At 39.8% G+C, this 263,101-nt stretch overlaps 3 protein-coding genes across 5 annotated transcripts; 2 read left to right on the forward strand and 1 right to left on the reverse strand.

Moving 5' to 3' along the window:
• Positions 1-23,434: 23,434 nt before the first annotated feature.
• On the forward strand, positions 23,435-162,123 carry ltbp1 (latent transforming growth factor beta binding protein 1). Its single transcript, XM_076743220.1, is given in 32 exon segments — positions 23,435-24,146; positions 31,417-31,487; positions 51,552-51,888; positions 73,452-73,594; positions 84,342-84,509; positions 96,136-96,342; positions 97,890-98,191; positions 102,638-102,740; positions 106,710-106,769; positions 114,313-114,435; positions 123,521-123,688; positions 129,874-130,047; positions 133,104-133,126; positions 133,607-133,709; positions 135,799-135,885; positions 137,145-137,270; positions 137,534-137,659; positions 139,799-139,918; positions 143,546-143,668; positions 145,760-145,885; positions 146,001-146,129; positions 147,228-147,356; positions 151,194-151,331; positions 155,154-155,315; positions 156,838-156,927; positions 157,245-157,373; positions 157,692-157,832; positions 158,069-158,245; positions 159,421-159,582; positions 161,214-161,363; positions 161,443-161,599; positions 161,601-162,123. Coding segments are annotated over 32 exon segments (4,653 nt in total). The 5' UTR covers positions 23,435-23,781; the 3' UTR covers positions 161,635-162,123.
• Positions 162,124-173,737: 11,614 nt separating this feature from the next.
• Positions 173,738-224,230, forward strand: rasgrp3 (RAS guanyl releasing protein 3 (calcium and DAG-regulated)). Of its 3 annotated transcripts, none has more exons than XM_076743810.1 (17): positions 173,738-174,008; positions 192,988-193,114; positions 193,733-193,835; positions 203,090-203,152; positions 203,707-203,838; positions 204,059-204,206; positions 205,830-206,003; positions 208,820-208,936; positions 209,065-209,343; positions 215,407-215,487; positions 215,740-215,853; positions 216,024-216,139; positions 217,505-217,652; positions 218,109-218,145; positions 220,826-220,975; positions 221,102-221,478; positions 223,048-224,230. In XM_076743810.1, exons 2-17 carry the CDS (start codon positions 193,045-193,047, stop codon positions 223,054-223,056), a joined length of 2,118 nt encoding a protein of 705 aa, XP_076599925.1. In that variant the 5' UTR covers positions 173,738-174,008; positions 192,988-193,044; the 3' UTR covers positions 223,057-224,230. The 3 variants fall into 3 exon arrangements, with proteins under 3 accessions (XP_076599925.1, XP_076599927.1, XP_076599926.1); XM_076743812.1 differs by having other exon boundaries at positions 173,744-174,008; positions 203,761-203,838; XM_076743811.1 differs by lacking the exon at positions 173,738-174,008 and adding an exon at positions 181,804-181,923.
• Positions 224,231-229,181: 4,951 nt separating this feature from the next.
• LOC143328656 (cadherin-1-like) lies at positions 229,182-246,344 on the reverse strand. The gene is made up of 18 exons (XM_076743930.1): positions 245,921-246,344; positions 244,628-244,742; positions 240,151-240,239; positions 239,382-239,597; positions 239,146-239,268; positions 238,419-238,574; positions 237,629-237,773; positions 236,052-236,224; positions 235,482-235,610; positions 234,298-234,483; positions 233,863-234,107; positions 233,243-233,385; positions 232,337-232,428; positions 231,969-232,101; positions 231,530-231,745; positions 230,705-230,835; positions 230,149-230,292; positions 229,182-229,834 (listed from the first exon to the last, which is right to left on the reverse strand). The coding sequence occupies exons 1-18, from the start codon at positions 245,975-245,977 to the stop codon at positions 229,622-229,624; spliced, it is 2,706 nt and encodes a 901-aa protein (XP_076600045.1). The 5' UTR covers positions 245,978-246,344; the 3' UTR covers positions 229,182-229,621.
• Positions 246,345-263,101: the final 16,757 nt, after the last annotated feature.

Here is a 263,101-nt window from a genome sequence, read left to right on the forward strand (position 1 = left end):
GTAACCATCACGTGAATGCTGCATTCACGCCATGTCTGCAGAACGGGAGGAGTGAGAAAACCTTCTGTTGTGACAACTCGGGAGCATTAACTCGTTATTCCACTGCCAGCCTTGTAGTCACACCAGCTATGAATCTGAAATGAGCTGTTTTTATTGTGGTGCATTTGTACAATTCTGTTAACAAGTGAAACCGGATACAAATGTTTCCTTTTTAATTCACTGAGCTGAATTAAATTAGAATTAATACTCAGTTTTACTTTGATGTAACCGCCCGCGATGTTGCCTTAGTGACCAGTTTGCCAATAGCTTGTTGACACTTCAGGAGCCCTTTTTGCTAAGTGGAAAATATTGTAGCTGTCAGAGATTCACAATATGTCTGATCTGGAGTTACCACTATGAGGCTGATGTGAATTATTTTTCCCCACTTGGCTGCATGCACTTACATTCTGAACCATATGACACATCATGAGCCACAATCCCACCACTTCCTCTGAAAATGAGGTGGCCATTTTGGACAGCGTTTTAGTACTCTGGAGTTCTTGAACACCACCTCCACTTTGTGTGTGGTGAGTTTAAAACCGCAATCAAACACTCGAGTGCACACTTTGATGCTCTGAGGGATCATTTCTGGACTCATCCAGAGATGATGAGCACACACACACTCACAAACAGTCAGAGGCCAGCTCATCCTTGCAGGGAGGATCCCACAAGCTTCCCTCTAATTTGTTTCCTCGCCCAGCAGGAACATGACCTTGACATGGCTCAGGGCTTTTTTTTTTTTTTTTTTATTTAACATAATGGGGCTCATGTTTTATTTTGCCTGGGCTGTTTTATCACAGCACACAGAGCCTCAGCCTACGCCTCTGCTTTGAAGAGAAAGCTACAATAGGCTGTCCCTTCAAAGCACAGGCGTGGGCTGATAAGGGTCGAAAAGACGTGTTTAAGATAGGGAAACATGGATGCTATTTATGAAAGCCGCTGTTCATGGATGACATGACCGTTATCGTGTGAGGGATTGGAATGCTTCAGCAGCGTGCCCAACAGCACAGCGTGATCTACACACTGTGATTGGTTGATGGCACTGTTGGTCCAGGAATGAAATGTGTGATATTGATCCAGGAGCATCTTAAATCATGCATGCATGTGCAACATACAGATACTGCATGATGTGATAGTACTTTAAAACACAGATTGGCGTTGTACTCTCTTCTTGGTGCTACAGATGTCTGCATAGCAAGCTGTATGAGCTAACACTCAGATTAGGGGGCATTAAATCCACATTTCCAGCTTCACACACCAGTCAAGGAATGAAAATGGCAAGAAACTATGACGCATTTCAGGCTCTGTATCAGTCATTCATCACCACATTATATCACATTCACGGACACAGGATCAGTCAGCAGTGGTGACTCATCTTCTTGATGGGACTGTAAATTTCCCAAATGCTATTTCTAGATAAACCATATAAGTGATTTGCTGTTGTGTCATTGCCCAGAGGACAGCTTTAATAGAAGCAAACACAAGTTTGCTTGTTCTGTCTGAGACTCACTCTACCAGAATTCCTGGTATTCTTCCGTGGGCTGATGTTACCACTCACAAAACTCCCATTACATCACGTTTTAGTTAACTTGGGAGAGAGACTATTTTAGTTTTGACAGGTTCTCATGTAAGGGTTGATTCATGACCAGGGTTTTTATTGGAGCTGGATGGGTATTAGTTTTCATAGAGAATAATTCCAGGCCTGGGAGGTTTGAATTTCCTCAGGCTTTGGTAGTTATGATCAATTTGTTCAACATTTGTTGAGATTTATTGATGAAGCTGCATCACATTAACTGAGATCTTGTAAAAGAATTGCAACTTTTTCTACATGGAATTTTTTTTCATGTCCTGTTTTTACACTTTCACTCACTAGAGTAAACAATAGTGTACAATTAAACAGGAACATATAAAGAAGATTCAGTTTTCTCTTATGGTCACATAATTTAGGCATTTGTGCCTGCATCCAAACCGCCGTCCAGTTTACGATGTATGTGCCCAGATTATGTTGTCTTTGGTCACTTTTGGTCACTCAAACAGGAAGGGTTTGTTTTATCCAACCAAATCTGGCCAGACTTTCAGATTGGGGGCACCCTTCTCAAAACAAGCAAAATGTTGTGTCCTTTGCGGAAATTCAGGTTTATTTCATTTATATACTTTATATACTCTGTATACAGGTTTTGCACCAAAGTGCATCACAAAGACAGGCATGTATGTACATACTCATGCAAGCATGAAGTCATATAGAGTATGAGCAAGTTTAAACATTACTTAAAACACAAGGCATCAGATGTAGAGCGTGACGAGTGGTTTGTTTTGGTATATGATGCTGGGACCGGCTTATCCACCGAGTTTCTCCTCTTGATGATGTGATGAGTTACTTGTGGCTCACAAGTAAAAAAAGTCTGCTCATACAATACTAATTTTCTGGACCAAAAACCATGATCTCTGCCATATGAGTGATGTGGAATACTCGGGGTACTTGTTCAATCCAGGGCCAAACAACTTCTACACAAGAGAGGCTGTTGAGATTTTTCATCCAGCCACGACGTCACACATCCATTTTTTTTTTTGTCAAAGACTGGACTATTTTCAAAGACATAATCTGTCAAGAGCTAAGTGACTGTAGGTCTGTACACAGCACTATGGGATGGATTGGTGCCTGGTGAGGCCTATAGAGTGGAGACCGATATACACATCCACATGAATCCTGCACGTTTTCCAGACCGTGTCTGGACAGAACTGATTCATGACACGTCAAAGAGTTCTCCTGATGAAGAATGGAATTCATGGTTAACCAATGGCTTTTTCGTGTGGTGGGACGACTGGGAGAGAACACAAGATGTTTTCTCCGACATCAATACCATGTTCTGATGGTATAAGAACTCCAAGCAGGGCCAAAGTGTCAAAAGAGACTTGATGCCTCATCAAAAGATCAGACTTTTCATCACGATAAAGAGAATCGCTCTCCTGTGACAAACTTTTGTTCTGTTGTCACGCACTTTTGAAGCATTAAAGCCAAATGAAAAGAAGTTGTACATATCGCAAGTTCTAATATCCATTACACCCGTCCATACCTGTCAATAGTGGATTTGAAAAATATGTCAACGTCCATGTACCCCTTACATTTAGACAAAGGGACACAGTGAATGCTAAAATCATTGGTTCAGCATGTTTTTGACCCCCTTGGACTCACGTATACTTGGCAGATGTCTCTTTTCTCTCTGTGTGATCCACAAAAATCTGTGTTATATTTTTCAAAAAGCATGACTTCATGACTGAAGTGGCTCGTCAGTAAGTACAGTAAGCCTCCTTCCATTTGGTGAGACCCCCACACATACCTTTGGTCTTTTTGACAGGTATTCCATCCTGCTCCCATTCATCCTTCTTCTTCTTCCTCTTGTTTTATCAGCAGGTACCATTTTAGTGAATGTCTTCTCATCACTAGATGTTACAGCTAATGTTCTACATACTGCCACCTGCTGTACCAAAGGCGAATTTAGCAAGCACATCAAGTAGGCGCATGATCTGATATCGCCGTACTGGTGTTGCTAGTACAATATTATAATTGTGTTGCTCCAGGACCATCATTGCAACTGACCAATCACACTGTTTTGATGTCATAACTTTGCGACTTGAGGAAAAAGACTGGAAAATGGGAGATGTTAGCCTTTCCAACATTGTGAAAGGGTCTTTTTTTAACCCAAAACAAACTGCAACAGAAAACTGAAAATACAAAATACAAAAAGAAGCTAAAAAATAATAAGTGAACTAAGTCAACAGTAAGTTCCACATCGAACATGAATCCCAGTCTCTGGAATAAAAGTCCCAAGCTTGACCTATTCATCCACCATATGCTGATCTCTAAGCAGACTTGGTTGCTTTTTACTCAGTTGCAATTATGGTCCTGAAGCAACATTAATTATGATATTGCAGGAATAACACCAACACAGCAAAATTAGATAAACCTCAAATAGGCACTTATGCTGTCCATCAACCTTTTTTTTTTTTTTTTTTAAGTAAGGTTAAAAATACAGGAGATTTATGAGAAAATATTTAGACAGGATGACAGCAGGACAGGAGGGTAAAATTTGTGAGAATCCTGGGAACAGGAGGGTTGACAGGTCTGGCACCGTCTTATGAAGGATGTGATGTATTACTGACTGACAAGATTCCCTACTAAGTGTCTATTTTCCAAACTGTTAGAAAAATGGTGCTAACAACAACTCTTGGTGGATCAGTTAATGAGAAGCTGGGAAAAAGAAATCTGACTGTTCTACCTTATGAAGAGAATCCATCAGGCATGAGGGAGGAAGGCGCTCCTTTGTCTTCAGATTGTTTGAACACTCTGGACAATCCACCACAAATGCTCCAGTGCATCAGCTTCTGCTCTCCTTATTGTTGAGGTAACAACCAGACATTATCTGCACAGAATTCCTCAGCAAAGAGCGAAAAAAACAAAACATGTATATTGTGTTTATGTGAACTATATAAAAGACATTCTCAGTCATGTGCTGACATATTATCTTGAAGAAAATCTGGAGGAGGTGAAGCAAGAGCTTTTTGATGAAAACTAAATATGTACTCTAAACATGCATCTGCATACATATTCAGTTGTCTTGGATTGCTACACCTTCTTCAAATGACATTCTTCATGTTGCAGCAGATGCTTTGCAGAAGTGGACAACTGCACCATTTCTCACCACAAAATTAGACCAAATAACTGAACAATGAGGAGATGAAATATTGAACACAACAGCTCAGGAACTGTTGTGTATTTGGAGTAGAAAAAAACTATTTCAGAACAATGAGACATGCATTTAGTCAGATAAATTATGTCAGAAAACAGTATGTTTCGTATAATTGACGGTAGTCTTAACGATGCTGGCAGATCTCAGTGCTGTCCTGGATTCAAGTCTCTGACAGTTGTTAGACATATGGCAGACGACTGGTCTTAGAGGAAACAAAATGATTGCAGGTAAATATACAGATGTAAAAGTAATTCGGGACAAAGGATTTTCCTTTGAGTGACAATGAATTCAACCTAGCTTGTACGTTGTACTTTTAGTGTTCAACAAAGATGAATAGAAAGGAACATGTGAATGATGATTTAAAGTTAAATCTTTTGGGGGGTGAAAACTTCAATTTGTTCTTGTACTTATTTTATTGATGCATAGCACAGTGGCTCATATTAATCATTGAACATGTGTTTTTCTTTTGATTGTGTAAGCATGTGTCAGACACAAAATCCTTAAACACTGAAAGTATTTGTGTATTTTTAATACATCCGCCATTGAGGAGGTCATAAAAAAGAATTACTATGCACCAGAAAATCTTGGAGGATATGGATGTATACAACAACTAAAACAGGCTGTCCTTGAAAATACCTGTATTTGTTTAGCAGATTCTGACATAGAAAAATGTTGTTTTATGATGTTTACACCCTTCACCAAAATGGCTCCTGTACATTTTAAGAGAAATAGGTTTTTTTGTGAATAAAAATTCTTGAACGAGGAATTTGAAGAACCTTTGAAGCTATTAACATTATTCATTTTACTACATCAAACCAAACAAAGACAAAAGTTTTTTTATGAGCTATTAGTCCTTTTTTTTCCCTCTGATACTGTGTTTTGTTTAAAGGTACCTTCAGTTTTCGAACATTCAATTTCACATAATGTCAAAATATTGTTTAGATGCAAATTGAACCACATCCGTTACCTGAGCACAACAAAGTTTTTTCGCGTGGGTTCAGACATGAGTTTATTTGTTCTTAGACACATACACAACAGGCAGGTCAGAAGTATAATTTTATATTTATAATCAACCAGTCAATATCCATAAGGAGTACTTGTTGTAAACACAGCATTTTGGACCTCCTGACACAAATACCACAGTATGATCATGACCTCCAGTATTTCCAGTAATTTCCTTTGTAAGATCCCTGAAAGGGACCTGTGTCTGGGACCCAGTGTCCATCCTTTGACACAAAAACAACACAGCGTGTGTCAGGGCAGAGACAGCTCTAGCTTGCCCATCAGATCACACAATATAAGCCGTGCATGTGTTGTGGTCATGGTGCCAATAAGGATGTTTATGTGCAAATGTAAACTCTCAGACCTCATAATGTTCACTAAACATCTCATGGGCAAATTGTTGAGGGTATGTCACTAACCCAACATGTAGGCTGATTTTCATGCACTGAGAAACAACCCCAGAAAGAATTAAGTAACAGTTTGTTGATAGTTCACACAGTTCTGTATTTCAGCTGTTTTTTTCAGGATTTAACTGAATCTCCTCTTTGTCATCCTAAACTGACCCAAACTCCCAAGAGAGCCCTCTCAGGATCAGAGTTGTTACAGTCACTGGTCTGGTTTTGAATCTCGCACAGACAAAATTCATACATGTTGTAATGTGTTTGCATTTCAGTCATAAAAGACATATTTAGTCTGTGGCTTTGATGGGTTTTAGGTTGCCTCCAACAGTGATGTTGTATGTCTCATCTTAACAGATCTCCGCAATGACCACATTTACTTTTTTGGCATTTATGACCAACAGTGTTTGTTCTAGGACTGAAGGAGTACAGGTTTCTGCAGTCATCACAATATTTAGTGTGATCACAAGGCTTAAATCTTTTGTGATGTTGGCATTTTGCCACGTTTTTGTGTCTGTTAAAGCAAATCACTGATTAGCAAATTCGGCAACAGTGTGGACACTGCATGGGTTTTAAATCTTATTGTTTCTGACACTCTTCAGGCAGGCCTACATTGTAAAAATATCTACAGTTATGGTATGTCTCACTTGTGTAACCCTTGTAATAGTATTCACCTGGTGTGTAGCTGCCAGCTGGCACCCAATCAGAAGGTGAATAGCAGTCAGTGAATACTGTTTCAATGATCTGACTATGCAACCAAGAAAGATTAAGCAGTTCTTGTTTCTTGCTTGTTTTGATGATGATAGGTCATATTTTTTGAGTGGCAGTGCATTTTGCAAATGCCAGATTGCAAACAGCCCCTCCTCTTTTACTCAGTGTCATAGGCGTAATTTTTTGGGTCGATGGGGGGTTATAACACCCCCAGTGATCAAAACCAGCCAAAACAACCCCCCCAATAATCTCTTGATGGAAAGTGTTTATTTTAATAGAATATTAATAAATTGTCGATTGTTTATTTCATGGTAATTCCCTACATTGTAAAAAATGATAACGTGTGTGTATTAATGTCTTAATGTATAATGTAATGACAAGCAGCAGTGCTTTGTCTTGCAGCTGACAGTAATGCCAATGCAACTGATTCATCTGTAAAGCTTTGAGACTTATTTTTAAACATAGATAGATACAGAATACTTCAAATGTGGCAGCTCAGGGCCTTGATAGCTATCAGTGCTGAAAAAGCAACACAAAAGTATAATTAAGCACTACTTAGAATACATATTATGTTGTTCAGGCGTGTCTCTTCACCTCATGTAAAATAGAAATTTAAATGCCTTTTTTTTTTTTTTTTTTTTTTTTTTTTAAACTCCACCCCTGGACTTTCTTAAATTGGATGAAATCTCAACCCCTCCAATGGTTAACCCACAGTTACGCCCTTGCTCAGGGTACACTGCTTTTAATGTAAGTTAAGATGGAATTCACAGTGAAACAAAACATTTTGCGTCAGTTTCTCGCACAAAGACGTTGTGAAAGGCAGGAGGAAATTAAACACCTTCGGTAACAATGCATTGCTATAGCCCAGCACACATTTTTCCATCACTGTGAAAGATGCAGAACATGAAGAGTTTGTACAACAGCTGTAGAGAGCAGTCACACAGCAGACGGGGCCTTTCCATCTTTTGTTGACGTGCTTGATGCATGCCCCAGTGCCACATTTCCCAAACTGAATCATCTCCTCTAGGTCTTCGTCATCACACCATATTGTACTGTTGAAAGACTTCTCAACTGTCAGTTGGATAAAAGCGGCATCAAGGCAGCAGTGATGACATACAGACTGAATCCTTTTCCCAGCTCAGCTTTGAAAGAGATCTGACTGACTGGTTGGACTATGATGAAATAACTGTCTTGTCTTAGATGTTGACTGTTGTTTGCAGTAGTAGTAGCAGTGAACACAACCGGACCAGGATGCTAATATGACTGATCACAGCCTCTGAGACTGATGGAAGCCATTTTGTCAACTGGAAATGCAATAATGTTACAGAGGTGACTTACTGGGTTTGGCTCCAGGCACCCAAGGGCTGAGTCAACTAACACTAATGGGAGCAGTATCTGCACAGCTAACTGAGATAACTAGCTCTCGGGGCTAAGGTTAGCAGCATTTGGTCGTTAGCTTGCTTTAGCAACAAGTAACGCTAACTATAAGATAAATATAACTATAACTATAAGAAACTCTGTAAATCACCTCTGTGCTGTTATTCCCTTTAGTCGAACTGTTCTCCATTGGTCTCGGAGGTTGTGTTGGGTCCTGGGCCATCTGCACTAGCAGGTTGGAATCAAACTCAGTACTCAGCCTCAGTACATGGAGAGCACACTCTATCAGGTGAGCATCCAGGGTGCCCCAGGGCATTCTCTGTTGTTGAATATCCTATATACCTCTGTATGAAAATGTAGAAACACTCACACACATACATGCACACACACACACACACACACACACACACACACACACACACACACAAGTTAAAATTATAAACTCAGCATTATTTAAACAGTAATTTTGATGCACATGTGGATGCAGAATACCAATTCACAGGCTTTCTGACTGAATAAAAATAAACAATAACAATTTCCCCCAGGGATCAATAAAGTAGATCTGATTCTGATTCTGAATATTTCTTCTTTGCAGCTAACAACCAGCATTCACCACCGCTTTGTTTCATCAAAGAAATTGTGTTCCTCTAGAGAAATCAATATTTATTGGGTTAATTTAAAATCAATAGGAATAGCCAATATTCTTCTCATAGACAAATGCATGATTATATGCAAGTGAAACAACTATGTATAGCATTACCTGAGACATATGTTCCCTTTCTTGATCCACTACTGGAATTTTCCTGCACAGGAGTCTCTACGATGCAATTCAGACCTATTTTAAAAACACTTTCAGAATAAAAATAAATACATAAAATCAACTGAACGATTTTAAATAGCACTTAAGATTAAAGTTTTGTTAATACTCATTGGATACAAAAGCCATTTCTACAGAATGTAGAACCATCAGATGAGGTTTGCACAGCTGAATGAAGGAGCACACACTCCCCAGGGAAAATGGCTCTTTGTTGTTTAGTTTGGACACCATCTGTTGGACCATTTGACAGTATTTTGCTACGTCAGGTTTAGGAAGTCTCTTGTCTGATCATTTGTAATTTGCTTTTATTTCCTCTTGAATAACTCAAGAATGAATGTGATCTACACTCTGAGGGTGTAGAGGGTAACTAACATCCGCATGATTCCATGAGAGCTCCACAATGAGAAGCAACATGTCATTGACTGACTTGACACTTTGAAGAAGCCTTTTAGACTTCCTTTCTTTCCTGCACTGTAGTTAGTCTCTTCTGATAAACCAAACTAAACTTTTATTCTCACGGATATTGTAAGTATATTCAACAAATTAATTTATTACATTTGTTTAAAAATGATGATCTAGAGATGAATACATGTTGGGTCATGTTTTAAACTCATGAAAGAATGAGTAGTGGAGAGATTTCTTTTCCCCTCTGCACCTTTCTATTCGGCCAATGCTAATCACACCTCTGAAAAACCTGTGACATTTCCTACTATAAAAACATGACACCTCTATTCATTTCAGCAGCTGACTTCTTAAGGTGCATGTTAAAAGCATCAGCAGACTCAGCCTGTCTAATTGCCTCTGGTAGGCCTCAGTAGAGGGAGGTACAGTAGTCCAGCCTGGTGATATCAATGCACTGATGACTCTTGTTCAACCATTGGGTGATAGGAAATACCTAATTTTGGAGATGGCTATGAATTAGAAGAAGCTGGACCTAACAACAGAATTTACGTGTTTGTTGAAACTTTTTGTTGAAGCCATAAACCAACCAGTCTTTAATATCTTGGAGGCAGTTTTGTCATTTTTCTCAATGGGACCATGTAAAGACAGAGAAGAAGTGAATCTAAAACTGAACCTTGCAGAACTTCACATGAAATATTTGCAGGTCTGGAGGATGAGCTGCCAATGCAAACAGTGAAAGCTATGTTTGAAATGCAAGAATGGAACCAATCAAAGGCAGACCCGGAAAGGCAACACAGTATGACACATGATCTAGGAGAATCATGTGGTCAACAGTGTCAAAGCTGCACTAAGATCTAGAAGATTTAAGATTTGTCATTTGTCATGCTTTGGAGAGCTGTCCTTGTGCCGTGGTGTTCACACAACCCCTGGAATTTCTCAGAAATATTGTTTTGGTTTAAAAGGAACCAAATCTGATTTCAAACATTTTTTTCTAAAGACTAAAGCCCAGTTCAGACCAAAGATTGCAGACAAGATGAGTTGAAATTTCTGAGTACTTGCAAAGTGCCAGACTGCAACATTCTGAAAATCTCCCAGTTTACACCAATGCAAGTAGATGAGACAATGTATTGTTTGCATTGTAATGACTCTCTGTACTTCTGTTCCAACTGCCGGCTTTTCAGGCCTTTTTGTAGCTGTATATAATTTGTAGTGTTTTGAAATATGAATGGAGATAGTGATAATGATTTACTTGCATTTCTGCTATTGATGAAACTGAGAGTGGTGTGTGGGTGAGCAAGTGGCAGATGAGTTGATCCTCTCTTTCCTCATCTATAACTGGACAACTTTAAACAGCAGCAACTTTTCCCTGTTGCATGTTCTTCCCGTGCATGCGTGGGTTCTCTCCGGGCACTCCGGCTTCCTCCCACAGACCAAAAACATGCTCGTTAGGTTAATTGGTCTCTAAATTGTCCGTAGGTGTGAGTGTGAGTGTGCGAGTTGTCTGTCTGTGTGTCTGTGTATGTTGCCCTGCAATTGACTGGCGACCGGTTCAGGGTGTACCCCGCCTCTCGCCCATTGCTAGCTGGGATAGGCTCAAGCCCCCCGCAACCCCGAAATGGGATGCGCGGGTAAAGAAGATGAATGAATGAATGAACTTTTCCCTGCAACGTTCTCAAACAGTTTCATCTTCATAAATCTTTGGTCTGAACTGGGTATTAGATAACAAAGACAGCTTAGAAATTGATTTAAAAATAACTTTGAATAGCTAGATCAAGACCAGGGCCCATATTCACAAAGCCTCCTAAGGCTAAAAATAGCTCTTAGTGATGTCATTCTTTGAAAAATCTTAGAATTTGTTGAATTCTAAGATTTTTCTTAGAATTTTCCCTTGGTAAGATAAAAGTTATTCATAGAGCGTCTTAGGCCTTAAGAGAGCTCCTGAGGTGAATTATTGTTAGGAGGAGGGAGGAGGACTTTTAAGAAGCCTAAGAGTGTCTTAAACAGACAGGGATTGCAGCACGTACCAGCGCTTCTCACACTCGTTGCTCGTGCGTAAAAGGAGAGGGAACGACGCATTGGTCTGCTGGGCAATGCGCTCCCAGGTCTGCCTCTTCCCTTGGGTTGTGATCCCGGGACCCAATTTCCTTCTTAATACCGTTTTATTTTCATCCACGAGCTGTGCCAACAACAGGCACTGCTCTTGTGTCTAGTTTGGCTTTCTTGTTCTCTTTTTATTCATTTCGTTTGTTATTTTGGTCATTCTGCCAAACCAAACTGTTTTTTATAAGGATGCCAGCAATCACAGGAATTGCTGACAGCTGAGTCTACGTCCACCGTTAATATCAAATACATTAATTAGCAAAATTACCAGCATGAACAGTAAACATAACAATAAGCAAATCAATATAATCGGCATGTGAATGAGGTACGTTCAAACATTATGAAGCTGTGTCACAATTAATTCAATTTTGCTGAGTTTCATCATCATGACATAAAATTAATGTCACGATTACACATTTCTTAATACAGTCCAAGTTATATGATCAGTTGATTTTACTGTCCATTCATTACTAGGAGAGCGGAGCACTTTTTTTTGTGTGTGTGTGTGTCTTTTTCCCTTTTTGTAACAACCAATCACAGCTTTTAGAAGACTGCATCATACCTAGCAACGGGGTCAATCACACCTCCTCACTAAGATAAAAGTTTCTGTACCCTCCTTGCTCAGAGTTGCTCTCAGACACTTCCTGAATCACTCTTAAGCTAAGATTCCTGCTAGGAATTTTAAGGCTAAGTTAGGAGCTCTCTTAGAGGACTTTAAGAAGCTTCGTGAATACAGGCCCAGGCTTCTTAAGTAGAGGCTGAACTATGCTAGGCTTAAGCATGCTTAAAACAAGACAGGACTGTATCTATGGCTTGGCAGCTGTTAAAAATTTTCCGTATCCTGAGACCAACTGCTTCAAATGTTTTAGGAACTTCATTGGAATTATATCAAACTGACAGCTAGTAGACTTCATGCCTGCAGTTATACATCCAAGCAGGGGTGAAGAGATTAGGTCGAAATTATGAACAACAGATCCCTAAACTGCAGGACATTACTAATGACATGAGATCATCCCCCCACACAACTAAGAACCATTAACTGGTTAACTACTTTAATACATTGTCCTGCAGGTTTAAAAGACCCACATCAACACCCATCACCAAACCCAGCTCAGCCTTCAAACAACCATTCACACCCCTCGCCACTGACCCTCCACCAGAACGCAGGATGTGTGAACAGGATGTGTGACACCTCTTCAAGAGAAAGGATATCAGGAAGCTTCACACAGATCCTCAACAAATCACTGGAGCTGTGTGATGTTCTCTCATGCTTCAAATGCTCCATAATAGCAATAATGCCAAAAGCACTGCTCCTACCATTGATGTATCCTCCTCTGCCACCATGGAAAACTGAAAAGCCACCTTGGAGGACATGAGGGCAGTAAGGGGAGCAGCTATGATGCTGTAATTGCAGATGAAGTGTCAGTAAAAGTTTGTGAACCCCAGGAACCCCTGTAGCTGCTTGTAGGTGTTGGGAACAGTCCAGGAAGTGACGGCAGAAACCTTGGCAGGGTCCATTTGGATGTTGTCCGGTGCCATGATGTACCCCAGGAAGGAGACAGAAGGGGCATGGAACTCACACTTCTCTACCTTGATGAAGAGTGAGTTCTCTAGAAGACGTTGTAAAAACAGTCTGAATGTGATGGACATGTTCCTCATGGGACCAGGAGAAGATCAGGGTTGTTGTCCAAATACACAAACACAAAGTGTTCAGCATGTCTCGAAGTACATCATTTACCAGAGCCTGGACCACCGCTAGGGCATTGGTAAGGCCAAATGGCATCACTAGGTACTCATAATGTCAGGTGGGAGTGTTGAGGGCTGTCTTCCACTCATCTCCCTCGTGAATACGAACCAGGTGATAGGCATTATGGAGATCTAGCTTCGTGACGATGGTGGACCCTTGCTTGAAGGCGGAGGAGATAAGAGGAAGTGGGTAACAATTCTTGACAGTTATATCATTCAGCCCCCTGTAGTCGATGCAGGGCCTCAAAGTCCCATCTTTTTACCCACGGAGAAGAAATCTTAGAGTCACTGAAGGAGGTCCCCATGGCCACTCTGTCAGGAGCTGACATCAAGTAAAGGCGGTGGCTGGACAAATGAACCCGGAAACACCGGTTGGGCATAGGTGCTGGTTATCTGCTGGATCTGAGCAGTCAATGTAGCTGGGCCCCTGATCTTGGGCCACTGCAGTCTGCCTGGCTGCAGCTGCTGCGGATGGCATCATAGCCTCATGTCTCTGGAGGATGCCCTCAATCCTCTCAAAACAATTCTGTGGTGGGGTGGGATCCGCTGGGTCCATGACTGGCCGGATTGTACTGCAATGAGGGAATTTAGGACCCAATTGCAGTACCACCAGAACATGGAAATAACTCTGAGTCTTAGACACGATAAAGTCAATGTTCTTTCAGGAACGATAGAGAGGCTCAGGAAATATTTGCCGAACCAAACTTTGATCCAGGAAGTGCAGGGCAACAAACTTAATCAGGCACTGAAGGCTGAGGTATTTACCAGGGAGCAGAAGATCAGGTCAAGTCAAAGGCAGGCAGGACCAGTAACGAGAGATCGGTCCGATAATAAACGTTGGAGAGTCTGGCATGCTGTGAAAACAATCTGGCACTGATTGTGTGTGGGAGAGCAGCTTAAGTACTGGATTGATTGCAGTGAGCCTGTGTGTGCGATTAGGTGAATGGACAGGTAGGGGTGGCTGAATGTGGAAAAGTACTGGCTGAGCAGGTGAACAGGTGAGATGACAATGGCAGCGGGAAAGGGCTGAATGAACTGTTACACAAGAAGGTGCAACATGTGATATATTTCCTACGTCAGCTCAAGAGGTTCAACCTGCCTCAACAGCTGCAGATTCACTTCTACACAGGAATAATCCAGTCTACTCTATGCACACTCATCATTGTTTCTTTTGGGTCTGCCACAAGAACAGACTGCAACAGACTACAAGACATGCTGAGAAAATCGTTGGTAACAACCTGCCATCCATTCAGGACTTCCACACCTCCAGACTGAGGAAATGGACAGGAAACATCACTACAGACCCTTTACATCCTGGACATAGCCTCTTCCAACTTCTCCCCTCTGGTAGGTGCTACAGATCACTGACTGCCAAAAACTGTTTCTTCCCTCAAGCCATCACCCTGATGAACATGTAGCCAGTCATACAGTGTCACTAAACCCTAAACGTAACTAAAAACTCCTAAACATCCACTGACTGGCCATTTATCATCCAATAATGCACAGTTTTGACATGTACATTTTTTTTGTCTTTTTGTCCCCATTGAGCTTTATATGTCCCCTTTTCCTATTAAAGTACATCAATTACAGTGTTTAAAGTCAAATGCCTTATATGTGCACACATATTTGCCCAATAAAGCAAATTTAATTCTGATTCTGATAGTACGGCAATTTATGACAAAACTTCTGGTGGACAAACACAGTGTCAATGCATGTGCATGTCTGTTAACCATCCGAGCTAAAATTGCTTGGAGCAACCACAATACTCAATTGTATTAGACATAATATATGAAAAAAGTTTTTGAACTAGCATAAAAATCAGGACACCTCAAAACACCAAAACTCTAGTGATAGCGAGATGAAGCTTCTTGAAGCCTTGAAGCCTTCCAGCCAAAAGGTTCACAAAAAGGTTCATTTCTCGAGGCTTCATGTGCACTCAAACCCCCCTGCTGGTCAGAGACTGTTAAACAGCCAGATATATTATAGGTAGTGATGGGTGGTACCATGCCAACGCTTCGGAGCGGAACCTATAAACTATAGGTAGTTGTAATTGTAATTTTATCAATTTGTAATACACTTAAGACTGTCCTGCAACAGTTCAGCCATGGGAATGACTGCCAAGAAAAATAAATCAATTCATCTTAATAAATGCATTACAGGTAGCGTTCATGTATTCATTCATATAAATAAAATTTTGATTTATGTTTAGTTTATTGTGGGTGTGTAACATGACAATACAATGGAATCTAATATTACTTGTCAAATGATTAGGAATAAATAATTTTGTCATTGTTTAAATAACTCATAATGTAAGGGGAACAATTGTTTTCAAACTGTTGCAGTGTTTTAACAAGGTAGGGGGCAGTAGATGTGCTTGTGAACAAGAAGAGGGCAGTGAATTTGATTGTGCAACTTAAGGACTTTATTCATTTATATTCAGAAACACAATATGGACTGGGTCCAGCCGTATTCTCCTCATTATTTTCATGTAAAGCACGAAAATCCCTCAGCATGGATGAGGTGTTGTTGTTGTACCCCAGTTCTTTAGCACACAACAAACACTTGACCTTGGATTAAAAGAAAAGACAGTGAAAAATATAGTACATTGCATAACAAACATAAAACACATGTAATAATATTGCTGAAAGTGTACTTATTTTATTGGGGGGAGATCAGATCAAGACGTTTCCACACGGGGAAAACCTTCTGTTTCTCACAGGCTCCAGCAAAATGCACCTCTATGTCACACACAAACCAACAAATCGGCAACACTAATCCACGAAATGTGAGTGGATCCATTGCGGTATATATATGTTCAGAAATCACGCCGATAGTCGAACCAATTCCTGAACCAGCGAGGCTTCGAACGTCACCAGTGACATCACTCGCCCTAAACAACACAAGCGTCTATACATGCTTCACTAAACACTCCCAGGACTTCTCGACACACACTCCGAAGCATTGGCTCGGTACGACCCATCACTACAAAACTCTATCTGATCAAGTGTATTTGTATAATAATTTAGCCTTTTGAACAATGTAAAATCAGTAATTCTAAAAACCCCTAAATTTATTATAATTGCTGTATGTCGTGTATGTAGTTTATTCTTGTTAGATATTAGAGAAATAGTATAGAGCTGATGTGGAACCTGATTATTTATCTCATGTTAATACTACAGTAACTATGTGTCATATGGGTGAGTGCAAGACAATAAAGGGAAGGATCCATATACAGACCAGTCCAAGCAAACAGCAAGAGTTCAGCAATTTATTGACAAAATGAGGTACATAAGTTCATGGAATCACAAGTCAGGGAAAGGAAAAAACAGGAAGCCAGTACAAACAGGCAAACCTGTCCAAAGGCGATAGGCAGAGAATCCTTCCGTGGATCGGAGACAGGCACTGTACCAGGTCCAGGTTCAGGGTCAAATATAGGTTCAGCTGACTTTTAAACAAAGTTACACTGTTAATCTGGCAAAATATAGGTGGAAACACCTTGTAATACAATTAACATAAAAACACAAATTGATGCTGGTTTAAAAGTTCAAATTTAAGATAACGTTTGTTAAAGTCCCAAAGACCATGCAGACCGAGCTGGACCCCCTACAGTTTTGCATATCGACCAGGAATTGGTTTAGAGGATGCAGTCATCTACCTGCTCCATTGATGTCTTTCTCATCTGGAGCATACTGGAAGCATGATGAGGGTCTAGTGCTTTCAACACAATCCAACCATCACTGCTCAGGAGACGCTAGAAGGAGCTGGAGTAGACTGCCACCCTGCTATGTGGACTATCAGCTACCTCACCAACAGACCACAGTATGTGAGGCTTCGTGACTGGGTGTCCGATGCGATAGTTTGCAGCATGGTGGCTCTGCAGCGGACAGTGCTCTCTCCTTTCCTCTTCACCCTCTACACATCAGACTTCAGGCACAAGACCAATAACTAGTGGATGTTGGACGTGTATCACAGGGGAATGAACTGGAATACAGTGAGGTCATAACCATCTTTGTAGACTGGTGTGGACTGAACCACCTGCACATAAATGCCAGCAAGATGAAGGAGATGGTAATTGATTTCCGAAGGAAGGTACCACAGAGTACACTGGTGAACATCCAGGGTTTGGACATTGAGATCATGGGGGATTACAAATACTTGGGTGTTCACCTTTACCACAAACTGGACTGGACAAACAACACAGATGTTCTGTACAGGAGGAGCCAGTCGTCTGCACCTGCTGGGAAGACTGAGGTCCTTTGGAATATGTAGGACACTGTTAAAACATTTTATGACTCTGTGGTGGCATCTGCAGCTTTCTATGCAGTGGTCTGCTGGAGATATGGAAGGTCAGCGAGGGACATAAAAATACTGGGTCAGGAGAGCTGGCTCTGTCCTGGACTGCCCTCTGGACACCATTGAGGAGGTGGGTGAGAGGAGTATGTTAGCCAGGCTGACATCGATCATGGACAACCCATCGCATTTTCTGCATGAGACAGTGAGGGGCTTAAGCATCTCCTTCAGTAATGGACTGCTGCATCCAGTGTTTTAAGAGCACTACTGCAGGTCCTTCATTCCAACAGCTGCCAGACTGTTTAATGCCAGCATCATGTCGTAAAGCACTGTGTTGATGCTGTCTCTCCCTATTCTAACTCACATTATCTATTTCATCTGCTGCAATACCATTACAAGTTTTTACGTGTATATTTTTTTCTCAGCTGTGCAATCAATATCAAATCAAATCAATAAAGTCTTGTCTCATCTTAAAACTAGGTTGTCTTTTACTTCATGATTTAGGAATTCAAATATTGAAACCGTGCTTAAGGAGAAAGACATAAGAACTTCTTTACACCTAATGGTGAGGAGCTTCACTTGGAGGTTGTAAAACATGCAAAGGTCTGAGACAGAAGAATTCCCAAAATATTAGTCATTTCAACAAATACTAATAACAATAAAACTAAATCTTCATTTTTCTCTTGCCGTTACCAAGTTAGAATGGTGCCCAAAACTAACCAAACTTTAAGCATAGCTGGGTAAGATGTGATGTTGCTGACTAGTATCAGGGCTCATTCCCACAAACCAACCCCACATGGGGTCTGCATCAACAGAAAAAGAGATGACTTTATCATATGAATGCATATTTTATGTCTCCAGATTGAAGTAGTACCCTGAACCCCTTTCTACACCATGTTTCAAACATGTTTGTCCTTGATGAAAGCAGTCTCTGTGCGAGTGACCCAGACCCAGGCTGACTGAATGAATGGACTCTCTGGCCGGATTTTAAAACATTGCATCATCTGTGATTACACATCATGGCAGCAGCCCTCCTCAGAGCCTTGCCATGTCTTTCCCCACAAGTTTGGCAAAGGGCTCCCAGCCTCCACCCTCTTTCCCAAGGACGCTGTTTCACAGTCTGTCTGTGGGTTCTGCTTACCATCACCCTTCATTGGTCCAAATTTGACAGCAGGGTCCACCGCCCAGATCTGTCTGATACATATGCAACCATCAAACAAACACATACTTTCCATTCAGATCCTGTGAGGCAAAGTCTTTTTGTTGAATGTGTGAAACTCTCTCACGCAACCAAAATGAGCACCCATTACATCATTGATGAGATGTAGTTGATGTAAGAAATCAGCATGGTCAGTGAAATAGGCTCATGTGGAATTAATTAATTGTTTAGCTGTGATGCACCTACAGTTGTGCCAACAGCTGTTATCTGTTCAAAACACATTCCAGGAACCAGATGTAATAATGATGTGTATGCACAAAATCCATGCATGCACCATTTCCCATGCATTAAATATTTTATAAAAGGATAAAAAGCATGCTCTTTACTTGACTCGTGTGTGAATGGTGTTCCCGGCTCCTGTTCCTGGATCTGTCTTCAAAAATGTGCATTACAAAGATGAACTGGTACGTGTGTACTGATAAGAACCAGATACCATATCATTTCCACTAGATTTCAAGTTTTGCTTTCGCCCTCTTAAGGACCATGCCATGAAGTAGGTGCTGAGAGATTTCCGCACTGAAACAACTCACTACAAGTTTACTGTAGGCGTAAGAACATACACAGTAAGCTCAATGTTGAAAAACTACTGGTAAACAATGACAATTGAGACTTGTCAATCAACTGTGTTACTGAAATAATGGAGATAACAACAACCAAACGAGAGAGTGCTCATGAAAGCAAGGCTATCAGAAGTCAGGTTAGTCAGGCAGACATTTGTGTATAACTGTCACACTTGTTCCTTTCCTCTTTAGGTTTCAGGCGGCTATTGAATCTGTAGCTCATTGTGTTTCTGACAGCAAACAACGTCCAAACAATTTGAAGAGTTTAATATTTTAAGAGTTTCAAGTGGACATGCTACAATTTCATTGAACCCTACACCTGTGTTTCAGTAGTGGTGGACTGTACTGAAAGCGGTAGTATTCAAAGTTGAGATATTGCAAGTGCACAGTAGGACTTCATAGCAAAACTGTGCATTTCAGACACAACATGTGCATCTGGATTTATACCAGTGCACCTGTTAGATGGCTATGCGCATGGAGTTCCTCCAAAACACATTTGTGTCTGCTGATATTCACTATTCTTCCTTGTGTGTGTCCATTTGCTTAGTGCAATTGAAGACACAGGAGACACAGGATCAGGTGCAGCATCTGAAAGTTTCAATAGCCATATTTTCCTCAGAAAACTTTTGTCTGTGGGCAACGTAACACACACACTTTTGATGTTTTATTTTGTAATAAAGGCATTCAGCAACTTGTAGAGCTCATATGTAAATGTTAATAATGCAGAAAAAAATGACACACTCCCACTTTGACACTGCGTTGGCAAGGCCACCCTCAGGATCTCAATTAAGCGAGTGGATATTGTTCATGTTGAAAAGCCTTCAACCTGTTTGATAAAGCCAGCTATTCATGCTCTATTACGTTAATAGTCAAAGCGAATTTCACATTCAATTATCATTTCACATGCAGAAGAAAATTAGATTTGTTAAACAAGTTTTGGCAGAAAATAATGTAAATGAGCCAATTTCCCACTGAAGGAGGGATATGATTAGTATCTGATACACACACATATATAGTCTACACTAGCCTCTGAAGTTTTTTTCTGTTCACGGGGAATTCATTGGCAAACACATTCACATTGCTAAAGCAAGTGGGAAACAAAAACAACAGGAAAACAAACAAACAAACAAAAGAACAAATTGTATTTGGTGCTCCCTCCATACGTAGCATGGTCTTAATAAAGACAGTTTCCCACGCTGTCCTCCTTTGTGTCTCCCTTACTGTCCTCCTCTTCAGCTTCCTGCATGGTAGATGATGAAGATGCTCCTCTCAGTCCCTGGCAGATTAGTTGTTTCCATCCACAGGTCAACGGCTGGCTGTGGGTCAAATGTTGTTATGCATTTTGGCCTTTATTGGACAGTTTTGACAACTAAGTGGCAGACAGGAAATGTGGGGAGAAAGAGGAGCTATGACATGCAACAGCTGGGACTAAACTGGTGGTGACGTTATGTGCAGTTACCACAGCACTCCAACACTGAGACATTATGATGGTGTTAATTTGTCAAATTATTTCTGAATTCACAACAGACTGGCAATGTTGTGCTCATGTGTTACCCACTGTCTTGTTTTCTTTTAGATTGGATGGTTGTTCCTTGTGCTCACATGTTGTTATGTCATGTATATTGTACATGTTCTTTGTCCCTGACTTGAGATTTATATGTGCAAAGTTGTTGTTAATTTAAAAAAGAGGCAGTTGGGAATGTCGTGAGTAGGTATTTAGTCATAAACCATAATACTGGACAAAGTGGGTGGATGCACCAAATGTCATTATGGATCTCAAAAGTTACTACAATTAAAATGCTTCCATGTCCAAACATGGAGACATATCACAAACAAACAAACAAACAAACAAACAAACAAAAAAAAACGTGAACTTCATGGTCTTCTACAGGAAAAAGTCAGGGGACCAAGTCATTAGGAATCATCCTCTGGGGACCATGAATATAAATAGAATATCTAAAATCTAATGGCAGCCCATCCAATAGTTGATCAGACTGGACACTGAGTAGCCAATCATCAAAATAGTCTGCAAGGAGGATAAATATACTAATTAGATCATGGTGATGTTGTCTTCATTAAATCTTCTGGACCACCTCAATTTGTGTTGTGATATAACCATGTGTTATTAACGTGCCCATGTCAAATTGTGATAATGCTCTCTATACACACAATGGACCGGACAGACTCACAGTCCTACAGACTTGTCTCTTGTGGAGACAGTTTAACGAACAAACTGCTGAATTTTATTATGGAAGTGTCCTACTTCAGTCACTTGGTGTGGATGATGCATGAAATTAGTAATAAATACACTGTCATCAAAACACTGTTCTTATATGTTAGCGCAAAAATACACAAACACGCCGCAGATACTCACACACAACCAAACACAGAAACACTAAGCAAGTAGCACAGACACAACAGATTTGTTTCCAGCGGACACAAAAATGTGAGGAAACCAATTGGTGCACGCTTGTTGTTGCCATGGTTTGTAACTTTTAAAGTTACTGAAGTCAGCCACTTGTCAGAGGTGTTGGAAAATGAGCTAAAATGTCAACTTTTTTGGTTTATTCGACCCAATTAACTGTGAAATGTCCTAACATTATGTTCAGTAACTTCAAAAGGCACAAACCATGGCAACAACAAGTGCGTCCCAGCCAGGTTCATCACCTTTTCGTCTCCCTTAGAAACAGATCCGTTGTCTGTGCTACTTGCAGTGTGTTTCTGTATTTGGCCTTGTTGTGAGCATTTGCAGCATGTTTGTGTATTTGGTTGTATATCACAGCATGTTCATGTATTTGTGTATTTGGTTGTGTTGTGTGTATTTGTTGTCAACATGTTTTCTTAGTTTGCCTGTGTTTTTGCCTTCTTGCATGTGTTTTCTTCAGTTGTAGTGTGTTGAGCTCTCTTAGCCACTGTAAAATATCAATGTTTTTTTCTGCCATGTGTTCTCCTTCACAGTTTTGGTACCATGGCCCTCTTAATGTCCAGATGGGTGAAGGTCCAGAATGTTGAATTGTCTGGTGCCATGTGGGAAAACTGCAACATTATCCTCATTGTTTATACAGACAGTGGATTTTTTTTTAATCTCTTACACAAACTGTTTTACATTAGTGTATCTCCTTGAAAGCAAGTAATCACAAACAGCCCCTGAAGTAGCGACTGCAGCAAAATAATGCCAAGCCAGTAGCTGCCTACACAGGGAAAACACAGAAATGATGAATGTCACCCCCCGATTCTTACATGTAGCATAGGGAATAGGTGTTACATTACAATTCTAAGAACAGGATAATGAATGAGTTTTTTGGGGGACATTTCAGAAGTTTTGTAGACCTGACAATGTAGATAAAAACAAAGGTGTTTACTGAACGTGAACTGCCTCAAAAGCATTTTTTTAATGCTGACACAAGGAAAGAACATAAAATGACTTTAATCGTTATGCACATGGACTCAAAATAAATATAAGCATTAATTATCTTGAGATAATGGGGTTGTGAACATGATCTGTATTATGTTTCAAGGTAAGACCTCTGTGACCTCAAATATAATACTAAAACATCAGTAAATATTTGCTGCTCCGGGCTTCCATATGTAACCTGTGCGCAAGTTAGTTAGTAGTGATTACTACCACCAGCTGAGGGATGATTTAACCAACATACTTGTGTGAGAGTTGTGGAACTAAATCCACTCTGCTTATACTTAGAGTAGGTGTCGAGTTTATTCATTTAAACTGGAAGTTTAGTGTCAACTTCCAGAAACCTGAATGGAGAATGAGTGTGTGTTGGTTTTGGGGTGGGTCAGTCAGTCTGTGTATGTGTATGTGTGGGTGGGTGGGTGGGGGCTTTGTTTTAGGCCCCCTGACACCCTTGGGCCCCAAGAAACGCTCAGCTAACGTTCTTTGGGTTAGTGTGCACCCCCCACCCCCCCTGACGTCACGTCTGGAGGCTGGCTGCTCGCGCTGCTGACACTGTTCACCTACAACAGAGAAACTTTCCTGGAGTTCTCAGGCTCTTCTGACTGCGGACCAGGTCAAATCTTCCCCAGAGGAAGCCGCAGCAGCCCGGAGGCCCTCCATGCTGCAGGAAGACTGAAAGCGGGACTGGACTCACTTCTACAACCATTTTAACGTTACATGCCCCATTTTATTTCAAACTTTTCACAGTGAAGCCAACGTGTTTCCTTGGGTAACGTTAGCTTAGTGAAGTTAGTGCGTTCCCGCACCGGGTTGGAGGTCGGTGCCTACAGGAATATGCTCAGAAATACGAAGGTTTTTCCTCCTCGTAAGAAGTGAAAAGGAGTTTTTCACGGAGCCGAAAGTAACGTGGACCTAATTTCCCCCCAAAAACTTTTTCTTTACTTCGTATTCGGTGTGGATATGGCTTGGATAAGATGGGGCCTTTTATTATTTTCGGTCGGTTTGTGTGTCTCCCCTGGTCGTGTGTCAGCGCAGCAGCAGCAGCTCCAGAGCGGCTTTAGGAGGCTGTACGTACTGCAGCCCGCGCCGGGGCCAGCCGGAGCGGACGGCGGGGTGCGAGTCAGCTCCGTGTCGACGCGCCGCGGCGCGCCGGGGCAGCCGCACACGTACAACCTGGAGCTCACCGCCAACTTCGGCGGCCAGGTCCGGACCCGCAGGATGGGGAACCAAGCCGCGTCTGCCCCGCAGTTCACACAGCAGCAGTCGGACGTCCGGCTGAGCGGCCAGGAGCAGAGCCAGCAGAAAAATGTCATGAAGCTGTCGGGGTAAGAAACTCCGGATGAGTGTCAGGAGGGGCGAATGTAGGCTATGGGAGAACGCGAATGACTTTAATGACTTCCTGTCAGCTTTGATCACAAACCAAATAAGCCTCAGACAGTTCAATTTTGAGAAAAGTGCCCGAAAATTACGCTTCAACAGTTGTGCGCAGGTTTCATATCATACTCTAATGGCACAGACCTGATTTCATTCTGCCAGTGAAGTGGGTAAACCGTGTCTTTGGTTTCTCCTTCAGTGTACTCCAGCACAAAACGGCCCATTGTTATCAGGTGCTGACTTTTCACTGACACTAATTGGAGCTGACAGTGTTGACTTGACAGTTTGTTTTCATACTCACTGTACTGGTCAAACTGTCTGACCTGTTTAATGAACTATGTCTGGAGTTGATTCAATTAATGCTGATGATATAGTGTAATTGCATTAAGTGGATACGATGCAATTAGTATTATTATAAGTATATTGTATATTAATTATTCCAAACTCAAAAACAGATGTGTGTCAGCCTTAAAGAGTAGTGATTGTATTCTTATGAGTCTCTCATCTCCACTGTATCCCTGGTTTTGTGTTAGATTGAGCTGGCTTCTTTCACAGGTATTTTGCTGGCTGGCTGAAGCATTACTAGAGCTCTGTGCCTGGTTCTGTAGATCACAGCCATACTGTGTATTTGTTCTAAGTCTAGTGTATAACGGTAGGAATGTGTATACAGCAAAGTGCCTTATTTAGCCTAATAAGACCTCTCCTCAGGACTGTGTTGGCATGTACAGGCTCTGTTCTCTTGACATTTCCCAGACCTTCCTGTTGCGTTGCTGCACCTGTTAGGGTGGAGAAATCACACCTTATCCATCTTTTGGGTTCAACGGGTTTGGCGGCCTCAGACAGTTCCATCACAGCTCCACACAACTTGAACCTGAGCAGGGGGTTAATAGACCTCTCATCCCAGCAGACATTTTGACATGCACAGGTGTTACTAATAACAGTAAAGTTGACTCCCTTCTATTCCAGTGTCCCAGTACGCCATGACAGGGTAATGGTGAGCCAGCATGCACAATACATGGGGCCTCAATTATATTGAATACATACCCTAAGTTTATATGCGCCCAAAAAAAAGATTTATAAAACTGTGCACAGACTGATATCTGCATGCATTCTTCCTTTATGAATCACAGTCAATTTAAAAATGTATATACATGGACGAGCCTCGTATTCTGCCCACTATTAATCATAAATGGCCAAAGCAATTCCTCATGAATGTAGTTCTACATATTGCTCTGTGAGGAGGATGGCAGCAGGACCGAGTGTGGGCATCATACGGCACCTCTCCTCTGTGCCTTTTAGGACTGGGAATGTGGTGCTGTGCTAGCAGTCAGTTGCAGGCAGACTATAGCTAATAGTAAAATAATAAATTCCAGATGCAGAGTAAATGGTTATGATTTGGATTGGGCTGTATCCTACTACTGTAATTGAAGAGTGGTTTGCGTGTATGTTTGTGTGTCTCACCATTCCTCCAATCCACATCTCCACTTCCCACCAAACTTGCTCCAAGAAATGTTCAGGGGCCAGCCTTTGCATGTGGTGATTACTGGTGGGTTTTATCATTTCATTTCATTTTTAATGTTTACAGCGTTTCCTCTAGGATTTTTTTCGGCAGCTGGGGCAGGCTCTCTGAGGAGCCGTGGCGGCGTAAACAAATGACACTTGACTGCGGATTTTACTTTTACAACCTATTTATTGAATGGCCAGTTGAAAATTGCTTTTTAAAGGCTGAATGTAGAAATAAAAGATAAAAAAAATAAAAAATAAACAAAACAATAAAATTAAATAAATAAAAATAAAAACAACAAATAATAATTTCTTGATGGGGCTGTAGAATCAGTGACTAAGTTTGCACCCAGGCAAATGTATATGTAGCCAAAATATATGTGTATATATCCTAACAATGCATGGAGGGGGAGTTTAAATAAAGTCAAAACAACGACGGAAATGAGAGGAAAAATTAAAAGTACACACAGGTTTCTGCCATCTTGTCTACTAACACAGGGCTGTAACGTCAGTGGGTTTATATACAAACACGTACATCACAATATAGCAACGTGGTGCATGGCAGAGTAAAATAAATAAATTAATAAATAAAATTGCGAAGGGTCCAAGTAAACAATACCACTGGTGAGATTCGAACCTGCAAGTTAAAAGGTCTCCATTCAGAAGGGGGAGCTCTACCCACTGTACCACTACTTCATTTCATACCCCAAGGGCTAAACCAGTCAAAATCAACAATGAGATGGAAGTATTAACAAAAAATAAGAAATAAGAATGAAATGATGCATGGAAGAGGAATTTAAAATAACAGCAAAGTTAATTTATGCGATATTTTCCTGCCTATCACCCAAAATAACCTACGAGAAACTACAAGGTAAGTTAGGACAAACTTTGCCACAAAGGAGATCTGTGCTGAACTGATTTGGTCTGCTTGTCTTGATCAGCGATTGGGCGCAGACAGTTCAAGTTCAGTGGCTGAGAGAAAAGCAGGGTGGAGATCATTATCGTACTAGAAAAAACGCTGTTTTGTATGCGCGTGGTTATGTGCACAGACACTCGTATTTCACGCGCGTTTTGATGCACAAAACAGCGTTTTTTACATGTGTTCTTGGAGAACTTCATTACGGCGTAAAAAGCGGTGTTTTTTTTGCGCGTTTTTTCGCCATAATGAAGTTGAAACGTGACTGAATGTGGTGTATTTCTGGCGGACTTGGCTTGTATTTGCGACAAGCGGCGGCTAGGATTTAGGAATGGCGGCCTGCCACTCCTAAATGAATGTAGAGGAAACACTGGTTTAATGAATACTCTGCAGTTTTACTGCAGTTATTGACACTTGAATCCTTAACTTATCCCTTATCTATCTACAATGCAAAGGTTTTTTTTTTTTTCCAAATTATTATTTACTTAATTATTGTGTACTACTTCTAACTTCTGAGAATGTTTGAGATGAGAAATCAACTGTGTAGTTTTCAAATGTTGGCAGTTTGTGTGTGTGTGTGTGTGTGTATATATATATATATATATACATACATATATATAAATAAACTGCCAACAGACACACACACACAAACATATATATATATATATATATATATATATATATATATATAGGCACATGAGTCATGAATAAATACATGAACAGAGCCTGGATAACTATGAGAAAGCCTACAATTCAAGGACCCACACATGGTTATAGGAGTGCTTGGCATGCAAAAGCCAACAGGACACTAATAGCTTTCATCAAGAACTTAACCCAGCAGTGGAATACAACACGAAGCCAACTCAGAAAAGACAGTCACACAGGAAACCATCAAATGTGGCATATACCAAGATGTTGCACAGTCGCTGCTACTGTTCTGCATATGCCTCTGCACATAGGCCTCTGAACCTCATCAGTGAGAGCGTCTCAAAGAGTGGCTATAGACACGGTTTCAAGATTGGAGATACCTTAAGCCACCTCCTAGCCTCCTCCTGACATCAAGCTTTATGCCAGGAATGAGTTAGACATTGATTTGCTGGTCCACCTCACCACGTTCTACAGCGACGATGTTGTGATTTCATTCAGACTGGATAAGTATGCTGGAAAAGTGACCAAAAGTGAAAAGGAGTTGAGGACTGAAGGCGTTGAAATGCCAGATGGCAGGATAACCACATATAGGACAAGTTACAAATACCTGTGTACTCCACAGACAAATTGAATCCATGAAGAGGCAGCAAGGGAGTCAGCTACAGCCAAATACCTTCAGAGAATGAGTCAGGTCTGAGGAGCCAGTAGAACCAAAAGAATAAGATCCAAACCATCACATGCCCTACCGGTCATCAGATACCCAGCTGGAATAATAAGATGGCCAAAAAGGAGGAGGAGATAAAAGCCGCAGATATCAGGACATGGAAGGTCATTACAATGTATGGAAGGTTAGTGTTATTGTACATTAAGCCAAAAGATAAGGCCCAAGGTTTAGTGAACATCAGAGCTAGTATCGAGGATGGAACATCCATGAAAAAATTACAGTGAAGATATGGGAACCTCATAAATGAATTACTGTTTGACAGCTGACTCTGAAGTGTTGGAGCTTCTCACCAGCATGTGAACAACCCTCCCCCATCCTTTGGGGTTAACCACAGCAAATAAATTCTTAAACTGAAGCACTGTAGTGTCATCACCCCATTCAAACACTGTGATGAAGGTCAAAGCCACATTAGCCTGTTTGAATGGGTCAGTGATATCAGCTTGTCTTCCTTCACAACCCTCTTCCTGACTTTAGTAATGAGGCCTCTATCGCAGATGGATGATATTGACATTCAAATTTAATGTACCTATCTTCTAGAAACATAAAAAGGGGTTGTGTTTAATTGTCAGAAATAGAGAAGTCAAACTTAATTAGGTAAATATAATTAAGAAAAGAGCTGGTTTTATATGATTGTACATTGAGGCATGCTAACAAGGCCTACCCATGTAGTGCCTCCAAAAAAATTAACTATGTCATGGCTTCAAGAACTGTGATTGTTCAGCCTGGGTTGCATGTCTTATTTTCTACAAGTTCCTGGTAATGGTTGAAGACAACATGAAGGAAATTTGAGAAAGGCTCACTGAAACAGATGCAGAATGACTTCCCTATCTGCATTGTTCACTGGTCCAACTGTCATATACTGTGGTATGCAAAAGTTTGGGCATCCCTGGTCAAAATTTCTGCTATTCTGAACAGTTAATTAAGTAGAGGATGGATCGATCTCCAAAAGTCATAAAGTTTAAGATAAAACATCCTCTTGAACATTTCAAGCAAGAGTTGTGCATTGTTTTTGTTTTGTACAATTTTAGAGGGAAAAAAAGGGAAAGGAGTACCATGCAAGTGTTTGGGTAAACCAAGACATTAGGCTTTATAAACACTGTGGCACCTCAAACCTTGTCCCAACAATCAGCAGCCATGGACTCCTCAATGTAACTGCCAAGCATTCTGAAAATTAAATTAATTGATGCCCACAAAGCAGGAGTAGGCTATAAGAAGGTAGCAAAGCTTCTTCAGTTAGCTGTTTCCATGGTTGGTGATATGATTAAGAAATCAATGGCAATGACTAAAAACAACCATGATCAAGTTCAGGTCTGGAGGACCACGAATACTTTCCAAGAGGACAGTTTATTGGATTGCTAGAAAGATTCCCACTTTAACTGCAAAAGGCCTTTAGGAAGATTAAGCAGATTCTGGAGTGGTGGTCCCCTGCTCTGCTGTGTAACGACACCTGCATGGAAGAATCATCAGAAGAAAATCTTTCCTACGTCCTCACCACAAAAATCAACATTAGAAGTTTGCAAACATCTAAACAAGTCAGATGCATTTTGAAAACAAGCTCTGTGGCCTGATGATGTTAAATATAACTTTTTGATCGCAATGAGCAAAGGTATGTCTGAAGAAAAAAGGAATTTCATGAAAAAAAGAACACCTCTCCAACTGTCAGGCATGTGTGTGGATCAATCATGCTTTGAGCTTGTGGATGGCTTCTTCAACAGGATAATGATTCGAAACACACCTCAAAATCCACAATGGACTGCCTCAAGAGACACAAGCTGATGGGTTTTCCATGGCCCTCAGAGTTCCCCAACCGAAACATCATCAAAATCTGTGGATAGACCTCAAAAGAGCTGTGCAACCATGCAAGACTGCCCAGGAATCTCACAGAACTAGAAGCCTCTTGCATGGAAGAAAGGGCGAAATCCCCCAAAAAGAATTGAAAGACCCACAAAAAGTGTTTATAAGATGTGGTATTTGCTAAAGGAGGTGTTACTAAATCCGGACCAAATGTTTGCTTCTGGCCCTTTTGTTTTTTTGTTATTTTGAAACTGTAAAAGATGGAAATAAAAGAGACTAATTTTGTTTAATATATAAAAAGAATGTGTCATCCTTAATGCTCTTTGGAAATGGGTTCACTTTTACTTGCTAAGCTATTCACTTTCACTTCAAACTTTTGCATTCCACTGTAATTATGTGAATCTCTTGATCGCTGTTTTCATATATTTTGAGGCTGCGCAGGTCACTTACTTATGAGACTTTGCAGATAGACAGAGCATAATGGAAGTATGTTTTTTTCCTGTATTTTCAGAAGCAAACATTTGTATTTAAAGCCAATACATTTCAATCAATGGTCAATGGTCAGAGGTAGCTGCCTTGGCTAGCTTGACTTTTAACTCATCCTTCTTTTCTGATCATTGATTAAGAGTTAACTATTGATATCCCTAGTGTCAAGTGTAAATCTGTCTTAATTCAGTGATTTACCAGTGTATGGCACTACACTCTTCTAACAGTGACTAACAAAAAATAAGCTGTGGCAGCTGGTTGAATTGATCTAGCACAGGTTGAACATGTGATCAATAGACCCCAGTCATAGGTGCATCTGTTGTATGGCTGGGGTATCATCCTCCACCTATACTGTAGTTCAAGAGGCAGTGACTCATCGTCATTTAAGCCACTCTCTTTCATGATAGTGTAGGTTCCTCTATGGGCCCAGCTTCCAACAGCCTGCCTCAATCAAATCTCTGTGGACCAAAGTTTTGTAGTTGTAGTTGTAGCTTGTGAAACTCGGGTTGATTTTGCAAGGCTAACAAACCTACCATAGTAAGCACTACACCTCAGCAACTTCAGTATCACAGATAATTCCTGCCTTCCCACTCATATTTAGTATCACAAGGCCAAACTGCATCTCCTGAGCTGTGTGTTTGGGACGGCATTCAAGTCTGGAATATATCCGGTGAGGATTGGTGGAGCCTGGCCAAAAATCTGATAACTGTGGTGGAACATTTAGATGATGATGTCAGGTATCTCAAACCCCCTGAACGTTGTGGACAACATTTTAACTAGGTGTTACAGACATGGCCTATTTCTTAACTCAAATGTATATGTGCAATGTCCATGTTAAATGACAGCCCTGAGGATGGTGCATTTGACCAGTCAGTTTGATGGAGACAACTGTCATCTAATGTGCAGTCTACTTGAAATGACATCCCTTCAAAGATAAAGGTTTAATCTTGCCAAAGCAACATGAAAGTTTGGGCTGGCATTGTAGTTTGGTTGGGATCTTCAAACAGGGCCCAACTCTTACTTTTGATACACTTGAAGCCAGAAGTAGAGGAAAAAGGAAAGGAGAGAAAGTCTTTCTGTTGACTTTGATGTCCATCTGAGTGGGTGTGTGCCGTTGTGTCATCTACCTCTACTTGTTTTCTATTTGCAGGGTGAATGTGTGTGGAGGTCAGTGCTGTCATGGATGGAGTAAAGCTCAGGGATCCCAGCGGTGCACAAAGCGTAAGTGTACAGTAAATGAGTGTCTCCACGTTAATGTTGCTACTCCAGTCTACACATAAACACTGGGTGCTGACCAAAGTGTTCCAGGCACCCAAACCAGCTTTGAGACTACTCTCTGTTTCTTGGAAGATGATTTCCTTGGTCTCTTTCTTAAATATTTTTTTTTGTATGTCATGGCAAAAAAAGAAATGATGAATTAAGAAATCTTTCAAATATTGTCAGTATACAGTCATCAATTCACTGCTTTTGTCAATCATTGCACCCATTACCTGGTTGAAATATTTATATATATATATATATATATATTGGATATGTTAATGTACCTGCCCATCGTTTTCAAACCTGCAAATACCTTATGGTTGTGACTGCAATTTGCCTACAATTGCAACCATTTTAACAAAACACTTATTCAATAGGTTATCCAAAACATTATTAGGCCTACTCAAATATATTGACTTCATGCAAAGACTAAGTGTGAACAAAAACCCTAACCTGAGCAAAACAACACAGAATACGCCTACCCCTCCTATCCTGTCTGAGCTAACTAACTTAACTCTTAACTCTTGACTTAACTAGTTTGTGAGGCACATTGACGGTAAACACACAAACTCATCATAAAAATAACCTTACTTCCATAGAATTGCATACACTCCCTCATTTTTGGTATCATGTCCCAAGGTCCTCTGTTTAACATCTTGCACAAACTTCTCTACCTCTGTGCTCTCTCAGAATCTTTTCTTTTTTCTTTCTGTGTCAAGATAGCATTGTAGGCTTATACAGACTTGTGACTCACATTAAAGTCATGCAGACCTCTCTTTACCAACATGAATGTCTTCCTTTTCTCCACTAGGTCTTTTGTCAGATCCTCAAAGAAAGGCAGCTAACAGCCCTCCCATTCAATTGCACTTTTCTCCTTAGCCATCTGTAGCACCTTGTCTTGAGACAAATGTAGAAGCCCATCGTTAGGGTCCTTGATGACTCATTTTGGTTGGGCATGGGGTGAGAGAACAATGGATGTGTTTGATTCCAAATTCATTTCCTCTAAGACCAGCCTCTTGAGAGAGAATCCACATACTGAATCACTTTGCCTGTGTCCTCCTTGCCTTCTTTCAGTTCCACCGTTCCATTTTTCGCATCCACAATGTTCCCCATTACTTTCTTTTTTCCCCATTTCTCTATGCCTTTCTCCATCAGAGTATTTGTGCCCTCCATGTCTGACATATGTTGTCCTGCCTCTTCAAGCCATTCTCGTAAGCCTTTGAGATCTTTCGTTGTCTCCTTAGTTGAGACATCTGCCACCACCACCTGCAGAGTTTCACACATTGTGTTTTGTCAAACCTTCCAGTGTAAAATTTAGGATCATCTGTTTTGGGTTTTTATGGCAGGGGCTTACTAGGGTCACTGTTGGCATGACTCTCTGAGGCTGTAGCCTGCTTCTCAAACCTAGCTTACTTCTTGTTCATGCCCCCTTGAAAACATTTGCTTGCTGTGTTTGACATTACACCAGAAGCTGCAAATTGTCACTTGATTGCTGACAGTAATACTATGGTAATATATAGTAATAATATATGATATATGTAATATATGAAGTGTATTTTTTTTTGTCTTTGTTTAATATGTTGTACTTTATAGTTTCACTTCTGCTTTGTTATGTCATGGCACAAAAAATTGATTTTTTGCTCATCAGTTTTGAAGTTTTCCAATTACAATCACATTTTCTCCTTATAGACAGATGTTTCATAATTAAAAGACTAGAAAAAAAAAAAATGCCATTTGGACATTGCAACCATTCTCCTTGACAATCCCCTGATCCCTGAGACTTGCCCTTGTACCCCAGCCCTCTTGAATCCTTTCACCCCCAGCCTCTCTTGATTTCCTCTGGCCCTTTGGGTCCTTTCCCTTTCCCTTTCCCTTTCAAAATAATCTATGCTAAAGGTAGACCCCCAACCAGTATAGAGGGTATATGCTAACATCACTGTCCAATTATTATACACCCCTTCAGTTGGACTGAGTTGCAAAACATCCAGCAACAAGGCTGCCCTTAGTGGGGTAACTGTTAAATCAGGAGTAAAGCACATCATTATCTGCTTAAACTAAAGGCAAATGGACTCAACAGTGATCCTGACATCTTACCAAAGAACCAGTGGTCCATGGACATTGACAAACGGCCAGAAACTGAGTTTCCTGACATTTATATGTACCTGATAAAATGCTGGGGCAATACACAAAGCATAGCCTGAAGTCAATAAAAGCCTTGATGCTTGGTTAGATTTGTTGGCGACATTAGAGTGTTAAGGACACCAGAATTTTCTGGTTGTGTGTGGACAGGTTTGTATTTGTTTTTTATTGCAAGTATTATTTGGAAAACTCTAAGCTAGCTTGGCCTACTTTGTTTGCAGCTAACACTACCACTCACTAATGTTATAACATTGTATTTGTGCAGGTAAAACACAGTCAGAGAATGAATGAGCCCCAGTGAAAATTGGATAGCTGCAGAAATGATAGGGTCAGTTTTGACAGCCCATTGTACATGGATGGCAGGATTTGGAGAGACATATTTGCATGCAGCAGTAGAACAACTTTATAAAGGTGAGAATGTTACAAATGTGGTAAAGCCTTTGAGGATTTGTTGATCTCAGATGCTCAGTGTGAGCTTATTGAGCAGAAGACAAAGGGACAGGCTTCATCAAAGCAGATGTGGCAAAATAACTGCTTCCAAGTTTGGTGTGGTTATTAAGAGCAATGATTATCAATCAATGATAATCATATATACATACGTATGTATGTATGTATGTATGTATGTATGTACGTATGTATGTATGTATGTATGTATATTGCCTTCCGTGTCTTTCATATCGCAGTCAAGATATCATGGCATATGTGAGTAATATTTTACATCGATTTGGGATCTCAGTATCAGTAAATTTTGCAATATCGATAGCTTGACAGCCATTAACTAGTAACTAACCAGTTAATTTTGTGCTTAGGTGCATGTTGGAGTACATGTCAGTCAGTCGTGCTCTGGAAGATTTCCCTGTCCTTGACAAAATGAGAGAAATTCCAGTCAAATGCCTCTTTTGATGGACCCTATTTCCTCATGTTTTTGCGTCTACATGACTGATAGGGACAACAATTTTTGAAATTGGACCAGTATTGAGTGAGACTGCTGCTGCAGTCAGCTGCAAAACGCGCTGCAATATAATCCCTCGGAGTGTTTGCGCACCATCAGTGTACTTCCACTGACTGTTTATTTTTGCCACTGACAAGTTTAGATTGTATTCTAAGTGTCTGAAACATTATGGAAAGTGATCACTACAGAGATACAATTTTGTTAAATAGTGAGATCCTTTTTGTTTAACCAGAAACAGACGCTGTGTAGGTATTTCATTCGCATGGTTATGATAAGGTTATGTATACGTACATATGGTTATGTGCAACACAGTTTATAATAGCATATAATACCACAGGATATAATAGCTTCCTTTCTTTGGACTCTCTGGCTCTCGTCAGTTTCACGCTTTCTAATGCCGGAGTGGCTGGGCCTTAAGATGGACAAGGACTGCCACTGAGCCTGGAAAACCACTGAAGAAAAAGTTCAAATACTAAGTCAGACTGCATTAGTTTCCACAAATAGGGGGGCATTTGAGTAACTTAGAACATATCTCTTAGTCCGCTCTTAGTCTAAGAGCGGTTCAAAAAGCCCTTATGGATAATAAAAAAACGAGGATGTTCACGTCGCCCGGATTGGCGTCACCGGGGCCCCACCCTGGAGCCAGGCCTGGGGTTGGGGCTCGCAGGCGAGCGCCTGGTGGCCGGGTCTTTGCCCACGGGACCCGGCCGGGCTCAGCCCGAAGGAGCGACGTGGGCCCGCCTTCCCGTAGGCCCACCACCCGCAGGAAGGACCAGAAGGGGCCGGTGCTTTGTGTTTTGGGTGGCAGTCGTGGGCGGGGGCCCCGACGACCCAAACCCTGGACAACGACTTAGGGTGAGGTGCTCTGTCACCCGGGAGGAGCTCAGAGTAGAGTCGCTGCTCCTCCACATCGAGAGGAGTCAGCTGAGGTGGCTTGGGCATCTGTACCGGATGCCCCCTGGACGCCTCCCTAGGGAGGTGTTCCAGGCATGCCCCACTGGGAGGAGGCCCCGGGGAAGACCCAGGACACGCTGGAGTGACTATGTCGCTCGGCTGGCCTGGGAACGCCTTGGGGTCCCCCCGGAGGAGCTGGAGGAAGTGTCCGGGGAGAGGGAAGTTTGGGCGTCCCTGCTCAGACTGCTGCCCCCGCGACCCGGCCCCGGATAAGCGGGTGGGAATGGATGGATGGATGGAGAACATATCTGTTGACACTCTCATAAGCTTTGACTGAGTCTGTAGGTGGCATCCAGCCCTCTTTTACCTCATCAAGGTCCAGATGAGGTGTCTTTATTGTTGTGGATGTTAGACAGGGCAGAGGAGCTGCATAAGAAACAGTGGATGTGCCAACAACCAAGTTGTTGTGGGACACAGTAGCTTGCACAGCTGTAACAGATTTCTTTATTTTTTATGAAACCCAACAAATGTGACATAACACAAATACAAAGTACATATTAATGCACAGTACATTAGGACAGAACGCGATAATTTGCAAATCCTTTTGACATGTATTCAATTGCAAATAGTAAAAGACAATATTTCTACAATTTTTCTACACAGCTAACTTTTTTAAAATTGGGAGTATACAACTACGAAATGCTACAATAGCTCATTGCTGATATCAAAAGTAGTCCCCATATACAAGGCTACAAACCTGTACTTCTGATGAAGAGTCCTCAAAGAAAATTGTGTGCCAACAGTATGCCTCTGTGATGGGTTGGTCTGGCAGGCAATAGCCCCTTGTTGCAGGTAACTTTAGTGATGTGCTGGCCTGTATGCAGCAAATAGTTATAGTTAGTCCAACATCATCCCAAATGTGGAGTTATGTCAACAGCTACAAACATTTCAAAAAAGGATAAATCATTTTTTGAAATAAGTGGGAAGAAATTGATTATACAGAACATTTGACTTAGAGTGCAAGCAAAGCAAATAAACTACTGTTTCTAACATTCCTTGCAGTTTGACCATGTGTTTTTCACATGTATAGCTTCGGTGCATGTCTATTAAGTAGCGTTAAATTCACATTCAGCAGCAAAGCATACCAGTGAGGATCAAAGAGCAGAAGGGGCTTTTGCGCAACATGAAAGCCAGCCTATCTTACGTTACATTATAATGTAACGTAAGCAACACCAGAAAAAACAGTTTCCCACATCCAACCTGCTATGCTTTCATTGTTTAATTGGCTTCAAATTAGTCTTAATGTTCACACCATTTCTCTTGGACTTTCTGACTGTCCCTCAGGATTACATATGCCAATATTGCTCCAGCATGTGGGCTTACAATTGAACCTAGCAACATTAGCCGGCTTGGGTTAATTCAACAGGCTAACCTGCAAAATAAACAGTAAGAAATGGCAAAGCTGACAGCTTCCAAGTTGGAACTTGGATCATTCTTGAGCTTGAGTTTTGAAGCAACATCTGCTTTGTACTATCACACATAATACTCTTAGATGTTTTAATCATGGTTTAAGAGGACTTCAAAAGACACAGGTAATCACAGATAGCAATGACCTGTTTGTCATTATATGGCATAATTCAGGAATGCTCCTTGTGTGCTGCCCTGCTATAAATAACATGGACACAGGTATATGTTGAACATCTACTTCTTGCTATAGAGCACAGATTGTTTTGGTTTGCTTCGTTTCTTGGCAGCAAGAGTTGAAAACATGTGATTCAGCTATACAGAACTCAGGATTCAGAAGAAATGATCAGGAGACATTCCTATTACTCCTCCAGACTGGATGAAGTCAAATGTTGGTGGATTATTGAATTGCAGGGCAGAATAGCGCTTTGTTGAATCGGCCTGAAGTGAAGGCATGATAGTTATCTTGCAGACAAAATGTCTTTGTAACTTTGTGGAATTCCTCAGTTTACTTTGCTGAGAGAAAGCAACCAAAATGCAGGGGAAAAATATGGGTGTTTTGACGACAGCTTCCTCTAACTGGGTATATGCAGGCTTAAAAAATTGAAGGCCCCTCTACAAGACAGGATCATAGTATTAGTTCTGTAATAATGCAGGACTAACACCTTAGATGACAGTAGAGATGTCTCAAGCTAACACCAAGGATCAATGTCAAGGTTGATCTGACCATATTTGTACGGATCGCTATGACTTAAGACAAAGCTAATAGACTTTACTCTGCTGTGTTTTGTCCTCCTCAGCCTGTTATGTGTTACAATGCTGCTCTGCTTAATGCTGGGATTAGTGCTTCACCCTGCTCATTTTAGTCTCTGGATGATGGGGTACGTAGTCTTCACAAAATACTTACGAGTAATACGAGTTTATTAACTCGTGATTTTTTCACCCACCCCTGTCCATTTTTATGTCCACATAGAAAAACATGGCCATAGACAACAAACTTTTATATATGGTAACGTTTTGCCATAAAAAAAACTGAAGTTCCTGCCCACTAAACACCCCGATCTTTTCTCTATGGGTGTTGCTAGAAGAGCACCTGGCAACTTGCTGACTTAAGTTGTTTGCTGCTCATTGCCCAGTGGCCAAGCCCAAAACAGCTCATTATTTTGTCAGTCAGCAACGCTGACACTGGAGGGTGGTGTGCTGAATGCAGGTGTTATGAAGTGAAAGGGGGGGCACAGTAAATGCTCAGCAATGTGCCAGACACCTCATTTCACAGGGAAATGGGGCAGTCAAGTCCATTAAGACGCCACTGTCGCTGGGTATTGTGTCTGGATGATGTCCACATTCTTACTTAATGACCACTACAGATAAAATCTCTCTGAATTAGTTGTCCAACAATGGAATAATTTCCTGTAGTGAGAGCTAATGGCCCACTGCAGGTAGTAATGTCTCTCAGTATTTTCCGGTGTTAGCCAACCTCATTGTCAACGGGAGAGACTGATTTTCCTTGACAAGATCTATGTTGTTGTTTCATCAGTCTCATTTTAATGGCTTTCCATTTTTGTAATGGATACACTGGTTTTGAAATTAGGAAGATGCCACTTTTGAAGACAGCTGAGCAACACATAAATGGAAGCTATGAGATACCACAGAAATACAAAAAAATTATTTGAAGAAGTCACATATTTTGACTTCCAGGAGATGGCTGGTATTATTAGCGAAGTTTTCCTGACAAGAAACAAATCTTTGTGAAAAATTACAAACCTACTACTAATGTGTCATTTCACTTCATTCAACCCGACATCGTATTTATGTTAGCCAGTTCCTGTGAGCCGATACCACTGAATTTTACATTTTTTATTATTTTCTGTGGGTCTAACTTATTGATTTCTCCCTTAGTCACCCTCTCTGGTCTGCTGTATGTTGTGCTGATATGGCACAAAATTGAGTTTTTCGCTCAGTGTGATAGTGTAGTATTTGCAGTATTCAGTCCCGCTGTGTGTTCAGATTTGTTCGCTGTCAGCTCATTTGGCTCGATCAGCTCAATTGTCTCTTTGATCTGTTGGCCAAACACATCCAGCCAACTCGTTCTCTTCCTGCTGATTTCAACAGGGATTTGTGGTTCAAAATGGTATTATCAGATAAAAAATAGGGTGTGCCTCAATGATAGTGAGTTTACTGCGTGTTTTCAGTTTTTAGCATGACATGTTTTTTGTAGGTCTCAAGCTGAGTAGCCAACCAGTAATTGTAATGATAGTAACAGCATGAGAAGACGCGCTCTGCTGTTATCAGCACTTGGTTCAGTTAACATTTACTAAGTGATACAAAAATCCCTTTAGTCCCAGAGGTGACCCAGGGAAGATCTTTGTTCAAGTCTAATGGTGTCCCATTAGTCTCAGGACGCTGTTGGTCCTGAACCCTGGTCTTTGAGTCTCTTGCCATATAATGAAGCTGCCATTTTGTGCCTTTTCTGAATTAAAAGCAAAAAGGGCTTATTATAACCAGGGTTTGTTTAATTTTCTTTAGTCTGCCCATCGATTGTATCAATTTTATCAGTTTTTATATAAGTAATTGCTGGGATTATGGAATGCAATTGCAACAGACATGAGCAGGCAGATAATTAGACAGATTGTTAGCAAACTCTTAGGTTAGTCGAACATATTTAGAAGAGAAGAAAGGTGACAGCAAGGTGGCACAGTGGATAGCAGCCTTGGTACTGTGCTCCATGGTACTTTTTCTGTTTTTGTCAATTTGTTCAGTTTTCCACCGTCCCTGTCTGATGACATCAAATTGTGTTACTGTCCATCCATCTGGCGAATGCCTGTCCTGTGGCAGATTAACTGATCCCGGCGATGGAACAGTCAGGACTAAAGGCGGGAGACGAGATGGCAGGACTTGAGGCTGGCAGCAGGATAACAGGACAGGAGTCAGGACTAGAGGCTGGCGACGGGACAGCAGGACTGGAGGCTGGTGAAAGACATGGTGCTGCCAGGAGAACAGGCCACTGAACCCCCGAGGAATACTGCGGGTTAGTGTCATCTGGACATGGTTGCAGGTCAGGGTCAGAGGATCGCTGCAGCTCTGGCTCAAGAGATGACTGCTGCTCTGGCTCAGAAAATGGCTGGAGTCTGGCACAGGAATGGCTGCCGCTAAGGGTCAGAGGATCACTTCAGCTCTGACTCGGGGGATCGTTACAGCTCTGGCTTGGGAGATGGCTGCAGCACAGGAACTAGAGATGGCTGCAGCTCTGGCTTACTGGATGGCTGCAGCTCAGGATCAGAGGATCGCTGTAGCACAGGAACTGAAGACAGCTGCTTGGGTCTTGGAGAATTCTGCAGCTGTGGCAAAAGAGATGACTGCAGCTTTGGCTCAGGGACTAGCTGGAGCACAGGAACTGGAGGCAACTGCAGCACAGGGACTGAAGGCATTTGCTGCTCTGATCCCAGAGAACACTGCAGCTCTGGCACACGAGATTGTGGCAGCTTTGGCTCAGGGAATAGCTGCAACATAGGAACTGGAGGCCAATGCAGCACTGGCTGTGGAGATGGCTGCCGCTCTGGGTCTGGAGATGGCTGCAGCACTGGCTCAGAAGATGATTGCAGCACAGGAAATGGAGGGGTGCTGACCTGGATGGCAGCGGGACCTCTGGGATGCTGGGTAGCGGGACCTCTGCGATGCTGGGCCATGGGACCTGAGCTGGGCAGTGGTGAGGACAAAGAGCAGAACAGTGGTAAGGACAAAGAGCTGGACAGTGGTGAGGACAAATAGCTGGGCAGCGATGAGGACAAAGAGTGTCGTCGTTGGGAACCCTGCTTCTTTCTTGCGCAGATCAAATCAGGCAAGGGACTGTTGGCTAACTGACTCAAGGGCTGGAGCTAAAAAGGTGCTAGCAGGCCGGTGGCTAGCCAACTTGGAAGCTGGAGCTGGCTGGAGGCTAGCAGAGCTGCAGCTAGCCAGCTCAGGGACCAGAGCTGACCGGAGGCTAGCAGGACTGGGGCTAGCTGACTCAGGAACTGGAGCTGACAGGAGAGGAGCAGGCCTGAAAGAGGACTAATGGAACTTATGCCAGGGCCGGAGTTGAAGACACTGGAAGAAATCTGATCTCTCAGCCTAGTTTTGTAATCCTCCTACTCCATTAGAATATCAGGTAATGTCAAATACCAGGGCTTAGAGTAAAGAACAAGGAGTAGTGCCTCTAAGAGTCTCAGTCTGTTTTTAGCATCAGTAGATTGACCCAAGCAAAGACTCACAATTGAGAGGCGTGGAGGAAAAGTCTTGGATTTCTTCCACTAGGGTCTGCTGGGTTCATCTTGATCAGTTTGTACTGTTGTAATGGGTGTTCGGGAAAAAACAGAATTCAAACCCAAATGCAGACCAAATAAAAGGTGGAACTGGTGCAGTTCAATATGTTTAACAACAAAAGGTTCACCGTGGCCTGTGTTAGTGAGGTGTTACAACACCTGGCCGACCAGAAAACATGGAGCATAAACATCCAGACTCCCTGCTCATTGCTCTTGGGGACTTTAAAAGACCAAACTTTAGCTATGAACTACCAGATACAGACAGTGTCCCACCACAGATAAAAACACTCTGGACCCTTGCTGTACCATAATAAAAACACCTATTACTTTTTCCCCGTTGCAGCTTTAGAACTCTGATCACTGTCTTGTGCACCTTCTCCAGACTTACAGGTAGAACTGAAAATCTGCTAAGCCGGTGATCGATTGAGAGGTACCAGTGAGGCCAAGCTGGAATCACAGGCCTGCTTTGACTGCACTGTAACTGGGTGTTTTTGAGGCTGCACCTACTGACCTGGCGGAATTCACACTGTGACATCCCACATTAGTTTCTGTGAGGAAATATGTGTGCCAACTAAAACGTTCTGCATAAACAACAACAGTAAACTCTGGTTTAAAGAAAAACACAGTTTTGTCAGACCAGGGAGGAGGCCTACAGAGGTGGGGACAGGAGTCTGTAACCCAGGCCAGAAATGCTAACAAAAGATACTATAGTAGCAAAGAGGTGCTACACTGAAAAGTTCTCAACAAACAACTTATTGTCAGGACATCACCACCTACAGGAAACTATGCCCCCACACTGTATTGACACATCAACTAGTCGATGACTGGAATTTGTGTTACTACAGGTTTGATAAGTCAACTGTCACACCTCTCACCTGCTCTACTCAAACATCAAACAACCATCAGAACCCCCTGCCAACCCCTCACCCTACCTGACTGCACTCAAGAGAAAGTGTGTCAGCAAACTGTCCTGACTGACTGGAGGCAGCAGGTGAGGCTGGGGAAAATGACATGACAATCAGCACTGGCGTGCCCCAGGGATGTGCACTCTCCTCTCTGGTCTTCTCCTTCTACACAAATGGCTGTACCTCAGGAGTCCCATCTGTTACATCTTTGAAATTTGTAGAGGACACAACAATTATCGGCCTCATGGAGTCTGGACACAGGCAGGAGGTTGAACAGTTGGCCCTCTGGTGCTGTCAGAACAAACTGAAGCTGAGCACAGGAGAATCCCCCCCCCCCCACATGGCACCCCATTACCATACTCACAGCACTGTTTCTACTGTGGAAACCTCCAGGTTTCTGGGATCCGTATCTCGCAGGACCTAAAATGGGCATCCAACATAGACTTTGTCATTACACGGGCCAACCTCCACCAGCTAAAGAAGTTCAGTGTACCTCAGGACCTGCTGATCCAGTTCTACGCTGCAATAATCAAATCTGTTCTCTGGTTTGGATCAGCCCCCAGACAGGATAGGAACAGACTGCAACAGACAGTTAGGACTGCAGACAAACTCATTGATGCAAATATGCAGACCAATCACACCCTGGACATAACCTTTTTTTAACTTGTATTGGTTATGGTTATGATTTATAACTTGTTATGGTTTAGCAATAAATGAAAATGGATCATTCTGAATCACTCATCAATAATGGGTACTCCTTGATCTGACATTTTCATTTTAAATGCTGGCATGGCATTCCTAATCTCTGAATATGAGATTAGGAGGAATAAAGAGGAATAATAAGAGGAAACAACCTCGTGGTTTCTCATGGTTTCTCATGAAATCGCGTTATCTCGTTATTTCAAGATAAAAGAGCGCATTTTCTTGAGAAAACAAAATAATTAACCCATGATCTTGAGATAATTGTAGTGAAAAAAGTAATGACAAGCACAGCTATTTGTGGCTTCCATAGTTTGCAATTTACAGAACCTCACAGACTTGTATATAGACTTTGTATTTATGTTGTCCATTGGTTCTAATATATATTTATAAAGGCTATATAACACCTATGTTTTCACATACTTGTTATCTTTATTTGTGGAGCTTTTCTCACTGTCCCTGTTTTTTAGCTGTTATGTCTGTACATTGAGAGCAATGAAAAAACAAATTCCTGCTATCTGTCTAAATACGTGGCCAGTAACGCTGATTCTAAAGAGTAAAATTATAACCCAAACTGTCCACTGTAAACATCCATAAAACCAAGTCGCGATCAACTGTGGCATTGTCCTTGATAGGTGAGAATTGTTTTTTGTATGTGTAAGTGTTTTCCTTGTGATGAATAGATCACTGGAATCAAGTCAAAGTAGATTCAGTGTGTTATTATGGATAACTAGGATGTTTAATATGATAGGGTCTCTATAGCGTCATTGTTGGCTAGTGGAAAGATAAGTGTATCACTTGCCCAGAGGATTAGTGAGGCCCATAGATTCTCAACAGACAGTCTTATCAGAGCTAATCTGACCTCTGAGGGCCAGCAGTGACTCAGATGATGTGGAATTCAATACCTCATATATCGATGTCATATCTTTCCACTGCTACCTACTTCTGAATTCAGTCAACATCTGTCCCAGCCACATGCAAGGTTAAACAGGCTGTTGAAGTTACCCATAAAGTCTGAGCAATTTTCTTTCCTTCACTTTGGAATTTTAAGGTCTTGCATTAAGGCAGTGACACAAAGAAAATCATTATGCCTCCCAGTCTCTGCATCCTTCTTTCAGTCCCTACCACATGAACACAGCCACACAGACACAAAATATTTTTGAGTGTTGCACACCCCTAGAAAACCTCAGTGAGGGTGTGGAGGGGCTCCCTGAGCACCAGACCCAGCTTTTCATCAAAGATGCAAGGACATCAGCATGACTGATTTATTTCCTGTCCCCCCAGCTAACTAGTAAATTACCATCACTTAGTCCGTCACCCTCATCGCAGAACAGAGTTCTTATGAAGCTGACCTCAGTCAGAGAGAAAGAGAAAGAGAGAAACTATTTGCAGAACAGATGGCAGCCTCAGCTCCAGGCCAGAGAAGGGTGGGGGAAATGAAAACTATTTATGCTGGTCGGAAAAGAAAGCAAAAAAGCATTGCCAAAAGTGGAAAATTAACTGTACGGTTATTTCAAAATGCTAACATAACTTGGGGGAGGGGGTGCGATGATATCATCTTTGAGGTAATCACTCTATGGAAGAGGGGTGTAACTCAACCGATATTAGATGTTGAATTTCACATCACTTTTGGACAAAGGTTGCTGAGAATATACACTGTGCTGTTAATGCCCTGAAATTTGCGCATTTCCATGTGTCCATCCATCTGTCACACTCATGTATCAGATTTGTTCAAAAAGCTATCCTATTGCAAGTTTAATTGGTTTAGTACATTGGTGAACATTGACACAAAAACTTGTGCCAACCAGTGTCCAAGTGTCCAAATGGAGGAAGCTGATCCATAAAAGACATGACATGAGTGGATGGTACAAATGTACAGTATTTCCTTAAATTACGTGTGTTAACGTGTCTCATTAGCATCGCAGAGAACTGTGTTACTAAGATTCCAGCTTAAGATAATTTCCCAATGCAACTTTCTGGTTTCATGGCGTGATAATAGATTTTATTGGTATTATAAAATATTCAATGTGGATGAACCTATATCCATGCATATCTAAAACCAATTATAAGTAAAAGCCTGGGCAACTGAGAATGTGGATTTTCAGAATGGATCTCAGTATGGCGTTGCTCCTGTGAGCGTACACACCTGATAGCTTCTGTAACTTGGCCTGATCAGATGTACTAAGTAGCATTGGATATGGCAAGTGAAACCGTTATCTCTGTTTGAACAGTGAACCAAGTTTCAGGCAAACCTCAGAAAACTTTCTGGAACTAGCAACACAGTACAGATAATGACCTGCAAGCACTTGCTGCAATGGGGCAAATCTCGATATCAAAACTGTGTATGCCATATCACAATTAACTACTCAATGCATCCCACAATGGCGTAGCCGTCGGAGAACTTACAGGTGGAAAGTTTCCACATTGAAACTGATGACAGATGTAGACTGCGAGGAGGAATTGTGCTAGTGTTGTTCTTTAGGGTGTGCGAGTGTTAATCATGTACACAGACACAATGTAGTTGCATTGCTAAGTTGCATTAGAGCAGGGGTGTCCAAACTTTTTTCACTGAGGGCCACATATGGAAGAATATACATGGCTGGCAGGTCAGGAGTCAGTTTGATGGTTGAGATGCGAAGGACGTCACAGAAATGGTTGTCAGTCATTTTGGTTGTCAATCTGCTTTTGTTCAGCGTCATCAGAGAAAATGTTTGCTCACATATGCATGTCTTCTCTTTCAAAAACTGGTCGATCTCTGATCTCAGAGAATAAAAACGCCAAAGCACAGAGCCGCGACTTCGCCAGCACACTTCTGAATGGTAGAGCAAGTCCCCATATTCAGCATCAACGTCAGTTAAGAAAGTTTAAAATTTTCTGTGGTAGAGTCCTTGTGCTCGAATTATTTTTGACCGTTTTCACAACCGTGTTCATCACATCGCTAAGCTGGACTGTCTTGGAACAGAGTGCTTCTTGGTGGAGCATACAGTGCAAGTCTCACATCCTGCATCTTTGCGCACACCGCAGATGCCATAGAAGTTTCATGTGTGGGCCATATTCCAGCATATTTTTAGAATTAAAAAATTTTAATTAAAAATGGATCATGGGCCGCACTTGGCCCACGGGCCATTGTTTGGACACCCCTGCATTAGAGCTTTTCAAGCCAGCTTGTGGGGCTGGATGCTCCACTCTAGAACATGACTCTCCGTGTTGGTATGTGCTTCAAACAAACAAGGTCACACTTAAGCAAAAGGAAAGTTTAAACCTGTTGAGAACTCAAAGGCAAGGCCTCCGTATACACCCGTCATACTGAGGAGTGATGTGCAGTGAGGATAGCACAGTACACTTTTGGACAGTCTCTTCTCAAAGGCTCACATGGTGTTCTCAGTTGTAACGGAAATAGCGTCTGATATGACAACAGCATGTATTGGTTACTGGTTTACTGTATTTGTGAAATTTAACTTTTATCATCAATGATATGTTGTCCTCTTTCATACATTTTGGCTAACAGTGACAGTGTATCAGTTGAAACTCAATTCAAACAGCTCCTAAATGTTGGCAGGTAAAAAACACACTTTAGACAAGAAGTAGTTGACATGAAGACTTTTGTTGCTGCAGCCCAAAAACAAAAACTAGCTGTTGCCCCTTTGTCTGCTCTGGAGGGAAAGATCTCCAGTTGTTGCCATGGTAGAGAGCCAACCTCTTTTTTTTTGCTTCTGGCTCTGCTGTTGGCACACATATAATTCCTGCCAAACTACATAAATTTAAGTTACAATCCAGACACTTGTTTTATGTGTGGTCAGGTGTAATGGATGTTGTTTCATTGTTTTTGGGAGTGTGGGGAGATAACAGAGTTCTGGAGTGAGATATCACATTCATTAGGTAGGATGATAGGCATAAACCTACCTCAGAGTTGTTTACACTCTGAATTTATCCAAATAATCCTATTACCCCAAAACCCCCCTCAGGCTTTAATTAACATGTGCTTCTCAAAGCTTTATCATGAAAAAATATGAGGAGCCCACAATTTGGCCAGTGGCTCAGTGGCTTATTGACCATTATTTGTTTGAAACTTGAAAATGAAAAATTAAAAGCATCATAAGTGTACCATTATTTATTTTTTTTATATGTTTTTAAGGGAGTCAGAGGATATTGCTGTTACTAATTCATTGGTGAAAAACAGACTGTGTTTATCAGATAAGAGAGCCTGACATAATTTTTTTTTTTTATACAGTGAAGCAAATGGAAATCAGACAGCGTGTTTTGTGTGTAGCCTACTTCCGTAGAGGACATCAGTTGAGTTGGTGGACCTTTAATATAGCCCAGGACACATTAGTGCACACACTACAAAAAGAATGTGGCCATATGCATTCCAGATAACCTCTTATTGTGATCTGAGTGACAAAATCTTAATGCATCTTGGGTGCATTCACACTTGTACTTTGAGATCTCCATTTGTGATTCAATCAATCAGGATGTATGTTAATTTCAGGTGTAAACAGACTGGCACACACATACACGTTTGAAGGAGGGCCATTTGCAAGTGTTTGTATGTTCAAGTACCTCTGTTTTTGTGGGAACCTTTGGGGAGTGAAAAAAACTCACTTCTTAAACATATTAGGTTCGGGGGATTAGGGTTTAGTATTTCTAGTATTAGTAAGGTTACTATTAAGCGAATGTTATACTTAGTTGAGGAATGAATAAGTCAGAGGAAGGTCCAGATGTGTGTCTGTTATCTGCTATGAACTTGCTTTGCATCATTCAACCAAACATATCTAAGCTTGCATGTGCACGTGTGTGTTGCTGTAGAGTCTGTAAAGTTCTGTTGTTTGTGAGACAGGCTTTGGAGTTGATAAATGGATGCCCAGATAATCTGTCTTGGGAGAACAGTGTCCTGTATAATTCCAGGCTTTTTGTCCATTTCCTTGTAGACATGCACAAACACACACAATCACACACAGGATACACATATGCTCAAAATTTCAGTTAATTGCAAAATGACTCCTTAAATGTCCATGGAAAGTACAGCTTTACTCGTTAAAGTTCTTTGTGTCTAGTTAACCCTAACAGCTAGTGGGAAAATACTTTTAATGTTTTGGGGCTATTTTTTGTTGTATTTTTTTCTCAATACTGTATGGCTGATAGTGAAAAAAAGTTGTATTTTGAATTCAGTTAAACCTCAGACATGTGCTTGTGGTCTAGTTTAAACAATATTACTTGTACCCAGCATAATCACAAATATATCTTGTTTCTACATGAAAAGAATCTGATAAAATATGGATGGTGCTTGTTGCTGAGGTTTAAACCTGTCAGAGAAAAGTCTCCTTCCAAGTATAATGCCCCTTATTTGGCCAGTTATGGTAAATATGACTGCTGGTTTGGATGAGTGTGTCATGTGGACATTGTTTTATGATAATGAAATCAAATAAACCTAATAAGCATCTCACATTGTTTGATATCTGACTGAAGGCCTAATGATACTGTGGACAGCTCTGCACTTTCTCAACTAGTGTTAACAAATTTTCACACAGCCAAGACATACTGCTTCCCAACCCTGAATCCTGAAGGTCCCGATTAAAGGCTTTAAAGTTGATAATCTTAAAGCAGCAACAGTCTATACGTGCATATTAACAACATATCAGATGGCAATGGGAAAACAATGGGACGATGTGAAAGGGGTTTCTGGTGGTGATGAACCTATGTTCACAGTGATGAAATTATTATCTGAGGTTATGTCCACACTAATTGATTGTCATTTAAAAACAGCGTGTTAAAGCGCTGTATTTTCATCAGAACACACACTCAGGGGCAAACATTGTACTTTTGACTTCAGCATATTTTGTCTGGCAGCTTTAGTTACTAGTTACTTTTCAGATTAAGAGCAGTTGGTTATTAAAAATGTGAAATGTGTGGGGCTCTGAAGAGATACTGTATGACAGCAAGAAAACTGGGAATTCACCCTTGCAGTAAAATGTGGACGACACATGGACTGGCACCAGTTTTTTTAAATGGAAACCCTGAGTGGGAGATGCAGTCCAGTATGCTCCTCAGCTCAAAATTAACTGGTTAGTTACTGGTTTATGGGTGTCAGGTTATTGAGAATTAACCAAAGCTGACAGTCCTAGTTGTGAACATAAGGCAGGGCTGAACAAAAGCAGTGTAAACTGTGCGCAGCAATTTAAACGTCTCCAGCACCACTGCTTTATGTCAAAATGTCAGCCTTATGAAAAAGCTCTAACTGTAACTGGGATCCAGACCTCATCAGTTCTTCTCCTGGTGCAGTTTCCAGTCTGCTGAAGCACATAGTTTGATGCATGAATGTTCTCTCATCCTCATTTCTACCACCTCTGCCATTTACAGCACTGCAGAAGTGAATGTTAAGATTCACAGCCCTCAACCCTGGAGGTCCTAATTCAGATCACTTGAAGTGATAAGCTTTAGCAATAATATGATGGATTTAAAGTTAAATGGGAGATTACCAACTCTGTTCACCAGCTGTCTGTTATTTACACAAGACAATTCTCCACCTGTTTGTTAGTGAACCGCCTGAAACTGACGTGAGGCAATTGGCTTGACCATTTACCATTTCTCTCACCACTCTTGTTTTTTTTTCACTAAATACTTTTGAGCGGGGGTTAAACTGGGCTGGAGCCCACATCTAGAATGTGTTCCTTTTTTTTTTAGCTTTAATTAAGTAGCTGTGGCACTGTGATTTTATGGTGGCCTTATTAACCAACAGGTAAGTTGTTGCACACAGATTCTAAAACAGTGATATCATTGGGAACAAAGCGGTCATGCTCAGCACCATCAAAGCTGCAGGTACATTTTTATTTTCAGGTTAAGTCCAAATATCTCCTCTGGAGAATCACAATATTTTTTATGGCAAGTGGATTTTGACAGGGAGTTTACAGTTTGCTGCTAAAAATTTGCAGTAGTGACATTATTGTAAGCTTATCTAATCACTAATGTACATTAAGAAAGAAGGCAGGTGTAAGCATACTAATAAAAACACAATTTATTGTGCTATTGCCTATAAGTTACTGTGAAGATGTGTCTGTTTTTATGAACAAGAATTTCTGCCTGAACCATGGACTCAATGCAAATAAAAAACATATCCGCCATTGGCAGTGCATTTGGGTTTCATGGAGGTGAACTTTTTTTAAATTAATTTTACCACTTACAATAGTACCTATTTAGAAACAATGTGAGGGTATTACACAGTAGACAGATTTGTGATAAGTGTGATAATGTTTTACACCTTTTATTTAATGGGGAGTGCCAAATGTTCTATGACTACAACGTTTTGCATCATTACTCTAACAATATGCTCTGGTGACAGGTCAGTTTTCCGCCAACCACCTTTTCTTTCAACAAGCATCAACAAAACACAATTTTGACCCACAAGATGATTACCTTACAGAAAATTCTTTTAGGCTTATTGATCTTGACCTTCTAGGATACAATATCAGTTCAGTATGTTTAATTTGTATGCAACTAGATGAACTCAGCTACAAGCAGTGGTGACTTTATAGCTTTGCTAGCAGTTAAAGTTTATTTATACTGTGGGGCCAATATGTTGAGCACACCGCCATGGGGCACCTGTGTACAAGATATGATTACTTCAGCAGGTATTGTATGTGAGATATTATGATTATGAGATAACCCATAGACACCCATTCAAAAAACTATCACTGTAAAAACTGTGTATCTCAATAACTGTAACAGATATTGAAAAAGAAAAGTAATAGCCACCATGACACACATTTGCTGTACATTGGAAAATTGGAATGATGTGTCTGTAAAAATGTGTGAGTAGAAGTGATCCAAAAAAGTATGGTTGAAGAAAAAAAAAAATTAATACAAAAATTAATAATAAATACAAAAATAAATAGCCGTGGTAACCAACAGTGACACAATAAGAATTAAAATGTTAATGCTTCTCCCTAGTGGCATCTTGGCATTTAGATTTAATTTGAGATACCTGTCTCTAAAGCTGCACCAGTACAATGAAGTGAATGGAATTTAGTTCAAAGAGATCAACTGCATTAAAAGAAACTGACATTTAAAAAAATTGAACAGCCACATCTCTTTCCAGAAACAGTGCCATTGTTACTCTGGACAACTAACATCCAACACAATATTTACATTTTTTATTGTAACTTATTTCTGCCGTGGAAACCACCCCACCCATACCCAACTCCCCAGTCTCCTTTTACAAGGACTCCCCATCTGCACACATCTCAATTTAACCCCTAAACATTATTAGTCAAGACTGCAAGTGGACCCTCTATGTCATAAATAATGTTGTGTAAGTATCAACCCACGATGTCAGGCAGTCATAGTGTTGGTGCTTGGTCTTAAATCTTAAATGGCAGATACACCAGAGTTTGTTTGAATCATGCCAATTAAGTGTGAAAGCACACCTAAAGCTCTAAATTTAATGTGTGATGATATATCTATTTTTTGAGAAGCATACTCCTTCTAACCTTCTAACCTTGTTGTAGATATCATGCAATACATAAATAAATGAGGCAGAATGTGCATTTAAAATTATGAACAGTCAAGTCCAGTATGACCTCTTACCATCATCACTCATTTTCATTCTCTGTCTGTCTCTCCTTCCTCTGTCTTTTCTTCTTCTTTCTCTCTGCTCTGCCTTGGTTTTGTGTTGTAGCCAATTGTATCCCTCAATGCCAGAATGGAGGAATGTGCCTCAGGCCCCAGCTCTGTGTCTGCAAGCCTGGCTCAAATGGGAAGGCATGCGAACAGAAGACGCCGCACACACCCCCCTTTCCAGCACCGCCTGGGAATGGACCCACCAACGGGCACACCACTGGACACACTAATGGACACAATGTGGTTCCCCAGCGGCCCATACCTCAGCAAGGGTCTCCCAATGGTTATGCCTCTGCCCCCCCTCCGCCAAGTAACATGGCCCAGATGAAACTAACTGTCAAGCCGGCCCCACAGCATGTGCGACCACATTACATCCAGCAGCACATCCAGCAGCAGTAAGTACTGTGCTTTGATTCAACCTTTATTTGAAATTGAAATATTTGATTTAAATCAGCTGAGCTCCATGCGTCTTCACATTCACATAGTTTCACGAGTTGACTCCTGGAGAAGGTCACTGGAACCCATAGACATATCTTGAAGAAGAGTTACTAGTCCTGCTTGGGGAAATTACATTTGTACACACACAGGACCTGTAGACATGCATCAGTTGTGGAGGGATGTCAAACTGATGGGGCTGTCACATAGTCTGCACTTTCTTCTTCAAAGACAAAATTATATGTGTACTTCAGAAAGGCTTTCTCATGCATAGAAAATAACTTACCTCACAACAGCAACAGACCAACAGATGAGCTGATAAGCCATAGCTTTTAGTGGCAATGCACACATCGCACTCAGCGTGTATCACTTTGGCATCTCAAAATAAGAAATTATCTAGGCCTTAGCTTATACCCTTCCCTGACATTGTATTTGGTCAATAATGAATACTCTTTGTAACCCACATTTGAAAGATGAAAACATGTAATCCTTTAGTAACACTTCATGTATGCATCAGGATGCTGAATAAGCATTATTTAATTATTTCATGACAGCTGATATCAAAACCAACCACATATGACAGTTTAATGTTACGTTAACACATACAGTTAAATGTTTTCTGTAAGTTGGATAGTTAGGCCTGCTATTGCATGTTTATGGTTATTTCATCTTGGCTTGCCATAACAAAGACATTTCAAACAATATCAACTTTGCATTCAAAATGACATAATTGACCAAGGACACTTAATGACCACAGTCATAAACATTCATAAAGACTCCTTCATGTTCATGACAGATGTCATGTCATGGTTAAGGCAGCATCATGTCAGTCTTATGCACACCCCTTCAAATAAAGTGTTTACCCTAGCCTAGTGTTTAATACCATGCTGACTCTTTTACAGAATCGGAAGAATGGTAAAGCCTGCAAGCCAGCTACACAATTGTTGATATAGGCATAGGCAATATATGTGAATATGTATATGTATGAATATATATTTATTTTAACTCAGATCCATCACTGTGAAGACTATGGCCAGTACACTCTCATTATCACCAACCATCAGTGTAATATAGGTCAGATATCTCTTGGCACTTTCATAAGGAGAGTGAAAATGCCACTAACTCCTGCTGTGGTTAACTTAGTTTGTTATGTCGGTCACTGCAGCAGATTGCTGAACAATGTGCAGTGGCATTAGTCACAGTAAAAATGAACCCAACGCCTTGACAGGTCCAATCGGTGAATATAGCCTCAGATCAGATCTCTGCTTTTCTTCTCAGTGTTACAGCCACATGTAGGAGGACACTTCCAATATCATTCAACACGGTGTCCAGTAATTTTGGCACAGATCAACCGAGTCTTTGATATTGATTAATGATATTCAAAATGTTAAAGAATGCATTTCACATGCTGTGTTTTACATGCACTGTGTAAAATGTGTGTCCAGAGGGTTTTTTATGCCCTGCACAGGCACAAGTAATTGCTACCAGATCTGTGTCCTCGAAAGCTGCTCTCAATTTGCAGACGGGATTTATCTCTCACAGGGAGCTAGTCTCCCATTGGTTCAAGCTACAGAGAAGTTTTGTCATCTGATAGGATAAAAAAATAGGGCAATAATCCCCATGTCAGGAACTTCTCATTAGTTCAGTCAGATGTGCACAAGCAGTGGAGTGAACGAGTTTCATTTTTATCACAAATCTGCCTAAAATCTGCGGAAATTCAACAGGTTTTAGATGTTAAATCCATTATTTGGCTGTTATAGCTACATAGATGATCCAGTGTTTTGGTGGCTAATTTTATATGTTATATGTGCTATGTCAAAAACCTCTGTCTGTTTTAGGTACGCAGTACTTCTTTTGCCTTCTGGGAAACTTTCCATGCAGTGTCACACTAAATTAGTTTTAGTTGTCATTTGAACAATGTCACAGTATAATTTTGGAGGGGGGTTAATACAATTTGTGTGGTCATAGTGTGTAGGTAAAATGCAGCTTACATCTCTTTTCTGGCCAGGAAAGTCTTTAGGAAATGCTTGAGAAAATGTTGTCAATATTCCAGAACAACAGATCCTAACATACACCAATTACGGTGATTTTGAAAACATTGAGACTTATTCAAGCACATTTTCGTATTATCCTAAATCCCTCTGACTTTGTCCTGTGGGCCCTGTTCATACAAGTGTTCCAAGTCGGATTCAGCAAGCCCTCTTAACTGCGCAAAGTTATTCTAAATTGCTTGTTCCAGCCTGATGAATGCCACCGGTTCATGAGGAAATGTGCCTTCATGAGATTCTATCATTCGCATAATCAGCGTCCCTGAATGGCTGTATAAGACCACCTACCGACTGCTGCGTTTGTGGCCACAACTCTACGCTATGAAGTATGGAGTGTAATGATTGTTGTGAGAGCTGTCATTAACTTAATTTCCAGACTTTGCTAATTTGCACAATCCATATGCACATGTGCTAAAGCTGTGCTGGGTGAGTTGACTGGAGAAGTCAGAGTGTATGCGGCAGCCATTGCAGTGTCTCCAGTGTGCTCTGTGAGCCTGACGGCACAGTTATGCTCACTGCAGCCATTTTACACACAAAAACTATACCTGAAATTGTACATGGTGATACATGCCCAGTGTTGTCAGTTATTATTAAAAACTATTGACACTTTGATTTGCAGTTCTTTAATGCTATTTGATGTCATCTTGGATTTCTACAGCCAATGATGATCATTTCGTCAGTTACAGTCTGGCCCTCTCCTCTGTGCTCCAGGTGTGAGGAATGTGATGATGAGAAAGCACTGATGAAATATTGAATGAACTTTGATTTAACATTTCAGTTGGCTTATATCTTGTGAAATTGAAAGGTGCTGTGGAATATTATGGCTCACTACAAGTGCAAGTACAAATAACACAGGTGGTTTGAATGTTTCTGATAAAGTGGGTCCAGCTTCAAGTTCTGCCATCTGACATCAGCTAAGGAAATCATAAGTTTAGCAAAGTTAGTAGTGTTGTCAGAGCAGCACTCTGACAGAAATAAAGAGAGAATGGTCCCCTGTCTTTCTAAATCAAAGAGCTCCATGACTAATAGGAGGGGCAGTTGAGGGAGTGTGACAGTCATGGAGATGTTAGATGAAACAATATTATAGCCTGCAGAAGGTGATGTCATACTGTTGGTGCAATAGAAGATGATACTAGAGAGAGACCTGCATTAAGACCCTGACACAGCTGTTGGAGTGAGAGAATTTTCCAATTTTCACTGTAGAGTTTTTGCTGTGTTTAGCAGTTTACAGGACCCACACTTAAATGCCACACTTAAACAGAGATGACAAGTTTAAAGTCTTAAATTGTGACTGAGAACAGAAGCAAATTGTTGATTCAATGAATTTCCAAGCTTGAGGAGAACTTGAGGGTGGAAGTAGGCCAGACGAGTGCAGATCCAGTCCTTTCAAAGACGCAGACAGAAGGGGTATGGATGGAGACAGGTGAGGGCAAGGCACCTGAGCCAAAACAAAAAACAAGAGCCAGGAAGGCAGGCAAGCAAGCAAGCAAGGAGCAAGAGCAAAAATATACTTGGATATTTTCATCATGGATTTGATGAATACTGAGTGGAGATCTGGTGCTTCTGTACTGTGGCAGCAGGTGAGTCTTGATTGAATGATTGAGTGGAGGGGAGGAGGAGGCTAAGCCCAACCTGTCAGCCACGCCCTGCAGGGAAACATACACACCACACAGACACAGCGAAGACAGACAGGAGACAGAAGGAGAGGGGGAACACAAGACACGACAGGGAAGAAGGATCCCCACAGGTTTCTGTGGAGAAATACGACACTACAATAATGAAAAAAAAAAATTAAAAACTCAGTAAATTGGCAGCCACAGTGATTATGATATGGTGAACAAAATATTCCTTTTTCATTATGGATTTTATTTAATTTAGGTGTTATATTTAAAGAGTAACTCAACTGCTTTTTTCTGACCTCCAGTGCTCTAACTTTTCAACTTGCTGCACTGGGATGACATAATTTTTCAGTGCCTTCCAAAGTCACACTTACAAATAGCTGTCACAGAGTACTGTACAGGATTTTTCTCATCTACCACGTCGTGGTTAAGGTTTGAGTGGGTCTAGACACAAAACTACTTGGTTATGGCTAGGGGAGGACTGCGGTCATGTTTGCCCTGTACTTAGCACTGCACTGTAGTTGGAGGATATATTCCAGTGCAGCATTCAAGATATTGGTGAGGTTTTAAGACAGTTACCTGGGTAGAGGCCCAGGCTGAAAAGAATGGAAAGGCGAGGTAAGAGGAAATAAAGGATGATGATACTGGTCTTACAGAACTAGAAGATTTTGGGAACCCATGAGGAAGTGTGATTTCAGAGCATCTATACAAGGACATTGGATTTTTTGAGACCCTGATTAGTATTTTTTAATTGTAAAAAATATCTCCTTTAGCCTTAACAGACTTCAAAAGAGTAAATCCAAACCATAACGTTCCTGACAGACAAGAATCATGATTTACGCAGCCATTGTGCATACACCTCAAAAGAGCAGTGCTTGTAAGACAGCCCAAGAATCTCACAGAACCAGAAACCTTTTGCCAGGAAGAATAGGCAAAAGTCCCCCAAACAAAAACTGAAAAACTCCAATCTGGCTACAAAAAGCCTTTACAAGCTGTGATACCTGCCAAAGGGAGAGTTAATAAGTAGTGACGATGCAGGATGCCCAAACTTTTGCTTCTGTTCCTTTTCTGTTATCTTTAACCTGTAAAAGAGGGGGGAAAAAGTAACCTTGCTTAAAATATTGAAGAAATTTATAATCTTAAACTTTATCCTGTTTGGAAATCTGATTATTTTACTCCAAGCAGAACCAAGTCTTAGCAAGAGCCAGTGTTGAAAAGAGCTGCTCTCAGTATCAGGTCGTTGCTTTGCAACTCAATGATGTCATGATGTTGGTTGTTTGACACATTGGCTGGTTCCACATATGACACATTGGGAAAAAGGAGAAGACCACTCAGAGTAACCAAATGGTATTTCCAATGGAAAAAAGTAAAAACTTGTTGTTTGATATGGAATTGCAGCTAGAGAAGGCCAATTATTTCTACAGGAGTCTCTGACCCTGGAGAACCACTCAAATGATCTGTTCTTTGTAATGCATTCCCAAGTTTCTTAAACAGGTAGAAATAAAAACCTTTTCAATTTTTCAGAATTGTAGCATGAGCTTTCCTTCAAAAGTTTAAAAAGGGAGATTTTTATTCAGGACTATACCAGTAAAGGAATCCCTACAGAGCAGTTCACTGCCCTTCTATCAAAGCTAATCACGGAAGACCTCAACAAAGTGATCAAAATGGGTTGTCAGACAGATTGACAATTGAATTGGTGAAGCATTGGCAGTAATGCAGGTGTTCTTGTGTTCCAGATTGTAGTGTTGAAAAGGAAGCCAAGCCAGTCATTCTGCGTTCCAGCTCTACTCTCACAGCTATGGGAAACGGATAGAGAAACTGAGATCATGGATTGAAGTGACTGAAATGAGTTTCCTTCACAGGGTGTCTGGGCTCACTCTCAGAGACAGGGTGAGGAGGTCAGACATCCAGAAGTAAATCTGATCAGGACACCTCCAGGAGACCTCCTTCTGGAGATTTTCTGGACATGTCCAACTGGGAGGAGACCAAGGTGCAGACACAGAACATGTTGGATAGATTACATATTCCATATTCTGCCTCAGAATCACGGGAAAGAGCTAGGCAGAATTGTTGTCTTATTTAAGTTTTAAAACCTAACATACTAATTCTGAACATATAATACAAATTCCGTCTGATCGAATTGAATTTTGAAACTTGATTTAAAATTTCAAAACATTAAAAAGTTTAGGTTTTGAAAACTGAATTCCTGTCCATTCTGGCATAGGTCTTCGCCCACTGCAGTGCATCAGTTCTGCAGATAATTCAAGAGATAATCTTTCATAGATATCACACACTGTATAGGCAGGGGGACACTTCAGAATAGTGCTTCTGAAACATTTTTTGTCTGGAAGGGAGCCATTGACGGAGTTCTAGGGTGGTTGTAGTGTTGAATTTTTTTCTCGTGATATATATAAGCCCTTTAATGTTCAAATATTATATTCATACAATATGGTCAAATGGTTTAATTTAACACAATATGCATGTGCTTAATTTTTCATTCTGAAACATTTTGTATTAAAGACATAGATAAAAGTTCAATAAGGACAGTTAATTTGAATGTTATTGCACTTTTCTTGTCAACATTATGGTAAAAAAACACATTTGAGGCAACTACATTAGAGGCATTTTTTTTTTTACATAAAAAGATGGTCTGCTTTGGAATGTTAGGCCAATGGCAAGACTTTGAAAATATGACAATTCAGAACATTGTTATGCTAATTAGGCTGAAACTACAAATGGATATAACATGACAACACTCAATACTGATTTCACTAACTGTACCTGAATACACTATAATCATACCAGTAATGGAAACATCCCATGTAATCAATAAGTAATAGAATCTCTGCAGTCTACAGTATGGTCAAAATTGCAAACAAAAAATTGCAATAGCTCAGATGGTAGGGTGTGTGCCCCATGCATTGAGGACTGTCAGTCCTCGGTAGCAGCTGCAGGTTCGACTCCCACCTGCGGCTCCTTTGCTGCATGTCGTCCTCTCTCTCTCTGCCCCCTTTCCTATCGTAGCTTCAGCTATCTCCATCATAAAGGCTAGAAAAGCCCCCCCCCCAAAAAAAAAACAAAACAAAACAAAGATTTGTGAAATGGATATGTCAGACAACATTGTGCACATACAGAATTGTGTATGTAGTATACAGTGATAAAATTACACAAAAACAATTTTCTGAGATGACATGACTAACACACATGTAAAGGGGTTTAATGTTAATTCTGGATTAGAATATTTGCTTTTACCCAGAGGCATTATCTCAATTTGCAATACCAGTTTTGACTGGTAGGAGTCTCTCTCTGATCCCTTCAGACCCCCATACAGTCAGTTACCCAGAGCAAAGCACTGACATGCAGTGCAAAAATATTCTTCCTTTCTGTCCCTGCAGTCTGCCTGCGTCAGTTGCAACATTGCTAATACATGAGAGGGCTCTGTTGAGGTTCAGTGGGTTCATTACAGTAGACCAGAGTATGTCAGCTCTCGTGGGGAAGAGGAATTGGACGACTAGAGTGTAGAGGTCGGTGGTGGATTATGATTGCGGCCAGAGCAGTCAAGGCCGAGACTGAACAGATTCACCCCCTATACACACACCTCGCTCCCTCAACCCTGACTCACCGATGTGTTTAGTAGAAATTAGTAAAATCTCCTCTCTGATATTTAAGACTAGCAAGCTCTTGTAACCATTCCTTAGACACTATCCAAACTCTTCTCTTACTTTTTTCATTTAATGGCTCAGTCGTTGCCAATGTACTTGGTCATGCCAGATATTTTGTTGAGACTGGAATGAGATCTTATTTTTATAACTTCTCTCTTGCTGCCACTATTCTCTCTGTCTCACAGCTCAGGTTTAAAGATCTTTGTTTTTGCCATGTTTAGGACCAAGCTTCGATAGAAGTATTCATTAATCAGTACTGAAATTCCTTACTGCTTCACCTTTTTGCTGTAAATATGACAAGAAACTCCAGACTGGCATAGAATTCTGCATCATTGACAAAACAACCTGCAATATCCACATATCGGGGTCAGATGGAGGGACGTGACAGCTTCGACAGATAGGTAGTGATAAATGGCACCTATTCATTTATAACACCCTGTAGTCCAAAGATGCAGAATAACAAGAGATCAATTAAAACTTTTTTGATTTTGATGAGGAAATTGTGTCACTGCAGCAAGAAACCGTAATAGGAAGCAGCATAAACAACATGTGTCATCAATATAGTTGTAGAGGTTGGGTAGGTGTTGAGCTGCACCTGTCTTCAGAGAAGAACATCATAGTTGGGTCCCAACTGCATACTACATACTATTTCTTGGACTGTTTTTAGTATGTAATTCTTTCGCACTGTAAATTAAGTGTACTCAAATGCAGTTTGCAATCAGTATGCTCAGGCTCTGACAATTAATGTAAAATCAGACAAAGAATAAAACCCACTTGATAATAATGATAAAAATAAAATGAAAATAAGGATTGAAATGAAGCATCAAAGGTGTCCACATGCCTATTCCTTAACTACAGCGGCAGTCATCAGTTTGAGACTTAATAGGTGAGAACTCAGAAAGTATTTCACCTCACGGTGATGAAGTTCAGCACTTTTCAAAACACATGTATTTCCTGTATCTCTGAGATTGTTATGAGAAGATTGATGTCAGTTGGAGGGGAACTCCACCGACTTCAGACATCAAAGTACGTTTACAGCTGTTGGGAAGTACTACTACATATGTGAAAAAAGTTATATAAAGCCTTTTGTGGCTCCAGAGAGAGCTGTGTGAAATCTAAGAAATTGCCTCAAATGATGTCATTTGAGACAGTGTCAATAGGGGCAGAAGATTAGGCCTACAGGTTGCAAAATGAAAAGAATCTGGGGGTGTGGAGAAAGAAGTGTACTTACCAGACCTCTGCTGCCTGCTTCTCACTTCTGCTTTAGGCTTGAGACTCCAGGCTGTATGATCCACTACTAGTATAGTATGACTGAATCTCCTAGTTGCCTTATGCATAGGCAAAACAGCTAGCCTGGCTTTGATCAAGGGGAAAAGATGCGATGACCAACACCTCTAAGTCAACCAAATGTATCTTGTTTATTTGATCTGCACATGCACAGATATGTTAAAAAAAAGCTGTTTGTGCTGACCAAAAAATCTGCTGACATTTATGGTTTCTCATCAAAATACATTGGGTTTATCCCTGAAGGCAAACAAATGCATTTCTTTTTTGCAAAGCCAAAATTTTTTAAGTTTCAAATCCTGCATTGCTTATATCTATGTTTACTTGGAAACAAAACAAGGGCTCACTCATGGAAACATTACTCCACAGGGCTACTTGTAACCAAACTTTCACAATTTAATGTGCCTTTAAGATTTACCAGAAAATGTTATAAAGAAGGGTGAACATAACCGGTATGCAAGTACACATGCTTGACAAAAATCAGAAATGCACAATGTCCAGTTGTTTCAAAACACACCTTTGCCTACCAGGCAACAATTGAATTGGGTCTGGGTTATGGAATGACAATGTCGTGAATGGGATCACTTTGGGTGGACACTGTAAATAGTCACTTAGAAGCTGTTACAATCCAGCAGATGGCAGTAGTGCAACACTTCTAGATGCCGACCACTATAAAACTCAACAGAAGAAGAAGAAGAAGGCAATTGTCATTGGTTATCAATACACATTTCTCCTCTGCACATTTCTTGACAACACCCAGTAAAGAGAGAGATACTGTGAGAGGTATCAAACAAACAACAGGCATTAAGCAGCTACTTTGGCGTTTTGTCACTAACAAAGAAACGTCAAACTGAACTGAGTAAAAGAAAAGACTTGTCTCTGAAAAGGGGCTCCAAGATGTGTCATAGCTTGAAGCTTGAAGCTAATGATGAGCGCACCGAAATTATAGACTGTATAAAACATGGTAGTCTCCATGAGTAATGTCTCTGTGTTCAAGTTTGTGAAGGGTCACTCTGAAGTTCAGTGACAGTGGCTCTGGTTGTCACCATCTTGGCAGCGCTGTACTCTGCCAAACTCCCAGCTAATCCGAAAATGGGCCAAGAGGTGGAGTGTGGCAAAGGAAGCCTGTTTGCTGAAAGGTAGCACCTAGCTGTCACTCAAAATGGCTATACCCATAATTAAGAATAACTTTAGGCCTTAATATTATTTTAACCAGCGAGCCATATAAAAAGACAACCCCATATTGTGGGGTGTTGTCTGTCAACAAGGATAATAGCTATGGAGACTAAAACCGTTTTTTGTACCAGACTGTAAACATGTTTCTTTCTTTGTAAGGTTGGCCATTTTAAACGGGAGATAATGGAGACTGACTTGCTTTTGGAGCACGCCTCAAGTGACCATCTGAGGGACTGCAGTTTTTGGAGCTTCTGCATTGGCTTCATTTTTCCAGCCCCAGAGATTGTCACTTGACTAAAAGGTGTTGCAAGATATGTCATTTGCGTTCTCATCTAGCAGACAAAACATGTGTTATAAAAGCTCAAATAATTTCCATCATCCGTTTTAGGGGTTTCTCTTTGATGGATCAGAGGACATCACAAAAACCACCTTGCAACTTGACAGAGACTCCACTGCAAAAGAATGGCTGTGCTTATAGCAGGCAGGAAAACACTTGGCATTATTCTCTGTGTATGACTTCCAAATAGGAAATACAAGCAATCCAGATTGTTCCTCCAACATCAACAAGGTGGTTAAATTGTCTCTTACGCTGCTTTTGAGCAGTGTAGCATGTGAGAAGGGATTTTCACATCTCAGCATAATAAAAACCATGTCCAGATCTCATCTGTCACATACTCGTCTCTCATCCCTGATGCACATTCACCTGTCAAAGATGACCACATTTGACCCACAGTCAGCTGTTTGAGCTGTGGATGGAGGCAACTAATCAGAGGCTCAACCAGGGACTGAGAGGTGAATCTTCATCATCTACCATGCAGGAAGCTGAGGACAGTGAGGGAGACAGAGAGGAGGAGAGTGAAGAACATTGTGTTGTTATGCATGGGGTGAGTCCCAAACACCATCTCTCGGCGCTCACCTGAGTACCTGACTAAAAAAGTTATATACACCGCTGATTATAAAATCCTTAATAAATTAGCCATAGTCAGAATGTCATGTGAAATGCTGAATAACATTTGTGGTGGTCATGTGACACAAATTAATTTAAATGGATTATGTTTTCTAGGCTGCAGATCAACAGGGATAATTAGAAAAATATCTCTTTGCCTGTCTGAATATAGATTCTTCCACCCCTCATGACCCCAATAATACTAGATGCCAGTGTGTACACACTGTACTGTACACACTACCACTTGTATAAATATGCAAAAACAGCAGCATACAGTCATGCCGCCATGTGAACACATGAACACAAATTAGATAATCATAACAGACTGTCCAGGATGTAAATCGTTTTATGACTATATCATATGAATTAACATCTTGTACATACGATAATTCATGTGAACACATTGCTGTATATCATAAATGCACAGTTGCATGACCAAAACAGAAGAGCTACTGTATGTAGGCTATTACAGGGTCATAGCCAAGCTATTTACAAAGCTATCACTTTCTGTTTATTTATACCATGGCAGGGGGCCTATCAAATGAATGGGGTGAAAATATGCCCAGTTGACAAATGGCTCTTCCCCCACGTTTATCATCTCCTATCTGTGGATATACATGCTCCTTGTACCCTTCATTTGGCCACCTTGGGGAAGACCATATAATTTTTCCATTGGTGTTAAATCTTTGTTATGAATATGTTTTGCTCAGTGCTTTGGATACCTGTTGACCTTATATTTTAGAGCCACCACCAAGAGGAAATTTGCACCTCTACGGTTAAAATTAAGATTGTAATCCAAAGATTGTCAACAATTCATTGCTGGTTTTACTCCCCATATGTAGTTTTTGCAGATAATAGTATCAGCAGTGCTTTAAGCTTAATTCAACATCAGTATGCTGACATGCTCATGATGACAGCATTAAAATAGAGGTTCACAATTATTCAAGTCTGTCCTGAAACAACTGGCAGGTGCCCATATAAAACAGGGTTTTTGCTTTGCTATTCCTTCTGTTCATTCTGGTCATTAAAAAGCCTGTGAAGAAGGACAAAATCCACCATTCTGTTTAAAAATGCACGAGACCTCAGTGGTCTAAGTTTGACAGATCACGTGAGTATTGTCCAAAGTGAAAGCATTTTTAGTATGAAATTCTCTCTTTGTGTCTCCCTGGACAGTGTTTCTTGTTGAGAAGAAGTGGAAGGACAGTTATACAAGAGGGAATATCTTACTAAAGGTGCTATAACTTTGGAAGGTATCCACTTTATTTGACTAGCCCAGACTGCTGAAGCCTGATATTAACTTCAGTTAAACTTTGTAATACATTTTAGCATCAGTTGAGAAATGCAGATGTTGTCCCCCATGGCATGCATTGAAATTGTAGTAAGAGGGGGTCGCTTAATGGCCAGTATGAACAGGATGAATGATTACAGGAAGCAAAACCTGATTCAATGTTCATATGGGCACCTGACTATTTTTTGAAAAGCTGCACATAATTTCATGGCAGTTCATTCAGTGGTAGACAAGACATTTCACTGGACCAAGGACCATCAATACCTCTGCTCTGAAGATGATTTTCTTTCACAGGGACATTTCCACTTATTTGCTTGATGGATGGATGCATGTCAACAAGATGCAGTAATCATTGTTCCCATTTTTATACATGGTTAGCTCCAAAGAATCTCTTCGTGTCAGCAGCCTTTCCCTCTATGTGTTGGTGAGGAATTGATCTTTCGGTCTAAACTAAGATAAGCTGCTTGTCTCCTCTAATGTCAGCATGAATGATCACAATTCATAACACATGCCCTGTTGAGTGAAGCTTTCAGTCTGTAGTAAACAAGGATGGCTGTATAAAGTTTATTTGACCTAAGTGAGAAGATAAAGCATGTAAACACAAGATATCTCCAAGCAGGCTGCGGGCATTCAGATATATCTGTCACAGATATTCATCCTGACTTCTGTTTTTAACATAAGCCCATGCCAGGAGCTGAGGGCTGAAATAGACAAACTATTTTTGCAATGCACACAAACGTAATACACAGACAGTCGCATCTGGTAACTTGGCAGGACAATGCCTGCTGTCCTATAGAGGGTTGAGACATCATGAATTGCGCAAATGGGGTTAAGCATGCACACTTTTGGACATTCTCTCTCTCCGAAAGCATTGTTTTGCAAATGTTTGTATACACAAAAAGTGACAAAGGAAGCTGTATTGTATATGTTGGTAGGTCAGAAGAAATTGCAGTACAGAAATGTCAAAGATATATTTGAAGTTTAGAAAACACTGTTGCAATCATGTAGTGTGTCCACCAGAGAGCACTCTGGTTCAAACTCACACACAAGTTTATTTTTAAGTAAAACAAATTTGAGCTAAAAGACATGTTCATATCTCAACTGTATGTAGATTTTCCATATAAACTAAACATATGCCCAAGGCACATAAGTATGAAAAGATATGAAGAGATACAGACAAACTAAATAAGAGATAAAAATGAATAATACTAATAGTAAAATCAATAATATCAACAACTGAAATGACAGCGCAGAAAAAAATGGGGGAAGAAAAATAAATAACCAAGTTAAAAAACTGACAAAGAGAGGGGTGGGGAACAGGAGGAAATGGGCTGGGTGTCAATTCAGTCAAATTGGCACAGGGGAAGTTTCTAAGATAATCCAGGAAAGACTGCCACACCTTGTGGTATTTTTAATTGAGCCTTACGATATTTCAGCTCTTCTAGTTTTAAGTGTGCTGTTACAACCCTGACTGACCAGGTGTGTGATGGTGGAGTCCTGTCCTTCCTACGTAAGAAGAATTCGATGGCGAGCCATGATAGACGCAAATGCTACAGAGTTTGGTTCGCTATTTGAAAGGGACACCTCCCATGGGGCTAATCCAAATAGCAGTTATGGGGTTTGGGGGATATGATTTTGCCATACATCAGAGAAAAAGTTTCAGATATGGAGGACCAAAATGGGCAATGAACTGTAAGAAAAAAACATATGACATAGAGCATTGGGGGCACCATGACACCTCTGGCAGGTGGGATCCACATCAGGATATAACCTTGGAAGCTTGTTCCTGCAAAGATAGAAGCAATTGGGGACTTTTCGTTGAAGTTCTGCAAGGTCTCATCAGTTCTTATTACTTCTTATACTTATTCCCAGACACATTTCAGGGGCTAGAATTGTTTTCTGTGATGTTGTATAACCTTGATATGTATCAAGCCTCAAATTTGTAGATATCTACAGTGTAGTACTCTATCCAAATGTGGAAAATGTCCGCAATACATTCAGTTCCTTCGAGAACCACAGGTAGAATGCTTAGTCTAGCATGGCAGGCATTGCAGACTGTGGGAATGGGTGAAATTGTTTGTTTATATTCAAAATGCATGATAAACTGTGACCATGTCCAAAAGGAGCTATTGACCACAAGATTATTCAAGTGGTATTTTCTAGTAAGTGGTGAGGAGTGCATAGAAGGAGGTGCGGCCTAGTGACTTACATGAGTGTTTTTCCATACTGGACCAAACAAGTTGATCCTCATCCCAAAGACGCGAAAATGAGACACATTAGCAGCCCAGCAGCATTGCAAGAAGTTGCGTAGTGCAAGACCCCCCTCTGACTCACACCTGGCAGGAAATGCCTTACCAATCTGAGGAATGCTTGTTCCAGCCGAATGTAGAAATATTTTTGTCCAGCTCTTTAAATAGAAATTTTGGGAGGAAAACAGAAATTGTCTAAAAGTAATTTTACATTCTTGCAATGACTACTATTTTAATGGAGTTAATCCTGCCTGCCAGTGAAATGGGGAGGGATACCCAACACTTGAGATCCTTTTAAACCTTCTAGAGGGCCGAAAGATTGGCCTGGTTCATAAGAGCTGCTAAGGTTCAATAGTTATATCAAACAAGTGGGGGCACAAGGGGCATTTTTATCTGTTGAAGGAGGAGGTAGTTTGAAATGCCGATATTAGTGTGGATGCTAGTTTCATCAAGCAGAAGCCAGAACTAAAGCCACATTTTTCAAGAGCTGTAAATAGATAGTGAAATTCAATGTGTCAAACGCTTTGTGTGCCTCTGAAGAGACAAGGATGTCTGGGGTAGGGCCTGGGTAAGAGTAAACTATATTGTGTAGAACTGTCTACCTTTTATGAACCCTGTTTGGTCCAGATTGATGATTTTGAGTAAAAGAGTCTCTTGGCGCAGAGTGAAAGCTTTGGAGAGTGTTTTGTAATTAAAGCAGGCAAGACTTACTCACCTACATGAGTCACACTATGCTGGGTCTATATGTATGGCTATACTTCCAAGAAGGTTGTTTACCTTGTAATTTCCTACTACTCATGAAGAACAGAGGCTGTAGTCAGTTTGGACTTATGACAGTTAACAATACAGTCCAACTGACAGGCATGATGTCATGTCCGGACTAGCCTCTGTACCACAATTTTTTTCAACTGTCTTTCTAAGAAAAGAAAACATGTTCCTGGGATTTTCTATACATATTCCGAAATAAATCAACTCCACTATGCTCTTCATATCAGAAGCATCAAAGGCTTAAGCCTGGTTTACGCTTCTGCGTCGCGTCGACGCCGTACCTACGCCGTCGACGCAGACCCCTACACGGACCCTACGCCGTAGCCTGATGCGCACCTCCAAAAAATCCTGACTATGCGTTGTGTCGATGCGTCGTGACGTGAACATTGAGGACTGTGATTGGTCCGCTCAGAACTTATTTTCGGTTCAGCCGCAGCCCTATGGTCGCAGCACAACAAGGAGGTACGCAAGTATGACAACCTCTACAACTCCTCTTCGCGGCAGCATAAAGACTGCCAAATGGCCAACAATTTGTGGAGGGAATTCTCGCGAAACTGAAATTTCCCCTCGCGGGACAAATATAGGAATATTGATCTTGATTGAAACACGGGGATCCGACAAGAGCCCCCCGAAACCATACAAAGACACAGCCACACCCCCCTAGCGGCTTGGAGGTGAATTGCGGAGCAACGCGTTCCCTCGACGCAGAACTGTGAATGCTCAGTGATGGCGTCGGGTGTACGCCGTAGGTACGGCGTTGTCGCGACGCAGAAGCGTAAACCAGGCTTTATAGGAAATGCAGTTTCTCTGAAATGCTTCTAAAAACAGAAATGATTGTATTTATCTAAACATATGGAGTGGAACACACAACATAAAATGAGAAAGGCTGTGTTCAAAGACTGGGTTTTATGTCATTAACACATAATTACAAACGTCAGTAGGATTTTGAATGAGATTCATACACACACACACACACACACACACACACACACATCTTTTGTACTTCTGAAACAGAAACCGGAAATTAAGGTTTCACTTCGACTGTCCATAGTGACAGGTTTACATGGTTGAGAAACCACTTGTCCTCTCGGCCAGCATAATAGTTTGTTTCACTTCTATTCAAAATATTGCAAATACGTTTTCTGTCTGGGCCTGCAGGATGACAAAAGTGCAGTTGACAATTAATGTAGGTATTGTGTGACATACAGTTTGTCTACTCTTTGGGGCTTCCTAAAAGATTCAGATGCGCTATACTGACGACTGTCCTAACCCATATTCTCTAAACTCAATGCTCAGCCTTTGACAGCTGCCCGTCACACCAGCATCTTGTACTGGTGATATGTTAATAGTGACTTTTAAAGTTATTTTACAACTTGACATGGTTGCTCTGTACTATTGATTGCTTTACGATTAGGTGTTGTTTGAATCTTTTAATTTGACCTGTGTCCCCTTTCTCTTACTGTGCTATAACATGGAGGAATCCTTTTAGGCCACATTTGGTGCTGCAGTTTAGAACACAGTAATACTAGATGACTCACTGCCACAGAGAGCAGCAGCTGCAGACCAGGGAGTAAGAGCATAGAAATACACTCTGCTATCATAGTACAACCTTCACCCACTACTGGCCCTGTTTTAACATGAGCGGTATCAGGGCATCCTACTGTCTCACAAAGTTGCAAACCATCCCCTCAGCTCTCTAAATCCTGGGTTTAAAACCAGCCAGGACAGCTTTATGAAATGTAACTCCCTCACTTTCTGTTTTATGCCATGTGTTTAATGGAGCTGAAATTAAAGATTTATGATACACAGCCTGGAACGTTAGGAAACCACATTTCAAAAGATTTTAACTCACTGCATTTCTGTTCGTTTTTTTATTGCATTGCAACATGTTTGATATTTTGCCAATGTGATGACACCACAAACTACAGCTTCAACAATTACTGCAGAATTGAGTTAGTGTCTCTCTGTATCAGTCTGATAGGAACATTAAGTTTCACAAAGGTTGAATTTGTTGCGTGATTACTGAATTGGATTGCACCAGGTTTTACTCACGTTAATGTTTTGGTGTCTAACCCTGGTATTTAGCCCAAGTGTGAGTACCATGAGATAGATGAGAGATATGCAAAGTAACTTGTGACTTTATTTGGGTGAATTTAAGGCCAATTTTTAAACTGTTGAGTTGATAATAAAGTGGAAATGTATTGTTGTCATAAAGTGAATCACATCATGCTCCATGAGAACGGGAAGATGTTCATAATGTCTGACGTCAACTCCAGAAAGGCATGGTCATCAAATGCCTTGTTGGCTTGCAATTTGTCAGGTCGGCACAAGCTCTTAACAAGCATACATGTAGTAGCCTTTCATTTTTCAGTCTCAAGTAGATATTTTATTTGTGGTAAAAGTCTGATTGAGAGTCTGATTGTGAAAATATTCCTTTTTTGAGAACATTCTGTGGGCTTTCAGTTACTTTACTTTTGATGCTGTGGTACAACAGGAAAGAGTTATCACGTTGTTAAACAAAAATGATACAACTCAAGCTTTACAACATGCAGAGAACATTGGTGGTTGGCTCAGTTCAGTCCTGGGCCTAGATATCTGATATACATCTAGTAGGGCTGTCAAAATTGGCCAAAAATGACACTTGATTATTCCTTCTAAAAAAAAACAAACAAACCCAAGAACTAAAAAAACACATAGGTTTGCAACATGTGTTTTTGTGTATGATGTCCATAAGAGGGCAAACCAGTACCAGTACCACTAGTCACTCAACATCAGCACACCTTTTAAAAGATCTGCATACCTACACATTACAAGATAAACAGATACATGATGCCCTATACTGTGTTGTTGAGTAATGAACTTTTTTTGCTTGATCATTTACATTTAATTTTCAATCAATGAAAGTGACGTCCAGAGTTTCCAGCTCCCGCCGATCCACGTCCTGGAAGACTTCAATGTCCTGGAAAAATGGGAGAATTTCTCATCACATATTATCTGATTATGGACCCACTTGTCACATCTTTTTGTCTAAGTTAAGAATGAAGACAACAATTTTTGAAATTATTATTCAGAGGGAGTGATGCAGCCACAAAACAGGCTGCAATGTAATTCCTCCGGCCGTTCATGCACTGTCAATGTACATCCACTCACAAGTGTTTGTTTATGCCACTGACAGGCCCAGATTGTAATAATAAGTCTCTGGCAACATCATGGAAAGGATCCCTACAGAGATACTTTTTCGTTAAAGAGTGAGATCTTTTTTGTTTAACCAGAAACAGCTGCTATATCACTCGCACCAAAGCCACCACACTCCATTCACAGAAACAGTATTTTTATCATCATAAATCAGACTTCATTCAGACTTGACAAAAAAAAAGTAAAACTCACCAAAACCTTCTCAGTTCGTCTTCCCACCATTTCAACAATCACCACAAACTTTGGTTGAAAGAAACCATTATTTCACAGAATCAGCAGAGGAGTGTGGACGTAAGCCAGTTAATTAACTTATGACCTGTGCTCACAAATTGGTCCTGGCACAGACCTGAACCTTTCAAGGGCCAGTATTTCATGATCTGCCATGACTTTACAATGCAGAGCTAAATAAAGAGATCAAATGCATTACAGTTGATAAACCTCATAAAAGTAAAGTAAAAAGTTGTGAATTGACATGCCCACTTTTGACACAGGGACAACAAACCCCTGAACTAACAGTAGCTGTTTCCTTATGTCAAGAAATAAAGTGTATGATTTTTTTTTTTAAGCTTGGATCACCATTTTGATGTATTTACACAAATCTAATTTGACATTAGACATTTTTTGGTAAAAATTTGGGACACAGTTTTATTAATGAAGGTCTTTGCTCTCAACCATAGTGACATATTTCAAGGAATATTTCAAATTGCTCCAGTCTGCCCAATGCCTCCATTTGTAACTTGATCCAAAGTAAGAAAAGTTAGAACTGCCACCACATCCCCCCATAGCCAAGTGTGTGCATAGTGAAGATGCTATCACTCTGTCACCTGTTGAGAGAGACAGCTGACCAAATTTGAATATGTTTCCTGTGATATTGATGCTAGAAATTAATAGGAATACTGAAGAAGCGTTAGATCAAAAAGTAGGATTTACCATCAAGACAGTCATGATAATAACTTCTAATACCTTCAGACCATTTGTTTCTTTTGGCTTAGCCTCCCTCTCAGCTGCTAAATGGTGTCTTAAGCCTTATTTCACTGTTTAATATGAAAGATTTTATTCACTTGTTCTGCTGTGTTTCCAATAATTTAATGTGTCTAAATAAGACATTAAGATATGATATCATGCTTGATCTGGTCTGATGGTCCTCCACAAATTTTTTGTCGCTGCACTTGCAACTTCAGTCGTTAGATCACTTTGTCATTGATTGTTCAGCACTGTATCTTCAATCTTTAGACTGAGACTAAATTAATAATTAACTAAATTACTTTTTTGTCTAGCAATTTTTCCCTGTTGAGGGGTTGTGCTCTGAGGTGAATTTAATGCAAATAAAATTCTGTTATTCAATTTAAGTTTTTTTTTTTTTCTGTTTAATCATTCACTACATGGTCAGTCAAGTTATTCCACACCACACTAGGAAAACCATTTCTTTATGTAGCTGGCTTTGTGCATGGGGACACTGTCATGTTGAGACAGGGATGGGACATAAGCTGTTGTTGACACCAAGTTGGATTAATACATTGTCTAAAGTATCATTGTATGTTGTAGCATAAAGACTGGAAGTAAGGGGCCTGTCCCAACCTAACCCGATGTGGTACGTCAGCCGTATGTTACTCTGTGATTCAGGCACATAATAGTCCCTATGCAAACCTTAGTGTAAATGTCAAAACCACCAGCAAGCTACATCTTGAAAGGGTTTTTTCCTGATCCAACAAATGTGTAGCATGCTTGAAATTAAAAAATGTTGATACTAACATTGAGTCCGCGTGCCTGTGAAGATGCACCTTGACTAGACAAGAGGAAAATGAGTCATGTTGTGAGGCTGTAGTTAAGCTTAATAACAACAATATCTTATTCTGCTCACAATGCCAATGACAATATGCTGATGTTCAGGAGGTGTAATATTTACCATGTTCACCATCTTAGTTTAGCATGTTAGCATGCTAACATTTGCTAGTCACGACTAATACTTGCTGGCTGTAACGACTAACTATCCCTGGGGTGGGATCAATAAAGTCCTAAAGTCCTACCTTAAACATTAAGTACAGCTGAGGCTGATGGGGATGTAATTGATTTTGTATGTATTCCTCAAGAGAAAATGTCAGGGGAGCACCAAAGTCAGTAGGATTCATCGTCTTGGGGACTATGAATATTTGTACCAAATTTCATGGCAACCCATGCAATAGTTGAGATATTTTGGTCTGGACCAAAGTGGTGAAATGACAGGCCGACAGACATTGCTATCCCCAGAGATATGCCACTAGCATAGCTAAAAGTAATGTTTTCACTTTTCCCTGAAGATTTGCATATGGAAAGCTATGTGACTGAATCACAGATTAACATTCAATACATAGTGGTGACATCACGCTAGCCTAAACCATAAAATTGTATGTAGACAGAGGTGTCCACATACTTCACACTGCTCTAGAAGTTTTGCAACACCTTAAGGTAAAGTTCAGGACTTGTGACCAAGTAGACCTGATCGCTGGTACCATACAAAGGTATGATATTAAAAACTACTGATGTTTACTTTGTTGTTCATATGGATCTTGTCTGAGACTCGTAAAAAACAGTCAGTTTGCATTATACTTGGAGGACACATTCTCTGAAATGTCTGTGTCATGCAGCACTCAAGTACATCATTCAAGATATTAGTGAGGTTTTAAGCTCAGTAGTCTGGTAAAGGTCCAGGCTGCTAAAAAGGGAAGGAGGGCTGAAGAGGAAGTAGATGATGATGATGACTCTGGTCTTGATGAATGAGAAGAACTTGGGAACACTTGAGGAAGTGTTATTTCAGAGCATTGCTCTCAGGACAGTTCAGTGACTTCAAACCCTGAGCGGTATATTTCTTTCATTAAAAAAGTGTAATTAAAAACACATGCATTAACAGACTGGTACTGGCAAATGATCTTGTACTTTGAAGAGTAAATGCACAGTGAATCACAGAGGGCAGGTAAATGCTGCTCTCTTTTGAATGAAACTTTCAAGTTGCACTTCCTTCGTACCTCAGTCATCTGCTGTGACATTTAGACCACAGATTTTAAGGGATGCAAGTTTTATGGAGATTGTCCCTTTGGTAAACTGAGCTATAAAGTGCTGACAGCATACATACTGAATAGCTATGAAGGCTTGTTTCTAGTTACTGTTAGTGTCTACCTGGAAGACATGAATGATTTGATGTGTCATTGTGATTTTGTCATGTTTAAGTAGTTTATGTTCCCTTTTTTAATTATCAAAAAATATTTTATGCATATACTATTTGACAGCTGATTATGTTCTTCTTCCCTCCAGGATCCGACCAGTGCCCATGCACCCAGGTCAGAGCCAACAGTATGTTATAAAGCCCAAATACTACCACACGCACACACAGACGCATGTCCAATCTCAACCTGAGAGGCCGATCCCCCTAACAGTTGGACACAACCCCATTCATGGTGAGTAAGTCTCCCTACAGACCACATTTTTACTTTGACTTAGGTATGGTAATGACACTCTTTAAGAGTAAAAGTTTCAAGTGGAAAATTATGCTTTGGAAAAGGGTTACGGTTAGGGTTTGATTGCATTTTCGTCACTGTGAGATAGTCGTTTGTTTCCACTAATGTTGTTATGGTTAGAAAATCAAGTTTCAGAATAACTTGAGGTCCATCACAGTGAACACCATCAAATAAGCTAAATGAAGACAACACTGTACCATTTTAAACCAGTTCCATTAGCTGTGGGAAAGTCAATGGCATCTTCACATTTCACATATGTTGTATATAGAGTATATAGATGTCAGGGTGATTTCAAGGATATGCAATGGTGAAGGAAGACGTGGAGGAATATCATTATCTGAAATTAATCTGAAATGCATTTCAGTTACTGTAAATTTACAAATTTCAAACTTGTGGTGGTACTAGAGGAAAAGTCAGGGGATCACCAAAGTCATTAGAATTTATTCTTTTGGCAGAATGGATATCTGTACCAAATTTTATGACAATCTATCCATTAGTTGTCAAATATAACAAGGAACAGCCTGCTGGTGATGCTATAGAAAGGGAATGCCAAGGGTTGAATAGCCAGGAATGAGATCACAGTTTGAAGACGTCAGTTTATAGTTCAGCTGCATGTTTTGAAGTGACTGAGGTGCAGAACAACACCTGCAAATAAACTATGCAAGCAGTTCAACAAGTGGTTCAGTCAGTTAAGCAGACCTCCATCAGTGGAATCAGTGCACTAGGGCAGATTGCAGAGTGGCTTTCTGTTGGTGGAGCGTCAAGCTCAGAACTTTGCTCAGATGTTACTACTAAATATCCAAGAATAATGCTTCTGTTTTTTAACCCTCTGAAACAACATGCCAGAATGCGTGCATGTAACAGATTTACCTTAACTGCCAGTCCATGCCGTAATATCAGTACTACTGTATGAGTATGGTCAAATGCTCCAATATAATCACTGAGATGTGTAACCTGTATACATATCAGTATGGAAAAAAAGTTATATAATACCTTTTGTAGCTCCAGAGGGAGCTGTGTGAAGTGTGATAAATAACCAGCCTCAATTAAAAATGTAGGACCCATTTTCAAAGACTACAAGTTCAAAAAAATCGGGATGTTGAGTTGGTCTCTGACCAACTGTTGGCAGTGAAATTGCACTCTGGGTAATGTAGGCCTCTGGTTTTCACAAGAAGGAAGAATACATGGAATTTAAAAAGTTGATATTCCTGGTTCTAATGCATTGATTTGGTCCTTTTTTAACTGTCCATTGTGACAGTTATATATGTGCAATGTAGTGGAGCACTCTTTTGAGAAGCTATAATTCTGTAGGCATTGCATACACCTCAAAAAATTCATTTTATAGTTTCATTCCATAGTTTTGTTTTCAGTCAAACTTTGTTTATAGTGAATAATGACTGACAATCCTGGGAAAAGTGTGATATATTCCCGGGAAGCAATCATTTTAAAATCACAGGAAGACCAACTCTAATTTATACATATACCACACACATTCAGAAAAAACACACCACATCTACTTTAATGGTGTGAGGACATGGGGAGAATGTGGAGATTGCAGTGGGCAGTAACAAGATTTGTTCAAATTGCAGCTCGAGCTGTAATGACATAAAGACTTAAGCATTGCCTGCTGCTTGGGGCTGTCGAAAATGAATTATTAGTCTCATTTTCTGAGGGCAATTTCAGAGAATGGCAGGGAGTGTGAGAGTTAGGATGGAGGAGAAGGAATAAACTAACTGTGTCATCTTGAGGAGAACCCCTCAATTTGCTGAAACAACAAGTGCCTGGATGGATATGAATGAGGAAGGCTGTCTATAAAGGAGCCTCTGAATACCTGTTATCTACACCCCATTCAAGTCTCTCTGCCACTCAGCAGCCTTACCACAGAGGACACATTATCTCCCAGTTACAGTTTAAAGTAGGACCCGGTGCTAAATGGCTGCTGACACAGACCACTGCCACAGTCCCAGAGGCTGACTTTCAATTTATTACTTTCCTGTGTGTGATATGTATTTAGGGACAGATGCCTAATACACCATATTTCCCCACACCTTCAGCTATGTAAGGCTTAGTTTGCTATGACAAGTTCTATTGGCTTGTGGCATTGACATTTTTATAAGACACTTTTCATTTATGAGCTGCACAAACCATTTAGAGAAAGTTTTAGTTTTTTGGACCAAATTTGGCTTGCAGTCAAACTCTTATAGATCTGACAGATCAACAACAGCTATAATTCACCAGTTCTTGGTTGGTTATTGTGGCTTGTCATAAATTCAAGACTGAACTCCAATGTCAGACTTGCCAATATGCATCTACGAATAAGTAAATGTTTTTCAGAGAATCTCTAGACTGCAAGAGTGGTTATGCCTCTGACCGCAGACAGACACACCGGAATGGGAATATTAATGGGGAGGTCAGCGAACAGAACAGTGTTGATGCTTGCGATTGCAGCATTGCAGACTGAAGCGGACCCAGACCCAGTTTCAAAATAACCTCTTCTGCTCAGTATAATTTCACCTTGCAATTTGTAAAGCCAGAGAAATGGCCAGACATCAAAAGTAGAGGGAAATGTGACACAGATGCATATAGAGAGGGGAAAAGGTAGCCACCAAAATTTCACAAAATGTCATTCATATTCGGTACATTTGTGGGGGAATTAGAGTGAAATAACCCATTTTAGATATAGCTTCCAAATAGACATGTAGCAAAAATGTCTCATTTCAAGGCTTGCCATATTTGAAGTACTGTTCATGGCCTACCAGATGGTGGCCTTAAATGGTCTGAAGGTTTACATAGTGAACCAGTGCTCCTGTCCACAGGATTCACCAAAGTGTCAACATACTATACCCCTGCCCCTGGCCTCACAAACACCTTAACCAAGTTAAACAAGCAATGTTGACATTCTGTGGACTAATGCTGACAAATACTGTGCTATTTATCTAATTGTAATTTTCCCGACCAATAGTTTGATTTTGATTTAAATTGCAATTGTTGCCTATAAATGACATGTGAATGGTTTTCTACATAGTATAAAATATCTGCCAAGTGTGACTGCAAAATTCAGTTTCCACATGAAAAGGATTAGATGAAACAATACAGTTGCCTTATTAAGTTGACTCTGTTTCTTCCTGGTACTAGTTTTTCAGTCAATAAAAGAAGTGTCATCTTCAAAGTAAACTTAGGTTATCTGTAGTAAAGTAGACAATGTATTGCGAGGGGGTTCAAAAACATGTTGTAAAAGCTGAACGTGAGTGCCAGATCCTCTTATCAAATCCAAAACCTTTTGAATCTCTTATTGAATCCATATAGCTTCAGTTTCAACATTTGTAAGTAACAAAAGTGTAGCCTACTAACTTGTTTTTCAAGCTAGTGGCATGCAGTCAGTGCAACACTTTGTGAAAGTAGCAGACGTGTTTGCTCTTCTAAAACAGGAAGCCTGCAGCCTTTCTGTCAGCCCTGTCCCACACGAGAGACAGCCTGTCAGCAACTAGCTTTGGTGCCACATCTGGGAAAGTTATTCCCTGTCTCCCCTCAATTCTCACTCACTGCCAAAACACCCTCAGACAAATGTTAGTAGTCTTGGCGCTGACTGAGGGTTTGGGCAGAGAGGATCACCTCGCCATCCCCACAATGACCAAATATGAATGCCATGATAGTGTACAATCAGAAAATGGCACAACTTCACCAAGTTCCAACTGGTAGTATGAAGTACAGCTTCATTCTAAGACCAACTCATTTTGGCTTGTGGTATTCATTAGGATCATCCAGAAGTCAGAAAACACCACGACAAACACCATCAGTATAAAGTCACCTGTAAGACAATGAACTTGATCTAGGCCACAAGCTGAAATATGATGGTGTCCAAACAAAACAGACTCCAAAAAAGTTTGGACACTGCATGTAGCCTAAAAAAATCATTGCAGACATTCTGTGTTTACTGACAACTGTTTTACGAAGTGTTCATTGTCCATGTAGTAATATCCTTTATACAACCATGTGTTCACAAAGTGGCAAACCTCACTCCATCCTTGCTTGTGATCAACTGAGCCTTTTGAGGATGCCCCTTTCATACCCTATCATGATACTATCACCTGTTACCAATGAACCTGTTTACCTGTGGAATGTTCCAAACAGGTGTTTTTGGAGAATTCCACAACTTTCCTAGTCTTTACTTGCTCCTGTCCAAACTTAGTTTAAACATGCTGCTGCATCAAATTCAGAATAAGCATATATTTACAATAATCAATAAGGTTGAGGAGGTCAAACATATGTTGTCTTTGTTGTCAATTGAGTACATGTCAAAAACTTTTTTCACATATGTAGTAGTACTCTCCAACACCTAGAAACACACTCAGCTCTCCTTTAAGTGTGGGACAGAAAAAGTCTACATCACAATGCATTTTTGATACTCATTTTTACCAGCTGCAATATATACACTGGTAACAGTAATTCGAATGGATTGAAAATGAATCAGTAACCTTCCTACAGTATACACACCCTTCCTGTAAAAAAGCTGAACTATATAAGTTGAATTACTCGACTGCATATAAAATCTATTCAAAAGCTTTTTGCCACAAAATGTAGCCAGCAAGGGGAAGGAACTTCGACTTGAGACCAGACAACACTAAGACCATCTATTCTCCGCACGTATTGAATAGCCATGAAGTGTGGAAACAGCCAAATTACCCTTAACATGCATTCATCAATCCTGACTTAGGTGTTTGTACTGCACGCCTCTACGCTTTTATTCCTCTACATAGCTCACATAAACCCCTTGCCATATAATGGAAAACAACGGGAAGTAAGAAATTACCCCACTGACTTGTGTATTTATGCTATCATTCCTCCTTGCTACACTCCCTCCAACCTCTCCAGCCTCCCTGCAGCCTGGATAAATCTCACCCTCAACATTTTTATCCTTCAAGTTGACTGATGTCTGTGTTGTGTCTGAGATGCTCTCCTGACTCCCTTTCCATATGCTTGACACAGACAAAGAAATCTGCCAGCAAGGTGTGCATACTTACAGAGAAATAGAAGTAAAGAGGAGGGAGGGAGGTTTCAGATGATTTAGAAATGTTTTCTCATTGTTGTGGCCAAGGACCTATTGCTCAGAGCTTTGTCAAAGTAGTTTTGACATGCTAGGATTGGTGTGATTGTTATGATTGTGTCAAATACGGAGCTGCTTTAAAATCTATGAGAAAACAATACCTTGCTTGACAATTTCTGTGAAGAAAATTTGAAATGGTTTTCAAGGCACATTCCCCCCTTGAGGCACATATCTTTGCCACCTACTAGCATCCATGTATAAACCATATGAAGAGGCCTTGAAAACTTTATCTGTGCTTAAGCGATTGGATTCTATGGGAAATTCACAATGTAATGCCAAAGGGTCCTGACATAACAAGCTGGCATTTAAGGCAACAGGGAATTTGTTCCTTGTACTCTTTGTGTTGTGTCCAGCACCTTTGGTTCTTATCAGCCCTTATCAGCAACTGCTGTTTTGGCCCATTCAGCAGTTGATTAGAGAGAACTGTCTGACGTTCTGTTCAGCATAGTGAAGCAGTGATTCTAGCCATTTAGAGCAGTTTCTCCGTATTTTTAGCATCTACCTTTTCTTATTTCTTCCACATGCAACAGATTATGGACTTACTACACCAGTGCCAAACAAAACATAACCACGTGGTTACACTTTTTTATTACATGTACTCAGCTGAAAGAGTCCTCACCAGAAAAGCAACAACACTGGTCCATGGGTCAAACACATAGAAAGATCTATGGTTTCTTTTATCTGACAAGTGACCTCTTGTGGCTGGGTGATTTATGACTGTTGAAGACTGCTGGATTCCATATACAACCAATACTCAAAGTTGGTTTATTTCAACCACGATCACAATCGTTCACGGACCTTAAAGGAGTGTTCCAGCGATTTGGTGTAACCCACATTCCAAAAAAGTCGGGATGCTGTGAAAAACATATTTAAAATGAATGTGAAAATTTGCTAATCCTTTTAGACCTATATTCAGTTGTTCTGCTGACTTCTCATGGCCCGAGCTCATCTGAGATGGACTGATGTAACATGGAAAAGTGTGCTGTGGTCTGACGAGTCCACATTCCATATTGTTTTTGGAAATCATGGTTGTGTCCTCAAGGCTAAAGTTCAAAAGCCAGCTTCTGTGATGGTATGTAAATGTGTTAGTGCTCATGGAATAGTTAACTTCCACATCTGTGTATTATGAAGAGCAAAGTACAACAGAGACCCCGGACTGTTGTTGAAAGTTTCACTTTCAAAACTTCAATAATTAATGTCCTAAGTTCCCAAAGTGTTGTTCAAAGAAAAGGTGATAATGCATATAAACATGCCCTCGTTCCAACTTTTTGGAACGTGTTACAGCCATCAAATTCAGAATAAGATAAGATAGACTTTATTTATCCCACAATGGGGGGAAATTCACGTTACAGCAGCAACAAGACAGAATGAGTTTATATTTACAAGGAACAATAAAGTTTATTGGTGTGAATGTTGTTAAGGTTTGGAAAAACCTGTAAAGACGTTTTTCTTTTAGGACTCAAAGATGCAGACCAGAGATGAATTAAAATAAATAAACCAAATTTATTTTAACAATAATGAAGAAACAAAAGGCACACTAAAAAAGGAGTGAAAAATAAACAAGAAACAAAAAGCGCACTCAAACTGAATGGAGACGAACGAACAAACAAAAGCAGCTCAGTAATACGGGTTGAGGCAAGGCACAAACGCTGACAGGGCAGGTAAGCACTGAAACAAAAAGCACACTGTAAGTGGCAGTCCAAACAAAAGAAAACCAACGCTGACATACACCATACTAGAGAGAAATGCAACTGAGTACTCACGCTCTGGGTTTTGAACTAGGAAGCCGCAAATGAATCAGGACAATCTGGCACAGGTGACAAATGGAGCCTCCCTTTTATCCTGTGCCCCTAATCAGGCTGATGCGTGGCAGGTGTGTTGCTGACAGGGCGGAGGCAGGTAGTGCAAGACACACGCAGTAGACAGACAGGGGAACAGACAGGCAGCTGAATGACATTAGGGAAAAGGGGAAATGAAACACTAGGGAACAGACAGGTTGCGAATCGTAACAGTATGATGGCCACCAGAAGTGGTGCCGTAGTAGAGAAATGGTATGGTTGGCTCCGGGATGACAGACAAGGTGGATGGAGTGGGTCCAGTCCAAGACCTGGGAATGGACAGTCTGAGGTACAAACACTTTATTATTGAGTCTGTTACCTGGATCAGGATGTTGTCTCCAGGCATCATGAAGCAACCCCTCGATCTCCCAAGTGAGAGCGGCTATGCCCTTATTGTCAGGTAGAATAGTATCAGGCACAGCCTCAGGCTCAGCGGAACAGTCGGGAGTGGGTGTCAGGTTTGGTATTTCTGGATCTGGGTTTGTACGTGAGAGAGAAGTTGAAGTGGCTGAAAAACAGCGCCCATCTAGCCTGCCATGAGTTCAGCCTCTTGGCCACCTTAATGTAGGCGAGATTTTTATGATTGGTCCAAACCACGAACGGGTGTTCAGTTCCTTCTAGCCAGTGTCTCCATTCCTCCAGAGTCAATTTGACCACCAGCAATTCTCGATCTCCTACGTCATAATTACCTTCTGCAGGGGAGAGACGACAGGAGAAGAAGGCACAGGGATGCAGGCGATTCTCGAGGCCCATATGCTGGGAAACAACAGCCCCCACCCCAATATCAGAAGAGGAGAGAAAATGAGGATATCATCCAGGTATATGAAGACGAAACGATTTAGGAAGTCTCTTAGCACGTCATTGATTAGGGCCTGAAACACTACAGGGGCATTGGTTAACCCAAAGGGCATGACCAGGTACTCGAAGTGTCCCAATGGGGTATTGAATGCTGTTTTCCACTCGTCTCCCTCCTTGATGCGGACCAAGTGGTAGGCTTGCAGAGATCCAATTTGGAGAAAACTGTGGCTTCCTGGAGGGATTCGAAAGCTGAATAACTAAGGGTAGCAGGTACTTATTCTTTAAAGTGATGTCATTCAGACCCCATAAGTCAAAACAAGGCCTAAGGGACTTATCTTTTTTAGAGACAAAAACGAAGCCTGCCCCTAGTGGCGAGGAGGAGGGTCTAATAATACCTGCAGCCAGAGAGTCTTTGATGTACTGTTCCATTGCCCCTCTCTCTGGACGGGAAAGGCTATACAGCCGACTGGTGGGTAGAGATGCACCAGGGAGAAGGTTGATGGAACAGTCGTAGGGGTGGTGTCACAACCCTATTTTCAGTGGTGAGCAATATTCTTGTAATCACTTTCAGAGCACTTTTTTTAATTGACAGTCAATAAAACTCCATTTGAATTTACTGGTCACCACATTCAATATGGCAGATGATATTATGAGGAGACTCATCACTGAGGTTCAAAAAATCGTGCCCCTGTTTGAACGAATGAGCAGCTGAATAGTCTTTATAAAGATGTTATCAAGAAGGACATTTGGGAAGCAATTGGGCTCACCCTTAGAATCAGTGGTTTTGTTATTATAAGTGGACATGAGATTGGCTTGTGGTATAATTAACTAAACATGTATATGATGTAATGTGATACTGATGTTGCAAATTACACATAAAAAATCTGCACAATTTTAACTGAGGCACTGCTAAACTATCTTTAGCACTAATGAGTTCTCTGAAGTTTTGTCCTTACTGATGTCCTCTTTGATATTCACCAGGATACCATCAAATAGATGTTGACTCAAATGAAAGTATGAATGAAATCCGTCTTCAAAACACGACAACGCTTGTAATAGAGTGTTGGATTCTCCTACCTCATCTTTTCAGATTATCATAAAATCATAACCCTCTGGTTTTCGTTTTGTTTCTCTGCACAGCATACGGCAGTAACAGGTCCTCAGTATCCATTTTCCCAAGCTGCTGACGCAGCTGGAGCATGCAGCACGGTACTCAATGCTGCTGTTCATGTAACACTGTCGGTCATCAGTGTGGATGCTCACATTGTTATCATTATTTTTATAGTTATCATTGCTGGTGTGGATGACCAAATGTTTTGTATCTGTTCTTTGAATAGAGACAAAAATGACCAGAGACCTGACACCATGTCTTTAAACTTGAGCTTGTTAAAGTCACAATCCGTTTTTCCTCTTATAATAGAAACTGTTAGCCAGCTGTATAACATTATGCCAAAACTGTATACAATGAACTGTAAATAAGACTTAAACAGTATCATTCAACATTAGTAACTTCAATTTACGTATTGTGTTATGTAGGCCGAACAATCTGTTATTCAGTTCGTGAGTAAGCAGTTTCCATGTCTGTATTTTGGAACTTTTATTTACATTTGACTGATGGATAATCCCGTTAAAGAAACGAGAAACTCAGCACTCGCTCTCCCTATCCAGAGTAACCTTGCCTCTCTCTTTTCCTTCCTATTTCTTTTTGGAAATAATCTTCCCACTAAAGGGAATTGGGCAAACCATGTTTAGACTTCAGACCTTGGGCGTCCATATATACGGTCCTGGCAGCATTTCTAAAACCATCTTTCCATTGGCATTCAGTTGTAACCACTACATCATAATAGGTCCCTCTTTAATGGTTAATTTTTGCACTTATTAGCGAATGTTTAGGTAGCCCAGGACGTCTTATCCAGTAGTTTTTCCTGCCTCTCAGGTTTGTAAAACATTCCTCCGGCTGCTTGGCTTTACTCCATCCGTCTGCACTCTCTGGTGTGAACAGCTGACAGCCACAGACAAAGCACTGAGCACTGGAGACAGGGGTTTGGACCTAACACAGGGATGCCAAAAACTACTGCACAGGGAAGAGGTATTAAAAGATCGAGAAAAGTCAATCAAGTTGAAAGAACTGGAGTAAAGTCATACATTAACCTGAAAAGATGTATGTAAGATATTGTTGTAAAGTTGGTGGAAAGATGAAATGTTCACTCATCTCTTCTTCCTGTCAGCTTGTGCTGAGGGCTGGCTTTTATGAGGGTGGGGAAGAACTCAGCCGACAGGAAGACTGATAAGCTTTTGTCTCACAATACCTTTAAAGGCTACTGCGACTTCTTCCTGATCTCGGTGTGAACTCATAGCAAAGGATTTTTCGGAGCTCTTTTCCTTTATTCGACATGTTAAACGTTCTGAGCATAGTTTGCTAAACCTCAATAGTAAAAACCAAAAAGAAAGAAATTATGAGAACAAAACCAAAGAGCAAGGAAAGCAGGTACAGAGGCTGAAGGTGGCGTGCCCTCTGTTTCTGTTTTGGAATAAGGCTTCGTATACTCTTATGCCAATATCCACCTCTCGGAGACTTATAATGAAGAATTGGAAGACATCCCAGAGTTTTGTTTGCTGACTTCTCTCTCCCAGTTTTTTTTTTTTCTTTATTCCTGCTCACGTTTCAGAGGCGCCACTGGATTTAGGAGCAGTGGAAGAGGAGGAGAAACAGATAGAGAGTGGTAGTTGGAAGTATATAACTGCAGGGAGGAGACACATCACAAGTATTTCAAAATTGCAAATTACATAGTAGATTTTTTGTCATTTTGACTGGAGCCTCACCAGTAGATTGTGACGAGCTTGAACTTGAAAGTGATTTAACTTTTTCCAATGGATCAAAGACTTACCAAAGTTCGTCTGCTCTCCCTCCCCCTTCTCTTGGTTTGTGCCATGTTTTCGGCATCAGTGGGCAACCATACAGGAAGGATCAAGGTGGTCTTCACACCAACAATCTGCAAAGTAACCTGCATAGGAGGCAGATGTCACAACAACTGTGAGCTGGGAAACACCACAACCATCATCAGTGAGAACGGTCATGCTACAGACACTCTGACAGCACCCAACTTCAGAGTAGGTAAGTGATCCAAAGATTTTTTTGCTTGTTTGGATTCAGGACAAAACAGCAGCACTGACACACACACACACACACACACTCTGACACACACACACGTACATACACACACACACACACACACACACACACACACACACACACACACGTGCGCACACACACACTGCATTCTATGGGTGGTACTTCTAGCCAGTTGTGATATTAAGGCCGTTGATGGAAAATGTGTTTGTTGACATCAAAAACTTTTACTTAACTGTAGCAAAGCATTTAGATAAAATGAGCAGCCTTCAGAATTGGCTGTTCTGATCTCTGGTGTACAGGATAGTGCACTGCTGTGAAATTATAGGTCTACAAAGAAAGTGATCTGTTGAAAAAAATGTTTCCATTCTGCATTTCTTTATCTACCATGACCTGTAACATCAGGCAACCCATGTTTGTTTATTGTCTTTTCTTCATTTGAAGTGCAATAGACTGCACAATTTGACCACCTGTCCAGGGGGCTGCTATTATGCCAAGTTATCACATAAAACTTTAAAGCTCCATCAGTCAATATTTTTATATTAACAATGCATCTAATGACTATCTGAAAAAGCAAAGGAGTCTGGAGGAGTCTCATAGTGACAGGCCCAGAGAGAATTGTCACCCAATTCTGCAGTTCTTTTAGCCATTTTTTCTGGTTTGATGCCCGCATACAGACAAATGAATGCTACTGTGTGCTGAAACATTCCCCATAACAACTTTACCAATGTCAAAATGTAGTTAAAAAATCAATAATACATTGTACAGCTTTAAAAGTCACTGTAAATTGCAGGTAGTATGAGGTAGGCTTGTCACAACTATTGCATAATTGCCTGATCATGATTATTTCAGCATAATTGTAAGAATGGTTTCTGTTTATCTGTATAAAGACAGCTGGACAGAAATGTCATATTTCCATCACTATTTCATCACTGTTGTTTTCCACAGTTCATATTCGGGGGGAGCTCATTAAGTATATCTAATATGTTCAAATGTAGCACACTGAGGAGTACACATAATCCAAGGGCACTGAATTGGGGGTGCAGGTAACTTCCAATTTTACCACTATAAGGTGCATACAAGAATAAGAAATGCCAGAAAATTGGACAGAAGATTTGGGGTCGGTTCTAAGAGGGGCATGATTCCAAACTGTACTGCAACTGCATTAGGTGTGCATTGCATAGTCAAGACTTCTGATCTCATTGAAAAAAAAAATCAATGAAAAATTCTATTTGATGGTATCCTGGTGAAAAATTATATAGGAACGGAGAGGACCGGAGCATGTGAATTAGGGAGTCTGGGACTGAGTGATGGCGATCCCAGATGGGGTCTGTGACGGCTGGGTCTATCTCCTGTTCATTTTTTTTTTTTAATCTGTCTTTGGTACATTAGAATCGTTGGAGGATTTTACATGGAATAATTCCATTTTTATCACAAATGGAAGATGAGTGGAGTGTTTTGAGAGTCTCATACCACTCGTCAGTGAAAGTAATGTAGACATTTTTTTCCCTTTAAGATTTAATCCCTCCCAAGAAGTTGATTTGAATGGACTGGGTTCATTCATAAAGTTAAGATATTATCCTTTTAGGGAGGCAGAGTGGTTGCAGAAATGTATTGAAAGATACAGAGGTCGCTAGAGTTGAGAAGTCAGGGTCCATTTTGTTGGTGTGGAGGGAGCAAAAGAAGTGGTTTTGTTGGACTGAAATTGAGATAATTCTCAAGTTGAAAAACATGACTTATCAAGCCTTTTAACATGGGACTTGAGATTGAGGTTGTGATCTTAAATGACACCCATTTTCTTAACAGTACATACAAAATGATGAGCTCAAGTGCCAAGATGAGGCAGAAGCCTCAGAAGAAGAAGAAGTTTGCTCAATAACAATTATATGCATTTTCGAAAAAATTAAGTTGCAGAAAATTTTTTGTGATTCAAACCATAATTGCAACTCAGCAATTTTGCAAGATCGATAACTTGGCAGATTCAGAAGGCTTTCATGACAAGTATTAAGTGTCATCTGCATAGAAATTAAAAGAAATATCATACTGTTTGGTAACATGGCCCAAAGGGAATAAATAAAACAGAAAAAAATGGTCCTAGAATAGAGCCCTGCAGCTCCCCATACTTAGGTAAAGCCTGAGAAGAGGTAAAGCCATCAACAGTCAGCAAATTTTTTGTTCAGAAGATATGAAGAGAAACACTGGAGGGCAGTCTCTGACACACCAGCCCATGTTGTCAACCTTTCTATGATAGTGCTGTATTCCACCCTGACAGATGAGGCACTAAGATCAAGCAGAACCAGCACCAAGCACTCACCTGTATCAGCCTTTATCAAAATATCGTTTACTCTTACAAGTGTAGTCTCAGTGCTGCGCTACTGTTGGGAGCCTGATTCCAGTTTCTCAAAAATATTATACTGATAAAGACTTCCAACAATTAATTTGAAGAGCTGTTGATGTTTGAAAGCAGGTAAGGGGCTACAATATCCAGAACCTCTAATGTGAATTTGGTAGGTATTATATCCAGTGTACTTGAAAGTGATGTCATGAGTGAGATGGTTTCAATTAATTCTTGACCAGTAATTTCCTTAAAACACAGAAAGTATCCACCTCAGGACAAGATAAATCAGATAAACAAGTGGGGGGTTTAAACTTAAATGTCCCCAATCTTGTCTATAAAATAGCTAAAAACCTTTCACTATCTATGTCTGAGGAAATAGGGAGATCAGAAGAATGAGGCATTACTAGATTATCAGTTGTCTTAATTACAAACCTAGGCTTGTGCTGGTTGGTGCAATAAACTCTGAAAAATATTTTACTCTTGCATCTTCGATGTCACTGTTATAAGTTTGTAAGAACATTTTCATTTGCCTTTTGCCTTTTCATCTCACTGATTCTTTCAGTAATTCAAGGTGATGCAACAGATGGTTTGGATTTAGATCTGCGTTTTAGTGGAGCAACATAATCCAAAGCAATCATGCAGATGTCAGTGAAGCAGGTCATTAAATTATTAGTGTTTGACAACAAAACGAAAGATTCAACATACTTCACAAATACACAGGAAAATCTAGAAGCCATTAAAGATTTCCCACTTATTAGGATTCCTTTTCACATGAAACTGTGAAAAACAAGGTGTAGATGGTCAGAAATAAAACTGTCTCTTGTAACCAAAGATGATTAATCCAGACCCAGATTAAAAGGTCAGTGTATGGCCACAATTAGGAGAAGGGCCTGACACACATTGACTGAGATTAAAACACTCCTCAGAGATTAAAACTGGCCGAAAATGTCATCTACATTAAAATGACATTAAAGTCACCAGCAATCAAAACTTTATCATAATAAAGAACAACTGAGGATAAAAACTTTGACAGTTCAGTCAAAAACAGGTATTGGATTTTGGAGGACAATTTGGAGGACAATAGAAAAAACACAAAAGAGAGAATGTATTAGTTTTTAGAAAAAGCCTCAAAGAGATCATTGGAAAGTAAGAGGCCACACTTAAGATATTTTTTACATACAACCACTAGCCCACCAACCCAACCACATTCCCTTGGGGAGCTGATAAAATTGTAATCTGGGGGGCCTAATTCTAAAAACAAGCTGTGTTCACCTGTGTAAGTTGGTGATCAGTTTGCTTGAATATGAATGAATATGATGTGCAATATACCCCCAAAGTTACATTTTTCTATACTGTTTGACAAACCAGTGTACCCATCTTAATACTTGTCAATTAATTTGGATCACAGCTTTTACAGTTTCCTGAAGAAATCTAAATGCATTGTCTGTATGTTAGGAGGAAATTGCAGCCTGATTAAATGGGTTTGCTGTGCCAATAGTAATCCAAAGTGTAGTTTAAATGTCCTAAAACTGAGTGCATGCAATAATATTGCAGCCTTAGGATATCATGAAACAGGTTCTGTATAGTGGAGTGCATGATGTGGGTGTTCTTGAATGTGTTGCACAGACCTGACAAGCTGTGTCTCAACCTGCCTCAGTCCTTACAAGGAGCAGGTCCGTGTCTCCAACTATGACACATGCAGAAACATGAGAAGAGCAGAACAAGATGAATTCTTGCCTGACTCAGCTGATCAAATTAGTATAACTTGAGCAACAGCAGCTCAAACAGAAAAAAAATACCAGACTGTTAACTCTGGATGACCTGGAGGGATGGTTTTCTTCTGTTTACTGGAGTGGATTTGTTGTGATGTCTGGGTTCACTCATGGCAGTTAAATTCATTTTGCTTCAAGATCAACATTTACAAACACTGACATGAGAGTTTGAGCTGAGGACCAAATGCCAAGTGTCTTTACATGATGTCCAAATGGACAAAACTGTTCTCTTGATAATTCAACTTTATTTACTTCTACTCTGGTGGAATAAAAATTGCAGTGGATGACCCTTTTGTGTGGTTTGCCATTGGTCTCGATACAGGATTGGAATCTGTGTAAGCTATTCTTAGAGCAAGACAGTGAAGAAGTCTTTGTTAGGAAAATCTGGGGTTTTGGTGAGCTACAACATGGATATATTATGGGGGGGGGAGACAGCCAGACATCACCATCTCTAGAATCATGCCACTGGCATGGCTAAAAAACCTTTCATTTCTGACTTTGCTGTTGTGTTGTGCTGCTTCACATTATAGCAAGAATGCCTTAAAGGATACCAAAATATGCACGGATATCTGATATGCTGTTAACACATTAACTTCAGGCTATCAGAAATAACGATTATACTGAATAACCTCAAATTTACCTTGGGGAACCACCCTTAAAAAAGAGAAAACGTTTGCCAGTTAATTAATTCAGTCCCAATTCTGGAGGTTGCTACTAAATTCTTAACTCATCTACAGTGTCTGCAATACTTCATACACACAAGCCACATAATCAAGTTATTTATGAATGAAAGGTTTATTAAATTTTTTACACGTGTAAGTAATAACTACTAAACATACAAATGAGTGAATACATGCAACCATGAATAAATGCAATGAATACAGCAATGAAAAACTTTTAAGTTTGATAGCTGTAGTTTAGTATTTAGGGCAAACTGAGGTTGGCGAATGTGAAAAGATGTGTTTTGAGCTTACTTTTGAATGAATCGACTGTGCTAGCCTCTCAAATTTGGTTAGGAAGACGAATTCAAAGAAGAGGGGTTTGGTAAGAGAAGGCCCTACCACCTAATGTTTTATTTCTTTTTGGAATAGTCTGGAAACTGACATTCTAAGATTGTAGAGCCCTAGCAGGTATATGAGGAGTGACTAGAAGCAATAAGTAGGATGATGCAAGTCAAGTACAAGATACAAGTTGTAGTTTGGTAATAGTTGATTTAGGCAAGCCACTGGAAAGCATAGGTGGTCAATCCTGGTTAAGACAAATGCATGAATGAATGTTTCAGCAGCATGAATCTTCGTAATATTGTGGATATATTCTTCAAAGGAGTGACTAGGATCAAACTGAATGCCAAGATTTCTGATATAAGTCCTTTGTGAAAGTGTGGAACCAGCCATGTTTGACTGCGCCAACTGTATACAGCATCTGCATGCACAATTTTGAAGTTCATATCATATAGGTAGAGAGAGAGAGGGAGTGTTGAAGCCCCAGAGACCTTTGTTTACCTGTAATATTTTTATCATAGTATTTTTATAAAGCATTTGTCAATAACACTAAATATTCATGGCTAAATAATAGCACTCATATATTCATATATGATATGTATAGTAAATATCATATATCTCAGGGCCTGTAACTATATCCGTCTCATACAGTACATCCATGGGCTCAGTGTTCTCGCAGCAGATTTCAAATCAATTTTCTTCATTGGGTTTTTGATAGATGTGGATAAATGTGAATCAAAGACCTTATGTTAAATGAGCTATAGGTCATCTGAAGAAATTTTGCACTGCCAGTCACTGACCAGACTATGAGTGAGTCAGAATATTTTTAAATGCACTGAAAATAAACCTTTTTCACAAGAGTTCCCCCCCCCCACAGTGCAATGGTGGATCTATATTGCACTTTCCAGAGATTACCTCAATTACTTTAATCAGTACTGAGACATCTTCTTGTATTCTGTTAATGAAGTGTTACTTTCTTTTGGTTGCTCTCTCTTCTTTGTGGCTCTGCATTGGCAGAAATTTGGCAAAATGGAAAGTAAATCACTTACTGTCAACAAATGTAAACAGTTGTCATGACCTGGCTATAGAGGAATCTGGCAGTTGATTTTGTCATTCTCAAGTACCTCTGCCATTTCTGTGGTGGCAGAGTGGAACTAAACACATTTACACTAGCAGTGGAAGAAAACCTGTTTGGAATTCAGCAGTCACAGACAGGTTAAGTCTGTTTGAATGTAGAGGTAATATAGTCCCTGAGGACCAGACTAAAATTGGTTATGACACAGGCAAAATAACATTGATATGCTGCTTCTGTTGTCCGCTGGATGGACGTGAAGATGCTGTGTGAAGGGGCTAATTAAACCCAGCAGTAATCACGTCTATCTTATGGTAGTCACAACAACTGCAAAAGTGGAGTGTTGGCCAAGAGACCTAAGAGAGTTGGTCTGGTCTGTTCTTTTTATTGGCAAGCCACTCAGGATGCACCTGAAACACGGGGATTTAATGGAGCTTCATAAAAGAAAAAATCATTCATGGAAGCTTGTGGCTTTTGTTCTAGAGTTGTCTAGCTGTTTGTTACAAATTTTTATAACAATATTTTGTAACGTTTAAAGTTTTGTAGATTATAATTTTGATGACTCCTGACGACTATGTCTGTAAAAGGTTCTACTGAACTGATTTTGGGAATACAAAACAGTAAAACAGATACTTATTGATTGATTGGTCTAACCCACTATTGATATTTTGATCTTCAGAGAATGTTGCAGATTCACCTCCTTGCACCTACATCTGACTGATGGTGGAGAAATAGAGCTTCAGTCACATGTGCCTGTCCAGGCTCGCTCCATACCTCCCCTGCCCTCAGTCTTTCTTCCCTTCCTTCCTCTGTGTGTCTTGTCTGTGTGATAGGGTGTGGATCTGAGCCAAGGAACTGGAAAGCTTAAAGCTTATTTGCAGTCCAGACCGAGCTCAAAGAGCCGAGACAGAATAAATCGCACTTGTCTTGTTTATCATGCTTACCTGATGAGAGAGGCGGTGAGGGAGGAGTGTTGAGTATCATAAAATGGAAGGATTGGTTGGATCTTTTTAAACTCAGCCCACAACCATGATGAAATTTTAGCCGGTTAAAAGAGGTGTCAAGTCCAGAAGATGAGGCTTGGAGAGGGATTTATCGGGGTCTCAGCAGGTTTTCAGAGACAGGAAAAATAGAAAGTTATAAACTGTAAAAACTGGAGATAGTATGAAAATGTTTTGAAAAATATCTCGCATTTGGAGTATTTATTACTTACTTGAAATAATTATCATATCACAGCTTTCTTTTGTGGTTCTTTTGTAACCAAATGTGGTCTGGTCATATTAGATGCCTCAGTGCTTTTCACCAGCTAATCAGCAGAAAAATGCTCCGTGGGACACCAGCCCAGTTCTTCATCCATCTGTCTGATTGTCTCCAAGCCTGACTGTCTGTATCTCTGTTTTTCATGACTTTTTCTGTCACATTGTTTCTTGTTATGTAATAGTAGATTTAAAATAAAATATGTAAACCACTGACGTTTAAAGTCATCAAGTTCTTTTAGAACTGAGGATATCAATTTATGAGACCAACTCCACTTTTTAAGCCACTGATCCCTCATGGTTCTAGTTACTAGCTCCATTGCTGAAAACCAGCCTGTGTTTTCCCAGCATTCACTCCACTCTTGCAACAAGCTTTAGGTTTTCCTCGTGTTTTTTTTTTTTAGCCGCATGTAAAAATCAAGGTTTGCCAGACTTTTTGTGTAAGTTGAAAGTAAGGAGTTGCATCACTAAGCTCATTTGATGAGTCAGTCCTTCACAGAACTTCACCGGCATTGGCTGCACAATGCATGCAGGTTAGATTTCTGTCCGGCTTGATCCCGACTCTCTCTGATGTTGTGCAAAGATAAACAATGGTAATCTCACAAGACTAAGATGGCTGCAGTTTTTGGAGCCAGGCGCCACAGTTGCTCTTCACCAACTGCAAAACTTAGGGCATGAAGGGAAATGCCTGGTATTTCTATGATTTAAGAGCTGATTGGCTGATTTTGCACAATGAATGTTTATTCAGTTCACAGAACAAATGTCTGTTGGTGACTTTTATCAGTCAGAGAGGCTGAATACATTCAGCTTATATTACAGATGGCAATCATACACTGCAATCTGTGATTGTTCTAATCTACACTATGAATTACTCATTACATATTTAAATCTTCACTTATTGAATTCTTGGAATATTTTGAAGAGACACAAAAGTTTTGCTGTAGGACGTGAGGATTTTTAAAATGACATGTGGTGTGAAGCCCTGACAGTCTAAATTTTGAATTACAGGCCCTGCAGTCAAAGCTGGGCAGCCAATTTATATACAGCAAAGTATGATGGCATGTCTTACATGGGAATCGCAGCCCATCAAAGTTTTCCTGTAAATAACTGAGTAATATGGATGTTTACCATAAATACTGCCATGATTATCACAGATAGCACACAGAAGAACATCATTAAACAACAATTATTAGAGACATTAAGCATTTTATTCAAGTGAGATCTGATCTAATGGGGTGTGAGTGTTTCTGTGACTCTTTACAGACTGTGAAGACTGTTCATCCAGAAAAAGCTTATTGTCACACTAAGTCCAGGCAGCCCCAAGTTCTGAGCTATTTTTCTTTAACAGTGAGTGCATTTTTAGGAATGCCAGTGATGTGGCAACTGCTGTAACTACTAGAACTGCAGCTGATACAAACTTAAACATTAATTGTGGATATTCCAAGTGCATATTGAAGCAAGTGCATATGTTATCCCAGAATTTGACCCTGTTCCCCTTCCTGTTTTTGTCTTTTCCTGAAAAGAACATAGCCATTATATTTGATGATTTCTTGTCACATGTGTGTGAAGAGTTTGTTTCCTTATCGTTTTCCCTGACCATATGAAATATAGTTCAGCGGATGCTTGAGAAATTCTAGTTCATGGCAACGGTTGAGTGAAAACTACTTGGCCAATCAGGGATAGTTTGGTGATAGCAGAAAATATTCAGGGAATGGCTTGACACCACTTATGAGGATTATTTTTTTTAGATCTGAAAGATTTCATCCTGTTGTATTTGTATCCTATTTGGCCTGCTGCAGTCCCTGGAGAGTGGATTTAAGTGGTGTTTTTCCAGCTCCTCTGGCACATTTTCTCCTAGGTGAGTGCAGCGACTTGCCAAGTGCTGAGAGCTTTCTGGCTTTCAGCTCATGTTTCCTTTATTAAAGATGCCTGTAGCTGCCAGCTCATTTTTGTCAGTTGTAGTAGCAGTCCAGACAGTATTGAACCGTTTACGGTTAAGATTAAAACAAATTTTGGTATGGGAGGTGAGTTGAGTGTGGGAGGAAAGGCAGGAGGACTTCTAAAGGACTGAGATAGGTGAAGCACTTTATTTATGGGAAAGCAGATAGGCATTCTCTTGCCATGCCTTATATTTCACATACTGTGCATATACTGTATGTGTCATTTTTAGCAGCGAGCACTGTTGAAAATGTGTCACGGATGGGCTCCAATTGCAGACCAAGAGGCTGAGCTGGTGCAGTTCAATAAATTCATTAAGATGATAAACAACAAACCAAGACTTACAGGCAGGTGAGGGTCAAAACCACAGTAAAAGTCCAGTGAAGCCACAAAATCCACAAAGTCCAGAGAAAACAAAGCAAAAATTCAAACCAAGAGAGCATAAGTCCAGTACAAGCAAAGTCCAGGGAAACAAAGCAAGAGTCCAAAATCTCAAAAACACTGGGGAAACACTCACAATGGCATGAACGCTTGACACAACTGGTATAAAGATGAACTGGCAAAGACTGAGGGAAACACACAGATTTAAATACACTGGGAGAGGAGACAAACAAGCCACAGGTGATAATAATTGAGGGACAGGTGACACAAATCAATCACAAGGGCAGGAAAAAACAGGAAGTAAAGCAAAAGATGACACGAGAAACTTTTTTACCTCCTCCAAGCGGGAGCTAATGTCTGCTGTGTGTCATTGACGAACAAGGGATTGAAACCAAATGCAGACCATAATGTTGAGCTGGTGCAGTTCAATAATTTTACAAAGATGATACAGGTGAGGTGAGGGTCAAATCTGCAGTAAAATAAGCAAGTCCAGGGAAAACAAAGCAAAAATCCAAACCAAGAGAGCACAAGTCCAATACAAGCAAAGTCCAGGGAAACAAATCGAGAGTCCAAAATCTCAGAAACACTGGGGAAACGCTCACAAGGTAGGAACTCACATTGCAGGAATGCTTGACACAGTTGGTACAAAGACGAACTGGCAAAGACTGAGGGAAACACACAAACTTAAACACACTGGGAGGGAAGACTAACAAGCCACATGTGACAACAAATGAGGGATAGGTGACGCAAATCAAACAATCACAAGGGTGGGAAAACATAGGAGGTCAATCAAAAGATGTCACACAAGGTAACGTTCAACATTAAACAGGAAATAACAAAACTAACACTCACAACTATGACACTCATAAAGAAACAAGCTGATTTTTACTGTAGAGATTTCTGTAGAGATTTATAGTTGCATTTTTTTGGTTTCATGATTTGCCCCCTAGTTTTACATGAATTTGACAGAATATCATTTCTGTATCTGTTTACATAGATGGAAACTTTATTTCAGTGCAGCTAAATTACTGCATAAAGGAGTAACATCAGCATTCATAGACAGAGCAGACTGTCACACCTAGCCAGACAGAAACCTGCTAAATAACATAAAAGCCACAGACTCGAAACAACAGCCCACATTAACTCACCTGCTAAAGTCTCCACCTTATCTAACTTCCAAGCATGAACACAAATCTTGTCCTGCACTTTAGCTTGTTGAACCACCGACCAAACAAACATCCACCCGGGAAAAGAGCGTTGCACAGCTAATTAGCTGCTCAGCTGCAGAACATCAGCATGGAGATGTACCTGCAAATGTCACTTTGGTCTGTTAGATGCTGGTTGGTTCTTCCTCTTCAGTATCAGGAGAGACGAGTAGCAGTAGCAGCAGAGTGTTGAAGTGCTGAATGATCTGCCAGTCACTGACAGACATTTGTAAGCTTTTCCTGCATGTCTTCTCCATTCTCTTCCCCCCTTCCTGTCTCCAGCTGCACTCACATCACATAAAAGCAAAAGACTAAAGAAAAGAATAAGTCTTTTAATGACATGGATGTTTGCTTGGTGACAAAGTTTGTGAATGCAATATTATTGGATGGCTGACATGCACATTTTGGATTCCCTGAGCTTTACATCTACACTATGTTTACGAGTCCTGGGCCTTAGCCTTCAGATGAAACCCAGTCTGACTATGATGGTCTTAAGCCTAATTATTGGCAGACGTGTTGAAAAGGCACACAAATGTGAATCCAAATACACTCACAGGTATGTTGCTAATGCCAAGTTAGTATTTGTGTATGTGGGATCATTAGTGCATCAACATAATCTGATTCTTATCATTTTGTTTATCTTCTCAGTGGTGTGTCACCTGCCATGTATAAATGGTGGCAAGTGCAGTGCCAGGGACAAGTGTCAGTGCCCTCCCAGCTTTACTGGAAAGTTCTGCCAGATGCCTGTTCAGAATGGACACCAGCAGCACCAGCAGACATCAGGCAGCTACAGCCAAACCCATGTCCACTCCACACATACACTGCCGCTGACCTACAGCAACGGCCAGAGTCCTGGTGAGTAAAAAGCACAACTGTGATGTCAGCAGTACAATTAAAGGCTAACCAAATGGTTTTGTAACCTAGATGAAAAACATGGCTGGAAAAACAAGGAGTTACACTTTCCTGTTCCTTATCAGGGAACATCCTGTAAAGAATGCATGTTTTAGCCCACAATTCACTCATGTGAAATGCTGCAGCTCTGGAGGGTGGCCAGCAGTAATGTAAACTGGAGGCCATTTGTAGTAAATGAGCTAAAACATGTATAAACGCTGGCATAGTCTTCTCAGCAAATAACATGGAAGGTCTTACTGGCTAGTAACAAAAGAGATTGGAGGAAAAGTATACATTCACAATAAATCCAGAGTGGATAATATAAAAGTTACAAAACACATAACCCTTCTCATTAAAAAGTGGTGGCAGCATTATATTCAGTCAGTGTTAGTCATTGTAATCATCTCCCTACCTTTTATGAGTGTTTGATTTCAATTTTTTGAAGATTTTCTCTTTCGCTTGCTCTGGTACAGTGTAAGAACAAGCATTTCAAATATTACAAGAACAAATAATTAAATGTATTACTTCTTCAGTAGCTATACAGTGGTTGTCCTGTGTCAGTTGCTGATATCTGATTTGAGTGGGTGGTGAAGGGACTACTGCAGCTCAGCTGGTCTGCTCCACTTAAGGTTAAAAAGAGGGTGACTAACAGAATCTCCCCATGGTTAAACAACAGCAGTGTTAATGAGATAGAGAGAACCCATTGAGCAGCTGAAAGAAAATGGAGGAAAACTGCCCTCACAGTTCACTGTAGCATACACAAAGAAACCATGACTGTCTCTAACAAAGTAATACATCTGGCAAAAAAGGATTACTTTTCCTGAGATTATTGCAGAGAATGCTAGGAACTTAAATATTATTCCCCACTATTAACCAGCTGCTCAGCACCACCAACACCCATGTGCAGCAGCATTTCTTGAATGAAAGGGGCCATACAAATAAAGTTCATTATTGTTACTATTATCATTATTATTATTATTATTATTATTATTATTATTATTATTATTATTATTATCATTATAAACACACAAAAGGACAAGGTGGAGCAAGAGCAATTGAGGCTGATCACAATGCAGCCTGTAGATTACAGATTGATAATTGTTTCATTCATTCAGCATGTACAACCCTAATGTCCTTTTCACTTTTTGAGAGAGAGAGATATATATATTTATTTATTTGTTTAGTGAGCCCTGTCTGTTTCTTCATTATCTGCTTTTTAAAGGATAAATGCCAAACCTGGAGCCCAACCTCTCCAGTGTGACTGCTGCTTTGCTCTGTTTTATTTGATAAACTGATTTTTTTTTGTTTGTTTGTTTTTTTTTGTTTTTTTTTTTGTTTTACTATTTTATGCAATTTTATTGTGACAAGGGGTTAATGAAAATAATGATTTCATTTTTTTAATGATAATCCAATCATGAAAAAAAATCATTATGGCCTTTTGAAAATGGCCTTTTTATGAGGATAATGCACTGTAATAATTGTATTGCTCATGTTGTCACATGTGCCTCCAGTGTTCAACCCCAGCTTCGTCAATATCCACATCAAACATCCTCCAGAGGCCTCTGTCCAGGTCCACCAGGTGTCTCAGCTAGACAGTTTCCACAACAACGGGCACAAGCTGAAAGGCTCTCAGTCAGGCACCTCTTCATCCACCAGCTACAGCTACCACCACACAGAGAACAGCCAGAAGATCCAGCACCACGGCTACAACATTGTTTATCCCGGCCAGCATGGCTACCAGACCCCCCAGTACCAGCCTGTCACCTCTAAGAACATGCTGGGTCGCTGCTTCCAGGAGACTGCAGGGAGTCAGGTACACTGTCAGTAATATGTATTGTATGTTAGTGAAATACAACTGAAGACCATCTGATGGAGCAAGATTTGTGTAATTTGTAACAAATGAAAAGCAGTCTTGAATTTTGTTTAGTTTAACAAAGTTGAAGGTAGTTTGAGGTGGGTTACATAATTACCAGCACTTAGCAAATAATTTAAACTAATGATTTTTGGGGATGGCTCACCCGGTAGAGTGTACGCCCAATGTATCAAGGCTGCGTCCTCACCACAGTGGCCCAGGTTCCATTCCAACCTAGAGGCCTTTACTGCATATCCCCACTCTCTTTACCCTTACCTGTCTATCTCCAGCTGCACTTTCAAAAGTAAAAAGACCGAAAAAATGAAGATTATGAGAAATATTAGAAATAAATAAACAAAAACAATATTTTTTAATTTGATCATGAGAAAGTCAAGAGTGGTATGGTGGCACCAAAGTTCAATAGATGTTTAAATGCTTTGATCACAGTTGGCATTATTTAAAGGGACTTCTGGAACTATTTGATCACTTTTTTAATTGACCATTTCCCTTGTCAGATGGAGATGATTCCTTCATTTGCATTCTCAGGAACCAGTTGAGCTTGTGTTGCAGTATGTGTGTGTGATCAGTAAGTGTGGCGATAATGTTAACTCTGGCTCTGTGAGACTACACAAAAAGAAATGTGAAAAAGCAGTTTCCCACATCCAAGCTACTATTCTGGCTATTTACTTGACTTCTAATGAGGCTTAACATTCACACAGTTTAACTTGAGTGTCCCTCAACATTAAATACTCCAACCTTGCTCCAGCGTCTGGGTCTACAATAGATGCTAATAGCTACATTAAAGCCGAATTCAACAGGCTAACCAATAAAACTTACAGGTTCTACATTTGAAGCCTCAGAGTTTTCAAGTAGTTATTGTGGGCACATTTTCATTAAGTTAATCCACTGGATCTTCACTTCAATGGATAGTGGGAGAAGATGAAGACTTGTGCTGGTTCTTGCAGCATGTCCAAACCCACACCAAGGCAAACAATACCCTGGGCCATGTTTACACAAACATTTCCAGCAGCTGCAAACTCCTCCCTTGATTTTGGACAATCAGACCACATTTCTTCTCCTGCCAAGTTACTACCAGCTGATTAAAAGGGTCAAACCATCACAATGTGTGGACTATTGATGCTACAAGAGTTCTACAGGACTGTTTTGAGTGCACACACTGGTATTTACTCAGAGATGCCACCAACCAGGAGAACCACATTAGTATTGAGGAATACACATCATCAGTGACATCATACAACCATACATATGTTGATGATGTGGTGATCACATGATCAAGTGATTCCTCAGTCCAAAAAATCTTGTCAAGTGACAAGGATGCATACAACACCACCACAGCAAGACAGAATGCTGGCATCACGGAGAGACGTGGCAGGAAACCCAGAGTATCGCAGGCTGCACAAGCAGGAGTGCCCCATCATAATAATACTATATGATAATAATGACTTTATATGTATAGCACTTTTCATAGAGGAATTTTAGCTAAAAGTGCTTTACAAGAAAGAAATCACATGCACCAAGTGAGTGCTTCACATAGCAAGACAGAATGGACATAAAAACAGTTAAAATTTGGATGTAAAATAGGATGGAGAATAAAACTCACTTAATAATGATAATAAGGATGGAAATATAAATAAAGACAATGTATAAAACCATAGAATAAAATAATAAAATATAGGTAAAAATGGAGTAGAATGAGGATGGAAAAGAACAAAGAATAAAGCATCAAATCACAGAATAAAATAATGAAGTATAGGTTAAAATAGATTTCAAAGAATGCGTAAAATCGAGTAAAGTACAAGTACATTTTAAAAGAAGTGCAGCAGTATGTAAGTGTGAGGTAAAGCACAAAACTTTCACGCCTCTATCAGGAAGTCATAGCTAGTTAAAGACTAGAGTGAAGAGATAAGTCTAGTTTTCTTAAAAAATATTCAGTGAGATGGCCTCAGTGATATCTGTAGGTAGTGTGTTCCAAAGCTTTGGGGCGTAATGGACAAAGGCTGCATCAACAATGTTGTTTCGCCTGGAACCATCCAGTAGACCAACAGCAGATAATCACAGTGTTCATGAGGACAAACAATAAACGAAGGAGTTAACCATGTAGCTTGGTCTTAGCCAAGAGCTTTGTGTACAAGGAGGAGGACCTTAAAATTGATTCTGAATGTTACAGGAAACAAGTGCAGAGCAGCTAAAACTGGACTAATGTGCTCTCTCCTCTTGGTTCTGGTTAACAGCTGAACTACAGAGATTTGAATGAGCTGAAGTCTCTCAGTGTTCTTTTCAGGATGCCAGTACATAATGCGTTACATTAATCAAGTCGGCTTGGAATAAAGACATGAATCAATTTTCAGCATGTTTTTGATTAAGAAATGGTTGTACTTTAGATATATTTCAAAGGTGGAAAACAAAGTCTTTGTCACCTTGTTGATTTGGGACTTGAATCTTAGATCTGAATCAAGGATAACACCAAGACTTGTAACCTCAGATTTAATCCACAATTTCCACAGATTATTAAACAGCGTTTCTCTTTTTGTTTCAGGGCCAACAAGTAGGATTTCAGTTTTCAGGCATTATTGCTCATTTATTTATTTATTGTTAAAAGACAGTTAGTAATGGAGTCTATAGCTGAAGCATCATTTGGTTCACCAGAGATAGTCAGTTGCGTGTCATCTGCATAACTGTGGAAACATACATTGCGCTCTCTAATGATGTCACCCAGTGGTAGCATGTATAATGAGAACAGTAATGGATCAAGGCAGATGCCCTGTGCAACCTCAAGACAGATGTCATGTTCCACAGACACAGGATCTCAGTGACTGATGGAAAACCTTCTCCCTTTGATGCACGTTTTAACTCATTTTAACACACAGTCAGAAAGACCAACCAACTGTTCAACTGAGTGATTAAGATCGCAAGTCATGTGTGAGGCCACGTTGCTAGGTGAGCTTAACTCATTTTATGCTCACTTGATCACCTCAACAAAGAGTCAGCTGTCAAGTTGACCCTGACTCCAGAAGACCTGACACTGTCAGTATCCACGGTGGACGTGAGAGAAACGCTGCTGAGAGTGAAGATGAGGGAAGCTGCTGGCCCTGATAACATCCCTGGCTGTGAGCTAAGAACATGTGCCAGTCATCTAGTTGATGTCATAAGTGAGATTTTTGACATATCACTGTCAGCAGAGTTTTCCCTCCTGCTTCAAGACAGCCACCATCGCCCCTGTACCTAAAAAGTCTGCAGTTTCTCGGTTAAATACTATCGTCCTGTGGCACTCACCCCGATTCTGATGGAGTACTTTGAGAAACCTGGACCCTGGAGCCTGTTTTCTGAACCAACAGATCCACAGAGAATGCCATCTCCATCACCCTCCACTCTTTGCACACCTTAGAAAGAACAGCTCCTATATCAGAATCTTTTCTGTTGGTTTCAGCACATCATATAACACAATCTCCCCCATGAAACTGATTGGAAAACTTAGCACTCTGGCTGGAGTGGCTGGCTAGAGACTTGAGAACCACACTCCAGTTCAGACTGGTGGTCACACCTCCCCCACACTAGTGCTCAACACCGGAGTCCTCCTGGCCCATGTGTTCTCCTGGACTCCTGGACTACAATCTGCATTTCACTGTGCAATCCTATGTTTTAAAATGACATATAAGTGAACTTAGATCCTTGACCCTGATGTGTGAAAGTGGAACTTTGCTTTAATAAGATCTCACAAGAAACTAGCCACCTCCACAGTCAGTATCAATGCATTTACTTGCTCACTGCAAAACAGCATGTTTTCTGCTCAACAGTATGGAAACTGTGACATCAGGTTAGATGAAAATATTTCTATCATTATCATCTCTGTGCACGCAATACACAAGAAAAAATCCAAGACCTGTTAAACCGAGATTAATACAACATTTCAGAGCACAAAGACTACAGTGGGCTTGTAAAACTGCCAATTTCATGGAGTTACAGCCGAAACAAAGCAACCACCACACAGCACAACCTGCCTTTGCCTTTGTGATAATTTCAAGCTCTGGAGATGGGGGACGTAAAATGAAGATTTATTGTCTCACTGTAAAAATTCACAATGTTGAAGTGGTCATAAGTCATGAGTCACTCCATCACCAGGTCACATTTTACAGAGACATTGTTGTCATAAAGATAAGGGATTGTCAGCAAGGGAGGTGAAGAGGAAAAGAAATATGTGCTCTTATCTGCATGTTTGGCCATCTGATTGGAGGTGGATGAGGTGTTTGTGTTTGACACCAGGGGATCAGACATGCAGAGGAAGCAGACAGAACACAAAAAATAGAATTTGTATTAAAATAAAAATAGTAATCAATCTTCTTCCATCTCTTTCTTTCTCTCCCACTTTGTCCATCTGTTATGTTTCAGTGTGGGAAAGTTCTGCCTGGCCTCATCAAGCAGGAGCAGTGCTGTGGGACCATTGGGACGTCTTGGGGTTTCAACAATTGCCAGAAATGTCCAAAGAAACCATGTAAGTGCAGCTGTTTTTCTCAGATGTTTTTTTCTCAGATGATATGCCAACATTTTGGCTTGTGGACACCTGATTGAGACATTTGTCTTTGAAACCTCTGCTTTGTGTGTGTGCTGTTTTGTCAGGTAAGCATTTTCTATGTGTCAGTGATGTTCAACATCAACCTCAATATCCACAACATGCCACATCCCATTTTTACCACAACCTTTGATTACAAAAAAGTTGTGACACTGTGCAAAACATAAATTAAACAGAATGTGATCATTTGCAAATCCTTTTTGACATATACCAATTAAAAGCAGTACAAAGTCAATACATTTAATGTTTTACTCTCTGTTGAAACTTTACCTGATGACATTACTATGAACCATCAGGTTTATCTCAGCTTTGAGACCACAAATAGAAAACCTGTGTTAGAAACTGGAAATGTGAGATTTGTGGCTGCTTACAAAGAAGGGCGGGACATAGACGTGAGAAATGTATGATCCAGAGTTTTTGATTTGAGTCACATGGGTTAAAAGTCAGGATACCTTCGTCCCTGCTGCTCATTTTTTTGTTATTATTATTTTTTTTGTTCTTTACTTTTCTAAACTTTGATTTATCTTTAAAGAACCAGACATAAACAGTCAGTTGCATTGTGTTGACCACTTCTGTGCTTTTATCCAACTTCACTGCAACTCTGACCTGTTCCAAAAATTGAAACATGTCCAGGAGCATCTCACTGCAGCAGGCCAGTGTACTGTTACCTATTATTACTAGCAGCCTCATTGCCTATTATTTCCCACACAATGTCTTTACCAGCAGTCAGAATTAGATTTTCACTGACTGCTGCTTCCTTGTACAGGCATATGAGGTCAAAAAGCACAGTCTCAGGGCTCAGCTTGGAATGTTCGGGGCTGCTTTCAATCACGTCACTGTTAACTGGGCACACTTATTTTGGAGGAGTTTTACAGCTTTCTTTTATTTTGTTTTGTATTTTTGTTGGAAGTGTCTTTACAGTCCTCATGGCCTAAACACAACTGAGCTGCTAAGACTACTTAAAGGAATTAATGCTTAAAGATAAAACTTTAAGGATGATTTATTCCACTAATAAAATTTAGGATGAGCTATGCTTAGAATGAAACGGAGTCAGAGTAAAATGTCCAGCTGCCAGGAAACCTGCACCCTAAAATATGTTTATACATGGCTTAGTGAGTGTCTCTCGTAGTCTTTTGACTTGTAGTGCGTGCTCAGGATCCTCCTTGTGTGTTTTTTCTTGCTAAAATTTACATGTGTGTGACGTGAAATGTCACTTCTGAGGTCTTGGTTAAGGTCAATGGTAAAGTGTGAGCTGAGGTTAGGTTAAGGTAAGGGTTAGGCATTTAGATAAGTGGGAGTTGGAGCATTTTATGGATTGGATGGGCATGAAACTGTGGGAGACTGTTGAATTATCAGAGCTAAACATGAACAGCAATGTCAGAACAAATCTGTTCCAATGATTAAAAGAGAGAAATTTGGATAAAAGTTTGCTAGCAGCCCTAAGGTGCATTTGAGTAAGAAACATCTAATCACTGATCCTATGATAAACTAAGATGAAGAATACATTCAGCATTTAATTAAGTTCACTTTCAGATTCTGGGTCTATTTTGGACAATTCCTTCAAGTGTGGTACAGGATTTGTTGCAAGACTTTAAAATTTGCTACAGCTGTGATTGGCACCTCTCACTGGCTTTTGCTCCATACAAACGGCAGTTGAGGCTTATTGGGATTACAACATTTAGAGTGATCCACTATGTCATACTGAGAGATAAAACATCATTTGAACTTGATGTGCCAAATTGGTGGTGTGTCCCATTAATTGTAGCTTACACTCATAACGGACAGCTATATGCCAGCTATGCTGACATAGAGAGAAGGACAGATAGGAGACTTTGGTAGGTCAGTAAAGGTGTGACAAGGTCAATCCCTGATGTATCCTATACATCAATGGTGGGGAACATCTGGCCTGCGAGGCAAATTCTTTCCTAAGATCTGTATATATATAAAAAAAATTACTATTATGTTGAAGGAAAAGGCCAGTGTGCCAGTTGTTTGTGGGGACGTGCTCACAGTGATGGAAAAAGGCCACCTTAGGCATCATTACAGCACGAAACATTCTAAAATGGATGAGTTGCAAGGACAAATGTGTTTTGCTAACCTTAATGCTTGTTGCCAGAATTTGGTTGCCCAAAATGTAACTTTCACAACACTGCATTCTGACCAACAGCATAACACAAGCACATTCTATGGTGAGTGTGCTAATTGCTATGAAACTGAAACAGAAGGAGACTGTAAATGGGTGCCTTGTTGCTGCTGTGGAGCAGTCAAATTGTGCAGAACTCCCTCAGACGTTTGCCGAGAGGTTTCAGAAAGTGAAGTTCCACCATCACATTAGAGGTTACTGTAATATATTGTTAGGATTGTTGTTAGTATGTTAGAAAAATTGTAAGGCCCTTTGTTAGGAAACACTCCTGCTATAGATTAAAGCATATTTTTGGTCATAGTGGCATTCACAATATGACAAACCCTGTTCAACAGTAGTCACTCATCCCAGCTGTCACCAAGATGGCTCAAGTGAAGGAAATTTCAGCCTTTCTATACACACAATTCAGTGGGAGTCATTACAAAGCCAGAGGTTGGTCTTTTCCGCTGTTCTCCTCAGTAATGGCAGGGGCATTAGTTTTCTACTTTACAATGAAGTGTGAAACAGCCCATTGTGCCATGGTGACACTGGTAGCTGGTAAATAAATTAGCTTTAGTGGTCAAACAAACATTGCCTTGTTTTTTCCCATTGAGCAAAATATCAATCTGCTTTCAGGTATTTGAGTACCACCTCCCCACTGGTACCTTTATCCACCATTTCAGCAGGGCCCAGTCTCTAACTTGCAGCAGAGGTTTACTAGAGTTTGACTTCTCAGTGTGTGGATTATTAGAGCTCCTGGCGTCTGAGCAGCTTTCACCTCAGTAGCCTCTAGCTCTTTCCCTGAGTCTTTTCACTGTCTCAAGTTGACTCTTCTTTAGTCATTACTATTTGTTCTAACATGTGTGAAGTCTTGAAATGTGGTGTTGACATACTTTGGGTAAGTATCTAACAGTACAAGTGTTTAAATGTTTAAATTACATGAAAAATCACACTTTTATCAATGGTCAACGTCAGTATTTTTGAAACAAATGGTAAAATTGTGATACTAATTATCATTATGTATATGCATGAATGTGTACAGTGTTCTTATACTGCATATGTGTGCATATCTCTAATATTAACTTCATAGACACCAAATATTTGATAGTGCTATTTCTAGTTTCTGAGATGCAGCCATTTTCTTGTCATATTATATTTACTCGTTGGGCATAGAATTACTGTTTTTTTCCCTAAAATGGTAGAAAATGCCCTGCAATAGTAATACAAATTAAGGAATGTTTCTTATTTTCAGTACACACATGCAAGGGGCTTGTATCTGTAGCCTCATGTCGTAAGGCTGTGTCCTTAATGCAGTGGCCTGGGTTACATTCCAACCCACAGCCCTTTGCTTCATGTCGTCCCCTTTCTCTCCCTCTTTTCCTTTCTCTGTTTATCTGTCTATTTCAGAACCTGAACATCTCAGAAAAATTCAAATGACATTCTGACTTGCTATGGGATGATAGTGTGTGGATTACATGGTTATATAGGAACCTGAAATGGAACCTGAATTAAACTAAAAAATGTGTTTGTAATGCTGTGGTGTACTGGCCATAAGGCATACAAATCCAACTGGGACAAATCCAACTGGTCTGGTGGACTGTCAAAAAATCCCTGGGCCACTTCAGCAGATAAGCCCAGGGCTGAATTTCTTTCCCAGTGTGCCCCTGTATTTGTTCATGGTTATTTACCTCTTCGTTGAATGTCTGAATGCAGTGACTAACATGTCTTCCATCTTCTCTTTTTTGTTCTCTACATTCTCCTCTTATTAGCTATCCCTCTGATAGATTGTCCTCAGGGTTACAAGAGAGTAAACAGTTCTCACTGTCAAGGTAAGAGTCTTTTCTTTTGCTTTTAGCCGTGCTAGTAGCAATATCTGAACAACTAATAGGTAGATTGCCACAAAGTTTGGTATAGTTTTGCATGGTCCAGATGATGAATCCTACTGACTTTGGTGCTCCCCTGACTCTTCCTCTACTGCCAACAGCTGGTCAAAGTTTACATTTATTCTGTTAAACCTTTCAACATTTACTGTATGGATTGGCCCAAAATTCGGCACCATGTTCAATGTTCCCATAGGAGGAATCGTAGTGACTTTGGTGATCCCCTGATTTTTGCTCTAGTGTCATCGTCCTATCAAAATTTGAATTTGTCAAATACCTTTGTTCTTGCTGCATAGGTTTGCCAGGGCATTTATTTGCATCTCTGCAGATGTAAGACCAGTGCTGACATTCTTTAATAGTAGAAAAAAATAGCATTGTTATTCTTTATGTACATATTCATTTTTGAAAAATTGCAATTTTATCATTGAAGTCTACAACAAGAATGATTCAAGTGTTTTTTTCTAAATCAGAAAAAAATCTGAACTGCTTTCAGTCCCACAGTTTACTTCGGTCCCACAGTTTACTTCAGGCACATACAACACCTTAAAATATAGTCAGAAGCCCCATCTTTCTCAAAATGTAAATATGTAACCCCTAGGAGTTCACACTTACTGATTTCTAAACATTAACTGATAGAATGAGCACTGTCAGATGTCATATGCTGCCATGTATCCCAGACTCCTATCTAATAATATAAAAATATTAGACCTAGAAGCTGTAGTTTTCGACCACTTAGTTTTCTCTCAAGGAAATGTCACTTTGTGCTGAGATTTCATGGGATGTTCAGTGCTTAGCACAGTTCCCTGTGCTGGGGTTCCTGTTAAGAAAGTTTTGGGGCAATTAAATTTCTCCTCAAGAAAATGTAGACCTCTAATCATTTCCTGGGAGTCCTATTGGCTCAGTCTCACAGCTGTTTCGTAATCAGAGGCCAGGTTTGATCTGGGGTTGTTTTGCTCATAGTTTACACAAATGCTTCTGGAAACACTGTTCTAATTGCTGAAGTTGGTTGATCAGACACAACTTCTTGCTTTAACAAGACTATGCATCGCAAACTGGTGTGTGATGTGTGGGTTTTCACATTCACAGTCGTAGCTGAAGGTTTCCACCCATCCACATTGTTTTCAACTTTGTATTATAGTTAATTTAAACCTTGTTTATATTTCACTCACATGAGCATCACTTAGTTCTTTATGTTGTTTTACAGACATGTACAGCTGAAATGATCAACATTACTTAATCTGTAACAATTTTGCTAATTTATTATTTCACTAATTTTTTAGAAAAATGCACAAACAGTCACTATTTTCAGTTTTTCCAAATTAGTTGCTCTTTCTCAATTTTAATCTTATAATCTTTGGGAATTGAATTAGGAGCTCCTAAAAATAAGGGTCATGTTAGTGGTAACTTCAGAACTCCTAAGTTTTTGGTCCAGTAATTCAGAGACCATTAGTACTGCAAGTAGCTTTTCAGTCCGAGAGAAGTTCGAGGCAGTCCAGAGGACCCCTAAGTCACTTGTCATAGTCAGTAATGTACTGCAGGTAATGTGTCTCATCATGTCAGCATTAAGTGAAAATAGAAAGACAATGAGTTTTTAAGCCAACTAGTATGGGTTCAGTCCAGTAACACTGGAGGTGACTGTTTGCGCAACTCAAAGCTACTTGGACACCAATAAAATACAGTTTTCAGCAGTGATAATGTCAGCCTCAGCCATCTGACAGAATTATGATAGTATTCAATGCACTGGCACGTCTAAACATAAGGCAGTTACCAAGTGTTTTTTTTTTTTTTTTGTCTGAACCAGCAGAGGCTTTTGAAACTCTGGTCGACAGGCAACTCTGTTCCTATCGAGACTATAACTATACTCTCCATCCGCAGCAGTCAGGCTTTCAACCATAGCACATTACTGCCACTACAGTTTTACCATGATTTCATTGGTTCTCTGGCCCAGAAACAGCACTGTCCTGCACTGTGTTGCATCCTTCAAGGCTTTCCAGGGCTGAACATGCATTCTTTGTACATAACGCTGGTGCCACAGAGTTTGAAAGTTTTGTGTCAAAGTATTGAGAAGGAAATGTCTGTTACCATCTCTGAAAACATCGATAAGTAGTGCAGTTCATCACTTTACAGGCAAAGGGCATTGATGTTGGATACAGGGCACTATTCAAACCTTAACAACAAATGTTTTCAGATCAGCATTTTCTTTATTCACCCATGGTGGTAAGTTGAAGAAAGATAAAATCACTTGCAATACGAAACATCCACCTAACCCAGCTACAGGTCCAAAGTTAGTTTACAGTACTGTATTAATACAGACGTGCTGAATGTCTTCTGTACCAGAAGATTTTAAACTAACATGGCTGTCTTAATACTGAGCTAAGCTAACTTAGCCTATGTCAGGTAAAGACAGAAAAGATGAGTATTTTTATTGACGCTATATGTCAGGAAGATGTTGAAAATATTTCTCAATCAATATCAATCTTTTTATTCACTTATATGAGATGAGAGCTAAATTTGTATTGTTTTTCTCTCTTTAAACTTGCAGATCGTTTATTTTCAGTCCAAAACTGTAAGATTAGTTTAGCAGAATATGTAACTGTTACACTAGAGCTCTACATAACCTTGCTGATAGACTGGATATACTGTAAATTAGCAAAATATGAATATTTCACTTAAAATCTAAAGCAGAAATGTAAAGCCTGCCAGAAATGTATCTTCTAGCTTTTGTGTTTTGTAGAATTGTGTCTTTTTAAGATTGCAAGAAGTGCATGACAGACTAGAACTACCAAATATGATAGCAATACACCAATAATTCATATCAAACACAAACAAGCAGTGCTGACTACGTCTGCAATTTCATTCTAAAATGACATTTGACTGTCTCATGCACGTGTTGTGAAGCTGTATGTGTTGCTGTGGTAATTCTATTCACTGCACAGACCACTTCCTTTTTGTAATGTATATGTAATGTATGTCTTGGTTTGGACAAACTGGTTCATGGATATCTGTCAGATCGAACTCAGGTGATCTGTACTGATGGCCTCAAAACAACTTCCCCTGGGATAAATAATGGGATACCACATGGGTTTGTGCTGGGTCTTTCACTATTTGCACACTACATAAATCATACATATATGTGTGCATGTGTGTGTGTGTGTGTGTGTGTGTGTGTGTGTGTGTGTGTGTGTGTGTTTATATGTGTAGAAAATATTCATTTTTATGTTAAAGACACAGTCTTGTATGCATTCTGTGTGCATTAAGACAGGTGAGTTGTAGTTTATCATTGTGCTTTGCCTTTCATTATAGGAGGCAAATAACATAGACATCACTATGTGCTGTAAGTAAAAATAGGCTGATCTTCATTGCAACAAGAAGAGAACTACATTTTATCATGTTTATTTATTAGTGTGTCTAGCAAAAGCTGTCTCAGTATATCTCTTCTCTTCTCAAATTGAAACCACTGGACACCAGACCAGATCTCAGGCCTCAGGTAAATGCTGAACTTGGGAAGAGTTTCTACTATTTCGTCGTTTTAAATGGAATGATTTACTGCAATGTCTGATCCCACTGCCTGATTTTAAACTTTTGACTTAGAAATCTATTTAGAGATGTTTTTGTCTCTGGTGCTGTATGTGCTTTTGTTATGTCTGACTGTGTTCTTATAAAATACTTATGTAATCTACTATATGTAAATCCAGTTTAACACAATGGAAGACAGCAATGGTTTATGCCAAAATCTGAAACAAATGTGTGACTTGACTGCAGCTGCAACAGCCTCCCCTTTCTGCAGCCACCCTCTCACATCCACTATACAGGGGAGGTGAACTCCAGTTGGTAATTTTTTTTTTGCTTTAGCTTTAGCTTCAGTAGTCATGTCAAACAAGAAGGAGTAATTTAACAGTAAATGAAACATATGCCCAGTGTGTGTAATGTGGGTTGTTTTAAAGAAAAGGGTCATGTAGAATGAGTGATAACTGGCTGTCAACAGAGCAGATGATGCAACATACTCTCTGACGCACATCCCACTCTTTCATCATGTGTAAGTTTTTCCTGTCCTCTGCTGTAATCTTACAAAAGCTTGTGCAGCAATAAAGACGTCTTGGATTTTCAGTAACGGGATAACATGAAAGACCTCACCAATAAAAGACCAACCAAGTAGGCTGTCAACAGCCTATTAAAGCATACTGGCTGAAAAGCTTGTGCTCCCTTTCACCTATAAACTGAATGTCATGGTGGGATACAGACATGAGTCACAGTCTGTGATATGGGCCAAGTGTGTTCTCACACAAGGAATTTGACTTGCTAAAACTCACAGTGGACTTTCAAATCAGCAACAGACCCCAGGCCCCAAAGGATGAATCCTGTTTACCTGGGCTTTTCTCTTTCACCATCATGAGGAAGCCATGTGGTGAGTGAAATGTCTCAATAACTATTGGATAGATTGCAGTGACTTTTGGTACAATCAGAGCTGCTAGCATGACTATAAATTCTTAGTCTTGTTCACTAAGCCAGCTGCTTGCTGCTGCAGGAAAAAAAGGTTCAAGTGCACAGAATGAACCAAAATGTTAAAATTGCAAACCGCAAAATCAAAACAATGAGCTTAAAGAGCCAAAAATGCTGTCCGGAGCTGACAGGACACACAGCATTGGGTGACATTTCTTAATGGGTTCATCACGATAAGCAACGCCTCTGAAATTACACATAGACATTTGTTGCATTGTTAATAGGACTATTTTCAGTGGTCGATTAATACACAACTGAGGTATGTGGGGCAGCAGGACATTGTACTGTATGTGGAAATGAGTCAAAATAAAACTACGGTGAGTGTTAAAGGTAATGGAAGATCATGTCACCCAGTGAAGCGGTGATGCTTTAACAGTCTTTAGACAACAGTGGAGCCCTATTTCACAGAGATATTGTCCTTTCAGGCTTTGAATACACATACAATGCTTGCTAGAAGGATCATTTCATTGAAAGTTTGGATTTGTTGACTTGAAAAATGGCTACCTAACCTTTAAAGTTATGGCTATGTAATATACTTTTATAAATATGAATGGCCTAACTGAAAGAACCTTTATCTAACAAATTCATAGAAAAAAAACAAATGATCTATTTACACCACCTGATGTGGGTTATAGTTATCACAATCACAGATGACAAGCAGATGACAGAGCACTATTAAACAGTTGAATGGCTGCATATGATCTTTTTTAAAGCGTGTCACGGCACAAGTAGTATCAGCTACTAACAGGTCATCACGTGCAGTGCGCCAAATGCCTTGGTTGTCAACACAGGAAAGGCTGCAGACTGGTCTTAGCTGAAAATCAGGTGAGCTCGACTAGCATTCTGCCATCGCTCCACTCAGCCCTTGCAACGTCACTCACCAGCCTGTTTGGGTCCACTCTGGTCCTGTCCTCATGCTAACAATCCCGTGCTGAGCCTGGAGTTGGCTTCAGTGCATTTAGGTTAAGAAATATATGTAGACAACAACTAATACAATATTTCAGGGACAGATGTTATCATTCATTGGCCATCGCAGTCTCAATGAAAAGAGCTGCACTTTCCCTAGCATGCAACTCTCCTGTCTCCTTCCGGAACTCTTGATTCTCTCTGTGGTGTCTGGCCTTTGGCATGCTCATATTACAGTGTATAAGACCCACTTTCTTGAGACTGACAACTAATACAAATGAAAAAATGACAACCTGTGATTGTGATATATCTCTTGGATCTCTCTTTTGGAAATGCTGTTTGTGCCATTGACAAAACAATCTCAGCTCAAGGTCCACTTACTTGCTTGATCTGTGACAGTGTCATGTAATGTACAGCTTGTAAAGCCCTTTAAGGCAAATTCGTCATTCAAGCTTGTCATGGAAGTGTGGATGTTCAACCTCTGCAATCCTAAAAGTAGACAAGGGGTCCTTAAAAGTTCATAATTCTTCAGACTTCATGTCCATTTCCACTTAAAAGTCAACATTTTGTTTTCCAAATGAAAAAAATGCATTTGGATGGGGTTTGAAATAGACACCCTTGTTGAGTCATGCTAATGTGTTCAATCTTGAAAGCTCCATTTTGAAGGAGATGGCAAAGAAACAAGTAGTTTGCGTAGTGTTGCATATTGTATTGCAACCCCCTGATGTCTTCAGATCCTAATGTAGTTGAGTGATGTAGAGAGAATAAGTGGAATAAGAGTTCCCCAAATCTTTCTCCAAGTTTTCCTGCTAATGTCTTGGGATTTTTTCCGGAACACAGGAGATCCACTTCTCAGGCTTCAGTTAAATTCAAACGTCTGAAAATATGAGCAGAAGCACACAGATCCAAAGTTTGTTGCACCCCCCCCTAATTGTGAGACAGGCCAGATGCTTTCTGTAGCTTTCATATCAGGGGTAATGCTAATATACAAAGGGTTGGTAATGGAATGAAGTAATTAAGAAAAAGCACGACTGTAAATACGACTTAAGCCCCAAACCAGTCTTCCTCAAATCTGTTGCTGGCACAGTGGCTTAGCCTCAATACCTGCACTAGTACAAACATACCACTACCACTCATGGCCTGTACTTGACAGAGCACTCTGTATCCTGAGACCCAAACAGCGCCAAGACTCGTGACCAAAATTGTGTTGCCACCACTACATTGAGAGGGATTGACTGTGATTAATGCTTAAATGGCCAAAACAACATTTTATATCTTTTAATAAGCTCCTAATGCCCAAATCCCCATTTTTCACTTGTAGACTCAGTTATGGTGTCAAATTTAACTTCCAATAAATAAGTGCTTGGAAGGGATATCCCGCTAAAGTTTTTTTGCCCCGTTCCCTATCCGAATCCTTTAATACTGGGTATCTGCCAGTACCCAGTCTGAGATGATAGTAATACTAGATTTATCTAAATGTTGGTTAAACATGTATCTGACACAAAGAAATATCATCTGTTGCTTTCTAAATTTGGCGCACCTTGTTTTTCCCAAGCTACTTGAGAGAATCTGTTAGCTGAATGTTGTATACACTACTCTTTGCCAATAAGAGAGGAGAGATACCAGCTTTGTTACTGTTATAGCTCAGCTAATCCATGTATTTTGTGTGCCCAGGTGCCAGAACACTCAATTACTGGTGTGACCAAATAATTTTTCACATTCACACACTCTGATTTTCACTTGCATATGGAGCAGAATGCTTGACCAATCTATAGGATTCAGCTTGGGACATTTGTAGTCTTTGGAGTCCGTTTTGAAACATTTAATATATGCCAAGGCTAAAGAAACTCAACGTTTGTTGTTTTGACAATAGAAAATGATAAGAAATGTTTAACCTGCATATGTATCAGGAAAATATGTATTGAAAGACTGTCTTGGGATACATGTGCCAGATTTCTTTTGTTTAACAGTAACAGTTGTACAATAATTGATAAAGTAGTGAAAATGTCTGTCTCAGTTTGCAGTTTAAAGAAATCCTATGAAATCTCTGACTCGATTGTGTTTTAAATTTTTTGTTGATTCACAGATTTAGATGAGTGCCAACTGCATGGCGTGTGTCCGAATGGAAACTGTATGAACACCATTGGCAGCTACAGGTGCATGTGTAAACCCGGCTTTGTCCCTGACCCCACGCTCACCACATGCATACGTAAGTCTACAATCTACCGTCTTTCACAGTTTCTTTCTCTCATCACTTTCTCATTATCACCCAAACTGAAAACATCCAACAGTGCAGAGTCAGACTGAGCAGCAGTCTTATATTGACAGAAATGAGTGTATTACATTTGCATGCTGGTCTCTGATGCACAGATTTGTTCATACAAAAGCTTTCTAATATACGTTTGATATTTTCCATCACTTAATGACACAAGACATGGGATATATACTTTCAATTATTTCCCCATGCCACCTGCTCCAAAGTACAAGCATAGGAAGGGCTGTGGGGAATGCTGCCAAAGCTTCAGTGTGTGTTTGATGATATGCATATGAATGTAGTGCATGAATAAAAGCATGGTGTTTATTGTATAATCAGATCCTCCTCAAGCATGTAGTGCGAGGCACAACATATAGCCAAATGCAATATATCTCATGTCTCTCATGCAAAAGGAACACAATCAGAGGATGAACAGAGAGAGTAAGAGGTAAAGGAGAGAGGGCTTAGAACAGAGAGAAGAGCTAGATAGAAAAGCAACTGCTCATACACAAGTGCAAAAGTGAAAAAGTGATCAATCTTGAACATTGATAAGTTAAGATAAGATAAATCAATTATCAATTTCCAGTGTGAGCATGTGTTCCTGTGTTCCCCTGGTTTTGCAGTGCTGCAATTTCCAATTTCCCATGTATGTACATGTGTATGTATAACCTCACGGATGAGGTTGTATGAAGATGAATAGACTGCTCCACAAAGAGGCATGCTTTGTAGACTGTTAAGAGGCAGGAGTACATGGTCCAGATATTTCTTGCTAACTGTGTGTTGACTGTGGCTGACAGCATGCTCCTGGAAGACTAGTGTGTTCACTGTTAATTTACCAGACACAGTAGTTTACCACCCAGCCAGTAGTTCGTACGTGACCAACTTTCCAGCACTGACCTTTTTTGAAAGACCATGTGGATGAACTTTGCTGTGCCACTTTCTGGTATAAGGCAATTAAAGCAGTATAGCCTGCTTTAATCTTGCCATACTCATACCTCATACAAGGGGTTAACCCCGGTGCCCCACACTCCTGTGGTCCTGTAACTCTTAGACTCCAGTTAGTACTTTCAGGTATTAGACCAAGGTGCGATGCATTTATCACAGTTAATTGAACACTGTTTGCGTCACTACCTTTAAGTTAAAATGCACTATTTGGTCAGCAGATCAGTCTTAAACATGCAGAGAAATAGCACAAATACCTTTCTCGCTGTGACAGCATAGCTTGAATGGTCACAGTAGCTCATGGCTTAGCTTGTTGTGAATATCTCCCACTATGCTTAAATGAATAAGCTAGGTAGTCCCTTTCCCCGACTGTTTGTGCTTGAGATTGACTTGTCCTATGACATGTCTTTTGCCTACATCTAAAGGGGAAAGGGTTTCAGATGTTATATGGTCTGACAAGCACTCTGGAGCATATGGAGGACCCAAGTCTGAGGTAGTTTTCTTTGGGTACTTGTCTTCATTTTTTTTCCACCATTTACCTAAATCCTGATGAGACACTCAATGACTACCTCAAAATGAAAAGCATACCCATAGCATGATGCTGCAACCACCATGCTATTTCTTGACAAACGTAGTGCACAGCATTAAGACCAAAGAGCTTAATTTTTGTCTCATCAAACCACAGAAACATTTTCCTCATGCTCTCACAGTCCTTTAAGTGCAGTTTGGCAAACTCCAGGCTGGCTGTCATCTGCCTTTTACTCAGGAGTGGCTCCGTCTACTCATTCTACTATAAAGGCCAGACTGGCAGAGTGCTGCAGGGATAGTTTTGCTTCTGGCAGGCTGTCACATTTCTCCAGACAAACCCTGCAGAGACAGGCCATTGATTTCTTGGTTAGCAGCCTGGCCGAGGCCCTCCTTGCCTATTTACTCATTTTGGCCAGATGGCCTACTATGAGGAAGAGTATTGGTGGTTTTAGACTTCTTTTATTTCACATTTATAGAGCTTACTTTTCTACTGAGAACTTTAAATGTTGGGGCTTTTAAAAAAAAGTCTTTCCCTATAACTTTGTCCTGACACAATTCCATGCTGGAGGTCTATGTCAAGTGTCTTTGACTTTGATCTGACATATACTGTGAACTGTGGGATATTATATAGATATTATATGAATGATTTTGACATGTGCCTTTCAAAATCACATTGAATGCACGATGGGACTGTAATGATAATCAAAGGAACCCAGACACATGAAAGGAATAGTTCAGCGTTTTAGGAAATATACTTATTTGCTTTCTTTCCTGATTGCCTTAGGGACCCTGTGACACCTCCAGTACCTGCCCATTCATGTTAGGGAAAATAGGTTCATTTTTGGTGATTCCTACCAGTGGCGTAAATTTCGACTTTTCAAATACGCATATTTTGTCATGCACATCTCACAGTGAACACAGCCAGACAGCAACGGAATACAGCCTCCAAGACTGATGGAGGCCAGTTTGATGACAGGGTATAAGACAGAGGTGCTTTTCTTGCTGAGTTTGGCTCCAGGTACCCCTGGGACATGTCAGACTGCACAACTATCCAAGCTAACTATCTAAGGGTGGCTATAGTTTGTAGCAGTTAGCAGTTAGCTTACAACCCCAATTTCAAAAAAGCTAGGATGCTGTGTAAAATTTGAATAAAAACAGAATGCAACCATTTGCAAATTAACTTTATTTACCGATAACAGTGACAAGTTAGCAACAAGTAAAGCTACCTCTCCATCAGGAAGCTCCGTAAATCACCAAGGTAGTGCATTTCCTGTCATCAAACTGCATCCATCTCAGAGGCTGACATTGACAAGGTATGTTGTCTTGGTTCATGTCAAGTTCTCATAACCAAGACATCTCAAACAATGTCAACTTTACATCAAAACTGACATAATTGTCCAAATGACACTTAATGATAACAGTCATACACATTCATAAAGACTCTTCATTGTTAATGACAGGTGTCATGTCCTGTTGTTACTGTGTCATGTCAGTCTTCAAGACATTGTTACCCATTTGAAAAATATCAATATCAATAATAATAATAATAATGTTCTTGAACACAACAGTTGAAAAATACTAAAGAAATCACAAAACTATGACGTACTTAACAATATTAATATATGGAACATATAAATAGTAAATTAAAAGGTATTTCTAAAATGTGCGAGGAGGAAAATGTGTGTATGGTGCATTTGTGTGTCCATTTCTTTCCATGCCAAGTGTTAGAAGGTGGAAGAACATGTTTTTTGTGAGGAGGATAATATTTGTGTTTGTTTGTCCCTTTTCTTGATGATGAGGTGGAGGAAGCGAATGTCCATGTCAATATCCTCTGCTTCCTCCTCTTTTCAGCCCTAAATGCAGCCCCCTTGGCTTTCTGAATCCTTCTTGGTAGCCTTCAGATTCATGTCAAGAAGGCTGAGGCTGTGGAGCACCTTCCAGTAGTTATGGAAGCTCTGCTGCATTCTTGTCTTTTCTGGTGCCTGTTGAGGAAACACAAACACAAAACACATATCGAGTATCTTGATTGAGGTTTAGTGCCCCACAATACAGACTGAGGCTTTAAAGTACGTCTTTGCTTACTTTTTCAACCCTGTGTGCAGACGAGTCCTTTGCCTCTGCCTGCTAATCATTGCCATTCAATTGCATAGAGCATAAAGCAGAGGTTTAATGGACTACATCAACAGGATGAGTGACTCAGAGAACTCACGTCCAGACACAACCGTACAGATGTCTGTAGAGTTGGGCTTCCTGGGCTACTCCATCTTTACTTAGGCTGGCTGCATGTCCCGGACCAGGTTTTTGGCTGGGTTCCTTCCAGCCATAAAAGCCACCCAGCTTGTTTGAACATCGGCACTGTGCCTCAAGGTCAAGTAAAGTCTCCAGTCTTCTTGTACTCCTCTGCCTCTAAATATATTTGGGCTGCCACAACGTCCTTATTCATATTGTGCTCACCAACATACAATACACAGAAAACAGACTGGCAGACACCCCAACTCTGTCAGATGAAACAGTTCCAATAAAGCTGCCTCATACTTACACAAATGACAAAGCTGGTGGAGCACTGACTACACAGCCAGGACCAAAATCATATTCTTCAGTACTCTGAGTGAGTGTCTATAAATGCAGGCAATGAATGCTGAGAAGTAGCCAGACAATTGGCAGCAGAGCTGGAGAGTCTGGTCAGCCTTCATTTTCTCTAATAGGAGGACATGACAAAAGACATAAAAACTGCTTCAGCACCTCGGAGAGAGAAACACACACACACACACACACACGCGCGCGCGCGCGCGCGCACACACACACACGCACACACACACACACACACACACACACACTATTTTGTATGGAGAGGACAGGGGTCCTGTGTGAACTTGTACATTTGGGAAACTCCCAGTCCATCCTTAATGGACTTCCCATGTTGACACATCCACAAGACTGACTCGTCCATAGGTAAGAATTGGAAATGGATTGTTTTGGCTACTGAGCGGACAGAGATTCAAGATTTTTCTTGTGGTCAGCTCCCTTTGCCTCTGCAGGGTCTGTCTGGACACAACCCAGGACATCTTGTTAACAGCTCTGACCACTGTTGTCAGCTGGGCCTGGGAGATGGCAGATGGGTGGCAGAGTCTCTTTCATGATATGAAGTATATATTATACTTTAGTTATTGGTAATCCTTCTTACTGATCACAGGTGGTTTGACCATCTGCAAAGGCACAAGCTTAGATTTTGTTGCTGTTTACATTAGCCTTATGTCATAGCCACTTAATTGATTAGGAAAGGTACTCTTACTTTTGGCTCTTCTCTGCATCATTGAGAAAAAGTCAGGAGCACAAATCCTTCTCTTCTTATACCATAAAGGAAATGAAGGATTTAAACCTGTTAACCCTGGACAGGGTATTACCAGCTGGTAGTCCCTGAGGTGTTTTGTGTGTAAGTAACATTGAACATTAAAGTAGAATCTTACCACACACACACAAGACACACACACACACACACACACACACACACACACACACACATATTAGGTTTTCATCATTTTTGGGGACATTACATAGACTTTCATTCATTTCCTGGAGACTTACCCTAACCCTAACCATAACCACTACATGCCTAACCCTAACCTTAACCTTAACCAAGTCTTCACCTTAAATCAACCATGCATGTAGGTCTTTAGTCTGCACAACAAAAGGGAAAATACAAGGTATGAAGAGTCATCTGTGGCTCCTCATGTCTCTCACAGTTGAAACTTGAATGGAAATGATCACATGAGCTGCACAAATCATGTTTCAAACATGTCCTGGTTGCATGTTAGTAGAGCTTACATAGAGCTGTAAAAGTCACAGGTTTCCTGAGTTTAGAGTGTCTTATTTGTCTTTTTTCAAATTTTGCACATTCTCTCAGAGCATGGTCCAGGGAGCCCAGATTTTGTGGGGTGGGTGGGGGCTGGAACAAGCCCAAATTACCAACTTCGTTCTATTCCATGTAGTAGAAAACTTTACCCACTGGTTTTACACCTTTGTATGAAAGTAGTTAGATAGATATTTTTGTGAATCTCTCTGAGTCCTGATTTTTTTAGTATGTTCTTACCACGACCAAATGGGTCACTTCCATCTTTGCACCCTGTAACATTCAAAATTCCTGTTTGCCACCCAAATTACATTTGAATAGGAAATATCCCAACTATACATACCTAAATCAACATGCCCATATGAAATACTACTGGGGTGGTCAAGTATCTTAAATGGACACTTGGAGATTTTCATATTAATTGAACATTAGTACAGGTGCCCCTCAGCAAGTGCCCCCTCACCCATGATCTCATTATACACCAATGACTGAATTTCCTGTCTAGCCGACTGGTGTAACAATATCAATATGCAGCTGAACATCAACAAAACTAAAGAACTTGTGGTAGACTTGCGTGAAAAACAGGGAGAACTACTACCACTGGTTATCAACAACCATGTGATCAAGAGAGTGGATCATTTCAGATTCCTCGGGATCTTCTCCTCCCTGAAATGGGAAGATAACATCGCAACCACACAGAAGAAAGCACACCAAAGGCTATTCTTGCAAGACAGCTGAGGAAATTTGGTGTCAAAGGTTACAATGTTACAGATGTGCTGTGCTCTGTCGCTCAGGAGGTAGAATGGAGGTCAGTAGTTTGATCCCTGGCCTCAGCATGTCAAAGTATTGTATTATACTGAACCCCAAATTGCTCCCAATCCTGTGTGCGTGTGAATGGATAATGCTTGTAATGAGCAGGTGGTTTAGCTGCTGTACAAATGTGCGTGTCAGTGGGTGAATGCAGACCTGTCCTGTAAAAGTGCTTTGAGTGCTAGAAAAGTGCTTTATAAATACAGACAATTTACTATTTAATAGAAAGTGTGCACACTGTCTCAATAACTGTATGTTTATTGTTGTTGAGGTTACCATATCAGCTGTAAAGTTGATAGGGCAATAAATTATTGATTATTGTATCTGAGTAGTAAAACATTTCTTAAATGGACTCTTGGAGTGGCAAATGTTTCCCAAATTTACATTTCAAAATGGTCATTTGGGACACCTTTGTTATCTGATAACTGAGTTTCCTGGTTGGACAGAGAGGAACTGGAGCTATATTTAATGGCACCACACAGCTCATTTGGACTGTAATGGATTTGGACAAACTTTGGCTAATTTAGGCAATGTAATTGTCCTGGTCTAAATTTGGCCTACCTGGGCCTAGTTGGGTCATTACAATACATTTGAAATAAAAATTGGCCTTTCTGGACTGAACTGGAGTCATGTACTGCAATTTGCCAAAAAAAAAAAAAAAAAAAAAAAAATGACCTCACTGGACATTAATGGGGTTATGCACTGCAGTGTGTCAAGTGCAGTGTCCGGATTCATATCACCCATCTGGACGATAATTGTTCCATTTGGCATAACTATGTCCCAAGTGTCACAAAGTTTCCCATCTGTACAGGAAGGGAAAGGGTGGCACACAGGAAAAGTCCCATTACCCAGAGTAAGATGAGAGGGCGGATATCAATCCCATGTCTATGCATTAACTGTGGAGCTTATTTTTGATCTTTTGGACAGGGTGAAACTAGCTGTTTGTTCCTGTTTCCAGGCTTTATGCAAATCTAGGCTTACCATGTCCTGACTCCAACTCTGTACTTAAGACACAGATATGAGAGTGGTGTCAATCTTCTCATCTCACTCTCAATAAGAAAGTGAATAAGCATATTTTTCAAATAAATGTTGAACTCTTCAATTATGACTGAAGCTACAGCTAATTGTCTCAATGCTATATGTGAAAGCGTGATACTTATAGGTAACAAGTACAGTAAATGTGAATATATTTGCATCAAAATGCACAAAATATCAAAGTGCATGAATACTTCACATATCCACCGTATGTGGGTTTGAGTGTGTGTCCATTTGCTTAACTTTGTTTATAATGAAGGGATTTGAGAGTCTGTTCTCTGTTCACCGATGCATCACGTAAACCATACAGTTAATTTTTAGCTGAATTAAAGCCTCAGAACAAGCTTCAGCCAACCTCATACAGCAGTCACTCCTGATATTTTAGCATTTGATTATTGTTAAAATAGGTCAAGTATTTAACCAGTAATTGATTTACTGGCAACACGGTAAACTTGAACTGAACGTAACTGCTCTCTTGGAGGTCATTATTTTACATGTAGTCCACCCAAAACACTTCCCAGTTGGCATTTTGTGACCATGTTGGATTATACCAAGGACTTCTTGCATGCCTTCATCTGAGCTAGTGCCTGACCTTGATAGTGCATGAAGGATTGGCATGAAAACAGATGTTTTTCCTTTAACATGTTGTCTGTGCTTTGTTGTGTTTGAATGTTTCTGTGTTTGGCTTTAATTGTTTAAATGATATTTGTGCCACAACAAAATGTGGTTGTCCATCGTCTCTTTGTGAAATATGTCTTTTTCTTTATGCACTTGTGTTGTTTTAGATTCACACTCACGGGCCACTTCATTGGGTAGAATCTAATGTGATCCAATACAGCAGCCCTCTCATTGATTCTGCCTTTAATAAGATAATAATCTTTGGTTTTGATTGATGCTGTCAAAAAAGTAATGATTTAACTACATGTTTTATTGAGGTTGTAATTTACAGTGGTGTTGGACTGGCCTACATTATATTTAGAGGGGTTCCAAATATTTTGTCCACCCCCTTTACATTATTATTAATCCTGAGTCCAGAAAAATGGGATGCTGTGTAAAACATAAATAAAAACACAATGCAATCATTTACAAATGAGCAGAGTTTACTAACAGCCCATGTGGTAATGTCCTCTATACAGTCATGTGTTTCACACAGTGCTCAACCTCGCTCCATCCTTTCTTGTGAACAACTGACCCTTTAGAGGATGCCCCTTTCGTACCTAATCATGATACTATCACGTGTTAACAATGAACCTGTTTACCTGTGGAATGTTCCAAACAGGTGTTTTTGTAGCATTCCGCAACTTTCCTAATCTTTTGCTAAACCTGTCCCAACATGTTTGAAATGTGTTGCTGTCTCAAATTCAAGATAACCAGATTTTTACAAAAATCAATGGACTCGATGAGTTAAACATGAAATATGCGTGCATGTGTGTGTGTCTCTGTGTGTTTGGGATTGGGGTTGTACATGTACATGAGGGGGCCAGAAAATGAGAAACACCTTACAATATAATGAGCCCCAGTACACCAGCACCACTTCCTACGACCTCAGGAACAAATGTAGAATTATAGTATCAACAAAAACTGAAAAATTATAAACTTTGGAAAAGTGGAATTCATGGCAGAGCTGTTGTATTGGATCACATTTGATTGTACAAGTGTACCTAATGAAGTTGCCAGTGAGTGTGTACTTAGGCTGTGTTCATGGCAGGAGTCTGTTCAAGCGAGAAGGGAAGGTTGCTTTGGTGAAGGGGACCTCTTTATTTCTCCACTCTCTGTCCTCTCTTTCCCCCATGTATGCGTCTCCTACACTCTGGTGCACCACTTCCTACGCCTCGCCCCTCCTCCTCTTTGTCCTCCTCCTATGCTCCTCTTCAGCCAGCACACCTGCCATCCAAGAGGAGAAGGGAGCTTGCTTCCGTTTGGTCAGCTCAGGGAGGCAGTGTTTGCACCCAGTGTCTGCCCAGCTGAGCAAACAGCTCTGCTGCTGCAGTGTGGGCAAAGCCTGGGGCCCTCGTTGCGACAAATGCCCCCTTCCAGGAACAGGTAAGGCCCCCAGCCATGTCAGACATTTATCCTGTCTCAATGAGAACTAAAAGCTTTCTGCCCAAAACTTTCTTTTCTCACTTGTATGAAGAGAACATTATGCCAAACACCATTCAGCGATCTTGCATTTCAGTTTGGCTTGCAAATCAGCAAAAGCTTGTGTATCAATGCAACTCATAGAGTCAAGGCACTCAGTTCTGCCCAGTGGGTCAGTGTACTGCAAGACTGCCCATTCTTGAAATTAACAAGCCACAAGAGTGAAGGAACTTTGCTCCAAATTTCTAGAGTGAATTACTTTTTTGGCATGCTGGAGGCTGCAGAGATGACAGTGTTGGTCTGTCATTCTGTCCATTGGTCCACCACTTTGATACTCTGATGGTTCCCTAACAAAAATCAGAAATTCAGAAATATTGTACAGACATTCATAGATCCAAAATGATGTTTCCTAAAGACTTTGGTGATCCTTAACGTTTCATATAAATTCACCACAGGGTTGAAATATTTTGATGATTGGATGGTTAGTTGTGAGAATTTGGTTCAGAAATTCATGTCCCCTTTTGGATGAATACAACCCTGATTCCAGAGAAGATGGGGCACTGTGTAAAACAAATAACACAGAATGTGATCATTTCTAAGTCCTTTTTGACATACACTCAGCTGAAAACAGTGTGACAGTATATTTAATGGTTTACTCTGATTTCTTTTTTTGACTCATCAAATACATTTTTGTATATATACAAAACACATCTCAAACAAGTTGGGACAAAGACTGGGAAAGTTGTGGAATGCTCGAAAATGGGGCGAACTTCACCACTGTGAAACACATGATTGTATAAAGGATATAACAAGCTTGTGAGCACTTCTTAAAACCATTGTCCACCTGTTATCAGCATGCTAACATTTAATTCCAAGTGCGGCTGATCCTCTTGAATTGCCACTATGGCTGTACACTTGAACTAGAAGCTAAACTGGTTGACATGTTCATCTATTGCTCTTTATGTTTGGTGACCTTGCCAATCCAAAGTCTCAGTGACAGGGTGACAACTGCACAACAATTTGAGACTTCCTAAACTGGACAAACCAGCTGTAAACATTGAGCTCTTAGTTAACTAAGTGATTTTTTTTATGTAGAAGTAGCTCCTGTAGAAAGGCATATAATGATTACAAAAGGCATTACAGTCTGTTATGTAGTTACATTTGCTGATAGGCAAAGCCACTTGAAATTGCTGTCTGTGTGAATGATTTTTGGTATGACAATTCCTTCATATGGGAAATGTTCTGTTAGAATACCAGAATACTGACAGAATCTATCAGTAAATATTCTGTGAATTTTAAAGTGAAAGTGAATTTGATTAAAATTACAAGAGGCACAATATAGAAAGAGTTACCTTCAGAATTAAGAGAAGGGTCTCACTACAGGATCTCTCTCATAATCATAATTCAAAATTTTTAAATTCAGGTTAATGTAGTGTTGAATAAAAATTCAGCTAAGACAGCATTATGTAATAATAACATTTCTGACATAGAAGTAGAAATCCATCAGGATTGTAAATGTATGCCAATTGGCTCTGGAATGCATTTCAGTTCTGAACAGCATTACAAAATATGAGTTAATACAATAAATTGTCCTTCAATGAAACCTTGAAACCTTTCTAGCAAATACAAACCGTTCTATTTCCACCACTGTGTATTACAACAGCAATTTCAGTTTATGCTTCAGAATTCTGAACTTCAATAAAAGAAATTACAAAAAAAAAGAAAGAAAGAAAGAAAGAAAGAAAGAAAGAAAGAAAGAAAGAAAGAAAGAAAGAAAGAAAAAATGAAAAAATGAAAAAGAAAACAGAAGATCCTACTGTATGTGTGTTCCGTTCTTTTACACCAGGTACTTTCTGTCTGCATGGGTCTCACAGCTTGGCTAAGTAGTGGCTTGTAGAGTTGCTTTAAGATAACATTAGCAAAACCTTTTGCAGTAGCTGTTATCACACTCATGTTTTCTACTTTCCTGTTTATTATTTTATTTCCATACAACTCTTCATGTTCTTACAATTTAGTCTGACAATTATTGGTACTTTAAAGCAGTTGTAGTTAGTAGCATCCATAAGATGGCTGCACATTTTAATGCATTTTAAATGGTTTAGTGGTGGCAGGCACATGTCACTTTTAAACCTGGGGCTGTACTACCAAGTAAGTTAGCCAGGCTCTCTTTGTGTGAGCTGGTTAGACAAAACCAGTCAAAGATAATGTACTGTATATCACAACTGTGATTATCAACCTTCTTTGTTAACCAGGTGTTTTCTTCATCAGGGACTGTGCGCATTCCTACAAAAAGGGGGCGTTTGATGCGTCATTCAACACTTATTCTTCCACACTCACCAATTATGTGCCACCTACTTCAAGAGGAACAGGTGGTGATAATGGAAGAATGTAAAACAATATAAATTACAGCAAAACCAACCCTGTTGCTTGCAGTAAGGCAACAGATTAATGCTGGCAGTTTAAACTTGATACAACATATTAAAACATTCTGCAGAAATTGCATTTAGGTCTGACAGTGTCCTCTATTGGAGGATACCTGGAAATTGCTTTAGTTTTTGGCCAAATCAAAATAAAATTAATTTTATTGATTGAATAATCAAATAATCTGTGACAATCACCAGTAGTTACCAATGACCAATTTTGTAATGGGGTTTCTATTAGCTGCAGTACCAGCAGTGTAAAATGGAAATTGTCAGAACCAAGCATAAAAGCATGTCTGTGTCTTCATCATTCTTTTACTGTGTGTATGATATGCTGTGTAAAATTTAAAGTGTTAATATTACTTGAAGCAAACAGTAAAAATATGACTTTTCTGCATCACCAGCTGAACGCATGTAGGTTCCAGCTGCTGTAATTACATGCCATTGTTCAGTGACATTACTAACATATGGCTCAGCAGGTTTGCATACATGTATAACATATTCCCTCATTGCTCATAGAGAATATTGTCCAGAAAAGAATTAGTCAAATGTGGCACTTTTTATAGCCGATCCAAATCCCCTCACCTATTACAACTCAGACATCAAAGAACTATTTCCACTTCTTGCCACTCCCCCAACCCTCCTAATTGAGCCCCCACCTGCACTCAGGATCTGTGAAGAGGATGTGTGTCAGCTCTTTCAGAAACAGATGATCAGGAAAGCACCAGGCCTAGACTGCGTGTCATCCTCCTGTCTGAATATCTGTGCTGACCAGTGGTGTTGGCTCACCTGAAAGACATGACAAGCCCTCTGCTGGACCCCCTACGATTTGCTTTCCAGGCAAATAGGAGGACACAGTCAAAATGGTACTGAACAACATCCTGCAACACCTCTACCATCCAGGGACACATACAAGGATCCTGTTTGTGGACTTCTGCTCTGCATTCAACACCATCATCCAAGAAATTGTTCACTCAAAACTGACCCAGCTCACTGTGACAGCCTCCACCTGTCAGTAGATCAAAAATGCCAAAATCACATCTAGCACACAACCATCAGCACTGGAGATCCCCAGGGATGTGTGATTTCCCCCCTGCTCTTCTCCCTCTCCACTAATGACTGCAACTCAGGAGACCCATCTGGTAAACTCCTGGGGCCATATCCACAAACTCACAAGCTCTCAGAGAGCTACAAACTTAGCTTTCAAATTTTTAAGCAAGGAGTCCTAGCTTGGGAGGTATTTAAGAAGATCCCCAGCACATCTCTGAGCAAGGAAGGGAGTGAAACTTTTATCTTAGTGAGAAGGGTCGGTTGACCCTGTTGCCATGTGTGACACATAGTTTTAAATATCCTCATTTAGAATTTGATGCCAGCTACACGTTTAAAGAAGGTTGGGACAGGGTCATGTTTACCACTCTATTGCATCACTTGTTCTTTTAATAACACTCTGTAAGCATTTGGGAACTGAGGAGACCAATTGCTATAGTTTTGAAAGTGGAATGTTTTCCCATTTTGCTTGATGTACAATTTGAGCTGCTCAGCAGTTCAGGGTCTCCTTTATTATATTTTACGTTTCATAATGCCCTAAACATTTTCAATGGGTGACCACTCAGGACTGCAAGCAGGCCAGTTTAGCACCCAGAGTCTTTTACTACAGAGCCATGCTGTTATAATACATGCAGAATGTGGTTTGGCATTGTCTTGCTGAAATAAGCAAGGCCTTCCCTGAAATTGACGTTGTCTCCTTGGCAGCATATGTTGCTCCAAAACCTGTATATATCATTCAGCATTATGATGCCCATGCCATGTGCACTAATGGACCCCCGTACCATCACAAATCAGTTTGCCGCTCATCCAAGAGGCTTCTTCAGTCTAACTTACTGACAGAAGCCTCTTGGATGAGATGCAAAACATCTTCTAGAACCTCAAGCAAGTCCAGTTGCCCTTGTTTTCTTGCTGAAAACAAATCTCTTTGTGGATTACGAAAAACAGCTGAGGGCCACTTTTATTTGGCTATGGGCCATGGCTTATGTTGGACCCTCAACGAGATGCTGCTGATATACTACCGGTCTGTGTTGGCCAAGGTAGTCTTTTACGCTGCTATGTGCTGGCCAAGAGACACTAGTAGGCTGAACAAGCTAGTTAGAGTGGTGATGCCGTCCAAGTTGGTTAGCTTCCCGAATTTCTTCCACCCCCTCCACAATGTCCTTGTCAAGAAGAGGACTGTCTTCAGCCAAAAACTTACAGCCTCAAGGCCCCACTGAGCAACACAGACGATCATTCCTGCTGGTGGTGATCTACCTATTCATCTCATCCCATCTTACAAATACATTTTCTGCAACTTCTGACACAATACAGTACATCTTTTTTAATGTATAACTTATAATTCAATCAGTTTTGCACACCTTACTGCAATTTGCACATTTGTAGTATGGGCTGTAATGAATTCTAATTATCATCATCGTTTTGAGGAAATCACTCCAAACAAATGCCTCAAGTGGGTGAAAGAACACATTTGCACACAAACAATTCTTAATGGGACAACCTAAAAGAATTTACTTTCAAGCCAGTGCAAAACAGCTAGAGGCACATAATCCACAAGGAGTTGTTGTGCTAGCCATTTATTGCAAAATATTTGTTTTACCAGTTTTATTTTTTGTTTGAATCTTGAGCCTCATTCATTAGGAAACTAAAATGTTTGGTTAATATACGCTTATCACAGAAATATCTCTGTTGGTACACACTGTATTTCATCAGAAAATTGACAAATAACGTTGCACTACAGAAATTTCAAAGATAGTAACGATAGTTTTTCACCCACAGAGCTCTGGCTACTTTATTTTTCGACTTTGAATTCTCATGAAACCCTTGGGAGCGAGGGGCAAAGTCTTCAACATTCTCAAGTTGACGCTGACTTTCAAATAAAGCTAGAATCATTTAGTATTGCTCAGACAGCACAAACAGAGGTTTCTGGTAGACGTCAAAAACAGGAACATTATCATCACATATGTTGCTTAGAAAATCACAGTTCTAATTTACTTTTGTTATACAGATAAATAAATGTGCACTGTAGATGTTCACTGTCCATAATTTAGCTCTTATTTTAGCTATTATTCTCTCTGATATCATGTGGGAGATGTGTAATTGGTAAACACTGTATCAGTTTCTAAGATGAGGCTACAAAATTTACTTCTAAAATATACTAGTGTACGAGTCGAGAAGTGGAAAAAATACAGCACTCTGTTTTTTCCTACCTTAATTTGTCAGGTCTATTTAAATTGTTGAGTGCACTCATGGAGACTGTGTCCTTGTGTCTTTATGAGGACTTTTTGATGGAAATGTCTTATATTGCTACTGAGATAAATTGCAAAACACTATTTGATGTGTTAGCTACTGTATCTACCTTAAACCACAATTTGAGCCGGTAAGTTAGAACATTCAGAGAATCTTTCCAGAAACTGTGCAGTGTTCCACAAGTGGTTTTGTTCTTGTACCAAACTGTTGGAGTTTGTTATGAACTCAAATGAATGTTTACTAGTTAAAAACATCATCAAAACCTATGCAGTAGGTGTGTAGACTATAATCTTAGAATAACTGTCACACCAGAAGTCTTTGTAATAATTACAGTTAGTGAAAATTAACAGTGTGCAATGAAAAGAATAATTTTTTGTACACATTTTCACTTGTATGATAAAGGACTTGTATTTTTTTTTTTTTTCTATTACGTAGCTAAGTTCAAAGAGATCTGTCCCGGTGGAATGGGCTACACTGTTCTACCAAATCCACCTGTCAATAAGCCAGTCACCGTTTACCAGGAGCCCATTGAACCACTACCACCCCAGCCCCTGCCAACACCAGAGAGACCAGTGGAGGCATTTGGGAAACCCGAAGAGGATATACCAGGTGAGTCTCTAACATGTTACATTACTGGTGCATGTTGGTTTCATGGTGATATGGATTGCACAGGTGAAAACTAGTTTAGCAAGAACTAGATGCTTGCCAACTGTTGAGTGTTTGGAATACTGGTCAATGAAATCAAATGACCAGTAGTAAATGTTGTGCAGTTTAATAAGATCAAAACAACTGCAGACGCATATTTATCAGTTATTGAGACACTTGCCCTAGTCAGAGTTGCAATGGCAACAGCATGACACAGGCAGCCAAAACATCTGTTACACAGTAACTTCTTCTAGCTCCTCCCACATATTCCCAAGAACTCCTATTCCAGCTGGGACATTTAGTCCTTCCAGTGTGCAGCAATGTCTTTCCCACAAGTCTGTCATGTCCAAAACATCTATAAAAGAAGGGAGTGAGGAAGCAGACCAGTTGCCTGACCAGTTGCATCAGACCATTTTCATGTCATGTTCATGTTCATAGAAAGGCTAAGTGTAATATTCTCTTCCTGGTTTAATAAGCTGTAGATGAGATGGGGATTTTGGTTTAGACTTTGAAAAACAATAATTTGTATTTGAGGAAATTAGAGCATAATAATTCAGAGCAGAGCAATATTTGATTTTATTGACATTATGCCATTTTTTGTTTTTCCATTCCCTATTTTGTCTCTTATCTTCCTCTCACTATCTCTTGCTTTAATAAAAAAACAAGTCAAAAAATTGTCATGATCAGTTCTCACAGCATGCTATTTCTAAAAGTTGAGAACATGCATACATATTTTTGAGGAGTTCATATGACGCCATTAACTTCTTCTTATGTGAAAGTGAATTTGATTTGATCTTATGACACATACCTAATCACCAAAGATATATTTCAGTTACGACAAAAATACCTTGAATCACAGCAACAAACTTTAATATCAACAGAGTAAGTGCAATGCACCTTTAATGCTTCACCACTCTATCCAGTATTACACTAACCAAAAGTGTTGCGGTTAGTGTTAGATAGCTGTTAGCATTAGCATTATATTAGTATATTGATACACCACTATCCAAAGCTAACAGTTTGCCTACTGATTAGTATTAGCTATTAGCATTAGTGATATTCTTAAAACATTGATACAGTGGTACAATATGTGCCAAGTATGTTGGAAATATTAGACAACCTCGGCCATCATCATAATGTGTTACATCATCACATCATAACATCAACATCATAACCCTGGTTGGTTTTTATGAAAAGTATCTGAACTTCAACAGCAAGTATAATGTGGTCTCTCCTCACAGTGGCTAGCAAAAAGCTAGCCACTGTGTATTAGCTTGACAGAGGCTGTCCCTTTCATGTTCATGCTGATAAAAGAACAGCTTAGCATTGATATACTTATGCAACCCGTTTTCATTCCCCCTTGGTGTGTTATACAAGGTACTCTTTAGCCTCTGTGTGAGACACGCCCAGCTTTCAACTAACTCCAATGTAATCCCATCCGTGGCAATACTCTAAGGCTGCTAACTGTAACGAACTTATCAACTGCAGGTAATTCTTGGTCTTCTGTTACTGGGGCAGTCCTCATGAGTGCTAGTTTCATCATAGCATTTGATGGTTTTTGTGATTGCAATTGAAGATACATTCAATGTTCTTGAAATTTTCCAGATTGACTGATTCCATGTCTCAAAGTAATGATGGGCTGTGGCTTCTCTTTACTTCTTTGAGCTGTTGTTCAGTAGTCCATAATATGGATTACTATAGTTCTCGAATAACCCTAACCCATCCCTTACTGTACCCCAACACTATCTCAGCACAACACAACTGATGGTCTCAAATGCATTAGGAAGGCAAAAAAATCCAAAAAGTAAACTTTTGACAAGGCACACCTGTTAACTGAAAACCCTTTCCACGTGACTACCTCATGAAGCTGGTTAAGCCAATAATGTGCAAAGCTGTCATCAAGGCAAGCAATGGCTATTTTGAAGAATCTAATCTGTCTTCACTGTGGGATGAACAGAAATCTCACTTTTGCAAATTACAGCTCCAAAGTGACAGTAAGAAACCCTGATTTAGGATCCCTCTTGCATGTGATTCAGAACCCAGATCTAAAAGAAACCTCCCTCGTGTGACATTTGTTTGTAGAGGACAAGGATTAAAGTGCTTTGGCTCACTTTACATTCCCTTCAAACACAGTCCAGCCCACAGCCTTTCAGAAGAGGGAGGACGGCAGGGGAATAAACCTGGCTGAGAGGGGGAGAGGAGCTTCACCTGCTCCTGTTATTACTCAAGACATGCTTGACAGCCACCAAGGGAATGAGGAACTTAGCCACATCTTAGCCAAAGCCAGACTTTGAGTCCATATTACTGTGAATCTTCTCTGCAGCAGAGGAGTTTTCCAGGCATGTAGACAGGCTTCAAAAAACAAAAAAACAAGCAAACAAACAAACAAACAAACAAACAAACAAATGCGACAAAAATCCTCCACCCAAAACCTCTGTGCTTGGATACCGCCAGATCGTAGTATGGCGCCTGGCAGCGGTACTTATTGAGAGGGGGATTATATCCAGCATGTTATATTTGAGACCTAAGAATGTGGTCTGCAATGTTTATGACCTTTTTACAACATGGAAACCTGGGTTTGTGAATTATTATATGGCATTTAGTAGAGGGATCACTGAAATAAAGGTCTGGTATTTATGCAATTAAGGTGTTTCGCATAGTTGAGATGACTGTGTCTCTGAATTTCATCTTATGATTATGTAAGGCTGTAAAGCGTGTGGGTTTTTCTTGTGACCACGTAAAAATTTTATATTCATTCATTTTATAACTCTAACCTGCAGACATAAACTGTTCAGATTTGTTTGGGATTGATTTTTTGGGAACTCTCCACACAAGAACTGTTAAAGTTAACCATAACAGTAAAATTCGTAAGTGTACCCTCATTGGGATAAATGGAATTGACAAATAAATAGAAACATCGGTCAGTAACCTTGAAACCCAAATACCACACATAGTTACCTACGGTATATTTTGTTCCAAACTTACATTTAAAATGTTTTGTTTCTTTTTTCTGTGGTCAGTAGCAACAACTGCACCAGATCAGGTAGGTTGGGAGCTTTAAAGAGTGAAAATGTAAAAGCAGTTTGCATGCACAGAGAAACTCCTCTCACCTGTGAGGAGTGGCAGAATCACCTTTGCATGAAGTCAGCAATGTTGATGCATGTTTTAGAGCTGGTCGGCACTGAGCAGTGTGTAAATGTGCATATGCACTGAAAGCAGAAGTACCAAACATAGCTAAAATCCCTGATGCTGTTCCAAAAAATCCATACAGAAGTTAATGCAGAAGCGGTAGCATTTTCTGCTTTCTGGCTTGCTCGCTGGGCTGTTTATTTTTGCTCTGTTTTTAAACTGCAGTCAGTTGCCATGCAAGCTGAATGCTAATCTGCCTCCCAGCACAATATCTGTGTTGCATGACAGAAGCAGTGTGCAAAGCTGAAATTATTACATTTGGACGGAATGAAATGCATACAGCGCATTGTTGAACTTTTCCCTTTGTATCATTGTCTGTGTCTTGTCATTGAAGGAGCTGGTAGTTCCTGGTGTTAGTAATAGGCCAGTAGTTGAACCTATCCTACCGCAGCTATCTCCGGGTGTATCCACTGTCAAGATCGAGGCAGCCTACCCAGGTGTCTGCTTCACTACCATTTAAATTTTGTGGTACTGTGGGCAGTTTAGGACATCTCAGACATAGCTTGTCAAGCTCAGAGCACTTTGTCAGCCTCAACTGTACTCATGTTCAACTTTAGTACAAGTATAGCATGGTCTAGCGGTATCGTAATGCTAATGTTAGAATGCTAATATTACCACACTTATGATTCTGGCTAAAATGTATAGACGTGAGAAAATACAGCTAAGAACAACAAAGTGCAGTTCGGACTGCTGTAAGTACAGCTGAGTCTGCTGCTGACAAGATGAGTCTGATGTCTTAAAAAGGCCAACGGACTGTGATCTTTTGATGCTTGTATTAGTAGAAATAGATATTTATATACTCTATTAATGTGCGCAACTTGCACTAATGTACTGATGTTAACACCTGATTTTAGATTAGATGTGACTTCAAATTCCCATTTTCCTCTGAGTCGGAAAGTGACAGTTAACAATTTCACACAGCAGGCAGTATTCATGGGTTGTTGATTTATTTTCTTATTAGCTTGTAATTATGATGGTAATAAGTTAAGGTTTACCTGTTACAAAACATAATGCCTGTTTCTCTACCAAACCAACATGGTATCTGTAGATTTATCAGCTGTATGTTCATGATGCCATCTTTTGTCAAACTTCATCCTGAAAGTGTCCCCTTGAGACATTGAGATGTGGAGACCAATAAGGTCATTGGAGTGAACGTTTATAGAACCATGCTGTTTGGTTGTGACATGTGAAAGCATGTACCTCAGCAACAGTGTTTAGGCATGCTATGGCATCAAATGATAATCAGCTGATTAAAGGTCTAATCTGTGCCAAAAACCAACTTCCTCTACTGTTGGTCCTGCACCAATGATCTGTCTCATACAAAGCAGGTTAAATCCTTGCCTTCATTCACGATAACTGTTAGGTGTGTTACAAAGGACAGTCTTCTGCAGTTGTAGAATCAACCACATAGAGGTATAACATACAATAGTCAGTGTTTCCCATCTGCACAGGACTAATGTACACTCTTTTGCATAGCCTGAATTATTAGCCTGAATGAGTCTGTTCATTCTCCTGTGACCTCTGTCATTATCAACATGTTTTCATTCATAAAATTGCTGCAGACTGAATGATTTTGCCATGCTATCAACAGAGCCTAAGGCTGGCAAAGTCATTTTGGCCGTTTCTCTGTTCAAGATATTTATACAGAGGAAGATGTCTCAGCCACTAGTTGCCTGTCACAAAACAAACAAAACAGACAAAACAGCAGATGAGATCTTAGGACTGTCAGCAATTAAAAATGAAAATACCATGAATCATCCTCATTTGCTGATAGTAGCTTTAGAGGTTTACCTCAATTAAGTTTCACAGGTAACATCATTAACAAAAAAAAGTTGAGCCATTCCAAACTGCATAAGTACAGCTGAATAATGACAAATTCTGTGTAGTTTGGGTAAAATGAGGATGAATCTCTCATCACCATCTGGTCTCTACTCAGAAGATAATACAGACAGGTTTGCAAAATAAGAAAGGAGGACCGCCTTTTTGAGTAAAATGCTTGCCTGGAATTACTAAAATTGATTCTATGTAAGACCTTAAATGATGAAGAGTTGACCCATTTTAACACTCTGCGGTAGTCATCTGTTGTTCAAGAGGCTCTCATATAGGGATATTAGCTTTAGATATTAGCCTTTTTGAGCTGGGGGACAGTTGTATCCAGAAATGACCCAAAATCCTCAAAGAGTGAGATAATTGTTAATGTGCAGAATTCAGGGTCACTTAAGTACATTAGCTTATATCTCCACTTAAAGTTGAGTTTTAAAAAGTAATGAGAGATAAACCACTCACTGTTTCCAAGGCAGGTTCTAAGGCGAGCTGAGCTGCCAGTTTATTTATGGTGCAATGGGCAAATACAGCTGGGTATTGTCTACTTAAGTGAAAATGTATATTATAGTTTATTTAAGCCAAAAATATGGCAAGTATGGTAAACTGCCTTCTTAGAGCATTCTGTGAAAAAATATGTTTAATTCATTGAATATAAACTAAATGGAATTAATGTATATTCTTGTGTGTTTTTTGATTTGGTAGAGGTTGTTGAGAGGAGCTCTCCCCCTGCTCCAGTGGAAATCCTTCCGTCAAATGCAGGCCAGGACATCGCTCCCACACAGTCAGCTGGTAAGACTAAAACATTCTTTTCTTATTCCTTTCTCCTTTTTCTGTTGTGGTCTGTTCTGATCTATTCATGAACAGGTGAAGTACAGCTGACAGGTTGCAAATAGAACTGTCCCAGGTAAGTGTCTGACCCCATGCAGCACCAGTTCAGTAGTCTGGAAAATGTCCTAATTCCTTTCCCCTCTATTCCCTCAAAACTCAAACGCATATTTATGTCTCAAAGTCTCAAAGCCAAAATGCTCCTGTGGCTGGACCTGTAGATTCTGGGTAAAGCAGCACACACTGATAAATACAACTGGAGTTTCTATCGTAGTATGATAAGTATAAATAAGTATTTGACACAGCAGCACGTCAGAGCATGCTTAACTCAAGAGGGAATATGACTGCTTGAACTTTAAGTAAATTAAAGTAGTATTTACAGTAAGCTGAAGACATACAGCTTGCACAGTATCGAGAAGACATGATCATTCATTTGGGAGATTGTCTTCGTGAGCTGCTGTGGAGGAATCATTAAGGAGAACAAGGCAACTGGTTGACTTTGTTAAAATGTTGGTCTAAAGTCAATAAATGACACCAATGAATCATTTGAATGTAATTAGATTTTGTTCAGTTAATTGCTTTGGAGTCACCCTCCCTGCAGTCAGTTCCTTTTTTTGTGGTACACGTTTTGAAGTTGTGGTGCTTTTATATTAAGCAGTTAACTTGTGGTATGTTAATGGTATGCTGACCGGATTCCAGCAAGTTGGGACGCTGTGTAAAACATGAACAAAACAGAATGCGTTAACTTGTTAATCCTTTTTGACATATTGAAAACAGTACAAAGACAACATATTAAATGTTTTACCTCATCGATGTCATTGATTTTGGTAAATATATACTTATTCTGAATCTGATGCAGCAACATGTTTCAAGCAAGTTGGGACAGGAGCAACGAAAAACAGGGAAAGTTGTGGAATTCTCCAAAAACACCTGTTTGGAACATTCCACAGGTAAACAGGTTCATTGGTAACAGGTGATAGTATCATGATTGGGTGTGAAAGGGGCATCCTGGAAAGGCTCAATCGTTCACAAGCAAGGATGGAGCAAAGTTGATTGCATTGTGTTTTTATTTATGTTTTACACAGTGTCCAAACTTTGGAATCTGGGTTGTAGTATTTTGTGGGAACCATTATTAATTGTCAAACTACTGTTGTGTTAATACTCTGCTCTTTCCCTCCCCCCCGCTGTATCTCTCTCCTCTCCCTCTCCCTCTTCTGGCCCAGAGGTGGATGAGTGCCAGATCAACCCTTACATTTGTGGCCAGGGGATTTGTTACAACACAGCTGAGGGTTACACTTGCCACTGTGATGACGGATACCGCCTGGATGATGCCCAAACCACCTGTATAGGTGAGGAATCCAATGGTCACAGTCGGTTATTGAGGTCAGTGTCTGCATGTTGGCCTGGCTTTGTGTGCAGGGGGGAAGCACAGGACTGTGATTTCACCTGAAGCTCAGAGATAAACAGATATGTGTAATGAAGTTTAGTCTGTGGACAAAATATATGTGTTAGCCTGGTGACAGACTGGTGACCTGAACTTTGCCTGCATGAAGTGGCTAAATATTGTAAACTGATGTTGGCCTACGCTGTGTGCTCTGGTATGTCTGTCCAGATGTTGATGAGTGTTTGGAAAGCGCATCTTTGTGCTTTGGTGGTCGCTGCAAGAACACAGACGGCAGTTTCCTGTGTGTGTGTCAGCGGGGATTCATCGTTGATCAAGAGGGAACCAGTTGTGTTGGTAAGTAGTCATAACTCACACACATGTAACTTCCTGTAACACACAACAGTCGTGAATTTGATCATTAGATACTCATCTTTCTTGTTCATCTAAAACAGATGAGAGCTAGATGTCCTTGATTAGTCAGAAGTTTTATGTATTATATATTCTATTGGTGTGGTGCCATTTCATGAAATCACCACATGATAAGTTGAGCACATTAAACACACATTACCAGAGTAATTCATACACGTTGGCTTCAACAGGAAATGCTTCAGACTGAAAGTCTAAAGCCTTGCCACTAGTGTCCCTACTGCGTCCATTGTTCATTACACTCTACACTTACATATTTTAACTTAGTCAAAAGAAATAAGAAAAGAGAAAATAAATAGGGTTCCATTTAGGAGTGGCCAAATTCAGGCTCACCTCTGCTGTCAGCCCTGCAACATATGAACGAACATATTAACCTAACAACAGCAGCAGTGTACTGAATATAATTACAACAAACATAACTATTGTCATTATTATCCTTATTTTCATAATTGAGATGAAAAAAATGGGCTAAAAAATATTGACCTAAGGGTGGTATTAAAAGAAATACAATACTACACAGACCCTAGCTGTTGCTAGGTAGCCACATGCACCGACCATGAGGATAGAGTGCGGAGTTTGTCTGTGCTACTTCACACTTCACACTGATCTGAAAACAGCAAGTCGGGTACTTTCTGTCATTCTTTTCTAGACTGCTCAGAAAAATGTGGATTTTTTTACTCAACTTTTAATATTTTGAACTTGTATGGATCTGTTTTGCCTTAATTCGTCAAGTTGAGAATTTCCATATGCTCGAGCCCACTCTCGTCTTTGCATTGACTTTCTGTGCAATGAAAAGTGTGAATTTGCAGAGGTGCACTATGTATGTTATGCACAACCACAGCCTCTGGCACTGGTCAACACTTGGTCACACATAAGCTCTGCACTCTAACAAGTGTATTCTAATAGACTTAGAAGTCAGTGGAATTTTGGACTAGACCAGTGACCACATTGTTACCAGCGTCTGCACCACCCTCCTCCCTGCTTCATCCCCGTTATTGGGATATAAATATGAGGCACTCTGTCATTACGTGGTTTCCTGCCATTTCAACACAGCTTTCCCCACCCACCAAAATGATACTGAATTAGGGCTGTGAGGGCAAACAGGCCTGATGGTTATTTCCCCAGAGCTGCAATAAAATCCCTTCTCCTCAGCTGCAGAGGATGAGGGATCAGATTATGACTTCTTTAAGAGGCTTATATGGATGTGGATATGCAACCATATCTATTAATAAGATTAATACAAAAACAGGCTGGAGTTTTTTTTAGACATAGTTTGGAATCCTAAAAAAGACTCATTACACCGTGGTGCAAAGTCAACCAGCCAGACTTTCCTACCATACATGTTTGACTCTTGAACTTGTCTGCTCTGGTGCTATTATTATTTAGAGTTAAAGTACTTAATTTTAAAAGGCTGAAAACCACCATTCAGTCAAATTTTCTGGTTTATCAGCTATAACACACCAGACAGTTGATATGCAATAAAAAGATTCACTGCATTCATACATCCAAAGGAAGCTTTGACATTCTGCAACATATCACATGGTCTGGCTCTCTAAAAACATCAAAAAAACTGTAATGAGACTATGGGAAAATGTTCTATCCCTCGATTAAACCTGCAACAACGTGAAAACAGTGGAAAAACAGCGCTATGAGAATGTTAACAGTGAACCAGAACAGCAGAGTTGTGAGTGAGCTGAAAGTACAAAACACCATAAAGCAGAGGGGAGCTGCACATCCAGCTGATAAATGTCTGTAGGTTCATTTTTCCCTAACCTTAAATCATCTTACTTGAGAAAGCGGTCCTGTGGATTCCTTTTTTGTGGATGTGGATGTTAACAAGGGGATTATTGAGAGTGTCAAGCCAAGCTCCATTGTGTGGAAACCTACACCCACTGTAACCCTAAACTGCTTACTTGAGTATAGTTAAACAGCTTGTTCCACTGTCCTCAGATGGCCAAGAAAAAAGCAACAAATGCAGCTTGTCCATATGATGGCACCTGGCTATGTATGATGATATTGTGATTGACAGCTTGTTATTTATTTATTTATTTATTTATTTATTTTCAGATATCGATGAATGTGCAAACAGGACAGTGTGTCCGTCTGGTATCTGCTTCAACGTGCCAGGGGGTTACAACTGTGGCTCTTGTCCAAATGGCTTCTTGGCACAGGGTGGCCAGTGTGTAGGTAGGTCTAACACTGTGTGTGTGTGTGTGAGCATATGTATGTGTCTGGAAATGTATTGTAGTGCATGTATACTTTTGAATTAAAGCTGCTTACATGGGAGGATTGGCTATTTTTTACATTTCCAACAGGGCTCCATGAGCTATTAAATCTCATTTTTCATCATAGACACTTCAGATCAACTTTGCATTCATCCTCCTCCTCCCATGAAACACACAACCGTCAAAAAATCACGGAGTTTGACTCAGTGCTGTTCTGACTTTCCACTAACCTCCTGTTCTGCCTTTACTATTGAATTCCACCTGACCCTTATCAGTTACATAGCTTTTATTAAGACTCAGTTTAGACTTTTTTGAAAGGTACATGGTTAATATATTCTATTATTTTCTTGGCAGCTGAATTTACACAATATTTATGAGGAATATAATTTGCGGTAAGTGATGCAGACTAGAGAGTTTTTAGTAACTCTACAAGCCACACCTTTGACTTCTGACATCCATCTGGATATAGATGTTTTTGTGACATCAACAGATACAGATACTGTACAGACAGTAGCTTTACTAGTACACACCCCTACTACCCCTAGTACACATGCTGCCTTGTTTGCTCAAAGCACTGACACAGAGTTGTATGTGAAACTCTGTGCTGCTGTATTCCTAACACTAGAAGCAGTCCCCAATGTCAGTTTTTTGGACTGTGAATTGAATGTAGCATTCTTAGAAAAGTTAACCTAACCTCATGATGTGTAATATCTAGCCATCAGTACATACAGAAATCAGCCCAGGAAGCACATGCAGAATAAAATACTGCACCAATCAAGCAACAAAACCAGTGAACCATTCCAAACCGCACATAGTATGGGCACATTTTCCAGGAAACCAAAGGTGTGCCCATCTCTCTTCTGTCAGTAGTTTGCTCCTCCTGGATCCCATGTGCCACAGGGTTAGCTGTGAGGTTTTGACTGTTCACACACCATGCAAGGCAAGCCAAGCCACAGCAGGGTGGCAGTGAGTGGTGGTGGCGAGAGGAAATAATTAGGCCATGCAGTAGAGTCCTTTATAGAAGTTAATAACCCAGCTCACAGATGTTTGCATGACACTGCCAAACTTAGGGAAATGTCACATCTCCTACACTGTGTGTGTGTGTGTGTGTGTGTGTGTGTGTGTGTGTGTGTGTGTGTGTGTGTGTGTGTGATGTTGTGAGGACATTAACGTGTTTACACAGTCACATTGTGGGGACTCTCCTTCCTTTTGGGGAAAAACTGCAAGTCCCCATAACTGAAATTATTAAATTTTGGGATGAAGACTTGGGTTAAGGTTAGGGTTTGGGTAAGTCTCCAGGAAATGGATTTTCTATGGAGTATAGGTCCAGGGACTGTGATGGCCATGGCAAAGCCTTTTTTCAGTGAACCATTTTCGGATCATTGTCATGATGGAAGTTCCAACCTTGGCCCATGTTAAGCCTCTTGGCAGAGGCTGTACGTTTTTTGTCATGATACATTGTATCCTAAAAAGATGTACGGGCCTCGTGGTGATATATGTGGCGTCTGCTAATAGTCTTGTAGACTTTGTGACCCCAGACTCAACTAACCTCTACAGTTCTCCAGCTTTGCTCCTTGGACATTCTTTTACGAGTTGAACCATCCACATTCAAGGTGCGTGAGGTCAGTGTACGCACTTGTCCTCTTCCAGGCTCATTCCTAACTTCTCGTACTGCTTTAAACTTTTAATATATTAATTAATATTTTCATCTATGTAGAGATTTCCTTAATACATTTTCTGATTTGTGGAGCTCATAAGTTTTTGTTGAACATAATCACTGTGTTCTTGGGTCTTTCGCGATGAATACTAAGGGAATTTGGCCTGTGAATGACACATTTATACCACAGTGAAACAGGAATTCATGGTTGACCACTAAATAGTTCCTTATCAAATCAGTGAAGATAAAAATGTAAAATATGACTGGAAATATACTCAATATTTTTCTCTTTCAGTTTTTATAATTCAATGAAAAGGAAAGATTACTGTGAATATTTTGAGTGAAAGACCAAGAGGATTAAGTACATTTTTTCATGGCCTGTTTTGCTCATATTCACTAAGGATGCCAATAATTCAGGTTACTGTAGCACCAGATCTTGTTCATGTCTTTTCTTGCTCATGTAGTGGAGGTTTCCTTTTCCTTTATGGAGACATTTGCCAAGACAGTCAGCCTTTTAGTCTGTACTCCATATTTATTATTTTTTATTATTAATAGTTGCTCTGGCCATCAGTTCTATCAGTAAGGATGGCATTGTACTCACAACACTTGTTTAGATCCCAGAATAGAGCAACATGACTGACAAGGTAAAAATGTGGTTGTGTAGTGGTGTCTTGGTAGATGGGTCCACTCTAAATTCTAAGTCGCCTTCTTATTTTGCTGACATTTTCAATGCACAGCTTTAACTTGTAATTGAGTATTTAAATATTGCAGTATTGCGGCTTTTAGGGTCTGAATACTTGAGAAGGCTGAGTGCTCAGCCAGTGGTACACTGTATTCTGTGACCTATAGCAGCACCATTTCACCTTCAGGCAATGAAAAATGAAAAATTTGAAAAATTTGCTGAATGATAAAGTAGAATTTATATTATCATTATCCACTGTGTTTTTACTTCTGCAGCTGCAGCACAGCCCAACACTGAGGAGCAGATTAAGAGTTTGTGCAAAGGAGAGTACAGTCTCTCATTTTATAGTTCACTCAGTAGCATATGATATTGAATGAACTATAAACAACTAAGATGTCTTCAGTCCCCACCAAACAAACTACTTAAAACAAGTTGATAAGTGGATTCGGTACTGGATTCAGATTCCAGTGTGTAGTGTCTTTGTTGTCAGACATTTGTTTTCTTGCTGATGATGATTAAAAATTGTCTCTAAATGTTCCTTCATATTTGTAATAACCTGATTTCCTTTGACCAACGGTTGCTTTGTCATCCCAGGGCTTGTGCTACAATATACTGCAAATCTTGAGCTGGAATGGTTCAACAGACCCACTTTAAGCCACAGTGATTTAGCTGTCAGAATAGCCCTTTCCTAGAAATAAATATTGTGTATTAATTACAAATATTATCTGCCAGTAAAAGAAGTTGTTACCTCATGAACATACATTAGGTCCTGGTAGTGTTTACATCAGTGGCATTATGGCTTGAGCATTCAAGAACCTTTTGACTCATTTTACCAAAAGGACTTTCTTGTCACGAATGTCACACTGATGAAACTCTTGATGAAACTGGAGATATCACTTCCTGGGTTTGTAAAACTTTCACAAAACACCAGAAGACCTTTCCAGAGTTACACTTTGATTAAATTATGGAATTTCAATATTTACTCTACATTTGATTTTGGTGCAACATAAATTTTAATTAGTAAAGTTTTTTATTAAAGACCAGTCAATGCTACCACAGTAAATCAATATAGTATTCATCAATTATAAAATGCCACTCCAGTTACTCTGCCCTAATTAGCTTAAACAGTCATTTACTTAAAGAAGTTACTGCACTTAGCATATTGTTTATTCAGCAAATTAGGTGCCTGTGAAAAATGTGAGAGAAATCCATTGTTTGAACCTTTGCATTCTGTTTGTGTAATGTTTCAGATATAGACGAGTGCCAGGATCAACGGGTCTGTACCAGAGGCCACTGCCAGAACACTGAAGGCTCCTTCATCTGTCAGTGTGGGATAGGTTTCAGAGTGTCCCCAGCCGGAGACCATTGTGATGGTATGATATATACTACTATAAGTACTGTATACACATTTTAAGGACCATACCTTAATAGAAATGCTTACCTTTTGTTACAAAGTGCTTCACAATATAAAAACTGGCTTCAGGGTGCTGTCACACCTGTAGCCTGTTTAACGTGTGATGCATATGTCTAAAGCTATGTCAGATATGATATAGATGTAGATATTGCAGACTATACAAAATTATCTTGTGTGAGTATAGGCTATATATTACTTATACAGATTGGTGGATCACTTTAATGGTTCACAATCAGCAGATGGATTTCACAATAGTTTAGTTTTTGAGTTCATGCAAAAAATATATATTTTTTTTTTTTTCAGTATTAATTGATTAGACAATGGTAATGGCCTGGTTCTGAAAAGCAGGTTGAAACAGGTCGGGTGCCCAGATTTCCTACATCAGAACCAGGCACTGAGCAGTAATTATTATGCTAAACAGCAGTATTTTTAATTGAAGAAGCTACTGAGCTCACAACCTGCCAACAGTGTCCATTGTTGCTTATTATTTGTCATACAGGTTAGAATTTTTAAAATATATATACGGTGTGAAAGCAGGTGTCAATGTTGCAGCTTGTGAGAGCTATCATTCGTTTTTAATAGAAAAATAGTGAATTATAAGGGTAAAAATACTCAAAATGTATATTCAGATTCAAATTTTGATCTCAAGGTTTGTTGCAGATGTTAAACAGGAAAACATGCCTGTGATGTATATCTGTTTTATGGTTCCCACTAATTGTTGATGGAAGACATTGGTTTTAATTTACCAAGAACACAGTGGCAAATTAGACAGTTCAGTGGTGCTGCAGAGAGGAGAGTGAATGAATCTGCTTCCTTGTGTTGTGTCAAAATAATATTGTATTTTGTATGTAAATGTTCAAACCCTGAAGGGGTAAAACCCTATTGAGTTTATGTCAGATTATTATTATTTATCGCATTATCTCGTGGCTCAATTTGCCATTAGCTAGAATGAGCTAGAGACATGAAGCTTGGCACCATAACTGGAAATGATTTGAATCTGCTTCTCAACAAATATGATCCCAGTTGGCCTTATTGTGGCGCAATGAAGCCAAAAACCGAAAGCTTTGAAAGACCTGCCCCCAACTTTTTGGATTTGGACTATCAATGCCAAATTTAGCCCGTCCCATCCCAGAGACATCCTGCAGTGTGTCCTAAATACACACTTTTTTGAATTGTCATTAGAATTGGTTCCTTCTGTTGTGTTCTGTAAGTGGGTTTGTGTGTGTGTGTGTGTGTGTGTGTGTGTGTGTGTGTGTGTGTGTGTGTGTGTGTGTGTGTGTGTCTACAAATTGGGGTTTGAGTCATATTATCAGTACCATCATGATTCCAAAATATGTTCTGCAGAGGGTCACAAGTTACATGGAAATGGTTTGAAAGCATTCAGTTAATTGATATCTACGATAGTTAATTGATATTTACAAATGAATTACTTTATCCATAAACACATAAGCTGAATTACTAGCAAATAATAATAAACGTTAAAGCAATCAACTACACCAACAATGGACAATAAGAAAAATAATTCTTAAAAGATTTATGAATAAATCTATTCATCCATTAATAGGTAACACATTAGAAAAATATGTCAATTAAAAATAGGTTAATAAATATGTAAATAAATAATGGAATCTCTTGCTTTTATTGATCAGTTATATATCAGCCATTGGAATACTTTAGGACCACTTCCATGACACTTGTCGTAGTCCATGCAGGGTGACTTTAAAGAAAAATGAAAAATGAAAATAGAATTATTAAATGTGTCTTACATAACCACTGCAAAGGAAAACTCAATCAATGAACCACTTGCACTCATTAATGCAATTCAACTGTATTGTAATTTTTTAATAGTTAATCAAGCTCCAGTCGACTCATGAATACATTTGCATGATTTGGTGCTACTACTAACTATTTATCAAGACTTAGTTTGTCAGCATAATCAACACATACTTTTTGATTATGTGAGGAATGACATCCATCTCATAAAGAATTTCATTATTTCTCTATCAACTAAATTACCTCCTCTCATTGGACTGATGTGTGTATGTTCCAGATGTGGATGAGTGTTTAGAAGAAGCCAGACCCTGTGAGGCTGTCGGCCAGTGTGTTAACAACATGGGCTCCTACACCTGTACCTGCCCCCTGGGATACCGACAGATCAACGGCACCAGCTGCAGAGGTGAGTGGTGGAGCAGTGTTACATCGGCTCAGCACCAGACACGTTTCTGATCCACCCACCCACACACACACACACACACGCACTCCTCAGTGAATTTCTGTCTTTGTCCTTCCAGATGTTGATGAGTGTGTGGATGAACCAGAGCTCTGTTCCCCCCACGGCGAGTGTCTCAACACAGAAGGATCCTATCTGTGTGCATGCGAGAGTGGATTTACTGCCAACCTTGACACGCCCTCCTGTGATGGTAAGATGCAAATGCAGGGAAATTAAATATACACGCACGCACACACACACACACACACACACACACACACACACACACACACACACACACACAGATTTCATTCAATAGAGCTTGCTTTTGAAAACATGTATAAGACTAACCTGATTTGTAATTTCCAAATGTATTTAATGTTTTATTAAAAAATAATTGTGGAGCATATTTTGGATATTTCAATTATCAGTATGCTGATGCTGACCTTTTCTTAACTATTATCCACTACTACACACTATTACTGTTACTTTCTATTATGGTCTGTAGTTACTTCTGTCATTGTGCTGTTGCAACAACTGAATTTCCCCACTGGAGATAAATAAAGGTTTATCCTGCACTGTCTGAGCTTAGCTTAGTTTAGCTTAGTTTATCTTATCCCTCAGTTTCTACCCTCTATCACTCCTTGTCAGTACCTTTTTAAAAAGAAGGAAAGATATGAAAAAAGTCTTGAATTTCTTTCACATATGTACATATATGCTGCTCCTATGCTCTCCACCACAGCAAGAGTCTTCTGCCATAGCTGTTTTTAAAACCCTTTCCTGCCTTAGAAAAAACAGAGAGAAAGGGAAAAAATGAGAGGAAAAGAAACAGATGGAATCCTTTGAGCTGGCTGTCTAGACAAGGAGGGATATTTGTTGCTCTCTCCCTCATGATTTATGCAGGTGGCTCAGACTCAAGTGCGAGTTTGTGTGTATATGTGTGTGTCTGACTGTGTACCTTTATGAAACCAATTAATGCATGTCTTATTTATAGCGTTTTACACCAGCTGCTTCAAGTTATCAGTATTCTGCTTAATGCATTGATCATGTTGTTACTTCATACAGCACGTAAGTTTTGTTGAGTGTCTGTATATGTGGTTCAATGTGCAAATAATCAGCATTTATTGGTTTAGCAGATGTTCAGACACAATAGTGCAATTGAAAGTGTTTTACGATGAAATCATCAACAATAAAATAAGATGTTAGAGTAATAGGTATACAAGGTTTGTAATGAGTGTGAGAAAGGAGAGGATGGAACAAATAAATTCAAGAAAATGTATTGTTTGACATTTCTTTGTTTGTTCTGCAGATATTGATGAGTGTGGCCTTAATGAGACACTGTGTGGCCCTCATGGCTTCTGTGAGAACAGACTGGGCTCATTCCGATGCCTCTGTGACCAGGGCTACCAGGAGTCCCAGGATGGTCAAGGCTGTGTGGGTAAGTGTTGGAGTTGTGGTACAGTATGTGTATATAAATCTGGATGTGTTGCACCACAGTATATTATAGTTTCTTTGCATTCGAAAAGTTCAAGTTGGAGAAGTTCAAATCATACACTGACAATCAAGGTCCAACTTCCAGTAATAGTTTGCAAATAAGACAGAACACTGCGGGGTGAAGGGGATGGGCCTCGGGGAGATCCTTGATCTTTGAGGGACCATCGTTACCTGCAAGGCAAGGGTCACATGATAAACAGAGAGCATTAGTGGACCACCTTCCGGTAACCTGGCAAATTACCTACGCTGGCTTTTGATTTTAACTTTTTTTTTTTTTTCAAAAGAAATAGAAAAAGAAAGATAACTCCAATTTGCTCCAGATTTTACAGCAGATCCCCTCAAAACCAAATCAAATCAGGAAATCAAGATTGAAATTGTCAGTCTGCCAGCTTACCTGCTGCCACTCTCTCTCTCATCTACACTCCTACTCAGCCAGCATGCTTCACCTCTCAGTCACGCCTACCTGTTCAATCACCGTAGCACACACCTGAGACTAGTCACAATCAGTGCAATACTTTGTAACAATTCTCTTTATTCAAAAAAAAACCTAAGGTGAAAAGCTACTACAGGCTAATCTATAGGTCACGGGCAGATTGGATGAGTTAGGCCACCTCCAGAGACTGATCAAACAAGTTATACTCACTCAAACACAAACATGAACCAAACCACAACCAAAATAAATGTTGAAATTATTAATTAACGAAAGTGCTTCAGAACCTTCTGATTCACAGAATTTATTAATGAAAACAAACTTAAATCACATCCGCTGTGGGACGGCTTAGACAAAGGCAGCGCGGTGCGGTCGCCTATAAACAATTCAAAACAACATAAACACATACACTCAGTTCAGAGACCTTCAAGGTTTCTTCAGTACGTTAATATAAATAAATCAGTCACATGAAATATTGATTCCCCCCACAAGTCCAAGTCCAAAGAAAAGAACAAAAAAACTCACAGCAGTGTTCTGTCCATGCCGGGGGCTGCTTAGAGAGGCAGGTGAGTGATGAGGGCCGTAGCTCTGATCAGTAAAAACTATGCTATCTCACCAGAAATGTCCCGTTTGGAATCCAGGTCGCATTTGCGATGACGCAGAGGCACAACTCACACCCCCAAAAAAAACAATCCATACCTCAGAGTCCTTAAACCAAGGAGAGTTAGGCCGATTGTCCTCCCACACCGCTGACCTCCGAACATCAACGTAGCCCCGTCTCTCTTTCCTCTCTCTCTGTCTCCAGTCCAATGTCACTTCTTGTTTTTAATCTTCTCGCCTCCGAAGCACTCACAAAATAAGATAAACAAATAATAACAAAAAGTCCATTTCATAGTCCATTGTATCTGTGCTGCAGCAACATGGCCACTGATAATATTCACTACTTTCACATAAAAAAAGGTAATGGGAGATGACAGAGAGAAAAAAATACAAACATTTGCATTCTTAACCATCCCAAAAGACCTTACACAAGGTGGACCTAGGCAACAACTTAAGCTGCTCCCTCACACTCACTCTTCACCAGATTGTTCTTCGCCTACATGCAAGACTCTCCAGCAATTAGTATTGGACTGCTTTCTCATTATCGACCCTGCCTGCCTTTGACCTCGCCTGCTCTCCTATGCATTGGTAATTACCTCAGCTTTCTTTACCCGACCACGTCCCTTGCCTTGCCCCTCTTGGATCTGTTGCTGAGTGGGACTGCCAGTTGTTTGGTGTGCCAAACAATTCCCGAAACTGCCGCTCGCCCTGAGTGTAGCATCAAACCAGCCTCGCCTAAGACTCTGACAGACTCCCGCATTCAGGTAGCGCTGCTATTGGGTTCTAACCTTACCTGTTACAGAAATAGCAGTGTTTGTATTTGCAGTTCAGTAACAGTGAGCACTTGAAATATTTGCAGCAGGTACTCATGGCACATTGATCATTCAGTCAGTAGTCAGTCAGGTCTGCAGCAGTGGCCTCAGCTCTGCCAAGACCGGCAACTCCTGGACAACCTTCGACCCAAATCCACTGGATTATTCCTCCTCCAGACAGAGACTCCAGAGAAAAGGCTTCTGTTTTAGCACAATGAATAAAATGATTATTGGTGTGGTGCTTCAGCACAAAAAGTTTCATTTCTTTTGATAACATCAACTTTTCTATTACTGCCATAGAAAGATGAACCAAAACAGTGTCAACATGAAAAAGAAATGAAACTGTTTTTACTGTTGTAACAGCAACTTTTCAACAGAAGTGGAAACATATATTTTCTTCAGACAATGTGTACTTTTCTTGTCTAATAATACGTGTGTCAAATAAAGGCCTGTCGTTCTCTTTAGGGTATTGCCCCTGCTGTTACCTTTGGCCTTCCTTGTCTCTCTCAAATAATCTTTGCAAGTAGTGTTTCCCAGTATTGCAGACACACCATCCGAATGGGGAATGCATGGAACTAATGTTGAAAATCAGCAGTTTTCCTGAAGTTTGGTTTGGAATAACTTTGAGCTGATGGGTGCTGGTGGTTTCCTCAGGCTAACTGGGCCCCTGCAGCTCCCATCTAGTCCAATTTCCTCCAGCAGGAAGGATTGTCAGAGCACACTTCCCCTTACTGAACCCTGATAGAGAGCTTCCCCGTACATACTCTCCCAGTGACCAACCCCACAAAAAAACACACACGCAGACATAAAACACAGGACCAGAAGTACCAGCACACTCTTGGTCACATACCTCGATACAGTACACAGTGCAGTGCCTTATACACAATTACACACACTTCCCATCTGTCCTTTGGCAGTGTTGCTGGGACCCACCCAAGTTCAGTCCAGCCAGCTGCCTCATCCTCACTGCCAAACCATCACTGTACTGTGGCTAGCACAGATGGACTCACTTACACTCACACACACACACACACACACACACACACACACACACACACACAATCAATCCTTGAAAACCAACAGTGGTGGTGTACCACTAACCATTCAGAATGCGTGTCGTCTCTCCGTCTTCCTTCCCCTGCATCTATTCCTCTTCACTTATCAGCCAACTTACTATGGTTTCCTGTTTCCTGTTCCTTACTTTCACACTACGTCAGTCTCTCTGTTCACTGTATCTTGTCTTCCCCTTCTCTTGTCTTTGATTTTCTGTCTTCATGCTCATCTCACCCTGTCTCTCTTCTTCCTCCTCTTCATTCTCCAAAGGAAGTTTTGTAGCAATATTGCCAGTTTGATATCTTTCTTAATGTGTTTAGCAACTGCAAACTCCGGCAAATTTTTGTTACATATATCTTACTAGTGCCTCTGACATAATGTGCTCCAGTTTTAGCCAGTAGAGCTGTCTACTCTGGCCACATAATGGTTTGCGTTTCCTTTCTCTTTTTGGGTGCATAACCACGCCTATAGCGTATTTTTATATTTCAAATCGTAATTCCTCCTATGTAAACATGTAAGTACAGGGCCTTTGTATTGGACTATGAGCGTTGTTGAAGCATATGTGATTGCAAATCCATAATACCTTTAACTCTGAATGACACTCTTCTTCCACCTTGCACTGGTCATGAACATAAGAGTGTAACTTTTTCGAGGGATATAGGACAAATATGGAGCAGGATTTGGAGACATAGATTTCATATGACCTTTTATTTTTAAACTGGCTTTTTATAGCTCTTCTGGAAAACTTACAGCTACTGTGCTTACCCACCTCTAGCCCACTTGGCTCACTTGATCATGCACAATCATATTATGTCTTAATTGTTGGGAGGCTAATGACCAGACTAATGTAAATGCAAATGTAATGTTTTCTGTTCCTTCTCCACAGACGTGAATGAGTGTGAGCTGCTGAGCAGTGTGTGTGGAGAGGCCCAGTGTGTGAACGTCGATGGTTCCTTCCTCTGCATGTGTCCCAGCGGCCAAGACTACAATGTCATGATTGCAAAGTGTGAGCCCGTTCCCACAGGTGACCCACCTTCAGCTTTTATACAAATTGACAAAGAACATGTCGTGTCCTTAAGCAATAAGAAGAAAATGAATCATATTTTTGTCACATGTATTGTCCCAACAATATGTATTGTATTGGAAAGTTTGTATGTACCTCAATTCACAGGATGGCAAATGATTCATCAAACATAGTTAACCCTTTAAAGCTCAACCCCACCCATTACCCTAACAATAACCTTCTTGGGTTTGATGTCAAGAATGTTTGGTTGCTATGATTTAATGAACATAACTTATGTCTTTGCTATTACCATGTCCCTACTATGTCCCTTCACTATCAGACTACTGTCTGAAAGGGGCAGAGCGGCGGCAGGCATATTTTACTGCTGCTATGCTGGTACCACCTAGGTGGTAGACCTGGCTAGCAACATGGCCTTCCTGGCAGTCTCACTGGACAGCCTTAGTCACCAGCAGAGTGAACTGATGGCAGAGGGGATTGTGGAAGTGCAGACAACAGCGGCTGCCATCCTCCGATTTCTGTCTGCTTAGAAAATTTCTGGCCCTTGGAAAAATGTAGTTGAGGACCCCTGGTATAAAGGATATTACTACATGGGTTCAGGAACACTTCGTAAAAGCGTTGTTGGTAAACACAGTTTGTTTGTGAATAACTGTGTCCTGTTTTTATTTATGTTTTACATAGCATCCCAACTTTTTGCAAGTGTTGTTGTAGAACGACCAAAGCTGCTCACGCATACAGTATTATCAATGAGTATGCTCTTCAATACTATTACGTCTACGCACAGTAAAACTATTGTATAATACCAGAACCACTGTCTATTCATTTAAAGTGCCTTAAGTGGATAATGTAGCCACAAGTCTGCAATGTCTAGTCTAAAAAACTACCACCCTGTGGTGCCCACTCCCATTCTGATGAAGTGCTTTGAGAAAAACTGGTTCTCCAGCACGTCAAAGACAGCATCCCAGCCAGCCTGTACCCTCACCAGTTTGCATTCAGAACCAACAGATCCACAGAGCAAGCCATTGTCACTGTTCTCCATTCAGTCTTCTCACACTTTGAAAATTACAACATCTACATCAGAATGTCATTGATTGATTACAAGTCAGCATGTAACACAATCTCCCACATGAAAATGATTGGAAGATTTAGCACTTTTGTTTTGAGCAGCACAATCTGGAACTGAATACCTGAATTCCTGAGACTCTTCAACTCACCTTACGCACGCCACCATAAAAAATAGTTTAATAGCATAAAGGGCGTACGACTTGCATTTCATCGTGCAACCCTGCATTACAGAATGACAAATAAATGAACCTTGAATCTTGAACTTTTAACCTCGCTGTATGATATTCCTGAGCAGGGGTTAAACCCCACTCCAAACACCAAGGATGATATTTCCTTTCCCACAGCTGTAAAAAAAACAACATTTGGCCAGCTCTGACTACATACCAAACAAAGATTGGTATTTACTTTTAGAATGATCAAAGCCTTCTGGAGGACCAGAAGATGGGACAGGATTAACGAGTATCTGCAGATGGATTACACAGGCCCCCTCTAACAGCAAGTATTGCACCCCTGCTGTGCCTGGATTCAACCTCAAAACTCTGGTTCAAATGTTTCTCATACAGAAGAATGGAACATTTCCCAAAATGGATTAAAAGAAAAAAGGGAAAAAATCAAATCTTACTACTTGACAGAACTGAAAATGAACAGCTACACTAAAATATGTGTCTGAACATATATCTTCCCAGTCACTCTGGGTCTCTTCCCTGGAGCATTCAGACCTCCCTCCTTCTAATGAATTCTCTTCTCCTCTCCTCCCAAACAAAGAGACTCTTTTCAGGGAAGTACGTATACTGTTAAAAAAAATGCTGCATGTTAGATACATGTTAAAAGCAAACAGTAATAACCCAATAGCTACTAGAGTTAAACATGTGGTGTTTGGTCTCGTAATCCACTGGACATCTGGACCCCAGATCTTTATTCATTGTTGTTGCTTTGTGACAAGGTACGGTTATTTAAGAAATTGTCTTAAAAGCAAATTCCAAAGACATGCGGCCTCTAACATAAGGGGAGGGCATACCCAGACAGGAATGGAACACTGACACCACTCCTGGGAACCAGCATATCCGTGGATTGGATAACTCATCTGAATTTCCTTTGCAAAGTTTCATATAAAATTACGTCACTGGAACACATTGTTACTGGTGCACAGACCCCATTATGTCTGCATTACAATCAACTTCAGCTGCCAGATCTTTACCTCCACACCCCTGCAGCTGCAGCATCACCTCGCTTGCTTCAGACACAGCTGCACAGACTCAGCAACTACCAGTCCATGGGCACAAAAGTAGCCAAGTACATTTCTCTTCTGCTAACTGGGTGAATTCAGAAATAACGATTGGCCTTCGTAACCAAAAATGGTTCTAAATTTATTACCACCTTTACTAGTTGCTATCTGTGATGGCCTGTCTTTATTTGTTTATGTATTCACTGTAGTGTCATTGTATGGGTTGTTGAATTGTATCATTCTTGAGTCATTGTCTTCGTAGTTGTTCTGTCATTGTCACCTTGCATAAACCAATTCTTTTTTCTGCATTCTATCTGGGTTTCAGTTAATTCTTTCTCTTAATTTGTGCATTAGACACTTTTGACTGAACACCAAGGGAAACGATTACTGACTATGAAATGAAATTGCTGAACGAATAATTCAAGTAGTTTTGCGTAGTAATTCTGATGAACACTGTATATCTCCAAAGCCGAGCTTACTGTCCTCACATTTTCTGAGCTTGCAATGAAAATCTGCAGCCTGTAGTGTAGAGGTCAATGCATGTACCTTTACCTGACCTGGAGAGTACAGTGGCCCTGCTAGCTTAATACACAGGAAAATAAATAATAATAATAAATAATAACAAAACCATGTACAGACAACACACCTTCGCTCATTTTCCAGCACCTTTTGTGATAGCTGACTTCAATATCTTCATCACTCTCAAACAATGGCAACACCAAACATGTCCACGCTGTGTTCATCACTTTTTAGTTTCCCCAGGAACACTTTCCATTGACGTCTGTGCTAATTGCAACCTTTCTCTATTTAGTTGTATTTTCTCACTTTGCAGCATCTCCTCTGTATGCTGTGCATGTGTTGTCAAATTGATGATGTTTTCTTAATTTTCTTACATTTTGTCTATTTGCATGTGTTTTCCTAAGTTGCACTATGTGAGCTCTCAGGGTTGCCATAGAGAAGGAACCATGACAATATTACCCAAATTAACTTACATTAATATAAAAACTAAAATTAATGGACCTGACAGGATACAACCTGGAGCCTGTTCAGCTCAACTTTAGGTCAGACCTCAGTTTATAAAAATGGAAAACATTGTGCACCGCCTCCAATTTCTTCAAAGTTCACGTAGAGAACCTTATCTTGCTTCGAACCACTGCAGAAAATCTCTGGGTTGGATCTACTGGTACATTCAGAATGCTGATTGTGTGCAATGGAGCTCTACAAAGTTTGGCTTTTTTTCTGTGGCAACAGTGCACATAAAGAACACACAAGTATGACGTGTACCATATAAAGCGACTGGAAAACGTTTCTACTGCAGTAGTATAAGTCAGAAACAACTGGCTGGACTGGAGGCCATCTTTGGATCAGGCTGGGTTCTTCAGGTTTTCAGGAGGTCAGGTCTGCCAAATGGCTTCTACACGCTCATAATTTGATGAGTGACAACCACCGAGCTAAACAAATTTCTTTACCCATCTGATCATTATCCCGCCCTGTGTTCATTCTTCTCTCCTTCTCTTCTGTCAATCATCTTTCAGTGTCATCGGTGGAACGCAAGGAGTGCTACTATCGTCTGAACGATGAGAACCTGTGTGAGAGTGTGCTGACCAGCCATGTCACCCTGCAGGAGTGCTGCTGCACACTGGGAGCCGGCTGGGGTGACAACTGTGAGGTACATCCCTGTCCTGTCAATGGCACAGGTGAGTTAGAGGTGGATGAAGAAGAGAAGGAAGGAATAACACACTTAATATATTTACTGACACACCTCGGGCAGTGATACAGTGAAGTAAAAAGCATAATTTTAATACCTTAGTAAACTGTAGTCTTATTGCAGATATGAAACAGAAAAAGCTCCAATGTTGAGTTCCTTTAAAGAAGAGTGCAGCTTTCCATACCACCACTGATGGCATTATCTACTGTATCAAGGCCTTGTTCTTTCTATGTGGATATGGAGTTAGGTTGATATGATTGATGATTTGACACAAACTTGGAATTTTCAGGTCGTCAAAGCTGACTTAAGGTTTGTGGTCAGAGCAAAAATTCCTGCAAGTTAGGACTGTTTCCAAATCTGAATTTTTCCCAGAATGACCAGCTTAGAATGAGGAGAAGTGACGTTAGTAACATTCTGGAGTCTGCTGATTGCCCGCCAACTACCCCCAGCCAGCCTGGCTTCTCAAGCCAGTAGTTGAGAAACGTCATCAGTCTCAGTCCAAGTACTGTTCCCATTCAAAAGTCTTCTTAAGTCCGAACTTGGCGTACTTGGTATTGAGAAATGTCTAAAGTCTAGCATTTAACTCACCATATTGCAAATTTTCATTTTTACTCTGGTTTTTGTATGGATTATTAACAGACATGTTAATAAGTGAGCTTTAAATGTGTTGAAAGGTGAATTTTGGAACCCTTTTTGTTAGCTGGCAAACAGCTAATTTTGCTCTGTCCTGTCTGTAAGGTAGGGTAACTGGCTTCTGGCGTTAGCTCCATACTGCACATAATGGCAGACATGAGATTGGTATTAATCCTCACTTTTAACTCTCCACCGGAAATCAAAGTCAGCAAGCATAATTCCCAAAATGTCAAACTATTCCTTCAAGAACCCTAAGTGGATTGTGATGCTAACAATGTAGTTGCAGTAATTCTTATTTTGACTGACCTTCACACATCAGCCTTCATTGTCACTGTGCATACTGGCACTAATAACATCAGCCTTAATAATTCCACCATTTATGTCTTCTAGACTACACTATTCCAATTCATTCTTCTCTTTCACTAGTCAGACTTCCCTTTACTGTTTTCAGGTGGGACAAAGTGCAACTGCATTACAAAAATGGATCATGGAAATGTCAGTATATCACACCAGTTATAGCTGCCCTTAATTTGCTCTCAGAGATCCGCACACTACTCTTGTCTTTCCATTCTTTTCTGAATTTCAGTCATTGAAACATGACTGAGTGGGCATTTTTCATTTAATTATTCTTGATAAACAGACATTCTAGTGCCAAAATGTCATGAAGCCCCTACCGCACTTACGCAACATTCACAGTGGTTTAAATCAGCATGTCATTCATTTTAACAGGAACTGAAGCTCTCTCTTGGCCAATACAGTGAAGTACACCCAATAAAATGTCCTTACAGTATATACTGTAGGTGTACAAACACACACACTCACACCTCAGTGCACAATGGACACTTAACCCCCAGTTGTCCCTGTGTGTCGCCTTTCAGACCAGTTTAATCAGATGTGTCCATCTGGAAGAGGTTTTATTCCCAATGGAGACTTGCTGTATGGAGTAGCCACAGCTGAGAGCTACAAAGGTAAGACGAATCTACTACTACACAACCTGACGCTTCTTTTTGTAAAATGGAACGAAGAAAGCAGTGTCCATGGCATGATGATGATAAATGATGTGAGGAGGATGATTATCCATCTGTATGCTACATGACCGCCAGATGCAGATTATACCTAAGTATGTTAATGTTACAGCGACCTCACTGGCACGTAACTCCTGGGAGCCATTATACTTCATAAAGCCACATTACAGTTACTTGTGGCTCTCTGTTGTAACACTTTATAAACCAACAATAAACTCTGTGAACATATAACATGCTGTGGTCTCTCTGCCTGTTTACAGATGCAGATGAATGTACACTGTTTGCCCAGGAGGTTTGTAAAGGAGGCTTCTGTTTGGATACTGTGGGCAGCTATGAGTGTTACTGCAAGACTGGTCAGGACTACGACCCCGCCAAGCTGGAGTGCAGAGGTCAGGATGATACACAGCTGTGTGTGCATGTGTGTGTGTGAGAAAAATCCTGTGTTAAATATTTTAAAGGTTTCTTTCTTTGCTTTTTTGTATAACACTCAACTAAAACTTTTTCTGTCAAATTAGATGGGAGTGGGAATGACCATTAAGAGCATATTTTTCACTAAACAGTTAGTTATTGCCAAATAGAGAACTTGTGTGTGTGTGTGTGAATGCATTGGCCCATGGTGACCTATGATGAGAAAACGCAGCAGACATGACGTCCACTGGCTTACTTATTTTTCCATTAATGTCTGTGTTTGCTTTTCTTTCCTATAGACATCAATGAGTGTCTGGATGAGTCTGTGTGCGTTGGTGGACAGTGTTTGAACACAGATGGTTCATACATGTGTTTCTGTACACATCCCATGGTGTTGGACCCCAACAGTAACCGCTGTGTCTTTGTTCCTGACGTGGCAGGTAAGAAAGGCTTTTTATACCACATGCACACAGTTTGAATTAAAGAAAACCATTCAAAGGTGGCATTCAAATAAACTGTTGAGAGATTGATTCAGTTTATGTGCCTCAGCCTAACTCTGGAAATGTACTTTATTTATTTGTATTTGCTTTACATTAAATCATATTTCAATTATTAGAAACAGAGTCTATAACACACAGTACTTTGTTATGCCGTAATGCTGTGTGTGTGTTTGCAGAGCAACATGAGGTGGAGCAGAGAGATTACCAGGGTATCTGCTGGCAGACTGTGACAGAAACCATGACGTGCACGAGGCCGCTGGCTCCCAACAGGAAGACCACATACACAGAGTGCTGCTGTCTGTACGGAGAGGCCTGGGGCATGGACTGTGCCCTGTGTCCACCCAGAAACACTGGTACACACTACACAACACACACACAGGCCTCTCGTGTGGTGTTGGGGCCGGCTGAGATGCTCCATAATGTCCATGTGTCTCACATTTTGTTGCACCAGTTGTGTTTGATGAGCAGTTTGCCAGCACTGACACAATGGAACTCACTTATGCAAACTGTAAAGTATTTTAGGTGCTAACAAATTTTGTTACATTGGGCAAATTTTTAAGTTTTAAATGAAAAGTAGGGGGCGGCACGGTGGCGCAGCAGGTAGTGCGCGTGCCTCACAGCAAGAAGGTTGCTGGTTCGAACCTTGGGTCGGGCAGGGCCTTTCTGTGTGAAGTTTGCATGTTCTTCCCGTTCTCTCCGGGCACTCCGGTTTCCTCCCACAGACCAAAAACATGCTCGTTAGGTTAATTGGTCTCCAAATTGTCCATAGGTGTGAGTGTGAGTGTGTGAGTTGTCTGTCTGTGTGTCTGTATATGTAGCCCTGCGATCGGCTGGCGACCGGTTCAGAGTGTACCCCGCCTCTCGCCCATTGCTAGCTGGGATAGGCTCCAGCCCCCCCGCAACCCCGAAATGGGATGCGCGGGTAAAGAAGATGAATGAATGAATGAATGAAAAGTAGCTCATAGCCCAGGGATGAATGTGAGGCAAGAAACAGGTGATTTGCTACAAGCATGAATGACAACATTTCTTTTGCTGAGATTTGGGATGACAGTGTGGAGACTTTTATTTTATTAAATTTGTCATTTAAATTTTGAATTTAGCATCATAGTCTGTGGCTTTGGCTAAGCTAAACTTGAAACTGTCTTTGTCTGCTTATTTGTATTTTCAGATCTAATTTTATTTACATCATTACATCTTACATTACAATTAAAACAACAAATAATTATTGTTCTAGTTGAAACTGTAACCTTGAATCATCTGATGAGTTAAACTAAACTTTGTCATAGATTGTACACAACAATGGCAAATGATACTTGGGTTTTATTAATTGATTTAATTTTGATATTGGCGATCATGTCTCTATCCACAAGTATCTTCACACACTCTTTAACATCGTTACAATCAGAGAGTCAAAGCTGTATTTACACCAATCGTAAAATGCAGAAAAACTTTCAGCATACACAGCCTACAAGTCTGTGAAACCAGTGGTTAATGATTCATGTCTTTTCTCTCTCTGTCTCTGCCTCAGAGGATTATGCATCCATGTGTAACCTTCCCCTGGGTGATGGCCGGCAGCCGTATGGTCGTGATGCCCTTGTTGCCGGCCCAGATCATGAATATGAAGTGAGCCCAGACTATTCACCATCACCTGAGCAGCAGGCTGTCCTGCCTTTTTACGAGAACGAGGAGCGTAAGTGTTTCGTATTTTATGTATCCTTCAAATTAACGGAATAGCACTGAAACAAGCAAACACTGGAGTCTGAAAAAAAGAAAAAATACTATTGTGAAAAATAAGTACATTGTACAGCAATACGAATTGAACAAAAAAAATTGATGGTCCAATGGCAACTCTTTGTGTTGTGCACGCATTGATAAAGCTTTGAAACTAAAAGGGGTCCTAGAGTCTGCTGGTCCTGATTGTAGTAGCAGCTGAATCCTTAGCTGGATCACAGTGGAGAAAGATTGAGACTAAGAGAAATTCATGTAAACTCTGTATTTGATCACATTCAGAATTTGAATGCATGTTTTTTGGGCCTGCTTGGATTTCTGTATGGTAAAAACATCAGAGACTGAGAATAACATTAGGAGATAAAATACAATAAAAAATGGTAATAAAATAAAATAGTGGTCTTTTCAGTTGTACTTTTTTTAGGATTAAAGCCAAACAATTCATGAACCCTATTTTTTACTGAATGTCCTCCCTACTCCTTGAGTTGGCTTTGCTGGGAAAGATAAATGTGTGTTATTGCAAGAAGTAGCCAAAGTTACACCTCCTCCCAAAAAAACGTATCTGTATGGGATGCTTACACTGTGGGACTCCATCAGACAGCATTGAGACAACTGCACAGGAATGTGAAATTAGCCAGTCTTAGCCATTGTACTGTGTAATTGAACGTGTATTTGTTAATATGTTGGCAACATGGCAGTATTAGAAGTATGTTGAACTAGCTTTTAGCAGTTCCTGTTTGGAGTGTGTAGTGGTAGGATGAGAAGTCAGATCCTTTCCTTTAGTAAAAGTACTATTACCACACTGTGAAAATATTCCACTACAAATAAAAGTCCTGCATTGAAAACCTGACTTACCTCACTAACCTTATTAATATGGATCCAAAAACATCATATATAGTGGTAAAACACTGACAGGGACCATGTCAGACAGGGACCATGGACCAATGTGTAATTGTACTTTTGATACTTTAAGTACACCTCTTACCCAACCGGTCAAGGCAGATGGCCGCCCACCCAGAGCCTGGTTCTGCCTGAGGTTCTGCCTTTGAAAGGAAGTTTTTCCTCACCACTGTGGCCAAGTGCTTGCTCATGAGGGAATTGTTGGGTCTCTGTAGATAAAAGAGCTCGGCCTGTACCAGCTCTATATGGAAAGTGTCCCAAGAAAACTTCTGTTGTGATTTGGCGCTATACAAATAAAATTGAATAGAATTGAATTGAACTTAGCAAATAATTGCCACATTAATTTGTATTTTACATTTTACCACTGTAGATGTTTAAGGATGTTTAATAATCTGGAGATTTGGGGATTTTTAAGAGGATTTATTATTGAAATTAGAGATTGGAGACAATGATGTACTCACAAAGTTACACTGGATCAAGAAATATGCGTATGCCATCTGGTAAGGTTTTAAAAACCTCTGCCCCAGCAGAGCCGATCCTCCTGTGCTCTAAAACATTCTCATTTATTGTCACATCCAAAATGCGTTATTGGTAATGGCTGCCAGTCGTCTCCAGAAATAGGGTTTTTTTCCATGTTGATTATACTGACATCCCATTGATTTGACAATGACATACTCTTTTTTTGTGCAACAGATCCATACAGGGCATTTGAGGGTTTGCGAGCAGAGGAATGTGGGATACTGAACGGCTGTGAGAATGGTCGATGTGTCCGGGTTCAGGAGGGTTACACCTGCGACTGCTTTGATGGGTACACCCTGGACCTGTCCCGCATGGCCTGCATTGGTGAGAGTTACACACAACTAAAACATAAAAAAGTAACATAACTTTAAGATATCTTATGTCTGTCCTCCTGTGTCTACAGATGTGAACGAGTGTTCAGAACTAAACAATCGGATGTCGTTGTGTAAAAATGCAAAGTGCATCAACACAGTGGGCTCCTACCAGTGTGTGTGTCTGCCGGGCTTCACTGCCTCTGACAAACCCAACTATTGTGTAGAGGCAGCAACACACCAACCATCATCACACACACGCAGTGAGCATGGACGGACACTAGGGGGCGACATGACACACTAAAACCACATGCACCAGCTTGTATTACTATACTTGTGAGGACATCCAGTGACTACATTCAGTCACCGTCAAATTCTCAACACCAACCTTATAGTTGAACTCCCTCATCTCTTAAAAGTGTTCTGCAGCACTTCCATGTCCCAAAACAAGAAAAACAACTGATGATCAGCAGTGACCTGGAGGAAAGTTAGATATTTTGGGGTTTTATTACAAAAGCAGGGAGTGCACCTTTAAACTGTTAGAAATCCATTGAAAACCTTTGGTCAAAATATTCAAATCAAACCTCCAGAATCTGAACCCCTAAATGTGCCTTTGAATTAACCCAATCTACTCTAATTTATAATTTAAAAAACTAAGTCCAGATCTGCTTTTTACCAGCATGATTCATTTTACTCACTTCCTGCATTTCCCCTCTGCACAACACCATGGCCTTTTTTGTTGCCATTGTTTTACAGTACTTCTGCTGTAATATATTTGTGGACATTTTAAAGAAACTCTTCGTAAATATTAGAAAGTATGCCCGATATTAAGACCTAAAAGTATAATTTCTTAAAGACTTTTTACCAGCTACACTGTTAACATTGAAACTTGCTCTGGTTTCTTTGGTTAAATGAATAGTTCAAGCATATTTATTTAAAAGGCAGTTTGGAGAACAAAATGCAGAGACCGAAAGAAGAAGAAAGCTAATGCAAGACTCACACCCTGTCTGATCTTGGTCAAGCTTGGAGAAACATTCATGGTATCAGTCCTGTATGTTGCTTTTCTGCTTTCCTGAATCAGAATGGGGCTCAGAGCAGTTACAGAATGTTAGTCAATCAAGAAGCCAAAAAATATGTGCTGAGGCTGTGCTTTTTTGTTGTTGTTTGAACCTCATCCTATCTTACTATCACATTGAAAATATTGTTGCAAGGCATCATCATTAATGTTCCAAGTTCCACAAGTTTAATGCCATGACAAGTCAAAATGTCTACTGTAGAACGTATGTCTGATTCTAAAGCTCTGTTATGAGCATCACAGATCAAGACTGCTGTGTCTGAAATCACTCATTCAGTATTGCCCATATAAGACACTCCACTTTACTACAGTACGTGGAGAATTTAGACACATACAAAACTATACCACTTATAAACATATCGTAGGATATTATAAGACTGGATACCAAACTCCAGCAGTGTTGGGCAGTAACTAATATTTTTGTTTTCCCCACTAACGAGTAGTGTAATGAACTACAACTAAAATTTATGAAATAATATGACGGTTACCCCAACAAAAGTCAGCTTTTTCAACCTTGTTGTCACCCCCCCTACTGATTTAAAATCCATCAATCCAATCATATCCCTGGATTCATTTTTGTAACTGTCACACATCCACCTCACCAAGCAGCAAGCTTGCTTGGAAGATGGAAAGGCTTCCATTCAGCAACTGGAAACATTCCCATTACTTTCATGTCTTTAGGACAAAAGATGACAAGAACACCATTGTCAAATGTAAGTTGTGTGCAGGCAGAGGTACTAATACTCTTTCCACTGCAAAACACACAACTTGAAACCTCTTGAAACATCTATTATGAAAGCCCTCTGAGGCCATGGAGGATGGCTCCAGCTTTACCCTTTTCCTCAACTGATGACCTCCAACTAAGAGACATGTTTTCTGGATATCACAGTTTCTATTCAAAATGGGACCAGAATTTAAAAAAAATGATCCTTGTGCTGTATTGAAGGAGACTTGAAACTGGTGTTTAAGACCATAAATGCATACAATCAGACTTTTTGCAACCAGTGGACTCACCCCCTGCTGGCCATAAGAAAGAATGCAGCTTTAAGGCATTTCCACATTGGCTTCATTTTTCAGACCTAGAAGCTCCATCCACTTATTATACTGTCTGTGCTTAAACCCCTTAAAATCAAGGTCTTTTGACCCACCATGAAATTTTGGTGACCAGGTTGAGAGCCACTGATTTAATAAAAATTGTTTTCTGAATTGTTTTCCAAATGCATAGGCCTCGTGCATATATAAATTGATTTTCTTTGCTGTGGAAAAGTTTTACAAACATGAAACTTGTAAAATTCATACTACAAAGAATAATAATCGTCTTTACTTTTTACTACTGCAATTTTTGGTCGCCTGTCAGTTTTATAGATGTGCCCTTTGTAATTGTGGTCTATGGGGAAAATGCTTTTCGAGCCCACATTGGATTTTCTTTGACCATACCACCAGGAGCCACTGAGATGAATGTGCAGCAGGTCTGACTGGCAGTGGGAATGTGAAATATTTAGCAATAAGTAGGCTATATGCCTTGGACACCATTTCACCAGTCTACTGTGTTCACGCACTAACATTTGCTATATCGCACTCAACAAATCCCAGCTGAGGTTGATAGACTGTTGCTTGTTTTGCAGGTATGTAGTCATAAACGAAAGTATTGGACAAACTAAAATTTTGACCTCATGGTGGCAGTAGATGAAAAGGCACATCATCAAAATTGTTAGAATTCATCCTCTGGGTAACATGAATGCTTGTACCAAATTTCATCGCAGTCCATCCAGTTGCTGAGATTTCCCCAGTGTCATTAAGTTGGATAATAATAGCGTGGCTAACAAGTTTGAGAACCACTGCTTTGAAGAATCCTTACAAAATTTCTACACATTATTTACTATGTTGCCTGAGTATCTAACTTATCACTTTATCATCTACAGGTATGATGCATTGTCAGATAGTGTTTTTTTTTTTTTTTTTTTTAACTTTGCTCAACATTTGATGGTGTTCCTGGTTAGTCATTTTCAGTGATATTTAATTATGGTGTGTACATTTAAAATTGTAATTATGAACAACTTTGACCAAAGCCCAATTCTCATTTTATTACTGTTTTTTAAATGACTTCCTCAAAGAAGTGTGAATCATGTAGTATGCCTTCAAACTGAGCTATATCTCTTTTATTCCTGAGGGGACATTTGGTCCTTAAAAGTATAGAAATACAAGCACACACACAGAAACATACATACACACACACACACACACACACACACACACACACACACTTACTTAATCAAAGCCCATATATTCTGCACTGTATAAGATACACACTCAATGAAACAAACAGTAATTTACTTGAGATGAAGAGTCAACTTAATCTGCTATGTGGTGCCTATGTGGGGGATAGAAATCAGAATTGTATAAAATGTATGTTTTGTCAGTTGCTTTTCTAAGGTTGTTTCTTATTTTGTTTTTAAGTGGGGTTTTACATGTGTTATAAGAGACCATTTTGCTCATTTAACGTATTGACAAACCCTATGGACTTGTGCTGGGGGATCCAGTTGTTATTTTCTACCCAGTCAAAACTGATTGTGGATATTTAATTCTGTGAAGAGGCCAGCTGTCTGCTCCCTCTCTTCCTCCATCGCCATCCCTCTGTCTGCTATAAAGAAAAGCTTGTTTCTCCACTACAGCATCACCAGATCATTAACATGCACATTTTGATGTATTAGAGAAAGTTGCTAATGTAAAGTCTTTGGAATAAGCTTTTTGTTGGATTTTGTCTTTGTTTTGTAAGACCTGTAAATGGAATCATACAGTCAAACTACTTGTGTAGGACATAAGACAATGTAATGTTTCTTACAAAGAACTGAAAGACTTAAATTTCCTGGTATTCCTTCCCCTCTGTATGTGCTAAGATGACTGAAATGAATTTTTTATTTTTCATACCTCTCTAATCTGTGCTTCACTGCAAAGTCTTGCCAGGTTGCACAGCTGCTATGGGACAGCGATGGGAGAGAAGATACTTGTGTACATTTAAACAAGAGTTGAGAAAACAGCTGATGTATTTGTAATTTGTACATGAATAAATAGCTTTTTCTATGAATTCATATACAGTGTACGTTAAACCCCTTGGTAATAAACCACAAATTGTGATATTTACATTGCCTGACTTGTCCGTTTGTACTGTTTGAAACATGATGCATTGACAATTACTTTTTTTTATTATTCACTGTTCTTACATTCAAACTAAATGTGATGAAGGTTATCATTACAAAGGTTCCAGACTCTAATTTCTATCCAGCCTTTCATATCTTCCAGTCAGGTACAACTAGCCTGTCTAATTTCTGTATCTTCTACTGATACTGATTTGAATCTTAAATTCAAATTTGACTAAGAGACCTTCTGTATGAGTCTGCAGCAGTTGGCAGGGCGCTTTGCTTTTGTAAGCAATTATAGTTGTAAGGAAAAATGTTGATTAAATATGTATATATGTATGTATATGTCCATAACAACTACTTTCTGCAAATACTGGAGGTCCTGATTTTTAGCTATTAGATAGAAGTCAGTTTTGAATAAAGCTTACTCATCTGATGTTTTCAATGTTAGATTTGCTGATGACGGAGCAGGATTGGTGTCTAATATAGCTCTGATAATGCCATTTAAACATTGTGTTTTGATCCTTAGTGATGTTGTGGAGCACTTTTGTAGAATGCCACACCCGCTTAATTAGCTACAGCTGATAGCTAATATGGCGCTGTCAATGGTTTTAAATGTTATTGTATCAATTGTATTGATGTATTTTCGTGATTATGCTATTGTGAATGTGACTATACATTAAGAGAAAGTAGGGAAATGAAAAACTCAGATGCATGAAGAATAGTTTTGCAATGAAACTGTACCAACAAGAATCAAACTGTCATGGTGAGTGTAACGACGAGTTGCCGTTTCTAAATCTCCAGTAACAGTATATTTACCAGTAAAGATGTTCATATGATTGGCATACACATATGAGCACACAAGAGATAGACATGGGATATTTTCGCAAACATATTTATTTGTTTGATGTTGCAGTTGGCTTGTGCCACGAGCACAGTGGTGACTCAGGGCTGGTCCACCTTGTTGTTCCTCGGTGAAAGAGGAAATAAAGCAAAAGCACAGTAATATTTGACTGAAGAGTAGTGAAAGCCAGTTGTAATGGTATATCAAGGTAACTGAAAATAATAGGAAACCTAACCAAACCTAACTCTCCTCATTTGCCTCCTTTGACTGTTCAGTCAGCCTAACAGTGAGGTACCCAGAGAATCTCAGACCACAACACTATTCACAAGAGTCACTGGGACATGACCTTGTTGTCCTCAGTGGCAGCTACAGCCATAATGTGTTTTGCCTCAAAATGTCACTGTATTATGTGTTATGTATGACCTTTTCAAAACCTTGGAAGATGTTGCCAGTGTGACTTCATTGTGCCCAGTGTTTCTGTTTTCATTGTCAGTGGCTTTTAGTTAAGCCAAAGTACAGACACAATGACCCATCAGCTCAAGGTCACACTGAGGAACATTCCTGGAAAGGCAGATCAAGACAGGAGTTTGCACACTAGATCAGCGAGCAAATGGAACCGCTTCACTGTGGTACATTTCACAGAACTTTACTGTAGAACTTGACAGTACTTTTACTAAAGTCAGACTAAAGTGTGTCATGCCTTTGCAATCCTAGGAAAAAAATAATAAAAAAAAATAATTGCAGCACACTACTAAATGGTGCACATCAGAGGGGATTTGTAAGTGGGTATACGCAATGCCAAGTGAAAAACAAGTGACTATTCGCCATATACACATACCCTGCACTACACCACTGGTTATGTACTGTAATTCACATTATATGAGTACAGGTGCAGCCTCCTAAGGCTATCATTAAGTGGGTTCATCCCTCTCTTGGTGCAGCACTGAAGACCTGTAGTCTACACCCACTTACTATGTAGCCCCCTGCCTTGGACAATTGGTTCCCAAAGACAGTTTCTTCTTTGGGTAGTTAAATTAAACAGTGGGGCCCACAGCTTAGAGGTCTCTACCTATATTCACAGAATTAGGAATTCCGATAATTAACTAACGTTCTGTTTCATATAGGCTTTGTCCTATAAGGTTATACATGAGATAAGGGTGAAGCAGGATGTGGGACATGCCCCACTGGGTCTGTACACACAACATACTCCCTATTCATGAGAAATCAATAACCAGTACTAGGTATTGACCTAATCTTGTCACAGTGTAGGCTGGCCTCATATGACCATTTACACAGGCACAGCACTTGCAATGCAGTTTCTGTGTGTCTGCATTTGGATCCAGTAGCCTATTTCCTTGAGGCTACATACAATATTTGGTATGTTCAATGAGCAGCATCTTTTATTTCAGTGTGTCTTTACCAGTAATATTACAGACACAATGGCTGGAAGAAAATGAAACAATACATGGCAGCAAACCAGGCATGAAACCTTGAGAGTAGGAAGACAAGCATTTTAAGATTTATAGTTATTTTTTTAAAAAGTGCTTATCATCAACTTATCATCAAGAGTAATGGATGTGGATGTAATGTTGGAGGTACATTAACAATCTAGCAGCTGAAGTCAAGCTTGGAATCATGGTAGGACACAATGGAGCCTAATGAAGACCATTTGCATGACATAGAACGGATCAAAGCATTCTTTGAAACTTCTCAAACAACTTTTGCATCATAGTCCATGCTCTTCTCTCTACTCATATACTCTGTTTGAAATGTACACCAAAACACCTAACATTTAACACCACTTCATAGCTATAACCAAGCAAAGTTTTGGGTTCATGGATTTTTTTTTTATCTTTTCAAAAGAATAACGTGAGAAAGAATCAAGTTTCGTATATTTAAGCTCACAAAGAACACAAAGATATTTCAGACCGCATGTAAAATGGCTGTGTTGCATACAAAGTCAATGGAGTGGATGTGAAAAGATGTTCATTTGGAGAGTATTGAACTTAACTTTACCACTAAAGCTCTCCTTTATGGAGTTCCTGGTAGGTTTTTGGTTGAGAGTGCTGGTTGGTGTTTGTTTTTGGGGACAGATGTACCATTCACATGCCAGCTTTATCATCACTTCTCTACAAACAGGGCTATTAATAGTATGCTAGTTTATTAATGACAAACTGCTGAGCAACTACAAAATGAAAGAGAGCTGTGATCATTTGTATAATGCAGTTAACCCATTATGCAATATTTGAGGATGGACATTGACACATTAGTGCGAGAACACAATGCTGAATGTTTACTTTGAAATCTGCAATACTCCCTTCAGCTGTTTTGAGGAAGAACTTGACAGTGTGAAAGGGCCTATATCTGACTGTTAGCCTCATCTCTCACACAGCCTTTGGACAAATGGAAAAGTTAATGGACCACACTGAGAAGTGTTCTCATTATGTTCAAAAGCATCTAACTGCATGTCACTTCACATTCTTCTGTTTTTAATTTGACTTTACAAACTGCTACAACAGATGGTAAGCAAAAGAGGCCCTGCTGCTCACAGAAATCTACCAGCACAACAGTTCTTCTGAGACTGTCCTCACAAGAAAAAATGACAGAATTTTCTTCAAATGTCCAAACATGTTTGAACAATTCTCCAGCCACTCTAGTAGTTCTGTCACACTGTACTTTTCATGATACAACTGTGCTTTGTGCTACATGCTAATGTTAGCATACAAACATGCTCACAGTCGCAATATTAACATGCTGATCTTGAGCAGGTATAATGTTTACCATGTTCACCATCTTAGTTTAGCATGCTAGCATGCTACATTTGCTAATAGCACTAAACACAAACTACAGCTAAGGCTGATGGGAATGTCATTAATTTTTTAAATTTTTGATCATAAACCAATGTATTAGACAAAGTGACATTTTAACTTGATGACAGTATTAGATGAAAAGTTAGGGGGTTACCAATGTTACAACAAATAAGAAATGACTAAAAATGTATTTGGATTGGGCTAAATTTAATTTGATAGGCTGCCCAAAATACATTATACAGCAATTATAATTGTTCAGTTTGGTTGTATTGTGTCATGGCCTCCACATGTCCTGTGGAGAGCATTAATGGATCAAATGTCATGGCGCTCCATCCAAGAGTCGTTGAGACATTTCAGAGAAATTTTTGAGACATTTTATTTGTTAAGTCAAAAAATTGACCTGTTAGTGGTGCTAGATGACAAGTCTTCACCAAGTCAGTAGGATTCATCTTTTTGGAACCCTGAATGTGTCAAATAGTCATGGCAAACCATTCAATAGATGCTGATATATATCATCCAGTCGAGTGGGACCAACCAACATTGCCATATAGTCACACCACAAGGTCCATTTAGTAGCTGTTCTGGAGATCTCAGTCATATCATATGTTCTCCCACAGCAGATGGAATTTTCCCACTAGTAGCTGGACTAGTGAAAATCCACCTATTTGAGCACTTTAAGGATTCATGTTGACTTCAGTCTGTTTTAGAAAATCAAGTGATACAATCAAAAGCTCCTGAACAGCTAGCTACTAGATGAATCTTGTGGTGAAATTTGTTGTTTTGTCAACAGCTGTTTCTAGAGTCAAAAATACATTTTCATTCTGTACCTATATTTAAATTTAGCTGACAAGGATCTCTTGTGGCTGTGTGAATCATGACTTTTGTGTCCTCAAAGTTTCATGTCCTTTAAAGTGGAAGTAGCATTACATTGCTATACTGCTTCAAACCCATCTCATTTTATCTCTTTGTCGCCCTTTATCTCTCTTTTCATTACTATAATAGGCCTACATAACGTATTAGCATATTGAGACTGTGTATATTATTATAGGAGATATTGCCCATTGGGATTAGTTCCTGTCTGTCTCTGTGGTTCAGTCTGTTCCTCCCCTCTCTCTCTATCTATAACAAGGCCACTCTGTGATATTTGCAGAGCTGTCCTGCACACCAACCTTTGTTTCCAGTAAACTCAGAATCTATTTATAGACTGTGTGAGTGAAAAAGAGAGGGAGAGTGTTTGTGGAAGTTATTGGAGGGACAGCGTTAACCTGCAGCACTGAAAGTAAGTTTTTGTTTCATTGGCTATCCAGATGACGAACACTGATAGAACAGAGTTTTGATTTGTGTAGCAGAGGTCACCTGGCAGTAATGTTTGCCTGGATCACAGTCAGGTAGGTGCATCCTTTGACAATGGTGTGTGTCTGGAGAGAACAGAATTGTGATATTGGCTTTAAACTGCAAAACTCACAAATATGCAGCAATGAATTAATTTATATTTAACTCATTTATATGTATACATTAATATTATATGTAGGAGTTCTTCCTCAAGTTAGGATTCATTATATCACACATTCCCATATTTTTGCAGTAGTCTTTACAACAAAGCAGGTGATACTGTGGGCTGTTTGAAATTTTGTTTCAGTTTGTGGTGTGTTTCTGCACTACACGTCTCAACAATCAGTGGCCAAACTGTACTGTATAACCAACTTGGTGATTGTTTGATAGTGGCAAGAATATAAAAACACAACATCATTATGGATTTACCATTGAATCAAAAAGATGCAACCTAGCAGGTCATTGCCGACCCCATCACAGCACAAATTATGTGTATGAACATCTAGTCATAAAGCTAATTTTGATTATTTTCTTCTGCCACGCTGAATGGTAGTGAAAAAGTATAACTTAAATACTTTTGTTGTCTTAAATATAACTTTGTGGTGTCTATCACCCTTTGTTTTCTGGAAGTTTAAATTCTATTTCCAGCCTGCTATTTACACTGCTTGATGCACAACAACACTCTTTGAAGTAGTGTTTTGTTACAGTAGTTGTGGCCTTTTGATTTCAAGAATATTAAGTTGTTAATATACTAAAGTACAATTGAGTAGAACCGAAACATAAGATAATCAGTATAATTCAAGGTTTGATACTGGCAACGACATTTGTGTGTATGTGGAAGTAAGTGTCCAGGGTCAAGCCTCTTAATACCATGCACTTGTACTGGGTTGCATAGTCCTACAGTAGGGTAAAACTCATATCTCATTGGACAAAGGCAAAGGTCATGGCCAGACTAAACAGAATTGTTACGTTGACTAGACAAGGTTAATTGTTGTGTTGAATCATACTAGTTGAAAAAAAAAAAAAAAAAAGATTTAAAGTGCCATTACTTAATCATTGTTTCTATTAACACTGAGAGAGTAGATGGTGACATGGTTTCACAGGCACTCTGAGCCTAACAGAATAAGCTGTGACAAGGACTGAGTGCATAGAGGGGACACAGGGGGTTGAGTGTGTGCTACTTGTCCAGCCAACTCGTCTTCATTACTAAATGACTGAATAGTTTGCCTACCAACTCCCAAAATGACATAATGACTGATGGAGAGTATCAACAACAGGTGTACCAGACTAGTGTATTACTGAACCTACGTTGTCATGTGGTTAAGAGTGTGAAACAGTCGCAGTTTGCTTGGTTTCAAGCACCAAAACTACCTGGTTAGGTTTTGGAAAAGATCCTGGTTTGGGTTAAATTAGTACATCACTGCTATGGCCAAAAAAAGTCAGTGCTGACTTTCAGTTTCACACGGGCCACGGTGTCCTGGATGAAAGTTCTGTGTTTGTTTGACCTGTCCATCCACCCCACTTCCTCCATACATGGACCTGCGGCTGACAGATTCCAAAAAAGTTGGGACGCTGTCTAAAACATAAATGAAAACAGAATGCAATCATTTGCAAATGAACTGTGTTTTACGAATTTAAGGAAGTGTTTCTAAGCCCATGTAGTAATATCATTCGTACAATCATGTTTTTCACAGTGTTGAACCTCACACCATTTGCTTGTGAACAACTGAGTCTTTCCAGGATGCCCCTTTCATACCCAATCATGATACTATCACCTGTTACCAATGAACCTGTTTATCTGTGGAACGTTCCAAACAGGTGTTTTTGGAGCATTCCACAACATTCCCAGTCTTTAGTTGCTCCTGACCCAACTTGTTTGAAATGTTGCTGCATCAAATTCATATTTACAAAAATCTGTGAAGTTAATGAGGCACATATTGTCTTTGTACTGTTTTGCGCATGAAGAATACTGTATTTCACACAGCTCACATTAGAATCACATTAAGAAGTGATCTTTTAATGTGGATACTAACTATTTCAATGTACATATGGGCATACGAGTATAGAAAAGCTTGGAAAAATGTGAACCAATCCTTTAAGATTGTAGGACGCCCTTTGTAAGATTGAATTTGGGACTAAACTTAATCATTCCTCCATTTTCAATTTCCACTAGTACTGTGTGCCCTTGCACAGTTGCTGCAATGACCCAATTCATCTATCAGGGAATTAATTAGCTTTAGCCAATTATCATACTATTTAACCTCATACTAAAGGACACACTGAATTTCAGAGTCCCCGCAGTAGCTGTCATACAGCCCCTGACCGAAAATGTGTGAGAGACAATAAAAGTTGGAGTTCAGTTCTTTTTGTCCAGCCAGGCAGCAGGATGTGCAGTCACTGTTTTTGTTTAGGTGGACATTTTTAGAACCCAGAGAGACAAAACAATGTGTACCACGTCATACAGTGGAATATGGGATGGGTTGACCCTCTCACACAAGTACAAAGCAACAATGTACACACACACACACACACACACACACACACACACACACACACACATATTTCCTGGAGACTTATCCCAATCCTAACCATAACCACTACTTCCCTGACCCTAACTCTAACTTTAACCTAACCATAACCAACTGGATGGATGGATGGGAAACGGCTGACACAAAAATCAGTTATTTTTTAATTGGGGACATGGCTGTTGTCCCCAGTTGCACCAGTCATCCCTCATTAACTGGTCTTGAGTCTGAAATGTGACCTCGAATGGAGCCAAAGTCTCTTTCTCTCTCACACACACACTAATACACACACTTACTCCACCCTCCTTCTGAAGTTGCTAGGTAGAAAATCACTCCCATAAATGCTAAAAAAAAAAAAAAGAAAAGAAAATCACCTGCCAATTCGCAACCACATTTTACTGGATATTTACCAGGCAAAGTTATTGTGCATGCTGGTGGGACAGGAGACAGGAAGACATGCAGAAACAAACATGAATGTGCGCACAAGCATATTGTGATACATTTCCTGTTCTGCTCTTTTCCACTTTACCTTGTGTGGTCCCTATATTTAGCTCAGTCCAGGGAAACCAACCAACACAGGCAGGAAAACTAAGTTGGGAAAGAATTGAAGGAAGTCTAGTGGCCATTTAGACAAACAACTCAGACACTGGGATCAGTGCTGGCTGAATATGCAGCAGAACTGTATATGGCTGAGACAGACAAAGGGCTTCAGAATGACAGAGGGCCATCTGAAGAAAGCGTTAGGAGAAACTTTGATACAAAAGTGACGGCTGGAGGACTATTGTATGCTGGATTGAGTAGCAGCCTTGTGAATCCCTCCTGATTTGGGTTATAATGCGGATTTGAATGGACAAAAGGTGGATCTATACATGAACATGTTTCAAAGGTGGATCCATGCACTCTGCTGATAGATCTTATTGAAAGTGTCAGATGAGGTAAGGTGCATATTTGGTTGCCTAAATATTTGAATGGAAAACAACATTAAAAGAACAATACTGTCTGATATATTGGACTATCTCAATTGCTCCATGATATTAGGACCTAAAACATCTTTCTGATAATGGCTGCAATATGAATTTCAATGTGCTTTAACTGCATATTGTATCAGTTTTGTGCTGATTTGGACAGACATCAAGTAAAGACTCCCATCTCTCAGATATTTAGTAGAATAGTTTATTTGGACTAGAGGTGGGCAGAGTAGTCAAAAACTGTACTCAAGTAAAAGTACTGTTACTCAACAATTCCTCAAGTAGAAGTAAAAGCAGTCACCAAATAACTCCTTGAGTTAGAGAACAAAAATGATTTATTGGAAAAATGACTTGAGTAGCAAATAACTTAAGGATTAACAAAAAGAAAAAACACCAGCACACTGCTGTAAATTTCCTTCCTGGACATGACTGGAGTTATTTAAAACACCGATGGTCTTCCTCAGGCAAAGGTTAAGAAGTGAACATACTCCTATTTATTTGTGTTGAAATGATAATTAACATCACCTGACTAGATAACCTGCAACATACAGTACACAAGGATAATTTTCCCCCGGCTGGACGGCTCATACAGCTGGACGGTGTGTGGTCAGCAGTAGTGTCTCTGGTTTTTCTATCACTCACTCTGTATTGAGTGTTTTGTCATTGAGTGGTTGTTATTTGCTGGGCTTTAACTGTGCACTCCCTCATGCCTCTTGGCGCATAGAGAGCTGTTTTCTCACCTGCTCTGCTCAATGCTGGACTATTACGGTGTGTAACCATCATCTCCGATCTCACAGTTTTCCAGTTTCATTCCCTCATGATGAATATCAGGTATTGTACTGTCTCCTTGCATGTGATACACTGTGGTGCTGTGACCGTTGGTGAGGTATGGACTGGTTATTGATTTCTGGTGGAATGGGTGCGTTTGTGCTTGTGGGTAGCAATATCCTTAGATGGCAGAGCATATACGAAACAGAGAGTTAGCTGTATATCGTAAGTCTATGAGTACTGGTGCAACCCTCCACAGCTGTGAGGCCCACTGGTTCCTTTAACTGGCTGAAGAAAAAGCTGTTTTTTAGAGCAATTGTCTGGCCTCAGTCCCATGTATTACTGGAGTGTCCACCAAAGTGTTTTTCCTAGCTGAAGAATGGGAAAGTGTTCTTCTGAAAACACCTAGCTGGGAGCACTTTGTAGCCCTTTCGTGGCGGAGCGTTTTTTAAGCTTTGAATCAAGCTGTAACTTCTGGATCTGAAAATCAAAGCCAATGTGGAAGTGCCAAAATTGAAGCTCCTCAAGTGGCCACCTGAGGCTGGTTCTGCACCACGTGAATTACTCATTCATTTAAATCATATTAAGGCTTAAAGCTATGTATAGTTATTGACATGGACAGCTAGTCACTAGGTTTTAGCAACCAGGCTTCATTCGGCTTACTTTGCTCCACCAATGTTCCACCTCTTTTTTCATGTTTGGATTAGCTGAGAGTTTGTTGGAGTCAGGCACTGCCAAGTTGGTGTTGGCTGAAGCTACTGTCACTGGCTTCACAGTGGCTCTTCAGAAACCTGTAGGTGGCGTCACAGAGACTACGTTCATTTTTTATACAGTAAGTGTCAATCTTTGTCATTTGTACATTCAAACTACTGCTTGCATTATACATGGCAGTACATGTACATTTTGACTAATAAAAATGTGATCACAGATATCCACAGCATTATAGATGTAGTACATTACAATTACTATTCAAGCAGTCCTATTCAAAAGTATGTAGTATGTATGTACTACATACATTCTCACACATTACTTGCTATTAGTTCATTGCAGCATTAGCTCATTACACAGTTATGATTTTGGATCTCCTGAACCACAAAATAACTCTGAGGAGATGTGGACCTGCAAATTGATCACATCCTGTAATGTGTCGCAAATGTATGCATTCAGCTTGCTCCTGCAGTGTGTGTACGGTTCCAGCATCTAGACGTTAACTACGCAAGTGGGATTTCTTCAGACAAGAAATCTCATAATGGGTGTCTGGCCTTTAGACTGTTGACATTGCCTATAGAGCACTTCGATTCTTCTTAAAGACCGAACCCTCTCCACTTGGCACACATTATGGCTTTCTACTACACTCATCTTTTTGACAGTGTTAGCTTTGTACACAAGAGATCTCATTGCTGTACTGTACATTCATGCTCCCCTGGTAATTATTTTTAATACTATTCATCAAGACTACCCTCAGGACTAACATTACATTTTTAGCCCTACTACTGGTAAGACTCTAAGAGCAGAATGATGCTCATTGTGTTCAACACTCTACAGGCAGCCTTTGCCATGTTGGACCTTGTCATTTCTCAGACATAACCGAAACCTGGCTCATAATCAGAGAGATGTATCAGAAAGCCTACTGTACTGTATGTTTGAATTACAACTGATTCAAGCACTCTCTTTGTAGTCGTAACATATGTAGTCTGGCTTCTCTTACTCTTGGATATTTACAGTTACTTTAAATGGCACTGATTGATCTGATCTACCAAAAGGGCAAAACTATGGAATTAAATATTGGATTAAAGCGGTTTGCACTAACAGAAAAAGATAGTAAGTTTATGGACACCTTAACAAAAGGGTTCAAAAATGCTTTGTGACAAAGTTGATTTATATGACACTGTTGCATCTCTTAATTTCTAAACAGTTTGTTGGCCTACATCATTCCTTCAGAATGCTTTAATGCAAACACTTCATACAGACTGGGTCTCACAGGTTAACATGATCAGCTTTTTTGGCAACCTATCAAAACCTCAGTGCCTCACCACTTTCTCTTTGCTCTGTTGTTCTCAACACAGGCACACTGGAGTTGCATACATTCATAAGAAGTAGTAGCATAACCGACACATGCAACACTTAATTAGCATAATTATTTCATTAGCTGTCACCTGAGAAACTGCACAGAATAGAATGATGGTAACCTGACTCTTCCACTATTAATTTATAAAACAATTCCATTTATTCATTATTCCAATTAACTGGCTGCAGTTTGCTCAGAGTTCAGTTACCTCTGGGTTTAATGAATAACCCCCACTGGCTGTTTCAGGAAGATCATTTCCCACACTTTCTCTTTCTCTACAAAGCAGGCCTTCATATCATATTAAAAATGGAAAGTGGAATGGTGACTGATGAAGACATTATCATCAGATTAATTTTACTGAGTGACCTGTTGACCTGTGGTCATGTCAATATTGATTGCTGGTAATTGTATCAGAAGTGTAATGGATACTGCTACAGTATAATGCTACAAAATCCTATGGAGGTTTATGGTGGGGGTGGTTTCATTTAACTCAACCCATTGTCTGTCGGTATTTTGTCCATATTTAATGATTCCACACCTCACTGTGTCTTTTGTCTTTATGAAGGATGTCAGAAAATTAGTGCAGGAAAGATGGGACGGTAGATGGATAAAAGCATTTAGGGCAGCCAATTCAAAGTTAATGTCAAGCTTAATCTGTACAATATCTGGCTGACTTCACCAACCCTTAACCATAAAGATGATTCATCAGAAAACACTGTAATGCCACTGTTCTGAAAGGCACAAGCAAACAGAACCAGAAACCAAAAAGGTCAGATCAACAGTTCTAGGTCTGGAAAGCAGTAACAAATTACATGTTTGATTGCTTTAATTCTGAGGACTTGTGTTATTGTTGCTGGTTTAAAAAAATCTGCACTGCATTAACACGCAATCCTTCACCGTGATGGATGACCTAACTCAAACAAGTTCTATGTCTCCACAAGTTGTTGGCATATGGTCCTGAAATCATAGAAACCAAGGGCAAGAAAAACAGCATCTGGAAATGATGAGTAACAGTCTAAAGTATTCATTATTTTATTGTAAATAGGCTAAAATATATCATAAAATGGCAGCTCCTCCAAAATATAAGCTAAGGCCTCCGATATTGACCTTATAGGCAGACTGTTGTCTCCCTTATTCACACCTACCTTTAATCCCGCTTTGTTTCTTGGTCCCGGATTGGGTTTCTAAGTTAATTAGGCTCACACAGGAGCTGTTTCTGTTTATTGAAGCGGCAAATAAAATAGTTTTTTTTCTTTCTTTTTCATTGTGAACATTATATTATTCTGTTATTATGAGTGTTCTTTAAAAACAGGTGTCCTCAGATGAAGAGGTAGTGATTGTACATCATGTATCAGCCAGTGGCTCAGTGCTCTTTGAGAGAGAGTGAGTGGGGAATAGATTAGAATTGATAGAATAAATAGAATAGATTCAAATCCTTAGACAATGGAGTCCAAAAGGAAACTTTCACACACAGGCTATTCTTTCTTTACTGCGAGCAAATAGCTCTCTTGTGTGCATCTTTATGAATGTGAGACTCAGCTGAAACTGAAGTTTTGGTGCTCACACTCAATAAATAAAGTGAAGCTGTGTTCATCCTGCAGAATGTCAAGTAGCACTGTAAAGGGTATTAGAGGGGCACAGTACACACTGTTCTGTCATTAATGTGCACATGAATATGTAAGAATCATTAAAATCTGACTAACAGAAAGACTGGGTGATGATATGCTCAGTTTGTACAAGTTACATGTTTCAACCCTTTGTTACTGTTCTACTGTAACTACTTTATCAGAATGACTGAGTTAGTTCTAACATGATGTCCACACAAGCTGAAATAAAGCCATACTCTGGCTTTTGTGTTTGGCTCCGTTGAGTGTGTGTCCAAGGATAGCATAGACACTGCTTTTTCTGCGTCACTGTGACCTGCTGATGACACATCAGATGTGCCTCAGCATCTCTGGTTTGACTTCACTGATGCCATATCTGCAAACACACAATCTTGACTGCTAGTGTGTCACACACACACATCTTCACAGTCAGTAAAGGACTTAATTAGCTTGACTGCATGTCTAGTTAAAGAAAGTAGTGCATACACACACCATTGTACCATGGTGACAACTATGGTATCTCATCATGTAGCTGCAGGCTGAAACTAGCGGCTAATGATGGTCACAGTTATGGATAAATTTTTATATTTTTTATTAATTGATTTATCATTGAGAAGAATGTCCATCACTGACAACTTCAGATTGGTTGTGTGTAACCAACAGTCAAAAACCTAAAGAGGATAAGCTTACAACTGTATAAAAGAGAAAAGCAGAAAATCCTCATGAAAAATCTGCTAAAAACCTGTAGATGACTGTGTGTGGGACAGAAATAAAATAAAATAAATAATTCAATCCAGTTACCTGGGTGACAAAGCATACGTATGTATACTGGTTTTTGTTCACGGTAGGCAGCTGGTACTGGTGAATGGGGCCAACATCTGTGAACTGAATCTATTTGGTTGTTTTTTAATGATACTTGTCTTTCTGTTGGGATACACCTGACAGATAGCAGATGGTGGCATCGGGGTGTTGATAGGTTATCTCAGTCTTTCAGGTTTAGTAAGATTGTCTTTTTAGTGATTGTTGAGGTGATCAGTAATGGTCGTTCATATTTTAGTGCCGGTTCCACTGAGGAAAGATCTCCCAGCAGACATACAGATAGGGAGACTGGAATGCTACGACTTACAGTTTAGGACAGTTTATGTGTCATGTACAGAATGTACAGTGTACAGTTGTCAGTTGCAGTGAATTTTCCATTAGTATTCTGTAAAGAAATGACAAATCCCAATTTACGCCGTTGGGAGCACTTTTATTGCACGCTGTACCACAGTAGTAACTTTCAGTGATTTCTTACAGGAAAATGAGGATCAGTGTGACTGTATGTATACACGAGAAAACACAAACATATTAGCAGATTGGAGTGCATGAGAGTACTCCATTAGCATACAATAACTTTTCTACACTCTGTACATGATCCTACTAAGGCTCTCAAAAGCACCCTTTAAAATTTGTGTGTAGAAATTTGTGTGAAGAAAATAATTACCTCAAACCTTTGACATTCGGTTATTATGAAATTACTGCAACAACCAAGGAATTTTATGGTGGCAAAGAAATAAATCTGAAAGCTGTTAAATCACACTGAAAGGCCGACTCTGCCTTTGGCCCAACTCCCTCAAAAGTCCCATCACCTCTAGGCACACTACTGTTAAGTACAGGAGTCAACAGCCAAACAAACTGCTTGGTAAGGCTGCCCCAGGTTCACCACCTTAACATGATGGCATGTTACATTCCCTATGTAGCACTAAATGCAACACACTGCTGAAGCTGATGAGGGTGTCAGGGCGTGAAAATTTGACCTGATGATGGCATAAGCTGAAAGGTTACAAGGAAGGGAGAATTAAGAGGCCCTGGGGCTCTGTCAGTTGTTTCATCTTTCCAGACATAAATATCAGTCTCTAATGATTTGTTTGCCAAATTTCACTAGGTATTGAAGGGGTTTTTTGAGGATGATCAAATGTGAAAATTCACCAAAAGCCACATTAGACAAAAGACAGAGGTTATGGGGATTAAATGGAAAATGTATGTAAGAGCCTGAACTGCAACAGTTTTTTTTTTGTTTGTTTTTGTTTTAATTATATCTTAATAGAAGCTAATGAAGTACAGTATGTGGGATTAACCAAACTAACTAACTAGGTTGTCAAGGTCATGTGCTCGCTGATTAAAAAGAACACACACACACACACACACACACACACACACACACACACACACACACACAGAGTCATAAACTCAGAACCATCTGCTTAAGCCATCTGACCAGCTGTCTGAACCCAAGGTCAATGTAACATCTGTCTGCAGCAGTGGACTATACATGACTCCAACCTGTCTAGTCTGCTCTGAACATCATCTTCATTCTTAATGCTCTACATGAGTTGCATATCTGTCTTCTTCAAGCAGCTTGATTACAATCTGATTTAAAGTCAGAAACTTAATTAGCATAGGGTCATCTGGTATAATTGAGGCATTGATGTAATTACCATGAAGAAACTCACATCTCTGTGACGCATTTTAAGTTGTTTACATGTGGTTGCTTAAAGTTAGTTTGGACTTTTTAAGTGGGGTATGTATGAGGTAGTTATTCATAGCCAGTGTATTATCTACAGGTCTAGACACCCCCATTTTTGGAGAAGCACAGCGTAGTACAGAAGCACGGAAGCTAAGTGATGTAATGCTGTTGGTTTCTGATGCTTTCTGGTGTGGAACTGAAGCCATTTTATCACTCTATGTTGCCTTCAAAGCTACTAGACTAATTTGACAAAAACAGTAATTTTACCTCACAGTGCATTTGTGGGTCTTCCGCTGCCTTGATGGCTTAGTTTGTTTGTGTTATACTGTCTAGTTTGGACCCCCCCAAAAAAAGATTTGAACCACCTTCCACTTAAATGTATGGACTTTTATAGACGATTTAACACCAGTCTAAGTTATTAATAATTTTTCTGCTTCAATTATGATCACAAATGTTGATGTTAGAAAATGTTTAATGCTATGTGTGTGTGTGTGTGTGTGTGTGTGTGTGTGTGTGTGTGTATTCTTAAAGTGTGCAAGTTAGGATTTAAGCACATAGTGGTAGCTAAGATTAAGGCAGGGGTTAAGTGTAATCAGTGCATGGCTCTCACAAATGTAATAAACCTGATATGTGTGTTTGTGTGTGTGTGTGTGTGTGTGTGTGTGTGTGTGTGTGTGTGTATGTGTGCATGGGTGTGTGTGTGTAAGGTCATATGGCAGGACTGCTGCTGCTTCAGGCTGCTGTGTTTACCAACAAGGAGGAGGAGGAGGAGGAGGAGGAGGAGGAGGAGGTCATAATGTAGTGTACGCTCCACCATGGGAGTCTCTGTGCTTGACAGCCAGTAGCAGCCTGCAGCATCCAGCAGCAGTTACAGTTATCTCAGTGAAAGGACTGATCTTTAGCCTGGATGGTTGCTGTTACACTGCTGTTTAGGGGGTAAGATTTGACGGCTTGTGAAATATAGATTTTGTAGTTTGTGTGATATTTCTAATTGCTAGTTTCTGTGACAGCAACAACGAGATTTAAAGGCTGCTTGTTGTTTTGCAAAAGGAATGAACGGAGTGACTGTTTTAGTAGCTTGTTTTTCAGCGATGGATTCCTTCTGTGTTATTTAGGCTGTCAGTGTTAGGCTGAAACAATGTGTGTGTTAATGTATGAGTGTTTGTGTGTGTGTGGTAAGAAGTACAAGTCAAAGATGGCATTATATTGTAGTCGTCTCTCTCTCAGTTGTCTAAACTAGTTGAAGTAGATCATAATGTGTGGTGGACTTTTAAGCACACAGAACAGTGTGTGTGAATGTGTGTGAGCAGGTGTGTGTCGTTGCTTTTCTATGATACTTTCTGTCTGAATGTGCGTTTGTGTGCACCTATGAGCAGTGCATGTCACTGGACTAATAAGCACAGAATGACGCATCCGTAAAGCAGACGCAGGCACACAGTGACCCATTGTGGAGGCAGAAAAGCACAAGTCATGCTAAAGGGCACAGCTGACTGTAACATGCACAGCCGAGCCGTGAAATCAAAAGGAAGAAAACATAAAAATGTGTCAGCGTGTGTGTCCCGTAGCAATTGACATATAACGCATTAATGTTTTACCTTCCGTGAAAACAGCGTGATGTCCACACAGACAACGTGAATGAGAACACTTTGAAAGTTTCAGAATGGCCTGTTTGTTGTTCGTGAGACACCAATGCGTCATACTGTCAGTAGCAAGCAACATTAAGTGTCCTTGCTTTAATTGTGCATAATTTCCCTACTTACTCTGTTATTTTACTTAGAAGTGAGTGAGATTTAAGTGTAGGCTACTGCTTAAGTGAAAGCATACATCACATAGTAAACAAATGGATTAACAATATTTTATTTATGCTTTGACTTAAGCAGCGCTTATTTCAGAAGCCCCTTGTGGGATGTCCAACATCGAGCACAAGTTAGATGACTAAGTCAAGATCAAGCCCGACAAATGAGTCCTCTCCCAGCTCTGTTATTCTCAGTTTCACGAGATTTAGATGTGTGATAGGAATAGGCAATCACTGCTGTTGTAGTCTCATGTGAAATTATGAAATACTGTCTAGCTGAGGGGTTTCTGTGAGGCACTCAAATGTTTGCATGAGTTTCGTCTTGGGGCTCTGGTTTCCTCCCACACATGTGAGACGTGCAGGGTTTGTCAGCTTTAAATTACCTGTAGGTGTGAATATGTTTGTCTGTGTTAAACTGACACTCTAGGAATTGTGCAACCTCTGCCTGTCCCAAAGCATTCTGGGGTAGACTTCGTGACTATGCGAGAACGAAAAAATGATAACCTGTTTACATAATGGAGGAATAGAAATTTGTAGTAATGTAGAATTCCCTACAAACAAATGCTGTTAGCATGCTGCTCATGGCTTATAGTATCATTCTAAAGCAAAAGTTTACTTAAGCTTTCCTTTTAAGCCTTAGGGATCAAGTCTGGCAGTTTTCGTGGTTCTTCGCGGCTGTTTTTTGCTTCTTGCTCAGTGGGACTGGAGTTCGATTTTTCTTCCTGAAAAGTACAGGATGCTAATTTTGCCGGCAGGGCAACCCAGTCTCCTAAAAATTATATTATTGAAAAATGATAATATTTTACAGTCGATCAGTACAAAATGTAGTACCTGTGTTTTGTGTTTGTTTGTTTTGTCAACATAATGAAGACATATGACATACAGTATATTGAAAAACAAAACAATGCTAAATGTTAATTCCCAACACAAAATATTCATATTTGTTTCCCCTCAAGTTTGACCTGAATAGAATGTTTACATTGGCTTTAATGGTTGCTGCTGTGGATCTGCCATGTTTTGGCACAGATGGGTTTGACAAGTGCTTGAATTTTTCAGCAACTTCTGTTATGGTGCCACATATAAGGCAGACACAACCTCTCGCGCCTGTCACCCTGCACAGGATAAGCAGGTATAAGTAATGCAAGGATGGAATCTGTATGTTCTCTATGTTCTTGAAAACAGAATCCAAAAGTACCTTGCCTGTTTCTTTAAAGATCAGTGTGCTCCTATGAACGTCACCTGGCTAAACTAGGATTTAAAAACCAATAGATCCACCAAAGCAAAGTTTTCATAGAGACAAATTCCTCACAAGCACACAAGGACAGTCATTAAGATGGAAGAAGAGAGTCACCTATAAAGCATAAGACACTATTCATTTTATCCTGCTGCTTACTAGTTAACTGCTCTGCTATTTGGCAGCTGGCCCTCTGCAATTATTATAGTAGTCTGACTGCACTTCTGTATTCTACGAAGTCTTCTAGCTATTGTATAAGCTGGTGTCAGGACACAGGGTATACATAATTGATTAGCTGGCTTAACAACCTTGTAATTGCTCAAAGTTGTACCATAGTCCTCAAGTCAGCAATAAAGTCAATTGATTGATTGTTAAAATGGAATTCGCCAGAAGCAAGCCAGAGTGTAGTCAAAACCAGTAACTTCCTGCAGGGTTTGTACCACTGTCATAACTATATATCTAATTGTCAGCTGAGATGTCCTCAGCTGATCTGCAAGAATATTTTCAAAACTAGTCATGGCTTTCTTCAATCAGTACGAGTACAAATCTGATTTTCTTTCTGTTTGAACTTTTTTGTTTCCAGGCTTTGCAACTGTGATATAGCACACTACATTATGCATCATTTAACATAGAAAAAACAGAGTCAAAAGCACTCTTTTCAAAATAAATAATCCAAGGAAGAAAAACAGTAAAGGAACATGAGGACTACAAGGCAGACATTTGTTTCTTAATACAGACCTACTCAGTCGTCAAGCATTTCCCATCTAAATTGGATTATTCTACAACTGTAACTTGAATAAACTTACATGCCTGTTTAAAAATCTATATTATTGTATATGCTTCATGTAAAGGACAATATAACATCTCAAATTGAAACTTGTCAGCAGACTAATCAGTCTCAGATATGCAAGTAGAATCTCACCTTTAGAGCACTCAAACACTGGCATATTTTTGCAACATGTTTGTGAGCGGTGGTGGAAAGTACATTTACTCTGTTGCTGTTCGTTGTTTGCATTTTACTTGAGTATTTTTATTTTATGCTACTCTAATCTTGTACCATTACATTGGTAACACTTTACTGCGGAAGCTCTGAAAGGGTACGGAAGCTCTGAAAGGCAAGGTGGAAAAAAAAAATTAAAACGGCCAATGTTTAAGTTTATCTTGTACGTACGAGATAGTATCTCGTACGTATGAGTTAGTATCTCGTACGTACGAGATAACTCGCAATTATTATTTTTTTTTCACCTTGCCTCTCAGGGCCACTGGCTCAGTTATTTTGGAGGAAAAAAAAAAAAAATCTGAAACGAGAGGTTTAACCTTCTCAGTTACTTTAACTACAAATATCTGCTGTAAACCACAATGGGACTGAGAGATTTCTCCATAAAATATTTATATCACATAATTTTATATAGAATTATGAATGAAAGCTCCATGTGACAACACGTAGCTGTTCCGCCACTGACAGTATGCCACGTCATCCAGACTGACCTGCCATGCAAAAGTGAGCCGCAAGCGGCTCAAACATATTTGTAATCATTTTTATCAGGTGTTTGTCTTTTTCAATCGATGCTTTAAAGTAGTGGGCTAATGCACGTCATGTAGCCTACTGACTCTTGCGACAACAGATTTTAGATTCAGATCGTGGTCGATTTGTTTTTTTGCTGTTGTTGTTTGTTTTTTTTTACTGTGGTAACTAAGTGGCGTGCTCTGATTGAGTGGAGATGCAATCTATATCTATCTATCTATCTATCTATCTATCTATCTATCTATCTATCTATCTGAGAATATTTTTTTATTTGCGTTATGTCGGTTTGTGTAATTTATGGTACCACTCAATAGGCTCTGTGCGCAAGCCTCGTGACGTACTTCCGATTCCGCCTGAAATCGGCAAACCAGTTTCCGGTTTACTTCCCTTTCCAGTCAAAACAGCGCTAAAATAAATACAAGGAATGAAAAATGAATCAACATCCACGAAAGAAGACGAAGTATAATGTGAGAGGGACTTTTAAGTTCCAGAAGACGGTGAATGGCTCTAATGAGCACTGTTGTGTGCCACTTTGTGCCGGCTCAAGTCGCTATGACAGCGAGCTTAGCTTCCACTGCTTCCCGAAGGACACCGAACTTCGTGCACAGTGGCTGCAGAAAATATGCAGGACGGGATTTTCGGTAACTCAGCATACGAAGGTATGCAGCCGACATTTCGAAAATGCCCAAATTCGAAATACCCCCAAAGGTAGACGGGTTTTAACAGCAAACGCAGTGCCAACACTGTTTGAATGGAACAGTTACACAGCAACCAAGACAAGAGCCGGTGTTTGGGATCGCCGCCCTCGACTGACATGAAGTCCAGAAACATCACCTGTGCCCTGATCTTTGTCTGACACTGAAATGGACATAGAGTCAACACAGTTAGCACAACAAGTAACAGTAAAGAACATGCGAAGCAAACACAAAACTAAAAAATTAGCACGTTGCTAACGTCAGCGAGTGAGCTAACGTCACCAATAAATCACTTATCCTCGTACTGGTGAACGTAACTAGAGATGTAGAGACGAAACCCTTTTTCCCGTTTTTGCTCTTCGGAGCAGGGGAGTGGGCATCCACGATACGATGAACATCGTTGATAGATATCTTTGACAGATTTTGCAGGCATCTTGTAAAGTTCATTGTGAGATTCCCTGATTGTCTACCCCAACGCGGGACTATCCCCGGTCGGCACTCTCCCGCTAGCCAGACTATCGAGCCCACCGACATATAACGGAGCTAGTTATCTTTTTTTATGTTAGTTTTTTGTTACGTACAAGTGTATTTGACATATAATTAGTGACATATTGTTTCAAATACACCTACAGTATGACCATTAGCCTATGAATTGACTTTGTCGTTACGTTTTAACAAGTGGTGGATAAATCCTCTTTCCGTTTCCGGTCAGTTAACGTCACATCACAGATACTCTTGAGTTCGCCATGCCTCTGGTTTGGTAGTACGATGTACTGTATCCTTCGTTCAGTATCTGTGGTAGTAGTTGTAGTAGTAGTAGTAGTAGTTGTTGTTGTTGTTGTTGTAGGCCTAGTAATCAGGGATGGGCAAAGATACATCTAAAAGTATTCCCAAATACAATGCGAAGTACCCAGCATTAAAACAGCCTATAAGTGCACAACATTAACTGTGCATTTATGAAACAGCTAGAAATTATGGTAAAGTAATTATGAAACGGTTAGAAAATAAGGCTACAAGATGCACAGCAGTAACTGTATCTATTTCTAACAGTTACAGTGCTGGGTATTTTGCATTAGTGTTTTGAAATACTTTTACTGGCATACTCCGCCGTCGTTTTATCCAGTAGTGTTATTCTTACTGGAGTGGTGTTAAGAAATAATACGTGTGCCAATACATAATATATGCTATAAATGACACGAATACGTGAAATATAATCAGGGGGCAGTGTATATATATGATAATACGTGAAATATAATCCGGCGGGATAGATCCGGCGGGATAGATCGTCTAAACCACCTGGGGCTACGCGTCCGTGAGCGAACTAAGTGTATATATATATATCAGTTGGGAGTCTCCGTCTATCTACCCATTGGGATGACTAGCTGACGTTAGCAACGTCGTACACGCTTACGTACTTTTGCATGGCAGGTCAGTCTGGATGACGTGGCATACTGTCAGTGGCGGAACAGCTACGTGTTGTCACATGGAGCTTTCATTCATAATTCTATATAAAATTATGTGATATAAATATTTTATGGAGAAGTCTCTCAGTCCCATTGTGGTTTACAGCAGATATTTGTAGTTAAAGTAACTGAGAAGGTTAAACCTCTCGTTTCAGATTTTTTTTTTCCTCCAAAATAACTGAGCCAGTGGCCCTGAGAGGCAAGGTGAAAAAAAAATAATAATTGCGAGTTATCTCGTACGTACGAGATACTAACTCATACGTACGAGATATCTCGTACGTACGAGATAAACTTAAACATTGGCCGTTTTATTTTTTTTTCCACCTTGCCTTTCAGAGCTTCCGTAGGAAAGGCAAGGTGAAAAAAAAAAATGAGATAGTATCTCGTACGTACGAGATAACTCGCAATTATTATTTTTTTTCACTTTTCCTTTCAGGCACTGGCCAAGCTATTTTGGAAGAAAAAAAAATCTGAAACGAAAGGTTTTACCTTCTCAGTTACTTTAACTACAAATATCTGCTGTAAACCACAATGGGACTGAGAGATTTCTCCATAAAATATTTATATCACATAATTTTATATAGAATTATGAATGAAAGCTCCATGTGACAACACGTAGCTGTTCCGCCACTGACAGTATGCCACGTCATCCAGACTGACCTGCCATGCAAAAGTGAGCCGCAAGCGGCTCAAACATATTTGTAATCATTTTTATCAGGTGTTTGTCTTTTTCAATCGATGCTTTAAAGTAGTGGGCTAATGCACGTCATGTAGCCTACTGACTCTTGTGACAACAGATTTTAGATTCAGATCGTGGTTGATTTGTTTTTTTGTTGTTGTTGTTGTTGTTTTTTTTTTTTTTACTGTGATAACTAAGTGGCGTGCTCTGATTGAGTGGAGATGCAATCTATATCTATCTATCTATCTATCTATCTATCTATCTATCTATCTATCTGAGAATGTCTTTTTATTTGTGTTATGTCGGTTTGTGTAATTTATGGTACCACTCAATTGGAGCACTCCCTTTGTAAACTTGTAAATATTATATAAATTGATATCTTAGTTAAACATGAATACCATTAGTAAAGCTTATGAGACACATTGGTTAAAACAAAATTCTTCCATTTTGGTGGAATGCCATTTCCTTTCAAGTTTCCACAAAAGTTGCTTTAATTTGTAAGTTGGCGAGGTATAGCGTGGAGCTAACCATCTTTGTTTTTGTCATCCTCTTTTTTATTTTTATCAGAGCAGCGGTGTTTTCCTCCTGTAGCCTGTTACATGTTTAACAACACCTGCACATGAAAAACAACCTGCATTGTGTATTTGTAGCATGTCCTGCCCATATCTACAGGCAGACTAAACTAGCATTTATATTATTAATTATATTATTAAAATGCACATGTAGACTGACTGGTCAAACTCTCATGATCCACCCAACAAGCCTGCAAAGTAAAGAGCTGGTCCACTGTTCTACAGCCAGAGTGGAATCTGCAGTTTGACAATCAGTTGGAGCCTACTTTCCAGCACCCTGGAAACAATGCCACAATGTCAGGAGTCAGTACGCTGAGGTCCTCGCCTTTGCCTACCGCCTGGCTTGCAAAGCTATTCAACCCAATCCTACCCCTGCCTACATGGTAGTCAGTCTGTGTTGTTCTTTGAGGCTGTGCCCAGCCCAGGCCTGTGGGTCAGTGCCCAGCCAACACCCTGGCTAGCTCCCCTCCCAGGTCTTGCTCCAGGAGGGGGACCTGGTTTGTCTTTTCTGGGCCAGGGGCTGCAGGTCATTTTTGGCTAATTGATAAAGCATCTGGCATTCCCCTCAGACCAGTTTGCTTTGAGAGAGCTTCCAGGGACTATTGCCCCTGACAACACAGCTCAGAGGCTCACAGGGATACACAAATCCCTACACGATGTTAAGGTTGTGGTTCTAAAATTTCTGTTTGTGTAAATGGGTCTTTGAGCTCACGGGGGACAGATGGGTCCCAAAAGTGGAGAACATTTGGCTTTTCTTACAATTGCAGGGAATTACTTGTATTATTTGTTGTCAGTTAAGTTGCGATACAGATGCCATGCATTATCCAGTTATTATTATTGATCATAGCGGTGACATTTGGGAAACATTGTGGCATTGATTCTATGGATCTACGACAAACCTGGACCAGCAGCATGACCAACAAATAGTTATTGATATTTACTGATGCAGCTGGCTTCTCTGGAATTGCTGAGTGATACACACAAACTTGCATCCCTGACTGGTAGAGAGGTTATATCAGGTTAATGCATTTACAAAAATGAATATGTTAGACTCACTCCTAAGGCAAAGGCTTTTTCAGAGTGTGCAGAGTGGTGATGTTAGTACTCAAATCACCAGACATGTTAGGAATCACCACATCTAAGCGTAGTCCCTTTTAAGATTTTATCCATTTACACTCAAGGAACAATGCCTTCTTTCATTTAACTGTGCGCGCACACACACACACACACACAAATACAGACAAACTGATTATTGATGTTGACACAAGCATCAAAGAATAGATCAGATTTTGGCAAGGGATGAATTTTTTTCCTTGCCAAGTCTTGTAATGTGTCACTGATGATCAGGGGGTTGAACCTAAAGGCAGCTGGTGCAGTTCAATAAATTGATTAAAATGATTAATAACAAATGGAGCCTTACAGGTGGGTGAGGTAGATGAGGATCAAAACCAAAACTACCAAAAATCCACACAAAGGGAGCAGAAGTCCAAAAATGAGAAAATAAACAAAGTCCAAGGAGAACAAAGCAAAAATTAGGAGTGGCAAAGACTGAGGGAAACATAGACTTAAATACAATGGGAGGTAAGACTAAAGAGGCACAGGTGGAAACAAATGAAGGACAGGTGACACAAATCAATCACAAGGGCGGGAAAACACTGGCTGGGGCTCACCAAGGGCGGACCCAGGCAGGAACCTTGGCAAATCAGGAATTGGACCTGGCAGGCAAGGAGGCTGTTGGCAGCCTGTGTCAACCTGTGTCAGATAGCCACCGGCCTGCTAGCTGACACAGGGGCTGCAGCAGATTAGCTGGTTGGGGATCTGGCTCTCAGCCTATCCTTAGTTAGAGTGGATGTAACTCCAGTTCTATCAGTACATGTGTGGTCCTCTCTTCTATTTTAATTTGGAAAATGACTTAGCATTCATAGCATTGTTATGCACTTCACCCTGTCAATTGACAACCCGAGAACATAACAATGACTGTGTTATTGAAGTGTACCACTAAGCCATGTCAGTTTGCCAGAATGAGACAATACTAGGGTCCTGGATCTGGCACATATTGCAGGAATACAACCTTGTATAATTAATGTTATTTACTACACTTTTCATCCTACAACCAATCAAGCCAATTTCTCTGCTATGAAATAATTTCTAATAATAATAATAATAATCTAGCACTTTGTGGCTAAGGAGGTACAGATGTCTCCATGACATCAAATGACTATGTGGAGTGTTTAGGGTAGGGGTCTCTCATAATGTCAAACCCACAGAGATTTATCACCTGACTATGTTGTTTCCTTCAGCTTTTTAGCCTCTTTTAGTTTTTAGTTATTTTTGTCAGGTGTTAAGAAACATGACTTAAATCAGGGTTGTCCAAATTGGGGCCTAAATTGATTGGGCCCGCCCTATGAATATAGCAAAAAATAAAATAGATTAAGAATAAACTTTGCACAGAAAATCAGTCAGTTAGAGAAACTTGGAATCCTAGCACCATTTTGCATTTTAACAATGTAATACAATAAAGTATAAGGGTTTCACAGAACAGTTGACTAGTTGAATTCAAAACCACTACTCAACAGTTCGCATCGTTGACTGATTTTTCATCTGTGGTTTTAGCACAGTGCACTATTTAAGCAGTGGCAATGCATTTATAGCAGACATGCAGCTGGAGGAGCTTGGTTTTATTTGGGACCTTTCTGATGACAACTGCTCACTGATACTGGATGAAAAAATAAAATATATCTCCTGGAATTGGTCAACTACATTTTGGGAGTAATTGATTAATACTAAAATGCAGCAGTTGTGAATGCCCTAATATAATAGCTGACTGCTTTTGGCTTGTGGTCCACCATTAAGTTTCAGTTTTGGTCCTCCAAGGGAAAAGGTCTGGGCACCCCTGCCTCACATCGACGCTAATGTGTCTACTGGGTGTACAAATGGACTGTCAACTTTATAAGGTGATAATATATTGTTTGTTCTTCTGCTCCCTTATGGCCAAAAATAAGAATTTATACTGCTTAAAATTCAAATGGCAGCATGATTTGGAGCAATAATTATAAATAGTTACATGATTTGGACAGCGGCTCTTCATGTTGCTCATACAAAAAACCCCGTCTGTGTTGAGATTTTTATTGTTATTGTGATTGTTACTGGTAATCTTCAGGAAAAAAAATGTCAGCTCGTGCATACACAAAGTTCTTTGTTGGTAGTAAAACTACCATTGTTGTGGTTTTAAAAATCCTTGGCAGACATAAATGTCACTGTGGATTATTGAAACATTCATCATAAAAATATCATCAGTAAGCAAATAACATCCATCCAACATCCCCCCCAAAGCTAAGCAAATCATAGAGGTTTCTGTTACAACAAAAATACAGACACTATAGCTCATGTGTGTTTACAGGGTAAGCTGTGGGTGGGTGGTGATGATGGTAGTTCATCTCCTCTCTGCAGAATGAATAAAAGTGATGTCATATCAAAGTTGTGCTGAGTGACTGGATGAGTTTGCATTATGAAGGAATACAATTTATGAATATGTTTTTAATACAGTTGTTTTTTTTTAAGTATTTAAAAACCAGCCCAGCTCATTGTAACGCAGCCCAAAGCCTCTCCACCTGCCTAAAGCCCCTTTTACCCCAGTGCTCACCAAAACTACTTTTTACAGATTCTGCATTAATATGCAGATATCTGTTCATAGAGATTACTTCCAAGTCATTTTGTCTGGATTGCATGAAATGCATACATCCAAGCATATGGGCTTTAATAAATAGCTTTAAATACTCACCCTGGCTAGTACAAAATATACAAATCTGTCTGCAAGTTATTCATGTTTATAGTGTCAGCTTCCATAATGGACACATGCCTATAAACAAGTGTCTTCCTTATTTGATTAATCACAGACAATACTTGTACAAATTTGACTTCACGTTACCTCAAAATTAGCATAATTCTTTTATTCTCATAATAACAGTTCGGTAAGCTTTTATATTCGTATTACATAAAGAATATCTCACTGATGACTGTTTCTCTCCTACTCCTAGGAAAACCCTGATTTCCAGAGCAGTGAGTAGGAACTGTTGAAGTCAGTGACCTTCACAATGGGATCATCCACGTTGGGAAAGGCAGCATCTCTTGATGCTCTCTTAAATGAATGCATTCATGCATTTGGTGAGTGACACTAGACTGAACTGCAAAGATGGACTATCTACCCAAGGAAGTGTGTGTATATATGTATATGCATATGTGTGTGTGTGTGTGTGTGTGTGTGTGTGTGTGTGTGTTTGTGTATTTTTTTTAAACAAATTTGCTAAAAATAGTAAAACTGATGATGTGTTAGTCCGTCTCTCAACACTGTCTGACCTTTCTGTCCTATCTGCACCTCTCAATCCCAATAGTTGCTACTGATGACATCAGCTTTAAAACATGGTTCACAAATATATAGTCTAATTTTTTTTCTTTTTTTTTAAGGCTCAGTCATATTCTAAAAGAGCTGGACACTGTAGTGTTTAGACTCAGGCAAACAGGGGGAAATACTGCATTTGTTGAGGACTATTTTCAGATATGGATTAATCCACATTTGGTTCTAGTGAGTATTTGGGGTAGTGGGACAGTGGATGTGGGATTGAGTCAAAGGATACATGTAGGATACATTCAGTGTTGATTGGGTGTTTTCATGGGATTTGTTGACAAGAAAAATATATAATATAACCAGAACTATCCGTTACATTAACATAATACATATTCCATAAAGGTTGGTGACATCTTATGACTTACTTTTCTTCATAGATGACAATGGAGAGCTGCAGGCCAACCAGCTTCCCCGCAGCCTGCTGCTAATGCATCGCTGGTACGTTACATCCTCAGAACTGGCGGGAAAACTACTGATGATATATCCTATCTGGCAGAAAGCCTGCAGGAACTACAGCCAATACATATTAACACTGCATCGATGAAGTATGAATTACTGCTGGCTATTGTATTTAATTTGGCTGTGGTTATGTAGAGTACCAGTCAAAACACTCCACTCTGCATTGTAGATTAATACTCAAGACATCAAAACTGTGAAAGAACACGTGTTGATTATAAAACAACAACAACAACAAACAACAACAACAACAGCAACAACAATAATAATAATAATAATAATAATGACAATAATCTTCATAATAGCCATAATAACAATAATTACTATTATTCTTGTTATTATGGCTTGTGATTGTTGTTCTGATGATGATGATGATGATGATTATTATCATTATCAAATACTATATAATACAAATACTTTTTATTTTGTAAACCTTTTTATTGTCTATTTTTTTCCTACTTCTGATTTTTATTCTTGCTATTATTGCTGTCTGTGACATCTTAATTTCCCTAGCATGGGAAGTTATTTTATCTTATATTTTATCTTATCTTATATGGAATTATGTAGTTAGCGAAAAGGTGGAAATCTCCTCCGAAGAGTTGATGTTGAGATGTGTGTGTAATTTATGTGAGCTTACATGTGCCATTAATTGTCGATTTCTGCCAGGTAACAGTTGTTGTTTTTTGCCATAATATGGATTACTACAGTAGTCAAATAGGGTTATATACTGTATGACACAACACAATTGATGGTTTCAAATGCATTAAGAAGGCAAGAAGTTTCACTAATTAACTTTTAATTAACTCAAGACAGACCTTTTAACTGAAAGTCATTCCACTACCTCATGATGCTGGTTAAGACAACAGCGTGCAAAGGTGTCATCAAGGTAAACCGTGGCTATTTTGGAGACTCTGAAATAAAAAACATATGTTGGTTTGTTTATTATGTAATTCCATGTGCTCTTTCATAGTACTGATAACTTCAATATTAATCTACAATATAGAAAAAAAAAACAATTGAATCAGAAGGTGTGTTCAAACTTTTGACTGATACTTTGAATTCAACTCACAGTAAAGTGATGCCTGATAAATTATTCTTCACCTTACAGGAAGTCCAACCTAAATCTTTTACTTTATCGATGGAATTCTAATCAGTCTCTTTAAGTGAGGCGGTTGATGTTGCATTTCTTTTCCGTGGCTGTCTTGCCCTGGTACTGTATATTAATGTAGAATGAGCAGTATTGATCATGTCCTGGATCAGTGTCTTCAGAGCTGCTCAGTAAGTGGTCTGTTGTGCTTTCAGACAGTTACCAGGTAAGCTTCCTTTGACTTAAATCTCCATGAAATCTCCACAGTTATTACAGTATTCTTTTTCAGGTGTCATATACACTGCTCACAAAAAGTAAGGGATATTTGGCTTTCGGATGAAATTTATGGAAAATGTAAAAAGTTCATGCTACAAGGATATTATATCATGAAAGTAGGGCATTTAAGTAGAAGCATGCAATGGTGATCTCCTCATCTCAAACAATTTATTAAAACAAAAGCCAACAACAGTGGTTTGTATACTACAACAAAAAATGTCAATGTCTCAATAACTCATGTCATGTGCCCTTGAGCATCAATTACAGCTTGACAACGACGTCTCATGCTGTTCACAAGTCAACTTATTGTCTGCTGAGCCATGGCATCCCACTCTTCTTGAAGGGCGGCCCTCATTGAGGTTCTGGGGTACAGAGTTATGAGCCTCTACACAGAGACTCAGTTGATCCCATAGGTTTTCTATGGGATTCAGGTCTGGAGAAAGTGCAGGCACTGCATTTGAGGTACCCCAGTCTCCAGCAGCCATTCCCTAATGATGCGAACTTGATGAAATGGAGCATTGTCGTCCATGAAGATGAAATTAGGCCTGTGTTGTTCATGCAGGGGCACAATGACTGGATTAATGATGTTATTCAGGTAGTATGGGCTTGTCACTGTACTATTCACAAAGTGTAGGGCAGTTCTGTATTGACTAAACACACCTGCCCACACTGTAACACCACCACCACCACCACCACCACCACCACCAAAGCCTCGTCTGGTGACAACAGTGGCTGATGCATAGCGCTCTCCTTGACGTCACCAACATCGTTGGCAGCCATCATTTCTGCTCAATGTGAATCGACTGTCATCAGAGAACAGCACTGAGACCCACTAGTCCCTCGTCCAGCGTAAATGCTCCCTGGCCCATGCACGACGATGACGCCTATGCCTGGTGGTGTGGTCAGGTACCATTGCAGGTCGTCTAGCACGCAGACCACACTGATATAAATGGTTTCAAATGGTATGATGTGACACTTGGGTACCTCTCACCTCCATTAAATGTGCCTGGAGTTGAGTGGCATTCATAATCTGGTTCCGCAAAACAATGTTCATAATGAAGTGTTGAATACCAATTCTAAATGAACCAGGAAATTTATTGGTCAATTCATGGATCAAACACCTGTTGTGAATTTTGCTGTTGTTGTGCAAGTTGTGCAAAAAGTACTGACACATTGAACAGTTGGACATGTGCATTCAAAAGTTTAGAGAAGGTCAAATTAAGTTCACCTGTAAAGGTTATAATGCATTTTAGGTTCATCCTGAAATTTCACCCAGAAGCCGAATATCCCTAACTTTTTGTGAGTAGTGTATGTCTATGTGTATATAAAATGCAGTAAGTAAAGTATGTATGTACGTGTGTATCGGAAAGTATAACTTAAAGACTTCCACAAGTAAAATGTCAGTTCAATATGGAGAGACCAATTGGAGATGTATAAAAACATTTATTTAGATTAACAACAGAGGAGGAATTTAGATTCTAATAGGCAAAAGTTCACCCTTAAAGGAATAAAAGCATGAGAGATAAGGTCTTCTTTCGTTAAGTATATAAAAAGCAACAAGTCCTCCAATTTAAACAACAAAATACATTGTTTGTCCATGCCCCCTGGAACAACAAATAGAAGCATGTTCTGTTCTAACATTAACATCTGTCTGTGCCTTCTAAAACTGTTACAAATCACTGTTGAAAAATTAATCTGTTTCACGATGAGACAAATGTATGGTCAAGGTTAGGTTCAGATACAAAAATGACCTGGTTAGCTTTAGGGAAGCATTGTGGTTTGGGTTAAAATTACTTCTTCTTAAGTTCAGGAAAGTTCCATCAACATGGTTATAGGAATTCAGGTCTATGAAGTTAAGGGTATGGGATGATTGTGGTCATGTTTTTTTAAAAAAGAAATGTGGTTGGAAACACAAAACAAACCGTGGTCTCCCACATCATAGTCAGATATTGTGAGTTTGTTGCGCTACAATAACGTTACCTGGCTTCCTAATGTCATAATTAACTGTAGTCGCTGGAGGGCTTTGTTCCTTGAAAATGTCTTTTTTTAGGCACTTGTTCAAACAACTTAAGCTGTTGTTCCTGGGTGGACAGTCTCAGATATGTGCATAATAGAGATAGATAATCACAGCAGGAAAAATGGCAAAAATCTACCTATGGAGGGAGACAAAATAAAACTTTATTAATCCCATACTGGTGAAATTAAATTGTTACAGTCAGCAAATTGCAAAAAGAGAGGCATAGAAAGATCCCTCACCCCTCAAACCTCATCCCTTTCACTGTGCCAAAAAGAAAATCAAACTTTTCAAACTGCTGAAGGAGCAAAAAGCGAGCATTTGGAGCACCTGCAGGTTCCTGGTGCCACGTTCCAAGCTAACACTAATGATGTCACAGCGCATCCCACGCATCCCACCCAGTCTTCCACATCAGCCCTCTCTGAGGGCCAGGTCCTATCAAACCTTATTCAAGCTCTCCCCCTTTCAAAGCTGTCTCATCCTCTCCCCCTTTTCCCTCAACTTCCACAAACAACCTGAGCACATGCATCCCTCCATCCCAGCACCTTTCCCTCTTTTCATCCCTCTACCTTTCATATCCCATCTTCCTTGGCCACCTCACCTCCTCCTACCTGTATACTGGTCAGCACAGCTGCTCAGACTGCTCCCTCAATAGCGGTACACAGTAGGGCCTTCAGCCAAACCTTGCAACATTCTGATGGCTTGTGATCCAAAACATTTCTTGTCATTCATTTTCTTCTCACCTATAAACACAAATGCTACGTTCACTTTTATTCTCTCACTATACTACTCTGTACTATAGAGTACAGAGTCAAAATCAATGTCCACCCTTTCCCATATGCAAAGATCACAGTCAATTTCAAGGATGACTGATGCGAATAGCCAAGGAAATTCTGAATCTGTTGTGCCTCTTCAGTACGTTATTTACAGCTCTAGCACCTCAAATCAAGGATTTCAGGGATACTAACAATATCACACACAATTGCAAGTGATACATGTATATCACATTACGTACACGTGAAAGAAAAACAATATAATATAGGTGCTTATCCTTGACTGAGCAGCGCAAATTTTATACATAACATATTTGCATTCAAAGCCGCAGGACACCCACAGTAATTCAACCAAGGAACACCATTCCACCAGCTACAGCTTGCACTCTCATCACTTCTCTCAGTGGCTCATGCCTCTCAGCCCAAATAAACAAATTTCCGCTATCTTTGGCGGATTAGCTGCCCCCCGCAGCTAATCCGCCATCCATCACCCCCAAATTCTGCTGGACCTCGACAACTATAAACTGCCATACGTCATCTATCTCCTAAATGGCTTCTCATTGTCATGCCACCGAGTTCCCCTCTCTTCAGAGAAACGTAAAGTCACAGTACATCCTTAGAATTCTCTGCATCACCCTCAACTCTGTATAAATCTTTGCATATCTTCAGTCAGCTTTGGTGGCTACCACAGCAGCAGGTGATTCTCAACGACCACCCAAATTCACAATTCTTAGCCTCTCCTTCACCATCTGCGAGATGTACCCAGTCATCATAGCAATCATTCTTTGGGGGCACAAATGGTTCAAGAAGAACATTACTATTTACTCCAACTACAACAATTCATCATCCATGCCGTCCACATCCCAGGCCATAAAAATCTGTACAAGTCACTGCAGACCCCTTTGCTTGTGCAATTACGACACCCTGCTCAGGTTAACCTTCTCCATCCATAGATGGAAAATCTCAGACTCCATGTTCCTACTGACGTTTTCTGGCCTTCTACACTGCACAGAGATCACAGCCACTATCCTTTAATACCGATCATGCCAACACGCAGTTGTGTCTCATAATCTCCATCTATTCTGTTGACTCTTATGTACTGCCTCTTATAAAGTTAGACTAACCAGCCAGGTCTACCTTAACCCATCCACGTCTTTGACTAGAATAATTCCTAAATCCACTTAAACCTATCCGTGGCTACATAAACTACGACTAGCCAGTCAAGCTTCGCCCTAAGATCCTCTGATGGTCTCAGAAACAGTCCAAGCAAAAATTTTTCCAGATTGGGAAGACACTCTGGACACCTGTTCTGCTCTGGAGCCACCTCTACCACTTAGTGGCAGGTAATCCCTGACCACATCATCAAATTCTCAGTCACTGGTCTCCACCTCTGTTTCTCACATACATCTGCTATAATCTGACAGACATCAGAAATGCCCATGAGCAGCTTGAAGTTCCTTTGGGGCTTTTATTGAAATCCAAGAACATCTGGAGAGGCAGCTCCCCCACCCTGAGCTTCAACTCCCCTGGTTCCATCCCTTTTCCATGCCAGCAGCTCACACTGGGCCATCGTCATACTCCATCCATATGGTATCTATCTATCTATCTATCTATCTATCTATCTATCTATCTATCCCTCTACTCGGTCATCCCTCTCTCCTTCATCCCTCGCTCCTCATCCTTTCATCCATCTTTCCCTGCACCCTGCCTTCCCTTTGTCCCTCGACCCTCATCCAAATGTATTATCATTCATCAGCTATGCTCTCCTCCATCCATAATACGCATTAAAGTGTACTAAATCTGTATCTTATCAGCGTAGTCTTCGTTAAGGAAATACAGTGCTTGTATAATTGCACAGCTGAAAAAATACACAACACAGTAAAAATTGTGTCATATTGCACAAGATGTAATGGATATGGGCATATGTAACATACATAAATAACAGTAGTGCAAAACAGTAGGTTTGTGATGTTGTAATGGGAAACAACATCAGCATGCTATATTAAATAATGCTGGAGTTAAACAGTGACAGCTGGGGATGTGATGTCTGCAACTGTGAAACCACAGTGTGTAGGAGCTTGCATGCCGGTCCAGCATTGGCGGTGGCAATGGTCACCGTTATCGTAGAAACGTGCGAGAACTCCCTCTGGAGATAATATGGCCAAATGCTAACAGCTAGCAGCTTCTGTCTCTTGTGCAGCACTGCTCCTTTACACTGATATGTCCTGGGTTACACCATCTGTTTTCACGAACATTGCTATGCCCCCACCCTTTCTCTTGCCACACTCTGTCGCTTTCCTGTCCATTCTCAGAAGTTGAAAATTGTCCAACGTAACATGCCAGTCTGGCATGAGTTCCTTCAGCCACATCTCTGTGAAGCACATGATGCTACACTCTCAGTACTTCCTCTGCAGTCTGGTTAGCACTGTTAGCTTTTACATCTTATTAGGGAGAGATCTCATGTTCTTCATAATAAGAGAGGGTATGGATGGTTTATACCATCTTTTCTTCTCACAGCACTTTGCCCCAGGTCTGCATCCCGTATTTCCACGCATATCTCCAGTCTTTCCACTGGGAGTATGTTCATGTTGGCAAGTGCTAACAGCTGTTCCCGAGTGTCAACAATAGAGCTGTGGCTGCATGGATCTCTGAATGTTGTTTTAAATAATCCAAGAAAGAGTAAAAAGCAAATCACTTGTCCCACCAGTTGTACATCCATACATATGCATGTTTGACTAAGACTAGTAATAGAGGAAACACAAAAAAAGCACAAAAAACAAACAAACAATGAAACAAGAAAAACGATCAGAGCTGCTGTTACTAGCTGCCACTCTTGTGGCCCCATCTTGAGTAGATGATACTCAAGAGATACACTTTGAGAAACTTTGGCTGAGATAATTTTCTCTCTCCATGAGGATGTTGATACGAAGTCTGTGACAGTATCAACATGCAATATTGTAAAAAGAGAAAAGACTAAAAATCCAGTGTTATCTTTGCAAAAAATATTTATTATTATTTATTTAAAAAATTTATTGACGTCCTTTTATTAAATTACTAAAGACTAAATTGGAATGACAACATAATGAAAAACATATTGACAACAAAAATTATGGTGAAATCTCTTCATTATACTCTCACTAGCAAACGAGTTGAAATAGTTGCTTCTGTTTGGGGGACAACCTTAGTTAGGTCACAGTAGCCATCTCAAAGCAATGGCTGTTTTCCTTTTCAACCAACCAAACCACTTATGTGCAAGTGCAAGTACAAATTCTCACTACCTCCATGTATCCTTCCTGGGAGCTAAGGTCTTATCCCTACCGACTTTTTTCCTGCTCAGTGCATGGGGGAAAAACAATTTGAAAAGACACCTGAAGATACAACATGCTTCAGTGTCTGCCAAGGTTAATATCAATTATTTATGTTGAACTATTCAATAACATCATTAAGATGTTAATTCCCTTTCAAGAACTACATTTAATGATAGTATTACCATTAACAAAGTTCTTTGTGGAGTCAGCCTGGCGACGATTATGCATTATTCCATTAACAAATCATTAAATTTGTCCATCTTATGATAATCATCTACCACAATTTAAAGGTTGATAATTTGATTCAGTCAGCACTTTATGAGTATGTGTATGTGTGCATGTGTTGTGAGTGAGTGTGTGTGTGTGTGTGTGTGTGTGTGTGTGTGTGTGTGTGTGTGTGTGTGTGTGTGAGTGAGAGAGAGAGAGAGAGAGAGAGAGAGAGAGAGAGAGAGAGAGAGCAAGAGCATATGTTAGTCTGTAAAAGCAAGTGTCAGTTATACAGTGGGCTATATGTGTATGTGTGCATGTGTGTTTGCTTGCACATGTGCACTTTGGTCAGTGTTCAATTCTTGCCTGGATATTATTATCATGTTTGCAGAGGAATATAACAATTTGTCTTTAATTTGAAAGATGTCTGAAAAGGACAGATACTAATTTGCATGTGACTGTTGGTATGCAAGCAGATTTTTGGTCATTTTTTCATCTACTGGGTCCTTCCAGCTTTACATTTGTCAAAGGGGGGTTTGACAGGATTCAGTGTGTGAATGTGAGTGTGTGATGAGTGTGTAGTGAGAGACAAGGTTCACACCTTGGTGATGCTTCCATATGTTTTGATGTTACCTTCTCTGGGAAAGCAAACAATCAATATCAATCAAAGGTGAGGTCTTTTGCTGTCCTGTCGTAGAATGAAACTCATTTTTGTTCTGTGCAGATTTTGACTACCATTTGCTTTGTGTCCTTTTGTGCTCTGTTAAATCCACTGGGCCTCTCTGTAAATCTCTCTGTCATGCTAACAGCTGGTCTTTTCTGGAAGTAGATGACTCTTCCACTGTTTAATGTCAGTATGATATTTTTGAGGGGGTTAAAAGGAGATACCTAAAGTCCATAAACAAACTTAATGTACCCACCACCACCCACCATCAATGGCCTGCCAATGATGCTGAGCTGTGTCTGTCTATGTGGTCTGATGGTATCTGTGTACAGATTGCATCAGACCACAAGACCAGACATTTTCCTCAAAGCTTCATTCTTAATCAGTTAACGTGTTTTCCATCAGGTAGTGATAAGCTAAAATCTTATGTGAAAAGATTGACTAAAGGAGAATAAATAATTGATTGGGCAGACCAGACTGACGAATAAAGACTAAAATCTAAGTCAACAGTTTTCATTAACTAAAACTAAACTAAAATAGTTCTTTGACAAAGATAAGACTAAGTTGCCCAGACTTTTAGTCAATTAAAAGTTGACTGAAAAACAGGATGAGATTGACTAAATATGATGAAAACTAACAAGGGCATTTGACATAGGACCAAGGCTAAGACTAACATTACTGCTAGAACCGCCATTGATGTTAATTCAGATTAGCAATAGCCGCTGCTTAAGAAATTCTAAAAGGAAGATGCTCAGGCTGCTCAGAAGCTTATAGTCCATTCAGTAGTGAAATTATGATGAATGATGTAGATGCTAGCTTCTGTTAGCCACAGTCAGCAGCAAATGAATCCTTAAAGTGTGATTAATTGTTTCCTTGCTGTGATGATTTATCATAAATTACAGTGTAATAGTTTGTAAAATCTTGGAAAAAGTCCTTAACTTATCCCCACGTACCGTGACTGCAAAGGTGACACATGCCAGAGAACCAGGCTGAAGATCTGTTATTTAATGAGGTAAGGTTCAACATATACATTCATTCCCACATATTCATCCTTACTATAAACCCAATACAAGGCTAACCCTATCCTCATTTCACCTCATGCCATTCTTTATTTCTTGTGGTTATTAACCAAGATTTTACAGTTTCACATACAGTTCCAGTTCATACAGTTCCAAGGTTTCACACTTGACAATCAGAGGCCACAGTTGTTCATGATCATTGCCTTTGTGTTGTTCAGTTTGAAAATGAGCACTGAATTGATTTTGTTTTAACGATTATTCAAATCAGTGACTAAGTGACTTTTTGAGACAGCTATAGAGCAGGGTCACACAGAGTGGGGACATTCCAATATTTCAAATAGCAAATGTGAAACAAGGTGTATGGAAATTCCTGCACTATGCCACCACTATACAGGGACATGAATCACAACTCATGAGATCGCAAAGGTTGTTTTTTGGTTCATGGAAAGTTCTTGGGAGCTAAAATGGAATGTTCCATTGTGGCATCATGTCACCACCTTTTCATTGTCACAGTATTTGCCGCTTAAATCCATATGTGTTTGTTCAGGTACTGGATAGTAACATTCCCTGCAGAGTTTAACCTGGACTTAGGTTTGATCAGGATAACGGAAGAGTTCAGAGATGTGGCTGCTCAGCTCGGCTGTGAGAAACATTTCAAACTCCTCGACATCTCAACCATGTAAGACACCAAGATCATATACATACACTTGATGAAACTATTGACCAGATCAGTATTGATAAGTATATGGGTAATATATTAACTGTACAAACATTTCAATGAGTGGATACATAAGTGTAGTTGTTCTTGTTTTGCAGCTGCTACATATCACAGCACCAACAGGACTGCCACAAGTTTCTGAATTGATTGTATTTATTCTTTATAATTGTTCCCTTTGTAGTCCATCATATGATTGGATGCGTAAGTTGACCCAACGGAAGAAGCAGGCAAAGAAAGGCAAGGCCTCACTGCTGTTTGATCACCTGGAGCCCATGGAGCTGGCTGAGCATCTCACCTTCCTGGAGTTTAAGTCCATCCGGAGGATATCGGTATGTCTACAAGTAGCTCTGCTTCAGTCCAGCTGTACAATGATTTTGTTTTTTGTCACTCAAGGGGCTCAATGGTCGGTCAGTCCTTGGTGGGTCCTCACCTCTTTGGTCTAGACTGAAATATTTTTGCATCTATTGGATGGATATTTTTCCATCTGGAGTTAAATCTGGGCTTGATCTAAATATGACAAAGACTTCCAAGTCTTCAAAGATGTTGATTGTTGTTTTGGTAGGCTGTTTTTTTGGTTCAGTGTCAGGAACACCCTGTAAGGTACTAATGCTACAATGGTTATACAACAACCATGAGACTGATGTATGTTAGAGAAAACCTAATGAAGACTTTGCCGGCACATATTTGGTCTTGAAACATTATTCCTTTATGACGCTTCATGATCATTTGAATTATATAAACAAGTATCTTGTTACTTTTAACAATGTCTAATATATTAAAACAGCATGCAAACATGTAGCAAGACTATTTAAACATTCTGCATTTAAGAAATGGCACATTCTTTCACCCTTGTTAAATTCAGGACACTGAGGGTTTTTTCTGCCACTACTTTGGTCTGGTATGAGAAGTATCTTGTGATGGTTAATGGCTAATGTAACAAATGTTAGACAGATGCTTTTGTGTAACTGACATTATCAAATCAGTCCTCTAACTTGATCAAAGTCAGTTTAGATATGATGTCTTTTTATTAAGTTTTACAATCAACATCTTGAACCCCAGTAAAATACACTCCCTGAATTGGGTAAACTATGTGCATTGATAAAAATGTTGCTGAAAAGCTTTGGGAAGCTGAACACCTGCTGCATAGCTTTGATGTGAAGCCAGGTCACCTCAGGGTGAACTGCCTCGTTTCCACTAGCCAGGTGGTTAATTGCTAACATCGCCAGCAAGATCATCAAAGTATACAGTATGTTCAGAGTGTTATTGGAGTTGTGATAAAACCAGGAATACTTTTTTGTGTACACATAAGTGTTTGCCTGTGCAATGTGTTACAGTGACATGGAAAGCTGCTGCTTCACAGTGAAGGTCCAGTGTGTGGGATTTAGGGGATCTATTGGCTGTAATGCCATGTGCGGCATGTAATATAATATTCACAGTTCTTTCATTAGTATATGATATGATATATGATATTAGTATAATCACCTGAAAATGAGAATAGTTGTGTTTTTGTTACCTTAAAATTAGCTCTTTATATCTACAGAGATAGAGTCTGCCATGGTACACTATAGTAGCCCAGAATGGACAATCCAGACACTGGCTCTAGAGTTTTTCTTTCTTTTTTATTGTGGTCCCCGTGAGGGATGCTGGGAAGAGGAGTGTTCAGTTGGTTGCAATTTACAACCTCAGTGCTAGATGCCACTGTATCCTACACACTTGACCTTTAACTGCTCACAATTTCTCACACATGGCATCAGATTGACTTCTGAAGATATATGAGATTTACAAAATACTCATCACCCTCAGACACGATTTTTTAAACCACAAAAAAAAAAGCAAAATTCAGTCAGTAAGAAATTTGTTCTGTCTTTCAATTATTGGGTGCATGGGAAAGGCTTTAGAGGCTCTATTTTTAAGGTCTGGATATCTCATTCATAATTCATTTTTGCCCCCAGTTCACTGATTATCAGAGCTATGTGATCCATGGCTGCCTGCTGGACAACCCAACTCTAGAGCGCTCCATTGCTCTGTTCAACGGAGTCTCACAATGGGTCCAGCTCATGGTGCTGAGCAAGCTCACCCCTCAGACCCGTGCAGAGGTTATCACCAAATACATCCATGTGGCTCAGGTAAGCCAGGAAGGAGGCAGCACTGCAGAGTATTTCCATTTTCATTGTTTTCAGGGGGGTTCATTTGTCCACAAATCAAGGACATTGCATGGTTAGCATTCTCTTCATTCAACACTGTTTAAAAATGCAATTGGAACTGAAGGGGGAAGCTGACTGGACGACACCAGCACATAACTTTCACATCTACCAGGCTTCCACTTCCTATCCTGAACTCCCTCATCAGCTGAAAACAGAACCCTTCTGCCTAAAATGTATGCTGCACATGACTCTGTTTATCTGCCTCCACTGGACAAAACCGTTTTAACTACTGTAGTTGGCATCATTGCCTTTTCTTTTAGAAAAGTGCAGACTTACTATGGAAGTACATAGCTTTCACAAAAAAAAAAAAAAAAAGATTATGAGAAAAGATACTGATAAGCATAACAAGTAGTGTCTCAACATTGCACAGGTACCTAAAGTCCTGGGGATTGTTCAGGCAGATAAATCACTACAGGATGATTCATGGATGTAAAGTCATACATCCGAAAACCATGCAAGCAATTAAATTTGCAACACTATTTTAATACATAATAAGAAATCATTTGGCTATAGAGTAAAGCATGTAATTATGTATAAAAATCTATATTGCACAGACAATACCGATGAAATTCTAAAGTCAGGTCACAGAATACAATGTAACACCTGTTAATTATGAGGTAGTTAGACAGTGAGTCATTAATATGAGATAGGGAAGTCATAATGAAGAGACATCAAGAAAAATAATTAAATATTTATTCTGTAACAGTATAATGAAAACATAACACATGAATGTATGTTTTGTTTTGTTTTGTTTTTTCATTTGATTTAGTTGTTAAACATGAACCTGAAGCCTGAAACAAACATTGAAATGAAATGTCATCTGCCATTGATGTTAAGTTCTTTGTCATATGCAAAAGAGTTACACTGAAGCAGCTATTGGCAATGAAATTCTTGTCCTCAGGTCCCTCCAACAGTGCTAATACAATATGTCCAAAAGAAAATCACACATTTAAAATGAGAAGAATCTAAGAGAAATCTAAGTCAAGACATAAATAGTGTAGATACCATATAAATAACTTATCTGTGGTTGTGTTTTGCACAAAAGCATAAAGACGACATTTTACCAAGACTTTAAGGGGTATGTTCAACTTTCAACCCAGTTGCACAGCTTCATTGATAGCTGTTCTAATTAACAGCTTCTCACTGTCAAATAGTGTTAATATACCATATAATACTACTACTACTACTACTACTACTACTAATAATAATAATAATAATAATAATGGTACTATAATTAATAGTAATAATATAATAATACACCACTATTAATTAAAGAAAACATTTTAAAAAGCAAATACACAAAAACAATTCTAACTATTAATAATGTTAACTTTTTAAATATTTTGTTAAAATTTTTGTTAAAATTTCCAGATTTCCCAAAAAAAATCTTCACAGTCTATCCTTTCAGTTTTATGTCCAAATATCATATTTCAACATTCATAAAAAGATATTCTGAAGCAAGACAAACATGATTTAAACTGGTTTGAAATGTGACCTAATAGGCCATCCAAGGAAGCATGTCATTAAAGACCACTCTCATGCATTTATAGTCATAACTGCAATCAATAACACAAGCCTTTATCGTCAGGCAATGAGCCACTCTTTGTTTTAAGTGACTCTTGTCACATTAACTTCTCATTGATGATAGTGTTTAAAATCAGTAACATTCTTTTTTTTTTTTTCCTTTCATGAAGCCAATGCTGTCGATGTTAGGTCCATTCATAAATATCATTAGGTGCATTTGAGTTATTCTTCCATCAGAAAATCTGTCTCATTGATATTCATGGTAGGTTTGAAGATGTTTGCAACTGTGTTGGGCATTTTCATGTTATGAACAAGCCAAAGGGCTTCTCAATTATTCCCTCATAAGTATTAAAAGAAATGGATCTGTGTCCTAATGACACTCTTAGTGATCCTGTCTCCTATCGTAGTCGAGACTGTCTGCAGACAAGCTCAAGGATGTAATCATTTAATATTCTACCATTGGCTAGGACTGTGCTTCACAGAATGTTGATTATTCTATCATATATCAAGACTGTTTGATCAGTTAGAATGACAAAAGAAATGAAAGCATTTAAGTCTGGTTTGTTCCTCCCAATATTCCTTAAGTATGCTGGCGATATGACCATCATAGGCCTCATATCAAACATCAACAAACAAGTAGCCCTAGCTGTCACTGCATGACACAACAACAAATCTCCCATGCATATCTCAGATGAACCCAGAGCCAGGAAAGACATCACACATTTCTTGGCACACATATAAGCGACACTCCAATAGGATATTTACTCAGCAAGGAAGCAGAAAGAGGCTGTTTTTCTTCAGACAACGTAAGAACCCAAAATGAAACACAGAATCCTCCTAAAGATTGCACCGCCATCATTTAAAGCATCCTCCCTCCATCTAGAACAGTTTTGTACAGCAGCCTAGACAAATACTGTAGTGCATATCTAAATCCCATCAACTGAATCACAGCACAACAAAGCAAATAATGAAAAGAGCAGGTAAAATTATATCTGACCCATCCCACCCGAGTGTCTGATAGTTGTTTTTAAAACAGATGTTTGATTAATTCAGTAGGTGTGGGCTGCACCCACAATAAACTGGGTGGGGAAACTGAAAATAAAATCTGGATTACTTCATGATAGTGATGAAAACATCATCTGAATGGGTCATTCACATTACATTACATTACAAAGCAAAAGTGACATTTTCAACTTGCCATTCTCTGTCATCAGAAACTTCTGCAGCTGCAGAACTTTAACACTCTCATGGCAGTGGTGGGGGGACTGAGCCACAGTTCCATTTCTCGACTAAAGGAGACTCACTCTTATCTGGCTCCAGAAGTTGTGAAGGTTAGTCAATTCCAGCCTTTGAATGCACTTTTTATTATTATTATATCCTTATTTTTCAAATCAATGGAAGTACGATATGACACATGAATTGCTTTATACTTACCCAAATGTTCCACTTTCTGCTTCAGATCTGGAGTGAGATGACAGAGCTGGTCTCTTCCAACAACAACTACTCTTGCTACCGAAAGGCCTTCAATGAATGTCAGGGGTTCAAAATCCCTATCCTGGGTGTGCACCTCAAGGACCTGATCGCAGTGCATGTAGTCTTTCCCGACTGGGTTGATGAAAGTAATAAGGTGAACCTGGTGAAGATGCATCAACTCTACATGACCTTCAGTGAGTTGGTGTCATTGCAGAGTGCCGTGGCCCAGGTGGAGCCCAACATGGACCTCATCTACCTGTTAACGGTGAGAAATTACCACTCCACAGGTGAAGGCACTGCACTCGTCAAGCATATTTGTAACAAATGCACATCAGCATCTTTGTATCTGAGGGGTCACTGAAAAGGTCTGAAGTTTTCAATATTTTTATAGACAGAATGCCGTTTTCATCACATTCCTTATCCATGGCTAGAAAGTTGTTTTGTTTTTTTTCCCATTGAATATGATGGGGTTAGGATTGTCAATTGATGAAATTTCTTAATTGCAATTAATTGCATGAGTGCCCATGTTATTTAATACTCAGTAACAGATGGACACCTGCAGACACATTGTGCAACAGGTCAGCTACATTTTCAGTCACTTCAGTAGCAAAGATCACTTCCTGGATCCTTTGCTCTTCTAAAGCAAATAACACAATGTAATTGCGTTCAACCTCACATGGGAAAAATAAAGGCTCACAAAAACATCTCCCTCTGCTATGTGGGATGAAAAAAATAAAATAAAACATTAAACAAGGTGAGAAGGAAACGGTGGAAAGGGAGTATAAGAAAGACAAATTGGACAAATCTGGATACTGCAGGTAGGCTATTCTTGAGCCCTGTGCAGGAATGTTTCCTGATGTCCTGCTCCATTTCTGAACATTAATGTCTGTTCCCTTAATTGTGGGTCTTCCACTCCCACCTGCACACATTCTGACCATTCCCACCCACACAATAGAGTTCCATTGATTTCATGTTATTATTAGACTTCCTGCTTTGTACAGTGAAGTTCTAAGGATGTTGTGCTGCTTTTCTAGGCTTTGCTTACGAATGAATATCCTTGTTTGTTCTTCCAAAAGTTATGAAAAGTGGATCCTGGATACTTAAAAATCAGTGGAATGAAATGTGTGATAACACAAACTACATTGTCTCCAATAGACAGTAATCACATTACCAACATTAAGGCTAACAAAAAACCCCAAATTTGCTACCTCCATACCTTACAAGCCAGATAATATTCTGATTTAGGGCTTTTCCTGAATGAGTCTTTTTTTCTATTGCAATTCTCAACAAAAAGGAAGTTACATAACACATTATGGCACAATTACTCACTTCAAAGAAGGAAGCTGTTCAAGGACCAGGAAGCAGCTGGAGAATGGATGCTTTTTTCTCTGCGTGCTTTGCTAAGCCTGGATAACTGGCCTAAAATGAGGAAACTGATGGAATACTTGTACCATAGTATTGGACTATAAAAAAAATCAAATAGCTGTCAAAAGCAATGTTGATAACAAACAGTACATGGCAGCAATATGCAATTGTAGCATCCAGTCTGCCTAATCCAACATGACGTTTTTGGTCTTGGGAATTAATGACAAGGTGAGACCACTTACTTTCTGTGCACTAAAGAGCAGCTAGCCCAGGTCTGACAATCATCCATGTGGTCAACTTCAAGACATTTCTGTCCTGTAAGCAACCCCACATTTGCATAATCCTACAAACGCTCTCCTCTCCCTAAAAGTTGTCCATGCCCCATGGTAGCATGGAGAGGATGTGACTCACTGACGATCAGATACAGGTTAGCTGCACTGGCTAACCAACAAGCAGTATAAATGTATCTAGTCATCTCTGCAGATAGGCAATTGGTGGCAAAAATAAATAGATAAATAAATAAAATAATGAGCCCTGTCTCTGGTTATCATGTCATGTTTTTCCTGCATGCCTCTATGACATGTAACATCAGACAGCCAATCACCAGCATTATTAGATTTTGGTAAAGCATGCTGCATTGGCTCACAGATGCTGAAGAGATGTACCCCTTAGATATCAAAGTTTAGTACCGAAGAACAAGCCTTTTTTAGATTCATCATAATATTGGAGCAATTTGACTGGTGCCACGAAAGTATCGAAATTCAGTACTCAACCCTGTATGGCTGACACATCTGTCGGCTAACAGGTCTATTGCCAGTTATCCTGTCTACACATCCAAGTAATATGAAGCTTATTATCCATACTGGGTCTTTTGACATTCTACAAAGAAAAAACTGTCTCTGAGTTCCTGAATAAAGACTTTTGCCTGCTACTATACAAACTGATCAACTGTCAGTCACAACATGTATTTCTGAAATTAATTCTTTGGGGAAACAAATCAAATCTTCCAGCAGACTCCTTGCCCTGAATCCATAGCTGACATTGGCCTGCATCACCCATGGGATAAAGTTTATTGGCAATTTCATTATCTTCTATCTGAAACTGTAAAAAACATTTTAAACCTGATGGGCTTCCATCGTGTATTCAAACATCACTGGATTCAGACCACTTGGTGCCAACAGCCCACGTCATCCTCTTCCTCATGTCATTCTCAAACAAGAATGTATGGATAAGTGCCATGACCAGCGCCATTCCATGAATCAAAAAGGAATTTTTTGGTTCAAAAGAGATTCCTAGATGGCAAGGCTGAAGCAAAGTTCTGTAATATTTTGAGATCATTTGAGTCACACAGCTATGACCGCTCTTTAAATGACATTAGTGAACATTTCAACACTACCATGCCAACTGCTATAAATAATGTTGCTTCACTTAAGGTTGAAAAGAAGCCAACTGACAGAATGTCCCCATGCTTAAACAACAGCAGTGTTAATGAGAGTAAGAGAATCTGTCGAGCAGCTGAAAGAAAATGGAGGAAAACTGGGCTCAGGGTTCACTGTAATAACTACAAAGAAGCCATGACTGCCTATAACAAAGCAATACGTCAAGCAAGAAAGAATTACTCTTCCAAGATTATCACGGAGAATGCTGGAAACTGTAGTATATTATTCTCCACTATTGACCAGCTACTCAGCACTCTGTAGTTCTCTGCATCAAACTGTAAAGAACTTCCATTGTTCTTCAAGAACAGAATAACCTCAACTAGAGTCAGCCTTTTTGCCAATGTAAACACAGATGACCTCAGTAAACCCTGTAAAAAAGATGTAATCACTGGAAAATTCACCTGTATTACATTAACTGAGCTCTGCAAGACTGTCACCGGGTCTAACTACGTCATCTCATGTGTTGACCCTGTACCTAGAGCATTTTTTGAGTGGGTGTTCAACAGTCATATCCTGAAGATTATAAATGCATCTCTGCAAACAGACATCTTCCCAGCTGTTGTACAGCCCTTATTTAAGAAACCCAACCTAGATGGTAATACACTCATCAACTATATGCCGACATCCAACCTTCTATTCATCATTGATGTGGAGTGCATACTTTATTGGAGAGCTTAATTTCAGGATCCTACCTTGCTATTGGGTGAAGCGCTTGATCCTGTGGCCTGGGTTTCTTCTTGCCCCTACTTATTTTCTTCCACGCCAGTGTCAGTTTTTTGAATGATGATTTCTGCCACCTAGCTGTTGGTAGTAGCTCCTGTTAGAATTAGAGTTGCTAGGGAAATCACAGTTGACCATGGTGGTTTCTGACTCATTAGTCTGATGGCTTGTGGTGAATGGATGTTGACGATCTTCTTCTTGGACCTGCTTATAGACTTTGCCCTGCATTAAGTCCAGCCTATCCTGTTTGTATTTCTTGGTTTTTGTTGCCATCAGACCATCTTTATATGACCTGAGTGCTTAATTGAATCAATATCATCACTAAAATCATTACTAGCTTCTCTCTCATTAAGTGTTCATGAGTTGTAGTGTCTTTTTCGTTGCATCCTCCTTTTGTTGTGAGGCCTTTTCAATAATCAACTGCATGAGATCCATGGATGATTTTGTAAGTGTTTCGCACCACTTCTTGTTAAATTCATCATTTTGTTTGCCAATGGTAGTGGCTTTTGGGGTGCAGAATCCCGATGTGCCAACATTCACTCAAGATGCAGCCATGCAGTTTGAGACTTGTCTCTTTCTTTTTGAGCTGCATTAACTTTGTTTTCATCTCTTCAGTTGAGAAGGGATGGTTCCCATATGTATTAGCAGCAGGGAGTAAAATCCGCTTTGATTCAGCATCAGAAAAGGTAAAAGTCTCAGCTCCTTTAGTGGATAGAGCATTCATTTCTTCAAAGGACATAATGAATGAATGCACAGACCTGGGCAGGAGGCAGGAACATTGCAGATAATACACAATGACCACCTGGCTAAATTTTTGCTAAGGTGCTGGAAGCATCAATGAATCCAGACTGATTCCACACTTCAATGCAGTCTTTCACTTTATTTTGAGCGTTTCGTCTATCTATCATTCAAAACATACATGATTCAACAGCTGACAGACAAGTACAAATAACCAATCCCATTCTAATCAGTATACAATACACCCATGCAAATTCTGGTGGTAGAAGCTCCACCTCTTGGGAACTCTAGTTAGAAAATGAGGAGGGGCAAGAAGGAACCCAGAGCCCAGGAACAAACCCTTCACCCACTAGCAAGGCAGGATCCTGTGATTAACCTCAACCTGATAAAGTATTCATTCCCCATCAACTTTCAGCTCTGACTAAAGGTTTAAGCTTTGTCCCTACATGCAAGACAAACTCAAGACAAATGGATTTTTTTTTCTTTGGAAAGATTAAACTGAACCTTACAACTCAAATCCCTCTATCCAAACTTTTTGCAGAATAGTTTACCAATCGTCAAAACCCTTGACTGAAAAGACTCTTGTCTTGGTGCTATAGTCATTCAGAACATATCAGACTACAAAGGTAAGGCCTACTGGCAATTAAATATACATTTTTTACAGAAAAATGAAAACTAAACCAAGACCAATGCCTTGAAGATAAAAAGATCTCAAGTGTCACAGGCTGAACTCTTGAACTGAACTGAATCTCTCAGAATGAACACGAATTCTCTTAAATATTATCATCCTGTAACTCTCATATTCTGTATGCTGCCTAAAATGCATTAAAGCTTGGTTAAACCCAAAGGCCAACTTATTGTAGCAGCGCTGATTCTCTGCATTGTCCAATTATACATCATTTTCTTTAGCCATATGCTCAGAAACATCCATCCTATCTTAAGGGCTCTACTGGTTTAATGAACAAGATATAAATATTAAAAGAGTTACCTAATTAAAATAATAATGGCTACATTAAATGTGGAAAGCCTTTACACTAATAGCTCTCAAGACAGAGGTCTTGAGGGTCTTGAGTATCATCTACATGGAAATTAAATCCTTAAATTGAAGGAGTTTAGAGGAATCTAATATGATGCAGAAGCTCTTTGATTTACCGAACATAATGCACAGTGTCTTAGTGTTTGCTAATCTGATACTGAAGCTCTTAGATTCACTGAACAAAATACAGTGTCTCAGTGTTTACTAATATGATACAAAAGTTCTTAGAATCACTGAACATAATGCACAGTGCCTCAGTGTTTTACTAATATGACACAGAAGCTCTTAGATTCACCATGCATACTGCACTATGTCTCAGTGTTTTACAAAAACATCATAAATATTCAGTGATGAGTGTGAGTATCAAAGGTCAATTTCACAAAGGTGCTCAGGACATGATGTTTGGGAGGAGACATGACTGGATATTACATTCAGTTTTAGCTGGGCCATAAGATATATTAGAAGAAAATTTTGACAAAAAATTACACATCGATATTATTACTCTTCTGAAGTTATTTAGGATGGATTGATTTAAGATCGAAAGTGTTAGAAATGTGGGGGCATGTGTCGTACTCTTACATGCTACATGGGAATGCTCCGTGAAGGAAATGCTGGTGAACCTTGGAGAGCAGGTAGAACAGCTCTTACCAGACTCCCCTCACTTATGCTGTCTTGGTAATAAAACACTTTTACCACAAGGTGTTACCAAAGCACAGTTTGGATTAATACTGACATGTTGAATTATTAGTATAGCCTTGTTTCTTCCAACATCTATCTGAGAATTGTAGTTTTATTGCTCTCAACTATAGTGCTCTGTGGATTACACTTGATGAATGAGGAAGGAACATCAAACTGCATAATGCCGGAGAGAAAAATGAACACTGGAATGCTTTCAACTATCCACACATGAATGTAATTTATCACAATTCTTCAGTAGTCTGATACATGATATGAAAGCTAGGATACGATGCTGCTTTTAATTGTTCATAGAAATTTCAATTAATTAAATCCAAACTCTTTGTATTTTCAGCTTTCTTTAGACCTTTATTACACAGAAGATGAGATTTATGAGCTGTCGCTGCTAAGGGAACCACGTAACCCCAAATCATTGGTAAGTTTGAGTTGGAGGGAGCAGCAGGTATGTAGTGTTTCAGAAGAATTGATATTAATCCTGACTGGTGAAACACCCTTTTGCACTGTACCAACCTACAAAATATTTTAACCTGTGCTGTCGTTTAGCCTTCAGGGCAAGATAAGTATTACCTTGTTGTCCCTGTGGAACTCTTGAAACACTGAAAATCTGTACTCTGGGTCTGAGTGTTTTCTGATCTCCTGTGTATGTGTGCTGTATCCCTCTTCTCAGCCTACCTCTCCAACAACTCCCAACAAGCCCCTGGCCCCACTGGACTGGGCCTCCGGTGTCACCACTAAACCAGACCCTTCTGTGGTCAACAAACACATCAGGAAGGTGGTGGATGTGAGTAAACAACATCCTTTTTGAAATGATTTCTACACAGTGCATCAAACCAGCTACTGGTTAGACAGATGTAGAGAGATGTGTGTGTGTGTGTGTGTGTGTGTGTGTGTGTGTGTGTGTGTGTGTGTATGAAATATTATTGGAGTAATTTGTGTCTTGCCATTGGGAAGTCTGTGTTCAGGAACTATGACCATGACCATGATGGCTATATTTCTCAAGAGGACTTCGAGAGCATTGCTGCTAACTTTCCCTTCCTGGACTCCTTCTGCGTTTTGGACAAAGATCAGTGAGTGTGAGACGAGTTATGAATAGCCCAGTGTTTTCCACAGAATGACTGGAGGTGGGGGGCTTGCCCCCACATGCCTCTTTCTGTTTCTCTCTCCTAGTATGTGTCTGCTCTGTTGACTGCATTGATCACCCAAAAAACTCAACTCTTGTTTTAGATTATTTCACCCGTGAGTCTGTTTTCACAACACTAAGTGACCTGTGTGGAAAGGAGACTTGTTATTACTGATGTAACCAATCGAAAACGATTAAAACCAACATGCTACCAGCTGACATGAGCACCATTTGCAAGCTTTTACAAAACAATGGCATAAGTAGGCCTTCATTAAACATGAGAGGTCACACTACAATCAGTGCAATTACAGGAGGCACATATACCAGAGAATGTGTTTCTTTCTGTGTTCCTCTGCAGAGCATGAGTGCCTGTCAGTAGACGGGAGTGGAAGAGCGAATGAAGGTTGACCACTTATCAACAATCATAAATGGCGTTGTCTCTTGGACAGATAAAAGAATAAAAAAAAATAAAAATAGGTTTGCCATATATGCCTTGGCTGCCGTTAATATACAAAAGTCTTTACAAAAGTATGCAAAAGTCTTTGTGTGGGAACACTGGAGATCAAATTCAAATAATTAATTACAGTGCTGGGGAGTAGTGACACCACATGTAGCAACACATTTCCTTGTAACGTAGCCACTTTCACAATAAAACATTTCAAGTTGCAAGCTATTCCTCCCACTAAGCAGCAGGGCAACATCACTAAACACTGCATTGTTACGTTTTGTTTTCTCATAAAGGAAAAAAAAAAGTTCAGAAATGATTTTCTGTGCATCAAGCAGTATGTCCTCCACCACATGCAGATGCTACACCTGTACCTGGAGTCTCTGACAGCCACATTTGTTTTGTGGTGTTATAACTTACACCACAAAATAATGAGGCCATTTGTGTATTACACTACTTACAATAGGTCTTCATGTTAAATAACTTCAGTTTGTTGAGCTGCTTTTGGAGTGGCTTATGATGTACGTTGCTATTCAATAAAAGTCTAGTGTTGCAGTGGCTCATCTTCTTAGAATTAAGATGATTAGATTGTAGCTAACTAGCTACACTTTGAAAGTAGCTTCCCCAGCACTGCCAATGACCTAAAATCTGTTGGAATTGAACTAAATTAAACTGCATTGTTAAAACTGAAATGAAGTGTAAATTCTCAATCCTTTTTATATATATAAATATTTTTGAATTGAATCTTAGGGATTAATGTGATACATTTTGTGTGACCTTGAAGGACTGGAATACCTGTAAATGACTTCTCTATCCTACTGTCATTATTCTTTCTGTTTTCTCTCTTTCCACCTCTTTTTCACTCAGAGATGGATTGATCAGTAAGGATGAGATGATAGCGTATTTCCTTCGGGCTAACCCCCTGCTCCAGTGTAAGATGGGTCCCGGTTTCATCCACAATTTCCAGGAGATGACATACCTGAAGCCCACCTTCTGTGAACATTGTGCTGGATTTGTGTGTATCTATTATGTCACTGCATGTTTCATGCTTCCATAATTTAGCTTCTACCAATGAAAATTTGTAGACATTGGAATTATATGAACTAACTTGTCTTGCCCAATCAGTCTAATTCTAAAAATGCTTTTGATCACTACACATATTTCAAGTTCAGCCACATACTGTATCCCTCTGCTTGCATTTGCATAGAACTAGATACTTTCTTATATCTGTTGAGTTCTTTTGTTCATTGTTAGTAGTAATTCTGAGAGCTGTGCTGGATTCTTGAGCAGGGCAGAACCACACAGTCATGCTGTCACTGATGCAACAGGCATACGCAGGGTTAGAGGAAATGTGATGACTTGTATTTTGTTCAGAGCTTTAGGAACGTGCATCCATGCTTTTATTTCCTAATGCTATGTTTTGTATTCTCTGTATCTACCATCCCCCTTCGTCACATTTCTGGACCTGCAGCTCTGGGGAATCATCAAACAGGGATACAAGTGCAAAGGTACTATTTCAAAGCATTTTTCTGGTAAGACCATCCAAGAAAAAGAGGTCTATTTACTGTAATTTCAACATTTAACTGGTAATGGGCTAAATAGAGAAAACTAGGAAAACTAGGAAAGTAATATAAGTTTCATCTGGTAATCTGTAACCAGTGTTTTTGAAATGTGTGCAATAGTAATATGTTCTAAGTGGTGTGTTCCATCAACATAGGATAAAAAAATATATAGAATCCTTTATGAATCCCACCACTGCTGTAGTATTACAGCAGCAAAGGGGGTTGCAGTTTATTTTTGACCACCCACTCCCACCCACAGCAAAGCTTAAGTTGCCCAGCCACACAATATTTGTACTGGATCTGGTGAGACCTGTGCAGTCCTCCATCACAAGCCTTCCTCAGAGCATGAGTAGTGTTTAACAACAAGTTACTCATAATACAAGTCAATCAACACAAAGACCTAAATCCACAAGGTGAACCACATCAATGGACTGCACCCAAGTAGAGGTGTAGAGTCTCTGACTGCCACAAAGGGCAAGGAAAGGGACAACAGACAAAACACTGTTATTTGGCATAGTATCTGTGTGTGAAGGCAATGGGAATACAGCAGTATCTTTTGCCAAGATCTGTCTTTAGGAGAGATGTTTTGGAATCTTACTTCCTCTAATGAGACTTATTTTTTAACGCCAGTGAAGCTCAGGGAAGATGGTAAATGGTAAATGGTAAATGGACTGTATTCATATCGCGCTTTTTAGTCGGACGACCACTCAAAGTGCTTTTACAGCATAAGTCTGCATTCAGCATCGGGAGCAATTTGGGTTTCGATATCTTGCCCAAGGATAATTCAACACATAGACTGTGATCGAACCACCAACCTTCCAATAAGTGGATGACCGAATGACTGGGCCACAGCTGTGGTGTCATGTTTAGTCTCTGTGTAATGTGTAACTCTAGTTCATATTTCCAGTTCTAATGGCGATTTTGTGCTCTGATTAGGGATGGGTACCTTTCACATCTGAATCGATACGATACCGATACTCGGTACCTGCGAATCGATACCGGTATTTTTCGGTACCTGTTTTCGATACTTTTTTGGGGGGGGGTATGTGTTTGGTAATTAAAGTTATTTTGTATATTTAAAAAAATAGTCAAAACTTCGGAATTTTGAACATTTATTCTTCAATAACATCAAGTTAAATAACTCCAACATAGAACTTGAGAAAAATGTGTGTGGGGATAAAGTAAATAACTTAAAAATAAATAGATTCAAAATAAATAACTGTATAAAATTGTGCTAATTGAAGCTGCGTCGTCGTCGTCATCGTCGTCGTCTACCTTTTTAAAAGGGGCCGGTTGTTCTCCTTCCTCGAAGCTGGCTGCAAGTGTCGAGCCGCTGGCTGCAGCAGGCTTGCTGGCGGTAACGTTTAATGCTGACGCCGGGCGAGTAGCTGTGGTAACGTTAGCCTGTGTTTTTAAACTGTCAAAAATCGTGCACTCCTCCGCCTTGAGGAATATTTGGTGTTTAACCAAGTGCTTCCTCAAGTTGGACGTGTTTCCCTTGCTGGCTTTGCACTTCGCATCACAAATGTTGCACCGCGCGTTGTCGGCATCCAGCTTGATAAAATGAAGCCAGACTATGGAGCGCTTACGGTCCGCCTCTGAAGATAAAGCAACCACTGACGTGACCGCGTCACCGCGTCCTCCGCTCTCGCCGACGCATAACGTCAAGGTGCGTACAGGGTAAAAAAAAAAAAAAAAAAAAAAAAAAAAGTGCGTTCAGGTACCGAAATGTGGTACCGACGGATTTCCCGTGAATCGATACTCGCTACTTCAGCGGGAATTCGGTCGGTACCAAAAAAGTACCGAAATTCGGTGCCCATCCCTAAGCACAGCAAATAACAAAAACAATCATATATACGTACCTATATACCTAATATACCTAACACAATCTAGTTGTTTTCCAGAGCTGTCACATGCATGCAGCAGTCTGGGCAGATGGGGTTTGCTCAGTTGCTCAGATTCAACAAGAAAATAGCTTTGCACAAACAATCTGAAATTGCTTGACAGATATAGGTATTGGACCAGTGAGCTAAAGAAAGACAATCTGTTGTGTTGGTGATGTGTTATATCTTATATTATGGACTTCTTAGTTTTAAAGATGAATAAGCTATAAAAACAACAGCAAATGACTTAAACAAATTTGTTAAAAAAAATTTTTGAGCAAAGGTACCTTCAATTGTAACATTAGAAGTAGTTTCAGATTTGACAACTGTTAGATGCAGGGCAAATTAGAATATAGCAGAAAATTATATACAGAAATATAAGATGAGCAGCAAACAATGTATGGAACAATCTAATGTTATAAAAGAATATAACTCACCTGATCAAGAAATCAAGGGACTTAAAATTAATTCCATCAACATTTTCACCCTCACTCTAAGCATGTAGATTTAGTTTCATTTGCCCATGTTTTAAAGTGACATTTAAGGAAATGTGAAACTGAAGCATCTTTCAGTGCAACTGCTGTAATTTGGATTTTCATACAGGATCCCAAGAACATGCTTCCCATCTGGCAATCAGACACAAAAGTAACATTATCTGCCTCTCTGCATGTCCACTTACCTGCCTTGAAACTTAGAACACTTTGTCTTGAATATAAGATGATTTGTTTAAATTCATTTTGCAGACTGTGGAGTTAACTGTCATAAACAATGTCGGGAGCTGTTGGTCCTGGCCTGTCGGAAGCTGATCCGCTCAAGCTCTCTAGGAAGTGTTTCTCCAGCCAGACTGACCCACAGCTCACTGCCCAGCAGCCCTGCACTGCCTGCCTGTAAAGGTCATTTTCATCTACAGATATTCAGTGAACAAAGCAACATAAACGTCATAGAAACTGAATGTATTTAAAGCAAATTGTAACACAGCAGGATTTATACCATATACTCATTGATCTGCTCCCCTTCAGATGAGGATGAGGTGTTTGAGTTCCCAGCTGTCACATCAGCAGGTCCAGTTGTGGACACTCAGTCCATCACCCTTATGACCGGCTCAGCCCAGAGAATCTCTGTACGTCTGCAAAGGGCCACCACCAGCCAGGCCACCCAGACCGAGCCCCTGTGGCCTGAACACAGCTGGGGGCCCACAGATGGTGGCTCCCACACCTTCCCCAAAATGAAATACAGGACTAACAGGAAAACATCTAAAAATAAAGGGTTTGCCCGCTGGGAAAACCAGAATGATGGACAGCACCAAGCAGATTCCTCTCTGTGCTCCATGGACTCTCAGCAGAAGTCAGATGTGTCAGGAGAGCTCGTACAGAACGGGATAACACACAGAGGCAAGGTAATGGAATGAATGGCTGTAGATTTTAATTTAACGTTGACATGTAATATTACCATCAATAAAACCATGGCTGTATGCAGCATTTTATAAATATCAAGGTCCAAATGCTGAGCTTGCTAGGTGGCCTCAGGGGAATGAAGTCATGGTCATAGCATCACCTACTGGCAACAGGAAATGACAGATGATTTCCAGGTTAACCAGATCCACCTCAAATTTGGTCAGACTTTCAGAAAATTCTTGTTATTAATGACACACCCATACTGCAAAGGTGTGAGCAAGCACCATCCAGTGGGCATCAGCCAAAACAGAGACATGACATACACAAGACTGAATGCTGAAATGAACACTGAATGATGGAAAATAAATACCAACATATGTAGAATAATGTTGCTATCTGTAATATTCCTATATTTTATTTGGACCATTGGCTATATCATACTAACTAGCCTACTGTTTCCAAAACACTTCATCTGCCAACACCACAACGCAACCAAAGCCAGACCCATGCTGTGCAGCCAAGTCATTGCCAGCTGACCAACCCCATCCTAGGTTAGGTTACGGTTAGCTAGTTGGCCAACCTGCTATGCATTGCTCTTGGATAAAAGACAACAATCAGTAGTTGTATACTATTTCTTTGAACAGTTACATCATTCTTTGCTAAAATACTGCTTGTCATAATTCACAAGTTAGTGTCATGGATCACATTAGCTGGGGAAGTGACACGGCCAACTAGCCAATTGACATAACCATTAGTAGTAGCAAACTGTAACTTAGCTACACAGCAAGGATCTGGTGTTGGTTGCTTTGTAGCATTAGCTGATAAAGTAATTTGCAAGGGGCAAGCCAGGCAATTTACCAGCTAACTGCGGACTGTTGCCGCTAGTCAGCTAGTTGGCTCAGTTGGACATGCAGGTTGCGCTCCCATTAACACTACCTGACTCTGGTGCCAGGAACCAGAAACAGCAAGAAAACCACCTTGATACTGTATTCTCTGTCATCAAACTGGCTTCAGCTGTGGTTTGGTGATGTTCACTGGCAGGTAGCAGGGTGCAGTTTGATTGTGTATATCGTGTTTCCTGTAAAAACAGGAAGCCTTGAAGGGACTTAATAACATTTAAATGACCAGTCCAAACTACACGACTGTAGTTGAGCTTATGATTCCTACCTATTTCAACAAGGGACTAACAAAGTCATGATATTGTTGCTTGTAGTTGAACTTAACTTGCTTTATTTCATGGTTTTGTTAACCTTGGACAGTGCACACTGACAAACATTGCCGTAGGTTTTCCAGAGAAAGTCAATAAGCTGTTTATGGATGGAGTCCCTACACAGATGTAGACATTGGATATAATATCCAATGTCTACATCTGTGCATGCTAAAAATAATGAAAAGATGACAAAACCAATAAAGATCAAATGTACTCTATGTAAAAAAAATCATTATGCAACAGTATGTTGCCAGACATTCCTTAAAAAACAGTGAAACCAAGATTACAACGACAGGTATGCATGAACGATGTTTCAGTAAAAATGCCATATTCCAAATGAATCTCTGCTGTTCCTCTCCAGGATAGCTGACTTGGTCACGGTGGTGATGGCCAGTTCCGGGGACCCAGAAAGGCCCTAGCAGCTGGAACCAGGAAGCTCTGTTGTCTGGGGGATGTGCTGGGCTGTCTGAAGTCCCCCTTCAGTGACCTGGAATTCTCATGTTCTCTCCAGACGTAAGCTTAGACAGAGCTACGTGTGGATGCTGTGAAGCTGAATGGAAGAACGTACTGTGTGATAGACAGCAGCTCAGTGGATAATGGACTAACACCTACATCCTCATCCTCATCTCCAGTGCAGTGTGATCGGCTGGGGATCGATGTAGATTACTGAGACATGATGTAGGTTTGGGTTTTGAACCAGGGGTGTACATAATATCATCACTGGAAATAGTTGGACATTTCTTAAACTTCACGGAAGTGTGGACTGCATTCAGTTGAGTGGATCATTGCCGGCCAGTTACTTCATGTAAGCCAGCTTTAAAATCCATCTTGAGCACATTATGACAAAGTATAAGCCAGGATGAGAACATTTCTCCTGTTGACAAAAGTGACAAGCATGAACTCACTGGTCACTTCCCAACTTGGAGTCGTCAGGAAAAGCATGACGGATGTGGGAGTGTGTGTAGATATATATATATATGTATATATATATATATATATTTGTGGAGTTGCAAAAAAAGGGAAAGTCAAAATGAAAGTGAATGTTAAGGGCATCCAACCGTCATACACAACGTTGACCATGGATGATTCTGCAAAACCCTGGATTATGTTAAATTATGTTTTTAAGTGTTCGATGCCTTTTTTTTTAATTGTTATTTATTCTTACAATGTATGCACCTGGCAACTACAGTGAGGTTACCTCACGGGTCAAAAATGACTCATTCATGAATTTCATTGCAGAGACAACTGCCCCCAAAATAGCAGGGTTTTTTTTCAGCAAGCAATTTGATGGCATTTCCTGGTCTGATCCCAGCAGAGAAGTGAATCATTGATCTCTATTTTTACAAAACATCCTGTACCTGTACATACCAGGTATGGAAGATTTCAAATCCTCAATTAAAAACAAATCAGAGAAATTTTGTGGAATACATTACCCATTGTGGTGAGTATTTCTATTTTATGTAAAAATGTACTGTCATAATTAAACGAAAACATATGCTAAATAACAATTTGTTTAACTTTTGTTTTGTGACGTGAAATTTCTATGCCACATTAAAATCAAATCATCTGTGTCTTTGTGTGTGTTGATACATCTTCTTGCACCACAGTCCATGAATGCATGCAGACAGAGAAATACTGTTTTTAGTATTTCTTTGTTTGATTGTTTCTATTTCAGCTTTTTAAATCTTCCCTAATCAGGGTACAAAGATTGCCTTTGGGTCTCTTTTGACAATAAAAGACTACAGATTAAATTCAGTAATAATAATAACTTTTGCCAACGATAAAGCAGAATAAAGAACCTACACCCAGAGTGAGAGAAAACAGAATGTGGATGCTTTAAAAACAAACAAACCCCACACCTGACTCAGCTTCACCCAGAATTTAAAAGCAAATCAAATAATTTCTTGCAGGAGATTGTTATTTTTTTTGCAGTGTGTGTCAGGACACTGCATGACAGTCCTTGAGTTTCTCTATTTGCTGAAGCTTTGAGTGAAGCCTCAGCAGAACATATGGAAGATCATCAGGGAACTGAAGCAACTCCTGTTAAACCTGAGGCTGCAGACAGGGCGAAAATAAGAGATGCCAATTCTAACACTGAAAGACGTCTGAGAAGCTCAGGCATGTAGACATGCATACTATCATGCCACAGTCACAGTCAAACCACGAATAAGGGGTTCAAGAAAATTGATAGTTTCCCCAATAATGATACTAATAACATTACATATCAATTACAGGAAAAACAAAACTGTATTTTGCAGTAAAACATAAATAATAAACTTATTGTAGGATGACACTCATTCTCTGATGTGTTAAGTAGGAGGTTGTTTGCTCATGCCAAATTGATGTCAGGTTCATTTTTTTTTATCCTGACAACAAGGGAAGTGCACAGAATATGAGGACATTAGGATGGTTAAGGGTTAAGTTTTAGGTACTAACACTTTGTAAATGAAAGTTAAGGATAGTAGTCATGTCTAATAAAAAGACAGCATTAATTGTTGGTCTGTGACAACAAGTGAACATTTAAGGCCAACATGCTACATGTCCATCCGTCATATCCATCACCCAGACCCCCACACCTTCACTTCTCACATCACCAACGGCAGGATGACTGAACAGGCCACAGGCCTGGGGCGTCTGTACGAAGGGACTGTTAACTTTACATAGTAGTAGACTACAATGTGACATAATGAAATTTAACATTACATGAAATCAAACTGTCTTTGGAAAAATGCCATGATAAAATAAAGACATTTGAAAAATGGCATTTTGAAAGAAAAACATCTATTATATCTATTAATGAAACTGAACTCTGAATGATTGATTAAACACTTTCATATGAAACATTTACCAGAACAAGAACACCAAATATTATGAAGCAGACTGACAACATTTGTTCTAATGGTTTTGAGTTATTATTTTCATACTTTTTATACTACAATTTTACAAAGCATATCATAGTTTTTAGATGTGTAAATGTATGTGTCTACCTTCCAGGCAGCCACTGGTTTCTGTTACTTTCAGTGTGCTCTGATTAATACTCATGAAACACTGGCTGACAAGGTGGGCTGATCATGTGCTGCTAGGAAGCTGGTATAGCAACTAAATAGTGGTGATAGAATTAAAACCTCTTTAAAAGCATAAACCTACAATGTCAGATGAATCTGACATGAAGAGACAGTCAACAGCAGATGAGTCAGACATGGAGAGGTGACAGCAGGTGGGAGATCTCAGCAGAGACAAAGAGCTGACTTCCCCAGTAAAGCATGTTATGCAATCAGTGGGGAAGGAGGAGATATGAAGTCATTTTAAAGTAAATACTGTTTACAATTTGTACATAAATAAACAACTTAATATCTGAAACAGAATGATTTGAGATTACCTATCTGATCTGATAATAATCCCAGTTAGGATGAATCTTACAGCCACTGAACTGCATGGATTCTTGTCCAGGCCAACCACAGAGAATATGAGACTGTAGCCAATTGAGTGCTGATATACTAGAAATGTCTCTCTTGTCAACTAATGAAAAAAAAAAAAAAAACAGAACAGAAAAATAGAGGCACATAACAGAAAACATTTATTATACAATTGTAATTATTCCCTCAATCTGTTCTGCACTTTCAGAACATTTTGACTTTTAAACAAATCATCCAAGTACCTTTTCCACAAGAATATATTCTCCTCGAAGCCATGATCAAAGTAAATAAATATCTTCAAATTAACCCATATACAGGTTAGAAAATGAAGGTGAGAGGGAGGTACCCATCAGTACTCCACATTTCTGAATAGAAAAAGTATCTTGGAACATCCACTAGTTGTGTTTTAAAATCATCTTAGCTAATTTCAAAAGACAGTTCTTTGAGGGACTTCTGATCCAATTTTTGAAAGGAAGTGTTCCATGGCCTCGATGGCCCCACTGTGTTGTATGGATGTATACATAGTGTTTACATCAAATGACACTAAAAAAAAGTTCATCCTCATCTGAGAGAGGGTCAGTGGATTCTGTGATGTTTACTCTGCCCTGTGCTCTTTATGAAGGAAGGTTCTCACCTCATGGTCTAATAAAGGAATTCTAAACGTATTCCTAATTCAAATTCTTTGATTTTAAAATACATATAAATACATTTTAATTGAATTCATGTCTTTCTATTTTTTAGGGTTAATTCTAACATTAAGGCTACCTATTTCATTTTATTGTGTATTTTTTCAGATGAGCTGAATATATTTTTAGCTGTCCATTGTGAGTCTGACTGTGTTATAGGAGTGCTCTTTTAAAGACTGCTGCTCAGAGAACAGCTGCATATAAATGTCAAGACACTTTTAAAGACACACGCAGAAACACAGACTTTTGGCAAATTATCAACAATCACATCAAGCTAACCAAGATTAGGGCCCAGGTCGATGAGGCATCTTGAAAACTATACTGGATTTCCATTCAAACTGCAACTAACGGTGATTTTCATTATCAGTTAACCTCCCAATTATTTTCTTGATTAATTGTTTTGTCAGAAAAATGTCTGAAAATAGTGAAAAATGAAAGATATGTTCAAATGTGCTGTTTTGGCTAAATAACAGTCTGAAATGCAAAAATACTGTTTATTATCATGTATGACAAAGAAAAGCATCAAATCCTCACATGTAAGAAGCTGACACAAATATCTGGCATTTTTTTGTAAAAACAAAACAAAACAAAACAAAACAAAACAAAACATTATGTCATTATCAAAATAGAAAATAGCTCTATTTTCCATGGCATTTCCTCAAAGACAATCCTAATGGTAATGAATGTTGACACACTCATCTGTACTGTAGTGCCACCTTCAGGACAAACTGTCAACTTCGCACAAAATTCACATTCATGCTTTCTTTGAAACAGTCGTCACACGGCCTTTCCTCCAGCACCAGCCTCAGGAAAAACCTCATGTCGAGCACTGTCAAGTAATGCAAAACACTCAGACCGTACGGTATACAGACCGGCAACAAATGTAACACATGCTGTGCCCTTCTCAGCCACCTGATCTCAACCCAACTCAGCGCTCTCACCACTGTCTTCAAAACAACCAAACATGCTGGTCATCCCTCCAGTAAGGTTCCACACAGTTGAAGAATTTACGACGACGTGCACTGAAGCGGGACGCTTGAGGTGGGAAAACATGTTACTAACACATTTTCTGTTGGGTTTTTCTCTAATTTGTCCCCCATCTGTAAATATAGTATGCTATGCTCCCCTGTACTGTAGATGGATGCATAAATATGAATATGTTCTAATACAGTATATGCTGTGTTGTTCCTCGTGCTCTGCGGGCCTCAGCTCCCGGTCTTCCTCCCATCATGCCATTGGTTGGTGAATCTGAAGGTCTGCAGTCGATCGCAGACCATCTGGGCACACATACTGTGGTATGGCTGAGGAGATTCTGTGTTTGGCCTTTTGGGCATTTTCTGCAGCCTGCTTACACCCACAGTATGCATGTATTTAGTCCAAAGCTCTCTCATTTCTTATTGCCAGCTGAAATCTAACATCACATCAAACATGGACTTGATGTAATAGTGTGGTTTTCTGGGAACAGATTTTTTTGAATTTTTATTACATTACATCCAGAAAACTGTATTTGCCAACTTGACGTTGCCTTGCCCTTTAGAAAGTACTGATTCCCTTTGCCTCAATCCTCTTCAGCTATCTAACCTCTTGGTCACATAACAGCTTTCTATCATCAGTCATGTTTCCAATGTCTTTTCCCCCATGTGAAGGTGTGATGCCAGATGCATGTTTGCCACCCACAGAGGAGTGACTGTTGTGACTTCCACACAAACGTGACATCGCTCTACATGGCTGTCTTCTATTGGTGACTGTGGTGTGCTGCCAGTTATGTAGCATCGATGGGACATTCATATGTTTGAGTGCCCAATTTACAGTGTCAAGGAACCAGAATAAATGGAAACTCCTGTGCGGGTCATTAAAACACACTTCCTGCACTGGTGTAATTTCATGAGATTACTGAAGAATTTACTCTCTACGGCACTACTTTGTCATGACTGCTGCTTCGATGCACTGTTAAAATGGTGGATGTCCAGTGCACTTCTAATGCAAGATTAATTTCTGTTAGTGAAATAAAAGAACATTCACAAATCCATCAATGTATTAAGACAACTTTATAAAAAATTCAAAATTAACAAAGCATTTGTAATAAAGTACCTTTGGAGGTAACTGCAAAAAGTGTTTAGATATTACTATATGATAAAGATGTCAACTGAAAAGGCACTTATTAAACCTTTTAAAAAGCATTTATTGATAATTCACTGACCACACCCTCAGTGTGGCATTGGCTGGCTACCTGGGTTTCATCTTGATATTTGTCATTTCCTCAAACAAATACAAAACAAAGCAATCTAACTGAAACAGTAGTACGAACTCACAAAAAAAAAAGCAGAAAAAATGTAAAGTACCATACATTGTCAAAATGACAAACATTACCAGTGCAACTGCATCTGCGTGTGTGTCCAGTGTCACCCAGTAAGCTACAACGCAGGCTAAAATATCTGCACAAAATCCATAAATCAACACTGAGACTGATGATGTGGCTCTAGAACCCAATGAACAAAAAATAAACAAAAAAGCATCATTAGTCTTTAGCCTAGCAGTCAAACAGGGATCTTAAAGTCAGACAGGCAGAGCTTAAGCATTCAAAATGGGGAACTCCTGTACAAAAGAAACTCATTCTTGGCTCCTGAGCAATGGCTGTTAACTGTTTTGAGGAATGAACTGAAAGGTAAACCACAATCCCCTCACAGAAAAATATCTGTGGGACTATTGATATCTGGCTGACAGTTCCCTTAGGATGCATTTACATATCAGTTCATGCTTACATCAATCGAACATTCACACAGCCATTCGTGCATCCGCCTATCCTATCCATACTGTTCATTCTTTGGTACATTTAAAGCATGTCATCTTCTCCTCCACCATACATGTCAGCCAATTTCTTGAAGCGGGGTCCCCATTCACTGAGGCAGTCATAGTCCTGGTCTCCGCTGCTCGATGAGTTCAGAGAGGAGAGGCTTCCTGCGTCAGAGCCGCCTCCTTCATAGTCAAACACCAACAGGGAGTCGTAGGGGGGCGCTGTTGGGTCGTTGTCAGCTGCCTTCAGGTTCTGAGAGAGGAGCAGAGGATATATGTCCACATTTTACTTAGTTACACACACACACACACGCACGCACATATGTAAATAGGCTGTGACATAGGTGGTGATAAGAGCTTTGCTATTCAAATACAGTAAAATAATGTATTTCACTGGAATCTTCGAGAGCAGAATTTCTAATAAAGAATGTGGCAACATGTGATCGCTCCATTTCAAATCTTTACTTTTTCCTCAAAAAACCTCCCACTAATTTCTAAAAGCAGTGACATACAACCAACTGTAACCATGCTCGATTATAGTTTCGTTTATATAAGCTCTTCACTCACATCATCGATGAAGTTGCCAATTTCCTCTGGGTTGGCGGGGCGGGGCCGGTACTGAGGAGCTGGCATGAAGTTTGGCATCACATCATTCCTGAACACCTCCGGCCTGTTGTCCAGACCACGGTGGAGAACACTCAGGTCATAGTCCTGATGGAGAACACATGTTGGGGTTACACAAAAGATGCTGCATCTTTCATTTGAACAAAAAGGTGTTAATTGCATTTCTACAACCCTGATTCCAAAAAAGTGTGCAATGTCTTCCAAATCCTTTTGGACCTATATGCAATTGAACACAGCGCAAAGAAAGATATTTAATGTTCAAACTGATCAACTTTAGGGTCTCTGAAAATATACACTCATACTGAATTTGATGGCTTACCAACAGATCTACTGGTGTTAGAATACAAGTCCAGCTGGTTAAGATCAGACTTTCCACCAACCAATGCCTGACCAACAGCACTGCTTAACTGTGACATGTGCCTCTTATTTCCAGATTGAAAATGTAGTGTTTTTTTTCCTCATCTCAAAGAAATTAGTCTCAACCTCTGTCTTAAGGTACCTGATCATCTTCTCCGCCTCCCTCTTCATCATAATGGTAGATGTTGTCTCTGATATCGTCATCCTGGAGTAGAGGCTCCTTCTTCTCTCCTCTTCTCCGTCTCGCCAACAACAGCAGCAGCATCACCAGCACTGATCATACAGAACACAAAGCTTAATACAATACACCTACATGACTCAGTCACCACAAGTCCAACCGTTTCCTACAGAGCACAGAAAGGGGAGGTAAGGTCAAGTGGTTACAGCTGAGCCAATCAGCAGAAGAGTTTGTAATAGTACTGCTGGACTGGTCATTTACAAGTAGATGTTCTATATTTATTTGCTGTTAACAAAAACTCAAACCAACACTGAATGTATCATCTAACATGCAGTGTCAGTGTATCAAAGCCTGACATATCGTATTCCTCTGAGCCATATGCCATAGAGCTCCACTGTCAAAAACTATTAAATGAGCTCATCAATGAGCCACACCGTTGAATGTGTTCACTTATTAACAAGAGCAGACACACTGCAGTTTATTTTGACTAAAATCCACATACACCATCCTGCTGTCCCAAAAACTCACTAGAGTTGTGGAAATGTGGATTCATTTGCCAGTAAATATAGCCCTCAACAACTGCACTATTTCACCAGCCTTAGCCTTCAGACCTGTCACCCATTTGGTCCTGTTGAACTATGAGTGAAATATCAATCAAGGCTCCAACCACTATTGAAGAAACACTATCATAACTTCTCTTTGGTTTCCAAGCTATTATTAAAAGCTACAGTCCCCAGAATTGTGATGAGCATTGTTCCTTATTTAACTAAAATCAGATGTTAGACTTACTGAGCAGTAATAGGATGCCTCCCAGTATTCCCAGGATTACGGGCAGTCCGGTCTCACCGGCCACACGCATGCAGTGCACTTGTTCCCCTTTGCAGTCGCACACTGTGGCCTGGACGGTACTGTCCTGCTCTAGACCCTGGTTGTCTGAAACCCTCAGAATCACAGTGTACGCTCCACTGGGCAGCTCAGTGGCTAAATTCAGAATAATGCCTGTTCCTGTAACAAAGAAAAAAAAAACAGAGGAACATTTACTTTACAAACCCTCTATTGTCTGAGTTTTTTGGCAGAAAAAAATTTTCTGACCTGACCTTTAAGTTTCTCACAGAACTGGCTATTTGATTGGATGGTATTAGTTTGTGCCTTGCTATGTTTAAAAACAACTTCACCAAGATGCCAAAAAGATTTAATTTTCAGTTGTGTGTATTAATATTTTACATACTGGAGTCGTTCATCCTAGCGGTCCAGTTGGTCTTCGATGAGCCCTGTAAGGAGACGCTGTATGGAGCAGCAAAGCCTGGTCCATCTTTATCTGTTACTGACAGCAGCTGAGGAGCCGTTTCCTTGTTACACACCTGAGAAAACACAATGTCAGATTCAAACCTTTGTTTATACTGATAATATTACTGCAGGCCAGTACTTCTACCTCTGCAGTTAATCATTTAATTGCTGATTCGACTACATTCATTTAGTCACATCTTCACAATCGGCAATGCTCAGCAATGTATGAAATTTCATCTTCAATTGTAGAAATTTCATCTACATTAAGATTTCTCAAAAACAAGACAGCTTTTGTGAAAGGAGACACACCCTAATTTCACGTTCCTCGATGGCGGGTGGATTGTCATTGACATCTTCAAGCTTGATCACTAGAGTACCAGTTCCTGTGGCTGGGACTTCGTCTGGTGAGGGGACAGACATACACAGGCAAACACATCAGGAGAGCTACATTCACTCAGTTCTAGGGAAGCAGTAATATCAGAGTAAGATAAAGTCCATATCTAGATAATTTTTTGGTCCTAAAGTAGAGATGGGAATTGATAAAGGTTTTATTGATAACAATGCCATAATTGAATCTGCTTATCGGTCCAATTTCTTATCAATTCGCTTATTGATCCCTTAGAAATTTTAGTCAAGCTGGCTGTAGCCAAGAGCTAGTTGTAGCAACAGTCTGTCATCGAAAATGGGTGAAATGAGAGAATTTAAATTTTCTTACAGAAAACAAATCTGCGAAGTCTGCCTTTGTAGCAATAATGCTATCATAACAGGATAATTACCAAAGGTAAAAGATGTGCTGCTCAGTTGGGAAACAGGGGCAAAACATGGCATTCCTGGAATTTATGCCCATATTGTGTAGAAAGATGTTTCAGTTTATTGCTCCTGTTTCCACCCTTACTTAAAATTATTAGACATTACAACTAGCACTGTGGTCATCTTTCCTCATGAAATGAAGTTTCTGATTTCATATGAAGACTGTTTCTCCCTTCTTGATGCAAATTTCCAGCAGTGTAGACGTTGATGTCATTGTTTGGCAATATGCAACTGTCACAAAAACATGCCTGCATCGATAAAAGGAACTGAGAAGCTTGGAGGCTTTCGATTCTCATGGATTGGACAATTTGGAACAGAATGCGTTTCTTAATTCCCATCTCAACCCTAAAGCACTTCTGAAAACAATATGAGTTTGTACAAGTGTAAGTCTTTCCTCCCACTTACCATTGTCATATGCCCCAATCAATACTGTGTATTTGTTATCCTTGACGAAGGTGGACTCTCTATCCATGGGGTTTCTCACCGTAATCAGTCCCGTCTCTTTTGCCACAGCTAGCCACCCTGCAGGATCTCTAATCATTCTATACCTGGATATAGACAAGAATCACATCAAAATGATTACACAAAAAATTAGCACAAAAAAAGTCCAAGCAGTTAATTGACAATGACTTAAGATTTTTTCTTCCACACTTAGTAAGTCTTCACATTTAACAAGGCTTACAAGGTTTTGAGCACCCTTCTTCCCTACCATAACTACATGGTTATTTGTCTGGTAATCAAAGATCAGAACTGTAGTTTCCAAGTATTGACACAGAATGTGCTGGAAATTACAGGATGGAGGATTTGCACCCTGTACATAAGCTTTATCTCATTCAGTAAAATCTGTTACATTTTATCCCAAGTAATGCAGCCATCATGAGCAGGCTCAGAAGATTTGGTGATAGTCTCTTTACTGCACTGAAGCTGAAGCTTGTTTAATGATCTTCTTTATCCACTTTTCTCTAGCAGTGATAATCTTGTATTTTAAATACACGTTTAAAGTAAAAATCAGAGTTTGATCTTACATGACTGTCTGTTTGCGTGCAGTGTCTGGGTCAGAAGCAATGTACCGCACCACTTCACTGCCAACGGCAAGGTCCTCCTTTTTTGATATGAGCTTCTCTACTGGCTCAAAGATTGGAGCTTCATTGACATCCTCCACATTCACCACTACAGTGGCAGTGGCAGTGGGCAGTGGAGTAGCAAAAGGAACCTCATTTTGCACTGCAACCAACAGAGTGTGCTTGCTGCTCCTCTCAAAGTCCAGACCCTGGTTGGAAGGGAGGAAAAGCACAGCAGCACAACGTATCAGACAAATGTCTTACAAGTCATTCTGCTATACAACCAAAACACAACTTCCTTCAAAAGTGAAATGAAATACTTATTGACCTTTATTGAATGTTTTTATCTCACAATGTTAACATTGTCGCTTATTTGAGAATTCTTGGTTTATGTCCTACCTTGGCTGTAGAAATGATTCCTTCATGTTTGTTAGTTCCTGTTTTAACAGTGAAAAGTCCTCCAGGATCACCACCAACAATGGTGAACTTGGCATTCCAGCTTGGAGAATGTGGCTCATCACCATCTGTTACTGACATCGTAATGACCTGAATGTCCACTTTATTTTCTGCAACTGTCGCCTCGTACTGTGAGAATGCAAGGGATGTGTTAAAAGCGTGAGTGTGAAACAAACATGGAAAACAAGAACTGAAAAAAATGTTGTTCCTTGTTAACTAACAAAAACACATATATTTTTTAACATTAGCCTGCTGAAATGACAACTGCTGCTGCTAGATTTTAATCAGCACACCAACCTATAACACCAAAAATACTACAGTTAGTTAATGCTAATGATATGTGACCCCTTGCCCTTAGAAGTAACATTAGCAAGCCAGCCATATATAGGGGATTGAAACTGCTGAAATAAAAAAAATAATGAATAAATAAATTACTCAGTCATAAAAAAATAAATATTCTATTAAATATGGCTAGATTATTAATACTTAGTTGAAAATGAAACAGAAATGCATTAAGAAATGTAAAAAAAAAAAAAATACAGATAAATACGTTTGGGGAAATAAATTGGGGGGAAATGCATAGGGGAAATAATGAAGAAATAAATAATAAAAATAAGAACGTAAATTTCAAAATAAATAAATGTAACTACATGTAACGGAAAATTAAACGAGAAAGTATATAAACAGGGGAATAAATATAAAGGTACATCACCACAAAGCAAATCCAAACAAATATTAAATTATCACATTCTATGAATTAATGTCCATATCTATTTTGAACATTAATTTTGGTGCATTTAATGGCATATTAATTATTTATGGATTAATTTATTTTTTATTTTATCACTTCAGTCCTCCATCAAAACATACTCTGATCTGCTCTAATACATAAGCAGATTAACATATTGTTAAATCAATTCAGTGCAGTTTTTGCACTACTGTATTTTTGGAAAGGTGGCATAAATGACAACAGCCCCATAAGCACTGCTTCAGCATACGTCAGACCTCTGGAGTTTGACAGATCTGCTGTGCCTCTTTATGATTGCTAAGCTATGATTGGACAATTGCTCTTTGGGGTAGGGATTTAGAAAACAGTACATATCCAGTGTCAAGTATGTTGTACTTACGGTGGGTTGAGTGAAGGCCGGAGCATTGTCGTTGCTATCTGTGACAGTAAGGATTACTTTGGCTGTTCCACTTGACCCTTCTCCCACCATGTCTGCTGCTTGCACCGTCAGAGTGTACTTTGGGTATTTCTGTTAGACAACACAGTTTAACAGATTAGTTTGAAGGCTTTTGAGCCATCACATAGTCTTCAACCTGAGCATAAACCCTAAATATATGCTGATGAAAAGGTGGTCCTAAAATCCTTATTTCATTTGTTTCTTATGACAAACACAAAATCTGTATTTATGGACCCTACTTTACCATGTCTTTGCGACCAGGTGACTGTAGATTGACTGTGTAAGTTTAATCAGTAGTTTCATGAACCAGTTTAAAAGCAGAACAAAAACCATTTTTAAGTCCATTTTGGTGCAGTTGTTTGGTCTGCACCAGAGCTTGCATGAAAGCATTTACACTGGCTTAACTGAACCAGGACAGATGGGAAAACAGGAATATGTTTGAGACACAGATCATTTCAACAGTTAGTTGTAGAAATATGCCAAGACAAGTGAAATGGGTTTTAAAAGCCTCACCTCTCTGTCTAGTCCACCAGCATTGACTCTAATGAACCCAGTGACTGGGTTGATGACAAACAGATTGTCACTGGGCAACTTGGGGTCCTGGTTTAAAATACGGTACCGAATGTCCGAGTTGTCATTATTTGGCTCGTCCAGATCTGTGGCCGTAACCTTAATCACCTCATAGCCTGGAAAAAGGGAAGACAGAAGGGGAAATTAAGTACAAAGGCTTCCAAAAGTATTCAGAGCACTTCATTAAAGAGGTGATTTACAAAATAAATAATGACCTGAGCAGTGTCCAAAGTTGCTTTTGACTTTGCCACCTAACACACCTTAGAGTCCTTTACACTGAATTCCCTCATTAGTGAATAGGGGAAGATTTCTAAGTAATCAAGAAGGTGCGGGGGCTTTAGTTTCATTACTTAGCTCACTTCAGTGGCAGACGCTCATTGCTTGCCAATTTGTTCTCTTCCCTGTTCTTCTGGACCTAACACTGGCACCTCACTAGACCCATATACTTTCAACTGGAAACTTTTGTTAAGTCTCTCTGTGTGTGCTTTGATTAAAAATTTTCATTGTTGCTTATATAGATATACATATATACACACACACACACACACATGTGTGTGTGTGTGTGTTTGTGTATATATATATATATATTAGGGGTGGGACTCGATTAAAAAAATTAATCTAATTAATTAGAGGCTTTGTGATTAATCTCAATAAATCGCAGTTTAATGGTATAACAATATTTGCCACAAGAAGCCACATTTTGCTTCATTTGCTCCAGTGTGGGTTGCCGGCACCGCTTGCATTTCGTAGCAACGATAGCGGAGGAGAGGACTCACAACTGTAAAGTTACAAGTCTCGAAATACTACTGTTTTAGCAGCACGGAATGTGGTTTTAAGATTATTTTATGTGAGAAAGTGGATGTTAAAACTTAAAATCTGTGGTCGATTCATCACGATAGCGCGTAGTTTAAAATTTGCTCCAAAGTTTTCGGAGATAACCGGCAGACGAGCTGCGATGGTGACGTCATCAAGTACACTGCCGTCCCTATTGCAGAATGACCGTCCTGCGTCCTCCCGTCCTGGAGAGACTGTACTCCCAGGTCGAACTTGCTGAGTCCGAACTGCCAAGTTCGTAAGTCCGAACTTGGCGTACTTGGTATTGAGAAACGACCCTAGCTCTGACGCGTCTTGTGCATCAGTGTGATCGGTGGACCAGGAACTCGTGCACTTACAAACGTTCTGTGTTGTCTGGAGTGAAAACTGCGATTAAATGCGTTAAGTTTTTGAACGCGTTTTCTTTTTGTAATTAATTAATCGTAATTAACACGTTAAAGTCCCACCCCTAAAAATATATATGTATAAAAGAAAACTGCCATCTTTGGCCAATTCCATGTTTAAATTAGAAAAAGTTGCATTCTGGACTGACACATGCACTGTGTAGTATTGCCCTAATGTTCAGGATTTTATTATATCAAAGTTTAGACCAAACAGTGGCATCTCCTGCTCGTGTTCAACAGTATGTTTCACTTTTACAGGACTGGATATCTTTTTCAGCCTTAAATGAGATTCACTGACAGTACCTATTGGTGAGGCCTCAGGAACATCTCCCAGGAAGGTGTCTTGAGTGAAAATAGGTTTGTTGTCGTTCTGGTCAATGACATTCACGATAATATCCATAGGCTCTTCGGCATATTGTGAACCTTCTGCCACAGCATGAGCTTTAAACTGCACACAAAAACATTTGAATTATAATACTGTACATGCCAGAACAATTCTTACAGATGCTTTCATTCCATATTACTAGAGCATGCACATGCAAGTGACATGGAGGACATTCATAAGTGACTGATGTACAGGTCGCGGTAGCACACCAAAATAGGAAGTGAAGAAGAATACTGTTAGCAAGTACTTTAAACATACAGTACATTTAAACGATGAAGGATTGTATAACACTTAAAAAAAAAATCGGCTTTGCAAATGTTTTTGGACAAAGGAAATGGAGACATAACACATTTGAATGCATACAAACAATGGCTGGTGAGAAACATCGAATGTAACCGGAGCTTTTGCATATATGAGAAAACTCCACCATGCATCTTTGGTTATTTACAATAATTTCTATCTAGGTGTCTGTTCTTTTTAAAGAAGAAAATGATGGAGATTACAGACTGCACTGGGCATTGTGATCTTACAGGCCTGTGGAATCTCCTGTCAGTTTTTAATTCAGTGGGCAGTTTATCTGTCCTAAGAATGTTTTGGACAAAAACATTTTATCTTACAGTGAGAGGCTCTGATCTTACTGATCTGACTCTGATAAGTGGCCAAATGCATGTATGTATGTATAATACTGACAGTAGAGAGGATGTTTACCGTGTACTTGGCTTGTGCCTCTCGGTCCAGTGGTTGAGTGAGGTACAGATTACCAGTGTCCCTGTCCATAGTGAAGAGACCAACAGGGTCCTTATCAGCTCCTGGACCCTCAATGCTGTAATAAATCTTCTTGACTTTATCTTCATTAGAACGGATCTGGAACAAAACACACCAGAGTTTTAACACTGTCAATGACTACAACAATCGTTACAACATTGCGAAACAATTTCAACTACAGTAAGGACGTAGTGCAGATGATTTGATTTCTGCTGCATTTAAATTTCCAAGGCACAGAAACTGAGAGCAGCCTGCTTATAATATTCTACATCCTGTTATCAACGTCTCAGCACTGTTTTATCATATCAGCCATGGCACACCTGAAAACAACTTAGCTCTCTCTCATTATTGCAAGGAAACAATGTTTTGATTTCTCCCAACAGGACAATTAAAACTATTGCCATAAGAAATCAACTCTGTTGTCCTATGAAAACAAGGGAGGTAATTTTATCTCAAGTCAACAGGGTTAATACATAACTAGAATTACACCTTACTGAGGGAGGAGTGGTGAGAGACAAAAGACAACTGAAATCTCGTAAGATAAAAATAATTTAACAAAACTAAAACATAGATGAAAATTAGAGCTCAATGACTGCAGTGGAATCCAACACGGAGAAACAAATATTCAACGTTCAGTAACAAATTCACAAGGGGTTTTAATTCCGCTTACTTGAGACACTTTAAGGGGGTAGGGTCCTCTGTCATTCTCAGCAACATTGATGTCAGGAATAACCCAGTCTCTCTTCCTCCTCCTCAGTCCTGCACCAGACACAGGGAAATGTAGAACGGGCACCTGGAAAAACACAAAAACTTAGTAATACGGGGTTGAATAATACAACACACCTAAAATAAATCAACTGCACTAATTTCATAGTACCCATCATCATGCATCTTCTACTGTCTAACCTCCATGTCATTTGCAGAGTCCACTTCAGCAAGGTGGTGCTGTTGGTTATGGTGTTTGTGGTCTCCATGGTGATGCTCAGCATTTTGGTGGTGATTCTCATGGCGATGCTCATGGTACAGTACCCTGACAGGAAGAGTAATTTTGCTACGTTGTGAATCCAAGGAATGGATGGAGAAATCCCTGTGTCCATCATGAAGAAAAACTGGTCTCTTTACCTAGTGGGGGAAAAAAAAAACAAAAAAAACACACTCATCAGAAAAGGCCAACATGATGATAACGGTTTTGAATTTAAGAAAGCTCTCTACTTGACAAAATCAAGCTTGGGCAAACTGAACTGCTGAGACGGTTTGAGGATATTCTTTGCCAACATGTGTGGGGTAGATTGAAAAACAGTGTTACTGCCATTCAACTAAATCTCTGCAACATTTCAGGTGGGTCCAGGTCAAATACAAATTGACAGGACAACAAAACAGAAGTATTCACTGAAACCTTTTCACACACTAATGTAATGTAAAGAAAAACATAATAAAACTGACTCATGCAGGCGTCTCTCTCAATATATTAATAATACTGACACATCTTATTAGATGTGTCAGTATTATTAACATTGTTATTATTATTAAACCTCTATTTAACCAGGTAAATCCCACTGAGATCAGAAAATCTCTTTTTCATGGCTGCCCTGTACAAGATAGCAGCATTTCTGTGTTTAAAGCAACATTCATGCAAAAACATTAGTTTTACAATAAGGCGTTAAACTCTACTCACCACCACGGTGCCATCTGTCTGTACCATGAAACGGGGGTCATCACTGATGAACAAAAATCTTGTGCGATCTGTGCAGTGAGTGAAGTCCACTGGGATTGGACAGAAGAAATAGTTATCCGTTACAAATGCAGTATATACAATACAGAGAAAACAAAGAAACAATTGGCAGCACATAAATTAATGCACACCCTTTTGCAACTGTGTTAAAAACTGACACAGATTGAATCTGCATCTCTTACATACGGTCAGGATATGGACCAAAATATAATTTAAGGCAGACTAGGAGCAAACTACACCACAAACTAGGCTTTGTCATGTCACCTGTCATCATTTAGCCACGCTCTTATCGCCGCACTTAGCAAGATTGTTGCCAGATCGCATGTAGGAAATGTAAAATGTCATGTTCAAAACTAGCAGATACAAAAAAAGAAAGATTAACAGTAAAAAATTATGCAATTAAGGACAAGTGGACTGAGAAATAAATAATAAATTTGTTTTGAGTAGCAGGAGTCAGGTGTCACTTATCCCATGACAAGAGTAAAGAGAACTGACCAACAAGATGATAGCGAATTTCAGATGTAACCCAAGCACTAACAGAACCTGATAACTTTAGTGAGCATGGCTGTCTGAGTCAGCGCATCAAAAAGTCTCTGTTTCCATCCATCCAGACTACAACGCAATCCCAGAGTTCTCAGACTGAAACAGGGTTAACAGCTTGTCTAAAAGTCTCCGTTTTCAGGATTCTAAAACGCTGGAATAGTGTGAATAGTCTGACAAAGCTGGTGGTATTTCAACTGAACATACAGGAGGGTGTGCTGCACTTTCAAAAACTTCACAAAAACCAAAGGAAAAAAAAAAATTCACCTTCAGAACCATACAAAGTTTCTATAGAAGCGGATTGAAAACTTTAAAGTTTCAGCTTAGAAACAAGCTCTAGTGTGCACTGAAAGCCCATTTATAGTCAGAAATGTCACAGAATGCTTAAAAGAAGCACAGTGAATCTGCCCCTGGATGAATACAGCTTCTTGTCAACTGTGGCCATACCTTTCGATACCTTTCATGCAAATGCTCAATGAAAATGACCAGTTGTCAGTTTGATGTACACAGCAATGTACACTGAATGACCAAAAGTTAATTATTGAGTTCAGGTGTTTCAGCCGCACCCATCATTAACAATGACATTCAATCCAACACACAGCCCTGAAAACTCCACAGACAAACATTATGAATTTAGAATAGGTCACAAAGACCCCAGTGACTCTAAATGTGTCACAGAACGCCACCTTTGGAAAAAAAAAAACAGTATTTAAGTTTGGACATTTATGTATTCAGTTGTTTTATTTTTAAACTTTAAACAAACAAACAAAAAAAGCTCAGTGTGTTCAACGGACAATTGTTCCAAACTTCAACCTTAACTTTGGAAGCACAACTTAACCTCTCAGTTGTTGAGAATGCTGTTAATCTGGCATGAAAATCGTTAGTGAAATGAAGCATGTAAAATGAATGAGCAAAACTGTGACAGCAACGTTATGGGGATTTATAACCACATTTATCCAGCAGGGGACTCTCTCTCCCCAGTCTGATCAGTGCAAATAACATGTGATTAACTGAGTAGCTCAGTGAGTCAGACTCATGTGTTGTATACCAAAGGTCCCTGGTTCAAAGTTTGCTATGATCTTTGTTTGGATCAATTCTTTTTCATGCAATTAACATTATTCTGTTAATGATAACGGTGTACCTATCAAATTTAAATCAATTTACTAAATAAACATGGCAAAACTCATTAATCCCTGGAATTAATTGCGTTTATTTTTTATGCTCTTTATTAATGAGTGCAGGTTTCACAGACCTTTCAACCTTCTTTGTCTGCGACACCCCTTGCAAATCTTAAACTCTACCTGTTGAAGGAGCGAAAATGAAACACGGCAGCAAGCAAAAATGATAACGATAAACGATTTTCCAGTTTTAGAAAAAGCATGAAAACCTGAAGCCACTGAGAGACAGATGGGGCTTGACAAGTTTTCCACCTGAGTAGAAGACAAATAAAGATGCTAATGAACATCTGAAAGCTTAAGTGCCCAACTGTTTAGACGTGTGCAGACTACAGTCCTGAGGGACACCAAGTATCCTGATGAAAGAGCAGATTTTAAATTTTAACCTTAAACATTTCAGATATCAAAATAGTTCTGCCAAAAATGGTTCACCTTTGACCATAAGCAGGACATATGACTTGTTTGACATTTGTCAAACCTAACCTAGTTTATTTTTGTTGCTGCTAAAAAATTTTAAGTTAACATTACAGAACCACCTTCTGTGTTGAGAATGCTGTGAACCTGTGCTCAAAACCCTTCTGTAAAACTAATTAATGCTCACAACTCTTACTTTAATGCATTTGAGATTTATAACCACCAATATGAAGCAGGTGTCTTTTCATCATTCTGACAACTGTATGCTCCATGGTTTTGTGTAATTTGTCACTCTCAACTTTACCAGTATATGTAAATAAATCAAACAAAATCCTTGACAGACACCATTCCACAAGCAACAGCTAGAAACAACATTAATTCAGTATTTACAGGGGGAGCCCTGTTTAACTTCATTATTTTGGTGTGAGTTGCAGAGTTGTGCAGATATGAGCTGCAGATATGTCTGCTTTCTCTTTACTATCATAGAACTAGATATTAGTTATATATTCTTCCATTAATGGCTTTCTTCTAAGCTGAGCTGGTTTGAAGTAGCAGTTAGCTATAAACTAATCTCCACAAGGCAGTAATGTCAGACTACTGTTATGGGAGTCAAAAATAACCCGACATGGATGGTAAGGCATCACGTTTACTCAGTTGCTGCAGGAGAGACCTCGTTCATTTAGCTTTCTTCATCATAATGTTGCTGTCCCCTTTAAATGTACTGATGAGGGTAGATCTAACTAAACTGACTGACTCAGCAGGGCACACAGCTGAGTCATTAAACTCGTCGAGTTAATAAGGAGTTGGGTTCCCTTCACTGGTCAGCACTCATCTCAGTACTGACCACTGGTAACAGACCGACTGCACATAAACTTGCTGTGTGTGTTGTGTAAAATGATGACAACTAGATAGAAATCGCGACGCAAACAAACATCAGAATTATTGATACTTTCATAATGTATTTTACACAGGTAAAAATGCAAAAAGGTCATTAGTGTGAATTAAGCAAGTGGACTATTTTTTGTTTTATATGCAACTAGGTCCAGTATGAACTAAATTTGTCATGTGACCTTGTATTTCTTTGACTAACTGATTAGTCGGTTTCATTGATTTGTCTTACAATCAACTAACAGTAAAAAACTATCTCTGATATTGTATCCCTCCTGCTAAGAAAGACAATAAACACCTGACACCATACTTTTCCAGGAGGATATTATTATGCATCTGCCACTAAACAGACAGGCTTTGTTGAAAGTAAAACAAGCATAACACACCACCAACCAGCTGATCAAGACCAAGCACACACTTGACAGCTGGACAGCTGATTTGGTTGTCCCAGAAGAGTTTACACTGTGTATATGTCAGCAGGGTCATTATGGACTCTCTGGGCTCCAAAGAGCTGACATTTCTCTCAATAGACTCTGGCTGTTAGTGCTCCTGTATGAAAGTGAAGCTCACCCCCGCCTCTAGCCCAGTGATATGCTGAAGTAGTCCATGGTGACCCTGAACAGGATAATCAGTATTGTGGGACAGCTATTTTTCAATGTCTCAGTGCCAGCATTCACTCTCACGCCAAGATAACAGGCAACTTACGCTCAGTGTGAAGTACAGTGATCCCAGAACACATTTCCTCTACATTTATACCTTTTCAGAAGACTACAGGGTAGAACCTAACTGATGCTGAACAAGTTTTTAAGCTACGTAGAGCAAACCAGAAGTCTGCTTCAAGGGCAACAAAGATATGACAATCAGACAGACACCTATACCACATCGCAGAGGGTCGTTAAGATATTCTAATGAGGCAGATGAAAAGAAAAGAGAAAAGCGGAAAACTTTTAAAACATCTATTCATCAAGTCAAAACACAAAAATCATATAATCCACTCTAATAAATGTGCTTTTTTTTTTTTTTTTGAGTATCTGGCACCATTTTAGAAGCAAGGCCTGCTAAACAGGCTCAGGGACTTTGTTTTGCCCTGCAGTATTACATGAGGTGCAGAGTGAGTGCAAGCTGAGACCTGAGGTTGTTTGGACTACATGTGAGAACAATGTGAACAGCTTATCGGCAGAAGGCCGCCTGAGCAAGAGGAGCACTTAAAAAAACATTTCGTTTATAACTGTAACTCAGGTCTACATGAGTCCATGGCTAAACCTTTTTTTTCCCTAAATTTTACAGTCTAGAAGTAATCTATGAACAATGATAGTGAATACTGGAAGCAAACACGTCATAGTTTCATTCAGGTGTGTGTGCATTAGGCAATGAGTGAGAACAGCTTCCTGGATCGTTCTTACCTTTGCCCAGTCTCATGCCTCTGTTCAGCTGCTTCCTGGCCACTTTGAAAATCAACACATCTGTTTGGAATCCTGGTGTACATGTTGGCTCCTCCGTCGCCACTAAGGCTGAGGCCTACGAGTGGAAAAACAGCCTTTTAATGAATCATAATGCAGATACATGAAAACCGTGCAATTAGTAAGCTACAAGAGGAACTGTTTCAGTCTGATTTTCTCGAGGAAACATTAAATGGTATTCAGTTGGTGTGATTAAAAGAGGATATTAAACTCGTATGTAATCCCCAACTGAAAGCATGATGAGTCATTGAGTCAATGTAGGGCTGAAACTAAGAAATATTTTATTTATTGATTAATCTCTCAATGTTTTTCTGTACACCACAAGTGATACCAAGGTGAGGTCGTCTTTGTTGTGTTCGACCAACAATCCAAAAGTCAGTCAATCTAACAGAAGCAGAAAAGGCATCAAATTCACATTTAAAAAGCTGTGACTAGCACAGCTGCATTTTTGTAGAATTAATTAATAGTTCAAATTGTTTTTTACTCAGCTCTGTCTACCAATCACTGAAACTCAGGAAACTGGGCCTAAAAAGCTGCTCGGTGACCGCTGACATCATCTTTAAACCAAATCATTTTGAAAATACAGATTCTGTAGAAAATAGAATTCTTATATGTTTATCAAACAACTTAAACACAAAACAAACGACAAATGTGCTTGTAAGCGATGAAACCGAAACGTGTTAGATTGGAATTTAACCTGCTGACAACGTCATCAACGGAACAAGGGCGAGGCCCCGCGGAGCCACCGAGTCCTCGAGGGGAGAGGGAGCCCAACTATGGAAAATGGCGATTGAAAGCTGCCTTGCGTGTTAAAGCTCTGACACGTACAGATAAAAATTACTTAAAAAATTACTCGTGAGCTCAGACCTCTTCAATTCAGCCTCGTTAAATGCACGAAGCAGCACTTATTAAAATACTATTCGCCATTAACATCCGCCCCAACCACCGACCTCCGGTCAGTTAAATACAGTATGGAGCCGCAGCAAGTGACTGATAGAAGCAAGCTGAAGGATTGACTGGAAGAACAAGCTGCTTGTTGCAAAGTTATCTTCAGTTATTAACATCCCCCATAAAAAACACCCGAGTAGTTTTCTATCATATACGGCAGCGACATTAACAAACATTTTTTTCTTTTTTGTTTGTTTGCTTCTTTTTAACAGATAAACACTACAGAAGTACAGACATGGCAGGAAGCCGATTCCAGAGGTAAGACAGAACGACAGCCGGAAATCTCACCTGAAAAGCGACGATTAACACAGCCAAACCCGCGAACCGAGCGGTCCCCATCTGCATGTAATCCTCTCTCAATAGTCCTTGCAATGAAAGAAAAAGTTCAATCAATCAGAAATATATCCCTTCGCGACTCCTCTGCGTGGTTTCTTTGTCTTGTCTCCTGGAGGGAGTTTCAGTACTGAGAGTTCAGCTGGAGGAGTGACTGCAGGTACTTTCAGCGGATGACGTCAGCTTACAGGTGCGCGGGTTCCGTCTTCCTCATATGGTCATTGAGCTGAAGCCTCCTGAAAGAGCAGAGACGAGCAGCTTCTCTTACTTCCTGTTTATCGACAGGTAGAGCTAACGCCAGATAATAAAAGATATGCTGACAGCGCTCTTATTTATCACTAATGAGTCGAATTCTGGCTGAGAGAGCAGCATTCTACAGCTTTCTGTTTCATTTCCTCTTACTGACAATCACTGCCCAACAAACCGCTCCGTTCCCCTCCGACACACACACAAGGTTGTACTTCTGTTCTGGTGAGGACACTCATTAACATAATACGCTGTCCAGCCCCTTACCCTAACCTTACCCATCGCAGCTAAATGCCTAACTCCAACCCTTACACTAATCCTAAGGAGTTCACTTTCCAAAAATATCCTGACTCCCAAAGTCTAAAACTCAAATTGGTACTCACACACACACGCAGGCACGCACACACACACACACACACACACCCACACACACACACACACACACACACACACACACACACACACACACACACACAGACACACACACATGCTGGACTGGCCATTAGGACATCTGGTGGGCAAGGTTCACAACAAAATAACCTTTTTAACTTAACTTGTTTAAAGACTCATAACCAGACTTGTTATGTGGAGGACTTGGTGGTCCAGATAACCAGTGGTCTCTGTTAGGTAGTTAAATTCCAAACATGTGGATAAATACTGGAGCGGCGCAAAATCAACAAACAAAAAGAGAGAAGACATAAAGGTGGTGCTGAAAAGTGAAGAGGGAAGTGGTTGAAGTCTCTCGAGGCTGTGTGATGCAGACAAATGTTTTAAAATAACACATTATTTATTTGGCAGTCGACCAGTCAATCATCTGAGCATACTGCAGCGGAGAGGAGAGAGCAGCCCAGTGAGCCCAGTCACACACCAGTTCAGCTGATAGCAGGGGTGGAGCCTGATACTGAAAAAATTCAGGGCTTAGCCCAAGCCTAGGGGGGCCTGGGGGCATGAGGGGGCATGAGAGATTTTTTTTCTCCTTTTTTTTATCAAATTGTTCTCCAATTGTCTTCATCACTCCGAAACCATAACACAACAAATGTTGAGGATGACTAATTTTCACCCCTGCCACCTAGAAAGAGGCAAAAATTTTCTGATGTTACTATTTCTGCATTACACAACATAGGGTAGAGTAGGTCTACCTGTGGTGTGGGCCCATTTTTAATCCCAGTCCGTTCCCAAAACTCTATATTCTAATACTGATGACACTTGTTTTCATATTTCATTTGAAACTAGCCTGTGGGAATATGTAACCAGTTGAGAAGTGCTGAAGGAAACAATTTTCTTTTGTAAAGTCAAACCAACCTGAAGAGTGTTTGTCAAGCCATTAGTGTGAAACTGGTCTGAAAACCACCCAGTGGCTCTCTGACAGCCAGTGGAGGTTGCAGGTTCCCCATTTCCATACAACTAAATGAGGTCGTTCCCTAATTCAAAATGGTGAGTGTCACATGCCATAGTGCTGTGTGTGTGTGTGTGTGTGTGTGTGTGTGTGTGTTCGTTGTTTTGTATCTCTTTCTGTTCTCTCCTGTGTGTGAGTCTCTCCAGGTACTGACCTCCCCTGTGTTGCAGCTGCAGTGAATGATTGATTGCAGCTATTTTCAACCCTCTCATGAGGGCCTGGAGCTCAAAGCCCAGGGTTCCCATTTTATAAAACAATGCATAGGATCCATATTACAAGTGTATGAGTGGGCAAAAGTCAAAAATGGCATGAGCCAAAACAAAATCTGACTTGAAACTGTGTGTACACACACCTGTGGGCAATGTTCACTTCATAAATTAGAGTCCATCTGGTAATTTATGAATGTGGATCAGCCTCATATCATGCCCTCTACACGCCGACATTCAACCATAAGTGGTCAATACAAAGTTCCACTTGAATGTCAGTGCATATAAATGAGCGTATTGATCATTGCTACATTGTGCTGAATCATGGCAACAACTGAGAGAAAGAAAATTAATTTTTCTGACACAGAAATGGAAGTGCTTGTGGGTGAGGTGGAGGTCAGAAAGCACATATTGTTTGGTGGCCACAGCAGTAGGATAACAAACAAAAGAAAATACAGGGAGCGGCAACACATTGCTGCTGTGGTTAATTCAATAAGCGTCACAGACACGACGGCACCAGAAAGCTAAAAAAGTGGTCAGATCTGAAGGTGGAGGCAAAAAAAAAAAAAAAGAATTGCATCCAACCTTCAGAGTGCGTCTGCTACTGGTGGGGGTAAGGGCACACCAGCACTGGAAACCCAAATAGCTTCAATACTCAGGCAGCTTTGGGCTGATAACGAGGATATATGAGGATAGTAACGATGGTGAGAGAGCTGTCGCTGTCCTTATTTCCAGATTTTGCTCATTTACAAAATCCATCCATTGCAGGCGGTGAATATGTGCTGGGTGAGGCGACTGGACAACACTGAGTGTGTGTGGTGGTCACCATGGTGTCAAAGTAGCACAGCCATGTTCAGCGTTTTTACACAAATGAACCGTATGAAAACAGTCGTGCTTGGTAATAAGCACAGTATAATGTTTTGCAATTCTTTAATGCTATTTGAAGTAATCTTGGATTTCTCCAGTGGATGATGATAATTTCATCAGTTACAGTCCAGCCCTCTCATCTGTGCTCTGCGGGTTAGGAGTATGATGGTGAGAAAGCACTGATGAAATGCTGAGTGGACTTTGATTTAAGATAAAAAATAACACTGATAGTTTGAATGCTTATGATAACATGTATTCATAATCCAAATTTGATATGAAGTCAGATGACGTGTGAGAGGCACTGTTATACAATCTGGTTTCTGTTCACCACCTCACCGTCTGCATCGCAGATTTTCCCTGTCTCTAAAAAGTACATACACATGGGTCTGAGTTTATGCACAGGCGAACGCCTTGTTTTTATACATCACATCTTTTGCCAAGGAAGCGGTTTGTGTGTGTGCAATGGTTATAAATGTGACCCCCAGAGAGAGCAACAGGCATTGTCAGTGGGTCAGTCCGCGTGTGCCAGGTTTGGCAGTCTTTCTTCCTTTTTGGAGGGATGGCGCTTATGTGCATTTGGCTGGACTCCAGTGGTAGAGGGAACCTCGCTGCCTTTTGGATGGATATTATCTGTGTCAGTATTTTAAGTTAATGTTCATTTGTCTTTTGTTGTAAGTGTTTACTTTTGAGTTTCATTTGTTAATAAATTCCTTGCTTATGCATATACTTCAGTTCCCCTGATTCTTTTTCCCTGGTTAATTTTTATTATTACTCCCCTCATCCCTTGGATTCACTCTGGGAATGTAACACTGAGACAGGACAGATTTCAGAATTTCATGCAACACAGATTTTAGGGAAGATTTGATGGATTCCGTTTTGATGCTATATTTATCCTGTACACAGATTAGGCTCAGTGTCAGCCGGGATACTCCCAAGAAGGGTGACTCGGCTCTCAGACAAAACAGTTGTCAGGATACTTAAATGCAGCCAATACAGTGTTGGTATAGTGGCTGATGCTAATTTCAGGATGTGTTGTAGTACACAGAGATACAATCATAATGTGCTCATAGAAGTCATTCCCCATGGTGATAAACCATCATTAAGCCCAAAGTAAAGAGCAGTTCATCCATCCATCCTGACTGTCTGGACATCAGCTGACTGAAAGACTAGGAGGTGAATCGCCTGCAGTGGGATCTGTTTGCAATCAGACAACTCCCCCACCCATACATTTTTAACATGTATTCAACATGTTATGTGGTCTGCTATACGTGCACAATTCATTTTGACAAAATGATTCACCAAAGAAATCTTGAAATACATAAACTGTTTTTGAATACAATAAGTCGGTAGCATAACTCCTCTTGAAATTGAAATTAGTTTAGTTTAGATAGTTTTCCAGTTAGAATTTCACACCAGCTGATTTCTGTCTTGTGACGAGACTAGTTCATCGATAAGTGTGACAATAGCTCCAACTCAGGCTTGATCCCCTGGAAGACGCAGCCCACAAACATGACTCCTACAATGGACCTGAAAGCCAGGTTAAACACGTTATTCTTCCCCAATACACACAGCCTTACAGAGATCAAAACTAATTGTGTATTCAAGTGGTACTCATCAATTTGCGAACATTTCAAAGTTTAGGGTTTGCCAACAAAATGCAAATAACCCTCAAAAAACATGAGCAACTGTCTGACAACAGTGTGAGTTGTCATGTTCCACTCACATTCTATTTTCTTTAATGGATCCCCATTAGTTTCCTCAAAGTGGCCCCGAGTCTTCCTGGTATTCTCCTTAGCACAACAACAAAAAATAGCAAAAATACAAATTAAAATCACACTGTATCAATAAGACCAAAACACTCAGTATATGTCAAGCATAAAGAGATAGAAAACAAATGAAATAACTAAACTGATAAAACATCAAACAACAGTGGTCTGTAAAAGAATATAAAACAAAACTGTCAAAAACACTGCCAAAAAATAAATTCAAAAGAATTACCAAAACAGCTACATGCTGAACAGTTGACAAAAATGTCCAAGGTCCTTTTCCTCATTAATTCCCTGCCATAGTAGACAGTCGAGGCTAATATAAAGGCTGCCATGTGCCTTAAATCTTTGTAGCATGAATGCATTAAGAAACATGAAATACAGTTTGTGGCTATCTTAACATAGCCACAAAAAGGAATTACAGTATTAAGCATTTGGATGTAGCTGTTGGCTAACATTTAGGGACAAGCTAACAGACAATTGTTAAAGTGTTAAGTGTTAACAGAAAACATACAGAAATGACAAAAACTAAAACACTGTGTAAGTGTTTATATCAGTTGTGTTGAAATAACTAAAGGAAGTTCTTGGTGTGTATAAATTATAAATGCAATTAAAATGTCTTTAAACATTTTAAGTGAACGTGAAGTGAAACTTGCTGGAATTTAGCTAGTTGGGCACCGTTTCCCTCTCAGCACTGCTAGCTAAGAATCAGATAACATTACTTTTAATTATTTTACAGAAGACTATTTTTGCTCAACAGAAGTTCAATGTGTTGGGGACTGAAATAGCCTAACTGTGTACTCAATATATTGAAATCATGACTGCTGATAAATGTGTGACATTGATATAGCATTAGCTAACTTAAGTGTCATAGCAGGAAATTCTTGCTAAGGGGCTAGCAAGTACTTGCTAATGTTTGTTAATGACTCTCATTTTGCAAACAATTGTACAGCCCAGCTTCAAATGTTGGAAGACTATTCATGAAGGATAAATGTAAATAGAGCATAAAATCTCAGTTTACTGACTATGAGTAACAGGAAACCTGAGGAGTAGGTGATGTTAGCTGCTGGGGTACAGAGTGAACCATCCCTGAAGTTTTCTTTATTAGTTAAGTCACTGAATGTACAAAAACAAAAACAAAACAAAAACACACACACACAATCAACTGTTCATATTTCTTATCACAGTGCAAAGTTATAAGGAAAGAAATAAATAAAAGACATAAAGTATGGTTTAAAAAGAATTTAAGTTAGGCTTACCTGATGTACGGCCATAACAATTTCGACATTTTCTGTGCTCAAAAAAGGTGAGCGTTCTCTGTAATATTTTTAATATTCTGTATTTTTAATTTAACAATTTTAATTTAAAAAATTTAGCACTCCCTTCTTTGACTTCACTGAAATTGCTGAGAGGTCCGTTATATTTGGCCCATGTTTATAGTGTGGCTCGTGGGATGGCTTTTAGTTTAACACTCCTCAGTCATTTGTCGAGGCTGATGCTAACAGCAGCTTGCTAACATAATGCTAGCATGGTAACAGGAAAAATGATAGCATGCTGTTGATTCAGGAAGCGACACTGCCTTTCCCCTGGTGCAACCCACAGGGGAAATCTGTTGTTCCCTACTAGTGGCAAACATTTTTCATAACTCAATAATTTTGTTTTATGCTGTGAGCACAGCCATAGTTATTTATATAAATCTTACTTTTTTTTTATTAGATTCATTAACCTGCCTACTGTGAACTGTACTTTCAAATATTCCCGTGAAGAAACCTTCCTGCTGTGCGCAGCTCTTTCTGTTTCAGTGAAGGGGGAACAGTAAACATCAGACCGAACACAAGGAATGACTCTAAGAAAGTAAAAAAGGAAGAAAGATACAGAACTGTCAAATTTAACTTAACGGATCTGGGATTTTAGGTCTTAAGCAACATCCAGTTTTAAACAATTTCAAGTGTCCCTTCCATCTTAGGCATTCTCCTATAGTCTATGATCGAGCCTCTTCAGCTTCAGAGTGAGTAAGTGCGAAAGAAGAGGGGCTTTTCAAAAAAAACTAAGTGATGTTATCTCTTGCTCCTCCTCTCCATCAGTCATCCATCCTTCCCACAGAAAGACAGAAAGATGTGGGGGCAGAAGAAAGACTGGTCAGTTTCCAGTGGCCACCACTTAGCCTGAGAAAAGGGTCAGTGTGGGACAGAGGGGGAGAAGAGAGATGAGGAGGAATGGAATGAGGGGGCAGTGAAGGAAGGAAGCAAAGTGGGAGGAAGGCAGTGAGCAGTGTCAGATTACATTGTTGGTTTGCTGAGTCTGAAGAGTGAGTGATTCAGCAGTGATCATGGATGTAATCATGAAAAAAAAAACATCTCAAAAGTAAAAATTGTAACTTGGAAATTTTTTTTTTTGTTTAAGTGTGCAAGGTCTTGGTCTTTTACTCTTTTGATAATATGTCCTTTCGTTTACAGTTCCTTTTACTTCTTTCTCGCTGATCAGACCTTTGCTTTTAGCTAATATTAAAATAGAGGTTGTTATTCAACTTTAGAAGGTGAGCAGGGGACCAGACATCGGGACAGGCCTGAATTGCGAGCAGTTGTCCCAAATCCCAAATTTTGTCCTATTTGTCCTGAAAAATAAGATTAGTCATTCTTTTGGTGTTGCCCATAAATGGGTGCAGCTCATTACAGTCATGCTGCTGGTGAGGCTATCAGCCACAAAAAGGGAGTGATTTGACACATGCATCACGCAGACAGATGTGATAGGCGCTGCACTAATGAAATTAATAAACTAAAAGAATTTCTGTGTAACCTATAATAATTTACACAATGCTGCATACAACATTGTTATGTTTTTTCTGTTCCTAATGACAGACAGAACAGACTTCCTGAACAAAAAATAATATATTTTAGGTAGAGTTTTGACTTTCAAATGTTTTACTATTTGTTGGCACTGAATGTAATGCACTGGAGGCACGCCCATTCTGACCACATGACCATGCCCACCTCCAACTCACTGAACCCAATTTTGCCCATTCTCATCTAATCACACTATGAGTGAGCAAATGGAAAGGCTGAAAGAGTCACACCTCTAATTACTGAATACACATCTAATCTGTGCCATAAAATGCATCATTCAACAGAACTGCATGATGAAAGCAGTATGGGTAGGAAATGAATGATATGCAATGAGAAATAATTGTGCAATTGTGAACAACTTAATGTATTGCCAAATTTACAAGTGGAACAATTACGAAAAGGACTGCCAAGTCAATTTACTCTCACACAGGTTTTGCTCTAGAGGACAGAGATTTGAAAGCACATAACAGGAACATAAAAATACCAGGTGTAAACGCAACCTAAGTTGGGATTATTATTATTATTATTATTATTATTATTATTATTATTATTATTATTATTATTATTATTGTTATTGTTATTGTTATTATTATTATTATCCCAAATGTGTATCAGGATACAGAGCTCATTTTAATATCAATATCATTTTTATAAAGCATTGGGGCTTTCTTTCTATTTGTGCTAAAAATGATTTGAAGCTCTGGGGCTTTGTTCTCAGCAAGAAGAGTGACATCTGATGGCATGCTGACATTAAAGCAGCCATTCAAGAGTGGGATTGAAACACGGGCACAACACCTCACTGTAACAGTCCATAAAAGACTGCATGTTTATTTTAATATAGTGATGTTCTTGAACACAACATACTAGTTCATTTATAGTAATGCAGTGAATATATACATTATCTTTGTTTCAATATGCTGCAGTAAAATAAATCATTAATATTCACTTAGCCTACATATCATTTGGGTTGTTGACATGCAGCTGTGCGTGTCTTCTGGAATTGTATTGCAGGTTTAACACCTCAGTGAGTAAAATCCAAAGAAACAGAGCTGTAGCAGTCTACTAACCACCTGTCAGACCTTGACTGAGTTTGTGTGTGCCAAATAAGAGACAAGTTGATTCTAAGCAGATATCTTATCCACTGTGGAATTTCTAACAGTGAAGTATTCTCAGGATCTCTCTCTCTCTCTCTCTCTCTCTCTCTCTCTCTCTCACACACACACACACACACACACACACACACACACACACACTCACACACACACTCACACACACTCACACTGTGTCCTTCCACTATCATACTGGAATGTATAACTACAGATGAACTTGAATCTGGTTAATTAGTAGAGAAGGCAAATGGTTGAGTGCGGTAGGGGTGGTGCCAGAGAAGCAGCAAGCAAGCAAATGTTATTTATGTTTAAAGCTTTGTTTTTAAATGTGTAAATGGTTTAGCACCACCTTATTTATCAGAGCTTGTACAGCTGCACACCACTGCTAGGGCGCTCAGGTCGTCAAACCAGCTGCTCCTGGCACTACCTAGGTCCAGGCTCTCCACTGGTGGAGACAGAGCCTTCCCAGTGGCGGCCCCTAAGCTGTGGAATAGCCTACCTCTCCATGTTAGAGCTGCACAGTCCATTGAGCACTTTAAAACACTCCTAAAAACACATCTTTTCTCCTTGGCGTTCACTCCCAGCTATGCAAGCAATCTTGGCCTTCTCTATCTCTCTCTTTTTACTCTCTTTTTTTACTTTCTTTTATTCTAAATTTGTTTTAGATTGACTTCTTATTATACCTTGTATTGTTTTATTTATTATAATGTTTATGATATATTGTGATTTTACTACTGTGCAGCACTTTTGGTGGACTAAAGTCGTGAAAGCTGTTTTAAAACACAGCTTACACACGCAACTACCATGCTTTACAAGAAGGAGAACACACACACACACACACACACACACACACACACACACACACACACACACACACACACACACACCCCTCATGTCCCCCTCCCCAGGATGAAAACCCTTGATGATCCCCATTGACTTTCATCTAGCATCATCAGGTCAAAATTTCAGTTTGTCAGCATGTAAGCATTGTCATTCTGTGCATATTACCATGCTAGCATTAGCATTAGCTCAAAGCACGCCGTCCATGACTACAGCCTCGCAGAGCGTCCGGTATGATTGTGACTCCTGTTGTAAAATAACTGGTCGTGATCAATGAGTAACTGCACTGAGATCAGATTAGGAAAAAAAACAGCAGAAGGTTTGCGTCTCTTTCACTCTTAGTCTTAAACAACAATACACTAAATCCTAATGTAAGATCCATATAACTACCTTTCCCTCAGGCTTTCAATCTTATTTCATTGTCTTTGCTCAGATGTCATGGAATGGCTCAGTTGTTAATTCCACCATTTTGTCAGTAGTCTTTTTTGTCAAACTGCTATTTTATAAAATGAGCTTTCAAACTCAATAAAACAGACCCCACAAAAGGCGAACCTCAGTGCAGTGCTGTGTGTACGGTGGCTGGTTATTACTGTCTCCTGCCTTTATTCATTGAATAAAAATACCAAACCTATGATTCAATATGAAACATTAACTTATTCAACTCAGATCATTTGTCCACAATAAACACTGCGCTCCTTTGTGTTTTTACTGCCCACCAGATTGTCTCTGTCTGTCAAGGCCATAAGTGATGGCCGTTAAAGGGAGACCATGTCAATTATTAACTGTCAGGTCAATGTTTAGAGAATCTAGTATCTGCTGACAGCAGTGGGGAAGCACAGAAACTGGTCCATTTAAAATAACAGCGCTCATACATTTTAGTACTAGCTTACATTTCAAACAATCAGGTGAGTCAGAAGTACACAGTACTTTATGTAATAAAGTGTGTAGTTTCTCACTTTACATGCTGTGGGCATTTCAGTCCTGGTTTTCTTCTCTTTACATGAGATTTAGATTACAACAAGAGAGCGCTCAGAGAGCACATACTGTATCTTGCAAGAGTGTGCCCGGTCAGCCAGACTCGTGACCACTCATTAAGTCATGTCATCAACATGTGGGTGTGTAAGTATGAGAATGTGTCATGCACAATGTGCTGCGTCTACATTCATTTCAAAACCATTTATAATGAAACACCTCCACCTCATTAGCTTCATCTAGCTAAAACTGAGTCAGTGTGATTCAACATTCCTGCAATTAAGCTTCCCTTCATCAAGGTTCTAATGCATCTGATTAAGAGAGGCTGAGTTGTTTCAAGTCGATCTTATTTTCGGAGGATGAAGTTTGCGGTGCTGTTATTTTGTTTGCATTATACTGAGAGGAATTTCTAATAATTAGTTTACCTTTCCTGACGTGCATAGTGTGGAACAGAACAACACAACTCAGCAAGCAGCAGTATAAAACAACAACCTCCAAAATGAATCAACACTTTGCAGAAATAGTGTCAGTAAAACGTGAACCCTCATGAAAACAGGATCTATTGCAGGGCTGTCATGGTACAGCTAGAAGCTTGCACACAAGTGAACATGAACAAGCGTTTCTTTTATATCTGTGAGGAAGTTTGAGTATAGCATGTTTCCCCCTGACGGAAGAGGCAAGTCAATCAGCTTGCATGATGTCTGATGGAGCTACCGGTACCGCACCCTCACCATGATCCTTTTTATACAGTTTACTGTAAACAACTAGCTTTTGAGATACCTTGCTTACCATTGCTGGAGGATATCTTTAGTTTGCAGGACTGTGCAGCCTTTTTGGAGGTATACTGTCTTTGACTACCTTTTAGTATTTCATTTTCTTGGAGAATTATTTTCATGTTGTATACAAATCAACATTCCTTTATTGATTTTCACAAAGTTTAGACAGTGGTTTCTCTTTTATCTGTATCTTTCTAAGAAACAGTTATAAATCAAAACAAATATACATCCAATCCATTAATACTCAAAACATATCAAAATAAATGATGTAGTATTAGGTATTAAATAACTGAAATCATAAGGGTAGAAACTGTAAATAAATGAGGGAAAAATATAGCGAACAAATGAAAATAAGTTTACATTTCCTTGAAAGAAAAACTCCATTTATGTCAAAGTAAATATTAATTCATTGTTAATTTCTTATTGAAAATGCCATTCTTCATATACGTGGAACTAAATATGCCTGCCTGGAGACAAATTTGATATCCATGCGTGTACAGCTGACCTGCTGTGCATCCGACTAAAAGACTCACACTGGCAATTAATGGAATCGATCAATCTCCATTTTCCGTATAATAAGTACAAATGACTTAGTTCTCTCCGCGAAACTTCTTGCAAACTATTAGGACTGTAAAATAAGACATTACTAAAAAGGCATACTATATACAAGTACAATCTCTTTAAGTAATTCATAAAGCAGGTGAATTATTTATCCACATTTCTGAACAGTGTCAGTGTAGTGTGAAGCAGTATGTGTTCGCAGACATGCTCGGCTCTCAGTTCCCACTCAGTGATTATGAACTCATGGAGAGTACAGGAAATTCTCCACAGGGAGTACAAAGTGTACAAGCTCTCTGTGTCCCTCTGACTCTGTTAGTGGGGCTGTAGAGGAGTCCAGTGTTGTTTATCTATACGTCTGCAGCTGACTACAGCATAAAAGCACTTCCATCATGCAGAAATGCAGGACTTCCTGTTAAAAGCCCATCATCAGGCCATTCATAAGCTTTTAGTTCCCATCAGCTCTTTATGGCAGGGAAGCCTCTCACTTTCTGATCAGAGCTTCACATGGACGTCCAGTCACATGATCACAATGCATACACTTGCAGACACAAACAACATCAGCTATCACTGTAGACAAGAATTTCGATAATATCAGGATATGGTTGTGTGTGTGCGTTTGTGTGTGTGTTGGTGGAGGACAGGCCGAGTCATGAGTGTTTTTCCTGGAATGTGTGATGTGCTGTGGTTTCACCTGAAGAGCGTCATTAATGCAGTGGAGAGAAAGATGGGGGGGGGGGGGGGGCACGAGAGAGAGAGATCCTCTTTCTCCTCTTCTTGAGTAATTGTTTCAGCACATTCTTGTTTATTGCCTGACCGCTAAACTAAGGCAGATAAAATTACTTGTCTGCATTCGCGGACGGAAGAGCAGATTGACAATAGATGAGTTTCTGCTTCATGAGTGAAATGCACAAATGTCCTCAAGACCGCGAAGCAGTCCATCCGGGGAGTTGCCTGGTAACTGAACATCCACCCAAACTACACACACAAACCTCTTTGAATCTACTAATATATTGTATAGAACTGTAACAAAACTAATATGTGCACACTTCAGGTTTACAACCCTGTCAGCAGAGTCCATATAAAGTCATGATGAGAAATGTTTTGAAATACTTTCACATTCTTTCACAATACACACACAGTGCACAACATTCATTTTTTTCTGTGAAATCTTTAAATCTAGCATTGAATAAGCTAAAGAGGCAATAACACTTCATTTTGTTTATCTAAAAATTTACAAAAAACCCCCCAAAACAAAACAATATACTTTGGTTGAACTTAAAGGGAGAATTTCAATGTCACTGACAGAAAAGTTCATTTTATACCTGTGTAGACACTCGTTTATCATTGCAAACTTTATTTTTCACATATGTTGAATTGTAAGTTCACCTGTAAACACATATATATTTGCTTTTCCAGATGACCTGCTGTACTCTGGATGAAAGACTCTCAAGGTTACCATAGCACCTACTTGGAATGAATTAGAAATGTACCAGCTAAACATAATCTGTATTTCCCTTTGCTTCTTATATTATTATGTGCAATTATAATGCCCTCATAAAATACAATGGCAATAATCTGAAGGAACAAAACAACATGTCTGAGAATAAAGAGAGAAGGGAAGTGTTTAAAATGTTTAGATTTATTATTATTGTTATGAGAAGCATATATAGAGGGTACAGAAATATAGGTATGGTGGAACAAACAGAGTGTAAAGCATATGGGAAAGTGTTCACGTCTTGCACAATTCAGACCAGTGGAAATTTGTGCTTATGCCAGTGCGTGCGTCCAGTTTGACAGTGATTGACATTGATAACACACAGCTTTATAATCTGATGAAAAGAACGCTGTGTATTTCTGTTTCATGACTCAAACTGATGCTCATCTCCACAGTCACTCATATAGAAGGACAGTAAAGAACAAGTGCAATTTCACCAATTTTGTGGCATTGGCGGGGTTTTCCAAGGGCACCAGAGCAGCTGTCATTACACACAGCTTTCACAGTAGCATCTCAGTCAGCACTGTTAAACATCAGAACCATGACCAATGATTCATTCATAGAGCTCATACTGGGGCAGACTTTATAAAGTGCATCAAAAAACTGAAAAAATCATCAATACAAGCGACAGAACTGCAAAATTATAAAATTCAGAATTGACAAATAATATAATAATATATCATACTATGATAAATAATACTTAATTGTTGTCTATAAAACTGTCTCTATAAAACACACATTCTTATTTGAAAACAGTTTATGCTTGGGAAATGGTGTATATAAGTTTTTGTTTTGCTTTCAGATGATGCTGTCCTCAGTGGGCAGTCCCTGTATTACAGTCTGGATCACAGTTCAGCTGGTTTCTGGAACGGAGGTTACAAGGTTTCATGATGTCAAAATGATTTGCTGAGGTGGAGAGACACATTCCATGCATTGTGTGTGTTTTTTTTTACTTAACTCCCATGCTTTTATGTTATTCCAATGTCCTGGTCACTGTTGTTGCCCATGAATTCTACTAGTAATGTTTTCAGTTATTTCATGAATATGTCATGTTTTGCATACTGTCACATTTCACCCCTGCAGCTCAGGAATGTTTGTGAAAAATCCCAATGATAAATTCCTGTGAAATTTGCTATAGTTGTCCATGGTGCTCAGAAGATATATTTGATTGGTTTATGACCAAATACCTGCTAATCCAATGACATTCCTGTCAGCCTCAGCTGTACTCTGTCTTTAGGGCTAATTGCCAAATGCTAGCATATTGATATGCTAAATTAAGATGGTAAACATTGTAAACATTAAAACTGCTAAACATCGGGATGGTAGCATTGTCACTGGGAGCATGTTAACATGATTCCATTGAATCCATGATGCCAGGAGACTGGCTTGAGTAATAAATATATGAGTTTGAAGGCTTTTGCCAAAACCTAATTGACCACCCAGCATGAACATTTTTATGTTGCAGTGTAAGTGGACTAACCCTCATCTAAGAGGCCCAGGCAGCGTGTCTCTCCATGTTTTACTATTTTGTGATAAGTTTTAAGATGATCATGATAATGGAAACCTGTTTCAAAGAATGTCAAGCTGTACAAATGATCGAGAGGATAAGGACACCAGAATGAAGGTAAAGAGAGCGGTAAAACATTTATAATCACACTTTCATGATGAGTGAAAGGGGGGATACACATTTGTGACTACTCGGATACTCTCCTTCTATGCAACTCCCAAAATATGTGTTTGTGTGTGTGTGTGTGTGTGCGCGCGTGTGTGTGTATGTATGTCATTCCCCTGAGGCCTTGTGAGTCATGCTGTGATTAGTCTGTTGGTCATGCTGTGATAGGAGGAAGTCAGACTGAAACTCTGATGAAAGAGTGCTCTCACCTCCTCATGTGGGGACTTCTCTCATTTCATAAACAAACATGATGTGTTTTTCATTATTACCCTACTTACCTTTCTTTAAGGAGTGTCACTCTCAAAGGTCAGCATGGGTACCTTTAGGGACAAACAGTAAACATTGTACATAAACAGACTGTAAGTCTTGTTGCAGCACTTACCGGAGGATCTATATATGTTCACCGATAAACAGTTCTGAACTATGTTTGAGTTGTCCTGATATACAATCTTCCATGTCCATGGTATAATGAGTGAGAAACAAAATGACCATTCAGTCTCACACTAGCTGTTTGGATTTTGTTTGTTTCTAGTTACAGTTGGCTTGGCGAACACTGGTGGGACGCCAAAAGTCACATGACTCAGAAGTTGACATACTGGAAATGTTGATGAAGACAGACTTCTCTGTGGTAGAGACATGAAGGAGTGGCCAAATGTAAGCTTCATTTTGAGCCTGTTCCCACACAGGCCATAAACCCCTGAGATGTGGGGTTATTTCCTGTCATGTGTTATGTGAGGGGAACATCTGATTCCCTTTTTTTTTCTTTACCACTGTTATCTTCTGAGAGATACCAGCAAGATTAATTATGCTTATGAGTTAATAATACCTGACAGCTGCTACACAGAAGGCAGTTACCCAGCACACAACTTAAGATAATACAAAGAGACAAAGGTCCGTTCCGTGTCCTACAAAAGAAAATGGCCAATGTGTTTGTAGACACATATACGTATATGTATACATACATACATACATAACTTAAGAGACACAGACTCACACACATATACCTAACGATTTTAAAAACACATCATTCAGCCAAACTGTTGTCCTTCTGCCCCAAATACTCCAATTGCATAATAATCTGCCACTGAAAATAGTCCTAAAAAAAAATCACACTTTCCTCTTTTGTAGCTGTTAAAAACTACTGTGGTCAGCTGTTTTAGGAAACTAATGAGCATTTTCAAAAGTGAAACTATATATCTGTTCTCAAATATTTACATCATGAGGTGGAACCAGTGGGCTTCCAGCTGACAGCTGTTTTCTTTGAAAACATAAGTCATCATACATTTACAATGTTGTCATCCTGTACGTTCAAAAACACATCTTTCACAGGCCAAAAACATGCTGTTGTGTCATGTGATGCTAATCGGGTTTCCATTTCTGTTTTAGAAGTGGAGCATTTTGTCTGCCTGATTTTGCTGCTTCGTTCATTTATTTGTGCTTCTACCTTGGCTAAGTAGTTCATGTAGTTAAATGGTTTCTTTTTTGTCTGCTTTTAATTGTCTTTATTGTTGATATGCGATCTGGAGTCTGCACAGTGTGCTTTATTTTGAAAATTGACCGGATTCTCTATGTCATTCCTGTGTCTGACTTCCTGCCTGGTTCAATCTGCTCTGTGCAGCTTGACACAGCATGTATTCTCCACAGAGCAGAGGTGAGTCCAACCTGTAGACCACCTGACCTCATCGTCACAAAGTCTGCAGCACTGTTCCATTGTACACTCAAAGTTCCAACACTTGTCCCATCTTTATTGGATCTGAACAAAAATCTGTGCATATGACAATGGGGTATGTCTCCAGTGAGTTTTTGGTATTTGTGGTGCCGCCTATGGGTCAGGCTCAAAATGCTTTGGTACATCTACTCCCAAATAAAGATACACAAACACACAGATTAATGTGTGACTGGACAAATCATTCATGAATTATGGCCATTTTCCGGCTAAGCTAATCCTTTTGTGAAGTTTGTTGGTCAATATCTTGAAAACTAAAAAAAGCTATCAATAAGCTTTATGCAACTTTTGATAACCCCGGTCCAACAGTGATCAATTTGGGATTAGTCAGATCTACTGTTTGGGAGATGTCAAAATGGCGGAAAATCCATCACTGCAAACTTTTATGGTTCAGGAGGCTTTTTGAAGTGCACATTGAGCTGGACTTGTGTGTCCAATTACAAGTCAATCGAACTTATAGTGTGAGGGGTGTGGCCTTTCCAAAATTGTATTTTTGGGCCTTAATTACAGCGACACCATCTGGCTGATTAGGCTCGTGTTTCTTGGGAAGCACTTGCACATCATTTCCAGTTAGAGTTTCATGATTCTACCTCATTCCAGCTCATGACAATTTGAGCCACTGCAGCAGACAGCAAATTATTATGATAATAATAAACCAACA

Source organism: Chaetodon auriga, chromosome 11 (genome assembly GCF_051107435.1).
Source record: "Chaetodon auriga isolate fChaAug3 chromosome 11, fChaAug3.hap1, whole genome shotgun sequence".
In the NCBI taxonomy this organism is placed as follows: Eukaryota; Metazoa; Chordata; class Actinopteri; order Chaetodontiformes; family Chaetodontidae; genus Chaetodon; species Chaetodon auriga.

Bases quoted from the DNA above. Each gene is read 5' to 3' on its own strand.
- rasgrp3 (XM_076743810.1), top strand. From the start codon at position 193,045: ATGGGATCATCCACGTTGGGAAAGGCAGCATCTCTTGATGCTCTCTTA. The intron at 215,488-215,739 runs GTAAGTTTGAGT...CCCTCTTCTCAG, and splicing joins CACGTAACCCCAAATCATTG to CCTACCTCTCCAACAACTCC. The intron at 216,140-217,504 runs GTGAGTGTGAGA...TTTTTCACTCAG, and splicing joins TGCGTTTTGGACAAAGATCA to AGATGGATTGATCAGTAAGG.
- LOC143328656 (XM_076743930.1), bottom strand. From the start codon at position 245,977: ATGCAGATGGGGACCGCTCGGTTCGCGGGTTTGGCTGTGTTAATCGTC. The intron at 244,743-245,920 runs GTGAGATTTCCG...TTCCACTCGTAG, and splicing joins TGTTAATCGTCGCTTTTCAG to GCCTCAGCCTTAGTGGCGAC. The intron at 232,102-232,336 runs GTGTGTCTCCTT...GTGTTTTCTCAG, and splicing joins TCGAGGAACGTGAAATTAGG to GTGTGTAACAAGGAAACGGC.